The sequence below is a fragment of the Marmota monax genome, unplaced genomic scaffold (assembly GCF_021218885.2).
Source record: "Marmota monax isolate L192 unplaced genomic scaffold, Marmota_monax_Labrador192_F-V1.1 WCK01_AAM20220418_F8-fsc00198, whole genome shotgun sequence".
NCBI classification, from domain to species: domain Eukaryota; kingdom Metazoa; phylum Chordata; class Mammalia; order Rodentia; family Sciuridae; genus Marmota; species Marmota monax.
Genome location: NW_026693558.1, coordinates 1,702,285 through 1,990,642, shown reverse-complemented (window position 1 = coordinate 1,990,642; position 288,358 = coordinate 1,702,285). Strand labels below are relative to the sequence as shown.

Sequence of the window (288,358 nt, the reverse complement as noted above, 5' to 3'; positions counted from 1 at the left end):
GTTCTAGCAAACCAGCTGCTTCAGGATGCTGGTGAACACACTAAGACTAATGAAGCCCATAAGCATGATCCCACTGCCTCAATTCTTTGGCTGTGGTGTTCCTTGGCCAGAAGCAATGCTGTATGGAATAGCATGATGATGGATACAGCATTCTGTAAGTGCATGAATGGTGACATTGGCTGAAGCAATGTGCAGGAAAGGCAAATCCATACCCAGAAGTATCTATTCAGGTAAAGACAAACCTCTGCACCTTCCATGATGGAAATGGTCCAATATAATCAGCTTGCACCAGGCTGCAGGCTGATCTCCCCAGGGAATAATGCCATATTGGGGGCTTAGGGTTGGTCTCTGCCGCTGGCAAATTTGGCACTCAACAGTGACCTTAGCTAGATTACCCTTGGTGAGTGGAAGTCCATGCTGTTGAGCCCATCCACAACCACCATTCCTGCCATCATGACCACTTTGTTCATGAGCCCATTGGGCAATGACAGGAATGGCTGGGGAAAGAGACTGACTTCTATCCACACATCAATCATCCTATCTACTTGATTATTAAAGTCCTCTGCTGAATTCACCTTTTGGTGAGTAATTACCTGAGATATAAATATCTTCAAAAATCCTTTGCCCATTCAGATAGGTCTATCCATATACCTCTTTCCAGATGTCCTTGTCACAAATTTTCTAATTATGTTCTTTTCAGGTCCCTGGCCAGTCAACCAAACCATTGGCTATAGCCCATGAATTAGTATACAGTCATAAGTATGGCCATTTTCCTTCCAGGCACAATGCATAACCAGATGCACTGCCCAAAGTTCTGCCCATTGTAAAGATTTCCCTTCACCACTCTCCTTCAGGGTTCTTCCAGAAAAAGGCATTAGTGCTATAGCTGTCCACTTCCATGCATTGTGCAGAACCACCTGCAAACCACGCCTTAGTCTTCTCTTCCTCTGTTAATTAACCATAAGGTACACCCCAGGAAGCCATAGGGTCATGCTGAAGGACAGTAGATACTGTAACAGGAGTAGGAACCATGGGCATTTGGGCCAATTCTTCATGCAACCTACTTCTGCCTTCAGGTCCTACCAAGGCCCCATCACATATGAACCACTTCCATTTGATGATAGAGTGCTGCTGTGCACGTCCAACTTTATGGATTAGTGGGTCAGTTAGCACCCAGTTCATGATGGGTAGTTCAGGTAGCATAGTAACTTGGTGGTCCATGGTCAAGCTTTCAATTTTCACTAAGGCCCAGCAGCAGTAGACACTTTCTCAAAGGGACAGTAGTTGTCTGAAGATGATGACAGGGCCTCGCTTCAAAATCCCAATGTCCTTCACTGTGATTGACCTATGGGAGCCTTCCAAAGGCTCCAGACAGCATCCCTATCTGCCACTGACATCTCAAGCACTATTGGGTCTGCTGGATCATGTGGCCCAAATGGCAGAGCACCCTGCACAGCAGCCTGAATCTGTTGCAGAGTCTTCTCATGTTCTGGACACCACATAAAACAAGAAGCTGAAGCTTTTCTAGTTACTCACTAGACAAGCAGAGGTAATATCCAAATGAGGAATGTGCTGCCTCCAAAATCCAAACGGGCCCGCCAAGCATTGTGCTTCTTTGTTGTTTTTAGAAAAGGCCAGATGCAACAACTTATCCTTTACCTTAGAAGGGATATCTCAGCAGGCTCCATACAACTGGACTTCTAAAAACTTTCCTGAAGTTGAAGGCCCTTGAATTTTAGTGGTATTTATTTCCCATCACAAATGATCCACTAACAAGTCCAGGGTGGTTGCTGCCTCTTGTTCAGTTGGTCCAATAAACATACTGTCATCAAATTAATGGACCAGTGTAATACCTTGTGGAGGAGAAAGGTGATCAAGATCTCTGGGAACTAAGTTGTGACGCAGGGATGGAGAGTTGACAAACCCCTGAGGAAGGACAGTGAAGGTATATTGCTGGCCTTGCCAGCTGAAAGAAAATTCCTTCTGGTGATCCTTATGGACAGGGATGGAGAAAAAAAAAAGCATTTGCAGGTCAATAGCTGCCTACCAGTTATCAGATGTATTAATCTGCTCAAGTAAAGAAACCACATCTGGTACAGCAGTTGCAATTGGGATCACCACCTGATTCAACTTATTGTCATAGCCATCGTGCTTCAAGACCCAACTGTCTTCTGCACAGGCCAAATAGGAGAGTTAATTAATAGGGGGATGTTCTGGGAATCACCACCCCTGTATCCTTCAAGTCCTTGATGGTGGCACTAATCTCTGCAATTCATCCAGGAATGCAATATTGCTTTTGATTTACCATTTTCCCAGGTATAGGCAACTCCAGAGGCTTCTATTTGGTCTTTCCCACAATAATAGCCCTCACTCTATGGGTTAGAGAACCAAAGTGGGAGTTTTGCCAAATGCTAAGCATATTTATCCTGATTATACATTCTAGGACTGGGGAAATAACCACAGGATGAGTTTGGGGAGCTGCGGGAACCACCATGAGTCAGATCTTGGCCCAAACTCCATTGATCACCTCCAAAAGCCCCTACTTTTACTAGTGGGCCACAATGACATTTTATATCTCTCAGAATCAATGTCAATTTAAAACTTGTGTCTGGTAGTCCCCAAAAGTTCTGATCATTGCCTTTTACCCAATGCATAGTCACCCTGATAGAAGGCCTTAGGTCCCTTTGAAGAAGAATGAGAGAAAGATTAACAGTAAAGCTTTTTGGTACTGTATGAGGGTCCTTCCACAAGGGAACAAAGCCTCCCCTTCATTCAAGGGGTTCTGGATCTGTAAACTGACTCAAATCTGGGAAGTGGTTGAGGGACTGTGGTTCTCTACTATTATGATCTAAGGCAGACTTTTGTACATTTGCCCTAGAATTTTTCTGCTTATATAAATAAGTATTTTGTGGGTTTCCCATCTATTTGGCTTCTAGAAACACTGTGATTGATTAGCCAACACCAGAGATCTACATGAGTCAGAACATTTTGTTCATTTCTTCCCCTTTGCTGTCCATTATGGTAACTATGACTACCCTCTCTTTGGGGATTGAATGCTGCCTCTTGGCTCCTTTCTCCCTGGGTTCCAATTATTCCTGTTGCATTTAAGTCTCCCAAGTGATTGATTGTAGTTTGCATGGTAAGGTCTGGCATACAGAGAAGAGCAATGACAAAGTTCCTCAAGGATGCTGATCCTCCCCTCACAAATTTGTTTCTTATAGTTTTGGTGAAGGATCCATCTTCTGGATCCTCCCAGAATGGAGGAGAAGGTCAGACGCAACAGATCTACTCCAGCATTCCAATATCTCCGAGCCTCTGAATTCCTTCATCCTAGTAAACCAAAGGAGATCAGGCATTTCCAGCTCACTCACCCTAGGCCATATTTGGACACATACTTGAGCCAACCATCCAAACAAACTATTAGTACCTTAATTTTTTAACACTGCAAACTACTATATTATATCTAGAATCTGTTTAATGGGCCCATATCAATAAATTCAGCCTGATCTAATTTTATATTCTTTCCACCATTATCCCACACCCTTAAAATCCATCCCCACACATGTTCCCCAAACCTCTGTTTATATAAATTAGAAAACTCAAGAAGTTCCTTTGGAGTGTAGTATATTTCCTTGTGGATCATACTCTATCTCATCTCTAGGAGCCTACTTAGACTTGGATCTAGTTATAGGCATAGAAGCAAAAATGGGTAGTAAGGGTGGGTCCTGTGTAGTATCAACATTTTAATGCTGATCAATAAATCATGAAATGTCATTGCTATTTCCACAGCCAAAGCAGGATTAGTTCCCTCCAACGGAGGTGGAGAAGCCAATGCAACAGAGAGACAGAGAATGGGGGTAGGAATGCATCAGCCATAGATAAGGGTGAGGACTCAACAACTTCTGGCAAAATAAATGCATCATAATGTAGGAGTTTAATGTCTCCAGCCCCCTCAGGCTCCTCCCGTACACCACCATCCCAATTAACAGGATCCCATTCTTTTCCAAGCAGCGGACTCCCTTTAACCGCAGATACCTTTTGAGACTGAGAGCTAAGCTTGCATCCTAATTCAGTCAATTGCAAGATAAGGGTTTGTGTTTGGTTTTCAGCAACCTCAGCCCTATGACTACAAGAAAGAAGATTCTCCTTCACAACACACTGATCAGCTTTCAGATCAGTTATGAACGTCTGCAGCTGAGAAACTAAATTTCTGAGCTCATCCTTCTCCTTTGTTACTTTGTCTATGGAAGCCAGAAGCAACCAACCAATATCGTCATATTTCTTAGACTTCCAGAAGTATTCAAAAGTATCATGTATAGAGTCATTAAACTCCTTGATTTTTACAAGTGCCATACTGGGAGCATCATCAAATGTATTCACTTTATAAAGTTTTAAAAAGTTTAAAGTTCACACCATAGATTACCAGTGTTCTCCATAGTACCAGTAGGATAGACTTAGCAACATTAGGCCTAACCAATTTAGACAGCCAACTCCAAAAACCACAAAACAAACTAAGGAAATTCATCCTTAAAATTCTGTTTCTCCAGAACGACTCCTGGTACCAATTTCTGTAATAGTCAGGGTTCTCTAGAAAAACAGAACCAATAGGAGGTAAGAATATAAAAAAGAGATATAATAGATTATCTTATGCAACCAGAAGCTGGATAGTTCACAATGGCTGTCTGCAGGTTGGAAAGCTGGAGAGACCAGTAGCTGCACAATCTAAGATGCTAAAGCCTCAGAATAAGAGGGATCAACTCTCTGACCCCAGTCTGAGACTGAAGGCTTCTGGAAACTCCCTGGAGAATCACTGGCAGAGTCTCTCTGGAAGAGTGAAGGAGCAAGATTCTAATGTCTTCAGGCAATAACGGCAGCAATCAAGAACATGTTGAGCTTGCATCTGCTGCTGCCTCCTTGTTCTTCCAACTTTTATTCCATCCAAGTTTCCAACCTATTGGATGGTGCTGCCCACACTTAGGGAGGGTCTCCACTTCAGTTTGCTATCCCACATGCCAATCATTCCTAAACACACCCTCACTGACACACCCAGAAGCCTCATAATCTTTGACATATCTTAATCCAATCAAGTTGATAATTCAAAGTGACCATTAGAAGAGAATTTATGCACTTGCTCTTTTCACCACTGTCTCTTTAATTCACAGCAAACAAACTTTACCCTCAACATTCAATGAACATTGTTTTGCTCAAAGTTACCAGAACTTCTATTTAGCTAAACCCAGTGGCCATTTCTTAGTCTTCATCTTACTTGTCCTACCATTAGCAGTGGAAATCATTTGCTCCTCATTCCTATTGAAACATTGTTTTCATTTGGCTTTTAGGATATCACACTGAACTGATCTTAATCCTACCTTCACGTATTTTTTTAACAATCTCATTTGCTAGTTACTCTTTATATTTCTATGTTCTAAATGTCCAGAATGTACTATTGTTCAATCACTGGATTTTTTTTTCTTGGCTGTTTAAACTGTCAACCTAGATTATTTAACCAGTATCTCATCTACAAACTTAATGACAACTTGAAGAATTCCAGAACACTGTATTATTTCACTGTGTAATAAATATTTCCCAATAAGCACAAAACATAGCTTTTAACATTTATCCCCAAATGAGCTTTTTGACATTTTCCTTGTCAATGAAACATTCATTCCACCAATTTGCAGAAGCCAAAAATCATGATGTCAACTTTGCCTCTTCTACTCTTCTCATGTCCCAAATATGATCCATCAGAAAATGTTAATTCAGTGCTATAAATTTCAACTTCAAAATGTATTTACAGATTGAGAGTTTCTCCTAACTCCTACTGCTATACTCTGATCCAAGCCATCAATACTTCTGGATAGGTACAAAGGATGCTATCCTATACCACCTAGATCTTCCTTTAGGATATAAGGAAGAATATCCCCAGATTCTGGGAATACTTCCACCAAACAGAAACTCAACTGCCAGCCCTCTCTGGGAATTTCATTCTTGGGGTACTGTCCATATTGAGAGAAAACCACAATTTTTATAAACATGCAAGAAAACATCCTTTTTCTTTTTTTCCAAGAGTCTTTGATTGTTACAGATTTTATTTTAAATATAAGACCAATACATTAAGAATTCAAATAAATAAGCAGGGAAAACCATGCTGTGGCCATCAGGTAAAACAACTTTCATGTATCCTTTAATTTAATTCACACATTTTTATGGGTTGCCTATAATGTATAGTGAACTGTGCTAAGTACTATAAGGGACAAAAGGTGGGTAGGGTTTAGGCCTTCATCAGCAAGTTAAGAGACCAAGAAGAGAAATAACGGATGCATAAATATATATAATGTGTACATAGAAATATGTCACAAAAGAAATAAAGATATGTTTTTGTAAATGAGGGAGAAATTTTTCTTGGCTGGCTTGAAGTAACATGGAGGTTTAAAGGAGAATTCAGAGCCCTTTTCTTAGGAGAACATGTATGAACTGTGTCTTGTAGATCCATCTAAGTAGAAATCAGAAAGGCAATTCCAAAAGAATGGAAAAGGCATTAAAAGTAAAGAGAGAAAGAGAGAGCACAACATAAACAGAAGCCTAGTAGTAAAAAAATAAAAATAAAAAGCTGCTTGGAATATGAAAAATCCTTTTTAATAGAGATACAAGGTAAATGGCTGAATGTAGATAAGACCAGAAAGTTAAATAACCAGACATTAGCAGGAACTAAAAGGAGTTGGAATAGAATGGATTCATATGTGTACAGATGGGAGCTTACATAGTTTTTAAAGCCCCTATCAAAGTAAAAGAATCCGAAGTTAAATATTTTTTAAAAATGAAAATGTATTTTGAAGGAGAAAAAAAAAGTCACAACAAATCAAAATCTTTTAACATCAGACAAATATTACAAAAAGCACAAGAAACTATTGTAATGCTCAGAATACTTTTATCATCTGACACACTCCATCTACTAGCTACAATGTTCAATCGTGTCTCCATATGACAAAAAAAAAAATTAACTCAGTTTTTCCTCGGGTGCAGCTGATCCAAATTTGTTATTATTGATAACATATAAAAGTTTCTATCAGCTTCACAAGAATCATAATTAATGGTCGTAAAATTTTTGGAATACTGTCAAATTTAGGAAAGCCTTAAAATTGTGAGATTTGGGGGCATTTCCAATTATCCTGTGCAGTGACTAACTGTACATATCACTTGGATTGACAAAAGACTTGTTACTGATGTTCTCTTGTAGTGGCATACTGTTAGTTTTATGTTATCTTTGTTAAAAGAAGTATTGTTTGTCAAAAACTTAAATATTTTCCCAGTGTGCTTTATGATTTATTTCTCATAATTTATCAGACTATCCAACAATTCAAGACCTATTCATTATTTTTATTTGCAGTGTATTTCTTCTTCTTAGGGAATTCCGAAGAAGCAAACTCATGTGATAAAAACAATTAATATATGGTGCTATCTTAAGCCAACAAAGTAATACTTTGAATAATTCCTAACTAAATATTGTGTACTTCTACAGTTTTTGTAATATTATTTCAATAATCAATGCCTCTAGTAGAACATCCTTAAATTTTTTATTTTTAAAAACACAGATAAAGAAAGCACCATCTTAAGTGTTCAACAAATTATTAATACGATCTCATGGTGAGTAACGGAATTTATCATGATGTGTTTTAGTGCCATCTAGTGTTTAAAAAGTATAAATGAACTTTTAATTTAAAAACTTCTGATAAAATAAACAATTTAATTTTTATTTTTGTCAATATTTTTCTTGGGTTCTACATTTCAGTGATTCTAAGATTTTATATGAAAACTTAGCAATGAAATAACTGTACAGCCATAAGGGCTTCTAGGAATTTCTAAATTATCAGGCAATAAGAAGAATTGAGCCATTCCCTTACTATTCTGACAGGAAATTTCAGTCAAGACTTAAAGATACCATTAAGACAAAAAGCTCAGTTCTGACTGAAATGTCCAACCAGATATTTTTAACAGCATCTTAAGACTAGAAATATAGATTTGATTCAAATCAAGTTCAATCTAAGCTATATGTAATACCTTTTAAAATAATGATTTATTTTATGACTAACTTTACAGCTCTGTTAAAAGAAAAAAAGTCTTATTTAAAAGATCAGTTGATTTATTATTATCCTTACCCAAGGTAGACAGTTAAGTTCTTTTATTTTAACAAAATAATATAACTTGGGGCTGGGATTGTGGCTCAGCAGTAGAGCACTCGCCTCGCACGGGACGACCAGAGTTCGATCCTCAGCACCACATAAAAATAAAGGCATTGTGTTGTGTCCATCTACACCTAAAGAAATAAATATTTTTAAAAATAATAATAATCTAACTTATTTTGTTTTACTTTTTTAGTTCTATAAAACAATGCTACATGAGCAAAACAAAAACTTATTTAAGCTATTTTAGTGTAATGTGTGAAGCATAAAACTAAAAATGAGAAAACATTTCTATAAAGTCAACATGATGATGTGAATCTGCAATCTGTGTATGGGGTGAAGGTGGGAGTTCATAACCCACTAGAATCAAAGTGTGGAATATGATATGTCAAGAAATTTGTAATGTTTTGAACAACCCACAATAAAAAATTAAAAAAAAAAAAAAAAGTCAACATGAAAAAATAACAAGAGAGACTTGTTTTTTATCTTTCTATTATTAATTTATTGACAATATAAAACAACTGAATTTATTATATTAAACTCATATTGCCCTTTTATCGGAGACTTTCGAGTGAGAAACAAGTTTAGATTTTTTCAAAACCTGATTCTAACTACAAATATCACAAGATCCAGAAAATATTATAAAGTAGAATGATTTTTTAAAAAACTCAGAGTAGCAGACTGCACTCCAATGAGCTCACAAAGGTGTTTTTAAAACCCAGCAGTGTCACACAGTGATGGTTATCATGGTACACTGGCACAATGGTTTATTTTATTTGTCATCTTGACTAGGCTAAAAGATACCCAGATAGCCAGTAAAAACATTTGTGGGTGTGTCTATAAGGATGTTTCCAGAAGAGATAGCATTTGTGTAAACTGGGTAAAAAAAAATCCCACCAGTGTGGGTTGGCATCATGCAACCATTAAGGGCCCAAATGGTACAAACATGAGGAGGCAGAGTGAGTTTGTTCTTTATTTGGAGTTGGGACATCTGTGGTCTCTCTTCTGGGACATCAGTTCTCATTCTTGAGCCTTTAGGCTTGAACTAGAGTTACACGACTAGCTTTCTCGGGCTTCTAGTTTGCAATGGTAGTAGTTTATGGCATTTCTTAGCCTCTGTATTGATGTGAACCAGTGCTTCATAATACAGTTTTTTCTGTGTATCTATGCATATCCTATGGGCTCTGTTTCTCCGGAGACCCCCAACTAATACAACTAGTGCTTCTAATATAGGTGGAAGCTTGCTGTTCGGTCATTTGCAGATTCATCCAAATAATTCATCACCTCTCAGTTTGCCACCCTAGATTAATCAATCTTGTCCAGATCTACACTATACTAGGCATTGTAGGAGTAAGTCTTCATGCCCCACCAGAAAGTCATGGAAATATGAAATTAGTTATTTCCACTAAATTATCTATCAATCAATAGCTTGGCACTACTGAAACCCAGTCAAACCCAGGCAGAAAGAAGGGAACATAGGCAGATGAGTAGTTCCTGGCTGGAAAGCCCCTTGATTAAACTGAATATTGGGCAACAAGAGTAGCAGTGGTGTGTGTGGGTGTACATGAGAATCCATGTACATTAAGTGACAAGCAACACCAAGAAGCCTCTCTGACTAATAATCCAATAGAGTACATTTTGCTGTGAATTCATCTCTGGTCCATAACTGTAACTGACATTTCACATGGCAGGCTCTCTATTACTCTGCTATACCCTCAAGCTACTTGATAAAAGCCTATGAATGATTTCTCCCTTTAAAAAGAGTCAGTGCAAATGAGAAAAAATTTTTATGTATCTAGAGAGGAAGCAATTTTTTACCTTATTAGTTTCTGATTAATCCAGGTGCTATTAAATTCCACCTGCTGATTAGAGTTGCAATGTTATAAAAAAAAAAAAAAAGCTCTGAGAAATATTTCCTGAATTATTCATTTTTAATCTGAAATTTATTCTGGTTATAATAGTGCATGGTTGAATCTTGGCTGATAATTCCTGTTTATAATCTATTACAATACTAGTTCTCCAGCTGAATATAGAGACAATAAACAAACAAAAAATGAGTCATAAATTGTCATAAATTTCACTTGCTGCTTGGTTTTGCTCATAATTTTTTACTCTAAACACCACATTAAAAACTGATGCAAATAGGACATAATGCTATTTATTACATAATAAAAAGGTTAGAACATTTTAATTGCAAATTATATTGTTTTCAAAAGTAAATTTATGGGAAAGTCAAATCTTAGTTGTACCTTTTATTTGTAAAATATTATTTTCATTTAACCATCTATTCTATCCTGTCCACATAGAATCACAAATAAGTGGTCTCAGACAGAAGAAATCAAGTTATTTTAAAGAATCATCTAAGTCCAAATCACAACTACCTTCATTGATCTCTTCCAACATGTCACGATTTTATCTGCATAGAAATTCTTTCTAATAAATACATATCATATTCTCCATATTTCTAGTAAATATTCAAGCTTACTTTCTAAGTCCCTGTGTTTGAAGAATATCAATATTAAAGTTCTACTCCCTTTCATATACATGAAAAGTAAGCTTTAAAATGTTTCATGAGAAGCAGCTATTCCTCTTCTCAGACTATACCCAAAGAACCTAAAAACAGCATACTATGTGGACACAGCCACATCAATGTTTATAGCAGCACAATTCACAATAGCTAAACTGTGGAGCCAACCTAGATGTCCTTCAGTGGATGAATGGATAAAAAAAAATGTGGCATTTATACACAATGGAATATAATTCAGCACTAAAAAAGAACAAGATCATGGCATTTGCAGGGAAATGGATGGCATTAGAGAAGATTATAGTAAGTGAAGTTAGCCAATCCCAAAAAAAACAAATGCCGAATGTTTTCTCTGATATAAGGGGGGTGATTCAAAGTGGGGTAAGGAGGGAGAGCATGGGAGGAAGATTACCTCTAGTTAGGGAATAGGGGTGGGAGGGAAAGAGAGGGAGAAAGGGAATAGCAAGGATGTGGAAGGAGATGGACATCATTATACAAAATACATGTATGAAGATGTGAATTTGGTGTCAACATACCTTATATACAAACAGAGATGTGATAAATTGTGGTATAAAGGTGTATTAAGAATTGTAATGCAAAAAAAAAAAATAAGAGAGCTCATGTATAATGGCATAATTTGGCATGAACATACTTTATATACAGAGTTAAGAAAAATTGTGCTGTGAATGGATAATTATGAATGTAATGCATTCCACTGTTGTCATGTATGTAAGAAATAATAAAAAAAACAACCACAAGTCAGGTCACAATACATCCCTGCTGAATTTCTTACAATATCTTTTCACTCTACAGACAATTGAAGCCATTCTTCTCATTAGCTTCTGCCTATTTTCTGTCTTCCTTCAGAAACTTCTTCCTCATCCTCTGTCAGTAAGATGTAGTAGCAAATGCCTTCGGATAAGAGGCAGGTTAATCTTCTATTGTGTAATCCAGGATAAACCAGTTTCCTTTTTCTCTTTCCTAAACTCACTTTTTTATTTTATTTATTTTTATTTTTTTATTTTTAGAGCCTTTGCAAGTGCTTCAGTATCTTCCAGCCTTAATTATACTTGGTGAACTCAAATGTCACCTTCTCAGGTCATTCTTAACTCCCCTCTGTCTATTGCTGGTCACATCCCTTCCACTTGTTCACTATCCTCGGAGCATGTATAATTACTTTTCAGGATATAACAGTCTAATGTGTTTATTATGAATCATCCACACAAAAGTTGAGCCCCTTAAAGCATAAAACTTATCTCTCTTATTTACTACTGTTTTGTCGAGAACTTGAGTGGTACTTGACATATAGTATGTAGGTTTTTTTAACCATGTGTTTAATAAAGAAATATGTTTATTTGCCAAAAAAATAAAAATAAAATGTCTCATGAAGCCCTCCTCTGTAAGATAAGTAATCCTTCCCCAACCTAGTCTTCACTATAAACCTTCTAAGGCATTCAAGGCCAGCCTCTTCAACTTAGCAAGGCCCTAAGCAACTTTGCAAGACCCAGTCTCAAAATAAAAAATAAAAAGGGCTGAAGTGACACTCCATAATAAAGTGTCCTGAGTTCAATCCCCTGTGCAAATAATAAAATAAAGTAAAATAAACCTTCTAAGTACTTTATTTATGTAAACGGCACATGTTAATTTGCTTGTTCATTCATTTGATATTGAAATCCTTTCTTGATTTCAAAATAGCTGGAAGTATTTTACAGATTTAAAGGACTTTTTTTTTTTTTGCCAGAATAAAGCATAAGGAAAAGCAAGTACAAGTGAAAGGAAGAATACCATAAGCAGAAGAGCAAATGCCTTCGGATAAGAGGCAGGTTAATCTTCTGTTATGTAATCCAGGATAAACCAGTTTCCTTTTTTAAAGTTGTAAGATTCCCACAATGGTGAGAATCGTTAACCATGCCTGGAACATAACACTAAGCAGCCCACACAAATCCTCCACGTACTTGTGCCCACACCAGCTCAGCCAACTCTCCAGGAGCAGACTCTTATTCTCTAGTACCTCCATCACCAAGGTGAGTTCACTCAGGCCTGCTTGCTCAAGAGACCAAAGAACATATTGGGGAGGATTCTATATAGAAACAGAGAATCATCAAAGCTCGAGTAATGGGTCCAAGCCCCACAGATCAGTGTCAGAGGGCAAGAAGTGTGTTATTTTCACTTTGGAGAGACAGCATATATGGGACAGATGACATTTTATGAATCCAGTGAGCAACAAGAGATGAGCACAATAGCCTGGTTAGCAAATCAGACTAGCTTATTTGGAGTGGTGAACCACCCTCTGGTCTGTAGGCTCCACCTTAAAATTGTGCCCCAAATATGGCAATTCTTAGTATCTCTGCCTCCCACACCCTAGAGCAAGCAGCTAGGTTCCCTCTCCTAGATCACTCTCCTAACCTTCTCACTAGCTTTACAAGCTTCCTGTCTTGGCCCCTATCGAATTCTCCACTTAGTAAGTAGAAGGATGCATTTACAATATAAATTGGATCATGTCACTTCTTCTACCTTAAATCTCTTTAATAACTTCCTCATATGCTTGGAATGAAATCAACTTACCTGACCACGACTTGAAACCTGACCATGACTTGAAAGACAGTCTCAAGGCTAGCCACAGGATACATATCCAGCCTCATTTCCTACCACGATCTCTCCAGTTCATAGTGTCCCCCTTTTTCTTTCTCAAATACATTAAAATACTCCCACGTCAGCCTCTTATGGTTTCTGTATAGGAGAAACGAGCACTCTGAGAAAAAGCAGGAGCAGAATATGTCTCTGAAAAGAGAATAGGGCATCTCTTTCTCTCACTCCCTCTGATTTCATATGTGTTTGTAACACACACACAAAAGGAACCTAAGGATACTGATAGGGGAAAGGAGAGCAAAGATGAAGAAGTACATCAGGAATAAAGAAAGGAAGAAAAAGAAAAGCTAGGCCTTGGTCATGACTTTGTATTTCTGTCATAACAAATTACCACTTACTGAGCTGCGTAAAACAACACTATTTTATCATCTCATAGGCCTGTAAGTCGGAATGCCTCTAGACTTAGGTAGTTCTCTGGGACCTACCAAGTTCAAATCAAAGTGTTGTCAAGACTTCATTTGCTTCTGAAGCTCTGGAGATGAATCTGTAGATATTCGCTTAGGTTGTTGGCAGAATTCAGCTCCACGCAGTTGTTGGACGGGGGTACCTGTGTCATGGCTAGCTGTTGGCCAGGGGTTGTTCTTAGCTTCTGGAGGCTGCCCACATTCTTTGGCTCACAGCAGCACTGGATCACGTTTTACTCATGGTTCAGATGTCTCTGACTTCTCCTTCAGCCGTCTCTGTCTGAGTGATACTTTTGTGGCTTTCACAGACTCCTATGATGAAAGTGGACCAATCTAGATAATTAAAGGTAATCTCTGTTTTAGGGTCAGCTGATATGTAACCTTAACCACTTCTAGAAAGCTCCTTTCAGGATAGTATCCAGATTAGTGTTTGGTTTAATAATGAGAGAATAGGAAACTTGGGCAGACATCTTCAGAAATCTGCCTACTATGACATCAAATACCAGCTGAGTGTTTTTCATACATTAGGAAGTTTAATTTTCCTAAAACTAATATAACCAGGCAATAGGTCCTGTTATCACTAAAAACAATAGGAGCAAAAAAAAAAAAGAAAAAAACTTAATATTTTTTTTTATTTTCAAACCAAATGAGTATACCTATCAGACTATTTTAATACACCTGTAACTGGATTTTACTGTATAAAGTTTATACACACACACACGCACACACACTAAACTTCATGGAATACGTCTATTGCATATGCAAGGGACAAATATAACAGAGGTTACTTTGGATCTCCTGTTATCTAAAATCTCAACTTGCCTTCCCTCTATGCTCATTTCAATAGTGTGGCCAAAAATTCTAATGCTGAATCAGTGATCATGGCATTGCCATGGCAACCCAGCAGGGGGCCTCCAGCATGAAGCCACCTTCACTTAACTGCAGCATAAACAATTCACCTGATTATGGGCTATTAAGAGGCAACACACAAGAGCATGTGAATAGAAAAAGAAAAGAAGGGTTTGGGTAATGTACTTTGAAATACATTCTGGTAATCTCTAATAAGCCAAGTTGAAAAAAGAAGATGCTGAGAAAAATGGTGAAGAATCCTTCCCATAGATTTTGCAAAAATTGGACAGGTTCACAGCTAGCTGACTTTGTGGAAGTGCTTCTGTGAGATTTCAGGATAGTTTTTTCACTAAATTTTGCAATATTTCTCTCTCCTTTTCCCTTATTTCACACACACACATCCACACACACACATAATCCTTTTCTCACCACATTAAAAAAAACACAAAAGTGAGAAAGTTTATGCTATTTTAAGCTGGGGAAGAAGACTATATCTATATATCTATATATCTATATATCTATATCTATCTATCTATCTATCTATATATATATATATATACATATATATTCTCACACACACACACACACACACACACAATATTTCTGATATTGGGTTCCTGATACAGGAACAAAGCCCAGGAAGAGAATGACTTTTACAAAACATAACACAAATATTTCTTTAAGCCCATAAATTTATAACACTGTCCTGAGAGATGCCCTGCTAATTGTCAGAGCAGATAGCCCCTCACCTCTGACTTGAGACTTTCTAGGCAGACCCCTCACTGACACTGAATATCTACCCTTGCCTAGGCTGTCAACTAATGCAGACATTTCTGCCTAGAAGAAATGTGTTAAGTCACGTTAAAGTTAATGAGTTTTATCTAGCATAATTTCTTGCTACCAAAATGTTTACAGCCTACCACCTTCCTTTTTTAAAAGGAGGGAGAACTCTTTCTTCAGGCACACACTTCCCACATATCTCCTAGGCTGCCTTTTCTTAAATTCTTCCCCCAAGAGTAACTGTGCAGCCCCCACTTCAACTTTATCCCACCCCAATCCTTCACTAATCACCCTGTGTTCATACACCTGTGCACAGCTTTCCTGAGGATGAATTTCAACAATCTATACATGACCCCATCATTAAAGTTTTAATACAAAGGATACTTTGTTCTCTGACAATGACACCATTTTACCAAGAACTCATCAGTAAAATTATTATTCAACAAGGTCAACACTTTGATCTGATAGAGCCTTACAGAAAGGACAGAATATTAAGCAAAGACAATACAGCCTTTCAATATGAGCCTTTGATATGACCTAGCAAAGCACTCTGTGGTGATCAATCTACAAAGTAACCAAATGCAGCCATTTAAAGAGCTGTTAGCATTCATGAGTAGTTGCATCAGGGAGACCTATGTTTCATTTTGAAAATGGAATTATATTTTATGGAGAACGTTTAACTGCAGTTATGACTTAGCCTGTAAAGTCTGCAAGATAAGCAATAAATCATATCTCTCAAAGAGTAAAGGAAGGTAAAGAATGTCCTGAAGAAATTCTGAAGATGTTACAGATGGACACCATCTTCGCAGCTTTAGGGTCAGGCACAATTTTCTTCTAGTTGCAGTACTGGACAATTTAGAAACTGGTTACCTTGGAAAAGTTGTTTAACTTCTCTGCCCATGGTTCCCACCAGTGTGGTACACAGGTGATTAGAAAAACACAGACTAGATTAGTCAAATTGAGATACTTTGAACAGTGAAACAGGGGGCATTATTAATAACTACACCCGGACAACAGGAGTGACCCAAGACCACTGGGGCAGGCCAAATACATATGATTTTCCTGTCAAGATAATGAAAAAATCAATGCCTCCACAACAACACTAAATGCTGACACAGATGGGGAGCAACAGGAATTTGTATTTGTTGCTGAAGGGGATGCTAAAAGGGTATGACTACTTCAAAAGGCCGTTTGGGAGTTTCTTTAAAAATCAAACACATGTTTTTTGGCAACAGGGTTGCAGCCAGAACACAAGTGTTTTGGAAACCATCACTAAATCAAAGCCAAAATGGAAAAGGAAAAAAATTGTATTGACATGGTTGTCATTGGACATGTCGAATCAGGCAAGTCCACCACTACTGGACATCTGATCTACAAATGTGGTGGGATCAACAAAAAAAGAACAGGAGTCTGCTAAGGTGGTAAAGGGCCCCTCAGTATGCCTAAGTCTTGCATAAACTGAAAGCTGAACATGAGCATGGTATCACCGTTGACATATCCCTGTGGGAATTTGAGACCAGTAAGTATTATGTGACTAGAACTCATGCCCACAGCCATGGAGATTTCACCAAAAACCTGATTACAGACACATCTCAGGCCAATTGTGCTGCCCTGATGGTCACTGCTGGTGTTGGTAAATTTGAAGCTGGTATCCCCAAGATTGGGCAGATCCCTGAACATGCCTTTCTGACTTACACACTGAGTGTGAAAAACCGTATTGTTGGTGTTAATAAAATGAATTCCAGTGAGTGACCCTAGAGTCAGAAGAAATATGAAGAAATGGGCTAAGGAAGTCAGCATCCACGTTAAGAAAACTGGCTACAATTCTGACACAGAGGAGTTTGTGCCAATTTCTGGTTGGAATTTCAGGCATGAAATTGGCTCCAGTATGCTGGAGCCAAGGCTAATATGCCTTGGTTCAAGGGATGGAAAGTCACCCGTAAAAAGGGCAGTGCCAGGGGAATCATGGTGCTTGAAGCTTTGGATTCATCCTACCACCAGTGCATCCAAGTCTTTTCATTTGTCCTTCCAGGATGTCTACAAAATTAATGATATTATTAATGTGCCTGTGGGCCCAGTGGAACCTTTGCTCCAGTCCATGTCATAACTGAAGTCAAGTCAGTTGAAAGGCACATAAGGCTTTGAGTGAAGCTCTTCCTGGGGTCAATGTGGGCTTTAATGTCAAGAACGAGTCTATCAAATATGCTGATCATGGCAATGTTGCTGGTGACATCAAAAATGACCCACTGATGGAAGCAGCTAGTTTCATTGCTCAGTGATTATCCTGAACCTGCCAAGCCATCAGTGCCCCTGTCCTGGATTGTCACACAGCTCACAATGCTTGCAAGTTGCAGAGCTGAAAGAAATGATTGATCATCATTCTGGTAAGAACCTGGAAGATGGTTCTAAATTCTTGAATTCATGTGAAACTGACATTGTTGATTTGATTCCAGGCAGGTTATGACAGTCCAGAAAGCTAAAGAAATATTACCCCTAATGCCTGCCACCCCAGACTTAATCCATTATGAAAGAACAATCTCAAAACTTGTTGTCCCAATTGGCCATTCAGGTTTAATTGTAAAAGACTGGTTATGATAACAATGCACCATGAAAACTTCAGAGGAAAGGAGAATGTTTTTTGGACCACTGGGGCATTTTTGGTGTGTGTGTGTATGTGGCAGTTTTCAGTTATTAGTTTTTTTTAAAATCAGTACTTTCTAATGGAAACAACTTGACTGAAAATCTGTCACACAATTTTGAGAGCCATTAAAACTAAAGTTTAGAGAAAAAAAAAAAAGCTAAAACCTACACTTACCATACTATCCAGCATTGTGCCACTTGTTATTTACTCAAAAGAGGTGGAAATTTATGACACACAAAAATCTGCTCACGAGTGTTTGTGACAGCTTTATTTAAAATGGCCTAAACTTGGAAGCAACTAAGATGTTCTCTGGAACTGATAAACTCTTATATCCAGGCAATAGAATATTATTCAACATTTAAAGAAATGAGTTATCAACCATGAAAATACATGGGGACAATTTAAATGCACACTATTAAGTGGGAAAAAACATTCTGAAGAGGCTACATACTGTAGGAGTTCAAATATAGAAATTTCTAAAAAATACAAAACTATGAATACAATAACAAGATCGGTAGCTGCCAGGGATTAAGGACGAAGATAGGATGGATACATGGAGTACATTTTTTTAGTGCTGTGAAACTACTCTGTACCACATAATAATGATGGTTACATGCCATCATGTATTTGTCTAAATCCATAGAGTACACAGCACCAGGAGTGAACCCTAAGGTAACCCATGGACTGGTATAATGCTGTGTCTATGTAGCTCCATCAGTTGAAACAGGTTTGTGGATAAGAAGGAAGTTGTGGATGGGGGCAGGGCAGTGGTACAGGGGATCCTCTATCCCAAATTTTGCTGTGAATCTGAAACTTCTCTTACAATTAAGACTGCTATATACTCAGAGGACTTAAAATCAGTATACTTTAGTGATGCAGCCACATCAATGTCTATAGTAGCTCACTTCACAATAGCAAAGCTATGGAACCAACCAAGTTGCCCTTCAACAGATGAATGGATAAAGAATATGTGACATGAATACACAATGAAATATTACTCAGCCATAAAGAAGAATGAAAGTATGGTATTTGCCGGTAAATGAGTAGAACTGGAGACTGTTAGGCTAAGTGAAATAAGCCAATCCCCAAAAGCCAAAGGCCAAATGTTCTCTCTTTTATGTGGATGCTAACCCACGATAAGTGGGGGAGGGGATGGAAGTTCATTGGATTAGACAAAGGGGAATAATGGAAAGGCAGAGGGAATCAGAATGGAAAAGACAGTAGAATGAATTGGACATAACTTTTCTATGTTCATATATACACAGCTGGTGAAACTCCACATGATATACATAGTTAGAATGGGATCCTAACTAGAGTAAATTATATTCCTTGTATGTATAATATGTCAAAATACACTCTATTGTCCTGTATATCTAAAAATAATGAATTTTAAATTGTCAAAAATAAATAAAATATTCTTGGGTCTTTTTTTTAAATACAATCTACCAGCCTATGTCTTTTGATTGGTAAGTTTAGGCCATTAACATTGAGGGTTATTATTGAGATATGAATTTTATTACCAGTCATTTTTGTTTATTTTTGGTATTTAGTTTTACTTGGTTTCTTCTTTGATTGGCTTTTCTTTTATTGTAGTTCTTCCCTTTGCAGATTTTTATCATTTTTCATTTCCTCCTTGTGAAATATTTTGCCAAGAATGTTCTGTAGTGCAGGCTTTCTTGCTGTAAATTCATTTAGTTTTGGTTTATTATGGAAGGTTTTTATTTAATTGTCAAATTTGAAGCCTAATTTTGTTGGACATAAGACTCTTGGTTGGCATCCACTATCTTTCAAGGCTTGGTATATGTTGTTCCAGGATCTCCTGGCTTTGAGAGTCTGGGTTGAAAAATCTGCTGAGATCTGAATTGATCTTCCTTTATAGGTAATCTGACTTTTCTGTCTTGCAGCCTTTAAAAGTCTATACTTATTCTGTAAGCTAGGCATTTTCATTATAATGTATCTTGGTGTAGATCTGTTGTAATGTGTACATTTGGTGTCCTATAGGCCTCTTGAATTTGATTTTCCAATGCACTCTTCATGCTTGGGAAATTTTCTCATATTATTTCACTGAAGAGATTGTGCATTCCTTTGGTTTGAATTTCTGAACCTTCTTCTATCCCAATGAATCTTAAATTTGGTCTTTTGACAGTATCCCATAATTCTTGGATATTTTGTTCATGGTTTCTTACCATCTTCTCTGTGAGGTCAACTTTATTTTCGAGATTGTATATTTTGTCTTCATTGTCTGAGGTCCTGTTTTCCAAGTGATCTAGTCTGTTGGTGTTGCTATCTATTGAGTTTTTTAATTGTCTTATTGTTTCTTTCATTTCAAGGATTTCTGTTTATGTCTTTTTTCAGTATCTCTATATCTTTCTTGAAGTAATCTCTTGCAACCTGTATTTGGTCTCTTACCTCTTTGTTGGTTTGATTGATGGTCACCTGTATTTGTTCTCTTCTCTCTTTGTTAGAGTGATTGGTTTTTGCCTGTATCTGCTCATTTAGGTCATTCTTTAATTCCCAAAACATTTTAGTTATGTATATTCTGAACTCCTTCTCTGACATTTCACCTACTGTACTATTTGCGAATTCTATTGTTGTAGTATCTTGGTTTGTTTGGGACACTTTCCTCCCTTGTTTATTTATGATATCTATATGTCTACCTCTCTTTCAAGGTAGATCCGAGGTATTAAAACTTCTGCTGTATTGTCTTATAGTGTCCCTATAGGTTACCAATACCTCACTTTTAAGGGGGAGATTAATATTACAACACTCAATGTACCCAACGTGCATCCATATATCAGTTAACTTCTATTTTTACATTTACAGTTTTGTCACTATAATCAGAAATGATGGGTTCAGTTATCTTCTACCATATAGTCAATAGGTTTGCCTAATGGTTTACAGTTTCTAATGGTATAACAGGGACCTGGGGGGTTGGCTGAGATGTTTAGGAGGTAGGATGTGAGAATAGGGAGGTATTTGATTATATGACTAGTGAGAGGGTAATCATAAGAAGTTGACTGTTAGTAGAAACAAGAGACAGGCAACCCCATGCAAGACTCCCTGTTACCTCAGCAACAGGATAACTGTTAGCACCCCTAGTAGAGAAACCTCTGGTGCAGCCAGGCCCAAAGGGACCTTGGTTACATCTTACCAGGTCCTTATTGTTGACCCTTGATAGAAGTGGTAATATCTGTTTCATGTCTGTGTCAGCCTCAAGCCTGTACCCTGATGGTAGATTGTGAATCCATGCTTTGATAAATAAGGAACCCCAGTGCAGAGTGGCTCTCCACGCAGGCATCTTATAGGAAAAGTCACCCACAAAATGAAGGTGAAAGTTTGGGATAAAATATACCATTCACATGGTCTACGTAAACAAGCAGAGGTTTCATATCAAGTAAAGTAGACTTCAAGCCAACATTAATCAAAAAGGATAAAGATAAACATTTCATACTGCTTAAGGGAACCATACATCAACAAGACATAACAGTTATAAATGCCCCAAACAATGGAGCATCTACATTCACAGAGCAATAGTAACAAAAACAGCATGGTATTGGCACCAAAACAGACTGGTAGACAGAATAGAGGACATAGAAACTAACCCACATAACTATAGTTATCTTATATTAGACAAAGGCATCAAAAACATACATTGGAGAAAAGATGGCCTCTTCAACAAATGATGCTGTGAAAACTGGAAATCCACATGTAACAAAATGAAATTAAACCTCTATCTCTCAATATGCACAAAACTCAAAGTGAATCAAGGACCTAGGATTTAAACCAGAGACCTTGTGCCTAATGGAAGAAAAAGTAGGCCCAAATCTCCATCATGTCAGATTAGGCCCCAACTTCTTTATTAAGATTCCTATAGTTCAAGAATTAAAACCAAGAATCAATAAATGGGATGGATTCAAACTAAAAAAGCTTCTTCTCAACAAAAGAAATAATCAGTGAGGTGAATAGAGAGCCTACAGAATGGGAGCAAATCTTTACCACAAGCACATCAGAAACAGCACTAATCTCTAGGATATAATAAAGCACTCAAAACCCTAACACCAAATAATAATAATAATCCAATCAAATGGGCAAAGGAACTGAACAGATACTTCTCAGAAGAGATATACAATCAATCAACAACATATGAAAAAATGTTCAACATCACTATCAATTAGAGAAATGCAAATCAAAACTACTCTAAGATTTTATCTCACTCCAGTCAGAAAGGCAGCTATCAAGAATACAAACAACAATAAGTGTTGGCGAGGATGTGGGGAAAAAGGCACACTACACTCATATATTGCTGTTGGGACTGCAAATTGGTGCAGCCAATATGGAAAGCAATATGGAGATTCCTTTGAAAACTTGGAATGGAATCACCATTTGACCCAGCTATCCCAATTCTCAGTTTATACCCAAAGGACATAAAAACAGCGTACTACAGGGACACAACCATATTAATGTGCATAGCAACACAATTCACATTGTGGAACCAACACAGATGCCCTTCACTAGATGAATGGATAGGGAAACTTTGGTATATATGCACAATGCAACATTACTCAGCATTAAAAGGGAATAAAATCATGGCATTTGCAGACAAATGAATGGAATTGGAGAATATAAGTGTAGTAAGCTAATCCCAAAAAACCAAAGACCAAATGTTTTCTTTGATATGAGGATGCTGACTCATAATGACAATGGGCAGGGAACATGGGAGAAATGCAGGAATTTTAAATAGGTCAAAGGGGAGGGAGGGTTAGGGAGGGGCCATGGGGGTAGGAATGATGGCAGAATGAGTTAGACATTATTACCCTAAGTACATGTATAAAGACACAAATGGTGTGAAAATACTTTGTGTACTATCAGTGACTTGAAAAATTGTGCTCTATATGTGTAATATGAAATGGATTGTATTCTGCCATCATATATAATAAATTAGAATAAATAAATAATTTAATAAAGAAGAAAATAAATGAATAAACGAATAGACAAAATAAAGACTGCTAATTTTTTTAAAAGGAAAAAAAGTGATGCCTAACCTCTTGTTGTGGCAATTAATAAAAATAAAATACATAAAACACTTAGCATGTAGCTGGCACTGTGTAAAAACTTATATCTATTTTCTTCTCCTATGACTTTTTTTTTAAAGAGAGAGTGAGAGAATTTTTAATATTTATTTTTTAGTTTTCGTCGGACACAACATTTTTGTTTGTATGTGGTGCTGAGGATCGAACCCAGGCTGCACGCATGCCAGGTGAGTGCGCTACCACTTGAGCCACATCCCCAGCCCTCTCCTATGACTTTTAAAAAAGGATGAGAGCACAAGTTTTAGTAAACATAACTATGTCATGAAGAGATTATCTAACAGTATTATAACTGTCTCCCAATTAGGATATTAGAAATTAGATTATATTTAAATTAGTTTTGAAATGCATACAATTCACAAATCTAACCTTGCTTGTTAGATGAGTAATTGAATAAATGAGTCACAAACTCTTCTCTGTCTCTTTCGTCACTCTTCTGCTTGTCTCTATCATTTTTCATGTAGGGGAGGACAGACTTTGGGATCAGGAAGACTGGTTGCCTGGCTCTACCAGCTATGTAACTTTGAGAAAATCACTTTAACGCTTGGTGCTTCAGTTTTTTCATCTGTCAGACCAGCAACCAGTGAGCTCTTCTTCGATGATGGCCAAGGAGTCCCTAGCACTTCAATTGACATATGATCTTGACTCCTAGATATAAGCATTTTAGAAGCTTCTGGTACACCCAATGGTTCCTGGTCAACCACACTGTACTTCAGATAAACTGTTAATTACTAGCTACCAAAATTAGATAGATTTCAAAAAATTAATAATAGAAATAGAAATTCTGACCCAATCTTCAAATCTGGGGATAGGAATAAGAATTTATCATACCTACTGGTAAACAGAAGAGGGAGCTCTAAGATTGGAATTCAAACTCATGTTTTCATGCTAAACTTTTATCACATTTCACTATAAGCAAACTCTAAACTAAAAACACCTAAGGTATATAATAAACCCAGAAAGACAGCAAAAATATAAATTCTGAACCATCATCCAAGGATTTAAATATGGGGTAATTTATCTTTTTTTCCAAATGAAATATAAACTTTAATGATATTAACATAAAATGCTTTCTTTCAATACACGTTTATTTTAAAATATCCATTCATGTGTCTAAATATATACAAAATTGTACAAAGTTTCCTAATGTATGACAACATGAAATATGTATTTTTCGGCACTGGAGAGTGAACCCAGGAGTGCTTTTCCACTAAGCTACACCACCTGTCTTTATTTTTTATTTTAAGACAGGGTTTTCCTAAGGTGCTTAGGGCCTTGCAAAGTTGGCCACAAACTTGCAATTCTCCTGCCTCAATCTCCCAAATCACTGGGATTACAGGCATGTGTCTCCATGCCCACGTAACAATGTGTACTTTTTGGTGTTAAAAAATTGAGGGGAGGGGTACTGGGGATTGAACTCAGAGGCACTCGACTACTGAGCTACATCCCCAGCCCTATTTTGTATTTTATTTAGAGACAAGGTCTCACTGAGTTGCTTAGCACCTCACTTTTGCTGAGGCTGGCTTTGAACTTGTGAACCCCCTGCCTCAGGCTCCTGAGTCACTGGGATTACAGGCATGTGCTACCACGTCCGGCTAACAATTTTTGATAATTTGTAGGGGATGGAGTTGTTTTTCCTTTTGTTACACCCTTCTTCTAGCCTGATTTCTCCTTATTGCTAAAATTTAAGGACACACATTTCTAAGGCTGTCCAAGTGGCCAAGTTCTATGATTCTCAGTCTTTTATCCACTTATGGTCAGGCTCTGACTCCTGCTGTTAGTTTCTAATAGCATCTATCATCTAATTATAATTTCATCAGTTCAGACTGCATAGCCTAAGTGGTCATAATTTATCAGAGATCAACCAGGAACTACGCAAAACATAATTATTTTGTGACTTATTTTTAACATTGTTACATATACAACAGAAAGAGTAAAAGGAGATTAGTGCACAGATAGCTTCAAACCACCTGAAGTATCAAAAGAAGAAAAAAATCAGACTCCATTCAATCAATAATAGGGCTTAATCACATTTTTCTAAAATAAAGTAAAAAAATGGGGAATTAGGGGTTTTTAAAATGGCTCTGCCACTAATGATCTCTCTGACACAGATTTTACTTATCTCAACTCTGAAATGAGAATAGCCACTGTTCCACAAGGCTCTGAGGCAGGTTGAATGAGAGAGCATATGTGTAAGTTCCTTTCTCAGTGCCTGTGACACAGCTGCTAAATATAAGTGACTTTCTTCCTTTCTAATTTTACACGACCTCTATCATTGAAGGCTGTGCTTTGACACCAACTGCGTACAGAAAACTATAAGTCAAAATACTCCATATTAAAGCTTTCTCATTAATAGAATTGATGGTTGATTATAAAATGACAGCAGCAAGAAAATGTCAAATTGTAGTGAAACCTAACTTTTTTTTTTAACACTGTCTACTAGGCATTGAATATTACGTTGTCGTGAGCATGCTGTCATTAACCTATACCAAACACTGTTGTGTTTCTCCACAATGTCAACATTTATTGAAAAACAATAAATTCACAGGTTATACCACTTTCATCAGTGGCAATTCACTGAATTCTTGTGGGTCACCTGTTAGTCATCAGCCAGGAGAGAGAGAGATATAAGACAGAAAGGCTAAGAAAGGGTTGAGGCAGCCACAGGGTTTCAGGAGAGTGAACTGAGTGCAAAGGCAGAGGGCAGATATAGACACAGAGAGTCACTACAGGGTGTCAGATAAGATTATGAGCTCGCCAAGGAATTGTTCAGGGCACGGAGCTGTCAATATACAAGTACTGTTTCTAGGCCAAGGTCTGGAAGGTGGTAGCTTCTCAGGGTATGCAACTGTGGTGATTTTCCTAGGAAAGACTCCTGACAAGTGACCAGGTAAGGGGGTCAGGGTGCCGCTCTGTCCAGTCTCAGGGTGTCCCTCCTTTTATGGGTCTCTAACGAGGGTTTGCAGCATTTGGTGATCTGGAGTGCTTGATATGCTCATGGGCCTGATTTTTCAATATGAGTTTGATATGCCCATGCATCTGCGTACTTCTGATTAATTCAATAAGTTCACAGTGGTCATTCTTATTAGCAGGATTAACTTATTTATCAGTTTATGCCTTATGATTGTGCCAGACAGAGGATGGTTGATTACTTGTTCAAACAGGATGTGGCGACACACCACCTCAGCCCTTAAACTGAAAATGGAGTAGCTTATGGCAAGCTGCTGCCTCACAAAATGGAAGAACTCAGATACAGACAGCCTGAATGCACTGTTTTATCCATCATGAGTAACTCAGCAGAGCACAGGAATGCTGTCCTTACACAGGCTAGAGTTAGGCAATCTTCACTCTTTTGAGGTGGGTCATTTTATTGTCACCTTTCATTCATGAAGGCAGGGAGACACTTCTTAACTGCCTCAAAACCAAGCAACTAGTGGTCCACAAAGCAGGTGTCTTTGACCACAAAATCAAGAATTCTGAATTATTTCCCTTCACTGCTCAAGTATCTTCTGAAATAGAAAATTTTCCTAATTGTTATTTGCAGTATGGTTTAAATACTCAATAAATTTTAGCAAATCGGTAAACAAATTGATTGAACCTGTTGTAATAGTACTGACTTGTATAATCTAAGTGTCACAGTCTCTATCTCTTTGATTTGAATCGGAGATTACAATAGCATTATTATAATGTTGTGTCCTAGGAAACAGAAAAGGTAGTAAATAAAAGCAAATTAAGAATAGTTGTAAATTTATTGACTTGGACACAATATATTAATAAATAAATAAATTGGGGCATCCCCCTCATTCACTATTGATTAAAGCTCAACAGATACTATCTGCAAATACACCCCCTTTGAACTATATTTAAGTGGAAATTATGTTGAGTGGTTCTCACCTTCCTAAAATCAATAATTAACTCTAGTGATGAGCCCTTTGTTCTATCTATAACAGTGACTTCCCTAGAGAAGCTAACTTATTTCACTTATCCTTGAACAAAATTTCTCTTTAGTCAGCTATGTGTCAGGGTAAAATGCTCACTTGTTGCAGTATATACAGAGTTTTATGTAAGTGAACCATTAGGCTACTCTTTATCACATGGCCTACTAAGAATTTGTACAAAACAAAGGCTTTCACTCTTCATATCAGTCTTCACCTACTCCACACTCTATTTGAATTAGTTGTTTGTCAATCAGTCTTTCTGACCTGTAGGTGTGAATTTTGCTTTTCCACAGGACAAAAGTTTATACCATTTTCAGGCTTCAGTTTGCTTTTCTGAAAAGCAATTCCCCTTCAAAGTGTTGCTTTTGCCTGAGGCCTGGGATTATAAACACAACTGAACAGGACACACTTAAGTATTCAGCAGATATCTCAAACTCCCCTTTCTCCTAAGATAGAAACCTAAGACTCATTACCAAACCCCACCTCCACAAATCCCTCACACCTTCCATAACTGAATCCAGAGGATTCCATCAGTCTCTTGAGTATGTTTTTTCTTCCTATTCTTTAATTTCAGCCTTTATCATCTCTTTACTGATAATTTATATTTTCTATCTCCTCATCTTTCCATACTACATCCAGGTCAATTTTCTCATACCTTTCTGGTCAATTCTCTCCTGAGTTATGCCTAATCTGCTATTTTAATCCACTTACGGAATTCATTTTATTCAATATACTTTTATGTCTATACTTTTCAATAGTTTGTCTATTCAATCCTTCTGTTATTTTCCAATGTTCTGGATTATTTTCTTGTCCTCTTAGCATTTCCTTGAAAATTTTGAACATCCTAAGTTAAAGTTTTTCAATGTGTTCTATATCAAATTGTTGGATATAAATCTCTTAATTATTGCATCTGCTGACATTATTTTGTAGTACTTCATTTTCTCATGTGGCTTGAAATTCTTGATCATGAGCTTCTTTTTAGTAGTATTTGCAGAGATCCAATGAATAGGATTAGTACCCCCATGAAAGAGAGAGCTAGTAGTTCCTCTCTTCCAGCATGAGGAAAGAGAGCTAGAAAAGTCACCATCTATGAACCAGTCAACAGGAGCACACATCAAATCTGCCAGCATGTTGATCTTGGACTTCCCTTGCTCCCAAACTGTAAGAAATAAACATCTTTTGTTTATAAGCACCCAGTATAAGGTATTTTGTTATAGCATTTCATAAGTGCTAACAGTGTTATTTTCATAAACTAAGAGTTTTAAGGGGGTCTGCATTGTAGAAGCATTTCTACAGAGTAGTTTCTCAATTTTCTGTGGTTTGTTTGGTACTACAGGTTTCATCAGCTCAAGATCAATTTTTTAATTGAAAACTTTATTGAGAAAATGGTAAATTCGCATACAGTTGCAAGAAATAATACTATTGCAAGAAGTAAACTGAGAGATCCCGTGTACTGTTTGCTCAGTTTCTCCTAAAATAGGCATCTTGCAAAATGATAGAACAGTATCATAACAAAGATACTGACATTGTCTAATTTACTTAATTAAGATTTTCCCTATTATTATATTCATTTCTGAGTGTGTTTTATATATCATTTGCATATATGTCCAAATTTAGTTTTACAGTTTTAGCTTTGACGTTTGTTTTCATTTTGAGTTGTTAAGCAATATGAGATTTAGGTAGAGATTCATTCTTTAGCCTATGAATATTCAATTTTTTCAGAACACTGTTTCTACCATTGTTGAAAAAGCTATCCTTCTGCCACTGAATTGTTTTTGTGCCTTTGTCAAAAATAGTTGAGTGTATTTGTGTGAGTCAATTTCTGGTTTTTATTCTATTAATCCATGTTCATCTCCTAGCCAACCTCACTGTCTTGAATAATATAAATGGTAAAACTTTTCATTAAGTTGGGTTATTCCCCCCACATTTTTCTTTGAAAGGATTATTTCAGCTGTTCTAGGTCTTGTGCCTTTCCATATAAATTTTAGAATAAACTTGTCTATGTCTAAAAATTATGTCACAGAGATTTTTATAATAAATCTGTACCTCAATTTGAGTATATTGGCATTTTTACTGTGTTAAGCCTTTCAATTCATTAACAAGATAGGTCTATTTGTTTAGGTTTTCCTTGATTTCTTTCATCAGCGTTTTTTAAAACAGATGCTGTACACATTTCATTCAGTACATAAGTTTTTAATTTTCTTTTTAATGTTTACAAATATTGTGTTTTTAATTTCTGCTACTGAGTCTTTCTTGTTCATATAAAGAAATACCATTGATTTTTGTGTGTTGTTCTTGTATCCTACAACCTTGCTAAACTCATTAATTGTAGAGATATTTTGTTTTTTTTTAAAGATTCCTAGATATTTTTTAATGTAGACAATCATTTTTTTCCAAATAGAGATTGTTTATTTTCTCATTTCTAATCTATATGTATTTTATTTCTTTTTCTTATTGCTGTGTCTAGAATTCTAGTACTTTGTTGAGTGAGGGGAAAGAGAACAGAATCTTTGCCTTGTTCTCTATCTTATTCAGTCTTTCAGATTAAGCATAAAATTAGTTGTGAGTTTATTTATTTATTCATTCTTTAACAAGTTGAGGTGATTTCCTTCTACTCCTAATGGGCTAAGTTGTTTATTTTTTTTTAATCCTAAGTAGATGTTAGATGTGAACAAATTATTTTCTCTAAGAATTGATATGATCATATGAATTCTTCTCCACTAGCCTGTTAATATCATGGATTATGTCAAATGTGAGTGAAATGTTGAAATAACCTTGTGTACCTCAACAAATGCCACCTGATCATGGTATACAGTTGGTTTATGTATTGTTAGATTCAGTTTGCTGACATTTTACTGAAGATTTCTGCATCTAAGTTGATGAGAGATGTTGCTCTGTAGTTTTCTAGTTTTTTGTTTTCTTTTTTTTTTTACAAAACTATTTTTGACAGGTTTTGATATCAGAATAATACTGATTATGTAAAATGATTTGGAAACTGTATTCTTGTCTTCTGAAAGATGTTGTAAGAAATTGATGCTAATACTTCTCTAAATGTGTTACACAATTCACCAGTGAAGCCATCTGGGTTTGGAGATTTTTTTTTTCTTTTGTTCCTTTTTTTTTAAGAGCTTTATAACTGTGAATTCAATTTCTCAACCGATTGCAAGTCTACTTAACTTTTTTCTTGTTGTAGCTGTGGTAATTTGAGCTTTTCAAAGAGTTAGTCAACTTTACTCCAACTATAAAATTCACGATTGTAAGGTTCCTTTCTTATTCTCTTATCAGCTACAATGTAAGTAGTGAAATCTTCTGTTTAATTCCTGATATTGGTGATTTCTAGTTTTCACTTCTTATTTTTATCAATCTTATTTTAATTAGTCTTGATAGTAGTTTATCATTTTCATATACTTTTTTACAAACCGGCTTTTTTCATTAATTTTCTGTATTTTTATCTTATTTTCAAATACAATGATTTCTGCTTCTTATTTTATTTCCTTTATTCTGTTTGCTTTGGGTTTATTTTGCTATTCATCTTATAGTTTCTTGAAGTAAAAATTAAATTACTGATTTGAAAACTTTATTTTCATGCAAACATTTAATACCACTTAATTCCACTTATCTGATATACTGTATTTTCATTTTGGCTGTATCTGTCATTTCTTATTTACTTACCTCTTAATCCATTAATATTTATAAGTGTATTATTTAATTTATAAGTATTTGAAAATGTTCCTGTTGTCTTTCTGGTATTAATGTCTAGTTTGACTTCATCAGGACTAAAAGGACTACATGATTTCAGTTTTTGTTTGTTTGTTTGTATTTTAGTCCAGAATATGATATATCTTGATTACTTTTCCATAGATACTTTAAAAAATATATATTCTGCTTTTGTAAAGTGCAGTGTTTTTGCATGTTCATAGATCTCTTGTATTTGTTCAAGTCTTCTTCAGTCTTGATATTCAAACTTTGAATTTGTCGACTTCCCTTTCCAACTCTACTAATTTTTGCTTTGTGGTTTTATTTTTTCTTAATGTATATTGTTGGACTATATGCAGTTAGGTTTGTTTCATCTTCCTGATGGCTGGGTCCTTTTGTCATTACATAATACTCCCACTTTGGTAATTTTCAGTGCTCTGAAGCCAACTTTATCCAGTATTAATAGGCCACTTCTTTCTTTTTAATTAATATTGGCATGGTGTACCTTTTCTCATCTTTTTTTCTATTGATTCTTCCCTGTCAGTGTGTTTCTCATACATAGTCTGAATGTGGGTTGTTTGGGAACAGCTTATGCTTATTTCATTGGCTTAAAAATCTGAACATTGTGGCAAATATTAATTATGACTGATCCACGGCTGTTTTGCCTACTTTCTTTTTGAAGGTGACACTTTGACCTGCGCAAATGTATCAAAGAAAAATGTTCTTGTCACACCTGATACAACAGTAAGTAGAGATTTTCTGGCCCCATTTTCATAGATTGAACAACATTTCACTGCTTCTAGCATTTCAGGGAGAACTTAATTGCAGCTTTCTCATGTACACATCTTGAAGATGACATCTCCATCTCTTGGACATCCTGACCCTCAGCCATACGCTCCAGATCTGATTTGGATATCCTGTGTGTCTTTTGGCACATTTCAAGCTCACCTACATTAAAAAAAAAAAAAATGTAGTTGTAGAAGGACAGAAGGCCTTTATTTTATTTGTTTATTTTTATGTGGTGCTGAGGATGGAACCCAGTGCCTCACACATGCTAAGCAGGTAGGCTGCCATTGAGCTACAGCCCCAGTAGCTCACCTACATTTTAAGCACTACTGTCACTTTATTCAGACTTCTCTATAACTTTTTACCAAATAAATTTCCAAAGTCAAAAGAAAAAGGAAGAATTATGGCCTTTAAAACCTTGCTTTCTGTGATCTAATCTTAAATTTTCATGCTCACACTTTCTAAAGTGTCAAAAACAGCAAACTTGGAAACAGCTGGAAGAAAATAGAGGATCAAGAGAATGAAGCCTCTGCCTCCTCTAGAAAGAAAGGAAATTTGAGAGTAACTCACATTTGAAAACCAATAACCACTACAGACAAATACATATAATATAAAAGCCCTCATTTTCTGACCCTAAACTACAACAGTACTTCTTCCAAACAATATTCAGGGCAGAGGGTGGAGTTGTAGCTCAGCGGTAGAGCACTTGAGGCATTGCATTCCATTCCCAGCACCACATATAAATAAGTAAATAAAATAAAGGTCCATCAACAACTTTAAAAAAAATTTTTTTAAAGATTCAGAGCAACTTATTTAAGTTGCTAATTCTTCATAGCCAGGTGTTAACAAATGGCCCCCACCATGCCTGAGGACAGAATATTTTATGAGGAGAAAAAAAAATAGATAAAAGTTATTAGAGAATAGATGTGCCGCCAGATTACCATTTATAGAACTGACTCACCATGTACCCTTAGACACTCTGGGTAGTTTCCCTATTTATAACACGGGGTTCATAGAACTTGTCGGCAAGAATGTGTGAACCCTCAAGTAAAATTTAGTACGTGGCGCCTAGCGCTCAAAGAGTTATCATATTATTACCCAAATTGGAATTGGCTTTGTGACAGATTTCAAATACCAGAGTCCTGCAAAGCAACTGCGACAAGTCTGTACATTCCTAAGAAACCTGAATGTGCATTGGAAACATGGGTGCATCTGGTTTTCCCTGAGGCAGCAGCTGCAGCTGCTCAAGTTGCTGTGGAATCCGAAGTGACAGCCCCCTCCTGGCTGGCAGCGTCACTGTCATTCAGGAGAGAGATCACAGAGCCTGTTCATTTCTGCCTTTGAGGTGCAGCTCACAGACATCAGCAGGAGACCAAAAGGCCTGTGGGGCATGAGGTTAAAAACCTGCAAAACAATAATGCCTTCTCCTCGGCATGGAAATTCCACCATTCCTGTGGGTCCTGGGGAAATCCTGGACTGCAAGAAAAATGCATCTGAAATCCTTTCCTTAGGGTTTCAACAACAGGAGACAAGCAAATCCAAATGCAGGAACCTGGGTGATGAAATTTGTTTAAAAAAAAAAAAAAAAAGTGAGACTTTATCTTCAATGGCTCCCTGAGTGGGGCAGGAGTTTAAGAAAACATAAGCAGGCTACGTTTTTTCCCCTCCTTTTTCAATGACTTTTTTTTCTACACAGGATTTCCTGGTCACATCATGAGGAACTAGGTAAATATGCCCCCTTCGACTGAGTGGCAAGAATCATTTCCTGTCTGTTCTTTCAAGGAAGAAAGAAAAAGACCCCCAACCACCCCAAAATAGAAAAGTACAAATTGTCATTTGAAATTTGATCAGGAAATTTTGTTAAAAACAAATTACAGGATAATGTTAACTTGGTTGTTTTTGTTTTGCTTTGTTTTTTTTTTTTTTGTTTTTTTTTTTTTGTCAAACACACTGCCTACATTGTGAGATTCACTGCCGTTTCTATCTCGTGATCATTGCTCAAATACATGTCATTTCTTGAAATGTTTGGGCCTACATCAAGCACTAATTCATTCTGAAAAACACTCCTCTTGCTCTCCAACCTCATTCCCACCTTGTTTTATTTATTGTGAAAATAGGAAATCTTCAGCTGACACAGAGGCAGAAGGATCCCAAGTTTGAGGCCAGCCTCAGCAACTTAGAGAGACCCACAGTAACCTAGCAAGATCCTGTCTCAAAATCAAAATTTAAAATAAAAATGACTGGGGGTGTATCTCAGTGGTAAGGTTCTATCACCAGGACCAATAAAATAAAATAAACAAATAAATAGATATCCTTTGAATCATATTCAGTCTCAGGCTGGCAAGCAGAAGTGTGAGGACAAAATGTTACTACTGGTATAATTAATATGTGGTGTTTTGTGGGGAACTAAGTTCTTATGGAACTCTTTATGTAAAACATTTATCAAAGTGTTTCATTAAAAGAGAAGAGCCCTGCATTAATATTAAGAAAGAGAAAAGAGACTGTGGTCAGGAAAATGTAAACTACTCTATGCCACATAAGTCTCTTGAAGATTTATAATGCACCATCAAATCTTTTTGTTTTTTAAAGAGAGAGAGAGAGAGAGAGAGAGAGAATTTTAATATTTATTTTTTTAGTTTTCAGCGGACACAACATCTTTGTTTGTATGTGGTGCTGAGGGTCGAACCTGGGCCGCACGCATGCCAGGTGAGCGTGCTACCGCTTGAGCCACATCCCCAGCCCCAACACCATCAAATGTTAAAGACAATAGTAAAGATCCCACTTTGATTCTTTAAAACCAATATTTTCAAAAGTTTACAGTGAAGCTTTTTAAAAACACAATGCTTATTAATACTCTATAGAGTGTATGTTCTTTAAAACGCTTCTTAAGTATAACAAAAAAAAGTACCTAAACTGCCTCTGAAGAAAAATTCTAATCATTTTTGAAGGATTTGACATTCATTTTCAAGATTATAAATTATGTATCATTTTCCCCAATTAGCTCACTCCATTGGCTTACTACGTCACTTGCTGCCACTTTAAATGATGTATTCCAAGTTCAACCCAAGAGGCTTCATTGTCCTCCCATTTCTGTTATTCCACAGAAGAACTAAATGTTTCCACCATGACAAGGTGCCTTCTTCAAGTGATCCAAAATATAAGTTCTATGCAATGACAGAGAATGAGACACCAAGAAGACTCTCCTTGAGGTTGAACTATTTATTAAGTCAGTGATACATAAAGTGGTTAAAAATGGAATGCTAGCGTAAGTATTCCAGAGACAGAAATGCTTACTCCTTTTTAATCGGAATTCACACTTCAGCTCTTTTCTCTTCCACTAAACTCTATTGCACATTCACATCTCTCCTCAGCAAACACCTGGTTCATAAACTGATGTTTGACATTAAAATATTTTGGGCTGTGTGTGGTGGCGCATGACTGAAATCCCAGCTAGGGAGGCTACACAGAAAGACAGCAAGTTCAAGGCCAGCCTCAGCAACTTAGCAAGGCCTTAAGCAACTTAGCAAGATTCTTTCTCAAAATAAAAACTAAAAGGACTGGTAATATGGCTCAGTGCTTAAGCACCTCTGGGTTCCCCAAAACAAACAAAAGAAATTTTGAATGAGGCTGTCACCCAATCACAGAGATCATTAGGCAAGATCCTTAACCCATATGCTTTCAAAATCTATAGATGGAGAAGATTTATAAACAAGTAATAACTGAACAGAGTAATAAACATCATACTAGAGGTTTATAGAGGTGTATACAGAGGCATAAAACATGATTGTATATTGGGGACTTTCTATGTGGATGAGATGGTAGGTTGTATTAAAATTGTCAGAAGAAACTGGAAAGCTAAATGGGGGCCCTTGAAGAGGTCAAGAGCATCAGCACACTGTAAACCAGAGAACCGATAAGAAGGGATTGCTCTTTTTCTTATTTCAACCGTTCATTAAATCAGACTTACTGTCTCTTCACATTCTTACATACACAGCAGAAACCAAAATAAAACCAAGTTGCTAATCCATGTCTCCCAGACAGAAAACTTGATTAAAGTTCTCAAATAAGAATTGCGGCTCCCTTTTGCCTGTAAAAAAAAAAAAAAAAATACACTTCTTTCAACAAGTTTTTTTTTTTTTTTTGATGGTGGGGGAGGTGGCTACTAGTAAGGTACAGCTTTACTCTACGGACAGTTTTACTTTCTTAGTGCAAAGTCTGTTGTTAAGTAGAGGATGGATCTCTTCGTCCCCTGAGACAAAGCAGACTTGTTAATATCAGAAAGACACAAGGTCTTTATAAGATAATTCCAATTGGTTTGAGACAAAATACAGACATGAGCACATAACTAGTCTCGTACCTTCAAAAGCTCTCTCTTCTTTTCTGGCCAAGGTTGAACCTTAGAGCCTTAAACAGTCCTAAAGCAATTAAGACTCTACTGAGCAAAATTTGATGGTGTGTTCAAAAAACCAGACAGTTACAGCCTGGTTATTATTGCAAACATACTGTAAACTCCCAAATGTAGCATATGGAATGTAGGAAGAAGACCTAGAAGAGACAACTAAAGTAGAGTTGACATTCCTGGCTTGTTTTTAGCTCCTTACTGCTCTACCCAAACAAACAAACAAACCTCTTCTTATCTGTCAGTTCATCAGCCATGTGTGAAATGGGAGAGGAGAAGGGCCTTCCTACAGGATGCATGCCAGGGCTCAAATGAGACAGAGTGCTGAAGAAAAGCACTCTGGAACACCAACTGCCTTGCAAGCTGAGGTTGTTCGTACTGAGTAACTGTGTCTGTGTGCCTCTGACCTTTTAAACACTGGCCTACAGAACCATTTCCCTTCTGCCGTCAACCCACGAACCAGTTATGCGCAACTCCTAGGAATGAAATGTACTGATCCCAGAATTTTCTGTCTGATTCATCATGACCTAAGGCCAAGGTATTTCTGGCCTCCATAGTCAGGGACTATGAGAAAGGTTTAGTGATAGAGGACTTACAGGTCTATCATTTTCTATTCTTAAGATCTTTTCTACACCCATGCTGTTGCCTTTCCCTGAGATCTTCCAATTACAGCTGACCTTCAGAGCTCTCCCTCTTCTGGACTTTGGGCATCCTACTGACCCTTTCTTTTGCATTCCTTTAGGCAATGTCTTATCTTCCTCACTGGGCAGAGCCTCTCTCAAACAAGGATTCTGGTTATTTTCTTCCTTCCTGAGAAAGCCCATCTGTTTAGGTCTCTAAGCCTTCGTTTTTTTGTGAATGATTTACCTACTGACCCCTAACCCCACCAAATCCCACATTTCTTCCTGTTTTCGGATGGGTGACACCTTCTGACCACCCTGTCAATGGAAAAAAAAGATAAACACCAGAGTCTGTTTCCTCCCAAGGCTGTTCCAGTCTCACAACCTGGACTGTTCTCAATGGCTCTGAGTCTGTGGAACCATCTCCTTTTCCTCTGCTGTCTCCCAAGAGCTTCTTTTACCTCATCACACTTAATAATCAGTGGCCAGATTTGCTGCTCTTTCCTCTGTGTTATCTTGGAGATCTGCTTCTTCCTCTGGATGCAACAGACAGATACCTGAATCTGATTTTCTCATCTTTGACTAAATTGTCTCTCATTTTCCTGCAAGGAGCAAGTCCTAATTTTCAAAGTTTTCAATTAAAAAGAAAATCAGTTCAATCAGCTGTTATACCCACTTCCTTGTTTGTGTTTTACTCCAAGCTTTATTTTCACTCTGTACTCAGTTCTTTGTTATATGTACTTGGTTAGGAGAGCTACCTCCAAAGCAGTCTGCAAATATTATCTGTCTTCTTCACACCCCTTTTTTTACATTCTGTTGGGGAAAGCTTTCTCCCAATACTTCACAACTAACTTGATCTGGAGTCTACAAACAGTATCACTCTCTGAAATTTCATGGCTGAAAGTGGCCTTGATCAGTGCTATTCAATGAAACTTTGCCTGATGATGCCAATGTTCTCTATTTGTGTCCTTCAATATGGCAGCTACTACACACCCATGGCTATTGGGTCCCAGAAATGTAGCTGGTGCATTAAAAGAACTGAGCTTTTAACTTTACTTAATATTAATTAATTTAAATGTAAATCATCACATCTGGCTAGTAGCTACTGTACCAAACAGTACAGTCTCAATCTAGGACCTAACGTATCAAGCCATATTATGAAAATCAAATTCATTAAATATAATGTAAGCTTTTCAGGGGCAAAAGGAAATACATGATACCTGAAAAAACTAGTTTTACAAAATAAAACTCATAATCAAAATTAAAGAACATTTTGATTTTGCATAATTAAATAGTAACATGCCATTTTGTCAACTTAAAAATATTCAAATAAAAACTCAAGAAGTTTGCTTTATTTTTCCAAATAATTTGTTGGTTATGTCTTTCTTCTTCACAAGAGTTTCCAAATACACATAAAAATTGCCACAAAATCAAATCATGGCCAATTGTAAATTAAACAAGTTTCTCGTGGCCCAATTCTATCAGAAACAGAAGTATAAAAATTTCTTAATATTTTGAAGCAAAAAAATAAGTACTTAATGTGGTACATTTTTCATGTTTTACATGGTGTTGGGTGAGACCTCTACAAGAGTGCCTAATCTATGCCCAATTCAATATCATATATTTTATACTTGCAATAGTATATAAATAAAATTAATTTACCTGCCATACACCCAGTCTCTCCTACCCTTTTACTCAAGTCCACCCTTAGCATGGACAGGATAAGGCAAAGGTGTAAATGGAGGCGCCTGCCCCATGTCCACCTTCCTTTCCACTTTGTTTCATCCTGGGCCAAGAAAGACCTCACGTTCAAGCCTAAGAACAGCTTAGTCTGGTCTTCCTGCTTCATCTAACAGTTCTAGAAATGTGCACATCTGTAGCTCATTCTTTTTTAAAAATACAAACCCTGCCCTAGGAGCAGGGAGTTCTGAGACTGCTGTTTTGGAGAGTGCATGACTCCTAACCCCAGGGATATTTTGCTTCGTGGGCAAGAGTGTAAGAAGAAGGTCCTTACTGATATTTAAGGCATGTGGACTGGTTAGTATTATTCTTACCTTTCTGTATTTATATCACAGAATTTAGCACTATCTGAAATGTCATTGTTTTGTTTCATTGACTTCTTGTTGTTGTTGTTGTTATTATTATTATTATCTGGTGCTGGGGAATCAAACCCAGGGCCTTGTGCATGCAAGGCTGAGCGATAGCCCCAGCCCAAGTTATCAATTTTTTAGAAAAACATTGCGACTAAGAGACTACAAATAAACTCTGGTTATCATAATACCTAGTGCCGCAGTCTGGCTGGGCACAAATCACGAGCCACTGAAGCAGGAACAAACTTTATTTTTAAACTGCAGGAAAACACTTCACACAGCTCCCGGGGAATCCTCCCGAACGCGCCAGGAGGCTTGTCCAGCAACCCCCAGCCGGAAATATCTCTCCCGGAAATCCCTCCTCCTGCACTTCCCCAACCAATGGGAACTCTCGGGGAATCCCTGGAAATCCCCATGAGAACTCCAAAATAGTGCGAGAACTCAAAAGTTGCGGCAGAGGCGGATAGTAATGCCTCGCCTGTCAATCAATACTGTTGGCAAAATGCCAGGGGCCATACAGACTCCGCCGTGGCTCTCAGCAACCTAGAATCACAATGTTCCTGATGCTAGAATACTATCTGGTTTATAGCAGATGCTAAATAAATATTTACTGAGAAAATAATTGTTTTTCTCATGATTTTCCTAGAAACTAATGGTATTCCTATTGAAAAGATTATAGGTTTTAAAACTGCATAAATTAAAATTGAATTCCCTCTCATCCTATTATTAGCCATGATCTTGGTTAGTGGGCATAAAAACAAATCTAGCTCAGTGATGTTGCTTTCATTTTTTCTACCTTTTTTTTCTGTTTTGTTTTTGTTTTTCTTCCTTATTATATTCTCTTTGTGAAACCCAGTTCTGTCACCTGTTGGTGGGTTATCAAACCAACTTAAGTGTTACAGTTCCCAAAGGGTAGACTATAAAGCCCTGGGATCCAAACATTTTCCAGGAGATCTATGAGGTTCAAGTTACTCACAGTGGTACTAACACATCATTTACCTTTGCCGTGGTGTTGACATTTGCACTATAATACAAAAGGAATGATGTGTAAAATTGTTGTATCATTAAGGCCCATGATAAAGTTCAAGAGGTCAAGCAGCAATTGGAACTTAGGAAAACTTGTATCCATCACTGTGAGCCTGAGAGCTTCCCAATAACTTAATGACTTTTTTCACATGAGATGCATGGTAGTACTAAGACATGTGACTTTTTGATATTAGAAGTTTGAAACATTTGGAAAATAATTCAAGGGATAAATATTTCCCAAATGACCAACTCAGGGTATTCTCAAATCACATGTGGTTAAAAGATCCATTAGACATCTAGCCCAGTGTACAAGGCAGGTAGGTAGGTACACATGTATTGTCCCAGCTACTTGGGAGGTGAGGCAGAAGGATACACTGAGCCCAGGAATTTGAGACTAGCCTGGGCAATTTAGTGACTCCATATCAAAACAAAGAAATGAAGTTCAAGATAAGGCAACGAATTATAATGAAAATACACTAATGTAGACAGCCATCCTCCATGGGCTGTGTGTGGACTGTCATACCTCACAACCTAGTGAATAGGAGAATCTGGTGTCTGGGATCTTCCAGTTGACATTTCCTCTGGTTGACTGCCCAGACACACCGTGAGTCCTATTCAGTTTGGTCCAGGTCCCACATAGCACTGGAGATGGAGTGACCTGCTGTAGCCACACAGCCACTCCAAGATGGATGTGACCTGCTAAGATGCCATCCACCTGCTGACTGCAAGAATCCGCCCCTGTAACCTTACCCCTGCATTTGATGTACCCCCTTAAATAAACCACAGGAGCCATTTTCTAACAGCTTCTGTGTGGATTGGACCTATCAGGCACTCCAATCCTTTAAATCTAATTCTGACTTCTCTTTTTTTCTTCACTGATTATTGTAGGCTTTAATTTCTTTCTTTCTTTCTTTCTTTTTTCTTTTTTTTGAGTGGAAAATTAGAAGTTTATTAAAGGACAGCAGAAAAGACTTCTCCCGGAGGAAGAAGGGGACCCAAGAGATGGAATCCCTGTAGGCTTTAATTTCTCAGGTGGCTTACGCCCTCCTTGGCAGGAAGAAGAACCCCCTAACAAGGCTCTGGAAGCCTCCCCGTACACTAAAAGTTCATCAGCACAGTTTCAGATTCTATGAGGCAGGCAATCTTTGGAAACACATTTTGAAATTTTGTATAATAGAGAATATCAACAATTACCTTCAAAAAGCCTATTAAAATTCTCTTCCTTTTAAACTACAGACAGTCCTTGTGTAACAACGATTTGATTTACAATTTTTTTAACTTTAAGGTGGTGCAAATAGGATCTCACTCATGTGAAATCTAAGAGTTGATTTCACAGAAGTTGAGTGTAGAGGAGTGGTTCCCAGAGGCCAGGGAGCACAGAGGGAAAGGAGGGCTGGGGAAGACGGATCAATGGGTGCTAAGATGTAGTTAGATATGAGACGTAAGTTCTGTGTGCTATTGCACAATAGGGTAACTGGAGAGCAACGATGTACTCTACACTTGGAAGAAGCTAGAAGAAAAAAATATTGAGTGTTTTCATTACAAAGAAATAAACGTTTGGAGATAGACTTTCTTACCCATGCTTGAACATGACACAATCTATGCATATATTGAGACTCTACAAGATACCTCAGGCCTATGGATAATATTTATGGGTCAATTAAAAAATGCTTTGAAATTTAAAAATAGTAGTTTCAAAATGTAACAAAAGATGGTGACAAAGCCATCTGTACCCAGGAGAAGTCATACTTCTAATATTGAATTTTTATCTTTTCCCAGGCTAGTGATAGGCAGCATGACTTTCTTGCAAAGTGGGACAGCAGCAGCAAACTGCAGCTCCCAGGCAGTCACATCTCAAGAGGAAAGAGGTGGTGCTTTCCAGTGTACTCTGAGTCTAAACTATGATGCTTGGAGGGTTAGGTGTGTAAGAGGCATTTTCAAGTTCCAATATGCTCAATTTACAATGAGTTTATCTGAATAAAACCTTATTGTAAGTAAAGTCCATCTGTACTAGTTCTATAAGGCCAAATTTTCTTAGTATACTTCAATTAAAATAGCATATCTCAACAGACTGAAAGTCAGAAGGTATGGGAATCTAGCTATTTTATACATTAGAGGAATTTGAAAAAATATATAAAACAACATATATTTGTATTAACTTCTTTTAGGTTTTCTTTAGAATATTTTCATTAAAATAGATATTTTACTGGCAAATGCCATAATTTCATTCTTCTTTATGGCTGAGTAATATTCCATCTGTACCACATGTTCCTCATCCATTTATCTGTTGAAGGGCAACTAGGTTCGTTCCATAATTTAACTATTGTGAATTGTGCTGCTATAAACATTGATGTGGCTGCGTCACTGTTGTATACTGTTTTTAAATCCTTTGGGTATAGAGCAAGGAGTGGAATAACTGGTCCAAATGGTGGTTCCATTATAACTTTTCTAAGGAATCTCCATACTGCTTTCCAATGTGGTTGCACCAATTTTCAGTCCCACCATCAATGTATGTATGTACTCTTTCTCCCCACATTCTCCCCAACATTTATTGTTATTTTTATTCTTGATAATTGCGTTTGTTGGTAAATGGATGGGACTGGAGACTATCATGCTAAGTGAAATAAGCCAATCCTCCAAAACCAAAGACTGAATATTCTCTTTGATATGTAGATGCTAACACACATGGGGAAGATCAGAAGTTCATTGGATTAGACAAAGGGAATGAAGGGAAGGGAGTCAACTTGGGAGTAGGAAAGACAGTAGAATGAATCGGACATAAATTTCTTATGTTCATATATAAATACATGACCAGTGTAACTCCACATTGCGTACAACCACAAAAATGGGAAGTTACATTCCCTGTATGTATGATATGTCAAAATACATTCTACTGCCATGTCTAACTAAAAAGAAAAAAATTAAGATAGAAAAAGGTAGGTATTTTAACATGTAATGAGCTCATGATTGTCATTTTAGATGAATTAAATAAGCATTTTAATTATCCATTTTAATTTATAAAATAGTAAATCTTGATAGGTATGACCCACATAAACAAAGGCTCTTTACTGTATTCCTCAATAATTTTTAAGAAAGAAAAAATTTATGAGACCACAATGTATGAGAAACACTGATTTAATGTATTGTGACCAGCATTTTTCAAGTGAAATAGAATATATAAGAAGATTATATTTTAGTATTACTAAAGTCACATTTCATATGAACTTTATGCTTTATATTAACACACATTATTTAGGGAAGTATATAATATCTTGAAATCTTTCTTTCAATTATGCAGATACAAATAGGCATCTGCAGGTAACGGGTCACAGGATCAAATGTATTTTTTTATTTGTGCAGTCAAAAGTCTGGAAAAAAAAAAAAGATGTACTAGATCATTTGCTCCTTAGGAGCAGGAACTGTGCTTTTTTATCTTTCTAGGCCAAGGTATTTAGCACAATGTCTAACACGTATACCAACTCAATAAATATAGAATGAACCTTGTGTGTCTCTTAGTTTCCGCATCCTATGTATCAGCACATCCTGTCAGCTCTGCCTTCAAAACCAGTCCAGAACCTGCCCACTCACCTCAAAATCCAGGCCCTGGATTGCTGTGATGGCCTCCTAACTGTTCCCCTTGAATTCAGCCCCTCTTGTTATAATCCATTCTTGATACATATGCTGGGGTCTTCCTATGTTTAGAAATTTCCACATCTCTAAGAGCCACCCCTGTGTTCTTCCCTCTGCTCCTTCCCCTCCCTCTTGTTCCCAGAACATGCAGGCTGTGTTAGCCAGATTTGGGTGCCGTGACCAAAATATCTGACCAGAACAACTTAGAGGAGGAAAAGTTTATTTGGGCTCACAATTTCAGAGGTCTCTGTCCATGGTTGGTCCACTCCACTGCTCTGGGCTCAAGGTGAAGCAGAATATCATGGCAGCCAGGAAAGAGAGGGGGTTGGGCACCAGGGACAAAATGTAAACCCCAAGGGTATAACCCAGTGACCTACTTCCTCTAGCCCTATCCTACCTGCCTAAGTCACCACCCAAAGCAGTGGTTCTTTCCAATTATTTACCCCTCAAATGGATTAATCCACTAATTAGGTTTCAGCTTCCATAATCACTTCACCTCTGAACATTCCTGATTTGTCTCACAAAAGAGCTTTCAGGGCTACCTCATATCTAAACCGTAACACAGCCTGTGGGTTGGGCTCAGATTTCACCATCATCAATTTTCCATTTACAGAATCACAGTCCGAACTCCCTTCTCTTGTCACCCCTTGCTGCCTGCTTCCCTACACTAGTTTCCATCAGTGGTCTCATGTCCTTTGTTGAATTCCTACACTATTCCCTCAAATCCTACATTGCCACCTGTACTTGTCTTTTCAGAACTGAGATAATGGTGATGCCCAACCTTGTCATTGGTTCAACTCACCTGAGATGAGTAGTTGAGAAATGAGCAGCCATCACATCTGTATATTGTCCATAAATCAGCTCCCAACATGCACTAAAATAGAAATTTAGCTGAGGTAATGTGAAATATGGTAATAATGCAAAATTGTTTTCTGGAATAAGTAAAAAGCAAAATTCTTTGGACACACCAGTTCTAAAATAGAAACAGGAAAGTTAAAACACATAAATTCAAACCAATAATCTTCTGCAGGTAGATATCCAATGTTCCCAGTACCATATATTTAAAGAGTATGCATACTACAGTGACACAGCCACATCAATGTTCATAGTGGCTCAATTCACAATAGTTAAGCTATGGAACCAGCCTTGGTGACCTTCAACAGATGAATGGATAAAGAAAATGTGGTATATACACACATTGGAATATTACTGATCCATAAAGAAGAATGAAATTATGGCATTTGCCAGTGAATGAATGGAATTGGAGAACATCTTGCTAAGCGAAATGAGCCAATTCTAAAAAAACTGAAGGCCAGATGTTCTCTCTGATATGCAGATGTTAACATACAAATAAGTGGAGGATGGGGAAGATAGAAGTTCATTGGATTAGACAAGGGGGGATGAAGGGAAGGGAGGGAGGATGGGAATAGGAAAGACAGAAGAATGATTTGGAATAACTTTCCTATGTTTATATATGAATACACCATGGTAACTCCACATCATGTTCAACCACAAGAATGAGATCCTAATTAGAATAAATTATACTCCATTGATGTATAATATGTCAAAATATACTCTACTTGTATATCCAAAAAGAACAGATAGAAAATGAAAAAATACATTCCTTATTTTTTAAACAATGTTCCTTATTGAATTTTTTAAATTCCAGAATTAGATCAAAGATTATGCACTGTATTTGGTTGATATTTAGTTATAGCCATAAAGTCATTTTAAAATAAATGATAATGTTATTAATGCATAAAATTTCAGGGCCGAGTTTCTTGAGGTGGCTATGCCTCTACTACCTAGTCATAGGACAGAGTTCTCTGTCTTTCAAAACTTGATTCATGTATTTGTAAGCTCAGAAGTTTAATATCATCAGTCATCAAAATTATCATAGTTGAGGCTGGGGACGTAGTTCAGTGGAAGAACCGAAGAACACTTACCTGGCATACATAGGGCCCTGAGTTCAGTGCCAGACACTACAAAAATAAAAATATAAATAAATAAAAAACTTTGTGTATACATATCTACTTGTCAACCTACCATCTTATTTTGTACTGCATCGAGACACCATCTTCTACAAGGCAATTCATTTCTGCTGGTAAAGTGGCTGTGGACTAGCCTCCCTATTCTCTTTTCTCAAATCCTTCTATAATGTAGCATTAGGAACTCAAGTTTTCCAATCACCAGTGAAGAGTGCTGTATCCATACACGAGTGGCATTCATCCTCCACGAGTTCACTAAGAGAATGGCTCTAGCTCAGTACAATGAGATTGTAACATATCTGTCACCTAGCCCTAAAAGCAGAAGCATTTTGGAATCAGGAATGGTATGGGGCTCTCACCCCAATGATAGGTTTTTCTTAGCGTCTAAATGGCTGACTCTGTCCTCATGGCAGTACAACAATCACTTCAGAAGACTTGAAGCAGGACATTAGAAGTGTGGGATCCTTCTCGTCTTGCCCGTGGAATCTTTGATAGAAAACTGTACTTTTCTTGACCTGGAAGGAAGAATGTGTTTCCTCCCTTAGAGCAGTACTGGTTTGAATCATTATCAGCTTTACTGAATTCTATACAAAATATAATGAGGGAGAAGAGTTAGCTGCAAAGCTAGTTTCAACACACAGATTCCAGTATTAACATCTTTTTTAACATCTTGATCAACATGTAATTCAACATGCAAAGTGTGCAATTAATTGGGTTTTACTATATTCACCAACAACCACAATTTTAAAACATTTTCATCATCCTGAAAAACAATCCTGTACTCATTAGGAGTACATTTCCTCCCAGTCTTCCCTGTCTGGCCTTGACAACCTCTAATCTACTTTCTGTCCAATTTTTCTGTTCTAGACATATAAACATAGATGACAATATACAGTAAATAGGCTTTTGTGAGTGGCTCTAAAAGTTAACATAATGTTTTCAGTGTTCATCCAAATTCCATATTGTTGAAGTATCAATACTCCGTGCGTTTTCAGACAATAATATTCTTTCATGTAGATATATTTTGTTTAGACATTAATTAGTTGAGAGACATGTGGGTTGTTTCTACTTTTTAGCTATTATGAATGATACTACTATGAACATTTTGCAAATGTTTTGTGTGAGCATGCTTTCATTTCTCTTGGATATACCGAGAAATGGAATTGTTAGGCCATGGTTACTCTAAATATTGGAAGGAAGCGCTAAGCTATTTTCCAATGGGACTGCCCCAGTTGACCTTCCTACCAGCAGCGTATTAACATTCTAATTTTTCCACATCCTTGCCAACACTTGTTATTGTTTGTTTCCATCTTACAACCATCTAAGTAAATATAAATCAGTATCATATGATGGTTTTAATTTTTACTTTCCTAATACCTAATAATGTTGAACATCTTTTTGTGGACTTTTGGTCACTTATCTATTTTCTTTGGGAACGTGTCTATTCATATGCTTTCCTTATTTTTCAATTAGTTGACTTTTTGTTGTTGAAGTGTAAGAGTTTTATATATTCAAACCGTAAGTTCCTTTTTAGATGTAGGACTTACTAATATTTTTTCCCATTCTTTGTTTTCTTCTCAATTGAGCCTTTCAATTCATGAACATTATTTACCTTTTTAGATCTTATTTGTTTTCACCATCAACACTTCCTTTTCAAATTTATTCTTGGAGTTGGGGTGTATCTTAGTGGTAGAACACTTGCCCAGCTTGTGTAAGCCCTGAATTCGATCCCATGGAGCTGAAAAAATAATAATAAATAATAATAAATAAATGACTTTATTCCTAAGCGTTTTATGCTTTTGGATGCTATTGTAAATGAATTGCTTTTCTTAACTTCATTTTTACATTGTTCCTTGCTAATGTGTAGAAATACTATTGATTGTTATATATTAATCTTGTATCTTGTTGAACTTATTCATGGTTATTCCAATTTTTATGAAATTGAAGCAGTATGTTTGGATGTGAAAATCTGTATTTTAATATTTCAAAAGCTGCTGATGACCTGGACTGCATGAAGGACACCAACTTTGTACTTAGTGTGTACTTTGCTCAGTTTTAAAATGCAAACTGATGTTTTTACATAACAAAATAATTTTCATGTAAGGGATTACATTAATCCTCAACTAATCTTTTAATGAAAGAACTTAATCAAAATAATAGTACATAAAGGATAAAGCTCCCTGGCACATAGTAAATACACAATCTTAAAATATTAATTCAATATTAACTAAAAATAATTATCATTTTTCTCACAACAGTTTTACTCCAGGAGGGTTGTTGTTGTTGTTGTTTTTAAAATATTTTCTTAGTTGTCGATGGACTTTATTTATTTGTGGTGCTGAGAATGGAACCCAGTGCCTCACACATGCTAGGCAAGTGCTCTACCACTGAGCCCCAGCCCCAGCCCAAGTTGTTGTTTTAAACTCACCTTTATGTTCTGTTTCTACTCATACTCCAGATTAGATCTTTTCAAAAAAAAGAGGAAATGAATTTTTCAAATATGATTGGGGGCAATTTCATTAGCAAAGACCATTCAATTTATTATTACTTCTCCAGTTCATTCTTTTATTTATTTGACCGTTTCATAATCATCTATTGTGTGCCTACATCTACGATTGCAGAAGCAGAGATGAGAAAAAGTTGTTTTCCTTGAAGATCCCCCAGTCTTCTCTCTGGCTGTACCTGCAAACATCAAGATACTATAGCTAATAAGTTTCTAACATGCATAAATAATCATGAATGTTTGTTGTTTAATATCTCTTAACTCTTTTAAATAATGTACAGAATATCTAAGAATAATATCTCAGCACAATTCCCTAGACATTTGAACCAGCAATTTGGTGAACACAATCCACAAATAAGAAAAAAAAAAAGAGTTCATAGAACAACTATATAGCTTTGAAATTGTAATATCATGGGCATTCTCTAGAATTTTTTAAATGAAAGAAACAGACATAACAAGAGGGTCATTCCACCAGGCCATCTAACAGTAAAAGTGGACTGTGAAGAAGGCAGATCTGATCCCATCTGTAGTTGGCATAACCCAGAGAATAGGACTAAAAGGTCCTTTTGAGATTTCCTAAACCTTTGTTTTTCCTCTACATATTATTTTTGTTTATTTTACCATTGTGAATAGTAATAAAACCCCTACGTGATAAGAATCATGGAGGAAGAAGAGTAAGGAAGAAGAGTACTTTGGCGAGGCTGACCCAAGGGACATAGTACACTGAACTGGGTTGAGGGGAAGAAGCCAGAGAAAATGTTCTGTGGTTTGAAGGAGTGTATTTAAAGACCCCAAAGACTGTACTCCACTTACTGAGCTCCCTCCTATTTCCCTATGTTTCTATCTCCCAGAGGAAAAATATTTTGGCTTTTCAAGAATGTATTTCCATTGCACACTTCCCATATATTCTGATAAATTTATGAAAAGCAAGCAAACAAACTCCTTCTTTCCTTATGGAATAGATAACATTGGATTACATACCAAAGGTAAACTCTGATAGAGTGCATATCCTGTGCCACTCTGTGTGCCCTATCTCATTTAATCTAAGAGGAATTTTATAATGCACACCTTGCATTTAACCTTAATTCGCAGAAGACAGAAGCTAGCAGTTTACTGTCCCTATCCTGTAGCCACTCAGTGCTGTGACCAGGAATCACAAGCTCCAAAGTCTTAGATCCTGTACCTGCTTCTTTCAGCCTTGACCTAATCCTGTTTTCCTAATGACTGTGCTGTTTACTGAATGCGTCAGTACTGTACTTTGTCTTGCTGGCTAATATGATTTGCACCACAAGTGTTCTCAGCCATAAACCTCCTGGCTTCTGGTAAAGCAGTCATGCTATGGGACCCATCCGACCCATCTCATCACCAGGCAGCTGTGTTATCTGCTCAGGTCACGAAATCCTGCCGCCCGCCCCAGGCCTCTGGGAAACTCAGGAGATAGATTTGATTATCTTTGAGCTCCAGGCCTCTGTTGTTGATTTTCCATTCTGGTATAAATTATAGACATCACAGATGCTTCCAGAGTCTAATTGATTTAATCTCACTAGATCATTTTGTTCGTGAGGAAGGTCCAGAAAGATGCTAATGAATGTAAGATAAAGAAGGGAAAATATGTCTTCTTTACAAGTTTACTCTGAGGCAGCTAAGAAAATAAAGACATGAGGCTGAAGAGCAAACATCAATTTTTATGGCAAAAAAAAAATGTAAAATGTAAGTTTTGACCACGGAAGGATATAGATATATGACATTAATTACACTCAGACTGCCCTGTGGCCACCACCAGCACCATCCTTCTTCTTCCTTTATCTTCCCCACTGAGTTAAGCAGTCATTCCCCAATCCTCCCTTCTCCAGCACCTGGCATCCATATTCTACTTTTTGTCTCCATAAAATTGACTAATTTAGGCATCTCATACGAATCATACAGTCTTTGTTACTAATGTACTTCATTTAGCATAAGATCTTCAAGGTTCATCCATGTTGTAGCATGTATTGAAATCTCCTTCCCATTTTAGAGTGAATAATATTGTGTGTCTATGCATATGTTGTGTGTCTATGCATATGTTGTGTGTCTATGCATATGTTGTATGTGTATATATATGTGCCATATTTTGTTTGTTCATTTTTCTGTTCATAAAAACATGCATTTCTCTCTATTTTGGCTATTGTAAATAATCCTACTATGAACATGGGTGAGAAACATCTTTTCAAGTTCTTGCTTTTCATTTTTTTTTCTTTTTTGGTACTGGGGATTGAATCCCTCTGAGCTACATCCCAAGTCTTTTATTTTCGAGACAGGGTTTTGCTAAGTGGCTAAAGTTCTTGTTGGTTTGCTGAGGTTGGCCTCAAACTTGTGATCCTCTTGCCACAGCCTCCCAAGTTGCTGGAGTTGCTAGTGTGTGCCGAGAGAGTCCTTGCTTTTCAATTCTTTGAGGAATATACTAAGTGCAACTGATAATTCTATGTTTAACTTTTTGAGGAACTGCTATAATATTGTCCACAATGATGGCCATTTTACTTTCACACTAACAACACCCAAGATTCTTGGTTTCTCCATGTTTGCCAAGACTTGTTATTTTCTGGGGTTGGTTGCTTGTTTCCCTTTGTTTGGGTAATAGGTATCCTTATGGCTGTCAAGTAGCATCTCTTTGTGGTTTGCATTTCCCTAAGGAATGGTATGTTGAACATCTTTTCGTGGGTTTGTTGACAATTTGTAAATCTTCTTTATTATATCAAGTCCTTTACATGTTTTTAAATCATAATCCTATTTTTTGAATCGTAGAAAATCTTTATATACTTTAGATATTGTTTCCTTAGGAAATATATGACTTGCAATTTTGTTTCCATTCAATGTGTGTGTTTTAACTCTGTTGATAAAGTCATTGATGTACAAAAAATTTTAATTATAATGAAGTTCATTGTGATTGGACATCCAAAAGTAAGAAAAAAAAACTTTTTCATTCATTTTCTGTTTAGTTGGTGTCACATCCAAAACATCATTGCCAAATTTAATGTCACTAAGTTTTTTCTTTTTCTAAGGTTTGTCATTTGTACCTGTGAAATTTACATCTTTGGTCCATTTTGAGTTAATTTTTGTGTATGGTGTAAGGATATAATCCAAATTATTATTTATTTTTATTGTTCACTTATTTTTTTGCATGTAGATTTCCAGTTTTTTTAACATTATTTGTTGAAACGATTATCCTTTTCCCATTGAATGTTCTTGACACAATTTTCAAAAATCTTTGACCAGGTAAGAATTTATTTGTGGACTCTATTCTATTCCAATGGTAGATTATCTGTCTTTATGCCAGTACCACACCATATTGATTAGGGTAGCTGTATAGCAAATCTTAAAATCAAGAATTATGAGATATTCAGTTTTGTTTTTCTTTTTCAAGATTTTTCGGGCTATTCAGGAAATGGTAATTTTTAGTGAGGAAATAAACAGGCTTAAAAATATTACTAAGATAAACATTTTATCAGAGGTGATATAAAACAGTTTATATCAAACTGTTTTATCCCTGAATTAATAAATATTCATTGTCAAAGAACTATTTCTTTAATAGGGCAATGAATTCTTAATGAGACTCAAAGTAAAAGAATAATAAAAGAAACTAATAAATAAGCAAATTTCAGGGAATGAGGAATTATTTCTGGTAAAATTAATAAAGAAGTTAATGGGGGAGGTACAATTTGAAATGAGTCTTTTGAAAAAGGCTAAGATGGGAAGGTTATATTTGTCATTGATTGGCTCTTCTACCTTGTACTTCTACCTTGATTCCATAGACCGTGTTGGATGTTTCTAATGTGCTTTTACATTATTTTTAAAGCTGTAGTTAAAAAAGAAAACTCAAACTGGGCGAGGTGGTATGAGATAATAATCCCAGCAACTCGGGACACTGAGGCAGGAGGATTGCAAGTCTGAGGCAGCCAGCCTGGAAAATTTAGCAAGACCCTGTCCCAAAATTTTAAAAAAGACAAAGGCCAGCGATGTAGCTCAGTGGTAGACCTACTCTGAGTGCAGTCTTGTTATTCCAATATGGCGGTAGGGGAGAAAACTCAACAACTACTTAGGCAATATACTATCATTTGTTCCATTATATACTTTCCAACCTTCAAGGAAGAGCTGCACAAATGTTTCAACATGCTTTTAGAACTAATGATTTTAAAGGTCTTATTTTAAAAGGCCTTATTTGAATTTCTGTTTGGGATGATGGAAAAATTCTAGAAATATATAGCAGTAGTGCTTACTCACCTTGTGAATGTATTTAATACCACTGAATTGCATACTTAAAAATGGTTAAAATGATATTTTACCACTGTTTTTCATAAAAGAGAACTTTTTAATGTCTCAGATATAATAAATGTTTACTAGAGAAAACTCTTATAGATTTTTTTCCAGAATACACACACATACACACACACACACATCTACATCAACTACCTGCATGGATGTGTGGGAAGTGTGAAACCTACGATAAATGGCATAGAAATGTTGGGTGTATGGTATCAAACTAAAAAGCTTCTTCATAGCAGAGGAAACAATCAAGAGCAAGAAGAGAGAGCCTACAGAATGGAAGAAAATTTTTGCCACCTGCACCTCAGATTGAGCATTAATCTCCAGGATATACAAAGAATTCAAAACTCTTAACACAAATAAATCAAATAATCCATTCAATAAATGGACAAAGGAACTGAACAGGCACTTCACAAAAGAAACACAATTAGTCAACAAATATATGAAAAAAAATGTTCAATATCAGTAGTAATTAGAGAAATGTAAATTAAAACTACCCTGAGATTCTCTCTCTCTCTCTCTCCAGTGATAATGGCATTATCAGAAATATAAGTAACAATAAATGCTGATGAGAATGTGGGGGAAAAGTTTCATTCATACATTGCTGTTTAGATTACAAATTAGTACAACCACTATGAAAAGCAGTGTGGAGATTCCTCGGAAAACTTGGAATGGAACCACCATTTGAACTAGTTATCACACTCCTTGGTATATACCCAAAGATCTTAGAATCAGCATACTACAATGACACAACCACATCAATGTTTATAGCAGCTCAATTCACAACAGCTAAGCTATGGAACCAACCTAGGTGCCCTTCAACAGATGAATGGATAAAGAAACTGTGATGTATATACCCAATGGTATATTACTCAGCCATAAAGAAGAATGAAATTATTGCATAGGCCGGTAAATGGATGGAACTAGCTTGTTTCATTTAGCATGATAGTCATCGTGCTAAGTGAAACAAGCTAGTCCCCAAAAGACAAAGGCCAAATGTTCTCTCTGATATGTGGATGCTACCACACAGTAGGCGGGATAGAAGAATAGAAGTTCATTGGATTAGACAAAGGGGAATGAAGGGCAGAGAGAGAGATAAGAATAGGAAAGACAGTATTATGAATAAATAACCAGTGTAACTCCACATCATGTACAACCACAAGAATGGGATCCTAATTAGAATAAGTTATACTGCATGTATGTATAATAAGTCAAAACACACTCTACTGTCACATATATCTAAAAAGAACAAACAAATAAAAAGAAATGTTGGCCATTGTATGGGCCAATTTATATTCCATGGTAGGTAAATATGTGGTCTTACAAAGAAACAATAGGGCTGCCAGAAAATTCTGGTAAGTAAAGTGGATGAATTTTTAATTTTAACACTAAGTTTAAGAGAGAAATGCTCATCTAATTTCTCAGGATAAATTCCAGATGATATATATGCAAGTTGGAAAGTCAAATAGTCCATGTATATTTAAAGTAAAAATAAAGAAAGAGCACCTAGTAGTGCCCTTTCAACTTTTTTTTTTTCCTCTAGAAATCCTCAGGATTAGATAGGAAAGCTCAATTCAGTTCTGGGAGTCCAACCAGAAAGCACCATGGAAACCTGCAGCATCTTCTCACTGGTCAATGTGTCCTCTCTCCCTCATGGCTCCTCTCAAAGAAGAGTGATGGACCTGTGCAACACATCACCCTTCCGTGGCGGTCCTCCAGACAAGCATTCTAGATCAAGCATTCTAGATCAAGCATTCTAGATCAAACATGTCACAAGGAAGGATACTTGGGTACTTTAAAACAACGCCAGGCTGCTGGAGAGGTTGGAGGCTGCGGGCCTCTCATTCCACTCCATGATGGGCCTTTGGAATTTGCTCCTTCACACTCCTTACCGCTGAGGTCCTGATGTGCTCTGGGCTTGACAATATTAAAAGTATACTTACATTACCAAATATTGGTTAAGCCCTATTTTATGGGATGAAGCGAAGAAAATGCACAAGATAAAAGGCCACTGTATCACAGGTCTTCCAGCCTAAAAAGGAAAACTGACATTAATCAATCTCTGCAACACAGCTCAATGTTAGACTTGTGGTATGTTCATTCAATCAGTGATCTCTGACTAACCACTGCCCGTGACCTCGGGTGGTTGCAGGACATCAGATGATCTAGATAATATTGGGCACATGAGCAATGGAGGAACCCTGGAGGATGGTTGTGATCATAGAACAGAACAGAAGCAAGAGCTCTGGATAACATTTAGCATTTGTTGGACTTCCTCATCCATATTCTAGTCACTTTACGAAACATTTTGCTTTTAAACTCATCTAATCCTAATCAAACTTCTTTGAACAGAATTAATATCCTCATTTTACAATTGCAAGCACTAATGTGTAAAGAGGTTAAGTAATTCACCCTTATAAGTACATAATTTTCAGTCACAGTATTCCTGTCAAATAAATGCGACCCTTGGGGCTAGGGCGGTAGCTCAGTGGCAGAGTATTTGCCTGGTACATGCGAGGCACTGGGTTCTAGCACCACATTAAAATAAATAAATAAATAAATATAATAAAGACATTCTGTCCATCTAAAACTGCAAAAAAAAATTGTTAAATAAAATAAATGCAACCCTTTTAAAAAAAATCATCCACCTGATGAAAAAGTATTTTGTATGAAAAAAGTCAGTATGGTCATATTTGTAAATATGGTTTCTTCTGAACGACAAGATAAAAGGTAATTTTTACTCTTTATTTCTTATATGTGATTTTACTATTTTTATTACAACTATCAGGCATTATTTTGTAATAAAAATGTTTTGTTGGAGGCAGAGTTCAAACCCTGAGTTATCTAACTGCAAATATTAGGCACCATATTGTTTTAAAACCCATGTTCAGTATAAGAGAAGTCTTTACCCCTCACAGCCAACCTCGTGGGACAATTCTGCCTTCTTTCTCATGTGTACTTGTTTGTTTGTTTGTGGTGCTTGGGATCCAACCCATAGCCTCACACATGCTAGGCAAGTGCTTTACCTCTGAGCTATATCCCCAGCCCTTTTTAATTTTTATTTTGAGACAGGGTCTCACCAAGTTTGCCCAGGCTGACTTCCAGCTTGCTATGCTCCTGCCTCAGCTTCCCAAATAGCTGGGATTATGGGTATGCGCCACTGCGCCTGACTCTCTCTTGTAGTTCTTAAGAAGAGTAGTTGAACCTGCTGGGAAAGCAGCACCCTGAAGTGCAGGAGAGCTGGCTGGAACACCTGGCCTCTGATCCAGCCCCCTAGAATGGTTGGTCCAGGTAGCTTTCCTCACAATGAACTCTGGCCTTCCATTGTTCCTTGCTGCTCCTCTGTGAGCAACAAACCAGATTCGTGTAACTTGTGTGTGTGGGTGTTCTAGCTCATCAAACTCAAAGACATGTTACATAGGCTTAGTGAATCTGCTTGACACCCCTTTGGGAGTAATTCATCCGAGAAACGCCTCAGGCCCCTATTTGACCACAAAGAAACCCTGTTTGTTGAAAACAAAGGAGAAAGTTCTTATTCATGTTCAACCATGTTCAAATGCGCCCACTGAGCCTGCAAGACCTCTGGTTGTGGAGAAGATTCCATCTTTTAAGAGACAGTGTGGACATTATGCTCTGAGTGACATCACGCACCGTGTCTCTTTTGTTGTTTATGGTTTGATTTTGTTTTCTTGACATTAGGAAACAATCTACATAATTCTCTGGGAATTATTTACAATCACTTCAGAAATAAGAGAGACCTAGAAAAGAAGAAAACAAACATAGCAAGAGACTTTACATTTGCAGAATTATGCTCTCTGTACAAAAACAGATGGCTGTTTCTTTTGTCTCCTCCATCTAAGCTAGGTTAGAATCATCTTCCCTTAGAAGTTAAAATAATGGGGGAAATCAAACAATTAGCATACGATTGAAGAGAAAAATAAATATATGAGAAACCCTTTCATTGGGTGCTACCATGAAGTCATTCCCTTTCTCTCTTCAGTTGCTGAAGAAGGATTTTCATTGGACACAAAGAAACCATCCAGAGTAAAAGGCTTATTAATGGTAAAAGCCAAGCTAGAGGATTCAGGGTTTAGGATGTGACTCAAAAATAGTCATAATATCGTTCTTTCATGGTAAACTTTTTAATGCATTAATAAGCTTAGAATTATAATATTGTAGCCTAACTTCTATTCAGTGTCCTTTCTCTGCTTAAGTAAAAGCGATCAGTACATCCATTTTCTCTTTCCCTTGAGCTTGCCTTCCCTAATTAAGGGAGATAGTAATGGCACTTGGATTTCATCTCATCTGGCTTTAGGTAATTATGGTTCATTGTAGCAATTACAAGTTACATTTATAATGAACAGTAAAGGGAAAAACCTTTCAAGTGCTGTTTATCAGGCTTTGAAAACCTACAACAGAATGGACAGTCAAAATATATTTACTGGGCAATCAAATTCTTTAGTGAAAATGTTGAATCCTGTCTAAGAATTCACATCCATAGCCCTCTTTACACTGTAACTCCCAAACCATTTCCTCCTCAATCCTCCCCTAATTAACCCTAAAATAGCACAGCCATTCTCATGCTTCCCTGGCATTCCACATGGACAATCCACAATATTAATTTGTATAATATAGTCCTTTTAAATATTTCATGCTTTTTTGGAATAGTCTTTCCACTTATATGTAAGTTCTGTGAGGGCAGAAATTACCATCTCTATTTTTTTATCTTTTTCTTTTTTCTTTTTTTTTTTTGCAGATCTGTGCCATTTTCCTTGTCCCTTTCCTTTTCTTCACCTAGGCCCCTTGATCATCTCAGAATCCACTAGGACCCTATTCCTTTCAGTTCTTCCTGACCATTCTAAGACCAGCAATTTCTTCTACTAATTACCCATCTACTACTTATTTTCTCTTATAATATGTTGTCTAGTATTGTTAAGTTGTAGTTACTTAAAAAGAAAAATATTTTTCTTTCGCTTATCTGCCCTGTCATGAGTTATCCAACTTTGCCCATCCATTAAAAGAGCATTAAATTTTTATGTCAATCTTGGACCCCAATCTTTTCATTCTAGACTTTGTATCTGGCATAATCTTATGTAATTTAAATCTTTATCTACCATCTATAGGCCGTCACCTTCCAATAACCTCCATTCGGATCTTTCTTAAAAGATACACACACACACACACACACACACACATATATATATATATATTATATATACGCATATGTAAATAGTTTACTCTTAGTATTTTCAGTTGAATATTCCATGAACATATAAAGTTTAACCAATCAAAAACTGAAGTAATCATCTCTGCCTGCTCTATACATCCATCTAATTGTTCAAGTTAGAAACTCAAGATTCAACTATCACCTCATTTGTCCTATTGTTTGACCAACCATATCCAAATCTGACTAACCTGTGTCAGAAATGCCTTTTTTTTTCTTTACATCTGTTACTGCTTTAGCCCAGGGAATCAATATCTCAGACAAACTACTATCATAGGTCCCTAACTCTTCTACCTCAGAAATAAAGTTCAGCATCCTTAAAAGGCCCTATAGCTGGGCACAGTGGCACATGCCTATAATCCCAGCAGCTCAGGAGGCTGAGGCAGGAGGATTGTGAGTTTAAAGCCAGCCTCAGTAATTTAGTGAGGCACTAAGCAACTCAGTGAGAACCTGTCTCTAAATAAAATACAAAATTGTGGCTAAGTGCTCTGAGTTCAATCCCCAGTACCTCCTGCAAAAAAAAAAAAAAAAAAAAAAAAACCCTATAAAAAACCTCAGGTGGCCACACCCTTCCCTACCTTTCTAACCCAGCTTTTGCCACTCTCTCCTTTTATAATTGTTGTCTAGCCACTTTGGACTCTAATAAGCTTGGTCCTTCCCAGCCCAGAGTTTTCCACATGCTATTTCCATACGTGGAGAGCCCTTCTTCCCCTCTGCTCACTGAGCTGGCTCTGTGAATGTATTCAGCTCAACATTCTCCCACACTAGGTTATTCCTTCCTTGGACACTTGCTAATGCTTCATGGTACCTATCATGTTTGATATTATATATTTGTCTATTTCTCTCTTCTTCACTGAGGACAAAAAAGCATGGCTATGTAGCTCACTGCCATATCCCCAAGCCTCAAAAAGTGCCCAGCAAATAAAAAGGGTCCAATAAGCATTTTCTGAGTGATTAGTTAATAAGTTAACCAACTATTTGATAATTTAATACTATATCTGCTATTTTCTGTGTTCCCAAAAAGTTATATGTTGAGACTTAGTAATTGGTGTTATAGTCGTCAGAGGCAGGGCCTGTACAAGACAATGGAGTAGTAATGGTACAACCTCATGAACAGGATAAAGGGCCTTAAAAATGAAGTGTGCCAATCTGCCCGCCCCCCCCCCCCAAAAAAAAAAAACAAATGCTGAGTGTTTTCTTTGATTTAAGAAGGTTGACTCATAGTGAGATAGGGAGGGAGAGCATGGGAGGAACAGATGAATTCTAGATAGGGCAGAGGGGTGGGAGGGAAAGGGAGGAGCCAGGGGATTACCAAGGATGGTGGAATGTGATGGACATCACTATACAAAGGACAGGTATGAAGACTTGAATTGGGTGTCAACATACTTTATATATAAACAGAGATACAAAAATTGTGGTGTATATATGTATATATGTGGTGTATATATATATATGTGGTATATATGTTTTAAGAATTGTAATGCAAAAAAAATGTACATGTATAAAGGCATAAATTGATGTGATCATACTTTATACAGAGATACAAAAAAATTGTGCTCTGTGTATTAAGGACTGTAATGCATTCCACTGTTGTATATTTTTAAAAAAGAATGAAAATCAATAAAAAAGAATTGTAATGCAAAAAAAAGTACATGTATAAAGGCAAAAAAAAAAAAAGGAGTAGCGTAACCTTAGATTATCTTAGATTAGGTAGAGGGAAGTGAAAGGAGGGGAAGGCAGGGGATGGGGGATAAGGAAGATAGTAGAATGAAACAGACATTATTACTTTATGTAGGTAGGTGACTGTATAAGCGATGTGATTCTACAATATATATAATCAGAAAAATTAGAAATTATATCACATCTATGTATGATATATCAAAGTATATAAGTGCATTCTACTGTCATGTATAACTAATTAAAACAAATCAAAATTTAAAAAATAAAATAAAATTACTCACTTTAAAAAAATAATGAAGTGTGAGGGTGCCCTTCTTCCCTTTGCCTAGCCATCCTTTCCACCCTACATAATGCCATCTGTAAGGAGTGGACCTTCACCAGACACCAGACTTACTAGTACCTTGATCTTGAACTTCTCAGTTTGCGGAACTGTGAGGTATACTTTTCTTTTGGGGGAGGAAGGGAGACTGGGGATTCAACTCTGGGGCACTCAACCACTGTGCCACACCCTCAGCCCTATTTTGTATTTTATTTAGAGACAGGATCTCACTGAGTTGCTTAGCACATCCCTTTTGCTGAAATTGGCTTTGAACTTGCAATCCTCCTGTCTCAGCCTCCTGAGGTGCTGGGATTACAGGTGTGTGCTACCACACCCCTCGAAGAATACTTTCTATTGTTTACAAATAACCTATGTCTCCCAGACTTGGTTATAGCAGCATAAATGAACATTGATAATACCCTTTAATTCTTTTTATCAATCTCATCAACAAAATGAAGCCAATAATAGTTGCTGATGCAGGGTGTTGTAGTGAATAATACCTGCCCCATAGTAAGCACTGTGTGTCAGCTCATGTTTACTACTAATGTTTTTTGTTTTTATAAAAAAAAAAAAAAGAAGAAGAACGAGAGTTGTTTTGAGTATTTTAATCTAAACTTGGCCACTTTTTAGACAGCTAACTTAGGCAGATCTTCAAATTTTCTATTCATAGATGGATGATTGATTGCACATGGTGACTCTTTATAAAATTATGTCCGAATCCTACTATTTTCAATATTTTTTTTGTGCTCAGTACTCTTAGCATGAGTTCTACTCCTTTTACAACTTTTAAGGAAATAATGCAGTACAGCTAGCCACAGACACAATGTTATTCAGAAGAATTCCAAAATTAACCATCTTGCATAACTGAAACTTTATATTCATTGTTAAAAGATAAGATTTGGCATATTAAATTTTAAAAACGTTTACTTGAGCCGACAGAACTCATGTATTGGAAAGCTCCAAAGTGAAAGTTTTCAGGGGGTCTGCCAGTGGGGCAGGAGGGTAGGTCTTTTATAGGGTGAACACAGTAGCAAGACAAAGAAAGCATTTGATTGGTAAAAGTAGAGCAGTATCTTTGAATCATTCCAGTGGAAAGTCACTAGTTAAAGTGGATTGGCACCTCTGGATTGGTTCATCTGCTGACACTGAGTTGGATTTCTACTGTAGGAATCCAGGGCATTGGAGTTGCCTAATTGCCTCTCAGGTATTTGAACACCACTTAACAGCAATTCCTTGTGTTCCTCTGCTCCTGTCTCTGGTAAGTACCACTCTACACTGTTTCTATGAGCTTGACCACTTTAGAGAACTCATGAGAATGGAGGCATGCAATATTTGCTCTCCCATGTCTACATTGTTCCATTTATCCTAATGTCCTACAGGTTCATGGGTGTCGCTGAACAGTATTCCATGGTTTGCACGTGCCACATTTCCTTTATCCAAAATTTTACATAAATTCCTGAATCATAAATTTAAGCTCTGAGTGAAGCATTAATACTAGGAGTCTCTTAAGCACTTCGCCTATTATTTTGCAAATATCTCAAAATTGATGAGTAAACTTCTGAAATTGTTCTACTAAAATTTTTCTGCAGTATATTTAAATCATTACTGTGCTATCACAAGAAAGTATAGTTTAGTATTTTTCTGTCTCTACTATATGTTCTCCTGCCAAAATATTGTTTTTCATTTTTTATATTAAACATAGTTTAAGGAACAATGTGTTAGATGCCATCTGTTTGGGGCAAAATTTGACTATGGTGTTGAAATTTGCAACTAAGATATTTATCTTTTCCTACCCTTACATGCCAAGAACTCACCCAAATCTTATATTTTGGTACAAAGCTATCCCTATTTTTCAAAGATTAACATCTTTGTTAATTAAGAGATATAGCTTTATTATGGCAGCTGGTTATTAAATGAATGAAATGAGAATACGCCACCCTGTAACATGCCACTTTGGCAAAAGATTACATTAAGCTGTAGGCAACTGGGAATCAACAAATACTGAAAAGAAACCTTGTGCTTCCCTTATCTGACCAAAAGCCACAAGCACTAGAAAATAAATTCCTACAGATTCCCTCTTCAAGGTGGATCTAATCACAGAAGGAATGAAGTGAATAAAATCTATCCCAAACCCCTTTCTTGAAAGAGATCTATATCCCTAGTGAGGGAAAGACGACTCATACATGTATAGACAAATGTTATTGCAAACGTTTTTATTTCCAGTTTGTTCTCCTAAAATCCATTCATCTTTCAAAAAAAAAAAAAGAAAAACTCCTTTTGTGTTCTCATGAGTGTATTTTCTTCCCCCACCTTCCCACCTTTCACCTACTAAACTAGGTATGCAAGTCTAACCTTAATCATTTTGTGAGCTGACTACTTCTTTGATGGCTCCTTTCTGCCTACTAATAAGTCTCACCTCCTGTTAATCTGTCTTTTGTCAGTTTGATTCATGGACCCCCAGGAAACAAGCATAATAGGATAGAGAAAAAAAAAAAATTTTTTCTTTTCCTGTAAAAAAATATTGTTACATCATCAAATAATAAAGCCAGAGACTTGTAGTCATGCTGACCTTTAAAGCCTTACCATGTGACCTCCTTTTAGGAGAAATCACTTAAGAAATCACTTAAAAACTAAATCCGTCTATCTGACACATCAACAGATGTATTAACAAAGTACTCTTGGATAAGGCCCAACGTTAATCAGTGACATCAAAGTCTGTTCTGTGCAGGAAATGTCAACATGGCCATCCTGATATCTCTTTTAGAAATGTGGTGCTGAGGTAGGAAAGGCTGTGTGATGGCCTCGCTCAAGGCTGTGCCTGGGAGATGTGTCTGGCAAGTTCTCCCTCTTCTTAAAGCAGACCATGCTCTGCCTACCCTCCCTCACCAAGTTTTTGCTATGTTTTTTTAACCATCATCCTTACCCACCTTCAAACATGCACTCAGTCTTGTCAATCTATTTCCTTTTACATGTTTAATGCCCCAGAGACCTAATAAATGACAGGTATCCTTTGTACATATTTGACTTTTAACTTGTTTGGCCTCTCAAGCAAGTTAACAGCATGACAGATTTTGCAGATCAATTAGGGAGAATATGTTTTCTTACAGTTCTAGGTAGCATTTCCCTCTTTCTTCCTGTCTGAGAAGGGAAATTTTACAATAAACAGTGTTAACTTGCTCCTGTTAATTAGGTCTTTTTTGTACTCTATGAAATTAGTGCTTCAAACACTAAATATTTGAGCTTGAATGTGCTGTGTTTTGTAATATTAAAGGGGCAGAAACAAAATTAAATGTGAAAAAGAACTCCTGAAAAGCAGCATAAAGAAGTATTATTTCATTATTTTCTTGGGCACAGGGGCAGGGTTGGCGTTAAACCCAGGAGTGCTCTACCACTGAGCCATATCCCCAGCCCTCTTTATTTTTTTGAGACAGGGCCTTGCTAAGTTGCTTAGGTTCTTTCAAAGTGCTGAGGGTGGTCTTGAACTTACAATCCTCCTGCTTTAGTCTCACAAGTTGCTGGACTTATAGGCTTGGGCACCATGACTGGCTCCTGTTAAATTCCAACAGCACAATCATTTTGGAGATGGTTTGGGACTACTTATATGATATGACATCAGTAGGATTTACCTACTAGGCAAATTGTCAAATGATGCAAATAAATGACTTTAATAAATAAAGTGTCCTTAAACCTGTAAAATATTTTTGAAATTCTAGTCTTGTAAATGTAAATTTTTTTTATCTTATATTGACTTTATTTTTTTTAATATATGACAGCAGTGGAATGCATTACAATTTTTATTACACATATAGAGCACAATTTTTCGTATCTCTGTATATAAAGTATTTTCATGCCAATTTATGCCTTTATACATGTACTCTGGTTTTTTTGCATTACAATTCTTAATACACATATATACCACAATTTTTCATATATCTGTTTTTATATATAAAGTATATTGACACCGAATTCAATTCTTCATACATGTACTTTGTAAAATACATTGAAATTTTTCTTACCCTTCTACTTTCAAAGAAATAAAAGGACATGTATCAACCTATGTCATACAACAAAATTATTTATCACTTTTCTATCAAGAATCCTTTGATTTTCAGTTAATAAGAAGATGTTTCTTCAATCACTATTATTTTACTCACAGGATAGCTAGTAATGCAGAGAATCATTCCTTGGGGCCCCAAATTCCAGTCCTCCTGATAGGATACTATGATTTGAAAGTTGGTGTCCCCTTCAAACTTCATATTGAAACTTAATCCCCGATACAACAGTATTAAAAGATGTGAGGCTTAGAAGTTTATTAGTCCATGAGGGCTTTGCTCTCGTGGATGGAATTAGTCCTCATAAGAAGAATGGAGGAAGTTGGGCCTTTTGCCCTAGCTTGTATAAGAATATAGCAGGAAGGTCCTCATCAGACACTGAATGTTGGTGCCTTGATCTTGGACTCCCCAGCATTCAGAACTGTAAAAAAAGAATCTGTATTCTTTGTAAATTAGCCTTGGGTATTGTGTTTTAGTAACAACAACAGAATAAGATAAAGGCCCACTAAATTGCAGTCTGACTCAAACTTGACCTTTCATTCTCTTTCCTTGCTTTGTTTTGTTTGTTTTGTTTTTTAATTCCTCATGAATTAAGATTCCTAGAAGTAGTCACTGGTCATCCTATGAGCTTACATGCACCTTGCTGGACATCGGTGTGCATGTCCCTCAGGAAGATAGTCTAGTTTCTATAAAATTTCATTATATCTAACCTAGGACACATTCATATAATACACTGACATTTGTACTTATATCCGCTGGTTTTATAATTCCATTTAAAAACAAGACTTGAGAACTTTGTGCTTGCAGTAAATGCTTTAGAAGTAAAACAAATGGGTCCCTCACTCAATTGCCTGTGTCCTGCAGTGTAGAACAGAGAAGGAGAGCATGCCTGGCGGTGCTGAGGTGCAGCAAACCTCACAACGGGGTTTCTTTTGAAATGTGGGGGATGCGTTTTGCTCTGCACTCTTAAATACCCTGCAGAAGGTCAGGCTCTCATTTGCCAGCCTTTCATACCAGGGTAATTTGAAGCATGCCTCTCATAGTCCTCCCTTCCCCCCATGCAATGACTTTTAGCCCACAGAGCAGATTTCCCTGAGAAAGAGAAGTCTGTAGCTCTGCCATTACCCAGGCGTCACCTCAGCATTCCTTTCTACCGACCAAAAACTTTTTGAAAAAGGAATTCATTTAATCCCTTCTTAATGTGACCCAATATGTTTTCACAAATGGGAGATTTTCTCAAACGTGGCTTTCATAACCGTCTGCGTGGTTTTATGTGGCATGAGTAAATCAAACAGGGACCTCACCATTTTGACAGTCTGATTTAACTGGACCATTTTAATGCACTGTGAGTGGCAAGAGCAAACAGACACAGCGACCAAGGAATTTTTAAGCTGGCCCAGTTGAACCACATATTTGTTCACACAGACAACCTCGATCACCTGAAAAACTCTGAAAATTTAATTATATTCCATGCTTTTAGGGATTTCATTAGAGATTTTAAAGACAAGATTTTATTCTGTGCCTTACCAAAAGAAATATTGTGGTTAGCATGTGCCTGCATGGTCTAGATCCATGGCTCCTACTGCATCATCTTTTCAAAACGCTCCAGAGAACATGTTTGGGCCAATACTATTCATAACTGTTTGGGTAATTCCATACAAAGCTTGATTGAATTTAATTTGAGCCAGTCAACACCATTGATTTTCTTTTGTCTTAATTGTTTGATTTTAGTTATACATAATAGCATAGTCTATCTTGATATGTTTATACAAGTATAGAATATATCTTATTCTAATTAGAATCCTACCCCTGTAGATGTACATGATGTGGAGATTCACTGTGGTGTATTCATATACGTACATAGGAAATTATGTCAGATTCATTTCATTGTTTTTTCTATTCCTATTGCCCCTCCCTTCCCTTCATTCTCCTTTGTCTAATCTAATGAACTTCCTGCCCACTCTTATTGTGGGTTAGCGTCTGCATATCAGAGAAAACATTCAACTTTTGGTTTTGACGGACTGGATTATTTCAATTAGCATGATAGTCTCTATGTCCATCCATTTATTAGCAGATGTCATAAAAACATTCTTCTTTATGGAAAAGTAATATTCATATGTATATATACACTACAATTTGTTTATCTGTTCATCTGTTGAAGGGCACCTAGGTTGGTTCCATAACTCAGCTATTATGAATTGTGCTGCAATAATAATTGAGATGGCTGAGTCACTGTAGTATGCTGATTTTAACTCCTTTGGATACCGAGGAATAGGATAACTAGTTAAATGGTGGTTCCATTTCCAGTTTTTTGAGGAATCTCCATACCCATACTGCTTTTCAGAGTGGTTGCACTAATTTACAACCACTCATACACCAGTGAGTGTACCTTTTCCCCTACATCCTCACCAGCATTTATTGTTACTTGTATTCTTGCCACCTGTACCTCAGACAGGACATTAATTTCCAGGATGTACACTATTGGTTTTCTATGTATGCACCAAGAGGCGAATAATTCAGTTGTGTTTTATGTAGAAAAACTAGTTCATACTTTGCTCATTTAAACAGAAGACTGACTTAGAGAGACCAGCTTTACCAGGCTGATTCAACCCAAGTGTGTGCAACCTCCATGCCAGTCCTACAGTTTGATGACTTTGTATTTGAGGCTACAGTTTGTATTGCCAGGACCTAATCCTGTGAAGGTGTACTTGGGTCTACTTGAGGATCCCAGAGAGAAATCAAGAACACATGTTCCCTCCAGAAGCCAGTTAGCAATCTTCTGGTTACTTAAGAGAGAGGAGAAATTCTCTAGACCTTCCAGTCAGCTCTTAAACTTTGTGGTTTATGAAAAGGGAGGAATTAGTTACTGAGAAATCAGAGTCTTTTTACTGTGGCTATGTGTGCAATAAGGAAATCTATAGATGAATTTGATGAGAAAATGTAGACCTTTCAACTCCATAAAAATACTGAACAAAAAAAGGAAACTTTGTTTTTTTTTTTTTGTTTTGTTTTGTTTTGTTTTTTGGAGGGGGGGTGTACCAAGGATTGAACTCAGGGGCACTCAGCCACTGAGCCACATCCCCAGCCCTCTTTTGTATTTTATTTAGAGACAGGTCTCACACAATTACTTAGCATCTCACCTTTGCTGAGACTGGCTTTGAACTCATGATTGTCCTGCCTCAGCTTCCCAAGTCACTGCAATTATAAGCATACACCACCATGCCCAGCAAAGGAAGGAAACTTTGGACAGAAAAATTAAAACTACATATAAATTAAAAGAAGGATGAACATATTTGACCAAAGGGAAGAAAAGAAAAAATCCACTCCAGAAATATTTGATATAGAAGAGAATTCATTTCTTTTACATGTTAGAAATTAGCTTCATGGGAAGCCACAGCAAGAAGAGTTTTTAAACATTGTCCCCTTTTAAGAATTCAGGCCTTTATATTTAAGCATGATATGATTGACTCGATAATAGTTTGGACAATTTTTGCACCAATTAAGTATATGTTTTGAAAGTGATTACTATGTGCTCAGTTCTGCTGATCTTTGACAAAATATTACATTTTTTTTCTTTATTTATTCTTTTTAAATATATCTGACAGTAGAGTGTATTTTGACATATGATACATACATGGAGTATAATTTGTTCTAATTAGGATTCCATTCTTGTGGTTGTACATGATGTGGAGTTTCTCTCATCATGTATTCATATATGAACATAGGAAAATAATGTCCAATTCATTCTACTGTCTATATTTCCATCTTCCCTCCTTTGTCTTCATTTCCCTTTGTCTAATACAATGAACTTCTATTTTTGAAAGTAAAAGTTCTTTCGATCCTATTCCCTGAGAGTTATGATACCTACCTTATGCTTTAGTCCACTTTATACCTATGAGTAGTTATGTCATTTATTTGCCTTGAAATTCCATTTCCTTTACATTGTTTTGGGCTCAGGACCTAAAGCCAATAATACCCAAATTTGAATCCTGTTCTAGATATTTAATACCTCTGTAACTTAAGGTACAATTTTTAATGTTGATAAGTTTCAGTTTCCCCAGCAGCAAATGATGAGAATACAATAGTTTGTTTTTTTTTTTTTTTTTCTTATATGAAGATTAAGTGAAGCAATCCTGGAAAGCCTGTATAAGGTGGAGTAAATGCAGTAATGCAAAAGAAATTTTTTGATTCTTATAGATCTAAAAGCATATATGTTTTCATAAAGCTTAGGTTCTGTCCTCAGAGAGGTTATATTTTCATGGACCAATCAGTGGATCACATAATTCCAGGTAGTGAAAAGTCCTGGGAAGAGAAGTAAAACAGGATAACGACATGAGAGTGATGTAAACAGGAGGCCAACCTACAGGGTAACAAGTCAGAGTCCTAAGTGGGGTGCAATGTTAGCTATGCTTATATCTGGGAGGAGCCATGGAAAAGCCAAAAGGGCAGGATATAGACTTCAAGGAGGAAATGATCTTGGGGGAAAAGTCCCAGAGTCCATGGTGGAGGAGGAAAGAACTTTGTAGAGGGATCAGGTGACCTCACAGCCATGGAGGAGGTTTTGTTTTACTCAACCTTACAAAGCGGATCTCCTGCTGAGAAAGAACAGAACCTGATCTAAGATGGCTCTGATGATTTCCTTCCTTCCTTAGATTATAAAAGATGACTGTACATTTTGGGGTGTTATTTCTTTCATTCTTGTACCTTAATATGTCTTTTCCCAAGCACCTATTTTGTCTCCAAAAAGACCCCTGATTCTGTTCCCAAAACACCATAAAAAACAAATAAACAAACAAAAAAACCCATATTTCTGACTGGGTTATCATGGTCTCAATTCAGTATGTCTTCAGATGAAATGGTACCTTCTTAGATGAAACATACAAAACTAATGTTTTAAAATGAAACCTGTAATTTTAGTTATGTGAATAAAATCTTTTTCTATGTTTTCCCCATATTATCAATAGTATTTACAATCCTTATGAAACTCACATGAATGTATTGATCAGGGTGCTACTGGAAGTAAATTACTATAACTGTGTATGTAAAAATTATGTGTTTTCAAATTAAGATGCTGCAAATTTATAATTGTTTTTAACATTAATGTTTAAAGAATCCATTTTTAATGCATACTTTAATACTGTTCAGTTTACTGAGCCTTAGATCTAGAGCCAAGAAGTCACTTCAACCATGCCAGCTAGCTATGTGACAGAAAGCAAATGTCTTACCCAAATATGACCTTGATTGCCTCATCTACAAAATGAAGACACGAGATAGATAGTGGTAGGTTTTTACCCCATGAATGTTTTTCTTAGTAAGTTGTAAACATTTGACTTAGCAATTATTCAGCATGTTTTTTATCCATTTACTTGGTATCTTAGTTCATTTTTTGCTTCAATAACAGAATGCCTGAAGGTGAGAGATTTACTCTGACCTATTCAGAGTCTCACCTTAAGTTTGTAACACATGAACTTGAGGGACACAAAGCATTGCACTCCTTTAGTCTTATCATTTAGTCTAACTTTCCAATGTGTCAGTTAAACTATTCATTATTAAATTTTTATATAGGTTCTTATTTCTGAAGTAATACCTGACTAATTCCATGTCAAGTAAAAATATTTTTTAAATTAGTATTATTCATTTATGAGTTTTTCTTATATTTTCCCAAAATTAGCTTTCTTGATTTTCCTACAAGATAATATATTTCTTATAAATTCTCAATGGAAACTCATTTTGAGCAAATTCTTGGGAAATGATATAATGGTATTCTATCCTCATTGAACTTTTTTTTTTTTGCCTGAACTTAAAAATGTCTTATATGCTATGTTATAAACCCTAAGCAAAGTGACCCATACTTCAAAATGCAAAAGAACTAGTATTTTTAAAGTTAAACCTATTTTAATTACTTATATTACAAATCATATATTGAACATCTTAATAGTATGTCTTCAAATATTGTGCCTGGAAGATTTTTACTGCTGAATTTCTTCTCCTGGAAAGCTGGTCTTAATTTGCATTGAATTTCAATGACTTCCTTAAGCAAACACCTGGAGGTCTTCCAGTCTAATGGAAATGCGTGTCCACACAGACAATTCTGCAAACACAGTGAGCTCTTTGGCAGTTTTAGGAAGGTTGGCCATCATCCAGACCTCAAGCTGTCCACACAGTTATTCCCAGACAGAAAGGGCTAGCAAGGTACAATATGCCTCTCTTGAGCAAAAGGATTAGAGCCCAGATACTGCTAAAAACAGGTATTTGTACTACAGAATAGTTCCATTGTTGTGATGGGTAGTGTTCATGTCTTGGGAGGCTTCTAAGCAATAAGCACTGTGTCTCTGGGCCTCTGCCAAGTCTCCCCTGAAATGCCACACCTTCCAGAGGTATTTGGGTGGTCTGACTGAAGGACTGCTTAAAGAATGGAAGAACAGAGCACACCCCAAATGCTCTGTTTTTCTGCTCCTATTTAAAAAGCCTAGGTCGAAGGCTATCGTAATTTCCTTTCTTCTTCTATAACAGACCCATTCCAAAAGTTAGAGTGCATCCAGAGAAAAGCAATCATTGGTAGTGGATTTAGAAAAAGGAGAATTGATAAGGTTAACTGCTCAATTGCAACCCAAAGGCGAAATAGAGTAATGCTCCAAATGGAGAATGTTCATTCCTTGCCTGAAAAATATTAAATGATGCAGAACAATGAGAAGTTTAGATCAAGTTGAAAAAAAAAATAAAAGCATAAATCTGGAGAAAAGAAATGGGCATAATCAGACTAGGTTTTAGATGAACATTTCTCAGTTATAACATGCTGTGTCCCATCATGTTACTGAGAATATTCTGGGAACTTCAAAGTGCTTTGTGGAGTTCTTTCAAACTTTATAGTGTGTAAAATCATTTCTCTTATAAACACACCTATATAATATTACAATGTGAATACAAGCGAGTAACTTGACAAAATGAGATAAAGCTGGTTTTAAGGAAAATATCAATATATTGTCAAGTACAAAGGATGTTAGAAAAGTCATGTGGTTACAGGGATAGGCAATACATTTGCTTTGTAAGCATAAGACAGAGATTCGAGCCGTGAAGATTTTTTCCTCAAAGGCCCAGTTCAGCAAAGGAATCAAATTAACAATGTGGTGGCTACAGATATTTCTAAACTGTGTATTGTTATAAGCATGAATGTTTTTATTGTAAATTTTCCTTATTTGTTTGGAGGCTTTCAATTGTTCAAAAATTCCAACAATATTTTTGTTTCAAAACGGTGTCCCAAGTACAAAATGGTTGTGAACTAATGACCTTGATTTTTATTTTTGAATAGGGTAAAGAAGTACCACTCTAGCCCATTTCTGACTCAGCCACCAAGGGACCAGGCTACCAATACCTTTTGCAAAAGAGTTTACACAGGCTAGAGGAAAAGAACAATTTTTAATTGAAAAAGTCTTTTCTGAAAAATGTTTCTAATTTGTGACCAATTTGATTGTGATTACCTGGCCAGTCTTTTAACATACCAAGGAATTGTGTAAAATGAAACTTAAGGGGGGCTGGGGATGTGGCTCAAGTGGTAGCACGCTCACCTGGCATGTGTGCGGCCCGGGTTCGATCCTCAGCACCACATACAAACAAAGATGTTGTGACCTCCGATAACTAAAAAATAAATATTAAAATTCCCTCTCTCTCTCTCTCTCTCTCTCTCTCTTTAAAAAAAAAAGAAACTTAAGGGATCTCTATACTATATGTTATGGGTATCAAGCTAATAAAACTAAAAGCCAGTTGTGATGGTGCATGCCTGTAATCCCAGCAACTCAGGAGGTTGAGGCAAGAGGACAACAAGTTCGAGGCCAGCATCAGCAACTTAGTGAGGCCCTAAGCAATGTAGTGAAACACTACCTTAAAATAAAAATTAAAAAGGGATAAGGATGTGGGATGTGTTTCAGTAGTAAAGCACCCCAGATTCAATCCCTAGTACCAAAAAGAAAAGCTACAACTATCTTATATTTGATAAAGGAGCTAAAAGCATGCAATGGAGGAAGGATAGCATCTTCAACAAATGGTGTTGGGAAAACTGGAAATCCATATGCAACAAAACGAAACTGAATCCTCTCCTCTCGCCATGCACAAAAGTTAACTCAAAGTGGATCAAGGAGCTAGATATCAAATCAGAGACTCTGCGTCTGATAGAAGAAAAAGTTGGCTCCTATCTACATATTGTGGGGTCGGGCTCCAAATTCCTTAATAGGACACCCATAGCACAAAAGTAAATAACAAGAATCAACAAATGGGACTTACTTAAACTGAAAAGTTTTTTTCTCAGCAAGAGAAACAATAAGAGAGGTAAATAGGGAGCCTACATCCTGGGAACAAATTTTTACTCCTCACACTTCAGATAGAGCCCTAATATCCAGAGTATACAAAGAATTCAAAAAATTAAACAATAAGAAAACAAATAACCCAATCAACAAATGGGCCAAAGACCTGAACAGACACTTCTCAGAGGAAGACATACAATCAATCAACAAGTACATGAAAAAATGCTCACCATCTCTAGCAGTCAGAAAAATGCAAATCAAAACCACCCTAAGATACCATCTCACTCCAGTAAGATTGGCAGCCATTATGAAGTCAAACAACAACAAGTGCTGGCGAGGATGTGGGGAAAAGGGTACTCTTGTACATTGCTGGTGGGACTGCAAACTGGTGCGGCCAATTTGGAAAGCAGTATGGAGATTCCTGGGAAAGCTGGGAATGGAACCACCATTTGACCCAGCTATTGCCCTTCTCGGACTAGTCCCTGAAGACCTTAAAAGAGCGTACTACAGGGATACTGCTACATCGATGTTCATAGCAGCACAATTCGCAATTGCTAGACTGTGGAACCAACCCAGATGCCCTTCAATAGATGAATGGATAAAAAAAATGTGGCATTTATACACCATGGAGCATTACGCAGCACTAAAAAATGACAAAATCATGGAATTTGCAGGGAAATGGATGGCACTAGAGCAGATTATGCTAAGTGAAGCTAGCCAATCCCTAAAAAACAAATACCAAATGTCTTCTTTGATATAATGAGAGCAACTAAGAACAGAGCAGGGAGGAAGAGCAGGAAGAAAAGATTAACATTAAACAGAGACATGAGGTGGGAGGGAAAGGGAGAGAAAAGGGAAATTGCATGGTAATGGAGGGAGACCCGCATTGTTATACAAAATTACATATAAGAGGTGTGAGGGGAATAGGAAAATAAACAAGGAGAGAAATGAATTTCAGTAGATGGGGTAGAGAGAGAAGATGGGAGGGGAGGGGAGGGGGGATAGTAGAGGATAGGAAAGGTAGCAGAATACAACAGTTACTAATAGGGCATTATGTAAAAATGTGGATGTGTAACTGATGTGATTCTGCAATCTGTATTTGGGGTAAAATTGGGAGTTCATAACCAACTTGAATCTAATGTATGAAATATGATATGTCAAGAGCTTTGTAATGTTTTGAACAACCAATAAAAAAAAGAAAAAAGAAATGAGTATATAAACTATAACTTTTTCCATAATATTAAAAGATAATTTATTTTTGGACTTAATTTTGTTATTTTAGGAGTTACAAAGTTATTGAAATTTACCTCAGAGCATTCATTATTTTACGATTTGTACTATAATTAACTGATAAGCTTTGTAGAATAAAGTGAATTTCTTTGGGAAGCAAACAAATTATCTGCAATCAGGTGATAAAGGAAGTTTTATTTCAACCAATTTATACTGGGTCTTCTATTTTTAAAAAATTAATTCTGAAGGAGAATTTTTCATGAGGAAAAAGAGAAATGTATTAAAATTGAAATTTGAACATCCCATGTATCCATACAGATTTATCATCTTTAATTGCTTAATTTGATTATATTCCAGAACACTTTTAAATTATTAACATTGTGAAACTCTCATATTCTGAATGATGAAATGGTGTTTTAAAATATTGCTTCTCTAAATGAATCTTTTACAAATGTTCAGTGCTTAATAAGGTTTCAAGTAAAGGAAAAACTATACAAGGGGAATGATAATAAGAATGGCTGTTCTGCTGAGAATTATACATGATCCAATTTAGATAATACAGTGACTTAGTCTTAATTTGTTCCAACATTCACTTGTATATTAGAATGAACAGCTGGTTAATTTAATAATTTCTGCTATAATTATTTGCTTCTTGGTTATGATTTTCATCTTCCTGTTGTTTGTCAGTTAGTACTATGGAAATGTTTAATTCAAAAAAGATTGCCCAAATATTCCCTCTTTTGACAAAAAAAAAAAAAAAGTGTTTCCTAATATATGGATTCTTCTCATGTGATTGCAACTCTAAATTAGATTATCATTTTAGATTTCTCAAACAGCTCTGCTAAAAAATACAAAATCGGGAAAAGTCCATTCGATTTGTTTCTACAATTTAAGTTCTAAAACTATGCGCTCATTTTATTTTGTCATTTTGGTAGTGACATAAAGTCAAGACAACCCTTCTAAGAAAGCCTCTTCTATTTCTCTGCCTAAGCAAGCTCACAATAGTTCTTCTCTTTCCTTTACTCTTTTCAGGTACCTGTTGAAATTCTGACTCTTTCAACACTGAATTCTTGAAGGATGAAGTCCTGCATGCTGGAAAGCATACACAAAGTGTGACACATCAAACATGATTGTTTGGAAAAGAATCATGATGAACTTAGACGTAGAGGCACAGAGAAAACACTGCTGTAATCCTGGTGGTCCACACAAGTAATGGGAAACTTTGAAAGTCAGAGCTTGTTAGAAAATGCATATGAGCCCTTTAGAGATATTTCCTGTGGCTACCGCTCTATAGGTTGGCATCTAACTTGTTGCACAGTAAAATCATGGATGCCTATAAGGAAAATCGTTTAAAAAAAAAATGATTGGCTAACATGAGCTTGCTCATCTACAGTGCAAGTTAATATATCTATAATAGATAACAGGTTGATTTTTTAATGTAAATAAATCAACAAGTAGAAGAATGGCCAAAGATTACCATCAGACTATTAAAATGAGAGTTAAAAATAGTGAATAAGCATGCAAAAATATTCAATGCCACTAGTAATTGAAGAATTGTAAGCCAGTTGGGAAAGAGAAGAGCAAGTTAGTAAATTAAAAGACAGGGCATTCTCTATTGATGTTGTGGAAAAAAATGTGTCTATACCATGTTATGTGGAAATTCTTTTGTCTCCTATCTTTATAGGAATTAAAATCATTGATTCAAACTCTTTGTTTTGACTGTTACATTTTGGTCTTTAACAATAAATATAACTTAGCGATAAAATAAATTGGGAAAGTTTTATTTTGGATTTATTTTCTACTTTAGTTTTTGAAAATTCTACTAAATATGCTATGTGTTTAATTTATTAGGTAGTAAAAGAAAAAAATATATAAACATTTCCAGTGAAAATAATTAAGAAATTAGGAAATGATTAAAGGATCTGGCACAGTGGAATGTTTTAAAAAGAAAAGACTGTTCAGTGGACTATGTATCTTAATAGAAAAACTAATTTATCGCTTATATGTTTACATTCAGACTTTCTTCTCCAACTCTCAGTGAGATCATAGAGATCTCACAGGTCTACTCTTCATCACTTAAACATAAAAACTGAAATCATGAAGGATAAGTGATTTGTGCAAATTTTACAACCAATTCCCAGTCAATTTGGCACTAAAATATCATGTTCTTTTCACTAAACCCCAACTTGATTGGGTTGATTAATTAATTGATTTAAAAAGAGGTATAATTCTGATTTTTCCCATGTTTATTCCCATGTTCTAATGCTCCAGGAAACCTTGCTTGCCTCCCAGTAAGTCACTCAGGATACCTAGGGTAGGTTTCAGTAAACTATGCCTCTCTTCCTTCTTAAGATGGAGTGGAGCTGTCATGAGCTCTGTCTCAGCTCCTTACCTATAAGCATGACATCTCTTCTCTGAGATCTCTTCAGTATTTCCCAATGAAATATTGCACAACATTCATGGGAAAAGGAGGGACTCTATGAAAAGGCAAGATAGTGAAAAGTCTCAAGAAAAGAAAATGAATGAAGTGCAAATAAATGGAGAATATCCAGATGCAATTACACTTGAGACCAATAAATGTAAGGCAACAGAAATACATTTGTGTGGATGTTCCTTCTGGAAAATCAGGTCAGACAACTTAGTCCATTAAATCACAGTAATTTATTCAATATTTTGCTTGCTAAGGAAGTAAAAGGAATTTTTAATACCAAACACTCAAGCTCTTCCAGAATACTTCGTAATCATGGCTTCAGTAAAACTGTTTCTTCTATCCAAATCCTCTGCTCTTACCTTTTTTAAAATTCTACCTTCCTTTTTATCCCACTTCCCCACTCCCATACCAAGGGAACATTCTCCTGGTTTTTTGTTTGTTTGTCTGTTTGTTTGTTTTACCTCTCCTGCTTCCCTTCACAATTCTTTGCCAGAATTCTCCACTCTTTTTCTCCATGTTCAGTGTCAGTGAGGGTTTGCACCATAATTTCATCCCTGGGTTAACAAGTGCCCAAACGTCCTGATCCTTACTGCAGAATAATAGCACAATTTTAGGTGTATCGTGAGCCTCTCCTTACATGAGTCACCATTAAACAAACAAAATGGAGCTGGGGATGAAGAAGAACAGAGAAGAGCTCTAACCCCAAAGTACTTAAAATGAGCTGGAGATCATAACAAATGGACTGGCAAAGGATGAGAAAACTATAGAAGACATTGGTAGATGATAAATTTTATTTTATTTTTTTAATTAGAGCATTATATTTGCACATAGTCGTTGGGTTCATTTTGACGAAATCATGCAAGCTGGAGTGAGGTTTCAATACTGTTCTCCACCCCTTTTCTTCTCCTCTCCCCTCCCCTTATTTTCCTTCCTCTAATCTACTAAATTTCCTTTCTCTCATTTACTTATTTATTTTGGATTTTTACTTTCTATATATACACAAGGTGAAATTTCCTGTGGCACGTTTGTGTATAATGTGATTTTGTTAAATTCATTCAACATTTCCTCCCCTTTCCCATTCCTTCTCTTTCCCTCTTAATCTCCTTCTAAGTCCACTGATCTCATATCCTTATGATATCCAATCCCCCCAACACTGCCTTTTTTCCCTTATTTTGCTCTAGCTTCCACCTCTGTGTGAAAACATTTGATCCTTGATTATCTGAACCTGGCTTATTTCACTTAGCATGATGTTATCCATTTCCATCTACTTACTAGCAAATGCCATGATTTCATTCTTTATAGCTGAATAAAACTCTACATTTTCTTGATCCATTAATTCATTGGTGGGCATCTGGACTGATTCCATAATTTGGCTCTCAGGAGTTGTGCTGCTATAAATATCAATATGTCCATATCTATAATATGCTGATTTTAGTTTAGTTTAGAAGTGGGATGGCTGGGTCCTATGGTGGTTCCATTCTAGTTTTTCAAGGAATCTCCATACTGCTTTCCAGAGTAGTTGTACTAACTTGCAGTCCCACCAACTATGAATCAGTGTACCTTTTCCCCACATTCTTGCCAATATTTATTTTTGTTTGTATTTGGATGATAAAATTTGAAAGGTGAGGTCATAAGGCTGAACATGTTCCCAGGACTCTGAATATCAGTGTACGTATAAAGAGGCGATAGAAACAGAATACTGCCTTCTGTCCTTAGTCATTCATTAAACAAATATATTTGAGGCCTACTATATGTGAGACACCTTCTAAGCACCAAGGCTGAATTTATAACAGTAAAGAAAATACAAGCAGTGAAAGTTGCATTCAAATGGAAAAGTCAACAAATAAACATACATAAGATTAAAAAGAGAGAGAGCATCCTTGTCAGTAAGCGCTAGAAACAAAATGACTCTGGCTGACCTGATAGAGGATGACTGAGGAAATTATATTTGCGCTGAGACCTGAATGTGGAGAAGGAAACAGCCATTCATAAATGGGGAGAGGAGAGTGCATTCTAGGAGAAATCAGCAAGTTCAAAGGCCCCAAGGTCAGGATAACCTTGGCATATTGGGGGAAGAGAAGGCACCTAGATGTGGAACACGGTGTAGAAGAGAAAGTTGTAAAGTTGAAACAAAATCCAGATCATTTGGGTCTTTGTCCAAATAAGAAAATTGAATATTGATTCAGTGATGACAGTAACTCGATAATACTTTATTTTATAACACAGCTACTGAATATGTCAGAAATGAGATAATCAGATAACTAGAAGAGGGGGGATAGCAAAGAGAGAGAGAGAGAGAGAAAGGGAGTGAGAAATAGAGATAGAAATTCAGAGAAGCACAATATCTATTAATGTTTAACCAGTATTGTTTAAGGTTCAGAAACATGAAGATAGTCATTAGAGAAATGTGTTCTTTACAGACAGGGAAACTTCAGCAGAGGTTACGTAAATAAAATCCAAAGCATCTTTTGATTGAAGCTTCAGTTTTCCAGGGATCTTGATACCAGGAAGGGAGTTTTCTTTGAAAGGGGCTATAGCAGTTTGGGGCCTTAGATAGAATCTCCTGGAATTGGATTCTTTGGATCAAATTACAGATTAATAAGTTGATATTGACTTTTCTTTTTTGCTACTTTGAATTTTCTTATCTACATTTCTTCATGTACTAGGCCAGTTAAATCGCATTGAATTAACAAAGTTTATTCATTTATTCTACAAACGTTTACGGCGTTCTTTCTATGTGACTGCTGCTATGCTACAACCTGGATTACAAGACATAAGTGATGACCCTCCTTCAAAGAGATTACGGTCTGATGGGGAAGTGAGATGAGCAAACTATAGTGTTAGAGGTAAGCAGTGAGCACTGAGTGTGGGAATACTGATATAGCTCAAGAATAACTTGAGATCAAGCCAGAGAGGGAAGGGAATAAGAGGGAATATTTGCTTAAAGAAACAAATATTTCAACTCCATAAGAAATATAATTTATTTTCTTAAAACTTAGAACATGGTGCTATTGATAAGCAAAAATAAGCTGTATTAGTCATCTTTGTCACTGTGGAAAAAATACCTGGCCAGGGTGACTTAGGGTTGATTTTGATTCATGGTTTCAGAGGTCTCCGTGGATGGTCAGCTAATGCCACTGCAGAAACACCATGGCAGAAAGGCATGGCAGAAGAAAGCTTCTCAGCTCATGGCTGCCAGTAAACAGAAAAAAAGGTGAGGACCAGGGAAAAGATGGACCCTTCCAGGTTCTGCCTCTCCTAACCTACTTCTTTCAATTAACTCCTGCCTCCCAGTAGTCCATTCAGCTATCACCAGATTATTTCATCAAAGGGGTTAATCCACTGATGAGATCAGAGCCCCATTCATTGCCTAAAAACCCCACCTCTGAACTTGGCTGAATTGGGGACCAGCCTCTCAACAAATGTACTTTTGGTGGAACATTCCAGATCCAAAACAAAACATAAACGATATGTAATTAAAATTTATATTAGCAAATACACATTTGGAGAAGAAATTATCCTAAAATCAGTGGCATGATAGTGAATGTGAGAGTCACTACCTAAAAGTACTCCACAAGAAAGGCTCTACATCCTCTTTGCTGAGTAGTACAACACATGTCATAGGCCTGTGCCATCTGTTCAGAAGATTATTCATTGTCTTCTGGATCAATTGTCAGATGGTTTAGTCATATGTGAAAAATTCCCTTTCAAAACCATCATCAGGAGTTGCAAAGGTGTAACAATTTACAAGATTTATATATTTAAAAACAGAATATATCCCATGCTTTTATGTCTACATTTTTATAGAGAGCCAGGCAGAGCAGGGAGACATGTGTTTCTGGACAATGCCTTTGAGGGGTTCCGAGGTTCTTCTTCATATGAGAACCTGTTTGGCTACATTTCTCCCAGACCTGTCTTCTCAAGTTTTGACATTGCATTAAGACTGAACTTCTATAGATATAAAAAATTAGATCTAGTTTGTACTTTCCTCATCCTTTTTCCATAAAGAAATTATTTTGTCTTTATCTGTAAGTTATTAAAGAATTTGTTGATAATTTTACAGTGTTATTAGAATGAGCTTCAAGATTCTAACAATTAATATGAAATTGAATCTTCCCCCAAGCTAAAGTAGTTGCACTGGGTACAAAGAGGCTTCTAAAATACCTTTAAGTAAATTCAACAAGAATTAAAAATAAGCTGAACTTTTAGTTGTGTATATAACATAATTACTAATTAATAATAATCCTAGTTTTGATTTCCCCCTCAATATTTTATTATAAAAAATTTTAAAGAAAATTTAAAAGTAATAATAAACCCTCATATACCCACCACCTAGATTCTACCATTAACATTTTACTATCTGTGACTTACTATTCATTTATCTTTCCATTCAGTAACCCATCTTACACTGTTGACACAATTAAAAGTAAATTGCAAATACTTCAGTATGCATATTTAGGGTTCAGTTTTGTTTGTTTCTGAGCTTTGATAAATGTTCATCTTAGTATAACCTAAACTGCACTAAGATATTATTATCTCACCAAAATGTTCCTTGTACTTTTTTTCAAGGAATCCTCCATTCACCCCCAAAGGCAAGTATAGTTTCTGCTATGTATGTCAACGTGTATATCAGTATTTTTTATTTCTGGGTGGTATTCCATTGCACAAATATGCCATGAGTTCTAAAATATATTCCTATATACCTTCTGTTTGGGGCTAATATGAATTACACTCTCCTGACCACACTTCTACTAGTATTTTTTTAGACATATTTTTGTTTTATTTGGATAAATACCTAGGATTGGAATCCCTGGGTCCTATGATATGACAATGAATTATACATGTTTACTTTTATAGTCATCTGTTATCATATGATTTTACGTTACCATGCAAGTTTGAGAATTTCATTTGTTCCACTTGTTTGGCAACATTTGGTATCATTATTCAACTTAGAAGTTTTAATTCTGTCTATTCTGGTGGATGTGTAGTGATAGCCCCTGAGGTTTCAATCGCATTCCCCTAATGACTAATGATGTTTATACTTTTGTGTATGTGCACATTAATGATTATTATGTCCTTTTTTGCATAAAGTTTTCCCTTCAGATTATTTATCCATTTTTATTTGATAGTTTTGATTTTTTTATTGTTGAGTCATAGGAGTTATTTGTATGGGCAGAATACCAGTCTTTTATTATCATATATGTTTTAAAAATATTTTCTCCTTTATACCTCATTTTTATGATTTGGGTGTGTATTTGATGAATAGGTTTTAAATTTGATGAATTGATTTTATTCTATAGTTTGCCTTTTATAATTTAAAACACCTTTTCTATGCCCAAGTCACAAAGATAGTCTCCTTTGGTTTCCTTAAAGTCCAATGAATTAGGCTCTTGCATTTAGGCCTATAATATTTCAAATTAATTATTGTCTTTATCATATTACTCAAGGATTTTTGCTAAAAATAAATGACAGTGTAAAGCATGTGTTTATTTGGGGGCATTTACCTTCTCTGTTGCCCTCTTGGTGGACCCTATGCCAATACCACAATGTCTTGATTAGTGTAGATTTGCAGTGAGACATGAAATCAAGTCATACATGTCCTTCAGCTTTGTTCATTTTCAAGATTGCATTTCAATATAGATTTTTGAATCATCTTGTCAATTCTAAGAAAAACACAATTGTCTATGGGGTAATGATTGGTATTTTTTATTTATTTTTAGTTGTAGATAGACACAATACTTTTATTTTGTTTATTTATTTTTATGTGGTACTGAGGATCAAACCCAGTGCCTCACATGTGTGAGGCAAGGGCTCTACTGCTGATCCACAATCCCATCCCCATGACTAGTATTTAATGATGTTAAATTCGATGTAGTACTTGTTGACATCTTTTGTCAAATGTATTGCCATTTATTTTATGTTTCTGACACTATTAAAAAATGATTGTTAATTTCATTATTTAATTGTTGCTAATACATAAAAATACAAAGGATTTTTCTTTTTGACTTGTATCTAATGAGATATCCATTACTTCTAAAAGTTTTTAATAGATTTTGTAGGATTTATAGTATTTTCTTTGTAAATAAAAACATCAGTTTTTGTAAATAATAAGGGCATCTTCTTCCTTTCCTGTTATCATCTTCTTTTCCTTACTATACTGGAAAGAACTTCCAATGTAACGTTGAATAGAGATGTGAAGGTGAACCCCTGACTTGTAAGATAGGACACTTTAAAACTGATAAAACAAAAAAGGGCGCGAGGGCCAAGAGCAGAAGAAGGGTGAATGGACCTGGTCAATGTGTGATGGATTCATGAGGGAAATATCACAATAAATCACACTAATGTGCACAGTTAATATGTATTAATAATTATTATAATGATAAAAAGAAAATGGAATAACCTCAGACTAGAAATATATTTCCCAGAAAACAATATCATAATTTTTGCTTTAAACATTCATATGTAGCTTAAAGAATTTAAAGAAATATTTTATACTTACAGTACACAATGCCTTTTTTTATGTTTTATTTTTAAGACAGGATCTCTCTAAGTTGCTGGGGCTGGTCTTGAACTTATGATCCTCCTACCTCAGCCTCCAGAGTTTCTGGGATGTCAGGTTCCTGACAGGGTGTCAGGGCTCATTTTTATTTTTAAAGGATATTATTTTTATTGGTTATATAATTCTGAGTTGACATTTTTAAAACTGTTTTAAGTTGTTGTTTTAACACTTTCAAGATGTTCTTCCAGTGTCTTTCGACCTTCATGGTTTCAGATGTCAATAGTTGTTTGAAGCAGTGTTAACCTATATATAATGTGTCTCTTTTTTTTCCTTTAAAAATATTACCTTATATTTATGGTTTTCAGCAACTTGACTATGATAAGCAGAGGTTAATTTTTCTATACATTCATCCTGCTTGAGGTTTGTTGAAATCTTTTGATTATAAAACTAGGAAGAATTTTGAATATTATTTCCCTAAGTATGTTTCACCTCATGATTTCTCACCTCTCCTTCTGCAACTCTAGTTACTTGCATATCAGATATTTTGCTATTGTCTCATAGTTGCCATTTAAAAATATTTCACTCTTTTTCAGATTAAGTAATTTGTATTTATCTATTTTCTTTTTTTTTTGTTGTTGAAGTACTTTTTTTTTTAAATTTTTTATTGTTGGTTGTTCAAAACATTACAAATTTCTTGACATATCATATTCCACACTTTGATTCAAGTGGGTTATGAACTCCCACCTTCCCCCCATACACAGATTGCAGAATCACATCAGTTACACATCCATTGATTTACATATTGCCATACTAGTGTCTGTTGTGCTCCGCTGCCTTTCCCATCCTCCACCCTCCCCCCTCCCCACCTCTCCCCTCCCCTCCCCTCCTCTCTCTCTACCCCCTCCACTGTATAACCCTGAGGGTCTCCTTCCTTTTCCATGCAATTTCCCTTCTCTCTCCCTTTCCCTCCCACCTCTCATCCCTGTTAAATGTTAATCTTCTTCTCCTGCTCTTCGTCCCTACTCTGATCTTAGTTACTCTCCTTATATCAAAGAAGACATTTGGCATTTGTTTTTTAGGGATTGGCTAGCTTCACTTAGCATAATCTGCTCTAATGCCATCCATTTCCCTGCAAATTCTATGATTTTGTCATTTTTTAATGCAGAGTAATACTCCATTGTGTATAAATGCCACATTTTTTTTATCCATTCGTCTATTGAAGGGCATCTAGGTTGGTTCCACAGTCTTGCTATTGTGAATTGTGCTGCTATGAACATCGATGTAGCAGTGTCCCTGTAGCATGCTCTTTTTAGGTCTTTAGGGAATAGACCAAGAAGGGGAATAGCTGGGTCAAATGGTGGCTCCATTCCCAGCTTTCCAAGAAATCTCCATACTGCTTTCCAAATTGGCTGCACCAATCTGCAGTCCCACCAGCAATGTACAAGTGTACCCTTTTCCCCACATCCTCGCCAGCACTTGTTGTTGTTTGACTTCCTAATGGCTGCCAATCTTACTGGAGTGAGATGGTATCTTAGGGTGGTTTTGATTTGCATTTCTCTGACTGCTAGAGATGGTGAGCATTTTTTCATGTACTTGTTGATTGACTGTATGTCCTCCTCTGAGAAGTGTCTGTTCAGGTCTTGGCCCATTTGTTGATTGGGTTATTTGTTCTCTTATTGTCTAATTTTTTGAGTTCTTTGTATACTCTGGATATTAGGGCTCTATCTGAAGTGTGAGGAGTAAAGATTTGTTCCCAGGATGTAGGCTCCCTATTTACCTCTCTTATTGTTTCTTTTGCTGAGAAAAAACTTTTTAGTTTGAGTAAGTCCCATTTGTTGATTCTAGTTAAGAGGTAAAAGACTTATACAATGAAAACTACAGAACCCTAAAGAGAGAAATAGAAGAAGATCTTAGAAGATGGAAAAATATACCCTGTTCATGGATAGGCAGAACTAACATCATCAAAATGGCAATATTATCAAAAGTTCTCTATAGGCTTAATGCAATGCCAATCAAAATCCCAACGGCATTTCTTGTAGAAATAGAGAAAGCAATCATGAAATTCATATGGAAAAATAAAAGACCCAGAATAGCAAAAACAATGCTAAGCAGGAAGTGTGAATCAGGCGGTATAGCAAAACCAGACTTCAAACTATACTACAGAGCAATAGTAACAAAAACAGCATGGTACTGATACCAAAACAGGCGGGTGGACCAATGGTACAGAATAGAGGACACAGAAACCAATCCACAAAACTACAACTATCTTATATTTGATAAAGGGGCTAAAAGCATGCAATGGAGGAAGGATAGCATCTTCAACAAATGGTGCTGGGAAAACTGGAAATCCATATGCAACAAAATGAAACTGAATCCCTTTCTCTCGCCATGCACAAAAGTGAATTCAAAATGGATCAAGGAGCTTGATATCAAATCAGAGACAGGCCGTCTGATAGAAGAAAAAGTTGGCTACGATCTACATTCGGTGGGGTCGGGCTCCAAATTCCTCAATAGGACACCCATAGTATTTATCTATTTTCAAGTTTTACCGACTCTTTCCATTCTTTTGTCCATAAGGGTGAATTTTAAAATTTCAAGTTATATTTCTTTCTACTAGGTTCTGATTTGTTATATCTGTACTTTTTCTGTAATTTAAAAAATTCAACACAAAAAGCAAAGTGCATGTACGAAGACATGAATTGGCGTGAATATACTTTATATACAAAGATATGAAAAATTGTGCTCTATATGTATATGCTCTATAAGAATTGTAATGCATTCCACTATCGTGTATTTAAAAAATAAAATCAATTAATTTTTTTAAAAAACTAGGTAAACATCAAAAAAAGAGAAAAAGAGAAGATACTTCACTGACCATAAGTGATATAATAATAATGTCTGCTAATTCCAACTTCTGGGTTGTATTGCAGATGCTCTCTGTTGTTTTGTCTTCTGAAAATGGATCACATTTTTCTCATTGTTTACACCAAGCAGTTTTATATTAAATCCCAAGTATAGAAATTAATATGTTGTAGAAACTCTCAATTCTGTATGGTTTTTCCAAATTGTTAATTTCTTTTTCTTATCAAATGATTAACCTAATTGGGCTCAAACTATGAATGCTGTCTCTGTGTAGGATTTTGCATCTCAGTTTAACTATTATCTCATCAGTGGAGGTTCTTGCAGTCTGCTCTGTGCACATGTGTTTCAAGGTCAGCCAGAGATTTTAGAAGAATCAATACATAGAATTTGTGGCTTACCCTTCTATTAGGATTTCTTCTTCCCTGTGCCACATAGACCATGCCCTGCCCTCAGGTTAAGCCAATATAAATAGGAGGTGAATTAAGAGCTAGTTACATCTTCCAGTGTCAATCCTCTCCTCTCAAGAACTGGATATGTCTGTGTTTTTTCATTGTATAGAGCTTTCAGATAGTTAGTGTGTGTGTGGGGAGGTGTTGTTTTGGGTTTTGAATGAGAGTTTATAGCTGTTATATGAGAGAACTTACATGGCCATAGAATTAGAAAAAAATCAATATAATGCCTTAAATGTCAAGAAAAGTAAACATGTATTTAGAAAAGTTGTATTTTCTATTGAATTAGACCCTAAATTATTTTCATAAGTTTGGGGAGAGTCATGAAACTCCCTTGAAAAAATTTATTGTAACAGAATATTTCAGACCTCAAAGGTAATTATCTGCAATTTGGCTAGTGTTGACATTTAAAGGTATATGGCCTTATAAATTAGGATAGATTCAAATGATCCAGGTAAACATTCAACTTTACATAGAAGAAGATGAAGACCAAATTATTATGTGGTTTAAACATTAAAATACATTACCCTAAGTTTCTTAATGGTTCATATCCAGTATGAAGTACTCGGAACATATTCTTGAGATTTCACTCTGTAATGTGTCACTCCATATAACTACTACTTTCTTTCTATTGGGTGTAGTTAGGACCATATGATTTTGTGAGCTATGAAGAATCACAGGGTATTATTCAGTACTACACATAGGTTCATATAATGGGCAATACAGATATTTATTGAAAATCTCAAAATTCTTAATATTTGCATACAAAAGTACACCTGAGAACAAGTGATACAAAGGAAATATCTACTAAGTACTTATTCTTCATCTTCTTTTAACTCCTCATTCTTACTATTAATTTTTCATGTCTCAGAAAAAAAAAAAAAACTAGTACTCTTACCCTTTATTTAGGGGAGGATCTTTTAATCAGTCTTTAAAGAAAAATTTAAAGTGAAAGGTTTTTAGCTTTTCATTTATATGTAGCTTTGCCTTTGTTTACTCATCTGGTAATAAAGATAATGATACTTGCCTAAGGTGGGAAACTTTATCTGTAAAGTGACATGTAAAATAATTTTAGACTTTCTGGACAAGACTTTGTTGTCTATTCTTGTTTGTTTGTTTTTGACAGGTCCTTTAAAATATGCCAGTCTTAGCTTGAAGGCCTATACAAAACCAGTCAATGGACTGTAAATTGCCAACTCTATACAGTAGACATCCCTATTGTGTAATGTTGTTGAAAATCCAGATGGGAGAATGCAAGTAAAAACATATTGGAAATCATGCTACAGATATGCAAGATATTATTATTAATGGAACTAATTAGTCATTGTTATTTGAAAAAGGACACAAAGGCCTGAGGGAATTGAACAAAGCTAATGTAAGTTTAGATGGGGGAAGAATGCAGGAAAATCCTGGATCTTGCCAGACTAATATGGCAAGAGAGAGAATTTTTCCTATAGAAACATGTGATCCTAGCATGTATACCATGAGCAAAGTAAACACTAATGCACACATTATTTCACAACATTTCTCTAAAGCCAACTTTGGTTGCTTTGGGACTAGAGAGAAAAAAAAAAGCCCAAATCAACCATCTTTATCATCTCTAGCTAGGTATACACTATAATTTGTCTTTCTTACAATTGGATCTTAACGTATAATTTTTCAGTGATTAAAATTCTCCTTCATTTCCTGTTTTTCACTTTTATTTCATAGTCTTTCAAATGAGTATTATAAATTTAAAAGTAAAGACTCTTAGCTAGAGGCTTTCACTGCTAATTTTTAATAGACAAAAAAATAAGAATAACTTTTATGTCTGAATTTTAAAATATTATTAACAATGATTCTCTAGGAGGAATACAGAAGCCAGTTTTCTCAAGAATCTGGTCTTATTTAACTTAATTTTACTGACACTAGCTTATCATCGATAACTTTCAAAATCACCCTAATTTTATTTACTCTTCCTATGAATTTAAAATGATTCTTAAAATAATAACATAGCATAATCTCTAGGGCAAGAGACTAAGAGGCCTTGCATATTTGTGACTCACTATGACTGTCAGAGATCAGCAGATTCTGTCTTTAATGTGTGGTGGAAGATCCTGCAGATGCCACTATGAGGAACAAGGAATGCAGGCACCATGCTGGCCGGAGTGTTAGGTGCGGGAAAGCCTATGCTGGTGAAGTTACAATTTCACAATATCTCTTAGTCATGCCTAAAGTTGGAAGCAAAAAATTAAATAACAAAATCATGCATCATAGAACAAGCTGGATAATCATGTTAAACACACTGACTAATTTTCTAACTTAACTATTTGATGAAAAGATGGGAAAATTAAGTCAACTGATGATGCATAGGCATAATAAGTACATGAAATTAAGAGAAAGGGGGGAAATGCCCTGGAACTGCTAGCTGTGACCTATAGTCAAAATAGTATCAATAGAATGTGTCAGTAGAATAACGATGTACAGATCAGAAGCACAATCTTAAAAAAGTGTTTTATGAGTCATACAACCTACTAACATTTTTTTCTCATAGGAACCTAATTTTTATGACTAACATTAGGATTTTAGAATGACATTGGAAATGAAAGAAACTATTTTTCAAATTATAAATCTCAAAAATAACTAAACTGGTTTAGCAAATCTTGCTTTGTAAAACAGGCATTAAAAATTACTTGTATGAGGGCTGGGGTTGTGGCTCAATGCTAGAGGGCTTGCCTAGCATGAGTGAGGCACTGGGTTTGATCCTCAGCACTGCATAAAAATAAATAAATTAAATCAAGGTATAAAAGATACAATAACATTAGAAAAAATTTACTTGTATGACATCAGGACTACTCAAGAGAGAGAGGAAATAACCGTGGAATCAGGTTTAATTTCTTCCCTGTCACTCATGACTATATTATATCTATTAGCATACCTTATAGATTCTATGTCTAATGATGACTGCAATTTAATAAATGTGTATTGAGTACCTACTGTATGTCAGGCACATTTTTAACACTTGAAGTTAGAATAGCAATAAAGAGAAAGAGCCCTCATTTTCATGGAGTTTAAAAATCTAAAAATGGATTAACAACTAATAAATATAAAAATACAAACTTATCGAGTTGGTTGGGTTAGTACTCTAAAGAATAAAACAGAGGAAAGGGACAGAGGTGACAGTGGATAAGGTGTTGGAGGGCAGGTGCTGTTTAGGGAAGATCCCTCTGACAAAGGGAGTTGGGGGACACGGGTGGTCAGCATGTAGGACAGAGAGCAAGGGCACACCAGACAGAGGGAACACATGTGGAATGACTGGGGAGAAAGCAGGCAAAGAGAGAGCGCCATCAGGTGAAAGGACTTAAGGAGACTGAATTTGACTATGGGCCACTGTCAGCCACTGGTGCCACTGGTGCCCCCTCCTACTTCCCACTTCCATCATATCTCAACATAAAAATGTGACATAATAGTGGGTTATCACCTCATATCTTTTTTCCTGAGGCCCCTTTCTCTAATGCCTATTTTTACTTTGCCACAATACCTATTTTTTTCTTAAACCCAGAATGGATCTTGATTTTTCTGTTAAAATTATCCTACTGTCCAAAACAAAAGCTGGCCAAATAATTTTAAAGGCAATCAAAACTGTACTGTTAGAATCTCTGAAGAAAACAAATTCTATTTAGAAAAGCTTATTAATGGGACCAATTACAAAGTCTGAACAGGGCTTCGGTTTTGCATATGCCATAGTGCAGTACCCTAGGATTAGAAAACATGGGGAACAGTTATGTCCTGACAAGATGAATTGTTTGTGTCTGTTATCTCAAAAGATATGTAAGTCTTAACCCTAAGGACTTCAGAATGTGGATTCATTTGGAATTAGGAATGTTGCAAGTAGAATTTATTCAGATAAGATCTTACCGTAGTAAGATGGGCTCTTAGTCTGATGTGATGTTATCCTTACAAGAATAGGTGAAGAGCAGGGCTCGGTGGGACACATCTGTAATCGCAGCGGCTCAAGGGGCTGAGGCAGGAGATCACAAGTTCAAAACCAGCCTTAGCAATAATGAGGCCCTATGCAACTTGGTGAGACACTGTCTCCAAAAATAAAAAAGGACTGGGGATGTTGCTCAGTGGTTAAGAGCTCCTGGTTCAATCCCTGGTACTAGAAAAAAAAAAAAAAATAGAAGAACAGATACAGAGACAGATACTCTGGAAAAGGATGCCACGTGATGATAGAAGCAGAGATTCAAGTGCTCCATCAACAAGGCAAGGAATGCCTTAGAAAACACCCAAGACTAGAAGAGACACGGAAATATTTCTTCCAACAGGTTTCCAAGGGGCACAGCCCAGTCAACATCTTAATTTCGGACTTGGAGGCCCCCGAACTACTACGAGGCAACAAATTCCTCTTGTTTTAAGGCATCCAATTTATTTTAACACGTACAGGCTGTTACTATTTACAATAACCCTAGGAAACAAATACATTTCCCTTTAGCCCAAAGAAAGAAACTCTCAGAACACAGAGATGGTAATACCCATGGCCTTCAATAGAGGACAGAGATAGCCCACAGGGGCCTGGAAGATGAAAAGTTGGAAAAATAAACACCCCAGTCTCTGATCACCCACTCGGGATGTTCACTGGTTGAAGTGACTTGGAGGACAGCAGGGCATTGGAACTCTTGATGTGTGTCTCTGTGGGTCAGCTTCCAGGAGCACAGAGGGTAGACCAGTGGAGAGATAGAAGGGCAAATGGAATTCTGCTGCACAAAGTCCCTAAACAAGTGTGTGTGTGTCAGCTTCTCTTTTCTTTCTTCACAAGTGACTAGGACCTGCCATTTCAGGCAGCTGTCACCGTGTGTTCTGTCACCACATGTTTGCTGACATAGTCACTTCTAAATACTGTCTTTAACACCTTCTTCAACTATAAAAATTGAAGTCCCCTGACAGGCCCTCCGTGAAACTTAATATGACTAACCTAAGTAGAAATCAGCCCTGTGCTGCCACTCTCATAGTGCTAAGTTTATAGTTCTAGATTACACCCGCAAAATCTGTCTGGTTAGGATAAAATTATGGTTAGAGATCTGTTGTCTTGACTTGATTGAAGGATTCTTCAAAGCCTGGAATAAGTTACAGTCCCATGTGTTTCAAAAAAATAGTGCACAAAATAGGGATTAATATGTATTCATTAAATTGAAAATGATCATTTTAGTATTAAAATGAACCTTAAAGTCATCCAGTTTGAGATACCCATTTTACAGAAGTAAAAACCAGGGCCCGGAAAAGTGCAGGTGAATGGATACTCGATGGCAAGACAAGGCTAGAACACAGATGTCCATTTGCTCAATCTGGCACTTTTCCCATAATTATGGAACAAATATAATTCTCACGATGCTAATAGTTATAAAATATAACTCCAAAATTATATAAATATTAAAAAATACAATGTGAATAATTTAGAAATATGTGAATAAAAAGCTTTTAAAGATATTTGCATGTTGAGAACATTTTTTAAAATATTTGAGAAAAATATTTTGAGTTTTATTGATTCCACAGTGTTTAAGAAACAGCTTGTGGTATTTATCATCCCCCAAAGGCAGCTTGGATCTCCCATTCCAACTTGGTAGCAGTATGTTAAAAGATAAATACATAAAATTATTTGCCTTAATTCTAAAATAAATCTTACTGAATGGCTTAAGAGGTGGCTTAAAAACTTTCAGAATCTGATCCTCTTGCTAGATTTTGTCACATAAAATGTCATCACTAATTTCAAGTAGCCCTCAAATTGAAATGGTCAGTTTCTCATCTGTGTTATCTGAAAAAAAAATCAACTTTATTTTGTGACAAGAAAAAGGAAATTTGTACTATAGTAACACAGCCATATCAATGTTCATAGCAGCACAATCCATAGTAGCCAAACTATGGAACCAACCTAGATGCCCTACAATAGATGAATGGATAAAGAAACTGTCACACACACACACACACACACACACACACACTGAAGTATTACTCAGCAATAAAAGAGAATAAAATCATGACATTTGCAGGTAAATGGATAGAGTTAGAGAATATCATACTAAGCAAAGTAAGCCAATCCCCCCAAACCAAAAGCCAAATGTTTTCTCTGATAAGTGGATGCTAATCCATAATGAGGCAGGAATGGGATAAGTGGAGAACCTTTGGATGGGGCAAAGGGGAAGGAAAAATGGGGCATGGGGGTAGGAAAGATGGTGAAATGAGATGGACAACATTATCCTATGTACATGTATGATTGCACAAAGGTGTGACCCTACTTTGTGTACAACCAGAGAAGTAAAAAATTGTGTTTTATTTGTGTATAATGAATTGAAGATCATTCTGCTGTAATGTGTAACTTAACTGATTAGAACAAATAAATAAATTTTAAAAAAGAAAAAGAATTCATTTTCTCTTTCCATACTGAATTGTCTTACTCTTGAATTACCAGAAGCCAAACCTTCTCCATGACATCCTACCACTTGGGATAATCAGGCAAATAGAAACTATGAAGGTAATGGACTTGGCTTTCCAAGTGCTATAATTTGGGAAATTCCTAAGACCGCCCTCAATTTCAATTGCTCTCTGGAATAACTCACAGAACTCAGCAAAGTGGCTTACTTACAGTTATGGTGTATTACAGTGAAAGGACATAGATTAAAATCGACAATAGAAAAAGGTACATAGAGCAGGCTGAGTCCAGGGAAGTTCAGGCACAGAGTTACTGGTTGTCCTTTGCCAGTGAATCTGAGCAGACGATGCTTATTTTTCTCTGCAATGGTGTGTGACCATACGCACAGAGTACTGGCAATAAGAAAATTCACCCAAGACTTGGTGTTCAGGATTTTTACTGGGAGTCAATAATGTAGACATAGCTGACCACCCACATAGTTGACCTCAGTTTCTGACCCTTCTTGAAGTCAAGCTGATACCACATGACTCAAAGCCCCAACCATAAATCACATTGTTAGCACAGAGTAGATGGCATGGCCAGAGGACCTCAGGTAATACTCACCCAAAAGGCCATTCCAATGGCTTAGAGGTTACCTCCTGGGTATTTGGGGCAATGGTCAAACCTTTGTTTGGTCAAGGTTAATGCTTTATTATACGTGTGTCTCCTAAATTTAAATTTTAAGTTTATAGATATCAGGGTCTCTATCTCATAGTTTTTACCCTATGCTTGGGATTTTCAACCAAAAACCAACCAAACTCTCTTGGCTTATGATGCCTTGATGTCTCAAGTTATTTTTCACAGAGCCCTTTAAGCCAACATAATTTTCTAATAGTAATCAGATCCAAACAGCTTAGCAGTAGTTTGTATAGTATTTGAAAGGATGATCCTATGAGTTTACTACATGTCAGAGTACTTTGGTACACAATTTGGAAACTACAGTTTTATATAATGTTTGAGTTACTATAGAATAGTTTTTTTGTTCCCTTTAAAAATATTTTCTTGGGATCTAAATATATGCAGAATACTACGTACTGGGCTTTCATATATAGATCACACCTGCTCTGGATAGTTTGAAGTGTTTTATAGATGTTACATAGTTAACAATAAGGAAAAAATTGGGAAAACAATTATTTTCTCCTTTGAAAAAAATTAAGAAACTCAATTTTCCAGAGCTTGACACAGAATCTAATAGATATTTGAGAAGTGTTTGAATGGAATTATAACAAGGAAGGAGGACTTATGTACCTTAATTTGTCATGAACATTAATGCAAATAACCATCTTTAATAATTAACCTATTTTTCTGTTCATTGAGTTAAAACTGTTTTACTCTTTAAAAAAAATCTTCGTTGGGGGCTGGGGTTGTATCTCAGTAGAGCACTTGCATGAGGCATGCATGAAGCACTGGGTTTGATCCTTAGCACCATATAAAAATAAAATAAAGGTATTGTGTCCACCTACAACTAAAAATATTTTAAAAAATCTTTTTTGTTCATGTCCATTATTAGAGCAGAAATTGATAATTTGCACTGTGGGCTTAAAAGTATTAATGATGATTAAGTTTAATTGATTACAACACTATTGTCATTAGAAGAGATAAAGAAGAAATTCAAAAGAGATGAGAAAGGGATGCTGTCAGAATCCTAACCTTAGTAACAGAGAACCATTAACATACATGTTAAAGTATAAATAGAGGAGGATTGAGAGTTAATATTAGATTATCCTTTTTATTTTAAAGAAGTATCCACTGATTAAAATTGTCATATTATGCATAAAAAAATCTCCTTAGAATGATTCAAGTGCTATCTTATACCCACACTATTGATTGGATTATAAATTCATGCTAAATTTCTGGGATGATATGTATCAAAAGTCTTCCAAGTCGTCCACCGTTTTCTGCAGCAATTTAATTGTTAGGACTTTTTTTCCTACTGTATATTCAGAATGTACACAAAGGTTATGTTATAGGTTAATATAAAACATTTAAATGACATGAATGTTAAACACTTTATTAAAATTATAAGTGATCTATTTTGAGTACAGTAGAATTGGTTAAATAAGTTACCACAATAGTGTATATAGTCAATGTTATATGGTCACAATTCAGGATCATGTAAAGGGATATTTGTAGTATGAAAGGGTTCAGGATACAGCACTAAGTAAGAAAAGGAAGAAAAGCAGAAGAAAAAGTATTAAAATTTCATATACATTTTATACACACAGATGCAAACATAAGAATGAAACACACCAATGTATTAAGTGCTTTAAACAGTTATTTAGAGTACTGGAGAGTAGGTAAAATCCTTCCCCACTCCCAACCTCCCCTTCTCCCTCCCTTCTCTTGCCTCCTCCTCTTCTTCCTCTCTCTTAGTTTCTTCTGTTTCATGAGCATTCGGACATTTGTTACTTTTAGATTCTGAACAAATTACACTGCTTTGTCAGAGTAACTTTTCCATAAATTTTGCTGTTTGGATTTTTCTTCGTGATTTGGGTGGAAAATAAAGTGAAATGGTATGTTCTCTTTTCCACTTCTTTTGGGATTCCAGGTTTTCTTCTTCCACAGAAGAAGGGGGTGGGGGGAAGATAGGAGAGGAGGACTTTTCAGAAGTAGGCCCAGAAGCCATTGTGCTCCTTTATTCCTCTTCAGAACACAGATTTCTTTTAATTAAAGCATTTCTGTTTCTTTTTGCATGTTCTGCTAATTGAGGGACTGTTGTGGACAAATAAGTCAGATATTTTCTATACAATGTTTCATGGTCTTAAAATGTTGTGTATTCCTTCTCCTCAACAGTTAATAAGAAATTCATTTTAGCTTTAACATGAAAAAGTAAAATGATTCATAGCTTCTCATATGTCATATCATTTTTCTAAAAGTTAATAAATCTAGGCTTTTTAATTGTCTAGTTAATTTTTGCATAAAAAAAATTAAGGGGCCAAAACCAAGCTATGTTTAAAAGCCAAGATAAGAAAGGTGGCAGCAGAAAAAAAGAGCATTCAATAATGATCAAAAGCAATTGCCTGTCACTTCTAAAACTGACAATTCTAGATCTGAGGTAGTCTTCTGATATTGAAGTCTACATAGTTCATTGCAGATTAGGACGTGCTGAGAAACTGGTAGGGGCAGAATATTATTGAGATTTGCTATACTAACATTTTATAGAGCCTACCATCAAACACATTGTTCAAGTTTTGAGAACATTAAGTTTGTGGGAGGTAAGTGGAGTTTTTACTACAGTAACTCCATCTTCAGTCAATCCTTTTTGTTTGTTTGGTACCAGGGATTGAACCCAGGGGTACTTAGCCACTGAGCAACATTCCCAGCCCTTTATTATTTTTATTTTGAGATAGGGCCTTGCTGAGGCTAGCCTCCAACTTGAAATCCTCCTGCATTGGCATTCTGGGTTGCTGGGATTACAGGTGTGCACCACAAATCCCATAAGTGCAATCATCACTGATGCTTTGTGCATTCTGAAGAAACTGATGTTAGAACCACCTTTTTGACCTTATGTCTTTCAACTAATTTCTCCACTTTTGGGATTTTGCATGCCCCAAACTGGATGTCAGGGGTGCTGGGTCCTAAATTCAGTGCTGGGTCTACTTGAAGGGTGAACATAGGGAACAGCATGGTTTTATTTTCACAAAGAGCAGCTAAATCCTGTAAGAGAGAAGTCATGGCAAAGAAAAGGGGAGTCCATTGAAACTGAAGTTATGGGCAGCATTCAGGAATCCCAACAATGACTTATAGTTGGTTACGTGTCAAGAGAAGCCACTTCCAGAGAGCTGAGGTAAACCTATGGGATAAAGAACAAAGTGGATACTGGAAGATCAAGTTCTCAGAACTCCAGTGACAAGTGTGTGTGGGAGGGAGACACAAAATTATGGGACTTTGAGCGGTTTGATTTTTACAGATGTTGGGAAACATACATTTTTGTATCTATTATTGTTACTCTGGCCTTATTCTCAGCCTGTTCTCATCTGGAAAATGGATTTTTAAAAAAATGTCCATTTGGAAAGAGCAGGGAGAGAAGTTTATGACATAGCACATACAAAAGGCACACGTAAGTGGGCTTTTTGTCCCTATGTTATGGTTTAAATGTGAGGTATCCCCCCAAAATTCATGTGGGAAATAATGCAAGAAGCTTAGATGTGAAAGCATTGGGTTATAAGAACCTAAAACGAATTAGTGCATTAACCCTCTGATAGAGATTTACTGGGTGTTAACTGCAGACAGGTAGGGTGTGCTGAAAAAAGGTAGGTCATTGGGGGCATACCCGGGGAGTCTCTCAGCTTCCTGGTGCCATGTTCTGAATTGCTTCCCTTTGCCACACTCTTCTGCCATAATGTTCTGCCTCACCTGGAGCCTAGAGTGATGGAATCAGCCATGTATGGACTGAGACCATTGAAACAGTGAGCCCCCAAATAACCTTTTTTTTTGTCTCTAAAGTTGTTCTTTTCAGGTCTTTTGGTCACAGCAATGAAAAAGTTTACAAAAATAAACAATAAGCATTGGGAACTAAGGGCATGTTTCAGAGAAACACAACAGTTATGAGGAAATCATTGAGCAAAGATGGAAAAAAATTTTCATCTTCAAAATAAGAATTTGCCATTCATGTGTCAGACCAATAAATGATATGGCACTTGGAGTGATCAAATTTATCCCCTCCAGGTGCACCTGAGCATTGGATACATATGATGGAAATATTCTTTGGTGTTAACATTGCTTTCTTAGTACTGTACAGCTAGTCACCTTGATGACATTTGCATCTAATTTGGAAAATATTTTTTTAAAACCAATAACAACTTCAAGATAGAATAAAAAATTCTACACACCTAACAGCTCCTTCCTATCACGTGAATGTGTAAATTGAATTCCTTCCCAAGATAAAGTTTAAAAAAAACAAAACAAAACAAAAAAAACAAACAAACAAACAAACAAAAAAAACAAGACAAAACAAAACAAAACAAAAAAACCCCCAAAGATTGGTTTCCCAAAAATGTTTTCATTGGCTTTAGGGAACTAAAATACACCAGTGTATGGGTGACTAATACTTCCTGTATAATAAAGATAGATCAACACATAATTAAGTTCTGGCTCAAATATAATTGTTGTCCTGGAAACAGTTTTGGGGATGAATGTGGTTATGTTAACGAAACTCCTCACGATTTCCACCAATGATCCAATTTATTAATTAGGCCAGATCATATAGTTACCTTGTGCTGCCCATTTAAAAAAGGTTTAGGAAAAAAAAAATCAAAGAAACACACATACAAAATTTCCTGAGAGAACACTGGGGAGAGAGAGAGAGAGAGAGAAAAAAAAAAAAAAAGGAATAAATCGCTGATCAGTTATTAGCCCTTGTCCTTACTTCCAGCTGAAGTAGATTGAAAGTGCTTCTTGGATTTCTTGTGGGTTTCAAAGATCCTTCTTGCCTCACTGGGCAGAAAACACTAGCATATAACAGCATTTTGAATAATCCTTAGCATTGTGTCTTCCAATCCAACATCCTTAAGCAGTCAGCCTTTTTTAGTTCCAGCTCGCAATAATATTCAGTAGTTTTGTAGGAAGTTCTACTTAATGTGTAGCCCAAAGGGGAGTCTGCCTGACCTGAAGGGTTTTGTTGAGACCCAGTGTGAACTCTGGGCGCCAGAGCGCATCTCAGCTCTTTAGATCACACCCACTCGGGTGTGTGAGTGTGTGCGCGGGTGCCTACGCGCGTGTGTACGTGTGGGGAGGTGTGCGCCAGAGGGGTGGGGTGAGGGGTGGCGAGGAGGGCTCTAGGTGAAGCTCCAGGAGAGGGAGGTCGCCGGCTCCGGCCTCTCCCCCAGGGGCCCAGGCGGCTGGCTCGAGCTCCAGCACCTACTGGTGCGCGCAGCCGCGGCGCCACAGGCCCCTTGAATCTCTGACCACCGCCCCCCGGCCCCGCGTCCCGCCGCTGGGACCCGCGATGGCGCGGGACTGACGGCCGCCTCCTCTGGGAGTCCTCTGCCCCGCCCAGGGTTCGCGGGGGCCGCGGCACCGCCCCAACCTGCATGTGGGGCGGGCGCCCCCGCGCCCCGAGCGAGCGGCCCTCCGCGCCCCCGAGGCGGTGCCTGGCCGCGCCAGAGGACGAGAAGGAGGAGCGGCGGGCCGGGCCGGGCTCCCCACGCACCGCGGCCCGGGAGCACGGGCTCCCCGGAGGGAGCTTGGGGCGTCCCAGCCCCGGAGGAGGGACCCGGAAGCAGAAGCGGAGCCGCGAGTGGAGCCGAGCCGCTGCCCCCGCTGCCCGCCGGCGCCGGGTGGGGGTCCCGGCGGCTGGATGGGCAGCGGCGGCGCGGGCCGCGGGCGGCGATGGGCGAGGAGCAGAGCACGGTGAGCGGCGGCGGCGGGCCCCAGGAGGCGCGGGGCCCGGACGGGGGCTCCGCGGGCCACCCTGAGTCCCCGAGGCCGCGGGGGGACAGCGCTGGGGCTCCCGGGCCGCGCGGCGACTCCTCGGAGTCGAGCGGCGGCGGCTGCGGAAGCGACTCAAGCTGTGCGGACACAAGCGCCCCGGAGCCTACGAGGAGCCGGGGAGCGCCCGAGTGGAGGAAGAGCCAAGCACTCGGGCAGCCCGCGGGACTGGCACTCACCGGGCCCCTCAATCCCCAGACTTTGCAACTGCAGCTGAAGCAGGAGGAAGAGGAGGAGGAAGCTGGGGACAGAAAAGAGGGAGGGGATGAACAGCAGGAGGCGTCCCCCAGGGAGGAGACGGAGCCCAGGACCCACGCCGTGGCTCCCGATGGAGTGGTCTTGGACGTGCTGGGTCAGCGGCGCCTGCCCCCAGCCAAGAGACAAGTCTTTTGCTCTGTGTACTGCGTGGAGAGCGACCTGCCGGAGGTCCCCACCGCCGAGAAGCTCTCGCCACCGGCATCGCCACTTGGGGCTCCGCAGGTGCCCAACACCTCCAACCCCCAGTCCTCCTTCCCCAGCCCCAGGCTGTCACTCCCAGCTGACCCCCTTTCCCCCGACGGCGGCAGCATGGAGCTGGAGTTCTACCTGGCGCCCGAGCCATTCTCTGTGCCGGGCCTGTTAGGAGCTCCACCCTACTCTGGCCTGGGCGGGGTAGGTGATCCCTTTGCGCCCCTCACGGTGCTGATGTGCCGGGTGTGCCTGGAAGACAAACCCATCAAGCCCCTGCCCTGCTGCAAGAAGGCCGTGTGCGATGAGTGCCTCAAAGTCTACCTGAGCTCCCAGGTAATGTCACCTTTTTTGTACTCTCTCTGCTTCCCTTTCATCATTTCAAATCTCTGGCAAGGAGGTCCCCTTTCAAGCTACCTACTAAGGGAAGAGCTGACAGCACACATTAATGAAGACTGTAAGATCACACGAAGCAGGTAGCCACCAAAGGAAGCAGATTTAAAAAGGCCACCGAAGGAGGCTTTATTGAGATATCACTCCATCAGACCACAGAGTGGTCAGGAGAAGGGTCTGAGGAGAAACCACAGTGGGAGCTCTACTGGAATGGAATTTTATGGGGCTCACTGCAGGAAGAGAAGGGATTGGGACAGGAAAGGGGATTTTTAGGGTCCCTTGTCCTGCTGGAGTTGGTCATGGGAGCTGGCTGAACTCCAGGATTGGTCAGGGGGTCCTGCTGGTTGACAGGCATTAATCAGGAGATCCTGCTGATTGACAGGCATTTTGGCTGGCGCCTGATTGATGTTTCCTTTCCCTTGTGGGCTGCAGTCTCTGCCACTGACCTAACATCCCGGGCCTTTGGGCCTTTTTGGTGATACAGGTCAGCTAATTTCGTCTAGCTACTTCCTGTAGGTTCGGTGGGTAGGCGACTGCAGGGGTGTAGGAGCATCTGGTTGTGGGTCACTCTAGCAATTTCACTCAAGCGCTTTTGAGCTAACCTGAGGAGGCAGGGAGCAATCATTAATAGAAGTCCTATTACTACTATAGGAGTGAGAATGGGAGTCAGCCACGCAATGAGGGTTGAATTTAGCCAGTCTGGCCAAGGGTCATTTGATTGTTGCTGTTTAAGCCTTTCACCCAAACGACGGAGGGTGTCAACATTCTCTTCTATCGATCCAGTTTCATTGATATAATAGCAGCATTCTTCTTTCAGGAACAGGCAGGTTCCTCCTTTGTCTGCTGTCAGAAGATCTAGAGCTGAGACTTGGGCAAGAGATGTTATTTGCCTTTGTAGGGAAGCGACTGATGCCTCTACTGCTTCCTGAAGTTGTTATTCAAGCTTTTGAGTAGCGGTTACTGCATAACCAAGTCCTCCTGCCCTGAGTCCAGAGGCAGCAAGGGAGGAGGCCAGGGAAAGTCTAACTACTAGTGGTAGAAAGACTGGAAAAGGAGGTAGTAACAAGTCCTGGAAAGGGAGATAGTAACAAGCCATGTTAATTCAGTCTCACTGTACAGAGTTAATTGGGGGACCAATGTGGAAGGAACACAAAAAGCAAACAGCATGTTGAGGCTTAGATTTTTTTGTTAGGGTACCATTGCACCAGAAAAAGAACCCAGGTGGAGCAAGGTTAAGGAAGAAATTAGAACAATCTGGTCACAGGGTGCTTAACTGAGGAAGTGTAGCAGCAAGAGAAATTCCCTGATGAATTACGAAAAAGAGGTACTTCCTCAAAGGCTGGAGAGGGGGGTCCTTGGGGTCTAGTTGAGGTATTGAGCAGAAAATCAATGGGAATCGCGGTTAATGGAGTATGATCCAAACCTGCGCAGAGGAAACAGTCTGAAATGTTATTAACTTTGGACAAATTGAGAAGCTGAAGGCCCTGATGATTAGGGCCATCCATGAGAAAGGGTCAGCTTTAGGATGGGCAACTGTATCCAGCTGGTGTTGGAGTTCCTTCTCTTGCTCCTGGATGGTTATGTGAATTTGAGGGAACACTTGTATGTAAGTTCTCCATATTCTGATAGAGGCTGAGGGGTGTTTGGCAAAACCCCAAGAATAAAATTTACCATCAACACCAGAAGCCCATTTTGGGTCCCATGGGTCCCAAATAGTTAATTTGGTGTACGCTTGATTCTCATAACAAACTTATGTAGGAAATGTTTCTTTCATGAAGTATAAGGGCACCCGCCATAGGTGTCAGGCCAGTGCTTACAGGATTCTTCAGTTTGGTGTATTATGAAGCATAGCATTGCTGAACTTAAGTGGGACGAGGTGGCCTGGTTGAATCCAGTAATATTAAGGGTGACGGCCCAATTACAGCCAGTGAAAAGGCAATCGCCTTGACCCATAAACTGAGAGCTGGTGGTGCCATCCTGCTGCCATGTCGCTTGGATGTAGAAGCACCATCTATGGGTTGGGATAGAAGCTTGAGAGAGATTAATGATTAGTAATACAAGGAGAGGGTTGGCAAGAAATCTTGAGTTTGGTGGGCCCCAACATGGTGGAAGTCCAGGACTGGACATTTGGAACAGGTGCTTTTTTTAAGGCAGGAGACATGGTACCGGGGGAGTGACCCAAGAGCTGCCGTTGGGATAGCAAGTATGACTGTATGGGGTCCTGTCCAGCGAGGTTTCAACAACTGAGGATGCAGCTCTCGAATTAAGACTATGTCACCCAGTTGAAGAGGGTCCGATTCAATTCCTGGTTGTGCTGGGACAGAAGTAACGGATGGTGCAGGAAGACACCCATCTGCGTGTTCCCTTAGGAGTTTGTGTGGAAGTGTGAGATAGGGCAGGTAGGACACAAGGGGAGGAGGAGTGACAGGAAAGTTTTGGTTGATTAAGAAAGGGCACCCATAGAGCAGCTAAAAGGGGCTAAGGCCTGAGGGGGCTCTAGGGGTTGCCTGAATTCGGGTGAGGGCCAATGGCAGAAGATTGGGCCAGGGCAGTCTGAGTTCAATAGCAAGTTTAGTGAGATGATCCTTGAGAATGCCGTTAGCCCTCTCAATTTTACCAGAGGATTGGGGTCGGTGAGGGATGTGGAGCCTCCAAGTGATGTTGAGGCCTTTGGAAACTAGTTGAACAACCTGAGAATTGAAGGCTGGACCATTGTCTGACTGAATGGTGGCGGGAAGTCCAAACCTGGGAATGATCTGCTCAATGAGGATGGAGGTGACGGTGTCAGCAGTTTCCCTGGAGGTTGGGAAGGCTTCTGTCCAACCTGAAAAAGTATCAACCAAAGTAAGTAGGTAGCGCAGCTTTTTGTGCCTAGGCATGTGAGTGAAGTCAATCTACCAGTCTTCGCCTGGTTGGTGGCCTCTCATCTGATGTGTAGGGAGTTTAGGTTTGATGCCCCCTAGTGGGGATACTGTAGAGCAGACAGAACAAGCCCAGTGGACCTGCTGGAGGGTGGTTCTCATTCCTGGGAAGTAGAAGAGGGGTTGTAAAAACTGGAAAAGGGGCTTGGGGCCAATAAGAAGAGAGTTATGTATGTCCATCAATAGGCTGTAAGCTTGCTGTTTAGGGAGGGCAATTTTATCCCCCAGGAAAATCCAGCCATCCTTCCTGAAATGGCCACCTTGGGTTATTAGGTTCTGTCGTTCCTGTGGAGAATACTTAGGCTTAATTGTGGTGGATAAAAATAAGATAGGAGCTGCTGAGAATTTTGTTGTTAGTTCCCATGGCTATAGAGTCTGCTTTGTTGTTGCCTATAGCTATAGGGTCAGAGGGATTTTTATGTCCTCTGCAGTGTATGATGGCCACTCGTGATGGCAGTTGTAGTACCTGTAAGAGCTTGGAGATGAGAGAGGCATTGACCACTGGTGATCCTTTTGTGGTCAAGAATCCTCGTTCCTTCCAAATAGCTGAATATGAATGAGCAATTAGGAAGGCATATTTGGAATCTGTATATATGTTAACCTGTTTGCCTTTGGATAAAGTAAGAGCCCTGATAAGTGAGAAAAGTTCAGCCTTCTGGGAGGTGGTTCCTTCAGGAAGGAAGCCGGCTTTCAGAATTGAGGCAGCAGTGAGTACTGCATATGCAGATCTACGGTGTCCGTCACGGCCCGTCACTGAACTGCCATCCACAGAAATGGTTAAGTCAGGTGAGGGAAGTGGGTCATCAAAGAGGTCCTCATGGGGTGATCAAAGGGCCTCTAGCACCTGTGGACAGGAATGGTTAGCACTTGAGGGGGCCTGGGATAGAGGGAGGAGTGTGGCTGGATCGAGAGGAGACGAAGAACAGAGGGTAATGGTGGAGTTCTCTATAAAGAGGAGGTGGAATTCTTGAATTCTTGAAGGGCTCAGAAGAGGAAGACACTTATGGTTTAAAAGGTCCTGCAGTTGATGAGTGGAAAATACAGTTATTGGTTGGAGCAAAATAAGTTTTAGGGCTTCCTTAGTTATTTCTGCTGCTGCTGCCAGTGCTCAGAGGAATGGTAGCCATCCCCGAACCGTAGAGTCAAGCTGCTTGGAGAGGTATGCCACCGGCTTATAGGAGGGTCCAATTGGTTGAGCGAGGAGGCCAGTGGTGATACCCTGTCTTTTATCCGTAAAGAAGTGAAAAGGATGGTTAGGGTTAGGAAGAGAAAGAGTGGGAAAAGAAGTAAGAGCATCCCTGAGCTTGTAAAAGGAATTGGCTACTAGGTTAGGGGAGGTAAGGGGCCCGTGAGGAGTCTCCTTAGCTGCCTGGTACAAAGGTTTAGCGAGAAGTGCAAAGTTAGGAACCCAATGCCTGAAAAAACCTGCCAGACCCAGGAAGGAAAGGAGGTAGTCCCCTGTTTCAGGTGGCTGCAAGTCATGGAGAGCTTGAATCCTGTCCGTTGTCAGGCTTTTAGAGATTGGAGTGAGAAGTACACCTAAATAGGTAACTGAAGAGGTAGTAAGCTGGGCTTTGGCTGGAGAGACTCGATAGCCTGGGACCCCAGGAAACTGAGGAGCTGAACAGTGTGTTTGGGAAGCCTTAAGGGATTAACTGTATAGGAGGAGGTCATCCACATACTGTAAGAGCGTGCTATCCCCCAAGTCACAAGCAGTTAGGTCCCATGCCAAGGCCTGCCCAAAGAGATGGGGACTGGCCCTGAAGCCTTGGGGTAGGACTGTCCATGTCAGCTGTTGAGACCTAAAGGATGTAGGGTCTTCCCACCAATGGGAACAATGGGAGAGAGTTTTAGGATTTTCTCTAGCAAGGAAAACTTGGGCAGTAGAACAGATAGAACAGAAGGTGGGACCGGAGTGGATGTCCCAAAAAGCCTGAATATAAGGAATTTGTACCCATTTCCCTGTCAGGCTACAGAAGTTATCTAAATCAGTGAGGACTTGAAAGTCAAATGTTCCCCCTGGGGGCCATCTTGACCCATTGTCCAATTCATACTGGGGCCAGGCCACAGTAGAATAAAAGACCAGATGTTTAAGGCGCAGGACTTGAGCAAGTCCTAGTTTGGTAAAATTTGTATATAAACAGCCCAAAGGGGTTGTGGGGTCCAAAGAGGATTTCGTGTTTCCCATGACCTTCCGGCACCCTTGGGGGTGAGTGGGAACAGAAAAAGGCATCCCAAATTCGGCTCGCGCTCACCTGAGGAACGGATAAGGGCCAGGCGGAGGTTGAGGTGTCCCTGGGCCTCCACGGGCCCAAAGGGATCAGGAAGCTCTCAGGAGGACTGGGATGTCTCCACAGTTCGAGGAGCCCTGAACAGAACGGGCAGGGCCTATGGCATGCACGTGACTTATGGATAGACCCTGCGGACGACGGAAAGGGTCTGGAAGGTCAGGGGAAGCGAACTTACCCTACTCCTGTTGGCCCAGAAAGAGCAGCTTAGAAATTTCCCGGTTCGTTTCAAGGGGGAAGGGATGGACTTAATCCCCTGAGGGAGAAGCCCCCAAATCCCTTCCCGGGTGTCAGCACCAGATGTAAGATCAGGCGAGGCAGGTAGCAACCAAAGGAGGCAGATTTGAAAAGGCCACCGAAGGAGGAGGCTTTATTGAGATATCACTCCCAGGCCGAACTCAATCAGACCACAGAGTGGACAGGAGAAGGGTCTGAGGAGAAACCTCATGGGAGCTCACCGGCCTGAGATTTTATGGGGCTCACGGCAGGAAGGGAAGGGATTGGGGCAGGAAAGGGGATTTTTAGGGTCCCTTGTCCTGCTGAAGTTGGTCAGGGGAGCTGGCTGAACTCCAGGATTGGCCAGGGGGTCCTGCTGATTGACAGGCATTAGCCAGGAGATCCTGCTGATTGACAGGCAATCAGACTTGCTAGACTTGATTGATGTTCCTTTCCTGTATGGCCACTGACCTAACAAAGACCTCTATGAAATTTTTATTTCATAGTTTTTGCTTAAGTGTGTTTGGTTCTCAACAGTTTACTTGACTGGAATTTAACTCTGCTCTGAGCTTCAGGTTTTGGTTGGCATCTGTAGGAGCAAGGTACACAATGAGTTGCCTTCTACTTATTTCTTTTACTACATTGCAAGCAAGAGCTTGCTCAGAGGAGGGCATTGAGACTGCCTCATTGGCCTGGTATCCCAGATACTAACAGGCAGTGGGCACAAGATAAACATGTATGGACCTAGTGAAGAAAAGGGTTGGAATTAGTATTTCAGTTCCATGATAACTGATTTCCAAATTGTGTTCCCTTCATATTTTCCAGAAAAGTGAAAGTAAATATATACATATATTTACTTCTTATATATTTACTTCTTGGCTCTTGTCCACTTTCTGTTTTCTTTTCCTACAGTACAGTTGAAGTACTTTTCTTCACTTAAGTTTTAAGCCAACACAGTACTTCATTTCTTTAAGAGAGAAACAAAACAGAAAGAGCAAAACAAAGTAAGAGATTTAACTAGCAAGTACTGGTGGAACTTTCCTCCTCACCTCTTCTTTGAGAGTATGTTTCTTTTCTTGGAAAGCTTGAGAAACAGAGCAGTTTTCCTTTACTGGTGGTGAATGTGTTCTTCCAGCCATTTTCAATCTGTGATGTTGCAGCCAGTGTTTTGCACAATCCGTAATGCCCTTTGATCCCGTGTCTGATTGTCCCAGGCCTATTCATCTTTCAAAACCCTGTCTGTTCAGGTGCCAGCTCTTCTGTGAAGCCTTACCTCATCCTCTAAGCCACTGCTTATAGACTTTTCAAAATACTTCTTCCTATCATACATGAACTGAAGTTGTTTTTCACATGTCTGTCTTGCTAGACTGTCTGGACAATGTCTTGTAGTTTGAAACTAATAGTTTCACGTGGAGTCCCTTTCACATAGTAGTGTTTAACACTGATTAAAGTGAACTGAACAGGGTTTCATACAGTGTGGTTTTTCTATGTTTTGTGGTTAGACCATGCCTGGGTTTAGGCTGAAAGTGTGTATTCTGCCCAGCTGAAAATGCAGAGGGAAACTTAGACAAAATGGAATGTTACACGAACAGTAACTTGGCCAAACTGCTGAGATTATCCAAAGGCCTATGAGAGACGATGATGTCTCTTTCAGGCTTTATCCACAAACGGATACTTCAAACAGGAGGAATGTCTGCTGCTTGTTGTGGTTGTTTCTATGACATCACCATCAAACAGATATTGCTGCTATCCACGTGCAAAGCCCTGTGGTGGATTTCACACATTCCCCAAATATGGGCCTTGCTCCAGAGAAGTCACTGTGAGAGCAGATGTGTACACAATAATAATACAAAGTAGCATATAATGAGATGTCAACAAAATAACAAGGCCAGGTAGCACTTAAATGTTAAATGCAGGATTCAAGTATCAGTGAGTTTAAAAGTTGAAAGGAGGTGGGCGTTATGGCTTGGGTACTCTGCCAGTCAATTTGATTTACTTGAGGTGGACGTTTTCCTCAAAAAAAAAAAAAAATTGCTTTTTTTTTTTTTCTTTTTAATCACCCTAAGTTAGCTTTTGGAAGTTAGTTTTTGATTTGTAATGCAGAAGACATGGGCAGGTGAAGGGGGACGTAGCAAGGTGAATCCAGTGGTCATTGCAACATGTACCCACAAAAATTCCTTTGAAAGGACATAGTATCTGAAACTTGTCTACAGTGTTTATTACATGTGTATTCCTGACCTCCTCCCAACACATTTGACAGAAATTTCTATAAAGAAAAATATACATTATCTAAAATAATAAGCAGCAAGTCCTGAACACCAGGACTACTTCCACCTCAGGTCTTTTATACTTGCTGCTTCCTGTCCCTAATATGTCCCTCTCTGGTCCCTTTGCTTTCTCTCTCCATTCCTCCCTCCTTTCAGCTCTATTCAAATATCACACCCTGTGGTCTTCACTGACCTTGCACTCACCCCTTATCTCTCTTCCTGGTTCTATTTTCTCCACAGTAGGAATTATGCCCTGTCTTGTACTGAATTAGTCAAGTTCCTTGAGGACAGGAGTTTTCACATGCTTTTTTCACTTTTTCATCTTTAGTATCCACGGGGTTGTCTGGCATATAATAGATGTGCAACTAATAGTTATTGAATTTATGAAGAACCTGAGGTTGCCCCAGAAACCAAGGCTGGAAAGTGGTATTCTACCTCTGAACTAAATTCTACCTTGCACTTCTTGATATTTAAGATGATAAGACAAAAACTGAAATCAAAGGTTTACTAAATTTGTTTTTTAAATTAGGATTAAAAGAGTTTAGATGAACTTTTGACATAAAAATTAGCCTTTTTTCAGTTGGATAAAAAGAGGCTTGTGATTTTAAAATTTCTAATTTGACTCAATGCTGAGGTCTCTTGGCATCAAAGGATCTCTATTTCCCTGCCACTTAAACCTTCTATGCCTTAATTTCCTCATCAATGAACTATAATGGCAGGCAATGATCCATAGTAACCTAGGGGCACCAGAGCAAAACAACAACCTCCAACTGCATGGTTGTTTTGCTGCCCTGTTGAACTGAATCAAAGAGGCATGGTGAGCTCTTTCTTTCTCATTATTTTTTTTTTAAGTTTAACAGAAGCAAATATGTCAATTCTTAACTTTCAAAGTTTTTATGACTGGGATGGGGGTGGGGGATGATAAACTTAAATACCTATTTGACTTTTTTCAGATTCTTTTGAGTTTGTGCCATGTACTTAATACATTATTTAACATCATCTAAGAAAATAAAGCAGAGTCTCTAGTAAGCATTTTATGCAAACATTTAAAATGCATATTAAATGTGAGTTGGAATATTGCCTGGTTAAATGAATTTTCTTCTAAAAGGAGATGCTGAGTTCTTTGAAAGAAGATATGAACTTGGAAAATAGGAATGCAAAATTTTCAATGATAAAGTCTATTTCCAGTAGTTCCAGGGACGGACTATATTGAAAAGGTTGATGGGTAGGTGTCATCAATATTTCAGTACAAAACTAACAGTTGACTTAAATACCTCTGTGCTCTTTTATTTTTTCAAAGCACAAATATTCTCCAGTTATCACTGTGAGTGGAGCTAGGGGAACTTTCCTAGTGGAATGACTTTACACTGCAGTAGTTTCTGATTGCCCCAGTGAAGGGTTGAACTGGTGAATTAGAACTCTGCTGCCACATTAGGTGTTGATTTAGAGGCTACAGTGCATCAAGACAGAGATAGTGGAAGTAACCTTGGTGTACATTGCCTTGGAAACATACATCCTTCATACTACAGCCTGGAAGTGCATTTCCACAAAAATGGCTGACGCACACAGCCCCAGGAATGTCTGCAGTCTCCTGCAGGTTCCCAAGCTCTCCTACGGCTGACCTTCTCAGCTGGTGTGGCCTTCCCCACATTCTCTTAGGAAGAATGCAGCCTTCTTTGTTCCATAGAATACTATTGCTCTTTTTAGAAATCCTCTGCAAATGTATTTCCTTTATGAATTTGGTTTAGATAAAAATGTATTTTTAATATGAAATTTTATAATCCATACTTTAGATAAAGGAAAGAACTGAGCATGCTAAAGGGCATGGTAAAGGTAGCAGCTGTTGTGGTTTCACCACTCTGCTTAAAAGTGCCAGGGAATTGGCAGATGGATGTAACTTGGAATGCATACACCTGTCCAATGAGTATTAATAGAGATGAGCAGAACATTTCTTTTGCAGATTGTGAGCTAAACAGCTGCTGGATGGTAATGTCCTAAAATGACTGCTATTATAGTCACTTCAGAATCAGTGACCTGGGGCCAAAGCTAATATATTCTGTTATTAAGGTCTCTAAGTCATCCATATCTTCATGCGTAACATGGATTTTTTTTTCACTTCTGTAAAACCTAAAGCAACCTGAATATTTTTAGAAATCATGGCATTCAATACGCATGTGAGTTTACAGATGCTATCATGCCAGGTGTGATTTTGCTAGTCCTAAAAGTGTGACGAATAAGACTGAAATTTATTTTAAAGTCACTCTACAAATTTTGGAAGTGAGAATTAAGGTGTACATAAATATATAGTTTTGTGTATTAAATTGATATGTACATGCCTGTGTATGTGTGTGTGTGTGTGTGTGTGTGTTGTGTGTGTATGTATCATTCAGGGAGAGAGGTACAGTAACATTTGCTTTTACAACTGCCTTACTCAGGCCCCCTTTTCCCTCTCCTCTCTGTTCTTCATTTCTCTTAATAATTTCCTTTGCTTTTTTAAAATCTGGTTTTAATTGGCATTCAATTTCTGCAGAGAAATCCTCTGTGGGCCAGCAGAACTTGATCTTCCTGCTACATGGGTATTTCTCTTCCCTACCAGTTGTCTCTTCATGGTATAGAGACACCCTGAGTTGCGCTCTGTTTTCTAAAAGATTGCAAATTATATCAAAAATACTACTGACCTAAGGAATCAAATCAATATTTTTAGAGTATGATTTTTTAAAACTTCTCCCAGAGTAGAGCTGCTTTTATACTTGAAAACTCTTCTAATATTCCTGGTATGGGAGACATAAAAGGAGATCATTAGGACTTGAATTCTCAGCTCTGTATAAAGAGTTTTTGATGGGCAGTGTAGACAGATAGCTGAGGCTAATTAATTATAATTAACTTATTTACTTATTAGTGTACCACTTAGGCATTTAACAAATACTTATTGGGTACAAGTATGTGAACCACCACAAAATACTTTATAACTATATTAAATGTCCTCAAAGAACCATCTTACAGCCTTATTGTCAGTATTTTCCCAGCTTTATCTAAAAAAGCTTTTCTTAAAGTGAACAGACACCTGTTGGATCTCTTTTCTGCTTCCTCTCTCGGAGTTTTTATTAAACCACTCCTGGGACATCAGCTAACCTTTTATTAAGCACATTGCTTTTCCTCTTAATATGTTTTATCCAAAATAATTAATCTGCCCATTCCTCATGTTTTAGTATACATATGGGATGAAGGAAAATGAGTTAAGGATAACTTGGGTTTTGAGCCCAAGCAATTAGCAAAATGGGGTCACCATTTCATAGAGTAATATTGTAAGAGGACGAGAATGAGAGGAAGTACAGAGTTTGAAATGCCATTTTAGACATTCACAGGGGGATATTGTAGGTCATTAGTGTTTGGCATTCAGAAGACAGATCTGAATATAGTATAAAAATTTGACATTGATTGCATGTAGATGGAACTTAAAGTCATGAGACTGGATGAGATCACCTTGGGAGTGATAGTAGATAGAGAAGGAGAAATGAGGATTGAACCTGAGCATATCAGTGTGTACAGATGTGGAATCTGGAATGTATGAATGAACCAACAAGGTTGTTTAGGAAAAGCAATAGGGCCAGTTAGGCAAGAAGAGAATGAGATACAGTACTTACCCATAAGTCAAACAAAGGTGGTGTTTCAAAAGGGGGGGAGGAATCTTCTGTGTCCAGTGCTTCTGAGTTCTAACAGGATGAACACTGACATTGGCCAACAGATTTCCCAACAAGGAAGTCACTGGTAACCATGAGCAGGGCTGCTTGTATCAGCAGTGTTGGAGTTGGCCTTCTGATTAGAGTGGGTTCAAGAGAGCAGGGACAACTCCATTCTGTACTGTAGGTAGTACAGTGCTTTATGAGGAAACTCAAGGCCAGAGGCATTCAGTAACCTGCTCAAAGTCACAAAGCTGGGCGACGTCGAAAGTGGGATTTAAATTCAGATCCATTGGCTCTTTTTTACGTTTTGGAAATTTATTATAGGAAAGATTAGTATTAATAAACTTCCTTTCCTTTCAAGTTAATGTCTGTATTGTACAAAATCACAAGTCTTCTAATCAGAGCAAGAGAAGAAATTTAATTATGTTTGTCAGAAACTTAATTTCTACCAAACTTAGCCTCATCTAAGAAAATCAACAGAAGTCCAGTTTAGAAAAGCATGTTTGGCTTATGGCTCAGGTTTAATGGCAATATATGCTCTTGTTTCCTCCTGTACTTTTTGGTTATTATTTCTGTTTTCATATGAGCTTTCTCTTATTTAAATATGTCTTAAAGTTTGTGTCCAGATGGCCTTATATGCTTTCTTACTTTAAACACTCTTAGTGGGTCATCTCATATTCTCCCATGGTTTTAGATAACACCTGTGAGCCATTGATTCCCAAATCTTCATTTCTAGCTCCATCACCCTCTTTACCTAAGTACCATACAACCATCTCCAATTATGGTTGGATGTCCCACCCATGGACAACTTGAACTTACTTAACCTCTCAAATCTAGTTCCCTCTTCTTCCACACTCCTGAAACCTTGTTCCTCCTTTGGGATTCCCTGTTGCCACCAGTTTGTATTCAGATCTGAAATCTGGGGTCATCATTGAACTTTTCCTCTGTCTCACCACCTACCTTTCAATTCTGCATCCTAAAAATATTTCTTTATTCTTCTCTACCTTTCTGTCTTTCTGCTGTCATTCCCCTTGCTCAGGCCATCACCACTTCCTGCTTTCTAACAACAACTTCCCCTTTGGTCCAAGTGCTCCAACCTTGACTCTCTCCATTCTGTTCTCCACACTGAAGCCGGAGGTTTCTTTATATAATGCGAGACCATTGTTGGCACTCTTCTCCTTGCCTTTCACTGTGGGGCTCTGGCTTTGAGGGTAGAATGTAAACTGAACAGCAGTGTTTACATGTCCCTGCGTGATCTGACTCCTTGCACCTCTCCATGCTTTGTTTTTCATCAAGTACCCCTCCAGCTTGTAGCCGTTATTCAACTTCTTTTTGTTCTTTGAACACTTCATGACATTCAGAATTATGAGTCTTTCCCTGTGGTGGCCTGAACTTCTATCTTAGGGGAATCTTTTTTTTTTCCTTGTGATTCCAGCTCTCCTTGCCTCTCTATACGTCTTCATTCTTCTAGACTGAACATAAACATTTTTCTGAGAATTCTCCTTGACCCCCTGTATCTGGATTACACAGGCTTCCTCTGTTCTTGGGTAGCCCTCTTGAGGTTACCAAACAACACAGGAATCTTGCTGTGAGATTCTTTTTTATTTCACTGTGTGTGAGTGGCCTCTTTTCAGTTCTGTACTGCGTTGTATTAAGAAGCTTGTGTGTGTGTGAAGAACTTAGTGATTTGTTGTTGATGTTGATTAATTTTCTGGCTCTTTGTGTGTTGTAGGTATGGAATGAGTATCCTGGCATGGACTTCTGTTTTCCATATGTAATTGATACACAGGCTGGTGTTGTCAATATGTAAACTGTTGGAGTAGATAGTGCTGTAGTTTGGATCTTGAATGTTCTCCAAAGGCCCATGTGTTAAAGGCTTGGACACCAGCCTGTGGCACTGTTGAGGGGTCGTGGAACTTTGGGGAGGTGGGACTTAGTGTAAGGAAACTAGGTCCTTGGGGGCATGTCCTTCAAGGAAGAATTGGGAACCTGTCCCTTCTCTCTTGCTTCCTCTTCTGCTGTGAGCTCCAACCATGATGTATTATGCTGCTGCAGGCTCAAAGCAACAGGGCCCAAGTGACCACACAGTGAAACCTCTGAAACTGTGAACCCAAATAAAACTTTCTTCATTTTAAGTTGATTATCTCAGGTATTTTGTAATACAAAGCCAACACAGATGGCCAAAATGATCTTTTAAAATGAAAAATTCAATACTTAATTATCTTGCTTAAAACCCTGTAAGACTTTCCCACTACCTTATCCACAGTTCCTACTTCCTAGCGCTGCGGAAAAGACTTGACCTCTGATCCTCTCACTCCCTTCTGGCACTTCAGCTCTCTTTTCTCCAACCATAGTGTGGTAATTGCTCCTCAGCCTTCAGAAGTCTTGGATTTAGGTCTCAGGCCTGAACCCATCCTGCTCTTAATGCTTTTAGAGTCCTTCTTACTCTGTCAGCATTGTATTTTTCGCTTCGTGTAATTATATGTTTGTGTGGTGATTGATGTTTGATTAATTTTCTGTGGCACCCCCTCCCCACTCCGTCCGATATTTTCTGAGCTGCTTTCATAGCTAGCATGTAGCACTTAGCCCAGATCAGGGTTGGTGTTCAGTAAATATTTGTTGAAGACTGAGGGAATGATTAAAAATAAATGACAGTATGCTTAGGTTGGTAGAAAAAGTAAGGTAAATTATTGAGTATGAACTTGTGACATCTTGTTGCACAGTATATTTCAATTTCGAATGCAATGAAATGTCATGGCTGGAGTCTTTATCCTGTAGCATCTCATCTATCACTGAGGTATGTCTTTAATTATAATCCCTGTTCTGGTACAGTGCCTCCTGTTTAACAAATTCGCTAGGACCCAGGGGCTTAAGGCTACTATTTTATTTTGACCATGACATTGTGCATAAGGAATTTGGGAAGGGCTCAGCTGGTCAGTTCACGCTTGGGGCTTTTCATGGGGTTGTAGTCAGATGTCCGCTCACTCGCTTGGCTGGCAGCTGATGCTGGCTGTTGTCAGGGACTTCAGCTGTGGCTCTCTACCAGAATGCTGCATGTGGTCTTGCCAGCATGGCAGTCTCTGGCTTCTTCCTTGGACACTGGCTTTCCCCAGAGATAGTGACCAAGGGAGCCAGGTGGAAGCTGCATGATCTTTTCTATCTTAACTTGGAAGTCCCTCAGCATCACTTGAGCAGAGCAATCTGCCCAGATTCAAGTGGAAGGACTCTGAACCCCAACTTCTTATGGGCCTATGTCAAAGGTTCTGGAGCTCTGTTTTAGAACTACCATACAAAACAATAAGGAATGTTGTGAACTTATGTAGTAAAACTTTGAAGCCTGAATTTTGGTCTGATTAAAAAATATGTCAATCATTTAGTTGAATGTATTTCCAATTTGTATCATTATACTGTTTAATATACTTTAGTGTTGCATTCTTTTTTGTACTCTACCTTTGAATTATTGTAAGGATTCCCTTGGTTTTAAGCAAAGCTTATGTAAAAGTTATTATCTTTTAGAATTAAATGTCTTAGATTATATCATTGTAAATGAAATATATCAGGGTGTGGGTCATCTTCTAATTATTCTTATTAGCTCCATTTAAAATTATTCTGAACAATACAACTTTCTTTTCATCCTATCAACATTTTAGCTTAATGGTAGTTAAAATATTATTTTGAAAAGTTTAGGAATATTTTCTGCATAAAAAGAGTTGATGTAATAGATTTTTTTTTTTTTTTTTTTTTTTTTAGCACAGGCACATTCTATAGAAAAATGGTATACCATTTAATGACACATTAGAATTATCCATTCTGGTTATCTGTGTTAAATTGAACCACTGTCAAATTTTTATTGCTTATGATATTTTAGTTTGTGTGGATGATTTTACCTGTGATTCATGTCTTCTTGAGTAGGTAACTCTTTAAATTTCCACAAGTGTGTAGTTTGTACTCAAAAGTTTCTTCCTGATTAAGGATCTGTGAATCCTAAAATAGAGAGGATAGATTGCTTTTATGACGTGGGCTTTTTTTTTTTCCCTTTTCCTTTTTTTCACCTGGCTCAGGTAACTGAATTCTGCTCTAATTCATTTACACCAATGACTAATCCCTTTTAAAATCTTCCTAAGCCATTTGCCTCAATAATATTCCTACTATAAGATTCAGAAGCTAATTATAGGCTCCATAGCAAATTACTTCCCTTTTAGTGGTGCTCATTTTTGGCGTATTTCCTCACGTGATCGTCGCCCATGCTCATTGTTGGTGAGGCTCATCAGCCCTGAGTTGTATGTGGCAAGTTCAGTCACCACATCTTTTCCCACTGGTTGCCTAACAATTTAAAACAGCAGGGAAAATGGAACAATTGACTATAAGCTGTTTTTCCTAATGTTTTGAGTTTAGTTAATTAATAGTTTATGTCTAAGTAAAACTGTTGGAGAAAATCAGAAGAGACTTTGATGTGCTTAGATTGCCATCCCTACTTTTCTGTATGAATGTGTGACCTAGGTGGAAAATGCAAAGTTTCGTCTCCTGCCAGAGATGCCCTGGTGTTAGGCACAAGCCCAAGAGTTCTCCTTTAATCCTACTTTTAACTAGTTTTACCCAAAATGTTGATTTTTTTCGCCCTGTGCTATCATTTTTTTCCTAAGATTGTTTCTGAAAGAAACACTGAAAATGAAAGGCTCCTAAAATTAAACAAAGAAATATTCTGTGTATGTGTTGGTACTCTAGGTTAAAATTATATGTGTGTACATACGATTGTGCACATGCACATACACAAGCACATATATATATATATATATATATATATATATATATATATATATATATATATATATTATCTGTCTGCCTATCCAGTTTTCAAAGTTATTTGTGTCACAAGAGGAATATTTACTGATGTTGAGTTTTTAAAATCTAAATATATTCATTTCCAATTGAGTTTGTGTTTCAGGTGTAATTTGAATTAACCAAAATAGATAGTCATGGGGTTTACCATTTTCCACATTGTTGTTGTTCTGAGTTTTAATATGTCACTTTGTGAGTCTTTGAGACTTCACCCTGAAGTCGAAGGAAGAGTTCAGAAGGTATGCTTGCGAGGAAAACACTGAAAAGATAGCATTTTCCCCCTAAGGTTTGCTTGTATTTGTTTTCAAGACTTTTGAACAAAAGTGTTCAGTCATGCTTTTCTCTTTAAAAATCACTAGCATATCTAAGACTTCAAAAGCTTGGAAACAGTCTTTTCCTGTTAAAAATCATCCAAATGAAGAATTTCAGAGAGATTTTTAAATCACTTGTATGTAATTTCAAAAGTTAAAAACTATTTTTAGTTGTAAGAGCAGTTGATAATCATCAGGGAAGTTGTAGATCTAGCTGAATTTCAGCAGCAGTCTTTGCATAACTAATAGGTGAGACAAACTTCAGTAGAAGGATTGAGTAAGCATAGGCAACACGTGCTGTGTTGCTGTGGCTGTGTGAGGGGTCTTTTCACTTACAACAGTTGTTAAAACAAATTGTCAAAATAAATATAGAAGCCCAGGATCATGTAATGCTGAACAAAAATTTTCAAAAATAAAAAGCCAGTTCTGAGATGTTGCTTTTACAATGAGTAGTGATAGCAAAATGTTACTATATGACCAGTTAACAAGATGGAATTAAAATTAAGATGCAGAAGAAAATCACTGCAACTTTTGGATTGTTCTTATATCCTTTTGGTATGTTATAATCTAGATAGATTAAACAGAGCCCAGTTGGTTTGTTCAGGGTGGTAATAAGGCCAAGGTCAAGCAAGCAGTCTGCTCACAGTCTGGGTAACAAATAGCATGTTGATCTGTGGCTGTAGACTATTCCTACCCTCCCCACCCCCCCCCCCACCCCCGGTCATTTCATGAAATGTCTGCTTTTGATCATAAGACTGTAGGTGAAACATTATGGAGGAATTGCTATTAATCTTCTCACCTCTTCTGGAAAAACAAATTGAAGCACATATTGAATCACTGGTGGTTTGTGAATCACAAACTTGTTACATAGAGAAATCTTTTCTTCCACTAACTGAGACTTACTATCTTTCACCATAGGCAAGGTTTAGAGAATTAGTTCTTTAATATGCAATTAGTATTAGGGAATTAGAGGGAGGGAGAACTGAAGCATTGTTATTTTATTAAAAATATTTACTGAGCACAAAATATTTGCTAAGCACCCGTTCTAGTCACCATCAGAAGAGACAGTGTATCTTTACAGAGCAGTAAACTTTCCATCTTCTTGGAAAGTTTTGGTATTGACTATTGATTTAAGTGGTTCTAAGAAGAAAAAGCTGTTTTTGTAGGAGCAGAAAAAGTTGAAACTTGGCTGCTGTGAAAAGTGCTGATTGCTGCCCAGGGGAGGGTAGGAGAAGGGAAGGGAGTTAGGGAAGAGAGCTGTCTAAGTAAGTGAGCTGGAGTGAACAAGCACACATAACACACTCAAAACCCACAGGGTGTGCAGGTGATCATGATTGGAGAGGGGTACAGATGGTGAGTGTGGCATATACAAATGAAGAGGCGAGTGCTGCCTGGGGAAAGCAAGAGTCAGCAGAACAAAACTCAGTACAGAGCTGAACTCTCCAGGCAGGTAGCTGAGTGTGCAGAGCCCAGAGTGGGCACAGGCATGGCAGGTTTCAAGAACTGAAGGGACAGTGCAGCTGCAGTGGTGCAGTGGGTGGAGAGGAGCAGGAGATGGCTAGTGGGGGTGGGTGTGGGTCCCATTGTATAGCTCCTCTGTGGAATCAATAATTCATTCCAGCTGTGAGGGAAGTCACTGCACATTGTCAGTGTGGCAGAGCTGTAAAATGATCATTAATGCTTTAAAAAGATTCTGGCTTCAGTGTGGAGAATGAATTGTGTGTAGGGGTGGGAAGGTGTGTTAGAAGGCAGTTGCAATAGACCAGAGCAGAGGCGACAGTGACTTACACTAGAGTTCAAGCAGTGGAGACAGTTCTTTCTCACATCCTATTGTTTTCTGGATATTTTGCCTTTAAAAGGTGTTGTCAGGGCACAGCTTCGCTGCAGCAGCAGCACAGCAGTCCTGGCAGCCCTGGTGTATTGGAAGGCCCCAAGTGGGACAGCCACATGCATTGGCTGCAGCCTGCCTTTCAAGCAGTATAGACATAGCATCTTTTCATTTGATTTCTTCTCGCATTTCACCTGTCTGGAATGGATTTGTTTTATTTTGTTTTGTTTTTTAACTGGTTTCGGAGATGCCCATGTGAGGAGTCACTTCTCAAAAAATATGGAAACATCTATTGAAAAGATGTCCATGGATGTTCTTTTACTGATTCCATCAAAAGTAATTTGTCAATAAAGTTGGCCATTTTCTGCGTCACTTTTTTGAAATTTACTTTTTATTTTATTTTATTTTATTTTTTTACTGTTTCCTTCATTGGATACAGTTTGCCTTCATCATCATGTAGAAAGAACGAGTAGGAACTGTCACCTCCCCTTCCCTCAGATAACAAAGGTCTTACTGGCCAGCAACCTTTAGTTCTCAGAGGATGTTATTAGAATTTTTGGGTAATTCTGTTTAGTGCTTGTTCTTACTTTGTTGAATTGTTTTAGTAACTGTCATTTGCTTCCCCGGTTAATTTCTGTTTGATTACGCATATTCCTCTTTTCCTTCTAAATCTTGTTTTTGTAACAGTGTTCCCTTCTGGTCTGAGTTCCACTTCCTCTGCCTTTAGTCACAAAGGCCCTGGGGTCATGGCTTAACTATACAATGGCTGTTTTATTTTGATTGTGGCTATCTTTTTCATTGTTTTTAGTAAGAGTATAGCAATAAAATAACTACTTAAACAAAGATTTGCTTTGTTGATTTTATGCTGAGCAACTGAGTTGCCCTTCCCTCCCCATGATTTAGTTCATAACTCCTGAAGTTGTTTCCTCTCATTACATCCGACTCTGATCATAAAATCTGTAATATTTCAGATAGAGGTAATGTCAATGTGATTTTTTTTTAACTTATGAGGAAACCTTAAATGTTTATCTAATTTGTCCCATGGTATGTGTTAACTAGATTTTTGAAGAATATAAATATGTATGTTTGTTTCATGTTTCAGTTTCTCAGCTTTCCTCCATATAATCCCACTGGAAAATAAGTTAAGGGGAAGTAGTGTTTTGTAAATTGAAAATGCTTTAAAATTAGATGGTGCCGTCTGTCACAGATTCTAGGTAGTATCTGGAAGTACTTTGGTGTCTTAAATGTATATAATACAATTTGGGGAAAAGTAATTTAAAATTTGACTTTAAATTGTTGTTTAGAACATTCATTGAATTTGTAATACCTCCTTTCAGTGCTTTGCAAGGAATTTACTTTTTCCCTTATATTCATCTTTATGTCAAGAATCTTCTCATTTAAAAGGGAAGTCAATGTTTGCAAAAAATTTCTTCATAATTGTGAATGGATTTAACTTTTGGATTCCAGCAGCTTAACATTTTACCATAAAAGAAACATTTTTCCTTTATAGAAAAAAAATTTCAGAAGGGTAATATAAGATTTTTTAAGTGTTTATTTTAACTTTTGATACATAAAGTACTTTGGTATTTTCTATAACAAAAATGTCATAATTGGTATCTCATGTTATGGGAAAATTCAGTAGTCTAAAAACCCACACAAGCCACCAAAAAAAGAAAAGTATTTTTGCATTTTTTGTGTTTAAATAACACATTTTATGTAGTAATTTATTATTCATCATTAGTAGGATATTAATATATGATGCTATGCACAATCCAACATGGAAACAAATTAAACAAATGTTTTACCTTCAGAAGGCTTTTTAAATTTCTAGATGCTATGCAGACACTTGTTTTCCCAATCACCTTTGGTACATCACTGATATACTGATATCATCACTGATATATATCACTTAATATATATCAAGAAAGCCAAATGTTGATGACTTTCTGGGATGTGAAAGTAAATTACTGAGTTCTTGATGAGAAGATTGAAATGGAATTGCATTAATCATATACTACCTTTGAGCAAAACTGAAAAACTGTGCTGAGAAGTCATTCATCTTTCCTTGGCTGTCAAGTTTGCTGTTGGTTTATGGAAAGATGAGAGAAGGAAAGAAGCAGATATAACTGGTATAGTAAAGGACCACTTTTTTTAATAGAAACTTTATTTTAAAAGAAAAGCAGATGTACTATAAGTAGTAGCCCCCCTTTATGTGTGGGAGGTACATTCCACTGAATGCCTGGAACTATAGATAGTACTAAATTCTCTCTGTACTGTGTTTTTTCCTATACATATGTACCTGTGGTGAAGTTTAATTTATAAATTAGGCATAATAAGGTTAACTGTAATAACTCATTTTAATAAGATTGAAAAATTATAATCACATACTGTAATTAAAATTATGTGTATATAGTCTCTCTCAGTGTACTGCTGTACTATGCTCACTCTTATTGTAATGATTCAAGGTTATGCTGTTTCTGAATGATAAATAACTGCAAGAAATAAAAAAGCTACAAGAAAAATGATAGTATAGTCCTGTTTGCCTTCTTAATACTAATTTTAAAAATCCTAAATAAAATACTAGCAAATAAAACCCAGCAAATGCATTATAAAGGAAAAAAGAGAACTCCAACATCACAATCAAGGAGAATTTTCAATAAAGTATGCTTTATTTAATCAACAAAAGATTTCATATTATTTATCACATCGGTAGATTGAGGGAGAAAAATTATATCATCTTAGTAGATGAAGAAAGGCATTCATTAACAGTGAAAATAAGAAGATCCGTGGGCTGGGATTGTGGCTCAGTGGTAGAGCGCTTGCCTAGCAAATGTGGGCACTGGGTTTGATCCTCAGCACCACATAAAAAACAATAAATAAAACAAAGGTATTATGTCCATCTACAACTAAAAAAATTTTTAAAAAAAGATCCTTTGACTTTTTGAGATGTACTGAAAGATTACATTAAATATTAAACTTAATATTAATTAGGAACTTTTCCACTAAATTTAGAAAAAAATGATTTTTGCTGTCATGGTTTCGTTTTGCTTTGTTATGGCAGTTCTAGTCAATGCAGTATAAGAAAGAAAGACACACTTGCGGTTTGGAGGGGAATAAAGGGTCATTATTTCCAGAGGATAATACCAAAACCAATTAGAAAAAGAAATTGTGTTCAGACATGTTCCTAGAAGTGAATCTAAAGACATAGGAGATGTTTACAAAGAAAACCATGATAAAGGTAAATGAAAGAAGACCTGAAATAGTGGAGAGATAGATTCCATTGAATGGGAAGATGAAATATTATAAAGAGGTGAGTTTTTCTGAATAAATTATAATATAATGCACATATGCAGATTTGTTTTTGTGTGCACTAAAGAATAAAAGTCCAAGATTAACAAAATTCTCTATAAGAAAGTAGGGAAATTTTTCTCTACAAATATAAAGACATGCTTTAAAGTTAAGTGTATCAGTCCATTTTGGGCTGCTGTAACAAAAAGTCCCTAGTTGTGCGCAGAAATTTATTACACATAGTTCTGGAGGCTGGGAAGTCCTAGATCAAGATGTCAAGAGATTCTGAGTCTGGTGCAAGTCCATTCTTCATGGATGGTGTCTTCTGTGTCCCCATGTGGCAGAAGGGACAAATAATCTTCTTCAAGTCCCTTTTATAAGGATACTAATTCTTCATTTGGCTCTTTCCTAGTCACATACCAAATGTCCTACCTTTTAATACTATTACCTTGGGAATTAGGGTTCAGCACGAATTTTGGGAGAAAACAAATATTCAGACCACAGCTGTGCTAATCAAAATAGTGTAAAATTTTTATAGGTATAGGCTGATTACCCCTTATCAAAAGGTGCTTGAACCAGAAGTATTTCAGATTTCAGAGTTTTCAAGATGTATAGCCTTTAGGAGGTAATTAGGACATGAGGATTTTGTCCTCATGAAAGAGATTGTGCCACTACAAAAGTGGCTTAAGGGAGCTCATCTGCTCCTTCTGCCATGTGAGGACACAAGGAGGGGGCCACTTGTGAGGAAAAGGCCCTTACCAGACACGAAATCTCCTGGCTCCTCGATCTTTGACTTCCCAGCCAATACAGTCAAAAGAAATGAATGTCTTAATAAGTTACCTAGTATGGGGCATTTTGTCATGTCAGACTAAACAGTCTTAGTCTTAAGACAAATACTTTTTATTTTTTAAGTTTTATTTTCAATACTCACAGGTTCACTTGTAAAGTCAGGGATATGAACACTATGATCACCAGATTTCTTCCAACTCTAATAGTCTATAATCATCATCCTCACATTGGCTTATTTTGTAAGTAAGCTAGCTTTTTTTTTTCTTTTTACTTGATAGCACACTTTTACAAATCACAGTGTAGCATATTTCAGTAGATATGGTTGGATTTAAATTCACCATCTTAAGTCTGCTGCTTTCTGAACCTATGACCAACGCTCCGGGTAGTCTCTCCAGTGGAAATTAAGGACAACACTATAAAATTATTCATGTGTGTAATCAGTGCCCTCTGCCTTCAGTTCTTTAATTGCATTTTAAAGCAAATTGAGATAAATCACAGAAGTAGAAATTGTCATCTCCATTGAGGGAGTTCAATTCAAATTGCATTCCTCAATGACTCCTGTAAGTGCATTTGTTGTTTTGTGCCAGCTTGGCATTATTCTTGATCTTTATTCCTGCTTACCAACTCAAACGTGACCATTTATATACATGCTTTCCCTTCTTTTGTAATCTTGTTATTGTCAGGTTGACTTTTCCTCCCAATTTGAGGAGATGCAGTTTCATGGTAGAGGAAGGGGAAGACAAGCATCAGGCAACAGATTTCCTCTGAGGTTATTCTCAAATACTGGTCTAAAGTGTCCTTTAGGTTTTGTACTTTATCCATGGCTTCTCTTTGAATGCTTCCTCTAGTTGTCCTCAGACTTTCCTTTAAGGTATTTTTATTATTATACATCGTATATTTGTTCTAGAAATTGTACATTTCAAATAGAATTGTTTAAAGGTCAAATTGAATCATTGGTGCAATAGCTTGCCTATTCAAAAAGAATTTTTTTCTAACATCTATTCCTTCTGTGTGCTATTATCAGCAAACATTTCCTGTAAAAGACAAGAGAGTAAATATTTTAGTATTTGCAGGCCAAGAAGCAAAATCACAAATATCACACAGGTAATTACATCATGTAAGAGAAAAGACATAATAAAATTGCACAAATTTTATTAACAAAACTAAAAATCTGAGAGTAATACTAACAGAATATTTTCAAATTTACAATGCATATCTACTAATATATAAAACAATTGCTTCTTTTGAGATAGCATTTTGCTTGATTATAGTTCAGTGCTAATGTTCCCTATTAAGATGGGTTGCAAATATTCATTATATTGATCTGTATTGAAACTTTACATTTTTCATCATGAAAACCTCTTTTCACACAGGTAGGTAGTGCTAGATATTGGTAACAATTCATTGGCTTGTTTGCATATTCATAATTTGAAAGTCCTTCATGGGATACTCTTAGCTGTAGTGTCCCTGTAAAATAAACCAAATGCTTTGCCATCCAATTCTGTAGCCAGATAATCCACACTCCACTCTGTCTTCAAAGCAATTTGTCTTCCTTCTTTTGACATATATGTTGATAATAAAAAGAAAAAATGTATCACACTCGGCGATATGTGTGGCACTTGAAATGCTGTCAAGTTATAACTGTGTCACTGTGATTCATAGTGAATTGAGCAGTGTTGGGAATCAGTGGTAGGATGTTATATACTAGCTCTGTCGTAATAGTTCAGCTCTGCTGCTGTAGTACAAAAGCACAAATAAGATAGTGAATGAACCATGAGCGTGCCTGTGTTCCAGTAATTATTTGTGGACACTAAGATTTGAAACTGATATGATTTTCATATCATGAACTATTCCTTTGATTTTTTTTTCTTTTCATCTACTTGGAAATGTAGAAGTAAATTTTACTTCATAGTCTAATAAAAAACAAAAACAAAAAATAAAACAAAAACAAGCAATCGTCCGAATTTGGCACTTTGGCCAAATGGTTGCCTGAACTCTGTCCTCTATCATTGATTTTTCTCTTTTATTGGATCTTTCCTATCAGCATACAAACCAGCTCTTATTGCTGTCTTCCTTAAAAAGGAAAGAAAATGTAGACAAAAGTTCTTGCTATGGCTTTTTGTTTTCTTGCAGATACAAAACCTTTTCTTAGCTCTCCTTATAATCCAGTTCCGCAAAACTTGGCTGTCCTCCTTCTCATTTCTTCTTTCTATTGTCCGTTGAACCCACTTCAGTTAAGCATTGTCTCTGCCTTTCTACTTGTGACTGTTTTTGTAAAGATCACCATTGATCTTCATGTTACTTAATCCATGCTTAATTTTTGTTTTTATATTACTTGATTTCTCAACAATATTTGACACAATTGATCATTCCCTTCTCCTTGAAATATTTTCTTCAGGTAGCTTCAAGGACCCCACAGTCTTTTCCACATTGGATGTTTCTCTGTGGTTTTCATTATTAATCCCTTTCTGAGATACTTCTTTAACCTTTATTTTAACCTTAAACATTCTTGGTCCTCTTATCTTATCTCTATATGCTTACTACTCTCATGATATTGTTTAATTTCTGTTAAGTATTCTCTATGTGTCACCAATTTTCTAATTGATATCTATATTTAGGTTATTTTATTGAATTCCAGATTTATTAGTCTAAAAAATATATTTCAACTTGGATGTGTAATATATAACTCTCATTTGACATGTCAAAAACTGAACTATTTCCACCTCAGTCTGTTCCACCTATGGTGCTACCATCTAAGTTGATAGCTACTCCATTTTTCTAGCTGCTTAGATTAAAATTTCAGAATTGACTCTGACTTTTCTCTTCCTCTTACACCACAGTCCTATACTTCATGCACTGCTATTAACACCTTTAAAATATACCCTGAATCAAGCCACTTCTCACTATTTCCACTGTCAACCAAACCACCATCATTTCTCTCCAGGAATTCAGTAAAATCCCAATCTCCCTGCTTCTGCCCCATACAGTTGTAGAGTGTTGTCTAGAGTAGAGCCAGAGGAATCATTTAAAATTATGTCACGTTTTATATCGACTCTTCAGAGTAAAGATCAAACATCTCACAGTGATCTATGAGGCCTTACATGATACAAGGTGTTGATAGTTTGAATTTGCAGTGTCCCTTAAAGGCTCATGTGTTGAAGGCTTGGTCCCCCATGCAAATAGTGTTCAGAAGTGGATTAATTCATCCATAGCTGAATGGAGAATTGGTAGTTAAAGGAAACTACGGGCAGTGGGGCATCATGGAAGAAGTAGGTCACTGGGGATATGCCCCAGAAGGGTGTTTATTGTCCATGCCTCTCCATCCCTTTACTTATCAGCTGTCATGAGCTGGACAACCTTCCCCTGCCACACCCTTCTGCCATGATATTTTTGCCTCACCTCAGGCCCACAGCAATGGAGCCAGGCTGACCATGGACTGAAACCATGAGCCAAAATAAATCTTTCCTCCTTTAAGATTTTTTTTTCAGGTATTTGTCACAGTGATGAAAACTAACTACAACAATGACCCTATTCCTCATTTTGTTTCCTTTCTGACCTCTGTGACTCCATCTGCCATTACTCCTGCCATTGCTCACCAAGAAAATCAGCTTCTTTGGACTCCTTGCTGTTCCTTACTCTGTTCTTCACTCACATCAGGCCTTTGCCCTCATTAGGACTGTTACAGTAGCTATTTGCTCTCTCTGGTGACTCTTTCTGACATTTACATGGCTAACTCCTCCTTCCAGTCCTTGTTCAAATGTCAACTTCTCCTAGTTGTCTCCTTTTAGCATCCCATGTATAAATGCCACCAGTCTTCATCCGCACACCTGTGGTCTTCATTTTCTTTTAATCTGCTCTATTTTTTCCATAGCCTCATTATCTTCAAGTAATGTTGATGTTGTGTTTTTACTTATAATTATTTTTATTTTCTTTCTCTGCACAATTGTGAGCTATGATGACAAAGATTTTGATCTGTTTTTTTCAGTCGTGAAGGCTGAGTACTAGCCACATAGTAGATGATCAAATAATAATTTACTTTAAGTACTCTCTTGAGTACAATTTTGAAAGTCATTTTTCTGTATCTCGAGTTTTGAGACTTTAGAACTGTAAGCGATTTTATATTATAGTCTCTAGACCTGTGTGACTAGTCACATGGTGCTATTTAACTATATATTAAAATTAATTACAATTAAATAAAATTAAAGATGCATTTCTCAGCCCCAGTTGCAACATTTCAGATGACCTTGTGACAGTGACTCTACTGTGTTTGATAGCACAGGCAGAGAACTTTTTCATCATCATAGAAAGTTATATTGATTATTATATATGCTTCGCTGTAGGCCCTTGGATTCCACAAAGTCATATAGGTCATAGTCTAGTACTAGCATTGAACCCAGGGGATCCAAAATGATTTACAAACACTGCAAAGCAGCACTTCTCCAATGAACATCCTGGAGGTCTTGTTCAGGTTTCAAATTCAGGTTCAGCAATTCTACGATGAAGCCCCGGCTTCTACATTTCTAAGACGTTCTAAGATGATGCCAGCCCTGCCAAACTGGGGCATCACACTCTGAAATGCCAGGCTGTGGAGCATTCCAAATATTAAGGATTACTCTTTTTAGTATTATTTAAGTAGGACATTCTTTTACTCATCTTTATCACAAAGGTGTTCTTTTGTAAGTAGAATAACATTTACTAAGTAAAGCTTCTGATATCTTAAATACTGATCTCCTACAAATTTACGTATATTATAACATGTTTCCTATTAAATGAAAACCTCATAATTATAGTGTAGCAAGAGAAAACAAGAGACTGACAGGCTGAGGCTCTGTAACATTCATTTTAAGTATGTACTTGACACAAGATGCTTGGTGGTACTTAACGTTTCTATGTAATATGATGTTGTTTTGCTGATTCCTATAGCAAAATAGTGGATGCTGTCAGCTCATTCTAGTTTATAGAATGAAAAGTTTAGAACAGTCAGAGAGAGGGCAGGAGGCTTTTGTGGTTGAAATTGGCTTGGTTTCTTTTGGTAAGAGTTTAGTTGTTTAGGAAAGTATTATATTAACTTTTTGATAATAAAATTACATTTGTTGCTCTTCCAAATCTTTGTAAAGAATAATTATTTAGCAGGTCATTATTTTTTGTTGTAAAATAATTGGTCAAATTTCAATGTAAAGTAATCGGAATACTTTGGTAAATTACTAATTAGCAAATTTAATAAATTCATTTTTAGTTGCTAATAAAGTTGAAAAGCCATCTTTTACCTTCAAGAGTTTATTTCTTTGATGATATCATAGTAAGATATTATAAAAAGACACTACTGTGGAATCTTCTAATTTCTTCCATTTAATGCACTACTTGTCCATTTTATGGGCTAAGAAACTAATGTCATTGGATTTGTCTGTGATAGAATTATTGGCAGATTTCTACAGCATCATGATATAACATTATTTGGCAACAGTGAACTTCAAATTGAACAATGTGTATGGTGTCATATGAACTTTCTTTTGCTCTGGACTACTAGGCCAGCTATTCCTAATGTTTATTTACAATCATAAATGTGAGAGACATCTATTAAAAATAGATCTTAAGGTACTGCCCTGAGAAATTCTAATTCAGTAATTATGGAATGGAGACCAGGAATGTGTAATTTTAAAAGATATCTTGGGTTTTCTGAATAAATGAATTAATATAAATAGAATGCTTAGAACACTAACGGGCAGATAGGAAATACTAATGAATATTAGTTCTTCTCTTCTCCTTTCTCCCTTTCTAGCACTATGATTTAAATTATCTTTAGACTGTCTTAACCAGAATTTGTTTAGTTCTTCTTTGATGAAGAGGCTGAGGAAATATAATAAAATAAGATTATTTGCCACTTGCAAAAACATTCACTTAGGGCTTTTTAGATGCTTCTTGCACTTTTTCTGATCCTGGAAATTCAAAGGTAAACCTGTCATGTTTTGAAGTCTAGGAATTACCTCTTAGTCAGAGCTACATATAAAAGCACTTGTCTTATAGTATAGTGGGAGCTACGTTGAACAGGGTGCAGGTTGATGGGTGCAGCATAGACCAGGGACATGGACGCTGTCAGGGAGTGTTTTATGGAAGACCATGAGGCCTCAGGTGAGATATGAGTGTAATTAGGAGTTAGCCAGATAAGGAAGGGGCCAAGCCAGATCTGAGAGAACCCTGGCTGTAAGAATGTAGCTCCTCTAGTGAATCGAAGTGGCTCAAGAGAAGCAGGGGGACTCTGAGACATGTGTCAGTATCTGAGCCCTTATTCTATGGCAAGGTGTATGAGCCTTCAGCCAGCCAGCAGTGGGAAGTCAATGAAAGTATAGAAACAACACTTTGCATCTTAGAAAACAGATTACTCTGTCTAGAGTGTAAAGAAGGGATTGAAAAGAAGAAGGTGTCATGCCGGGAAGAGGAGAAAAGAGCCAGTCTACTAGAAAAAATTAATTTTGAAATGTTAGGTGAGAGAAAAAAATATACGTTAGGGGTGTGTGTGTGTGTTGTTTCTCCCTTATGCAAAATTTTAAACATTTTTAAATTAGCAGAATAGCATGATTCTCATATGCCTGTCACGCTAAATTGGAGGAAAAAAGTTATTAGTAAGACTTTTTTGATAAGCACAGAATTTTCTATAATCTTCTTTTATATATATATATACTGAAACTACTATATCTTGAGCTGCCCAGTGTCTTCTGTGCCAGAAATGCTGTATTAGGCAGTTGTATGGCATCATATTACAAGTTATGCTTTCATCTTTTTAGGAGTAAGAATTATACTTGAAAAACCTTACACCTGTTACTTGACCCTGAGTTTTATAGTTGTGTCTGACTATTGGCAGCCCCAGGGATTTGGAACTCACAGCCTGAAAGGGATAGCCCTGAGATAGTTAAGGATATGATACAAGAATGTTTGATGATCCAGGGTATACAAGTTCATTTGTAAATTTAGGCCACCAGGACTGTGCTAAAATGGGATGGTGAGTATTCAGTTATTACCAAAAGATAACTTATGATTCCATTTTGAAAGAATTAAAGCAAGATTACTGCTAGTTTTTGACTGTATTGTTAACCTTGAATAGGTTATCTGTGGCCTGTCAGTTTGTTATGCAATCACCTTCTTAAATCATAATTTATTAAAGATTGCCTCTCCCTTATCCCTTATTTTTTTTTTAAATTTTGTGAGCTAACATATATACAAAGAGTATATGGTATATGTAACATCTAGTCAAGAGTTTTTAAAACAATAGTAAAATGAATGCATAACACCACTGTTCCTAAGAAATAGAACATTAATTATTTCTGAAAACTATTCCAGTGCCCATCCAAAACATGTCTAGTGCTCTCAGACAGACTTAACCAACATCCTGGATTTTATGAAGTCGTTTATTAATGTCTGCATTCCTAAATAGTTTTGCTTACTTCAGCCTGATTTTAACTTTATACAAATAAAAAATACACTTGGTATATTCATTTATTGGAAGATTTTTTAAATTCATAGTTGTAAACTTCAGACATTCATCCTTATTGAAATATTTTCATTGCTCTTTTGAAGTTGAATACGCCCCCATTTCACATAGACCCTGTACTGTTGAAAAACTTTGATTTTTTCTGTTGTTGTTTGCTGTGTCCTTCAGAGACAATACATATGCCAGGAGTTTTTATCCAGGAAAGGTATTGCTGCTTCACAAGTCTGTGCATTTTTCATTTAGCTTGGTATTGTCAAATTATTTTCCAAAGTAGTTTTGTCAACTGATGATATTTGCTCTCACAGCTGATGAATGTTCTTTTTGCTCCACAATCTCAATGGCACTTTGTCATACCATACTTTGGTCAATATTCTGGGTATGAAAAAAATGTGTCATGATTTAATATATGCATTTCTGTGATTTATAATGAATTTGAATGTTTTTGAAGATGATGGGTCATTTATGTTTACTTTGTTTTTTTCCTGTCTTTAACCTATTCTTTTATCTGTCTCTTGGATCATTTCTTTTTTTATTGATTCATAAGAGTTCTGTTTTTAATGCCCAGAATACTAAACCTTTGTTAATTTAACCCATTATATCCCATCGTCCTATATATAGAACACCTATGAAAAACAAATTGAGCAATAAACATACCACTTATGGTCACTTTGAAATAAATATTATGTCTTTAGAGTTCTCTTCTTTTGAGAAAAGTAATGGGTGAATGACTATAGCGTTTGAAAATATAGATTTCATGGAAAATATATATATATATGTGTATATATATATATAGAGAGAGAGAGAGAATATATAAGGTATAAATTATAATTTCTAAACAATTTTAATCACCACTGTCAATATAGTTAAAATATTTACAGAATCAAAAACATAGGGCTTAATGGGTTAAATATGTTGTAAAGATCATCTCCTGATTTGTGGGTTTTTTTTCTATTCTTTCTGTGGTGTTCTTTTTATAGCGTATGGTGAGGGGGTGCTGGGGATCAGACTCAGGGCCTTACGCAAGCTAAGCATATGCTCTTCCACTGAGCTACCCGCAGTCCCTTTTGAAGACTTTTAGTTCTCTTCAATCCATTGTAGTCTGAAGTTCTAACCCATTTCTAGGGATGTCACTCTCCTGAAGTCAACATCTAAAATCTGAAGTAGGTCAGGTTTTTTGTAATTTGAAGCTTCTGTGGTGCAAGAATATTCTTTAAGACAAAGAATACTGTCATGAATATGAAAATTATGTGTAAAAATAAGTTATTAGAATTAGAAAATAAATCATGACAATTAAACACTTAAAAAACTGCCAAATGCTATAAATATACTAATTTAAAATATAATATTTCTGTTGACTGCTTTTTATTTCTTTATGTTACTTATTACCTTTTTTTTTTTAACTGTATACAGTCTGATTACATTTGTAAAACAGAAATTTTGTATAGCTTTGAGAGATGAACTATAAGATGACCAAAGTTTTCCTCAAATAGTTAAATTATGTTTTAGTGTGGATTGTTTACATGTAGGAAACATACCTTCTCACAAAGATTAACTTCTAGCTGTCTTTCAGGTTTGTGTCTTATGAACTCAGACATGCTGATAAATTCTGTTTTCTATAATTTTTTTTATCAAAACATAATTTTTATTTTTCTTTCTTTCTTTGGCTTGGTATGTTTTTAATTGTTAATTGTTAAACTGAGAGAAGTGAACTTCTGTTTTGACCAGTCATGGAGAAGCAGAGCCTCTTCCTAATTTGTTTTGTGTTGATGACGATTGGAAGGGTTTTTCTGCACACAAGTGTTTGGCTGTGTTTCAGACCTTGTTTCTCCTTCAGTATTCAGAAGCTTCCCACATGAGCTCTGTAGGACACATCATGATACAGTCCTTGTACCTTAAGTCGTGACTCCAGATGAGTCAGTACAGAAGGGTACAAGGTATTCCTGGAGCTTATTCTCCCTAGGGCTCTGCCAGTTACTTCACTACATCAAAGTGACCATAAATCACATAGATCTCAAAACTCAGAGTTAAGACATCCCCACCTCAAATTCTGCTTAGGCAAACCTGAAAAATGCTTCCTTACAGCTGTAGTAATGGCAACCAACACAGTGTGGAGGGGAAGTCAGAGCAGAAAATGACCGAGTTTTTGACCAGTTGCAGCTATAACATCTTGCTTCTTAGAAGCCCTCGATGAACACATCCCCAAGTCCCTGGAGAAGCCTATGCAAATGACAGACTCTGTGTGCTCCCTCTGAAGCCCTGAGCACTACTGTCTTTGTTTGTTTTCTGTACATTCTCTTCATTTTTACTTTCTGTCTTTCCCGAAAGGCCTCTCTTAACCCTGTCTTCTCAGTTAATTTATTTCTCCAGTGTCTGTTTTTTGCTTTAATTTTTCTGCCCTGTAAGTACACCTTTCTTTAACTTCATTGATGCCTATCACTTTAGCTTCCCTTATGTGGAGATGATGCCAGAATTTCAATATTTAGCTCTGATGTGTCTCCCAAACTCCAGCAACCCTTTTTTTTGGTGGTGACCTGCAGACATCTCCTAATACACATTCTTCCTTAGATACCTCAGCTATGTCCAAAAGGAAAGCTTTTCTGTTTTCTCCAGGTCGCTCCTCTCTGCCTCTTTTTCTGTTCCTTTCTCAGTTCCTGCCATTTTCATTCTCCCATCCCACTTCCCTCTGTCTTGGTTATCTGTGTTGATTCACCCATTTTTCTGTGGATTCTACCTTATGTTTCGCTCATACCTGCGTTTTCCCCATTTCAGGCTTCAAGGGACAAACTGCTGTGGGATATGGACAAGAAGAGTGAGGACCAGTTCCATTGGTTTTCTCAAATGCTAGCGTAAACCCAAAGTTTACCTAGATTTTCACTTTGCCCACCATCCCCAAATTCAGAATTCCTTCAAGTACCATTTTCTCCTATACATTGTTCTTACATCAGTCATAACCCTTGTCAAATTTGAACTAACCATTTGTCAACATAACAAAACAATGCCTATAAATTTGAAGTGGAAAAGGAATCTATATGCTTATTTTGGTGAAAAACAGTGCCTGACATATAATAGGCACTGAATAAATAGGTGATGAATCCATTCCTTCAAAAGTGTTTTTTGCTGCTACTTTTTGTTTTCAAATACAGGTTGTGAGCTAATTTGAAAATCCCAAACTCAAAATAGTTCAAAATCCAAAACTTTTTGAGTGCTGACCTGATGTTCAGAAAGTTTTGGGTTTGGGGGCATTTCACATCTCACATTTTCAAATTAGGGATGTTTAAAGTTTATGTAAATACTCTAAAATCCGAAACAAACAAACAAACAAACAAACCTCTGGCATCTGAAATACGTCTAGTCCCAAGCATTTAAGACAAAGGATATTCAGTCTCTATGGATATGTCTGTTTATACCTTCCTGTATATTCTAGAGCCTGTAGTTGACTAATGGCAGTATTTGACGTCAAACACAATTTAATCTTTCAAGGTGACTTAGTGCCTCCAATAAATATGGAATAAATAGTCTTTACTTCGGTGAGGACAAGCAAGACCTGCCAGGTCTTGTTAGCTCTGGTTCAAAGTCTCCTATTCAAGATCAGAGAATTGTTGGTCTTGGGATATTTTATTTTAAATTTCCTCTTGCAGGAACATCATTCCCGTTTTAGCCTGCTTGTGACATCAGTGGTTAACCGCAGGTGCACGAGGAAGTTGGCACTTGGAGCTGGCAGGGATTCATTTCTTCCTCAGCTGACGCCCCAGGAGATCTCATCTCCAATTTCACTGGATGCTTTCTGTCTTGTGAATACCTTTTAAGTGTATCTCTTCTCTCATTTCTTCTACTTCTTTTTTTTTAAAAAAAAGAGCAAAAACTAATGGTCTTTTTTTTTTAATCTGTTATTTTTCTAAACTTTTAAAATTGTAGTTCAAATTCATTGTTATGTGTAGTGTGATATTATGGAAAAAGCATTATACTTTAGGTTTACAAATTGCCATTCTGCCAATGCCTAAAGTGTAATTAGAGACCAGTGAGGTAACCCACCTCTGCTCCATTTGCCTAAGCTTGAAAATGTGGTTGAGCCTTATTGGACTCCTCTGGGTCGCAGATAAATGATAAAGACTCCTTTGAAAAGTTTTAAGCAGTATTTTTTTTTTAATATTGAGAAATGTTCAGACCATCTTTAAAGGGAAAAAAATATACAGATTATCTGGTTTTGACTTAACACTATAATATACACTAAACGTATTTGTACTTTTCACATACCTTTGCATATTTCTGTTAAACAGTTATATAGTTATAAACTGAAACATTTACAAAATATGATAGATCCTAATTATACCACCAACAAATTATCTGCAAATTAACAAGATCAGAGTAATGAACAATGTTTTTTTTTTTTCCTTCTGAACATAAATCAGTGCATCAGAGTGTGTCATTGATTGCTGTCATTGATCATGTGATGTTTCCTTTGCTCTAAAGTCTCATGTCTGTTTAAGCTACCAAGAACACTTAGTGTATGTAATGGGGTTCATCATTCAGTACTCCCACTCTCCATTTATATCTCTATTCCTTCCTCTTTATTGATTGGCAAAGTATAAAACCTTACCACATTGTGCCAATATCTTGATCTTAAATAAGTATTTTAATATATTTGAGAATCTAAATGCCAAATATGCATTCTATTTAAATGGTGATAAAAAATGAATAATCATCTGAAAAGTTTTATGTAACTAACTGGTTGAAACAAAAAAAACAAACGAAAATGTCTTTGTGACCACAGCTAATAGTCATTATACATTAGAATCTATTTTGAGAAACACTAACCCTTAATGTTATATATAACCCAACACATATAAACACAAGAGCATATGTAACAGATGTCAGATGACAGCTCTGATTTGTTCATCATTCTTTTTATATGAATATAAAATGATGTAAGAAAATTTTATTAAGTGTTTGAAAATCACAACTGTTCATTCTTTCATTCTTAAATATATAATCTTTCATAGTATCCTAAGGAAATTTTGGTCCTTAAGTTAATTAGGTATTCTAGGAAAATGGAATACATTTCATATTTGTATGCATATTAGAGAAATTGACACTCTAGAATATAATTTATCTAAATTTGTTGCCTGAGATATGTGAGTGTCCAAATGCCTGCATTCTAAGGAAGCTTTTTCTGTCCCTGACTGAGTATTCACACCAGCAGTACACTACATTAATGGAAGGGGGGATAGTTCTAAATTGATTATATTAGCAAAAAGATATTTTCAGAATTGAATAAACTCCTTAGTTCTAAGAATAATATACTTATCTCAAGTATCTTTTGTTTTTTATGTTTTATGCCATAAGGTGTTTTCAGGACACCTATACTTAATAGAAGTATAATGTCTAAAAAAAAATCTTTGAATTGCATGTTATGAATACAATCTAAAATGAGCTTAGAACATAGAATCTCAATTTTCCAGTGATCAACTCAGAGATTACCTTTTATTTATTGATTTGGAATTTTGCAGAATACTGATTTTTAAATTGGCCTTTGATTTTTTTTATTGATTAATATTCACTGACTGCTTATGAGATTTTTCTCATAAGGAAAATAAATGAAGGCAGAAGTATTCTAGGGATTAGAGGTCTATTAGGGAATGGTGACTTCAGTATAATATTAAATTCCATGTAAATTTCCTCATTTTCTTCCTTTTTTTTTCTTATCATTCTTGTTGTACCCATATTCCACCACCTTGCCACCATTTATTTTTTAGAGGATACACGTTTGAGGTCAGTGGTGAAGGGAGTTGTGCTTTCAGGCTTGTTGGACTTAATTTGAGAACTGTAGAATAAAGGGTCTAGTAAAACCTGTGGTGAAGAGTATCCCATATTAATGTTACCCCCTATCCGTATCTTATAACTTGGCAGATAAAGATGCAACAGTCAGATTTCTCAACTACTGATTAAAATGTGATAAAAAATAAATGAAAATAATTGAGTGAGTTTCTTCCTTATAATTCTCAGAAATGTGTCCTTTTCAAGTCCACAATTTTGAACAAAGTGTTAAGATTTCTCCCCTATGTGATACAAGTACATGGTAATGGAATCCTGCATGCACCACTGCATAGATTTTGTATTATTTGTGCTGAGAGAGGGAAACAAACGATTATGTTCTAATGCTGAGTGGTGTGATTCAAACCAATGATAAGTGAAAAAAATGCACAGCAGCTGAAGAACAAGTGTGACTCCCATCAATTATCCCTGACAGATGGGAGAGCGTGCCAAGGCAGACCTCTAGAATTACTGTTTCCATCCAGGCAGGGTGTGCTCAAGTAGTTTTTACGTGTAGGTTTGGGTGCTGTTGTATTCTCAATAGGAGACAGGATCTTTAGTTACAGAAACTCTTATAAAGCCCAACTTCCTAATGGATGACACACATTGAATTATTTGGTTTTGTTAAAAGCAAAATACTGGAGAGACTGCTAATCCCCGCAGTGGCCTACTTTGGTTATCCTCACTGAGACATCTTTCTCTTCTTGTTAAAAGTGTCTTTCTTTCTGGTCTGTTGCTACCAAGTGTTGGGAAGCTTGTTTGGCTGCTGAGGAATTTAGCTTCCACTTTCCAGGCACTGGAACAATGTGCTCATTGGTGGATTAAGTAAACCATGACCTCAAGCCTTCTAATCCTCCCCATCACAAGTCTCATGGTCTCTAACCGGCCCAAGTCCTTTGAATTACTGTCCTACTTTTGCTTCCATTTCTGAATCTAAATGCTGTCATCGCTTCCCCTTTTCTCCCCTTGAAACTTACAGGAATTGTTTGCTTTTCTGTGCTTTATTTTGGTTTCATTCCTCATTTACTTCCTTTCTTGACTTTCATCCCAAAGGTTATTATTTATCATCGTCCTCGTTGTTATGACCATGTTATCTACTACGGCTGCCACCCTGTTTTCCTCTGCTTGCTTTTGGTTGTCTGCCTGGGTCTGGCCCTTTACTTTCCTGTTTGAAGCTTTGCTGATCCCTCCCTCCTCTCCTTTTTCTGCCAGCGTGCACATGACTTTTGTGCCAAAAAAAAAAAAAAAAAAGAAAGAAAGAAACTTAGGAGAAAGTTCATATTCCGTGTTATAGTGGAACTTTCCCCATGGCATTATTTTTGTAACTAAGTACTAAGTGAGTAGTGTGGAATCAGTTTGGTTCTGTTATATCTAGGTGAAGGATAAAGTCCTGCAGTCAAGTGAGAGGAGGCAGCTTGGTATATTATAATGATTCTGGGTCCACAGTAAAAGGCAAAAATATAAACCAGAACAGCCAGGAAGCTGTAGAGTCAGGAAACTTTGATATAGGAGAAGGGGGAAGTTTTTTAAAAAATTGTAGATGAGATTTCAAGTTGTGATTTTCAACACAAAGCATATGATGTAGTGATTAGCGTTGGCTTTTAGTTTACAGTACATTGATTTGAATGAAACCGAATTCTCATGCTATATTGTTTTCTTCTCATTTGATTTTTTTTTTCTGTTTCTGCCACCAAAATGTCCCTTGAGGCACTTAAATACATACCTGTGATTGGCAATTTATGATTTATATTTCTTAAGTGAATTTAAAATACACAGTTATATGTGATTCGAGTTCAGGTCTGTAAGAAGCAGAATCAAGAGGAAACATGTTCCTATAATCTCTGATAAGGAGCAAGCATATCAGTGAAAAACAGCATTGGCTCTGGAGTCAGACCGATATGGATTATACACCCAGCACTGCAGCTTGGTGGCCTTGAAAAAGTTTTTGACTTTTCTAAGCCTCAGAGTCCTCCTCTTCCAATGGAGGGACAGTAACTAGTAGACAATAAAAACTCAGAACTTCTTAGCAACATCATCATTATCATCATCACCCAAGGTGCTGGGGGAATCAGGTTTCAGAATCTATTGCACAGCATGGTGTCTGTAGTTAATAATAATGTTTTAAATTCCCAAATTGCTTAAAGAGTAGATTTTAAATATTTTCACCGTAAAACATAAGTATATGAGATAATGAATATGTTAATTTTCTTGCTTTAATCACTCCATAATGTATACATATTTCAAAACATCTCCTTGTACCCATAATTATATACAGTTATTTTTTCTGTCAAAGGAAAATAAAGATAATTGTAGTAAAGGAAAAGGCAAAAAATTTTTGAGTGTCTGTAGCTGTTATCAGATATTGTAGCATGCAGTTTCACTTTTACTGTGTCCTTCAGTCCTTAACATCTCCTTGTGAGGCATGTGGTTTTTGGAAGAGAAACAGGTCAGAGAATTTACAAAAGGCCTGCAATGGGAACTCAAAATGAATTGATTCTAACATCTACGTTTAATTCCATAGCAGCCAAGTGAACTAAGCTCTGCAAAAACAAAACAAACGAACAAACAAAAAATCTGCATTTGAAATACCTGTTTTTAAATTAAATTTTTGACTCTGATTTCTCTTTTTTTAGGATGGTGAATTAAAAGTTTTTATTATTATTATTATTATTTAAAATTCGGTAATCCAATAAGGTTATCTTTCTCAGGCAATTCTGAAAAAAAAAATCTACTCAGATGTTAGACAGTTTCTGGGGCATGCCAGTTATGTTCTGCCTTTGACTTGGAGCTTGTGACTAATTTCTAACCTTGTTATAGAGGTACGGTTCAGTTGTGTCCCCAAGGGTCAGCAGACAGCTGGCCCAGGAATGGCTGTCATAGCGTGGTGGCTCCTTCCCTCCCAAGCATTAGCCTTCCGGCTCTAATTGAGTGCCTTTACCTCTGCCCTCCACTCCAGCCTCACCCACCCGCTTCCAATCAGGATAGTTTTGCTGTGGCTGAGGAGTCCCGGTTAGGAGGAATGAGTGTGGATGTTGAGGGGAGATAAGCAGAACAGAGAAAACCTACCCCTGGGGAGAATAAATGTCTGGCAAATTCAAGATAACCAGAATGATTGTCTTGCCTGGCTAGGGAATTGTCCCGAAAGGCAAGTACAGAAGTGTTCTGAGTCATGATAGCATCATTGGAAGAAGGCAAGGCTCTTAGCCAGGTTCTGGAAAGGCCTGGATCTTTATAAATGGTTGTTCATTGTGTTAACCACTAATCTTTTGTGGAAAGGGAGCAGTAAAATTACAAAGGCAGAAATGTATGCTCAAAGGGCAAGGGCCACAGCTCCTGGTGAGTCTGATTTGTTTCTTAATTAGTCTTCTTACTCTGTAGTCACACAGAGGCTTAGGTTTTGTTTGGTTTTTTTTTTTTTTTTTTTGACAGTTGACTTAAGGAGTTAAAAAAACTACTTTCTAAAGGCCTATAGTGAGATTTATAGCTGCAATAGGACCAATTTTGTGAACTCAGACACAAAGCTTGTGCCTGAAGTAACTTGAGGAAGTCTGAAGCATCTTGACAGTGAAATATCAACATAGTGAGACTCAAGGGATAAAAAAAAATTGTGTGAACATGTTGACTCTGCAATTTGAAGACAGATATGTCTTGCATAAGATAAGGGTTCAAGGTGAAACTTCATAATGCTGATGAGAAAGCAGAAAGACATTCTGTTTTGCAGGCAACAGAATAAACTTGATCTCTGCAGGAATGTCACGATGAAAGCAGATAAATCTAGATTGGATTTTTGGTCACCAAGTGCTCTTGCCTTAAACTTCCTGAAACAGATCTTCAACTATTCATTTGAACCATTTGAGAATTTTTTTCCCTTAAAACTAAATTTTTGAAATTTTGGAGGTACTCTTAATATTTAAGAATTCTTAAGGTGTAATGCTAGAAATTTATATGCCACATTACATTCTAAATATAAATGCATTTGTTGTTTTTGTTTTTAATTTTTTTAGTCCTCAATGGGCCTTTGTTTTATTTACATGCAGTGCTGAGAATCAAACCCAGTGCCACACTCATGCTAGGCAAGTGCTCTGCCACTGAGCCCCAGCCCTAGCCCTATTTATTGTTCTTGATTGAACTATATTCATTAGAAAGTTTTAAAGTATAAGACATAAAGTAACTAAACATGTTTTTCTATACAAAATTGGGTATTAGAGCTTAGTTAGGAATTACTAGAAATTATTCTTATTTTTATGGGAGATTCGGGCTTGATTTGTATCACTCTTTGTAGAAATAGCATTTAAAATTCAGGTGAACATCATTTATATCATGTCCTATAATCTTGAGGAATAGGTTAAAAGTGTTGTCTGTTTGGAAGGACCCAGTAATGGGTTATTAATCCAGTGGTATTGTTTGACGTGCTGTGCCATCTCTGACAGCTCCTGCAAATGACAAAGACCTGAGACTGCATATCAAGAGCTCCTACTTTGTCTGAAATGGTTTTGCCCTTAGTGGTGTCATTTAAAGTGTGAATGAAGAGTAGAGCACCACTTGTGTTGGAGATGTTTGTGTCAATAAAGAGAAAAGAGCTCAGAAATTTTCACTTAAGATTCCAAAATTCACATTAAAACTGTGATTCAAGAGTTGACAAATTTCAATTGAAGGTGTTATCTAATGCAGATGATTTAATTAATTCTCTTAACTTCAGGGTAACAGAAAGGACAAGATTTTATAACCTCACTCCCTTAGCATAGTCTCTAGCATCATGTTATTTTGCTTCTAGTTACTTATGTTTTTCTATGTGTGTTATATAGTTATTATTATTAAACAGAAATTTCCAGCATGCTTTTTCACTTAGATTTATTTCATATACATTTACAGTCTTTCCTTTTCATCAAAGCTTACTATTCTACTAAGTGAATTCATAACAATTTAATAGTCTACTATCAATGGACATTAACATGAGTTCTCAGTTTTGAATTTATTATTAAAATGGTGATGAACATCTTTTACATATAGCTTTATCGGTATTTTGCATTTGTTTTGTTATGATAAACTGATTTCCCTCATGTTCCAGGTGAGAGAACCATACTGACAAAGAAGCTAAGTGTTAACCAGTCCTGGAGAGGTGTAATGCATTGTCATATCTGCCTGGGGTTACAGTGGGGAGTCTCAGGCATCATGAGTATGGACATCTCAGCCATCAGCACTGTCCAGGCTTCTACTTCTTTACCATTGGTCAGGGCTGACACTCTTAATGGGGTATTGTAGTCTGTATCTTGAATGTACCCCCAAAGGTTCATGTGGTGGAACACTTGGTAGGTAACACCAGCCTATGGTGGGACCTTTAAGAGGTGGAGCCTAATCAGGGGAAGTTAGGTCATTGGGGTGTGCCCTTGAAGGAGATATAGGATCCTGGACCCTTCCTATCTCTTCTTGCTTCCCAGCTGCCATGAGGTGAGTAGGCTTTTGTTGCCACCCACTCCCTGGCTGTGAAGTGTCCCCCAAAAGCTTCAGTGTTAATATAGAAGGTGAAGTGACAAAATTTTATGAGAGCCATAACCTCAGTGGTAAATTAAGCCATTTAATGGATTAATAATTTGAATGGATTACTGGTGGTAGCTATAGGTAGGTGGGGCATGGCTGGAGGAAGTAGGTCCCTGGGGGAAACCCTTAGGGATTATGTGTTTTTTTCTATGGCTCATCATGTTCACTGCTTCCCGGCTATTATGAGCTGTGCAGCTTTCTTCTGCCATGCCCTGTGCCATGATGTTCTGCCTCATCTCAAACCCAGAGCAATGGAGCCAGCCAACCATAGATCAAACCTCTGAGCCATGAGCTAAAATAAATTTTTCCTCCTCTAAGTTGCTCAGATATTTTGGTCACAACAACAAAAAGCTTACTAACATATCTAGCATGATTCACTGTGCTGCCACAGGCCCAAAGCAACAGGGTCAACCAACCATGGACTGAAACCCCCTGAAACCCTGAGCCAAAAAATATTTCCTCCTTTTTAAATTGATTTTATCAGGTATTTTGTCACAGTAATGGAAAGCTGACTAACACAATAGGGTTTTATTTAATCTTGAAAAATGGAGCAACACTTTGTGGCTTTGAGCACTTAACTCAGGTCAAGCCTTCCTTTAACCTCCTTTGACTTTTGCTATAACTTGTATCTATCTGATCCCTGCCTTGCAGCTAGCCCCCTCCTCACCATGACTTTTTTTTTTTTTTTGAGACTTTTCTCTCTTGGTTTCAAGCTTAATTAGGTAGTAAAAAATGTTTTATCTTATTCAGTACTTTGTTTGTGGCTAATGGAGTGATTTTCCTCTAAAATTCAATTCACCATACTGAACTGAAGTTACTAAATACTTTCGCAAAAGGTTTATATTATACTATCAGTAACATATGACAGTATTAATTTTTCTGTATGACATTAGCATTGATTGTTATTTAAAATGGTTCTTTCCCTCTGATTTAATGGTTGAAGATGATACTTTATTATATACATTTCTATATCTCATTATATGCAAGTTGATATCACTCATTCCCAGAGAATAAGGGAGTAGATAGAATGGACCTCCCTGAACAGACACATCAGAAATGTACATGCATACAAGAGGTTTGTTCTTTGACTTGAAACCATTTTTCTGTAACTCATATGTGTGGACCTGTTGCTGGTACTTGGGTCAAGGTACAGAATTGGAGAATCAAGACTGTAGTAGAACTGACTTTCTTCTTACCCATCCCCATAAGTCAGTTCCTGAAAGGGATAAGGGCAGGTTATGCAGAAGGACACACTCACTGGGCTGCAGGAGCCCTTGTAGTTTCTTCAAGACACCTCATAGACATCAAGCCTGGAAAAGCAGCTTTTTTCTTTCTTCTTTCTTTTCTTTTCTGGAAGCAGAAGTGATTTTCTTTCAATTGTTGTGATCTCTTTCTAGGAAGAATATAAAAAGGAGAGGGAGAGAGAAGGAGGAAATAAGAGAATGAAATTTTGCCGTGGATTATGCAGCAGTATATCATGATGTCTAGGACATCACTGCAGGGCAGCTGATTACTTGTGGTATAATTAGGTATAGGCTTACTTTTCCCTCCCTGCCGCGCCCCCCCTTGCCCTTCTCTTTTATTTTTCCTTCTATTGTGCAATCCCTCTGAAAGACATGGAGAAATATCAAAGCCTTTGCTTTCTAACTAGTATCAGAGATAAACTGCTGACAAGCTGCATTCCATTTCCATGCACACACAGGGAGAGATTTCTGCAAAAACCGTTTAAAGCCTTGAAGTTTTATTTCCAATTGACCTTACCCATGTTCTATTATAGAATCTTTAAAAAAATAATTAGATTCCCATGTTTATCTCACTACATTAAACTAGTTTCATTTAATAGTTTTTTGGTTCATGCTTGTCTTCTTCCACCCCCTTTTGATGATGTGAAGCCAGCTCAGCATTCTTTTTTGCTAAACCTGAGGGTCAGACAAATTTTCAGACTGGCAGGTTTGGCCTTCACAGAGAAAAGAGGAAGAGTAGATGGAGTTGGCAGGCACCCTCGGGGAGTTCTGTCTGTTCTCTGCATCTCATCCATTTCACATAATTGAAATTAGCAACATTTTCTTAAGTTATTGTGCTGGAGCATTTGCTGTGAAGGAATGAGGATGGAGTTATTAAGTAGCAGATACACTCTGTTTATTGGGACTAGAAATTGTTTCTTCTTAAGATGGGAACAGCCAGAGCATAATGATTTATAATGATTTTATTTATTCCAGCTTATTAGTATTAAATAAGTCCAACTTTGGTTTCAGTTGAAACTTCTCATTGTATGGTGCTAATCAGCTATAATGCATGAACTGACTTAATTAAGAAGTTATAATAAAACTTTAGATATCTGCATTACTATAATTGTCTTCCAAATAAATGGTTCATGAAATAGCTCAAGGGAACATTGTTTTTTGCAGATTTGAGTGACTGAACCAATTTCTGTTATTGGGATGGAAACTATTTCACATTGAATCTCCAGGAAATGTTGTTCAAAAGTGCTTCAATTAAATTTATTTTAGTCAATAAAAATAGTTCAGGGCTGGGATATAACTAAGTGGTAAAGCGTTTGACTTGTATACGCAAAGCCCTGGGTTCAATCCCCAGTTTCAAAATAAGAAAAGAAAAGAAAAAAAAAAAAAGATCAATAAAAATAGTTTGTTGTGTAAAAAAAAAAAAAAAAAAAGTAGACTTTGAGAATTCAAGAAAAAGTACCTGCTTTTGTTTAATATATGTACTTTGACCTAGGTTACTCATTTCTATAAGCAAAATTTACAGAAAGGGTACTTTGTGTGCTTGGTCCTGACCATCCTTACTTCACAGGTTAGATCAGGGCTTTGGAATTCAGTTTCCTTAGTAGTCTCCCTGGTAGGGCTGTGTCTGATTGCAGTGCAGTGGTTGAGGAGCTCAGCAGTGATCTAAATCAGCCAGCTTCAATGACCAGCCCTGCCTAAGGTTCCTAAAACTCTTATACTCAAAATTTCAATATAAGATGTACCTCCAAAAAGATGAAGGGTGAAATTCACCTATAACCTGAATAGGTTAACACACTAAGCCATTGATTGGCATATCTGACACATTAGCAAACTCTTTAGATTTGATAGATCACTTTAGAAAGGGGTAATTTTGAAGGTGGTGTGTAGTGGTATAGGTAACAAAAAACTCAAGAAGTGAAATAGGGATGTTAAAAGGGAAGGAAGCAAAACACCTAAGATAAAAATTTCCTATTTTTAAATTTTGTCTATGACTAACTCCGCAAAAGTGTATCTTCAGGGACAGTGGAAAGCTAAGGACTGAAGTAAATACTGAGTTAACCAGGTTGTCACCTTGAATAGTATAGATAATAATAACCACCATTTGCTGAGATTATGTGTCAGGTGTTATCACATTCTCTTACCTTGTGAGAGCATGACAATTTAGGCAATATTATGTTCACCTGAAAAGTCATAAGCCAAAGGCTCTGCAGCTTAATCACTTTCTGGACCAGAATAAGTATTGAGCTGATTTGCAGACCTGGCAAGCTCTGACTTCAGAGCCTCAGCCTTTGCTCCTCTCATTCCATGTATTTCAGTTCTTGATTCATTGTTCTAGTGTGGTTATTGATTTTCATTATGTAATTTCTCAAAAGAAAATCACTTGGTTTACAATATCTTAAAGTTTGTACCAACATTAATGTTGGATACATCTTCTGTTTAAATAGGTTCAGTAGTTTTACATGAAGAGCAAGGAAGAGTTGGTTCTGAAAAAGTTAACTTTAATTAAAAAAAAAACTTAATAGAAACCAAGTATGGTTTCTTTCATGGCATTTTTCTATCTAGTCCTTTACATTTTGTTTTACTTTCCTTTATTCCTTCTCTGTGTATCCACTTCCATCAGTGCTGGTGTTTAAAGATATTCTTTTTGGTAGGATATTAACTGCCAGCCATAGTTTTTAGTGCTGAGTCCTTGACTTTTTCCTTTGTCTTAATAAGCATTTTAGTGTGAGTCAAAGGGTTCACATCAGGAGGTGCTGGCCAAATGCCATTTTTAAATAAAAAACCACTTTCTCCTTTTAAAAGAATAGTCATTTAACAAATATATATTGAATTTAACATGAAGGCCTCATTAAATAAAAGAGGTAGGGAGAGGTGGTTTGGTATCTAGTCATCAAGAGATATAATTAAAAAGAATCAATAAACTATGAAGGAATAAGAAGGAATTGGGACATTTTAGGTAAGTTCAAATATTTAAAATATAGTAGACATGATACTAAAATAGACGGCTTTTCTAAGAGTTACCCTTGTCAGAATAACACTGAGTATTTTTCAGTTTGAGTAGCTTACCTGTCAGAATATGAGAGGGGTTTTTGCAAATTAATATTCACTGATAAATATGAGGCAACTACAATGAATATAAGATTTTAAATGTACTCTATCATTTCTTCAGCACATTTTTATTAAGTGTTTTAAAGTTGCATAACCCCATTATGGGTAATGGTTCAAATTGTTTATAAAACTTTTAGTTTTCTATTTAAAATATGTTTTCATAATGATTTTAATTTTACATGGCCCTTATTAATAAAGGTGGATTTACAACTAGGGTATTGTACATATTCCTAATCTTAGTTTTGTATTTTACAGAGATTTATTGTACTCAGATTTTTCACGAATTTGTTTCTCTTTTTCCCTCAGTGATACTTAGCACAATACAGTAGCCCATGGCCTGTGCAATTATTTTCACAGTGTGATGATGTTATTAAAATTGAAATGAATTGCATGTGATGATTCACCTGAATTTGATTTTTGGTTTTATTGGCAATTTTATGACCATAGTTGAATTTCTTATGCATGTACATTATGTTTGTTGCCTGTATTCCACTTCCTTTTTAAATCATCTTTCATAGATCCATAAATTGGAGGTATCATTTCAGAGCCTGAATTAAAATATCTTTGAACCACACAGTGTTTGTCAAGGGTAGTTTTTAAGATACAAAATATTAATTTTTTTTTCTGAAAATTATCATTTCTACCTTGATTTTTCTTAAAGAAACATTAAAAAGGGAATTAAAAATATTTGAAATATTTAATTTAATTTTGGTTTATTTCATTTAGTCTTACTTATTTATGGAGCATCTACTATGTACAGTATAAACTGTTCATTGTTCTGGGGCCATAGCAAGTAACCAGAATGAGCCCCTACTTTTCAAAGCTTGTATTATAGTGGAAAAGAAACAGATAATAAGCAAATATATGTAGCAAGACAGTAAAAATAATGATTATTACTAACAGAAGAACAAAACCAAGAGGAAGAAATACTCCTTATTTATTCATCATATTTCAGCACCATGCACAAGTCACACCATCTGTCTCTGTTTACAGAAGGAGTTCATTTTATTTAAGATTTCTGCTTGTCTGCTTGTTGCTAAATGGGAATGGTTTCTGGACTAAACTCGGGACTAATATGTGCAGAACTTCAGAGGGCACTGTCACCCAGACAGCCCCAGGGAGTTCCATTGGGTTCCCTGGAGTCAAGGGGCAGGGGGTGAAATGGCTGGTCCTAAGTAAAATAAGTGGCTCTTCTCTGCTGTTATCAAAATACTACTGCAGAGAAGGTAGGAAGAGGTTGTGAATAACCATTATAGCAGTGACTTACTGAGCTGTGCTGCATTCCAGCCTGTACCCAGAATGCCTTGCATGATTTGGTTCACTGAATGCTTTGGACAGCACTGTGAGGTGCCTGCAGGTAAGGAAACTGAGTTACACAAGACAAAAATCAAATTATAATTGAGGTAAAGCCCTGATTTCTCCCATATTTAATAATATAATTAAGTTATTTGGTATAGCTATTAATTAAACAATTTTGATGCAGGAACTAGCACAGGAATCCAACTCTGTGCTGATTATCTCTAATGACAAATGGAATAATTAGCTTCAAGAGGTAACTGAATCTTAGTTATGATCAGAAGCAGTCCAAACTCAAACACATCAAAGCCCAAGTTTCATTATTCCAGTGACTCATTCATTTACTGGGGTTACAATTTTCTGAAGAAACTATTTTGTGGTAAAGGAAAGTTACTTTCTAAATTAAAAATTAATACCATTTTGTGCCAAGTTCATTTCCTACATACTTCACAGCGTAATATTGTTGGGAACTTAGTTTTGTGCTAGATTGAATTTTTGAGCAAATTCAAAGCTGCTTCTTAAGCCATCCTGCTCACAATCTTACTGTTTTAGGCCACTGTGAACTGAGATGAAAGGGCTGTGACTATGTGAATATACTAACCACATGTTTTTATTTTCCAAAAAACCCACCATTGTGCCTTTTAAATACTTACCATCTGACGCATTGCAAACTTTCACCCAACTCATGATAGCCATTTAGCAGTTTTCTTCTCCTCCTTCTTCTTCTATTATTTCAATTTTCTTGGTATCAGTGTGTACACTGTGTAGCTTTTTATTAGAAGATCACCTAAAATTGTTGATATTCTAGAAAGCAAGCAAAGGGACCCATTACTTAAATAGTCCTAACTCACATCTTCATAAAGCTGTAAACCTAGGCTGTGTTGCTTTATTTTCCAAAAAGGAAAAAAAAAAAAAGCCCTCTTCATAAAATTAGTGTTGATTTTTAAAGTGGCCTTTAAAAATACTTATATAATCAGCAACTTTATAGTTTTAAGAAAATAATATTATATAATAGGCAAAATGTGGATAGCTGAAATGTTGAATGACAGATTAAATATAGAATGGAACTCATGGGCATTTTAAAATATTTTATAAAAGAAAATTATCGTGATATAATAAATGTAAGTTTCTCAAGTTACCACATTTATAGTATGATTCTTGTTTTCCTTACTTTTGTACATAAATGCACTAATCATGTAGAATTATAAATATGGACATTATAAAAGAGTTATAAATATGGATATTGCTATATGTTGTGATATTTTCTTTGTTCTTCAGATTTTCACATGCTCTGAAATAATAACAGTGTCAGAAAGGACATAAGACCTCCAAAAATCATTTATAGAGATGATATTTGGAAACAACCTCACAATGCACCAATAAGAGAATGTATTAACACAATATGGTTTGATAGAATATAATGTAACATAACCACTTGAAAAATTAAACTTTTGCATGTCAATATTACTAGGTCTCAAAATACATTGAGTCTAAAAAGTGCAATATAGAACCAGGTATGTAAGTTCTATGTGTGAGTGAGTCTTTTGTACAGGAAAGGGAAAGGAGGCTGGCCAAGCTGATGCAGGGGAAGAAGAAATAAGGAGTGAGCAGAAATGGGGCTGGCCAAAGGAGTCTTCAACAGGTAGATTATTAAACCAATAGAAATCTGTAAGCAAATATAGCAACTTGATAGTAGTTAGAGGAATATGCTTCTTTCATTGTATTCTTTCATTATTTGTGCTTGTGTAGATCTTAAGAAATGTTTCCAAAAACATTGGAATTGAGAAAATAAAGATGAAATATAGAACATTCTTACAAAATTTTATGGTAAAGAAGAGCAGAGGAAAAAAAAAAACAGAAGCTTGAGGGGAATAGAGTGTCCATTGAGGGATTTTTTTTTCTTTTAAAATGGGAAGTATAGTAGCTTTATTTTCAAAATGAGTTATGACTCATCAGTGGGCTGGCAAATCAACTTAGTGTGTCATTGATACATTTGTTTTTAATGGAATTCGTGCAGAAAAATAATTGAGGGGTTGAGACTGCTATCCTTAGAAAGTCAGACTTTCAGGTCTGGCCCTCAGTCGACATGGAAATATGGCTGGTAAGCTTACAGTGATGTAGTTTTCCCTAAATGGTATGAGTGGCTTGCTGTCTAACTTGTTTGTGTACATGGTATAGTTTATACTGAAAACTCACCTTTGGGAGTCAGGGATTTTTGGTGCTTTTTAGGTACGGGAAACTTTTGTGCCCCCCAAAACTTGGCTTGCTCTTTTATATATATATATATATATAATTTTTTTTTTTAACGTAGGGTCTCGCTAAGTTGCTTAGGGCCTTATTAAGTTGATGAGGCTGGCTTCAAACTTGGGATCCTTCTACCTCAACCTCCAGTCTCTGGTACATGCTAAGTGAACTAAACCAGACCCAGAAAGTCAAGGATCAAATGTTTTCTCTCATATGTGAAAGCTAAACCAAAATGAGAGGGGGAAAAAAAAAAGAAAAAAAGTGTATGTGGACATGGGAGGTTGGGTGTGGGGTGGGGTTCCATGAAAACAGAGGAGAGATCAGTGGAGTAGAGAAAGTAGATTGAAGGGGAGAGAGGAGGGACAGGAAAAGGAAAGAGTGGAATGAATCCGATCAAACTTTCCTATGTACATATATTAATAAACCACAGTGAATTTTACCTTTCTGTATGTAAATTCATATTACACTCATTTTTGAAAGTTATAAATAAATAGAAGAAACATCAGTGGGAATGGGCAGTGGGGAGGGAAGAGGAGAAGGAAAAGGGAAATACTGGGGACTGAATTGGAAAAAATTATATCCCATGCTTGTATAATTGTGTCAAAATGAAGCCCAAAGTTATGTTTATCTATAATGAGCTAATAATTAATAAATAATAATAGAAACCCCTTGGGCTCTGCTTCTCCACTGACAACTGTCCTTGGTAGACAGCTCTTCACAGGACTGTTGCTGGGGGTGTCGTGCACATTCTGTGTGCCTCCACTGGGAGAGGACTCCTGGAAACTGGAGCCTGTCTTGCTGGACTCCAACCCATGCCCCTTTCCCTTTGCTTATTTTCCCGTTTGCCAGATCAGTCTTAGATCTGAGTAAGCATAAAATGAAAAAAAAATGACTTGGTCATATGAAAATATGTTTTATAAACTACTTTTGACAACATTGCCTTTCAGGGTATTCAGTGTGTTTTGTAGGAAGCGTTATGACATTTTCTTTTGAATTTCATGTAAAAAAAATGTTTCGCTTTCCCAGTGAACTGATGTCCTCTTTGGGACAGAAATGACTGCATGACATTGTGTTTTCTATTTGCCTTGGCCCTGGCAGACTGTTAAATGTGGGGATTAATTGGAGTTGTTATCCTTTGCAAGTTTTTTTTATTCAATAGTATTAGCTCTTTGATGAACTAGCAAGTGTTCTTTTACTTCTGTGTTGCAGCTTTATTATATTTGTCTCTCTTATCATAAGCTGCTTTAAGGTTGTGCTGTGGAATTATAAAGTAGGTATAAAAAAATGAGTACTATACAAACACATAAAATAACAAGGATAACCTATTTCAGGGAAAAAAAAAGACGCTTTTGTGTAATAGGAAATGTTATGGGAAGTGTACATATTTCTTTCTCCTTGGTACTAGGATCATGTGTTGTATAGGCCTTTAAGTTCAAGTGTATAATCCTGTAATTAAAATAGAGGTTGAATTCCTTCCTTAATTACGTATGCTTAAATATCAGTGACTTTGGAGGAAATAATTATATCTTAACTGAGTATATATTTTTACAGTGTGGACAATAGTCACTTTAATCCTTCTGTCAAATTGTGTTCAGTAGTTATTTTGGCACAAGGATAGTATTATAAGTGCATTAACACATTTGGTGGCAGAGGTTAAAATGAAACCTGTAGAAGTACAAAGCCAGTGTTACAGGAAAGCATTTTTTTTTTTACTTTACAAGTTACTAGATATTTTATTCACTTTACAAAAGAGATTACTATTTATTTCCATTAATCAGATTTTTTTTTCAGGTGCCTTTAAAACATTCTTGGTTACACTCACCCCTCCAATAGTACATAATCGTTTAAATTAGAGTTGTTCCAAGTATAACCACTAGCCATTTTTAAGACCGGCTATTCAAAAGTTTGAGCTAAGGTAACATGGAACTATTAAGATTTATAGAGTTATGGTATGAAGGTGCCTTACTTTGGCATCAATAGAGATTGAAGGTGGTATGGAAACATGTAGTGGTACTGCTTTACATCTGTATTTTGTACAGCATTTTAAATAATTTCTTAATCAAGCCTCCCACTTTAAATTTGAGGCAAATAATGCTTATCTTTATTTTAATCAGATCAAGTGACATTAAGATCAAGTGAAATCCAAGGGGCACTGGTTGAGTGTTTGTTTACAATAGTTTCTTTCCAGAATTTGCCTTAATTCATCCCTCATTTTGATACAACAGAATGAGCTCATTTTATTTAAGGGCAGATCTTCTTGAGCATAAGGATTTTCATTGAAAATATAACATCTTGTTTGTTTTTGTTGAAGGCTTTCCAAACACATTAGCATTCATGGAACTTGAAATTTAACTTACAGAGACTGTGAAAAAAAGGGAGAAGGCAACAGTAGAACAGAAATCCAGACTCATTTTAGGAGAGAAGTAGTTGTAGAGGGATGACTGACTTAACAGAGATATTTAAAACTTAGATGATTAAAAATGGAAAACCAAGAAGAAAGGTGTTAGTTCACACCACTGAATCTCAGAAAGTGAGATTAGTGGTATAGATGGTAACAGAATATTTAGGTGAGGGTGGTGAGTTGTGGGGCAAAAAGCAGTAGGATAAGTTGAAAACCTAAATACAGAAAAGAATGCCATCCCCCATACCTCTCCCTACCTTGCAGAGCTGGGAAGATTACCTCTTTCCCAGAGTAATGAAGACTTGAGGTCTAGCAGGTGGGCTCAGGTACACTGTAATAAGGCATTCTGTACTGAAAATAGGAATTTACCGGAAGTCAATGTAAAGTGTGGTAAATTCCCCAGACTTCTTTTGGCCACTTATTCTGGCACCAGCCAATGTACCATTTTATCACAACCATCTGATCAACCAGTGAGACTAGCTCCGAGATCTTCCAATGACCTTCTTATTACCACACTCTTAAATAATGGATTTCATGAAGACTCTGCAAGGATCTCCACCAAAAAAGGGAAAATCAAGGAAGAGAGTGGAAACATGGAATCCAAGAAGCAGAGGAAAAGTAACAGGTCTAGCATCAGTCTGTGTAGCAATGAGACAGAGGCTTCAGAAGGCGTGCTTCAAGAAAGAAAAAGTGGGACTTAATTGACTAATTCATCTAATTTTGTGGGGAAAAAAATCATTTTTAGGGAAGTTTTAATTCAATTGAAGGGTCTTAACAAGCATTAATGATTGGAATATATAAGCTAAAAAGATGGATTAAAAAGTAAATGTTTACTAAGAATGAAATATTACCATTAGTAATATAATAAATAAATGTATTGATGATACACTATCAAGGTAAATAGTTAATATTGCTTATTTAGTTGATTAATGACCTACATGTGGATTATTAAGGTATTGGACAATAACTATTAGGAAAATGGATACAAGTAAATAAAATGGCAAGATATGTAAAAGAGTTCTAAATTCTAACCTCTAAGAATAAAAATCCAGTAGGGGGCTGGGGGGATGTGGCTCAAGCGGTAACATGCTCGTCTGGCATGCATGGGGCTCTGGGTTCGATCCTCAGCACCACATAAAAATAAAAAAAATAAAGATGTTGTGTCCACCAAAAACAAACAAACAAACAAATAAATAAATATTAAAAAATCCCCCCCCCTCTCTCAAAAAAAAAAAAAAAATCCAACAGGTAATCTCTAATCTAGGCGCATAAGCACATATGGGAATCTGAAGGTAATACCAAAAGAAGTAGCTAAGAGTTGAAAGTTTTTTTGTCTCTGGGAATAGATGTACGGATTGGGTCTCATTTTTATTATCTACCTCTTAAGAAATATTTTGACTTTTAAAAATAATGTACATGTTTAATATTGATAAAAATAGAGTGCACTATCACATGTGAATGACCTAAGTTTTAAGTTTCTTAGACACAATTGAATTACTCTATGACTTTACTACTTACCTTCTGGAAATCCTTAGTTGTATCATTTGCAAGATGGAGATAATTACAGTAATTATCATAATAAAATAACCCCTAACTAATGTTATAAAGAGAAAGCAAAGTGAAAATCTAAATCTCTTAGTATAGTGTTTGGTACATCTTACCAATGTTGGGTATTATTAATATTATTTTGATATTTTTCTTTAAATATATTTGGCACTCTAATGCATTTAATTTTTGTTAGACTAAGGGAAGTCAAATTATATCTTGAATAACACTTTGACCTTGCTTTATTATCTGTAAAGTAAAAAATATGTCTGAATATTTAATAAAATTTCCATTAATGGTCTATCATTACTGCATTTTAATTACAGATTGGTGGATTTAATTGAGACATATTCTCATGTACATAAAAACACAACTTGATAAATTTCACCCTCCCATGCATTCCCCACCATCCGTTGTTCCCTCCCTATACACTAATGGGATAACTCTTCTACTTTCATGACATCCCCTTTCCCACCTTTTCTTCAGTCTAACTTCCACCTATGAGGGAAAATGTGTGATATCTTTCTCTATGAGCCTGTCTTATTTCACTCATAATTATGTTTTCTAGTTCCATCCATTTTTTTCTAAAAATGACACTTTTGTGCTCATGGCTGAATAAAGCTTCATTGCATACATATACCACATTTCCTTTATCCATTCATCAGTTGATGGATACTTAGGTTGATTCCATGAACTATTGTGAACTGTACTGTGATAAACATGGGTAAGCATGTGTCTCTAAAGTATGCTGACACTAATTCTTTGGGATAAAATAGAAAGGGGTAGTATAGTTGGATCGTACGGTAGTTCTATATTTAGTTTTTGAGGAACCTCCATATTGACTTTTATAGTGACTATACTAATTTACATTCCCATTAACAATGTTGTGTTAGCTTTTCATCATTGTGACCAAAATACCTGACAAGAACAATTTAGGAGGTAAAGTTTATTTTGGGCTCAGGATTTCTGAGGTCTTAGTTCATGGTTCAGAAGGCTTCAGAAGGTGACTGATCCCATTGCTCTGGGCCAGAGGTAAGGCAGAAGGGTGTGGAGACGGAAAGCTGCTTGGCTTATGGCAGCCAGGAAACACAGAAAGAAAGAGAGCAGGTTAGTAAGGAACCAGGGCCAAGATATAGTCTCTAAGAGCATGTCCCCAGTGACCTGTTTCTTCTAACCATGACCCACCTGCGTATAGTTACCATCCAGTAGTCCATTCAGCTATCAGTGAATTAATCCAGCAAGTGGATTAATCCATGGATAGGGTCAGAGCCCAAATCATTGTCTAAAAGCCCCACCTCTGCACATTGCTGCATTGGGGATTATGCTGTCAAAATATGAGGGTTTTTTTTTGGCGGGGGGGGGGGGAATTCCAGATCCAAATCATAACAAGTGTACAAGAAAAAATCTTCATTATAAATTTCCTATTTTAAATTGGAGTTAGTTGTATTGCATACTATTTTAAAGTGAACTTTTAGCTTATATTTACTTAGTTGAATTTCAAAAACTTAATTCTAAGGCAATTTTTAATGATTTCCAGTGTCTTGTGGTTTTTTCTTTTTAATCTTGCTTCCTTTTTATCTAGTGGATGGCACAGTGTTTGTGCTCATTTGATGGTTAAGAATAGGTGTGCACAGTGACTGCAGTTTCTTTAGCATTGAAAATTCTATTCAATTAGGAAAAAATGTCTTTGTGTTATGTATTTGGTAATGCAAAACTTTGGATTATTATGGTTTTTTAGATTGAGTGTGTGATTAATATGACTGTCAAAAATCTGTCTCTCAACCCTTCTTATGGATATACTAAAGAAGACCACAAGAACATTTAGTGGTAATGTATCTGTTTTCTGTACTACTTTTGCCACCTATACTCTGCCTTATATTCCTCAGCTAACTTTTTAGGTGGAATTCTTTATTTCTTCAAGTAGATTAAAAGTATATAGGGCAAAAAAAAGAAACAAAATAAATAAAATAAAAATATATAAATGTACTTACTGATTTCTGCAAAGAGAAACATAGGAATGATAAATGAGAAACAATGAAATGGTTAACCAATAGAAGTGTGTGGGAATGGGGTGGAGGAAGGATTGTCTGAGTATAAATATTGAGTGAACTACATTGAGAAAACTCTGGGTATTCTTTTCATATAGATTTTTTTGGGGGAGGGGTACCCAGACTTGAACTCAGGGGCATTCAGCCACTGAGCCACATCCCCAGCACTATTTTGTATTTTATTTAGAGACAGGGTCTCACTGAGTTGCTTAGTGCCTTGTTTTTGCTGAGGCTGGCTTTGAATTTGGGATCCTCCTGCCTCAGCCTCCCAAGCTGCTAGGATTACAGGTGTGCACCACTGCACCCTTCTTATTTTTCATGTAGTTTTGATTTTTAATCATATTAATGTTTTACTTACAGAAATAAAATGAAATCCAAGTGGAATTTTTAAAAATGCAAGCCTGAAAATAGAATAAAAACATGAAAATAGAATAAAAACAAAGGACCTAACTCTTTCTCAAATTGATTGCATAATCAATGAATGAGTTAATTTGGACAACTTTTAAATGTAATGCTCTAACTATGTACTTAGGGAGGTATGTTCTGAGCAGAAAAATAATTTCAAATCTTAATTTTTATGTAATGGTTTTGTTTTGCAAGTTTTCTCATGTGGTAATTATAAAACTTTTATACATATTGGAAAATAAAACAAATAATATGTTCATATCAGCTTTCTGACTTTTGGAGGAGAGAATTACAAATATGTAATGATGGAAAGTGAAAAATTTGTACTATTGGATTAGAATTGGAGGCATACGCCTGAAATTATGATTGAAAATATAGGAAAATATATAGATGGGTGGACAGGCAGGTAGATAGGTAGGTTCACAAATAGGTAAAATAGTTGTGATTACTGAAAGGCCCTAGGGCCATTGGTACCCCAGCAGAAATAAGTGCATTTCTAAAGCTTTCATCTTGGTTTCAAAATAAAATTTTCCACTTCGAGAAACAGGGTTCTATGGAAAATCAGCTGATTATAGCTGTCGGGCAAGGAATTACTCAAGACTAATGCAGACCTGTCAAAAAGATGCTAACTTAAAGAGGTCTCCACTGGCCATACTTTGGGGCATTAAAAAAAAAAAAAGAAATTTAGAGTCTCTAGTAATATTTTTAAAAGTAGCATGAAAAATTCTGCCTTGTGCAAAAGAGTGCCAGTTAATGCAGAAGAAATAACAGAACGATAAAAACCACCATTATGGATCTGCAGTGCAATGTCTGATGCAGGAACAGACCAGAAATGGATGGTACCACCAATGGGTAAAGTGTCATTGGTAAACAATATATGATCCCATCATCAGATACCAACTGCAAAACGAATGTAATTACAATAGAGACCTGGCAGACTTCACCATGAAGAAGTGATCAAGCTTGTCTTGGGCAACAGTGAGAGAAACAAAACGTGTGCTTCTTGATTGGATGTGTGAGATGGAAACACACCACAAAGTATAACTCGAATTTCATCATGGGGACATAATCGACAAATCCAGATTGTGGGACATTCTACAAAACAACTGGCCTGAATTTTTCAAATTTTTAATGACAGAATACTTCCTTAAAAGCTGAAGGACTAAAACAGCTGAAAGAGAAATGACAAATGCACTATGTGATTCTTGATAGGATTCTAAGTGATTTTTTTAAAAAAATCAACTATAAAGTACATTTTGGAGAACATTGGAGAAATATGAATATGGAATTTATAGAAGGTAGAAATATTTTATCTGTACATAGTTTCCTGATGAGATGATTATATTGTGATTAAATAAAGCAGTCCTACTTTAAATGGCTATGCAAAAAAGAAAAGAAAAGGTCTTGTGTGTGTATGAGAGAGGGAGATGAAATGTTTCAAAATAGAAAGATGGGAGTAATTTCGTAGATTATGGAATCATGACCTTGGTTATGTTGTTGCTCTTTTTTTTCTAAGTGCTTTACTAAATTCTTTACCAAAACAGGGACTTTGTGAAGATTTTTAATTTTGCAAAAAAGATAACTTGGAACTGAAAACAATCAGTGTTTTTCCTAAAGTGTGATCTTAGCTAAGTGTTTTGAAAATACACCATTAAATTATTTTGAGAGATTAAAATGAAAATCTAAGTTGCCACTTGAAGTGTACACTGAAAACCACCTTTGAAACTTTCTTTTTCTTTGGAAATTACCTGTAACCATTTTATTTATTTATTTATTTTTGGTGGGAGGAGGATGCTAAAATAATATACCTTAAAATAATGTATTGCCATTTTCATATATCAAATTGAAGTTGCAGTTCACCTTATGGCTTCTTCAGCTTACATAGAACAGCCCCACAGACCTGGGCAAAGGACTATAAGTGGTGTGAAGGAATACAACCTGCCTTGGAGGCCAAGTGCTGTTCTCTCTTCATGGTGCTCTTCTCATGCAGTGCTACTGGTGAGAGTTTCCTTTGACAGACTTCCCACCATCAGCAGAACTTGAGACAGAACTATTTATCCTGATGATAAACAGCTCCCAGTACAATTAAGAGACACCCTCTGGCTTGGGGTCAGATGTCTGCCAAGGTCTGGATTATTCTATTCCAATTTATTTCAACAAATAAATTCTAAGTGCTGACTGTATGCAGGACAGAATCCTAGTGCTCCCTAGGATACCAAGAAAAATAAAATGTGGTATGAGCCTATGAGAAGCATATAGCCCAGGGAAAGAATGCTGAGACCACTAAATCAATATCTGTTATTAAAAGGTAGAGAATGGAAGTGATTTAAGAGGCAGATAAACAATATGCTGTAAGCACTTGGTATTCAGAGGACTCTTGTCTTTAGTACTATCATGCAGGTCTTTCTCAAAATGGAGGGTTGTTTCCCAGTCATCCAGATGGTTTACAGAACCATGATTCATGGATGTGAGATTTGGCTGTATATTTTTTAAATCGCTCTGCTTTCTGATGTTAATTATTGCAGTTAAGCTGCCAAATAAACATCTGTTCAGGGTCATATTCTGGATAAAGACTTGCTGTTTTGGCTTGTCTTGCAGGAAGCTCTTCTGACTTTACATAGAATATTATATAATCTCCATGAATACTGCATAGTGTATTTGAAGCATCAGACTGACAGGTCAGCACATGCTAAAAAATTCACAGAACAGGGAAAAATACCAAATACACTGATCTATATTAAAGCCTATAATTAGAAAAGTAAACATAAAATAGTAATATTGCCATTTTTGCTTGCCAAATTAAAGGCAGAAGTTTTGAAGGTTTTCTTATGTTGTTTTTGCTTAGACAGTTGCCTTTTAATGGTAGTTCTTTACAGGGCAAGATGTGGTAAAATGATCATTGTTATGGAGTGTAAGTAAACATGACATTTAGAAAGCAGTTTGGCAATACGTGTTAAGAGTCTTGTTAATGATCACATACTTTGGCCTAATAATTCCAATTCTGGGAATCTATCCTAGGGAAATAATCTGAAGTACAGCAAAAGTTTTATAACCAAGTTATTTATTGCACATTATGTAAAATAGTATTAAATTGGAAACAGTGTTCATGAAGTTAACTGTGGTTCATCTACCTTTTGAATATTACACAACATTCAGAAACAGTGACCACACATGGCAATAACATGGAAAAGGCTCACATTGTGTTCCATAGAAAGGCAATGTAACGAATAAAATTTAGAGTACATGCATGATATATTTTGAAAGGAAATACATGAAAATATTCATCTTAATAGTATTTGGATGATAATACAAAGTATGATTTTCCCCCTTTTCTATTTTCCAAATTTCTTTTATAAAACCATATATCAGCTGTGCAAATAAAAGTTCCCAAATTTTCTCTGTATAACTGAAAAATATGACTAGGAAGATAAAACATTGTGCTATTCAGTAAATACGTCTACCTGCCCCCAGGATTGTCATTAAACACTTCCCAATTCTCCAGGCCTCCAATATGCTGGGAATATTTTTTTTATTTCTAGAGAATGAGACACAAACCAGAACTTTTTGATTTTGGTGGGGGGCAGGGAGGGTATGTTTCTGTTCTCTCTCATAAAATGATGAGATTACTCAATAGTTAGATAAAACTTACATAGTTCCATTATGTATGATAGGAATCCAGTCAGGCAGTAAAGGTGAAATTAGTGCAGTGATTAAAAAAAATATATTATAACAATCATTTTATTTTCATCTAAGCAGCCTAAAAACACTTCAGGGGAGTTGGACTAGGAAAGATGGCAGACCAATAAAGAGTGCCCTTTTCTGTATCTCACCTTTTCCTTTCAGTTAGCATATTGTATGTGACGGCTGAAGCCATAGTTAGCCAAGAGTGTAGCCATTCCTCTGGGGGCCAAACTTCCAGCATGAGTGAGGTCTTTTTCCTGGTAGCTATGACTGATTATTTTGTCTTCTTCACAATTACTGATCAAGGCCACTTTGTCATCTCTCCCTCCAGAACCCCTTAATATAGTCTAGAATCAAACACTGACCCTTTAATTTACAAGGCCAATGTATATACAAGGCAAATTCACAAAATCATGTTTTCTCCACTTTAATTGATTTTGTACTTGGATTAATGGCCTGGTCTCTATTATTCCCATATCTGCCCTCTGTTTGACCTTCACCTTCTCTGGCTAAAGACTTATTACGCAATCTTTATGTAGAAAACCTCACACAAGCTATATTAACCTCTTTTTTGAATTTCTACAAATATTAAGAACCTACTCTGCACCATGGGATGAGCAAGGGATTAGAGATGTAATAGTAAGTGGTTCCATCCTCAAAGAACTCACTGGATAATGGGAAAATCAAACAATTATTGGGAACAGAATAGATAAAATGATAGGACTAAGCATGCATTGCTACAAGAGCACTTATTATTAAGGAACACCTGTTGCAATTTTGAGAGTTTAGGAAAGACCCCCCAAAGGATTTAACATCTAAGCTAGGACCCAGAGGATTTAGGCAAGAAGAATGTGTGTGAAAGAAGTATGTCCTAGGGCTGGGGTTGTGGCTCAGCAGTGGAGTGCTCACCTAACATGTGCAGAGCCTTGCGTTCAATCCTCAGCACCACATAAAAATAAATTAAAAATAAATAAAATAAAAGGTATTGTGTCCAACTACAACTAATATATATATATATATATATATATATATATATATATATATATATATTTTTTTTTTTTTTTTTTTTTTTTTTTTAAAGAAGTATGTCCTATTTGCAGGAATCATGTGTCTGTCTACAGGACTGAAGAAGATGAACAAACATTAGACTTGTGTTTTAGTCAGCTTTTTGTTGCCATGACCAAAAGATCTGACAAGAATAACTTAGATTTGTGAAAATGTATGGCTCATAGATTCAGATATTCAGTTCATGCTTGGCCAATTCCATAGCTTTTGGACCTGAGGTGAGACAGAACATTGTGGCAGAGGAATGTACAGCTCAGGACAGGACAGAAGGTGCACAGAGACAGTGAGTTCCACTTATGAGGAACAAAATATAAACCCTACAGGCATACACTGAGTGACCTCTTTCCTCTGCCCACACCCTGCCTGCCTCCAGTTACCACACAGTTAACCCATTTTAGTGGATCAAGCCACTGATTAGGTTACAGCTCTCATAATCCAATCATTTCACTTCTGGTCATTCTTGCACTGTCTCACACTTGAGCTTTTGGGAAACATGCATATCCAAACTATAACATTCCACCTCTGTCCCCACAAACTCATATTCACCTCACAATGCAAAAAAATATTTATTTCATTCCCAAGAGACCATAATCTTAACAGTTCTATCGTTTGCCTAAAGTCCAAATACAAAAAAGTCTCATCTGAGTCTGAAGGCAAACTCTTTAGATTTGAGTCCCTGTAAAGATCAAAGCAAGTTACATATATCCAATATATAATAGCACAAAGTAAACATTTCCATTCTACAAAGGAGAAATAGGGGCATAGAAAGAAGGGATAATACCAAAGCAAGACCAAAATCCAGCTGGGCAAAGAAATCCTGTAGCTCCATATCCTGTCTGGGCTACATGGCATCGGGATGTTCTCTCGGAAAGTTTTGTTTGCTGGTTTCAGGCCACATGGCCTCTCTCTTTGCTTGTTTCTGCTTGATTTCTGCAGCTTTCCTTGGCAGATGTTCCACATTACTGGCATCTCTTAATCTTGGGAGTCTCCACTGCATCATTGGCTTTCTTCTCACATATTCATGAATCACCACCTTAAAAAACGGCCTTCAGGGTTTCCAACACTGCTACTCTGTTTCTTACCTTCCAGGCCTTCCTTTGAAATCTCAGTGGAAGCCCCCATGACCTCTCAACTTCAGTATCCTGCATTCCTGCAAATCCAACATCATGTTGTTGATTCCAAGGTCTGCTGCAATTTTAAGCCTTAGCCAAGCCTCCTGGGACCATGGCTGCAGCAGCCCTTGAGTGCTTGAGTGGCTGAGCCTCACTTCCTAGGCCCCCTTTGCAAGCAGAGTGCCCTCATGGTCTCTTCTCAAAGGATGGTTTGTTTTTACAACCTTGAGCCTGAGATGGGTTTGGTCTTGCCAATTCCTGAATTATCCTCAAGCAAGCTTTCTTATTGTTTTTAGGTAAAGAACTTCCTTTCAGTGGCTGTAATCTCTTTAACAGCCACACCTTCCTTAACCCCAGTTTTACACATACTTTACAGGACAAACTGTAAGTTTTTAAATCCTTCAGCTCTGTTTTCTGCTCCTGCTTCTCACAGTAAACCTAACTGAAAGCTTCCAGCAATATCCATGTCGTTTCCTCAGTGATGTGCTGTCTTGAACTTTCCTCCACTGAATTAAATAGTCCATTGCCTTCAAATTCAGCCTTACAGAAAGTCTCAGGACATGCACAAAATATAGACAATTTCATTGCCAGAATCTTATAAGAACAGCCTCTAGTCCAGTTTTCAACAGAGTCCTCCTCTGGAACCTCACAAGCCCAGTGTTTACTGCCCGAAATCCTATCTGCATTCGGTTCTTCCAAGCTCTCACCAGAATTGTCCATTAAGCTCTGCTTACAACATTCTAAGACTTCTCCAGCCTGCATCTCTAAACCTTTCCAAATCCCTCCCTCAAACCAGTTTGAAAAGTTTCTGAACCACATGGTCAATTAGTCACAACAATGCACCCTCTTTCCAGTACTAATTTCTGTTTTAGTAAGCTTTGCATCACTGTGATCAAAATACCTAACAAGAACAACTTAGAGAAGGAGAAGTTTATTTTGGCTCACAGTTTCAGAGGTTCAGTCCGTGGTTGGCTGACTCCATAGCTCCGGACCTAGGGTGAAGCAGAACATTATGGCAGATTGGTGTGGCAGAGAAACGCAACTTAGAGCGCTGATAAAGCAGAGAGAGAGAGAGCTCTGCTCACCAGCGACAAAATATAAACACCCAAAGATATATCCCCAGTTACCTATTTCCTCCAGCCACACCCTACCTGCCTATAGTTACCACCCAGTTATTCCTTTTGTGGATCAATCCATTGATTAGGTTACACCTCTCTTTAGTTTTGGTGGTGGGGGCGGGGTGATACTGGGAATCGAACTCAGGGACACTTGACTGCTAAAACACATCCCCAGCCATTTTTGTATTTAATAGAGACAGAGTCTCACTAGTTGCTTAGTGCCTGGATATGGCTGAGGCTGGCTTTGAACTCGCAATCCTCCTGCCTTAACCTTCCAAGTCACTGGGATTACAGGCATGCAACACTGTGCCAGGTGAGGTTACACTTCTCAATCAAATCATTTTACCTCTGAACATTTTTGCATTGTCTGACACGTGAGCTATTAGGTGATATCACATATCCAAACTATAATACACTGCTTTATGCTTATCAAAGTATCATACACAAAAATCTGCCTTTAAAGCATGTAAGAATTCTTTGTGGCTGCTAGCAATATGTCATTGTTAGTCCAGGTGGCTAATTTTACAGAGTCTGGGTAGGAATCTGCAGTGGCATAATAGCAATGTGTTCAGGCTCTGGCAGTGACTAGGTATGAATTAAGCTTCAGTATGTCTTTCTAGTAACTGGGGAAATTACTTGTTATATGTTTGGGATCCAGGTAGGTCTTGGTCAAGATTAAACGAGATAATTGATGGAAAGTGCTTAGAATAGTGCTTGGTACATCTTAAACATTCAGTAAATGTTAGCTGCAGTTACTGTCTTTCAATTCATTGTGACAGTGGCAGAAGTTCTTGATAGGTGTATGATTGAACTCTTTAGAGCACTGAAAGCCCAAGGAGATCATCAGATCTGTGGTAGAAGAATGAAAAGTTAAAACTGAAACAAATAGTGAGAAACCTTTCTCTGAGGAAAAGGTATCTGTTATTAATGTTTTTCAGTATATGAGGTTTCGTGGTTAGACCCTTAATTCTCCAGAAATCACCGTACTTTCCTGGGTGACCTGTGGCCTCGTGGAAGGCAACATGGATGTATGAATGATGCTTCTGCCTAAATATTTCTCCTTTGCTGAGTGAAAAAAAAATGAAAGGAAATGACAAACAACAGTGATAAAATCATAGTATGATACTATTATATTTAACATGTAAAGAGTAATAGTGTCTGTGACTTAGTGAATATTTATTAAATGGATTTGTTGAAGGAACATGCTATCAGCTATCCTATTCTTGGCAACTAAGTTCATCTGTTTATCTTAATCTCCCTTTTTTGGTTCAGTATCCTTTTAGGTATATGATGAAAACTAAGGTTATCTGCCCCCAACAATACAGAGGTGAACAGCACTCTGAGATGATTTGAGGATTATAGTTTATGATATCCTGAAATACATACCTGCGTTTCTGCGCGCGCGCACACATACACAAACACACACACACACACCACTTGTTAGCTTTTTATAACTGACCAAAACATCAACATAAACAACTGAAAGGAGAAAAAGTTTATTTTGGCTCATGGTTTCAGACCTTGGTGTACTAGCTTCATTGCTTTGGGCCTGAGGTAAGACAGAACATCAAGGTGGAAGGCTGTGGTGAAGGAAAGCTGCTCTAGTGCATGCATGGCAGTCAGGAAGCCGAGAGGGTGGGAGGAAGGGGCTGAAGACAAGATAAACCCTTCCAGAGCACTCCCCCAGTGTCCTACTTCCTCCCTAGGTCCCACCTCCCCCAAACCCATGTAAATTATTAGAACATTAAATGGATTAATACACTGATGTTGTTTGAGCTCTCATGAGGCAGTCTTCTCCCAAACCCTCACCTCTGGACTTTGGAGACCAAGACTTTAAGTACATGAGTCTTTAGGGGACATTTCAGGTCCAAACCATAACACACAGATGTGCACGCATGTGCACACACATACAGCGTGCTATGCAGTTCCAAAAGGATTTACTTTGTAAGATATGTGTTAAGGAAAACACAACTCAGTATGATAAATGTGGTAAGAGCATAAAATAAAACTGGAAATAACTAATACAAAATTGCAGTATATAAAACACGTAGATTATGTTCTTGTTCTGTATTTCCACTTGTACCTATGTTCACTTACCAGAAAAGGTATGAATTTTTTAAAAAACAACTTAATATTTAGTTTTATTCTCTTGAAATATCAGGTTTCGCTGTTCTTTTCCTGTTCATGTAAGTCTAATTATGTCTCTGTTTTATGATGTCCTATATATTTATCTTAGCTAGTTTTGTTAAGTGAATTGTTATTTCAGTGAAGAACCCCACATTTCATCTATCTCAGTTCTAATTCATGAGCAAATATTTACCTTGTTGACCCATAGCAAAGTCAAGAGGTTTTAATTATATTAGGATCATCCAAAGAAATTACAGTTACAACAGTTCAGTTACAACAGGGATTTCTAAAATGTATTTACAGTGAATCAGTACATTTCATCCTGAATTTTCTAGTCTGTTTTCTATCTAATCACAGCTTTTCATTTATAGTGTATTCATTCACTACCTATATCTTATTGACACCTTCCTATTACATTCATATTTTGAAGACATTGCTGTACTTCTAAGTTTTCTCCTTACTTTGAAGGCATTAAATTCTCGCATCAAAAGAGAAGACAGTTAAAAAAAAAAACAAACAACTTTTCATGTTTAAGTACACTTTTATTTTGTTCCTGAGAGATATTAAGAAAATTTGATCATGACCCTCCACTAAACAGTATTTTGTATCTGGAAATAATGAGTAGAAGCCAGGAAGAAGGAAAGTCTGTCATTCTTTATTGAATCTAAAAACTCCAGGTAACGAACAGACTATTCCTAGAACTGGGTGGACGGTGCACAAAGATACTTTGTTTTGGCATGAAAGGCTCTGTTGAAACTGCTGTTTTTAAGTTTAAGAGCTGTGTTAACTTGGTTTAATGTCTAGGAAAGCATTGATACTTGCCAATTTTTAAAGATCAAAATCTTTAGGGGGAAAAATTGAATAGTTCTGAGTTAAAATATAAAACATGTCTTTTTAAATATGTCAAACTTGGATTACCTCCAACTTTACAAGTATTATCATAAGGAAGAATTTTGTTGCTCTATTTGTTAAACAAATTGGAAGGACAGTTTTTGGATTTTTTTTTAATTAAAAAATTATGTTGAAATCAGTTACATAAAAGGCACATTGCTTTCTGTGAATTAGCTGAGTTGATGGCATCACTGGGTGGTATTCCCATGGGGATAAGTCTACTTATGACATAGCTGCTCTCTCAGCTGCACCCTAACAAAGGTGGGGACATGGCCCAGAATCCATTGGTACAGAGTCATAGGATATAAACTGAGACCACTGCATATATTTAGAAACAAACTTAAATAATGGTCATAACTTAATTTTAATAAGTGTAATCTGATGATTACTAGTATCTTGTCTTATTTTCAAGAAGAATTCAAAGATTTGGTTGCTGGTTTTGCCATCAGTTCTGGATCTATCATAGACTGAGGCCCAGTCTATGATGCCCTTAACACTTAGACAAAAAGTAAATTGTACAATCAAAATTTTAACAAAAATGTCAGAACATTAAATAAGAAAAAAATTTTCACATTCTAGAATCAATTTTGAGAGGTTCTTTCTCTCTCAGCTCATGTTTTCGCATATTCTTTTACACTCTTGCAAATATAGCTTTATTATGCTTTCTCATCTAACATTTTTATATTATTTTTCAAATTTTTTCCACTTAAGACATAAAATTGCCAGATATTCTCATCAAAATCCTTTTCATTCTTCATGATTTAACTAAAAGCCCTCTTCTTACATGAGCAGTCGTAACTAGTTCTCCTGTGTGTCTGTGTGCCTGGACTGTGTTATTAATGCCCATATCTGTCTCTCCTGATTAATGGGAAATAACTACAGAGTAGCAGATTAATCATCCTAATATTCCCCATTGTAACTAGTCGGGTGCTTTGCCTTTGGGTATTGAATTGAAACTAATCATTTACAGCAAAGTGACTTAGTAAGAAGTTGAAGTAAGAAGTGAGCAAAGTCATAGGAGTAAAATGTCAGTGAAAAGAGGGTAGAAGTGGCAGCATTAGTTTCTGATGAAGTAGAGAAATAATTTAAGTGTAAAAACAGCAAATAGGGAGTAGACAATGAAATATGAGTCATAAGCTTGCATGCACTGAGCACTGTTGTAATCAAATATATAAACCAAAAATGACTAGAAGTGCAAAGATAATTTGAAAAAGTTACAGTAGTAAATTTTAATACTTTTCATTCGGAATAAGACTAAGTAGACAATTTATAAGTGCATAGCAGAATAGACTGAAATAAAAAGTGTGACTTTAAAAACCATCTGTATAGCATCTTACACCTCGTTGTTTGAGCTAAAATTTGTAATGTCCATAAAAAAAAATTTGTTAAAAGGTCATATAATTGGCCAAAAGTAAAGACTTTTATTTTTTGGAAATTAAGATTTTATATTATGGTTACCCAATTCATAATCAAATGAAGTTGAAAAAAAGATAATAGAAAAAAGTTAAAAACAAAAAACTTTAGCTGCATAGAAATTAACAAACACCTAAGGAGAAAATGAACACACATTATAAACTTCCTAGAACATAATGAAGAAATTATATTTTATACCCTAGTTTTAAAACTTTTTGTTTTATTTATTTATTTTTTTTGGAACACAGCAAAAAGTATTCGTTGCTAACAAGTAAAAGCAGAAATGAAAGAGACTAAAAACCTATCTAATAAAATGAGAAAAGAATAGAAACATGAATCAACTGAAAATAGGAAGAGAAAAATATTTAAGGGTAAAAAAAGAAGGAAAACAGAAAGAAAAAAGCAATACAATGGATAAGCTAGTTCAAAAGCTGCTTACGTGAAGAAATAATCAGCCTTAAGAATGAGATTCAATGATTAAAGAAAATAAAAACAGACAAGATGAGTTGAAAAAAGAGAAAACACCAGAGAGAAAAATGGAGGACATCATATTCCATTACAATAGAGGTGAAAACTGATGAAGTAGAAGCTTTCCTTGGAAGAAGATGGGTTCTAATATCTTTGTAGTACTTGGATCACTCAAGTTTTCCACCACCTCTTCTTGGACTAATTTTGGTAACTTACAATTCCAAGGACCTGTCTTTTCTTTTTCTTGCAGTTTTTACCAAGGTTAAAACAGAAAACTTTTTTTTTTCCTCCAGTAGTCAGACCATACCTGCACAATGGCTTTGGTTTCTAGTTGTCACATGTAGAGAAACCAACTAATCTAAGAAGAAAGACTTCAAGTGATATCTAAGAAAATGTGGGGCTTCACTTTAGTTTGAATTTGAAGTGTCTCCAAAAGACTCATGCTAATGAGTAGTAATACTCACTTAGCATGAGTAGGATGATCCCTGGCTGTGGCACTGTTGGGAAGCGGTGGACCTTTTTGTATGTGGAGCCCAGTGGAAGGAAGTTAGGTCATTTGTGGCAGGCCCTTGAAGAGATATGGAGGCCCTAACCCCTCCTGTCTTTCTCTTTGCTTCTTGGCTGCATATCAGGTATTTTGTCACAGGGAGAAAAAGCTGACTAACACAGGATGTTTACTTTGAAAAGACTGAAGTGGTGTGATAGCTGTCTTCAAGTACTTGAAGCTCCATTACCAAGAAGATGGGGTAAAAACATCTTAGAAGACCAAAGAGAGAAATAAAAACACCCTGTCATGGGGCTGGGGTTGTGGCTCAGTCGTAGAGTGCTTGCCTTGCAAGTGTGAGGCACTGGGTTTGATCCTCAGCAACACATAAAATAAATAAAATAAAATAAAGGTCCATCAACATCTTATAAACATTAAAAAAAAAAAAAAACCACCCTGTCATGAACAGGAAGAGATTTGGAGGAGCTTCTAGATTACTGGCCCAACATGACTTTTTTAATAATCATTTCCCCTTAATCTGTTACCATTAATGTGCCCATGCTTGAGTCAGTGGTTCTAGTGTGCCTACTTACATATCTTCAAAACTGCTTTGTATTTACAGAATTCAATCTCATATTTCATTGTTCAGAGTTGTTAAGAGAATTTTCTATGACTTTTTCAAAGGCACAGTTATTTTCCATGACTAAACCAATGTCTTTCTTTTTTTCTATTTTTCCACCTTGGTGCATTATAATTGTGAATAATGATGGGATTTGTTGTTACGTCTTTGTACATGCACACAATTTAACAATATAATTTGGCCCATATCATTCCCCAACACTTACTCTATCCCCCCTCCTCCCACCCCGCTGGTCCCTTTCCTCTACTGATGTCCCTTTGATTTTCATGAGATCCCTGCCTTTCTTTTCCTTTTCCCTCTCTAGCTTCCACAAATGAGAGAAAACATACAACCCTGGACCTCCTGAGTTTGGCTTATTTTGCTTAACATAATGGTCTCAAGTTCTATGCATTTCCCTGCAAATGAAATAATTTTGGGTTTTTTTATGGCTGAATAAAACTCCATGGTTTATAAGTACCACATTTCCTTTATCTGTTGACTGACACCTAGGCGGATTCTATAGTTTGGCTGTACTTAATTGTGCTGCGATAAACATATAAATCAAGGACTTTTACTTTGGGCATTTTTAGGATATTTACGCCTATCATAAGCGCCAAGAGAAAGAAACTAACGAAGAAGGAGAGAGAGAGAGAGGAGCGAGCGAGAGAGAGAGAGAGAGAGAGAGAGAGGAGTTGCAGTTTCTTGTGAGTCTAGGAAGTTTTTTAAAACTTAAAAGTTGTTTCATAAACACCTAGCATTTTCATGTGTTCCTATTCACCAAGATTGAACATGTGGGCAAGATGTTTTGTTAAAGCTTTCTTTTCCCACTGAAATGATGTTAATTATTGCTCTGTGGTATTGGTTCAGCTGAAAATATTTCCTATGGTGTACCGTGCTTATTACTGTGCATTATGTAGTTTGTACTTTTGTTTATATGCCTTTAATAATATGCTTCTGGAGGGAGAACACTGAATTATGAATGAGAATACTGAATTATGAATGATTGCAGAATTCAAAATGTTCTCCTAAAATGAGTAATAAGCACAAAAGTGTTTTTAATTTCTAAAATTAATTTTGTGAAATACTTTGTGTAAAATGCCAAGAAAGACAAATCTTTACTTTTACTAAGTATTCCCTATCTACCAGGCACTGTTCTAGGCATTTTACATACATTAGCTCAAGACAGCTCTAATCCTCCCAATTTGGCTGTTTTATTTCCATCCCAGTTTACAAATGCAGATTCTAGTGAAGGAAAGATTAAGGACAGAAGAAGATTAAAAGAGGGTCAGTGCTGGTTTGACTCTGGAATCTATTCTTGTGATTAGATCTTGTGATCTACCTGCAACAGCTTTTTAAGCTAGAGCTAAAGCTTTAGAAGGCTTAAATGCAGTTTTGATTTTATACTGGACATCTCAGAATTCTTTGATTTTTGAGCTAGAAGGGATGTGTAATAATGAATTAGTCCATCTCTAAGAAAGTTGATTTTTGTGACCCTGGTTATCCAGCACACACAGAGCAAAGGCAGCACCAGGACTTTGTGGCTGATTCCCACGTCGGGGTTCTATGAAGAAATGATCTATATCGTGTCTTTATTTTCGGTTCTGAGAAATTGGAGTATCTCATTTAGATTAGTGATGCAAAAAAGTATGTAACATTTCAACAAAATGAACTCAATTTCTTCTTTAAGAATAATTTCCCCACTCTAAAATGTAACCAAATATCTAGTCTCTTTTTCAAATTCTGCCTTTCAGAAAGTTCATTTTATCATGACTGACTATGTACTCATTCCATTTAATCTGAGCACATGCCACACATTCATGTGTCAGTCTACTTATTTAGTAATTTGCATAAAATACCCTTCATAGTAATATTCTTCAGCGATTGCTTAGAATTAGGGAGTTGCCTTCTCAAAGACCCAGTATTTACTCTTAAAAAACAGATTGCTTACCATCTGATAATACATCTCATTGTGTTTTCCCCAGAGAAAATTGGATTCTAGTTATGATCCTTTCTAATAATTAAGGAAGAAATATTTATTGCCCTTTCAATTCTGAATATTAACTTTTTACTCACCTATTAAATAAAACTTTTTGTAATTTACCTTAAATTATTCTTATCGTGCCTCTTTACTGTGAGATTTCCAATCGTTTTAACTGTGCAATGGAGAGCAAGTTAGAACCATTCATTAAAAATACAAACATGATCCTTTGGATCTAGCAATAATGATCTAGAGCAATTCATCTTACTGAAACACATGTACACATGTGAATAATATATGTATAAATTTATGCATTGCAACATTGTTTGACCCAGCAAAATATTGGAACAATCAAAATGTTCATCCAGATAGGAAGGAAGACAGACTGGTTACAGTAAAGTAGAATACTGTAGTAGGCAGTTATTAAAAACAAAAGACAGGAAAACTCATTGTAGGCTGGTATGAAAAATCTCTAAAATATTTTATCAGATAAAGAAAGCAAGGAAAATAATATTTTCAAACTTTATTTTTAGTCTTAGACATAATATCTTTATTTTGTTTTATTTGTTTTTATGTAGTGCTGAGGATCGAACCCAGTGCCTCATATGGGGGAGGCAAATGCTCTACCACTGAGCCCCAACTCCAGCACACCATTTGGGTTTTAAAAAGGACAGAATGAATGAATATATATATATATTTGCATTTCTCATATATGCCTTAAAATTTTTTGGAAGAAAACCCCAATCATTTGTCATATGAGTGGGGAAAAGAGGACTCTTATAAGACAGACTCACTAATTGTGTATCTACTTTGTACTCTTTGGTATTTGAACTCTGAGAATTTATGATCTTATAAAAAACTGAATTAAAAATTTTAAATGTACATAAGTGTATAAATGTTTGAAGCATGGTAATTCAGGGTGAGGAATGGGGAAAATAAGTTTAACTAAAAGGTATGACTGTATGTAGGAAAATACATTTGGACTGGTTGTAGAAAACATTAATACCACACTAATTCTATAGTTATGAACTATTTAAACATTGTTTTGATGAATCTTTAAGTTCTAGGAGAGCTCAGTTAATTCATTCCAAATAACGTGTCATTGCAGTTTTAATGTGTTTTTGCAGATAAATCCTGAAGTTGAACACTCTTTCATGTGTTTACTAGTTATTTGGGTATTAAAATGCATGTTAAGTCTTGACTGTTTTCCTCTCAGGTTGGTTGTCTGCCTTTTTTAAAATATTTTAAAGTTCTTTACATAGTCTAGATATGAAAGACTTAGAAGGTATATCAAATACCTTCTCATGCTTTGTATTTTCACACTCTTGACAGTGTTTGTTGGTGAACAGAGGTTTAAACTCTATTTAGTCTTATTTATCAGTTTGTTATGGTTAGTGTTTTGGTATCATCTTTAAGAATTCTTTCTCTTCCCTAAAGTTTTGAAGATAATTATCTTCATATTCTTCTTGATCATCGCAGAAGTCTTCCTTTTTTCACCTTTAATTCACTTATACACCTGGTTTGAGGTAGGAATCATGACTGATATTTTTTATGAATGAACAATTTATTGGAAAAAAAAAAAAAGATCTTCCCCGTTGCTCTATAATGTCAATATATCTGATGTCCAAATGTAGGTGGTTTTGTTCTGTACTCTTTTCTGATCCAATATTGTTTTTTTTTTAATAATCTAAACTTGTGCCAGGGTCAAACTATTATAATTATTGTAGCTTTATAATTAGTTGTATATCTTGTAGAACAAGTTTTACTAAATCAAGAATGTTATCCTAGTTCATTCAGGCTCCTGCAGCAGAAGACCATAAACTGAGTAGCTGCTGTAGTTTGATCTTGACTGTCTCCCAAAGGCCCCTGTGTTGAAAGCTTGGTCCCCAGCTTTGGCACTATTTGGAAGTGGTAGAACCTTTAGTAGGTGAAGCCTAATGGAAGAAATTTAGGGGCATACCCTTTAAGGGGATGTTGGCACTGTAGCCCCTTGCCTTTCCTTTTTCTTTCCTTTTTTTTTTTTTTTCTGCTGTCTGGACATCATGAAGTAGACAGGCCCCTTTTGCCATGTCCCTCAGCCATAATGTACTGCACAGTCCCAAAGCAACAGGGCCAACCCCCTTTCCTCTGTGCACTGAAACCATAAGCCAAAACACACCTTTTATTAAGTTAATTATCTCAAGTATTTTGTAACAGCAATGGAAAGTTAATGAACACAGTAGCATAGAAACAACAAATTTGTTTTTGATAGTTCTGGAGACTGAGATCAAGACACCAAGAGATTGAGTATCTGTTGAGGATCTCTTCCTCATACACAGCATCTGTATAATGTGTCCTCACATGGTAGAAGGGGTGAGGCAGATCTCCAGGGCCTCTTTTGTAAGGGCACTAATCCATTTATGGGGACTCTAACTTCCTGACATAATCATGTTCCAAAGGCCCAACCTCTAAATACCATTACATTGGTAATTAGGTTTCAATATAAGAACTTTGGGGAACACATTTAGTCCATAGCAAGAATCATGTCTATCCACGCATATTTTAGAACTGATTTGTAATTTTGAATCAAATTTTCCTCAAAAATAAAAAAGAAGGAAGGAAAGAGAGAGAGAGAGAGAGAGAGAGAGAGAGAGAAGAGGGGAATAATGCTAGGAAAGGTAAAACTGAAAATTATATTGAAATTGCCTTGAATCTATAACTCATTATGGGTTGGGTTTACATCTTAGTATAGAATCTACTAATTCAAAAACAAAGAATATCTCTCCATTTATCTGCTGCTTTAATTTCCTCAAAAATATTTCAAGTATTTATATGTGGAGTTATTGAACATCTTTTGTTAGATTTATTCATATTTGATGTGTTTAATATTGCTATTGACACTGTCTCTTAAGTATTTTATATTTCTTGTTACTGGTATATAGAAGTACATTTGATGTTTTTATCTTGATCTATTCAACAAATTGGTAAACCTACTTTTTAAAATTCCGATACTTTATCTGTAGATTATTTTGAATTTTCTGCCGATACAATCTGCAGAAATTATGTCAGAAATAATAAACAATTATGTCAGAAATCTATAAACAATGAGGGATTTTAAAATCCTTGCTTCTAATTGTTTTATTTTCATGTCCTTTTGTCTGCTTGCATTGGCTATGAGCTCTCATCATTGCAGATAATAATGGCAGTTGGCATGATGACCCCATGCCCAACTTACGAAGAAAGTGTCAAATATTTCACAATTATGATGTTTATTATAGATTTTCTTGTAGAGCCATTTATCCAATGAAGGAAATTTTCATTTGTTCCTGTTGTGCTAAAATTTTATCATGAGTCAATTTTAAATATATCAAAAAATTTTCCTGTGTTCTGGGATAATCATGTGATTTTTCTCTTTATTTTATTAATATATGAGTTATACCAATAGATTTGTAATGTTAAACCAGTCTTGCATTCTTTGTATATAGCCAGCTTTATTGTGATATGTTACCTTTTTATGTATTGTTGGCTTTAGATGCTAATATTTTGTTTAGCATTTTGTTTAGGATTTTTGCATCTGTTTTTATTAAAGAGATTGGTCAGTAATTTTCTTTCAATGTCCTGTGCAGGTTTGCTTACCTTATATAGCAGCTAGTGCAATGATTTCCTCCTTTTCCTCTTTTTGTCTTTTCTATAAAAGAACTCATGTAATATTGGTGTTATTTCATCCTCAAAACTTGGTAGAATTTACCAGCAATATACCTGGAGCTGAAGTTTTCTATTTATAATATGCCTTTTTCTTCTGATTGCTTGTGAATAAGTTTCTGTGTTTGGTATTTGGCACTTTCATGTAGTGTGTCTAAGTGTAGCTTTCCCTGTGTTTATTATGCTTAAAATTGACAAAACTTCTGGCCTGATGTTTTTCATCATTCTTTTTTTTTTTTAATCAAGGTATGTACCACAGGGCCCTGTAGTATCTGCTGAGTAGACAAAAAAGCACATATATCAGTAGAACATCCATCTCCCAATAATCACTGATGATAAAGTTATAGGGAAAGCTGAACCTGAAAACAAATTTGGCCCTATGGTGCTTGGCAGAAAAATTAGTATGCACTAAGAGCTTGGAGCTGTGCTCTGCATGGGGTAGATGCCATGTGTGTTTCATGTTCATGTTTTTATTGTGGTATTCTCTTTTCCTCTGCCATATGTATATGTTCCATGTCTCAGGACAGGAAATCTGAAATCCCTTGGTATTGAGTGATCAAAAGGCCAAGGCATTATACCTTCTCTTAACCAACCTTATAACCATGATAAATGTCATACATTATACATTCCACAAAGTGAGTCTTGAGGCCTCAGGTTTATGCTTTTCTCTGTCCTTTTCTTTGGAGGATTTAATTAATTAATCTTCCACTTCAGAGGTCCCCTTTACTTGAGTCACTAAATTACTTTGGAGCGCTCCCAAGTTCCAAATTAGCCATCTACCTCAGGTGTTAAGTGGATAATAATGTCTTTTACTGACACCTTGGAGATTGTTTTAGAGTTAAGTAATTTATTCTTACAAGAATGGACATGATTTTGTTAAGCAACTCAGCATATTTTGCCATGATATAAATAGTGGAATTGATTGGTGAATGTTCAATCATCAGTTAGCCTTGACCACAACAAAAGTACAAAATAACTTGGTTTTCAGTATGTTAAGAATGTAAAACTCCTGTAAAAAAGTTAGATAACATGTTTGAAATGTTAATATGGTATTAAAACATTTTGGGAGATATATAGATAGCTTTTTAAAAGACATCTAATTTTTTAAGCCCATATGGAAATACTTATGAATGTGGCATCATGATATCTGGTATTTGCTTCAAAATAGTATGATAGGACAAGATGAGTGAGGGCACAGAAAAAATAAGAATGGCTATATATTGACAATTGTTTAATCTGGAGTATGACTACTTAAGGATTTTAATATTAAACTGCCAACTCTTACATATGTTTATAATTATTTCTAATGAAAGTTTTTTTAAAAAAATATTAGATAAATATCAAGTAAATTAGTGCCATCAAGTCCCAAGTTGCTAGAAGAGACTACCAAGGCTAATTTAGTTGTTGCCTTCTGAGATTCCATGAAGGCAAGATTTATGGCATAATATACTTTATATCATGGACTTCTTATATTAACTATCATATTGTAGAAACTCAGTATTTCTTAATACATCAATAATCTTTGTTTCTATTACTATAAAATTGGTTCTGAATCATTTCCAGCAAATATATCCTTGTAAACTGTATTTTATTAGAAGTTTCTCAGTAAGTACCACCTACCAGTCCACAGGCTATTCAAGTCAAAAACCTAAAATTGATTCCTCCCTTTACTTGATTTCTAATTATATATATATATATATATATATATATATATATATATATATATACACACATACATATACATATACATATATATATAACTATATATACATATACACACAATATATATATATATATTTGTGTGTGTATATGTATATATAGTTTTATATATATATATATACACTACCATACAGCATATGTATGTGTAGTATATATGGTATACCGTGTATGTATATACATATATGTATATATATACATGTATATGTATACACACACAGACACACACAGGAAATAAAATCAATGTGTAGAACAGAGATTTGCACTTCCACATTCAGTGCACCATTGTTCACAATAGCTAAAATATGAAATTGACCTAAGTGTCCATCATTTAGGATAAAGGAAAAAAAATGAGTTATATATGCACAATAGAATAGTAGTCTTTAAAAAGAAGGAAATCCTGTCATTTGTGACAATATGGATGAACCTGGAGGCCATTATGTTGAATAACATAAGCAGAATGATGTCAGAACCATAATTATATTGGAATCTAAAAACATTGAACTCATAAAAACAGGAAGTAAAATGTTAATTACCAGGGGTTTGTTGGGGTGGGGTGGGGAGGATTGGGAGAGGTTGGTCAAAGGATTCATACTTAGAAGAAATAAACTCGACAAATCTGTTATACAACATAGTGACTAGTTAATAACAATGTGTTATAAGCTCCCAAGGGTTTTAGTGTTCTCACTAAAAAAGAAAAAAGAAAAGAAAAAAAGTGAGATAATGCATATCTTAATTAGCTTAATTTAACCATTTCATTTCACATTATATACATATTTTAAAACAACATGTTACATCCCATAAACATACAATTTTTATTTGTCAATTTTAAAACATCCCAGTTGGTTCTCTGGCCACCTCTTGCTACCAAGTTCAGTCATCCATCATCTACTACTTGGACAACTGGTGGTAAGAGAGTTGCAATCCGAGAGCCACTATTCTTCCAACCTGCACTTCTGCTCCTGCACAGTGCATCCTCCTAGAAGAGCCTGATTCTTTTTTTTTTTTTTAATGTAAATCAAGACATTACTCCTCCCCTTAAAACCTTTAGTGGATTTATATTGAACTTAGAATATAGTGGAAACTTAATCATTGCCAACCAGGCCTGTGTGATCTGTCTACTGCCTGACACTTCAGTGTCATTCATGCTGTTCCCTCTCTCACTTAATATGTTTCAGTCACTCTGTTCTTTGCTTTGAGCACAGAAATATCAGGCACATTCGGCACCTTCTTCCCTGGGGCCATTGCCCTGGTTTGCTTTGCAGGCAGTGTCTTCCTCTGCATGTCAGGCCCAGGCACTTTCCCAGACTCTCTCCCTATGTGTATGTAGTTCATGGTAACACTGGTTACAATCTTTTTTATTTGTTTGTTTGTTTACTTATAATGCATTTTCTCCAATGTGATGTTTCTTTCTCCTGCCATCTCACCAGAAGTTCATCTCAATGCCTGATCCATAAAAATCACACTTCATTGAAATTTAAAAGATATGATCAATTGTAGGATGCAGTATCATGTTATGTACCACTAAGAAAGTAAAAGCAGTGCAAATTAAAAGGTAGCTAATGACTATTGATTCTGAAACAGTCTTGACTTTTGAGATGTCAAATGATTATTTTAAAGTGCATCTTGAATTAATGGAACACTTATTTGTTGACTAAATAAATGAATGCACTTTGCTTAGTCAAGATTTTTTGTTTGGCAGCAATCTTTTGAGAAAATTATTTTCTAAAAAAAAAAAATACACATATAGAAACCAAGAGATCAGACAGATCATGAATAACACTATCCATGAAAAAGGCTGATGGTGTTAGTATTAAGAAATATGAGAGATTGAAAATATTATGAGAGTGATTTTTCAGACTGCCAATTATTGGCTTATTGGCAAGAACTCCAACTCTGAAAATGAAATTGTCATTTGTAGGGAAATGGATGGAACTACAGACCATATTAAAAAAAAAATAAGTCAAACTCAGAAGTTCAAGGATTGTATGTTTCTTTTATATGTGGAAGCTAGAGAGAAAGAAGGAAATGGGAATGGGGGGCAGGGATCTCATGAAAATCAAATGGAGATCAGTAGAGGAAAGGGACCATGGCTGAGAAGTCTGGAGGGTAGGAGTAAGTTCTGGGGATTGATATGGGCCAATTTATTTTCTTATATTGTGTGCATATATAAATACGTAACAAAAAATCCCATCATATGTACAGTTATAAGGTACCAGTAAAAAAAAAGTGGAAAGGAAAAAATACTTTAAAAAACCCCAAAATACAATAATTTCAACCTTGAATATGTAGGTCTTGAGTCGGCCAAGAAACTTGAATTCTCAACAAACATTTCAAGCAATTTGTATGCAGTTGTCCTGGAAGTAGATTTGGCCCTCCACTATACAAGGTAACAAGGGAGAAAAGATGGGGTCAGAGTTGATACACTGATAAAGCTGGCAGTGGGAAGACAGGAGAATATGCATCTGATTTTTGCATGTTCAATAAAATACTATGTAAGGCTATTGGATCAATAAGGTAGGACAGGGATTTTGAAAGGAAGAGAAGGTTTGGAATAGTCAATAGGAGAGTATGTAAGCAAAGAGGAATTTTCTGTGGGAAATAAAATGAGTTTACAGACAAATTTGAGAAACATCAAAATAGAAGACAAGGTGCTTGTTGGAGGTTGAGTGGTAGGTAGCCCAGTGTGGTTGATGAGCACCCACTGCTGAACGAGTGACAAGGTGGCCTGGTCTCTTGAGCTGCAGAAGATGGTAGTCCCTAAACTACATTCCATTTCCCTGAGATCTGAATATTCCCAGATGGCTGTAAAATTGCTGCATCAATGGTTATCATGTATTTCGATAAAAAAAAAAAATTATAGGTTGAGGGAGTCTGGATTCGAACACTGACCTGGGGATTGAAAACTCAGTCTCCAAAATCAATAAAGTGTACTGCTCCCCAATAAAAAGGAGCCCTTAAAGTGACTGAAATGGCAGTGTGTGTGCGTGTGTGTGGTATAATGAAAAGAAACTCTCATGTGCTACAAATGGAATAGTTTTCCAGTTTTATAGGACAAAATGCAGATTCCCAAGGTAGCAATTCTACTCTCATCCTCTGGTCCAAGTCCATCTGCACAGCCTCAGCTTTCCATACTCACACACTTGGGCCATTCTTACTACACATCTTTAATCCCCCCCGCTAAGGTGGTGATCTCTAAATTCAGATGCAGGCCCATGTGCTGTTTAAGTTGATGGGGTTCAGGGATGGGAACAATATGGCCCATCCCTGTTCTGTGTGCTCTGCTGTATTCCCCAGGTCTCCTTTGTCTGTGCTATTTCTTCGGTCTGCTTGAATGCCTTCACCCTTGCTTGCCAAGTCTTACAGATCTTAAGATCTTATCTGGAGCCTCCCTTCTACCCAGAAGCCTCCTCTGAACCTCCCCAGGCGAGGTTCCCATACTTCCCCATGCTGCCCTCTGACACCTGCGCTCATCGTGCCAGGTGTTGGCACTCACTCTGTCCTCACTGCCTCTTGATCAATGGGCACCTGTGAAGCTTCAGTCCCTAACCTAGTAGGAGGCTCAGAATTGGCCTTCAAAAATGTCAACAGAATGTTGAAGGGGGAAATATTTCATCATTTTTGAATGTTTAAGTTATATACTTCATCGAGCCAGATTTCTTGTTTTGTAGTTTTGTCTACATGAACTCTCTTGAGGACTGCTGTCTTAAAATAATTTATTAAAATCATAAGTGGAGGCCAGGTGTGGTGGTGCACACCTGTAATCCCAGCAGCTCAGGTGACTGAGGCAGGAGGATCATGAGTTCAAAGCCAGCCTCAGTAACTTAGCAAGGACTTAAGCAACTTAGTGAGACCCTGCCTCTAAATAAAATCCAAAAAAGGGCTGAGGATGTGGCTCAGTGGCTAATCCCCTGTGAGTTCAATACCCAGTACCAAAAAAAAAATGGAATCAGTATACCATGAAAACACCACAATGTATAATAGAAAAATTTGAGTCTGTAAACAGACTCATCAAAAAAAGTAAAAAATTGGGTAACTATTTTAAAAATAAAGCTCTTTGGACCACATTTTATACAGTAGTAGCATCAAATAAGTATCATTTTGTACTTTCCTCAGATCCGTAATGGTTCAGCCGTTTACTCAAAGTCAGACTCTCTTCCTCAGACCTTTCCACGTTGTATCATTTTTTGCTCATATCCTTCATGGTATTAATTAAACGTGTCATTCTCGTGCACCCTTCACCTTCCAACTTTGTAACTACTTTTCCTCAAGTTCGTGCAGTATAAACAGTAAAGTTCAAAGTTACTGTGAATTTAGGCTTTTCAAAGTTTCATTGCTCTTTGTGACGATTTTCTCCCACAGAGCCTGTGGCTTCCTCCCCTTCCTGCCTCGGCTGTTAGGGTTTGCGTTTCTCATTCAGCTGGATGTGTTTTTATTTCTCAGAATGTCAGTCACACAAGTGAAAATCATCATTTGCCATGTGGAGTGTTCAGTGCCTGCCTTTGCTATATTAGGAAGAGCAAAGAAGATTATTATGCCATAGAAGAGTTCCTATTCACTAATAAAGGAGAGATTCTAGACCTTCTTATTTGAAAGTTGTTTACTTCCTTCAGCTCTCAAAAATCGGTTGTGTTCACATTTTGTGCTTTAATATTTTACTGTTGTTTTCAACTTTAGCCATATCTAATATCCTATACAAAATGCTAGATACATGTGTTCCTTATTTTGCACCTTTGTGTTTGATTTATTTTTCTTCCTTGCTCCTGAGGTTCTGGAGACATAGGAACTAACTTAAAATCATAAGTAGAGGCCAGGTGGAAGGATCAGAAAAAAAAAAAACAGTTATTTTTTTTGGCAATGATTTTCAAACTACAAGATATCTTGCATAATATACTTTACAAAATATCTTTTGTCCTTTTAAAGTAAAATGTGCCTAAAGTTTAGTGCCGAAATATTCTACAATAATGTTGACATCTGAAACACCTTGTAGTTGGCACATGGTCTGAATGCTGGCTCACCCTGCAGTTCCTATCATTGGCACAGGGTGTGAATGCTGGCTCCTCATGGTGTTTCCAGGATGGGGTTGAAGTTTGTTTCGTTGGCGAGCCTGTGGCTTAGGTTCACAAATATGATCAGAGAAAACTAAACTTCCAATAATAAATCAGTATGGAAACATAGTGATTATTTTGGAACTGCCTAATACAGGTATCAAAGTGATTGCCCCTCATTGTTATCTTTAAAAGTAACAAACAACCCTTTACTATAATCAAGATATAACAATACTTAATGCAAAAAAGAGAAAGAAATTTAATAACCAATACCACCTGTTCTTTCACACAGGTACAACTTGGCCAAGTAGAAATCAAATGCCCTATCACAGAGTGCTTTGAATTCCTGGAAGAAACAACTGTTGTCTATAATTTAACACATGAAGACTCCATCAAGTATAAGTACTTCTTGGAACTTGGCCGCATTGATTCCAGCACCAAGCCGTGTCCTCAGTGCAAGCACTTTACAACCTTTAAGAAAAAAGGACATATTCCCACCCCTTCAAGATCAGAAAGCAAATATAAAGTAAGCATGTTCACCAGAGTTGTGGGTTAGATGTCACATGATGGGAGCAGCCCTATTGGGCCAACTTGTGGTGGGCATTAAGTGGGCTTCCTTCCCTTCCCGGAGCCGAAGGTGAGCATACATTGCCTGTGATTCTGAAAATGTGTGGTCTGAGGAGACTGATGCTAAGATGGCACTCTTGAGGATTTCATTAAAGATTTTTTTATTGACTTTAATCATGTTGAAAATTCAACTGGTAATACAGTTGGAAAGATAATCTTTAGAGTAATACTCATTACCATTACCAATACCAAGATAATACTAGGGATTTTTTTTTTTTGAACTATGACTTGATCTTGAGTTTCCTAGTGGTCCCAGTGAAAATCTCTTTTAACTCTTTAATAAAGGAAAGTAATATAAAATGTTATTCACTTTTTATTCAACAAATATAGAATACTAGTGTATGCTTGATATTGTGTTAAATTTAGGGGACACAAAAGTAAAGGTGACATTGTCCCTGCTTCAGAAAATCTAATAAAGATGTGTTAGTCAGTTTTCTGTCAGTATAACAAGTAACTGAGATAAATGACTTATAGAAAAAATGTTTATTTTGTCTCACAGTTTTGAAGGATTTAGTCCATGACTGACTGGGACTCTCCTTGTGATTAGAGAGCAAGAGAGAGCTAGGGGAAGGGACCAGGTCACACAATCTCCTTTGAAGGCACAGGCTCAGTGACCTGAAGACCTCCCACTAGTCCTCACCTCTTAAGGCTCTACCAACTCCTACTAGTGCCACCCCAGGGAGCCAGCCTTTATTTACCATTCAGGGGATGCTTAAAAATCAAACTGTAACAGAAGATAAAAGGAGACATATTCTCTAAAATGACAGTTCACTGTGATTAGAAAAAAACAAATACCACCCCCACCACACACACACACACACACACACACACACACACCTATTCATATAGGGTGCTTTGGGGACACTTGCAGGAAGCTGGGCACTAGAATGTCAGGAAAGCTTCACTGAGGAGGTGGGGTCCCCGCAGAATGGAGAGCATTTCAGAGCTCAGAGCAAGGGGTGAGTAAGAGCTCAGGTGCAGAGGCTGAAGCCAGGCCCTAGGAGGCAGCTTTGCAGAGACAATGAGGAAAGAATAGTGAAGAGCAGTTTGGCAGGTAGATTAGAGCAGTCCTGTGGAGTCTTCCACCCTTTGCTCAGAAGTTTGAATTTAATTCCATGAGCATTACAAAAGATCATTGTGGCAGCATTCAGAGGCTGTCACAGGAGGCCAAGACTGAAGGCTGGGAAACCAAGGCAACAGCTGTGGGAGGAATCTTTGACTCATGGCCCTGACTATTGTAGAACTGCTTGGAGAGTTTTTAAGATGCACAGGTGCCCCCAGGCCTACCCCAGAACAATTGTCTTGCAAAGTTTTGAGCCTCACCAGGTGACTATTAGTCAGCAGAACAGGGAACATTTTCAGTAAATGAAGCAGAAACTAATGAGGCTGTGGCAGTAGTTTTCATCCTTGTTAATTACATTAAATGGCAGGATGAAGTGGTTTCAAAGGCTGTTTGAAATCATCTCCATTTAAGGTAAGTTTTTGCCCATGTTTTGAGTCTTGGAAACAGTGTTCTGTATATTATTCTTCCTGTGGCTTTGAGGGAACCCTGGTGTGGTTTAGCAAGTACCTTCTTCTGCCATTACAATGATGAGCTGGAGTATTCCTGAGTCAGTCAGAGCTTCTTAGTGACTAACTGGTCTTTGCAACTGCTTGACTCTCATGGTTAATATTTTTTATTTCTGGTTTTTATGCAAGCTAGTGTCTTTTAGGTATAATTGTTAGGAGAAACCTCTTGTTAATTTTCTATAAGAAATGTCATTATTGACATTACAAAAATGTAAGACTAAAATAATTACCCTACAGTGATACTACTGACTTGATATGGAATACTTTTTTTGTTACTATATGTCTTCATTTATATTTATATAAATACATTTACTTATATTCCAATTGTATGTTAATTCATTTTATCAGGAAACTTGTAGTTTTAAAAATATTTGTTATTTTAGAACATAGGATATTTTACTTTTTTCTAAATTATGTTTAGAATTAGAGATAAGTGAGGTTATTTGTGATATTCAAAATGTACACATAATTGAACCAAAATGGGAATAATTGAATAATGTTAAAATGTATTACTCTTATTAAATGAGTAAAAGGATCATTTAGATACAATTACAGCAGCATAAAATGTTATAAGTTTTATTTCATCTGAAATCATGCTGTAATGAGCATAATTTATCACAGTGCACATGTATTGAGAGTGAAATATGGAAAAACTGCAAATATAAAATCCTGAATGTGTATAATTTTTGAGTGAACCAAAGGTATCCTGATAACACTTCCCAATGATCATCCCCTGATATCTGTCAGTTGGTTGTAGGTTAGGAAGAGAAGCAGGGGGCAAATGGGTGAAGATATTAAATCTTGCAGATGCAGTTGTTTACTTTTTATAAGCACAGGAAATGTAAAGTTGTTCTGAGAAGAGGAGAAATTCAATATATAGTAAGTGATAATAAAGTATTTAAAATCCTCAGGGGGCGGTATGGCATAGAAATCTAAATATATGTTAGTCAACTTTCTATCATGTGGCAAAATACCTGAAATAATCAACTTACAAGGATGTTTCAGGATTTCAGAGTATTCAGATCTTGTTGGCTGACTTCATTGCTTTTGGGCCTCTGGCCATGCAGACATCATGGAGATGAGTGGGTGGTAGAGCAAAGCTGCTTACCTTACGGAGGCCAGAGAGCAGAGAGAGCAAGAGCCAGGATCCCAACATGCCCTTCAAGGGCATGTCCTCAGAGACTTAACTTCCTTTCCCTAGGCTCTCCCTCCTAAAGGTTCCACCACCTCCCATTAATGCCACAGGCTGCTGACCACACCTTTAGCATATGGGCCTTTGGGAGACACTCCAGATCCAAGCTATAGCACAATGTAAAAAGAAACTATAAAGCCATTTTCAATCAAAGTAAAGCTACCACCAAATGTGGGGATAATTCCCCTTTTCTACATTGTACACAGTTGTAGGTATGATTCAAACACTTCCTGGGTCTATGATGTGTACTATTTTTAGTGTAACCTTTATATAGCGTTTATCATCATTAAACTCTAAGCTCTACATTAACATAACCTGATTTATAGGCCCATACCTGTCTGGATATTATAGGCAGGGAGGGCTCTGACTCCAGCAAACTCCTATGATGTTCATGGTTAAAGTAGAGTACTCTAAACTGGCACTAAAGTCTTTATTCTTTGTGGTGAACAGATGGACATCTTTCGTTTTGCTGTATTTTTTTTTAAATTTTAATTCAGTTTCTCCAGTAACAGAACTCACTTCCAAACTGTTATAGCTTATCATAACTTCAAAAGTAGTGAATTCAAGTACTCAAATGCAACAAGCTGCATCCTAAGGCAACTGCCTTATGTTTATATCCTTAAGTGGGTTTTGTAACTGTTGATAAATCCCTTGTAATGTTTATCTCAATTGTACTAGTGCTTTTGTTTTGTTTTGTTTTGTTTGGGGGCAGTGCTGGGGATGGAACTCAGGACCTTGCACATACTGAGCAAGAGCTCTACCACTGAACTGTATCCCCAGCCCAGTGGTACTGCTTTTGAGACACTGAGTTACATTGTCTTGTTCTAATGTTATTCTTTGAGCATTTATTATTGTTTTTTTTTTCCTGAAAATTTAGAAGCACTTAATATAGTAGGCTAAAGTTATTTGGAAATGTTATGGCTGAGTAAATGCTTCTCACACGAAGGTTGAGATCTAAAATATTATATTTGGGGATTTCATTTTCATGCATAGCTCTTTGTAAAGACCACTTGTTAATTATTGTGTAATCAGCAGATGGGAAAAGGTTGAACAGAGTACAATCAAGAAGCAGTAACCAGAACACATTTTCATGTTCATTTATCCTTAGAAGCACTAATTCAGCAATCTCAGCTGGAAAAATTTCGAGTAATAGACCTTTTCATTGTGTTCTGAACATTGTCAACTCATGCTATATCAAATTAAACAAGTACATTCCTGAATTGAGAGATTTACATTGAGACAACCTTGCCTGCCTCTGGTCAAATCCAATTTTATTCTTTCATTCATAATATTTATGTCTTCTCTCTGAAACTCACGTCATGATGCCAAAAGGTTTTATGATCCCATTTCTACAAGGTTGATTTCAATTTCCAATTTGAAATTTAATTTCTAACCTAAATAGTTCCTAAAATTTATTAATGCAACACCAACTGCCCATCAATTTGGAAACACATTAGTGGTGGGAAAATAAAAAAAAATTGTAAAAAAAACCCATAATTGTGACTGTTATGTGCTCATGTGATGCTTAGAGACAGACATATTACCCACATTCAAAGTGTTTCTCCATAGCAACTATCATCTGGGATTTTATGGCATATATCTATGCCTATTTGCTTTAAGTCTCTCTTACTAGTCTCTAAGAGGCCAGGTCCTGACTTGCTTCATTCCCTACTTCATTCCCATTCACTCTACAGTACCATATCCTGTGACGAATGCATTCCAAATATCTCTGTTGAAGGAACTGATAAATTGTCCAATGTGTAAATAACATTAGGCACTGTAATAAATGTAGATGGAAAATGCTGAGTGTATTTTATAGGAGAAGAAAGGACAGGGAAGACTGGGAGGACTTCACTAAAGGACAAACACACTAAGCCTTGAAATGCTGAATTGACCAAGGAGGAAAGTTGGGTGAGAGCACTGGTTTCAAACTAGATGTAAATTCTCAGCCTGCCACATACTAGCTCTGTAACTTTGAGTACCATTTTCACATCTTTCAATGGGAACAGTAATGGTATCCATGTCCTAAGAGTATAAGAATATAATGAAGTCACACATATAGAGTGCTTGGCATTGCAACTGACACATAAAGTGCTCAACGCCTGCTAGAAATTATAATGCTCATTATCACTTAGGCAAGGGGAGCAAAATGAGCATCCCTGGCTATGGAGAAAAGAGTAGGGAGTCAAAATGAACAGAGATCAGTGCACAGTGGGAATAAAGCAAGGAAGAAATTGTGTCTGGAGGAAGAAAGAAGGTTTGGGGAGTGGAAGAAGGTTTGGTTTGAGATATGCTAATGGTGTTAAGTTTGACTTTTGGGGGCAACAAGAAATAGATGTCATGAAACATTGTTCAGGAGTGACCTGATAGAAGTCATCAACCTTGAGGGGGAAGAGAAGGAATTTTGACAAGGAAGTCATGAAAATGAAGAGCATATGTTTTTCAGGGAAAGAACATTGATGGTTATTCTGTTGTTCTTCGTGGATGAGAGGGGAGGGTAGAGGGTTGCACAGGATTAAAAGCCACTAAGTTATTTCACTCAGGAGTTCACTGTGATAGGTGCAGTTCCAGGTTCCTTTCCCATCCCAAGCGTAGGCTGCTTTGTAGTGAGAGTTGAAGGTCATGCCTCTCCACACAGGAACATGGTGAAGGCAATTCTCTTTATGGTTTCCTTGAGGCAAAACTAATAATAATTCCTCCTGTTCTTCTCACAAATGTTAAGTAGAACTGTCATCATTTACACAAAGGAGCTGTGACTCATCGTAAGGTGGAAGAAAAGAACCAATAAAATATCCCTGAGAAACCCTCTCTGTTCTGACCTTATATCTTTAGCAGTCTTTTATTCTCTTACAATTACAAGCCCTCTGGGTAGAAATCACATTTTATAAAACTGCATAGATGTATTATTTCCTTGTGTAGTAAAAGAATTTTTCTAAGGGCTTTCAGAACACCATAGAGTCCATAGGTTGTCCTTAATTGGTGTGCTTTACAATGTGCTAAAGTTTTCTTTGGTAAAAATGATTTGGGAATTTCTTTTCATATATAGAGATGTGTAAAGCTTGCCCATGAAAATGTGATTAGTGTGCTCCTTTGCTCTGTTTTTCCCTGACACCATCACTTTAAATTGACAGTGTTTACAAATTTGAGAATCGTACTGTGATTCAGCTCTGCAAGGTCAGTCTAGTTTATGACACATGCTGATTTCTCTTGGTATTAATGCATCATCCGTGTCAGAAACCAATAGAAAACAAGTGTAGTTTCTTAAATGATTGCTGCTGGCATGGATTTATGAGGGAGATAAAGACAAGTCGTCTAGTCCAGTTAAAGAGGCCAGTTAAACAAAGGGGGTGTTATACTCTTCCTTTGAAAAAATGTCTAATGCCCAGCTCTGATGCCGGCCTACTAAATTTTATTAAAGTGCATTTCTCCCTTTAGTCACTAATGAGGTATTTTCTAACCTTGTTCTTTGTTTTACACACAAACTGGCCATGATATTTTCAGAGTTTTTGCTTGGGCTTCAACTTCTATCCATAGCTGAATGTCGGAATACATCTGATATTGTAGCCTATATCTGACTCTTAAAAAAAAAACAAAAAAAAACCAACTAGATAATTGTAATAATTAAGACCTATAGGTCCTACACATTGGCCTACAATGTTGAGAACTACCGTTTTTGTTTTTGTTTTTCTTTCTTTCTTTCTTTTTTTTTTTTTTTTTGATTCATCTTGTTTTCCCTTGAGTCTTCAGCATAAGAGACAAGTGAAGAATCATTTCTCTCTGTTGACTTGCTGGAAAGGGAGTGAAGTTAGCCAGTCAGATTCTCATTATAAAATGCTCAGAAGATGTTCTGGAAGAAGGTTGGTCTGTGCACTTTTTGTATACTACCCTCTGTATTTCTACCTTTCTATAGAATTTGTAGGTGCTTAAAGATGATTCCAGGTGGACTGGTATGAACATTGACTCTCAAGTTCAGGGTAGACACTGCAGAGAACCCCATCCCCAAGTTCCAACGTGCTGCCCTGGAAGAGCATGCCTCTCACTTAAAAATAAAAGCCAGGAGGGTGTATTATGCAATAAATAATGTGTTACATATGTAAGTGGAGCCAGGAAAAGAATATTGAGGGAGGTCTATAAGATTGTAACTTGATATACCTTATCTTGTCATATGTTACCCTGCATTGTTATGTGTGCTTTTGGTCCCCAAACTTTAGAAAAGTTTTTTTCTTTCCTTTTTCACCCCAATTTCAGCTGTGCTGTGAGACAGTAACACAAGGGTTACTTGGCCACATCTGGTATCTCTTTTAAGGAACAGTGCCTTATGGAGCCCATATGTAACTGTGCTCCTATGCAGGGAGAGATCCCAGGTAGGCACTGGACTCCCAGGGAACAAGAGCAAGGCAGGAAGTCGAGCCCATTTTCCTGTGTAGGGACTCTCCTTTGATGGCTGTGCTTTGACTTTAGAATTTGATATTATAAAGGAACAAATGGCTTCCTTACAGGTGTTTGAAGCTATGCATCAAGACTCCTTTTCTCATCTCTGGAACACCCTACACTTCTTTCACATCTTCTCCTGTACAGGAAATGCATCTTCAGTTCTTAAACTTTTTATAACTGTAAGATTTCCAAATCATTTATTGTATTGATTAGTTTCTTTAGGAAATTAGCCTGACAGCTGTGATTTTTTAATACTGAGGAATGGAATCCAGAGGCACTCTCTAGCTGAACTACATCCCTAGCCCTTTGTATTTTTTTTTATTTTGAAACAGTTTGTAAGTGTTGAACTTAGGATCCTCCTACCTTAGCTCCAGTGCAATTGAGTTTCCAGGCTTGTAATGCCATGCCCAGCATGACACCTGTAATTTTTACATGGCTCATATAAGAAATTTCTGAATCACAATATATTTTGGCAGACAAGCCCAGACTGTAGGTACTTACTAGACCCTATTTATTGGACACTTCATCAAGGTTCAGAGTTGAGCTGGTGAAGTGATGTCTCTGTTCAGGCTACATTGGAACACTTTTTGTTTACACGTGTGCCCTGAGACCTCTGAGTGGTGACTCATGCTGCACCCTCTGCCCAATATGTATTTTAATATGTAAAAAGAGTTTGCACATTTATAAAAATATTTAGTAAACATCATCTGGGAATCTAAGAAATGGTAATGCCATCTCAGCTACTGTTTCTAAGTTAGAGATGTTGGTGTTTTCTTTGAATTCATTTAATTCACTTTACAAATAACTTACTGAGTGTCCACCATAAGTCAGAGGGTCTGTGTTACTTGACTCAGGAAATACAGAATGAATGTGACACAGCTTTTGTCCTCAGTAAACGTGTAGACTCTTAAGGAAATTGCACATCTACCTGCCCAACGTAAATTCCATAAGAGAGAACTGCATCTCATAGGGAGGAATAAGGAAGATATCTTCAAGTTATAAAAATTTTATTAGGATAAGATTACAGACACAGATTGTGTTTATTGTAGTCTTTCCAGTGATAGGAAGTAGAGATGTGCTTGTCCTGCTTCAATGAGTGAGGTTTGTTGAATGCACCACAGGAAGTGGGAAGGACAGGAAATCAGTCTCAGCAGCCACCCAGGGAGGCCTCATGGAGAAACAGATAGTTAGTTCTCTAGTAGTGTGAGAGCCCCTCTGTAATCTCACCACAAGTCAATGCCTATTTCTTTCTCCAGTGATCTTCCCTGTGGACACTCAGCTCCTCTCTGTCTTTCTCTCAATGGCAAAGGCAGCATGTATATGTGCCCCCATTGCACTTCTCAGGAGAGAAAAATCTGTTTTGGCTAATCTACATTCAACAATGAGCACCTCTGCTGGGCAAAGCTCATGGCAGCTGCCTCTTAGGCAGTTTGCCAACGTGCCAACCAGAGGATACATGTTTTTTGGCCTTTCCTGATTCGATAAATTGTGTACAGGACAAAACCATGGGTCACTTGGTATAGAAGAGTGTATTTCAGACTTCAGCATGCATATGAATCCCCTGAGGACCTTGTGGAAAAGTGCACTCTTGATTCAATGGTTCTAGGGTTTCAGGAATTCTCTGTTTCTAACAAGCTCTTAAGCAATGCTGATGATGCCTCTTCTCCTGCTTCTGTATGAATATGACTATGCAGAAGGCAAGGCACTCCATGTGGCAGACTTGTGGTTGTGAGGTGGCATTTCATGAGGGGAATAACTGTGAATAAAAGCGTGGAGGAAGGTGTGGTGTTGAGGTCTATATGTGTTTACATAAAGCCAATTTTGAATATAGTTAAGGTCAATAAGGCATCTTTAGACCAAAAAGTCAGTATTGAAGCAATTCAGATGTAGTTTCTAAATACCAATGTTGTTTATGTTGGCAGTTAGTCTTTTCATAATTTTAATCCAAAGCATGGTAAGCAGCTGAGTATGAATTTTCCTTATTCATATTCACTTGAGAGCTTGCTGCATGACTCCTGTCAGTTTGTCACTAGTTCTGTTTTGTTGGTGAGAAGGGTGGTAGGACATGCAGTAGGACTTATTTATCACAAGCAGTTGAGAGCCACCATACCTGGTTTAGACACCAAGCATCAGATTCCTTCATTCTGGTACCTTGGGAGAATTGCACACTTCTCATTATCTTTGTTGGAGATCCAAAGATGTGAGTTCAACATTTGTTCACAAGGATCCTTAAACCATAATAATGTCTGTTGTCCATTTCAAAGTTTTATTTCTATTCATTTCATAAATAAAATCTAAGACTGATTAAAAAACCAAAGAGGCATTTTGCACTTTTATTTAATGATACTAGAGCCCAGCAATTTCAAATCATGGATTATATCTAATAGGAGAGAACTGAATTAAGTATTCAAGTCCTCCTGACATATTGGTAGGTACAAGAGGAAAAGTGATGTCATTTTTTTCTTTGCATTTCATTCACTGTCTTCAGAAGGAAGGCTCCATTGATAGTAACATCTGTTCTTCAGTGTTCAATGACATAAGGGAATAAACATAATATTTTATTTTCTGAAACACCCATTTCAACTCATTTTTCTTTGAAAAATGACTTATTTTAATATTCGTGGTAAAAAAGGCAAAAACAGTTATTTTAAATAACTGAATCATGAGATCTTTTTTTTTCATCCAAGGAAACTTCCAATTTATATGAAAATCTTGAAAAGGATTTTCATAGTTCACCTTTCATTGGGATTCATGTAGAATTTTGAATTACTGGATAGTTTAACCACTTAACAATCTTTGACTACTATGTTTTAAGTTGTCAGTTATTAAAGAAGGAACACTGCTGAGTGTGAGCAAGTGTTTCTGCACAGTTAGAAAGTGCTGACTTTGGAGTCAGACAAACGTATATTTAAATTTCTTCTTAACACATACCTGCTATGTTACCTTCATACTTACTTTGTAGGATTATCTTGAAGATAAAAATAAGTAATGCATAATATTCCCATTTAACAGAATTTTTTTAAAAAGACATGAAGATTTTTTTTAATTTAATGACTAAATTCTATTGTTTTGTCCAAAGTTAAAAACAGAAGTACTTTTGCATTTTCACATTTGTGTAGGAAAGCATTATTTATTCTTGACGTAAGTGAAAACTTCAGTGTTTTGAGTTATAAACAGAAGAGCTGTGATTGTAATTGCCAGTTAACATATGTAGTGGAATCTCCATTATCAAAACGTGGTGATCCAAAGAAGTAAGTGGTGATATTGTGCACAGTTTACCAAAAGAAATTCGAATTGGTCTTCAAAACATTAGTACATTCACCCATGCTGCAGTGTCCTCATATGCAGGAGCCTAGAGAAGAAAAGTTACAAATGTCATTCAAAGTGATTCATTTTAATCACTTTAATTCATTCATTCAAAGTGATAATTCATTTTAATCAAATGGGGCTGGGGAAAGTCCAGTATATCTATATGACTTTAGAGAGTGAGGACTATAATACTCTGTGAGGGTGGCATACTCCACTGCCATTCATGGTAAAGGAAGGCAGATAAAACATTTCCATGTCAAGTGGAAGACAAATATTTTCAATGAACATGTACACAGATGCTCATATATACCTCCACATAGTGAAAATATGAAGACCTCTTTTTTATTTATATATGACAGTAGAATGCATTACAATTCTTATTACACATATATAGCACAGTTTTTCATCTCTGTATACGTAGTATATGCACACCAATTCGTGTCTTCATACCTGTACTTTGGGTAATAATGATCATCATATTCCACCATATTAATAATTCCATGCCACCTCCCTTCCCCTCCAAACCCTCTGTCCTATTAGAAGTTTGTCTATTCCTCCCATGCTCTCACTCCCTATCTCACTATTAATCAGCCTCCTTATATCAGAGAAAACATTCAGCATTTGGTTTTGGGGGATTGGCTAACTTCACTTAGCATTATCTTCTCTAACTCCATCCATTTACCTGCAGATGCCATTATTTTATTCTCTTTTATTGCTGAATAATATTCCATTGGTATGTATGCTACATTTTTTTTTATCCATTCATCTGTTGAAGAGCATATAGTTTGGTTCCACAGTTTAGCTATTGTGAATTGTGCTGCTATAGACATTGATATGGCATCAAGACCTCATTTTGAAGGTTTCCTCAATACAAGCCACAGGGTCACTATATTGATACATTTCTAATTATTTTATTCTTTGCATTATTTTTATAGCTAGCCTTCCTTGTATTGGTAGCAAACCAAGGGTACCCATTATTTTGGATGCTGCTTCACAGCAGATGGTTAGTATAGCAGTGTATTGGTTAGTGTGTTTTTCATGTGATGAAGTATCTGTGGGGCTTTGATTTCATAAAGTGAAGCAAGTCATTGTTATGAAGAGCAATGAAAAACCTGGGAAATTGATGGAAGGGAAAAGTGAGTTAAAGGGAGCAGAAGTGTCTGGATCTGGGGCATTGAGAACCATCAGGTTTTACTCAGTGCTTCCATCTGGAGATGTTCATAAAGGCAATTTGATTTCTAGAACTTCCCAAGTGTTGAATTCCAGTGTGGTCTATGAACAGCCACATCATCTTTGCTAAAGCAATTCATTCCTCTTTTAATAACAGAATATTCATGTCTTATTCCATCTCTGATCTTGTTGAGAGGGAGGCATTTTAAATTGTAACACTTTTGCTAACTTCCCAAGCATCTCCATTCTTGTTCTTTCAGTCTGTCCACTAGTACTTAATATTATTTTTCTCTGCACAGATCCAGTGCCCCACTTGCCAATTCATCTGGTGTTTCAAGTGCCACTCTCCTTGGCATGAAGGTGTTAACTGCAAGGAGTACAAAAAAGGAGACAAACTGTTGCGTCACTGGGCCAGCGAGATCGAGCATGGGCAGAGGAATGCCCAGAAGTGTCCAAAGTGCAAGGTGAGATGACCTTTTGGAAGAAAGGGAAGAAATGTGTACGTCTGAATGTAATTGAATAATATCCACGATATTGAAATGAATCATATTTATAATTATCTGAACACCAGTATGGAGAAAGAGTATTTGCTGTTTCATTTTAGAAGAGAAATTATATCATGTCTTAAACTTAACATTTTATATATAAATAAGGTATATTCTTATGAGTTATTATACATTACAAAATTTAAGGAGACTACTTGAATTAATTTAAAACATCAAAATCTTTATTTTTTCTTTAAAAATTAAGAAGGAAAAGCTAGCTTGGAAATGATATAAACATATGATTTCTAGCTTGCCACACTACTGTAATCCCTACCCAATTAATTTTGCAGGCTTTGAATCCTTACTGTCCTTTGCTTTTCTTGTCCTTTGGCCATTGCATATCACTTTAGGATTACTTTAAATTGATCATTTCATTTCTTTGTATATCTCTTGAGGTAGAAACTAACACTCAAAATCAGGACTTATGGATTTTATGAATCCCACTTTAATTTCCCTCTTATAATCTTTCAAGTAATCAAGAGTTAATAGACATTTGAGCTGAAACCTGAATATGGAAAGTTAGCCATGCAAATAGCAAGGGAAGATCCTCCTACAGAGAGATCACCAAGTAAATGCAGCAAAAAAAAAAAAAAAAAAAAAACAAACAAACAAAAACAAAACAAAACAAAACGGTTCTTATAAGATAGGGATCTGTTCAAGTTTTTTTTTAACTTACTTTAGAAAATTTTATGTGTGTATATATGTATACTCTACCATATGTGGTTTTTATCTGTTGCCAAATTTACTTTTGGATATCATATCCAAATTGAGCTTAATTTTCTTTTAAGAATAACTCTGCAATTCCTTCTTTCCTGGAGACTTAGAACAGGTAAGTGAAATTCCCATTATCAGAAATACTTAAAATTTTAATAATTGTGAATCCAATTTGAAGTAGTAAAAGTATTTTATAAATCCTATTATTGAGAATAATACTAATATATGGATCTACTATTCCAAATTCACATACTGTTTTATATATACCGTAAGTAACATGTATAGCATGAAATGATAATGTTGTATTTTTGGCAATTGGAAGAAATTTTGAAATAGTTTAATTGAACCAGCTTTGTAAAAAGTGATGTAAAGAGATGTGTGTGAGCTAAAGCTTTGTCTGTTTTCCCTGTAGGAGGCAAATTCATTCAGTTATTTATTTATTTATTTATTTAGGTCTATTTCAGCTCAGTGCATCGATTGTTCAGTACCCTTATATTTTTCATCCCATTGCAAAACAATTTAAAAGGAGGACCTTTTTCCTTTTTTTCTTGTCTTTTGAGTTTATTTGAAGCTACTGCTCAGTTTTAAACCACAGGCTAGTGGGAATTTGAGTGCTGTTAAGTCATTCTACTTAGCACTTTGCTCATAAGTATACTTTATATCTCCCTGGAAAACTGTAAAAAAAAAACAATTGCCAGTCAGCCATTCTGGTACTGTTTTCTGAATGAACAATACTGCAGCATTATGCCTTGAGGAAATTCTGACTGAAATGAAGTCATACATAAAAACATACGCTTATGACTTCAATCCCTTGATCTAACATTAAAGCGACCCTCGTGTGTAAAAGAAAAAGCAATGAAACATAAGGAATTTTCTGAGCACACTAATAACCTCCCACAGTTTTGACAAATATAGATAATCAGTTAAAAGAAAGCCTGCATGCTGATTCCCTCTTGTAGAAATAGCTCCATGGTCTGATTACCTTTTAAATAAATGAAAGGAAAAGAGCCAGGGAATTCGTTTACATGACTACATTGTAGCTGAGAACTTGTTTTCTGGTCAAATTCACATTTATGAAATTTATATTCATCTAAGTCACGATTTATGACGTGTTTTGAGTGCAAACTTTTTTTTTTCTTTTAAGCGCAGCTTAAAAGATTTTGTTTATTCTGATTTTTGTTGTTTATTCTGATTTTTGTTGTTGGACCGTAAAATTTTGTTCCCCCCATGAAACATTTCTATATTTAGGATAGAAATTGATATAAAATTAATGAATTCATGTTTATTTTACTTGCTTAGGCTCTTTCCATAAATATATCTCTTAAAATTTATAAATATAAAAAAGGAAGATGGTAGGAGTGTTGGTAAAACAAAACTTTCATGTATTATCTTCAGATGGACAAAACCATTGTTATTTATTTTCATATAAATGCTTTTAATATTAATAATCAAATATATGTAAAATTTTGTTGTGAGCAAAGTATATTTATATTTTTGTACCCTGCTATAGGTATATTATGTTTTAAATTCAAAATTGTAATGGATTTTGATTTTAAAATAATCATTTTGTCTATAAAGGTTATAAAACATATGCTGGAAATTTGGGCAAAGAAGGAGAGTATTTAGTCCTGGACTTTAATCTACTCACTGTGTCAAATGGGGTTTTTGCCCTATTGGAATTACTTTTTGTAGTGTTTTATCTAAAATATGCCAATAATTTGATACATTAGTTTCTTCACTTAACAGCCCAAACAATTCTAAAGCAATTTTCAAAACATTTCATTAACTGTGTAATATTTGCGTGAATATTTTACCTTTCTACACCACAGCTGATTTAGGTTTGGGTCTGTATATAATGTGTTGATGATATTTATCTTGAATGTATTTTTTTTCCATGTTTTGAACCTCTAAAACATACATAAAGGTAGAATTATTGGTTAAATATCAATGCTTTTAGTTTTGGGCATGTATTGCCAATTTGCTTTCCAAAAGAAATGAAACAATTTGTAATTCTATGAGAAAAATTTTGAGGATTTGTTTCTGGGTGAACACTTCTTTAATTCTTTTAATTTTAATAGTTTTAAAATGCATTGTTCTCACATTTTGCATTTTCTTATTTACTTATGAACTGAATATAAATATTCTTTTAAAATACAATATGTTTTGTAGTTTATAATACAACCTTTTTTAAAGTTTTCTGTTCATATCCTTTGCCTATTTTTGTGGCCTAGGTTGGAGCATAAATTTTATTATCAAATTATGTGAACTATTTATTTGAAAATGTTTTCTGGTGTATTTTATTTACATATTTTCATTTTTCTCAGATGATAGTGTTTTTTGTTCGTTTATTTCTTTTTTTTACTTGATAGTCCTTATTTCTAGGTTAATCCTTATCTTTAGGTTTACATATATATTTTTTAATTTTTTTCAAATTTTTCTTTTACCATATATACCTTTCTCTTACCCTTTGGACACATACATTTTTTTATATATTTACAAATCTTTCATACATATTTTTCTTCTAAACTTAATCATTTATTATTCATATGCTTGATTATAAAGGTCTGTTTACTTCCTGTCTTTAAGCCATTTGATTTCCAAATATTTGAACTCTTTAATTGGCCCATAATTTATTTTGGTGATCATTATACATTGAGTACTGAAACTAGTTTTTCCATCTTGGAATGGTTATTAAATAATTCTCCTACCAACTGATTTGTAATTTCTTTCTAAGCACATTTTAAGTTTTGATACATAAGAGTCTCTTTTCTTAGCTAATCTTACTGCTAATTTTTCATGAAATTTATGTATCCATACTGATGAGTTTTAAATGATTATGCCTTTGTAAAATCTGCCCATTTGGCTGGGGTTGTGACTCAGAGGTAGAGCATTCACCTAGCAGGCATGAGGCACTGGGTTTGATCCTCCACAACACATAAAGAATAAAGATATTGTGTTCACCTATAACTACAAAATAATTATTTACAAATTGCCCATTCAAGCAGAGTTTGATTATCTAAAAATTCATTTAATTGGTACTCTCAATAGAGTAATTCTTTTCTCTCCTTTACTTCTCCCATAATGAGATTTTTACCTTTTTCTCAAGTGGAAAGACCAATTTGATACTTGGTATAGTATTATGAAGAAATTGACTTGTGCTAAGAAGTCAAAATTATTATTTATAATTCATTTTTGACAGATAGTAAGTATTAAAAGTTTTCTCTCACATTTATTAGCAAGATACTTATTCATAAATGTGATTTTTTTCGTACTGAGGTGAACATATACAAACATTTCTGGAAGTTACCTATTTATAAAACATTTTATGAAAATTTTATGTTACTGTATTAAGATCAACTGTGGTTAGCATTTTATTTGAATGTCATTGCCTTCTAATACAGAATTTTGTTCAGTTATGAAACACCATTTGTTATCTTACAAATAATTTTTATAATATTCTGACTCTACAGAAAACCTGTGCTAATACTGAGTTTCTTTTTTACTTAGTTATCAACAAAACTAAATCTAGTTTATAAAATTTAATGTTTAAAATAAATTTAAAGAAAGTAAGGAAATTAAATTTTGTTGAAAATATGAAATATGTTCATTTTCATGCAAAAAATTCATTTTGAGACTATTTGATGAGATACTAAAATCTGAGTTATATGCACACCTAAAAATAACAGTAATATACAAGATAAAACAAATAAATACCATGTACGCAGCTTCACTCACACTTAAACTTTAGCTCTCAATTATTATTAAAGTTATTATTTGTTAGTAATTTTTTTTTGTACTGGACAGTGAATCCAGGGGCACTTAACCACTGAGCCATATCCCCATCCCTTTTAATATTTTAAAATTTAAGACAGGGTCTTACCAAGTTGCTTTGGGTCTCAATAAGTTGCTGAGGCTGGCTTTAAACTTGCAATCCTCCTGCCTCAGCCTCTCAAGCCACTGGAAATTTGGACATATGCCACCATGCCTGGTTGAATTTTTTTTAATTGTGGAGAATTCAATAATTTTTTTTAAATCATGGTAAAAATAATGTTATATAACTTATGCTTACTATTTTCAAATGCAAATATGGTTTTTAAAAATTTGTATTTCATTTGAAAATTTTAAAAAATTCCTCAACTAAAGTTCACAGTCATTACAATTGTCTTTTAAAAAAAATTATGTTTTGGGTCCTGGAGATTTAACCCAAAGGCACTTTACCACTGAGATACATCTCCATTCCTTTTTATTTTAAGATAGGATCTTACCAAACTGCTGAGGCTTGCCTCCAACTAGCTATTGTCCTGCCTTAGCCCCCTGGGTCACTAGGGTTATAGGTGTGTGTGTACCACCTGGCCCAGCCATTGTAGTTCTTTAAATAATAGAGTAATCTACCACTGACTAAACTAAAGGAAAGCAACAAAACAAATATTTCATTGTTTCCTTTCCATAAATGGCTGCCACACATAGTTTTATTGTCCACCATACTTTTTAAGAGAAACTTTTAAATGAATATTTATTATTAAATATGTCTCAGGTAGTAGCATATACCCTTTGGATGTTTCTAAAGGCCTAATAGTATTGCCCAATATGATACCTATCATGAAAAATAAAAGCAGTTATGAAACCTTCACGAATGTGTGTAAGGAATCTCTAAGAATAGTTAATAAGGGCTGGGGCTGTAGCTCAGTAGAAGAGTACTTGCCTAGCACGTGTGAGGGCACTGGGTTCCATCCTCAGAACCACATAAAAATAAACAAAATAAAGGCATTTTGTCCATACATAACTACAAAAGAAATAATTTAAAAAAAAGAATGGTTAATAAGCCATCCATCTGACTCAAAAGGTTTACTATTAGCTAATTAGTATTGGTTATTCTCCAGTTAGCCAGATTTTGGCATCTAGCACTACTGTGTTTTTCCATAATGAAGTTCAAATTGTTAAAACACCATTTTTCCAAAGGCCAGACTTCTGAAACCTCAGTATATATTTGTAACACATGAATTTTTAATATGCAGGTAAAAAATTCAGGCCCTTTTACCTGATTATGTGAGGCAAGCAAGAGTGTAAAGCAAGCAGGAAGTTACAGTCAAGAAACATTAAATATACAAAGGAAGCATTATACAAAACAAGAATTATCGCTTCAAAAATATTTCTGAAGCAAATATCTCAATATGTTAACATAATTAAATATGGGTGGTGAGTCCCTATGTAGCTGTTACATTGTTATCTATAGTTTTTTTAAAATGTTTGAAACAGTTCAATATTAAAAATAAAATCTAATCAGGAAACAGGAGGTCCATAACATCACAGCTTTTCCAGAACTGTGGAGCTTACAGAAAAACAACTCTTTCGAGATACACACACACACACACACACACACATACACATTTTTTTTTTTCCATTTTTCCTTGGGTAAAGTTTAAGTGTTGCTTGGAATACTGAACTTACTAAACCAAGGTTAGGGTTAATGTTTCTCAGAACAGTTTGGTTTTTTATTGATTTGGGAAATTAAAAGGGAATTCATCAAATTCTCTTCTCTAAATTATCTTTTTTCTTAATTTCAGATTAAATAAATATTTATTTAAACATTTATGTAATGTGTTAGAAATGTAGTCACAATTGACTAGATTACCTGGAGTTGACCACCTTGATTTTCCTCTTATAAATAATTTCACCTCTCTATGTAAAACATTTAACAAGACATTGAGTAGAGATCATCAATTAAGAAATTATGCTTTTTTGGCTGGGGACAGTGTACTGGGAATTGAGGGGAGCATTACCATGGAGCCACATCCCTAGCCTTTTTAATTTTCTTATTTTGACACTGGGTCTCACTAAGTTGCTTAGGGCCTTACTAAATTGCTAAGGCTGGCTCTGAGCTCATGACCCTCCTGCCGTAGCTTCCTGTGTTGCTGGGATTATAGGTGTGTGCCACCACACCTTGCTAGGAAATTATACATTTTCTTAGGTTAGTATACAAGTAATGTGATTTATGAATTAATGAGCAATTAAGTTATTTATTTTACTCCAGGATCAACATGTTTCTGATTTCTAGGTGACAAGATAATCACTTTTCTGTTATTCAAAGAACATCCATGAGTGGGTTTAGCTTAGTGGTCGAGGGCTTACCTAGCATATGGGAGGTCCTGGGTTCAAGTGTCAGAACCATTAAAAAAAGAAAGAAATGCCAAAATACTATTAGGAGTTGCCGAATTCTGATAAGCCATATTTATTCCGTGTTTACAAAATGCCCTTGTCCAGTGATCTTTTTTTGTGGTATTAGCACAGTAATAATAATAACACTGTCTAATACCTACTGACATTTACTGTATATCTGTCTCTATTACAGTTATTATAATTATATTTTCCTCATCAGATCCTCAGGTGTGATAGTAAGATGCTAATTCCAGTATGCTATCGAGATCTTAATCATTACTTGTCTTTTGATAAAACTTTGAGATGTTACACAGTAAAAATAACATGACAGCCTCAATACTGTGTATAGTAGTCTAATTTAATTCTCAAAAGAAAGTTGTAAGGATGAAGTATTTACCACCATTCTAAGACGTAGAGCCAGTTTCAGGTCGATTGAGTAACAACCAAAAGGAGGACTAAGGAAAATAAACTATGCTAATTCACAATTTATTGTGAATTTGCAATTAAGGGAAATTACTTATAGTGATATTTCTCTTTAGATATTTTATCCTCTTAAGTCCTATAATAGGATGCTTTGGGCAAGAATACATTGATTGAGAGGAAATGATTAATTTTCTTCTGTTCACATAAGATTAATACAAAAGCTATGTCTTTGGTCAATTATATCTGAGCCATAGCTATGTAGCTTGTGGTTACTGGGGAAAAGGTTGGCATATCTATGTTTGCTCTTATAGGTATCCTACAGTTCTTCAGTACTTTATTTACTACTGCAAAAGTGCTGGGACTGAGGGGAGCTTCCAGATAGTGCCACTCAGGAAATAAAATAGCTTCCACTGGATCACTGATTTACCATTTTTAATTTTTCATATTGCATGAAATATCTTAGTTTGGAGCAGTAGTTATTACTGCTGTTTTCCCGGTGTGCCAAAGGATGAACTGTAGACATGAGAATAGCCTGATTGTTTGACAGCAAATACTTCTTGGACTTAGATTGTGTTACCTCTAATGCCCTATTTTTAATGCCAAAAAAATTAGTGCTTATTTACTGTCCCAAGATTTAAATATATAATGTGACCACCTGTTACATTTCCTTAAAAAGTCAGAAAATTTTCCTAGTTTGAATATAATTTAGAAATAATTAAAAATATTATAATATATATCATTGTGTAAATACTTAGGTAACATAACATTAAAACAAATAATGATGCAATCAGATTTATACATACCCATGCATTTAAGAAATCTTAAAGTGACATTCAAATTCTATCATACCTGTCCTTTGGATTTAACATTTTAACATAAAGACAAAATGAACATTTATGTACATATATATGCATATTTATATATATTTCTATTTATATGTGTATGTAGTTGAAGTACTGGAACTGTGTTTTGGGCTGATATATAAAATGGAGTTATGTTCTAAATGAAATCAATCTTTCCTCATTATATACAGTCATAGCGTGACAAAAAACTTAATTGTATTTGAAAACTATATAAACATCCTTTTTTGTTTATATGCAAAATAGAGTTAGGTTTCTAAGTTCAGATATTTTTCAACAGATTTTCACCAACACAGACGTCTAATGCATTTAAAAATTTTACAGAAGGAGTCTGATTCTTTACTGTGCAGGAGATCCCAAGCATTGCAGGACATCCATAATGCCAACATTAGCCACCTGTGTGAGTTAATTATCCCCTGACTAAAAAGAAAAAGAAAAATCTGAAACATCTCCCGGGAGTTGAGTGCCCTGTTGAGTCTGTTATAGTTGATGAGGGCTTCTGAGAAGGATGAAGTCCAGTGAACCATGTCCACAGGGGAACATCTGAGTCAAAAGCTACTTACTCATTTTCCCCTTGGAGTCTGATGGGGCTATTTTTTTTTGCTAGAGGATCTTAAGCTCTCTTAGATAATGCATTCATTTCATTTCAAGTTTTAAGAGTTGCTGTCTCTGTCTGTAGAGCAACTTCAACTGAGAATTCAAAAGAGGGGCGCAGGGGTGATTCAGTGGTATAGCACATGTTTTGCATGTGCAAGGCCCTAGGTTCTAGCACCAAAAAACAAACACCAATAAAAAAAAGGAATTCAAAACAATACAAATTTTGCTGGTAGCAGCAGTTGGCATATCGTAAAGTTTTAGGTAACTGTGGGAAAAGGTGTATATCCAAATACCTATGCGGCATCTTCACTGGGCTCTAATAGACTTCTCAAATGCAATAATAATCTTCTCCCCCAAATAGTTCATCCCATAACTCCCCCTCTCACTAAATAACCATTTAATCTTCCAGCTGCTTGAGCCAAGAACTTTGTGTCATCCCAACTCTCTTTTATAACTCACTTCTAGTCAATCGATTATCTGATTGAAATTTATTCAGAATTTGAACTCATACCAGGACTCCATCATTAGTAGTCTGGTGCAAGACATCATCTTTCCCTTTCCAGGATTCTTATAATAGACTCCTAACTGGTTTCTCCCTCTTTTCAGTGTTCTTAACCCAGCACCCAAAATGAGGCTGTTTCACGTGAGACAGTTCACATCACCCCTCTGATCCCTCTGATTCAAACTTTGTGGTTCTCATCTTAAACAACGCAAATGCTAGTCCTATGACAACCATGTGACAGTTCACAGCCTGGACATGCTTCCACCCCATTACTCCTCTAGCTGCATGGACATGCTTCCACCCCATTACTCCTGTAGCTTCATTCTCTCTGACACAGCCACGATGCCCTCCATGCATGCTTCAAAACATCTCAGGGTCTCTGCACTTGTTCTTGCCTCTGTCTAGACGTTCTTTCCCCCAGATATCTACATGGCTAGTTGTTCACTTCACTGTCTTGGATATTCAGCTTCCCAATAAGGCCATATAATTTCAAACCTCCTCCCCTTCTTCAGTAGATAATATGGAGCCAAAATAAAGCACATGCCATATTACTTATCTGTAGCACTCTATTTCTTATTGTTCTTTAAGGTAATGGATGTATTTTCAGCCATGAGAGTAAGAATTTTTTTTAATTAATTTTGTTCTCTTGAGAGATACTAGAGATACTTCTAGTGTTTATAGCATTTGTTGGGCACTCTGTAGCACTAAATAGATAATTATTGAATAAATGAATTTCATTTTTCATTCTTCCTCATATGGACCTCGAATATGGATCCTTTATATGCTTTGTAAGATGTGTTCCTTTTTCTCATGGACTCACAGAAGGGAGAGATTGCTGTTAGATTGACAAAAGATTAAACACTATTGTACTTCAGTAGGGCTTTGCATAGAGTAAGGATGATGACTTTGATTTTTGCCTATTTGGCCTGGGAATGCCTACAAAGTATATAGATGTGTGTGACTAGCACACAGTTGCTGTTTTGAGTCTGAAGCTTAGGAGCTAGGTCTACAGTGGAGATAAAGAAAAGAGATCCTGCGGAGGGGAGTCAAAGCCAGGTGAATGTGGAAGCAATCACCCAAGGAGCTTGTGCAATGTGATGGGTGTGGATGGGAATAAGGGATAGGTGAAGGGCTAACAACCTGGAGGAGATCAGAAGAGAACCTGGAAAAACAATGTCACTAAAACACAAGTCCATCAGAGGTCTGGAAAGGGTGATGATTGACTGATTAAATAATACTGGAAGCTGCAGTACAATAAAAATTACAAGTGTGTTCATTGAATTTGGGAGTTGGGAGATCCTAGGTAATGCTTATTTATTTTTTTAATAAGTAGTAATTGAGAATATGCTGTGTATTGGGACCAATGCAAGGCCCTTTATTAAGGAGTGAAAAAGATATGCATGATCTGGGCCCTTGTAGATTTTCTTCCACCCATTGATTAAGTGGAATCTCTATGAAAATAAAGAACTATATTCCACTTTTATTTTTTAGATTCTATATGATCATTTTATTAAACTAAATGTAAACAACTTGAGGGAGACTGGTACTATTTTATATATGTTCATATATGTAATGGTTAATCTCTTATTACTGGTTTTTGGTCTGCGGGATGAAGAATATCATAGGCACAAAAATAAACAGTTGTGTCTTTTTGTGTCTACTACAATGTGAACTTAATACCAGACTCTTACTGAAGAAATGTCTGGCATATTCTGAACATTTCATCTTATGACGTTAAGTGTACAGAGGTATCAGCAACATTTTGGTCATAAGTATTCAGTTCTTTAAGTAGCCATCCTTATCCTGATGGAGTGAAGAAAATGTGTGTATAATAACAAATCAAGTAGCATTTGGGATGGCTGGGGGTGCAACTCAGTGGCAGGGTACTTGCCTGATGTGAGCAAGGCCCTGGTTTCAATGCCCAGTAGCGTGCACACACACATACACATAACATCCATGGCTTTTGAATACTCAGTTTAAGCTAATGAATTAGAAATACCTAGTCTATTTCCATCTTTTAAGTAAAAACAGAATTTTGATGCTGAATTGTAGTCACTTGGGTAATTAGTTTATTTTTTAGTGAGTTAAGCTGATGAATGTTTTGAAACTACAGCAAAAAAAATAAAGTCAGCTTCATTGGGGAAAAAATGAACCATATGTGAATATAATTTTAATCTATTTTAAAGCTTTATGTTTCAAAAACAAAGATGGCATTGTCACAAGCATGCCACTCAAAGATATACCCAAGGAACACAATTAGCATGTGAAATTTATTTCCCACTAAGTGTCAGAACTTCAAAATTGCAATTTGCTTAACAAATGTAAAAAGTTGTGTTTTCTGTTGTATGCTAACTGATGTCGTATCTGTTCATTTCTCTATTGATATCAAATAATAAAATATTTATATATAATCAAGATATATTCAATCCACAATAGTACTAAAGAAAGCACTGTGTACTTCAGAGTTGGTAAATCATGATACCATTTTCCACAATTAAATCCCTGCCTTTATGTGTGTAAAATATTCAAATTAACCTATAGAACCATGTATTCCTACAGTGTACAAAATTACTGAACATCCTTATTAGATCTTACTTTTTCAATTCCTGTGTGGTAGAACCAATAATATTTTAGTTTCATGCTATGTTCAGAATATTATAATATAATAACAATATTAGTACTAAGGAAAAACCTTAAAAGAGAGAATAGAAATAGCAGTTTGGGTATTTAAATGGAATAATAAATAGGCCACATAAAGATTTTAGAACTCAGTGAAGCAATATTATAAACCGATATAAAATGACAGAACTGCATGTAAAATTTTGAGGCATATATACTATCAGTGACAAGTTTAACTTATAAGAACAAGTTTCCCATCAGAAAAAGTTTTGATGCCATTTTGAAGGAAGAGTGTGGATCCAGAGAGCAGCAAAAACAAGCAGAAAATCTTAGAAAAGCAGACGTATTTGTCTCATAACCTCTACTGTGAAGATTACACTGTTGATTAGCAAAGAATATTTTGACCCTCTGGTTTTACCTTTAACTTCACAATAAAAGGTTGCTTAGCATAAGAAATTTTAAATTTTTCTCCACTCACTAGGATTGTTATTTCAGCAAATCACTTTTCTGAGTTCCCTTTAAGAATAAGAATGTCCATCTCATGGTGCAGTTTAAAGAGCTAATCTTTGTATGTAGGATGCTTGGCACAAAATAAACTCTAAACAGATATCAGTCCTCTTCCTTTATAGGCTCCATACAACACTGCTGTCTGATGAGGAAATCTTTAAGTTGTATCATTTCCATTTTAAGATCAAATGCAAAATATAATCAAAAAGTTGAGTGTAAGATGTTTGGGGTGCACAGCAATTATCTTCAGATGTGTTTCTTAGTGCCAGGATGGTTTAAAGAATCATGAAAGGTTGAAGCGTCCAGAAGAACTTTGGCCTAGGTTATACCTTCATGCCATCTACTGTGCTGAATTGATATGGACACACATTCACTAATAAACAGGCACAACTAGGAAAGTGCTATTTTATTAGGAAGCTAAAAAGCTTGAGCTCTGGAGACCCTTACCTACACGGCCCCCATTTTTGGCCTCGTATCTAATTTTTGTTTGTAATTGCACTCTTTTCTTTAAAGAGGGTCCCTGAAATTAAATAACCTCAGGCCCCATAAAACCTGTATTCACTACAGCTGCACTGTCATATAAAATTAAAAAAAAAAAAAATCAGTATGACTATAAAGGAATAGGGTGGCCAATAGCAAGAAATGTAGTTTTTGTATTTGTTGCCAAAATAATAATTTGTTTGTAATCCTTGAGCGCAAATGTTCATTTACCCTTGACCACAAACACCTTGCCTATCTGCAGGTACTGTAGTGCAGTGTCAGTCCAAGAAAGGGAGAGAGACCACCTGGCAAGGAAGAGGTCTCTAGTTATATTACCCAATTATTTGATTCCTTACATGTTTAGGTAGATAAAGCAGAAAGGGTAGATGAGAACCCTTTATACTGATCTGACTTGTGTGTGCCAAACAATGGGTTCATGAGAGGAATATCACTAAAACTGAGACTCAGGGGAAGTAAGTAAGTGACTTCATTTTAAGTAGCTAGATGAGCTAGTACTGACCCACAGGCCACCGGAAGTCAAATCCCAGGTTCTTTCCGCCTTCCTGTGGGGCTGAGACTTACCTGCCCAGAGTCACTGGAGAGAGCAGGCAGTTAACCTACAATTCACAAAACAATTCTGGATACCTGAGGTCCTGCTGGCCACTCGGCAGACTTTTCTTTTGTGGTTCATTCATTTATCCATGTGTCCAGTGCTTGCCTGTAATAGGCTGCCCTCTACTTACTTATTCTTCAAAATTGTCAGATTCACCTAGAAACTCATTGGTAGGTAGATTAGGATATGATAGATAAAATTTTGATATCCATTATTATTTTAGTCTCATGAGTCCTTTTAAAATTCCTTTAAATTGCAGTTTAATCACAAAACAAATGCAGCATGTGATTGCAGATAACAACTTCCAAAATTTTTATGCTCACACCTATAAAATAAGTTTTGTTTCGAAATGAGCAGTCATTTTCATATCTCAGCTTTTTCTTTTCAGAGATCTCTTTTATCTGGATGATTTTATCCCGTCTCTATCATCACTGACCAGCTTATTAAAAATGTGATTCTAACCCCATTTCTGCTAGTTCAGAGAACTGCAGTGTGCACTAGGGGAAGGAGAGCATAATTTCAGATGAAATGTGTGTGTCATGTTGTAGATTGGGATTGAAGCTTTACTGACAGGAGCCAGATAACTCCTGGAGGTTTTGACTCTGGTATAAAGGGTGAAGTTCCCAATTGCATTAAAACATTCACTGACAAACAAATCCCAAAACAACATCATGGATAGAAGCTGACAGTAGTAAAAATGGTAATGGGAACAATTGCAATGAAATTTCTAAGCAAATGACTTTTGTGTGTGGTATATTTCATTTTATATAATGGAATGAGAACCCAGTGCTACCACTGCAAATATATATTAATGAGTGAAGATGGCCCTTGAATGTAGTAAGTGCCTACTCTATGGTGAAATTGTATTTTTAGGTGATCCCATTTTATTCACGAGAGTTAGGCAGTAAAGAAATTATGTGTCTTTTGATGAAATAATATTGTTGTATATTTAGAGTTTCTTTCATGATGTTTCTCCTAACAGGGAAAGTGGGTAACATTTGAATAAAAGATGGCTCCAGGATCCATGGATACAGGATCCACGAGGACTCAGAGTCCAGTTATACCTAAAAAAAGCAATATCTTGATTATAACATAATCTTAAGTACTGAGGAGTGCTTAAGACAGTGACTACACATTGAGTATATGGACTGTCCAAAAATAATGTCCTTGTTACATTATGGGTGAAGCTGTGGCTACACATAGCTTGACTGCAACAGTAGGAGAAGGTTTGAATTGCACAGAAGGCATTTTACTGTCCTATGAACAACATATTTACAAATAATATTAGATAGTGAAAGGGTATTGCATATACATGTGTATTTGCTATAATTTCTTTGAGCAAAGAGAAATTTCTGCTCCTTGATATTTATTCACAGAAATTTTTACATAATCGTTTATTTTAAGGAAAACTCTCCTGTCTTATTCCCTCTGAGTCACCTTATTCTTGCTGGTCATAGCATAAAATAAAAGATAAAAAATACTTTCACAGCATTTTAAATTTTTTCTTGTCCCCTGAGTTAGATGTGTGCCTGGAAAGACAAATGAATCTTCTATGGGCAGTGTTTGTTTATATGTTGATCAAAATAAGGCAACAACTTGAGTACCTGAAAAATTATTGAGGTTTCCATATACAAAAGTATTTAGTAACAAATTAATCTTGCAGAGTGTTATTATAATTAAATTGGATGCCTAAGGGATGCCATGTGACACTTCCACTTTGGTAAAAGCTGTGTTCCAATAAAAATTGCCAGATTTTACTTTTTAAAAACTTTGAAAATCTTTTCTTCTCTTTGCCTCTTTCTCCAATACAGATCCACATCCAGAGAACTGAAGGATGTGACCACATGACCTGTTCACAGTGTAACACTAATTTTTGTTATCGATGTGGGGAGAGATACCGCCAGCTCCGGTTTTTTGGAGACCACACATCAAACCTCAGTATATTTGGATGCAAATATCGCTACCTCCCAGAGAGACCTCATTTAAGGAGATTAGTGAGAGGGTCAGTCTGTGGTGAGTATCTGACAAGCTTATGGGAATCTTCCCTCAGAATGAAGCTGTAGAACTTGGAATATCCATGATAATTCTGAGCACTTGCTGTGTGTGCCAGGTATTCTAGCTAGGGTTTTACCTCAAAGCAAGAGGAGAATATTCTCTCTCCTTTTGTGAACAAAATTGAAAACGACTTGGTGCAGTGGCACGTACCTATAGTTCCAGCTACTCAGGAGGCTGAGGCATAAGGATCTTTTGAGCCCAGGAATTGGAGGCCTTTCTGGGCAACCTAGCAAGATCTTGTCACAAAACAAAACCCCCCAAATTGAAAACTTTAATTTTTTAACAGGACATTAGTTATTTGAGTAAGCAGATTTTATTTGAAAAACAAATCATTGATAACATGGATGAAAACTGAAGTGATTAGCCTTTTAAATTTCTGAAGCCCTAGTGTAAGCCACTTGATCAGAGGGACAATATCTACACACATCCTCTGTTCATTGATGAAGTACTGCAGTACAGTACGGCATGGAACATGGTCTAGCAGGACGGAAAGAAGCACATGTTTCACAGCCCTGTAATGGAGTTCCATTATGTCTTCATAATCGATGCCATTGTATATGTTTTCCTATCATACTCCTAATTAAGAGCCAGCAGTTAATGGAATGAGTTTCAGAAGTCCTCATTATATATAGACCCAAGTTTAATTACGCAAGCATAAGTGCTCTTGTAGACTGACTTTCTACCCCTTCTTCCTCAGTAACACACAGCCTCACACATGACTTCTACACACCCACACCCATAAGCTGATATCTGCCTGTAACCAAACCCCCCTGGCCTAATGCCACCACCTTCATTCCTGTGACCTAATATGTTGTCTTCCCTTAGCTCCCTGCACCTCTATAATGTATCCACTGTGAGATTTCTTCCTCTCTTTTCACAGTGTTGTGCTACATTATTTCTGGCAGTCTTGTTGTGTGCATAAGATACTTTTCAACATCTTCCACACTTACCCTTTTCTATCTAGTTTGGCTTAGTGATTTCATGAAAATCTCTCTGTAACTATTCTTAGCCACTACACTGGTGTGTGACCGCCCTTTCCTTTTTTGGAATCATGATGGCTGACTAGAACAAAGCTGGTACTAATGACAGATTTCTGTTGGGAAAAAGAACATACACCTTAAATGCACTTTAACATGGAAAAGTCTAAAATCTTACATGATTGAAATATGCTAAATTTTAATTAAACATAATTTTACAGAGCCAACAGCATCCAGTAATCAAGATTAGTTTTAGTAATTTTCAGCAATTTTTTTGTTTATTTATTTTCTTGATTGGTATATCAGCTATATTTGCTGGTTAGTCATATAGCCTTTAGAGATAGATAAGGAAGCTCCCCTATTTATAATGAATACTATGAGAAAAATAATTGCAAATAAAGTATTGAGCAGTATCCTATTTGTAAGTCTATAGACACAGACAGCAGTCCCAAATACAAAACCTTTATATTTTCAGCCTGGTTAGTCTTTTTTTATCCTATTTCAGTGCCATTTAGATTTTATTGTTGTAAGATGTTTCCTTCCATTCTTTATTTTAAATATCTTTGGTTTGGCCAGTCATTTTTTTTTTTCTTTCCTTTTTCTTTTTCTCTTTAGACATTCTTAATGAAGGAAGTTATTTCGTGTTCTATCTTTCCAGCAGTTCTCAGGATATATCTCTTTGGGCCTTCTTGATATTTGCCTGGACACCCCGAGAATCTTCTCTGGTCAAAAATTGGGTTGAGTTATCTTATAGCTTGTGAAATGGACAGTGAGCAGAGAATACCATAGACATTGTCAGCAAGACAATATTTTCTCTGTACCTTTTCTGTTTTCTTATTTAATTTTTTTTTTTTTGGTCAGATTTCAGTAAATGGTTTTCTGTTAGGTCTTCTTCTTGTGTGTGTGCACATGTGTGCTCACATGCATGTGTGTACATGCAGCCAAGTCAAGATACACCTGACAAAATAGGGAGCAGCTGGCTTAAGATCAGCTTTCCCTCCAACATGTATTCTCCCACCCCAGCACAATAACCTCAACTGCTATTGACTTTAACTCTCATGGAGGAGTCCTCACCTCTCTCCATGAAAATAGGAAAAGGAATTACCTTGTGACTCAAAATCACTGACTCCCTGCCATACAAGAGAGATGATGAATTATAGGTCAACCCTTCCAGACACTCTTCTTGTGTAATGTTACACAGCTTGGCCCCTCAGCCTTGGATACAGCCTCCACATGTCCTTGGTCAGAGGCCGAGGAAGGGCATGCATTCCTCCCACATCTGAGGAATGAGAAATATGGTGTTCATTGCACGTTACCATTTGCCCAGCTAGAAACCAAAGGTTCTACTCACAAGAAGGGGGATGATGAGCAGCCTCCAATGCATGGTAGGGCATAGGCAGATAATTCAGGTACTAGAAATGAAAGTGCTTAAGGAAACATCTTAAATCCTTGTAATATTTCATACCAAAAATTTAAAGGTTTTAAGTAAATCATATAATTTTTAAAAATCAGTGTTTAAAGTGATTTCTAGGTGACAGTTTATATGAACAAAAGCAATGGGCCCCCCTTCAAAAATAAATACCCAAGTTTTTAAAAAAAAGACAACAGAGTGTTGAACCAGAATTAAAGAAGTATGAATAGACAAAAAAATGTTCAAAAATATTCAGTATATCCAGGAGCAGTGGTGCATGCCTATAATCCCAGTGATTTGGGAGGCTAAGACAAGGATCACAAGTTTGAGGCCAGCCTCAGCAACTTAGTGAGGCCATAAACAACTTAGTGAGACCGTCTCTTAAAATAAAAAATAAAAAAAGCTAGGTATGTAGCTCAGTGATAAAATATCCCTGGAGTCAATCCACAGTACGAAAAAGAAGAAGAAGGAGAAGGAGAAGGAGGAGAAGGGGGAGGAGAAGAGAAGGAGAAGAAGGAGAGGGAGGGGGAAGGGAAGGGGAAAGGAAGGAAATTTTCAGTGTTATTGGTAGAAAAATATAAATTAAAATAAAATGAGATATTTGGGACTCTTGATTATCCAATACTTTGTAAAATTACCACTCAATGCTGAAATTTCATACTGTACTGAGCAAATTGGAAATTTTATACCATTCTTTTTTTTTCAAAATGAATAATATTTTAATGCAATTTTTTAAAAATCACAATTAGTATTTAAAAATCTATGATGGACAAAATATCAAAATGTATCATTCTTTTGCAAAGAAATTTGATAGTAATGTGAAAGATTTTAAAACATGATCAACTTTAATAGTTTATGTTCAAGTAGAATGTTTAATAGCAAAAAAGGAACACATAATTAGGCAAAATTAAATTATAGGCATATGAATAATTGAGTGTATGTACAATATTACTTCAGCTACTGAAAATGGTATTTTTTAAAAATGTGTTACTATCCGAGGAATAAGAAAAAGTGTATTCACTCCCTCCAGACATTTTCAGAAATAGGAATACTAAGTTTAAATGTGGATCATCCTTAGAATAAGCTTATTTCACCCCATAGGGAGGGAGCACATGTTCCTTGATGTCTGTGATTTGAAAGACAAAACATCAGTGACTTTTCTTTATAGTCATGCTCCATTACTGTGATGAAAATATATTGATAATTATTTTTAGAGGAAGTTTGAAAGAAAAGACTGAGTTATGTGCATAGGAGACAAACAGGGTATTTTAAAATATGCAGTCCTAGATTCTGAAATTCCAACTTTTAACCATAGCTCTAAGAATATACAAAGGTCACCACCATTCAGTGGGCTTTTGTATTATTTAACTGATTTATGTCACTGGTGAAAAATTAGTAAAACTCATGGTTAAAATAATAATAATAATAATAATAATAATAATAATAATAATAATAATAATATAACCCAGTGTGGGGACTCACTCCAAATGCATGCACCTTTAAGTCCTAATGCACCAAGCAGATCTGAAAGATCAATGTAGTTTGGAGTGGTAGTGCCATGACTCATGACTTGGTCTTTTTCCTCGCTTGGATAACAGTGCTAACAAGGTGTGGCCCTAGGAGTAGGCAGCACCCAGAGGGGTTGAGCTACACTCACCTATTCCTTTGTAACCCTACCCCTTTGCCCTGTTTGGGATAAGAATGTTTCATGGAAAATCCCTTAGTTTGTCCCCTTCTCTTGCTCTGCCTTTGGGCTTGGCCTTCCTAGATGTCAGTCAATCTGATGACAGCAGACATCACATCATAAAGTTAGACTCAACTCCCCTGAAACCTGACCCTTGCCTCATTTGAATGGCTTCTTCCCAATAAAAGGGTTCTTGTTCTTGTTGTTGATGTTGTTGTTGTTGTTGTTGTTCTTCTTCTTGTTCTTCTTCTTCTTCTTCTTCTTCTTCTTCTCCTCCTCCTCGTCCTCCTCCTCCTCCTTCTTCTTCTTCTTTTTCTTTCTCTCTCTCTCTCTCTCTCTCTCTCTCTCTCTCTCTCTCTCTCTCTCTCTCTCTCTCTCTCTCTTTCTCTCTTTCTCTCTCCACAGACCCTTAAGTTTAGAGGAGCCATCACAGGACCTAAAGAAAAAGATATTTCTCTGTCTCTGTGTGGTTGCTTCGTGTATCCCAGTTCACCTGGAGTGACCTTGAGTGTTTGATGGTGGAATTCGACAACCCAGCCAATAAATGGGCTAAGGAATTGAACAGACACTTCACAGAAGACATACATTTGATCAAAAAATATATGAAAAATCATCCAACATCTGTAGCAATTAGAGAAATGCAAATCACAACTACACTGAGATTTTACCTCACTCCAGGCAGAATGGCAATTATCAAGAATACAAGCAACAAAAAATTTTGGCGATGATGTGGGGGAAAAGGTCCAATCATACATTGATAGTGAGGCTTCAAATTAGTGCAACCACTATGAAAGGTAGTATGGAGATTCCTCAGAAAACTTAGAATGGAGCCATCATTTGACCCAAATATCCCACTCCTAAGTTTATACCCAAAGGACTTAAAATCAACATATTATAGTGACGTAGCTACATCAATGTTTATAACAGCTCAATTCATAATAGCTAAACCAAACTAGGTGTCCTTCAACAGAAGAATGGGTTAAAAAAATGTGATGTGTATACATATACACACACACATAAAATGGAATATTATTCATCCTTAAAGAAGAATGAAAGTATGGCATTTTCTGGTAAATGGATGGAGCTGGAGAATATCATGCTAAACAAAATAAGACAATCCCAAAGAAACAAAGGTCAAATATTTTCTCTGACATGCAGATACTAATTCACAATAAGCAGGCACCTAGGGAAGAATAGAGGTACTTTGTATCAGACAGAGGGGAGTGAAGGGAGAGGAGGGGTCAGGAGGATAGGAAGGACAGTGGAATGAATTGGACATTATTACCCCATGTGCATATATGATTATATGACGAGTGTAATTCTACATTATGTACAGCCAGAAGAATGAGAGATTATACTCCATTTATGTATGATGTGTCAAAATGCAGTCTACTGTAATGTATAGCTAATTAGAACAAATAAAAAAGAAAAAAACTCATGTTAGACATTGCGTTAATATTAATTACATATTGTATTAGGGTTCTCTAGAGGAACAGAATGAACAGGAAGTATAATTATAAAAGCGGGACCCAAAGCTGGTGATACTCCACAGTGGCACTCTGCAGGCTGTAGAGCTGGAAGAATCAGTAGCTGCACAGTCCAAGAGGCTGGAGCCCCAGTACAAGAGGGATCAACCGCGTTTCGGGAGAGAATCACTATCAGAGTCTGCTTTGGAAGAGTAAAGTAGCAGGAGTCCAATATCTTAAGACAATTGCTATCAAGAACCCATTCCAGAAGAATGGAGCTGGCATCTGCTGTTTCCTTGTTCTTCCAACTTTTATTCCCCCCAAGCCATCATCCTAAACAATGCTGCCCATGATTAGGGATAGTCTACATTTCAGTTGGCTATCCCACATGCAAATCATTCCTAGACACACCCTCATTCCACACCCATAAATTTCTTAATATCCGTCCTCTCTTGATCCAATCAAGTTGACAATTCAAATTAATCATTACAGTTATTAAAACTATCTTTTAAAATGAGATATTGAAAGCTATGTTCCATATACTTCTGGTCATCTGGTTCCACAGACCATTTCTAAAAAATAAGTTAATTTTTTTTTTCTGTAAGATTTCTAAACAGTAGCTGCATAGTCTTTCTCTTTTGTGTGTAATTGGTGATTAAAACAAAGAACTTACTGTTCCTTGTTTATAGGATGCTATTGCTATTTCATTCTTAAACAGCTGTATGATCCTCCTGCAGATTTTTCTCCTCTTTCACTTCTCCTACCACATTGGAGTTTTGCAGCTGTACAACTGTGCCACGTGCCCTAACCCATGTGCTACGGAATGAGCAGACACTGTTTTCTGGCCTATTTTGTGTGCGCTAGTTTCTTTCAAAGTCAGTGGGGTTCCCATTGTGGATTTTGTTCTGTGTTCACATATGACTATACTGATCATTACCACTGATAAATTATTCATCTAGAGAGAAAATACTGGCTGATGCTGCCAGACGCAGTACCCTACCAGCATGTAGCCTTTTTTATATTATAAGCGCCGTACTTTTTAAATTTTTAAAAATTATTTACTTGAATTATTCCAAACATGATTTTTATGGGTAATTTTCCTTAAGAGGAATCTTACCAACATTCCATTTGTCATTCATTCTATTAGGTCATATTATTAATTTTCTCTGGACTCAGGAAATAAATAAACCACTTTTTTTTTCAGATGTGGTCTTAGGTGGAATTTCTCTGTAGTCTCTACCAGCTCTTCATTTGTGAAATAATAACTGGATTTTCTCCTACCAACTCAGAACGTGTCACTCCTTTCTTAATCTTTCAGCATCTTGAAAATGGAAAATATCCAAAGGAAAACACAAAGATGGATGGCCTTGGAAGTATAAAGTGAACCAGTTGGTTTAGATTTGTTTTTGTTGTTATTTTGAAAGATAAATGATTTCTGAGATGTTTGACACAGATTGCCCAGGACATCCATGATGAACTTATTTGTTCATTAGCTGTTCTACACCTTGTGTATTTCTTAGGAAAATAAGGTCTTAATTGTCATCAGACTTCTTTAAAAATAACCTGCACTGAGATATTTAAAAGCATTGCTGGAAGTGTTTGGAAAGTTAGCTTTTAGATACTAAATTATTTTGCTTTTTGTTTTCCAGCTGGAAAATTATTCGTTGCACCTCTAATCCTGGTCTTGGGATTAGCACTAGGGGCCATAGCAGTTGTAATTGGTAAGAAACACTTATCATGTCTGAGATTAGAATTTTCACATGACAATGGAGACAAAATGAGTGTAAATGTAATAACGTGAGTCAGCTGTTAGTGGCCATAATTTCTGTTCCATGCCTATTTTAGACAGCTACTCAGCATGTGACTTCTAAATCCAGAGTATCATGTTTCTCGTATGATATATTTGTGTGACAGTTTTTCAGTCTTTGAACACTTGGATTCATTATTGGTTCCTCTTAATGCCAAGGATGCAATTGTGTTTTAGTGAAAGAGTCAGGTGAACTAGACTTAAAGTTCTCCAATTCTGATTTCAATTTGGAGCATTAAAGAAAAGAGGCTTTGGTGTTTAGTAGGTGTTTGGTTTGGCCTAGTAAAAAATGCCTTCCATGTATACAGGAACATATCAACATCTACTTGAGCATGGACAAATAGAAAACCTATTAATGATTTGTATAGTTTCATTCATACAAGTATATTAAAGTATGCACCTTAAACCAATAGTTTCCAGACTTTACCAAGTCTTAAAATAACCAGAAGGACTAGCTAAAACATAGATTGATTGTTTCTACCTGCAACTTCTGACTGAGTATGGAGGCACAGCCCATAGATTTTTTATTTTAAAATGTTTCCAAGTGATGTTAATACTATTGGTCCAAGGATCACACTTTGAGAACCATTGCTTTATAAAAGATTAAGTTAAACACTGTGATAAAGGCTGCTTTATTAATTGTTTATTAATTGTAATTATTTAATTTTGCTAAATAAAATTATTTTTCATACATAAATTTTTATTTGGAAAGTAATACATGTGCAGGACAGATAGAATTAGATCTGTCTAATTCTATCTGTCCTGCACATGTATTACTTTCCAAATAAAAATTTCAGTTACTGCAGTAAGTCAGGACTGGATGAGGTAATTATTTATTATCTACATTTTACATTTGAGAAAATTAAGGCTCACTAAGACCTTCTTAGTCCTAAAACTGGGAGTCACATCTGATATCTGGCTGCACAAGGTGTTCTTAAATAAGATGTTGTACTACTTGAAACTGAAATGTGACTGTCATAGTGTAGAAATGATTCGACTATGGATAATTAAGATTTAAACCTAAGGTTTGATATTTTGATAGAAAGTATTGTTCCCTAGTGAAACTATATCACTGAGAATGTTAAAAGGCAGAAAGAGCTAAAGAGAAATAATAAAGAATTAAATAATAATAAACATTTCATAGCATAGGTATCTTCTCTCTTTTCATGTCCATGTATTGCTAAAAAAATGATTATTTCTAAAGAGTATGCAAATAAATGAAAGGGAAAATTTTCAAAGAAACCAAAATGTGTCTCCCCCTAATTGCCTTTATGTTTTTTTAATCCCTAGGTTTATTTGTATTTCCTATCTATTGCCTTTGTAAGAAACAGAGAAAGCGATCAAGGACAGGTATGCATTGGTAAAATGCAGGTGATCTCACCCCACTAAGCTGGTCCCAGGAGGAGCTGTGCAAGATGGCACACCATCTGTGAGTTCTACCCTGAAAACACTGCGAGGAACCTTCTGCATCTCGTCTCCCCATGGCTCTCTGCAAGCCACAATGCCTCTGGCTACCGGTGCACTCCCAATATGGTATCCTGTCCTTACCCTAAACAAATTGCTGCTTTAAAAAAAAATGGTCACTTTCATAAACTATAAACATCTGTATCATATCTCTGACCTTTGTGTTTCTTGGAAGAAAATATTTTAACTAAGGACTGGTTTTCCTCAGAATTGTTCTGAGGGTGCCTCTTCTGAGCATTGCTTGGATTGTCTTTGAACCCTAAACCTCCCTCCAGCCTATCTGTGGGACTTGGTGTGAATAGCTAAGGTCCTGTCTGTCCCAATAAGCAAGGTCACTTTTCAGAAGATACAAGTTCACTGATGGCATCTGTTTTCATCTGTGACTCAAACAGTGTAATTCCTTTATCTTTCAGATACTGTAATTGCTAAAACTCTCAGTGCCCAAAAGGGAAATAATGAAACTAAATTAATGAGAAGAATTATGAGTTAATGAAGTGTATATGTGTAGGAGTGTGAATGTGTATATATAAATATATGTTAAAACTAGGCCCAGTAACCTTGTGCGTATCTATTTCCATGCCTCTACACTATTTTTTTTTCTTCACATTTTCTTAGACCTGTTTAGAGATGATAGTTCTTTTGTGGGCATAATTTGCTAACATATTGAATTAAAGTCAATGTAGACAACAGGCTATTTTGATGTTGACCCTTTCTATTTCTTGCTCTCTCTTTCTGTCACACACAGAAAAATTTGTGCAATGGTCATCCTGATGTGTATTGGACTTTGTAAACTGACAAAACTAATAGGTTGCTTTTAGTAAGTCCTCAAGACCCAAATATTCAGTCTTTTCAATTTCTTCCATTATAGCACACGTGCTTTACTCTTGGATAAATCCTTCATGTGAGATTATTTAACCCAAAGAACAAGTTTATTAGTAAGAGAATTACTTAAGTCTTTAAACAAATTCCATATTCCACTATTTTTTTAATTACCAACTTGTGATGATAGATCATTTGTTTTAGATCAAGGTTTTGAATTTTTAATCTCCACTGTCTTCCCTATCTTCTCTTCCTATTTGTTTTTATTTGTCCTCAAGTTTTTCATGAAAACATACTAGTTTGAAAGGATTTCTCAATTAATGCTCAAATGCATAATGCTTTGTTGGTATTTTCTTATAGAGGGGTTACTTGAAAACAAAACGTTCATGTTCATATGTTCATCTAAAAAAAAACAGCTATTTTTGGAGAAGGAAACCAAAAAATGAAGAAAGTATTTTCAGAAAGTTTTTCTCAGAGGAGAAATCTTTGAAAATAAGAGAAGGACAATTAATTAGTATATTCATTTGTTACCATCATGAACAGTAGTGTCTGTTATCAGCAGAAAGGCAGAAAAGACTTCTAAGAAGCCTAAGGTTTTTTTACTTGTCTCTAAATTCTCAAAATTATCTATCTGCCATGGATGTAGCATTTATGTATCAGCAAACTTATATAACTTGAAATAGATGGTTGGTATTTATTGGGCTCCAGAGTGTAAGACATTTTACCATTTTTGTTTAGCTCATGGGTGAAAGGGCAGCAAGCTTGCATTTTTTTTCTGAATAATTCAGAATAGCTGTTGGGTTTTTGGACTCATCTATTTTCTGTTGAAGGCGATTGTGACATTTGTGATTCTAGAGTAGTGTATCTTAAAGCATAACATGAGACAAGAAAAAGTGATGCTCTAGTTTCACAAATTCATCTTTCCATTCACCCATCCAACCATTTGACAGGTATTTATTGACTGTCTGTTTTAGGTGCTCTAGTATTAGTTAGGGAGAAGGAGACTCTCTAGCCCAAATACATGGCTCTGACATAAAAGTGCTCAAGTTTTTTAAATTCATCTTTCCAGGACTTAGGCATCAGTTTGGCAATGTGTGACTATGATGAATTCTAAATATAGAGGAGATATATATATATATATATCTCCACCAAATAGTTGAAAAATATATTCTCTGGTCATAAATCATCTATTTTCTTAGGTCATTGTATCTGTTGTCTTTGGCTTACTCAGGGATTTTTATTCCTTTCTTTAAATAACTTATCTTTTGAGGTATTTTCATATGATTTGGAAAACTTTCCAGTATGCCAGTTACAAAGTAGTGTCTGTTATCAGTGAAGGCTGTTTCTTCATTGCTGAGACAGTGTGCACTGTATTGCACAGGATTTCATTTTTCTATTGCATAGATTTTTAAAATAAATGAATGCATTTTTCTCTTTAAAGGTGGATACATATTAGGCTTTTCCCTGAAACATAAAGTAATTATTTGTGATTTTTTAAAAACTAAATTTCAAAATCTTACACAGAAAGAAGAAAATAAAAAGGATTCTTTATATGTCAGTGCCAACTTTGAAGGTAAAACAATAGTAGTAATCTTTACAATAAATTCTGAAAACTACTTTAGAAAAAGAAGTGTGCACATTAAATAAGTATCTTTCTATCAAAGGCTGGACATTTTTATATGTTTTTATTATAAATTTAATATATTCTCCTTTAAAAATCAAATCATATAGAATTATAAAACACAAATTCCTCTGCTTACCACACCCTAATTTACAAGGGGTAACCACTGTTAATGCTTTGGTATGTGTCCTTCAAGACACTTTCTACAAATTTACAAATAACCGTGTGGGGAGGGGTGTATGAGTGTGTGTGTGTGTGTGTGTGTATACATGTGCATGCATGTATTTTATATAAATAGAATAATAATATTATTTCTTTGCTGTGACTTTTTCATTTTATTATATATTGGTAGATATCTTTCCATAAGAGTTTATATATATATATATATATATATATATATATATATATATATATATACATATATTTACCTCATTCTTTTATAAATTACTACATAATCCATTGTGGGGCTATACTTTAATTGAATTAGTTTCCTATTGAATGGACATCAAGATTGTTTCTACTTCCCTGTTACAAAGCATTAGTGAAAATCCTTTGGCATATATTTTTGTCATCATGCATGAACATTTCCATAGTTTTAAATTTTGATTTTTATAGGATATTTATAATAAAAATTTCAGTGCATTTTCAGGAAATGAGAAATAATGTATTTGAAAAATTTTTTGAGTAAAAGAAATATTAACCAGGAGTGCAGAATTTTTAAAGAAAACATCTTTTGAACGATAATTTCTTCCCTGCTTGATTAGCCAAATAATTGCCTTACCAAAACTTAGTGAAAATTAATCTTTTTCCAATAATAATAAAATGTGATGAACTGTCTGTCAGATAACATGAGAAAGATTTTTGAATTGCCTGGTTTAAACTTGAGAGATTTAAATGAAATATTCAAACCAAACTGATGATGTTTGTCACATTTTTTTTAAACACTATCTATATTTACGCACGTGATTTCACAGAGAAATTTAATTATTCCATGTGAAAAGTAGAAAACAGTACGTCAGTAATTACAAATGCCCACAATAATCCATAGAAAAATAAATTACATTATGTAAGGTTTGGTGGAATGAGAATAAATCATAGAATAACAGGGAACTCTCACTTTACAATGAATCACAACAGTGCCCTAGAGATTTCTGTACGTGGAGTAGGAAGAGGAAAGAGGCCAACCCCTGGTACAAGCAACCTCCTATTGCCACCACCGTGATTTAGTGATAGGTGCTATTGTGTCCTAAGACTAGAACAGACAGGAAAATGATACGAGGTAATTAAACACCAGTCTGGTTACAACATGATATCTTCAATTGTACTTTCTCTGCTGTGGGATCAAGATTCAGTGGTGCCTATCAGGAAACTCCTTGCTCTGTGACACCATCTCATGAACCTCCAGGCCCTCTCTGAGACTCTGTTTTTCAATTCCACCACCCAAATATAAGACCCACTGCTCCCATAAAATACCTGTAAACTGCTGCAGTCTTTTTCAGTTCCTTTACCTTTTCCAACCTTGTTTTCCTCCACACCTCTGCTATTTTTTTTTATTAGTTGCTCAAGACAATACAATGATCTTGACATATCATACATTTACACCTCTGCTATTTTAACTACTCCTCTTTGCCAAAAGAAACGAGAAGAAACAGAAGAGGTGAAAAGTTCTCTGGCCTGTGCAGAGCATCAGCATTTCTGACTGACCTTTGTCACACTGGAAGGCATCGATCGACAAGACATCCCATGTTAAATGAATTCTCCTTTGTTAAACAAATGCAGTTGTTTTTAACATTAGACTTTTATGCTGCCTATTAAATTTATACTGATGAAAAAAAAAATATAGTGGCCTAAATCACATTAGTACAAAAAACAGAAAAGAAAAGAAAATTCACATCAAAAGCCATCGTAGATTTTACAAGGAAGCTACATATGCATAGGCCTTAATGTGAATCTTTTCAATGGGTCATATGCTTATCCAAACTGAACCTACCACCTACCCTACGGTCCCCTATACATATTGCCAATTATAGAAGCATGTAATTATGCATACTAGAAACGATATTCTTTATTTTTCCTTTTGACTAAAGAAGTGACATTTTTAAGAGTAACTATATGGACCTAAATTTTAAAATATGGTAAATTATTTTTTAAAAATACACAAGACATTGTCACTATCCCACACTTTTTGCCATTTTCTTATACCTATAAAAGGATTTTTATTAGTTTTAACTCTTACACATCACTTAGATTATGCAGACTCATTAACATAGAAAATATTTCTTTGTTTTCAATCATGCGCCACATTTCTTTCACTGTTCCATCATGACTAATTACATGACTTTCTTACCTGACTGGGCAGTGATACCCATCTATTTCAAACATCACCTATCTCTTAGATTTCCTGATTAATCTCGCTTTTTGCCTCAGCAGTTACCTTCCCTGATGACCAAGTATTGAATAAATTCTCTCACCTCTAACTCATTTCACTCTGATGAAATAAAAATTCTACTCTTAAAAGTCTATACAATTTAACTCTGGTAATGAGCATAATTTATATTGCTTAATTTTATCCGTAAATTGAAATATATCCAGGAGTGCCTGGGACACTCTTCCCACCTCTTGATGAAGTTGAAGAACTTCCACCTAGCTCTCTGCCAAAAAGTAAATCAAACAAATGAGAAGAGATTGGTTGGACCAGAAAGCTTAATAATACTCTAGAACAAAGCCTCAAAAATTGTTTTACATTATCCTAAGATCAGCATTGTCTTTGCACATCAGTTGGCTAGAAAGTATGTGTAGACATTCATCCAACCTGAACCCAAGTCATTTATCCTTCATCCAAAACAGGTTATGGTTAAAGTTATGGCCATTGGTCTTTGTTTCAACCAAAGGGCCTCCAGCTTGGACTTGTGGGGGATTTATATAGTGCAGCATTTGTCTGTAAGACTCAAACATTGATTCATACTGTGAACATTATTAGATTTTTGATACTCCAAAATAGATGACCTTAAATGAATGGTTTAGAAACCATTTGTCATTGCAAATGTTCAACTTTTTCATAGACATAAGCCACACTCAAACTGTATTTCATATAGGTTTAGTACATAACAAAAAAAAATTCAAGGGAGAGTCAAAGTTAGTTGTAAATGGCCCCAGAAATTATGGAAATCATGTTCTTCCTTGTAGCTGGCATGTGTTCTCTCAGTCATCAGTTCTCTGCAAATTTGGGAGATCTTCCTATCATGCCCAGCTAGGGAAATATTCTCAAAATAATCCAGTCAAATATTTTTAAAAAACTGCTATTTGTTAACATCTTACTTCCTCTATATTCAATTATATTTTGTTTATTTCAAGGAAATAGTATCTAAATATCTGACATACACAATCTAAATTTTTCAATATATAAATTAGCATGCTTTATCTTTCTAAAGAAATTTTTGATCAAGTATCATGATTTTTTATCAGCTGACTATTTTCTAAAGACCCCTCTTTTTGAAATTCCATATTCCATTTTTTTTAAAAATTCCCCTCAATAGCTTACTTTTATTATTTGATCATTTTCATCACAATTAATCTATAGATAATATTTTTAAAAATAGACAAAACTTATATTTCATATGAAACTTAAAACAGTAATTGATTTATATATATTACCATTTACCTTATTAAGGACAATCTGTTACAGGTTTTTAATGTGAAATTTAATTGACAATCTTATTGCTTCAGAAAGCAGTTATGAACATATAATAATAATTCAACTTCATAAGGCCACAGAAATAATTTTGTGTAGAAGAAACACAAAAACTGCAACATTAAAATGTGACTATGTTAATATTATTTATTAAGAAGCCATGAGAATTGTTTTGTTTCTATTTTAAACAAACATTTTTATGAAACAGATATATTCATATCTATTAATATAGATGTATAGCAAAACTGTAGGACAAGTACATAATTCACATTTTCCTTTTTTATGAAGAGTATAAAATGCTAAAAAGAAACATTGGGGTTTTTAATTTGTTATTCCTGTATATTCAGAAATTGAAGTTCTAAAAACTAATTTGCATCTCCTATTTAAATATCAGAATATATTTCATTTTAGTTATATTCTCATTAACAGTATCAAATGAAAATTTTTAAATTTAAGGTGAGTGACTTCCAGTAGTAGCTTGTGCCAGATTTTATCCTTTTTATTATATTGCTTAAAGTTTTCTTTAAAATTTGTAGTCATTTTCTGAAAATATGTCATAATATATTTATGTTTAAAATGAGCCTGATTGAAAAAATGTTTCTTTAATTATTAACTGTTTCTGATTTTCATTAGTTATACTACTAAGTTTGGTATTCATAAAACTATTTGAAAAAAAATTTTGAATGTATTTTAGGAAAAAGACAGGTAAAAATAAAATAAGCAAATGGACAATATTCTTATGTAGAAATCCTTGAAAATAAATTAGAAAGGAGAAAGCAAATTCTACTGAGCTAAAAATATTGGAAAATAAGGATAATTTAAAAGGAAAAATTTCTTACATTGCTAGAGCAATCAACTTCTTATTTCCAAATGATTATTTTGTGTTGTTGGTTCCATTAATTTTGCATAGTATATAATTTTCTCACCACCTTAGTGTGTCTACACTGATTACAGAAAAGAAAGGAGGAAACTGGGTGAAGAAAAGCCAGGGAAATTGGGCTAATTCCTTTTTTTCAATAGCACTAATGTATAGTCCCTTTAACCTTCCATATGGTGCTTTATGTGATGGGTATATAACATTTATATATGTTATTAGTGCCTTATTTTTTTTTCACTTGACTTTATTTCTTATCTAAAGAGCCATATCTATTTTTTTGTGAGTGTTCTTTGGTCCCTTTATTTTAAAAGTGCTAATGAGATAGTATCTCTTTAGGGATGTATATAGCCTGTATTTGCTACCATAATCTACTGTATTATGTCTAGAACAGCAAATTAGCCATTGCATTTTTCTTAAACTCATTGTTCATTTTTAAAAGAAAGTATGAAATGAATATTAAGTACCAGAAATTCAAGCCATTAAACTTGAAGTGTATTTTAAACCACAAAAAAGAATACTAATTAAGTTTAAAACAGGAATTGGAATGACTGTCAGGTAAATCTATAGCTCAAACTAGGACAAAAGCATTAAAAATAAAACAAAGTATATGCTACTTCAGGAATTTGATCATTTCTCTACAAAGTGTCTTCGGAGATATTTTATTAGTAATAAATTTCCATACAGATGTTGGATAACCATGAGATTCACAAATTCATGTTGCTGTTCATTCACTGTGGGCTTTATCGACATCAAGCAATTATGTTTAATATATTATTTTGCTCTTCTTGGTCTATGTCTTTTGTTTTGCTTTATACAAAATGCTGGTTTTGTTGTATTCTTTATGTACCATAGTATGTAATTCAGCTTTTCCTGATGAATGTATGATGAATGAATAAAATAAACCATGTGTTTAGAAAAGACAAAGACACAGGTTGTATATGCAAATATGTGTAAATATTTGACAAAGAAAAAAATAGAAAAGAATCTTCCTATCCAACAGATAGGTCCTGCTGGACAGGACCTGGAAATTAGCAGATTTTTTTTTTTAAACAGTGAAATTAAAAAATCTATTACCTCAAGAATTTTCAGTGGATATGTGTCAGTGTACTGCTCCTTTATAGAAGTACTATCTCACTTGCTGCTGGTGGTAAAAGCAACCCAAGTGTCAGATCATATAAATTTTAGGGACACATCTTTGAAAAGATGAATACCTTGTGATATTCTTGTAGAATCTAATTATAGACTTTTGGTAATTTCCCTATAGCCTTTTGTTGTGGCTGGGCTTTTGTTTTTTTTTTTTGTTTGTTTGTTTGTTTTTTTAATTATTTTTGGTTGGTTATTTTAAGATGGGAGGGTAATCTTGAGTCTGAGATCAGATCTCATGGAAAAATCTAATGATGCTCACTCTACATGGATGAAAACTATAAGGGGAATCAGCTGTGACTGTCACTGTATGAGCTGTCGTGTGGATTACTGTGAGTGCCATTTACTACAGGATGTGTGCGATACATCGTACAACGTCATCTAGCAACACCTAATAAAAGTTTTTTAAGAGACAAGACTCTCGAGTTTTTTTCCAATAGATTTGGATTCTAAAGTAAATGAATTAGTGCCAAAACTCAAACAAAAGTAAATCTGAAGTTATTGGAGTCATTTCTGCACTGGATTCTCAGAATAGAGAAGCAGAAATGAACAGAAATTCATGAGTGTGATTTTGGTGGAGTGTGTTGCTGTGACAAGTTTTTGGAGAAAAACACCAAAAGGTGAAGATTGGTCCAGATATTCTTCAGTGAGTCATGATAAACAAATAACATGAAAGTAAGAGATTGGCTTAGGGTGGTGATCACTCTCCTGATAAAGGAAGCTAGACTAGCTAAAGAAAAGTGGAAACATCTAAGTCAAATATACACACCAACTCTACAACCTAGTAATGCTTTTCCTAGCTGTGTTACAGGGAAAGAAGGGCATTTGTTGATCTGAAGGTATGTATAAGAATTTCTGTTAGCAGGAATATGGATAAATGCATAGGGGTATATTCATTCAATGAAACATATCAGAGCAAGAAAGATGAAAAAAATGAACTGGGTATGGTTATGCACATTTCTAGTCTCAGAAGAATTGCAAGTTCAAGGCCATCCTCAGTAATTTAGCAAGGCCCTAAGCAACTTAGTGAAATTCTGTCTCAAAATAAAAATATGAAACCAGCTGGGGATATAGATCAGTGATTACACACCTCTGGGTTCAATCCCCAGTACTTCTACCCCCCAAAATAATAATAATTGCAAAACTTACTGAGCAATCCATGCAAAAATACTTGAATCTCATGAAGATTAGGTTGTACAAATTATGCCAGACACAATACAGTCTGCATTCCATATTTATCTGATGCACAAAACTTCAGCAGGATGTGTGTATATATATAGTTTTTGTGCTGGACATTTAAAATCTATACTTTAAACATCTTAAATATATTTTATTCCTCCATTTGAAAACTTAAGGGAGCAAAAAATATAATTTTTAAATTCTGAAGATAAAAATCACCTATAATTCCAGATACAGACAAACATGACTCCAATATGACATCTACCTAAAAGAATTTATTGTCTTTTATTACTATATTGTGTTTCTTGGATCATCAGAATACATTAAAAAATAATATTTAACTTTGCAAATGGAATGTATTTTAGCTATTTGTATTTTCCTGCTGTTAGCAGGCTGCAGTGAAGTCTCTTGAATGCAAATCTTGGGATAAATTCTTAGTAATGGAATTGCAGGATCCGAGTCTGAAAACCACTCTGAGACACATGCACACTCACCCAAATGTCAAATGTTTAAGTTGATGCCAGTTTATATTCCGGTGATCAGTTTACAAGAATATCCATTCCATTTCGTCCTCATAAAAAATGATTTTGTCATTTTAAAAAATATGTGCCAATTTGACAGGTGATAAAGTGGCATCTAACCTTTTTAAAACATGTCCAGACTGGTTACATACATTATACTGAATTTCTGTTCTCTAAATTAAATTGCCCTTAAATCCATTTGCATTTAGTTTCTTTCATTGTAATAAGCACTCATGTATCTCCAAGCCCTAAGCTGTTATTTTTAAATACAAAAGATGGTGGTATCTCCTTTTATAGTTACAGTTGCCAACAACACACACATGCATGATACAGTAGAAATGTATTGCACTTACACAATTCACCACAAATGTTTGGCATGACAGATGCTCCAACATAAATATAAGCTGGGAACTGTGAATTCCTGTTTCTTCTGGCATTCTGGTCCCACAGTGCCTCTTCCAAGTGTTGAGCAGGCTGAATGTGTTCTGGCATTGAACAGTGTTTTTCAAACTACATACACCCTCATTTTAAGCTACTTCTGTCATCCAGCCCTCAAAGGGGTGGGGGGGAATGTCTTTAACATGGCCAGGGTAGTCTATTGAGAGATGATGGATTAGTCATCAATGGGAGACCTCCTTATGAAGTTTCTTCCTTGCCCTTACCTAATACTCTGTTCCACGTATTTATTAACTGCCTTTATATTTCATCACAGTTACTACTAGGAGTTTCATGTTAAAAGATAAATGAGGTCAGGTGCTGTGTCACACACCGGTAGTCCTGGCAGTTCAGGAGGCTGAGACAGGAAGATCAAGAAAGAGTTCAAAGCCAGCCTCAGCAAAAAGTGAGGTGCTAAGTAACTCAGTGAAACCCTGTCTCTAAATAAAATACAAAATAGAACTGGGGATGTGGCTCAATGGTCATGTGCCCCTGAGTTCAATCCCCCCTAAACCCCTCCAAAAAGAGATAAATGACTGTATTATTCAGCATGAAACTTGGAGTAGGCCAGGTTTTAACTCTCAGATCCTAAGTGGGGTAGGTTTGTGAGGAAGGTAAGAGTACAGCTTGATGGCTAGACTGCTGGATTCAAACCCCAACTCTGCATCTTCCAGGCTGTGTAATCTTGGGTAAGTCATTTAATGTCTGTGTGACTTGATTTTCTCTTCTATAAAAGGAAGCTAACATTATATGCCTCCCAGCGCAGTTTTGAGGATTAACCAAGTTTTATACAAGTTTAAGCACTTGCTCTTATGAGATTTCAAGAAACCTTACTTCTTGTTACTGTTAGTAACTGTCCACTTGAACAGGTTGGCTAATACAAAATGAAGCAATGATGTCAGCCACAAGCAACTGAGAATGCAAGCTTAGTACCTTGTCTCAGAGTTGTGATATGAAGTGCCCTAAAAGACAAATTATTTTAATGCATGATGCCTGACACATATATTTCTGGATTAGTATATGGTTAAATGTAAAATTTTACTCAGAAAGTCATTAATTAGTCAACATCTATTGTTTTCTCCTCTTCACCCACCCAACCACAGCCAATTTTTCTCATGCTCCACCCCATCAATGAAACCAATTAGTTCAGAGATGGATGCCCGAGTCAAATAAAGCCAACTATCACCCCTCCTCCTCAGTCTTTCAACCTGAGACTATAGAAAAACTTTTATCTGTCCTCCTCTAATGTTATAACTATGAAATGTGAGCCTATGAGCTTCCAGAAGATGTTTCTTCCACCTAGAAGAGATGTGACTGGAGGCGATGCCTCTATTAGCCAAAGGTTGCCAGCAAATAACAGAAACTAGAAGAGTTTCGAGAACAGGAAAGAATTCTCCCTTCAGAAAGTGCATGACCCTGTCAATGCCTTGACTTTAGACTTCTAGCCTCCAGGACAATGACACAGTAAATTTCTACTGTTTCAACCCACTTTGTTTAGAACAAAACTACTAATAGAAGCTGAGAGAAAGCTGGAAAAATATTGGCAACATTCACAGGGATCTACATCACCCTTATAGAACCTATCGTTCCTGTGTTTTCCCAAGCAATTTAGTTCTGGAGGCCAGGGTTTCTTTGGTCTATGAGTGTAGTGATAGTTCTGACAGTGAGCATCTCACATCAACTAGAAATCAAGGATGCCATTTACTTAAAGCACCTGTCCAAAAAGTGATACAACAATACAGAAACAGTCACCACAGATCATGAAGCTTTCCCCCAATCTCCTGGCCGTAGCGAGTGATTCTCTGAGGCATGGCTGCCATTCATTCATCCAACAAATACTTTTTGAGTACCTACTATGTGTCATTCTCTATTCCAAGACTCGGTGATACAGGAGTCAACAAGGCACAAAAGATGCCTACCTTCATGGAGCTCACATTTTACAGTCATGGAGGAAACAGACCAATAAGTAAAATATGTAAATCGTAGAAGCAAAAAGGAGAAAAGTAAATCAGGGAAAAGAGATGGACAATGAGGTCATGGAGTATGGGCTGCTTAGGAACTGGAGTTTGAACATAAGCATGAGAGAAGGGAGGAAGCTGTGTTGATGAGTTGCACTGCAAGAAAAGCAATCAAGACAGAAGAAGCAGCTGGGCAAGAACCTAGAGCAAGATGCCACAGTATCCAGAATAGAAGCAGGTGAAAGTGGTATGAACAGAGGATTAGGGGACAGTGCTGCAAAGGTAGAAGGAGAATTGGAATATTTTCATTCTATTGAAGTGAGATGAGAAGTCTACTGGAGATTGTAGGCAGAAGGGTAATATGACCATCCCTGTTTCCCAACAGAATCACTCTGGCTTCTGGCATGAGACCAGATTGAAGCAAGGCCAGATAAGAAACGAGAGATCAGCCAGGAGGGCACCACAATATATCAGGGAAGATCTGAAGGCAGCTTGGAGCAGCACAGTGATAGTAGGTACAATGAGAATTTTTAAATTTAAGATTAGAACTAATAAGATCTGCTGATGCATTAGCAAAGCAAATTTTTTTCTTTACCACTCGATACAATATTTCTGTGTTCATCCAGAATATATTAGAACAGGAAGACTCTATATCAATGAAATAGAGAATTCCAGGTCTCAGTGGCCCAAACCTGGGCTGCCTGCTCACTCCAGACCACAGCTAGATTAGGCAATCTCAGCCCCAACAGCCGGCTTTCCAGAGGTTACATGCAAAGCCTATTATATAGAGAAATCTTCTGCAGAACTAGGAATGCCTGGTCTAGTGGATGCAGCCCCTCAGTTCTGCTGGTCTGGGTAGATTCTACTGTTTTCTCATTAAGTTGCTGGTGGACACTCCCTGTTAGTAAGCTGTAGTTGGACTTCTGGCAGCATTTCTTACCAGAATCATTCTCGTGGCAGAATCTAGAAACATGATCTTTAAATGCATACCAGAAAGATGAGAGAGTAAAAGAAGTTTGAGCTCTCCATTGGTCAACCCTGTAAAAAGTGGTTCTCTATAGGTTTAATGCAGTGCCAATCAAAATCTAAAGGCATTTCTTGTAGAAATAGATAAAGCAATTATGAAATTCATATGGAAAAATAAAAGACCCAGAATAGCAAAAACAATGCTAAGCAGGAAGTGTGAATCAGGCGGTATATCAATACCAGACCTCAAACTATACTACAGAGCAATAGTAACAAAAACAGCATGGTACTGGTACCAAAACAGGCGGGTGGACCAATGGTACAGAATAGAGGACACAGAAACCAATCCACAAAACTACAACTATCTTATATTTGATAAAGGGGCTAAAAGCATGCAATGGAGGAAGGATAGCATCTTCAACAAATGGTGCTGGGAAAACTGGAAATCCATATGCAACAAAATGAAACTGAATCCCTTTCTCTCGCCATGCACAAAAGTTAACTCAAAATGGATCAAGGAGCTTGATACCAAATCAGAGACACGGCATCTGATACAAGAAAAAGTTGGCTACGACCTACATACTGTGGGGTCGGGCTCCAAATTCCTCAATAGGACACCCATAGCACAAGAGTTAATAACTAGAATCAACAAATGGGACTTACTCAAACTGAAAAGTTTTTTCTCAGCAAAAGAAACAATAAGAGAGGTAAATGGGGAGCCTACATCCTGGGAACAAATCTTTCCTCCTCACACTTCAGATAGAGCCCTAATATCCAGAGTATACAAAGAACTCAAAAAACTAAACAATAAGAAAACGAATAACCCAATCAACAAATGGGCCAAGGACCTGAACAGACACTTCTCAGAAGAGGACATACAATCAATCAACAAGTACATGAAAAAATGCTCACCATCTCTAGCAGTCAGAGAAATGCAAATCAAAACCACCCTAAGATACCATCTCACTCCAGTAAGATTGGCAGCCATTAGGAAGTCAAACAACAACAAGTGCTGGAGAGGATGTGGGGAAAAGGGTACACTTGTACATTGCTGGTGGGACTGCAAATTGGTGCAGCCAATTTGGAAAACAGTATGGATATTTCTTGGAAAGCTGGGAATGGAACCACCATTTGACCCAGCTATTCCCCTTCTCGGTCTATTCCCTAAAGACCTAAAAAGAGCATGCTACAGGGACACTGCTACATCGATGTTCATAGCAGCACAATTCACAATAGCAAGACTGTGGAACCAACCTAGATGCCCTTCAATAGACGAATGGATAAAAAAAATGTGGCATTTATACACAATGGAGTATTACTCTGCATTAAAAAATGACAAAATCATAGAATTTGCAGGGAAATGGATGGCATTAGAACAGATTATGCTAAGTGAAGCTAGCCAATCCCTAAAAAACAAATGCCAAATGTTTTCTTTGATATAAGGAGAGTAACTAAGAACAGAGTTGGGAGGAAGAGCATGAGAAGAAGATTAACATTAAACAGGGGTGAGAGGTGGGAGGGAAAAGGAAAGAGAAGGGAAATTGCATGGAAATGGAAGGAGACCCTCAGGGTTATACAAAATTACATACAAGAGGAAGTGAGGGGAAAGGGGAAAAAAAAAACAAGGGGGAGAAATGAATGACAGTAGATGGGGTAGAGAGAGAAGATGGGAGGGGAGGGGATGGGGGATAGTAGAGGATAGGAAAGGCAGCAGAATACAACAGACACTAGTATAGCAATATGTAAAACAGTGGATGTGTAACCGATGTGATGCTGCAATCTGTATACGGGGTAAAAAGGGGAGTTCATAACCCACTTGAATCAAAGTGTGAAATGTGATATGTCAAGAACTATGTAATGTTTTGAACAACCAACAATAAAAATTAAAGGAAAAAAAAAAGTGAGCAAGAGATAGGAAAAAAAAGTGCCTATTGACTAGCCAGAGGGTAGTTCCAACATGAAAAAGATGCCTAGTCTTGTTTCAGCTGACCTCCTCACTCTTCCATAATAAAATCCTTGGTCACAGGCAATCTTCTGTCTTTATTCAACAAGTAATGACTGAGAACACATAGCAGGATGCCCATGTTATTTATCATGGGCCCTCAAAAGAGACAAGGCAAATCTGTGCACATGCCAGCAGAGCTGAGCCCTGTGGCCACTGCAGGACCATACTCACAATTTAAAGGGAAACTATCTTAAAAATTATCCCTCAAAAGTGTTTCGTAGTTATTCTTCTATTACCAAAAATATTTTAATGGTCTTTTGGCATTCAGATCTTCAGGTATTTGAAGGACATGTGAGAAGGACAGCCTCTTGACATGGATTCCAGATGCCTAAGCTAGAAAGCTGGGACTCACCTTGTGTGGCTCCTTATACCCAACTTAGTCCATTCTGTCCCTAGCCCTGTTGATTACAACTCCTGAATGACTTCTCTCTACTAACACCTTCATCCCATCAATGCAGATTACCCTCATTTCTTGTTCAGACCACAGCAGTTACTGGTGATTTTACTTTCAGGCTCCCTCTCAATACTTCCCATACCTATGACAGTGACAGGCTCATAGGAGGTGTCCACCGTGCTTTTTTGGACAAAAGATTATAGTCCTTTATTAGAGTCCTTTACAGTACTATTGGGGTGATGTTGCTAAAATAAAATCTGACGTTGTTGCTTCTGTCTGGGGCAGGAGGGTCCTTTTCTGAGAAACAGACTTTAAAACCAGAATCTGCACTTAGGTGTTTTTGTTTGCTTGTTTTTGCTTAGTTCTCTCAGCATTAACAACTTGAGGGAGTAGAGGAATCAAGATTAGACAGGGGGAGAAAGGGGGCTGCATTGAAGTCCCCACAAATGCCTGGGTCCATCAGCAGGTAGCTAGACAACCCTGCAGAGTGTCCCAAATTGAGCCGAGTAGACCAGGCCTTTCTACCTACTACATACAGCAGACTCTGAACACCACCTGCTCCTGGGAGCAGGACATTCGTCTGAGAACACTAGAGTGGGGACGCAGCTGAGAGCTCCTGTGACACTCAGTAGCATTCAGCAGCAGTCCTGGGGATGGAGTGGTTGGGATGAGATGGGATGAGGTAGGGTGCGGGGGGGGGGGGGTAGAGGAGGGTGGAACTTGAGGTACACATTCCAAGTTACTTGTCCATTCCATGTGGACTCTGGGATTTCCTCTATCCCCAATATGAAACAGGCCTCTTCTTCCCACTTCACTCTATAATCACCAAAAAAGTTGATTATTTTTACTTTTATAATATCTGAGGCTCCCTAGCAAGAAAATTAATTCCAGTAGGTTAGGGTTCCTATTCTACTCATTAGTGTGCCCACTGAACCGTCTACAGTAACTGGCAGGCATATCATGACACTGAAATGCTTGTAGAATAAATGGTAAAACTAAAAATAGGAGATGGAGCCCAAGATTATGCAACCCTGGAAATGATAAAGCCAGAGATTCAAATTGGGTCTTCCTAATCCAAACATGTGAGTGTAGTAGATTAGAACAGAGCCGCTGGAGATGGAAAGAATGTGGGACAGAAAAGAGAAACCAAAGTCACTACCTTGGGTCCTCACCCTCCAGCTGGTGCTAAATTCGAAGGGTTGAATTTAACCTGATTTCTGCCCCAGAAGAATTCTATCTTGAAGAAAGAAAGAAAGAAAGGGAGGGAGGGAGGGAGGGAGGGAGGAAGGAAGGAAGAGACAGAGAGAGAGACAGAGAGAGAGAGAGAGAGAGAGAGAGAGAGAGAGAGAGAGAAAGAGAGAGAAGGAAGGAAGGAAGGAAGTCATATCCTTTCACGATTTCAACATCCTTCTCTTCTCCCCATTCCCCAATGCCCATCACCAACAAAATAAAGCACGATAAAGCAAAAACAAATTAGAATTGCCTTTGTACAAAATAGAGAAGGCCTCTGCTGGCAGGAGCCTCCACCTAGGCCTCGTGACCAGTCCACCCCATTCTTCTGATCCTTACCCTGCAGCTATGCAGGTCCCACCAAAGCCTGTTGGGGCTGGCGGGAGGACGCCAGGGAACCACTGCTGTCCTGGGATTGAAATTTTAGGGGGCATCAGAGCGTGTGCACACGAGCATCAGCTGTCCACTGCAGCCTTGGCATGGAGGCCGCCAGCGGGCAGTGGTTAGGCCAGGGTGGTGGTGACTGTTCTGGGTCCAGGGTAGGCGGCGGAGTGGGCTATAGAGGGCGCGCGGTGCAGAGCATGTACCTGTGGAGCGCTCTTCGCCACCTCTGCAGCGGTTCCCTGCCCAAAGCTGGATCTGGAGGGAGGACAGATCTCCTCCCAGGATGATGAGCAAGGGGAGCAATTCCCAGGCAGCAGCATCTATGTGGGGACAACACAATCCGAGGCGGTCTCCGTTATCTGCGTGCTTGAAGGATAAATACTTTTTTTTAAAATAAGTTTAATGTTTCTGAAGAGGTTGGAGGGCAGCTACCTAAAGTATCTTGCTTACATCTTCCATTTATCTGTTCACTTTTCACAAAGCTGTCAGGTTTGTTTTCTACACTTCATTTTGAACGTAACCCAAAAGAAAAAGACTGGAAAGAGATAAAAGGGAAGAGAGAAAAGGAAGGGAAACTTAAGAAGGTAGGTTAGGCCCACCCCTGCGCTGAACTGTGTGGCCGCTCATTCCCCTGGAGATGCTGCAGTGATGGCCACTGTAGCAGATGGTGCAGCCTACTTCCGGAGGGGCAGTCTGTTCTGGTTCACAGTCATCACCCTCTCCTTTGGCTACTACACGTGGTTGTCCTCTGGCCCCAGAGTGTCCCTCATCAGAGCCTTGGACCCCTGGGCTACTTTACTCAGTATTTGGTGAACCACCATCACACCCTCCTGCATAATGGGTATTGGCTTGCCTGGCTGATTCACGTGGGAGAGTCCTGATATGCCATGGTATTGTGCAAGTATAAAGGAATCACAGACAGTTGCGCTCAACTCAACTACTCTGGTTCCTGCAGGCTTTCCTCTTTGGGATAGCATGTCTCTCTACCTTGATTGCTTACAGGCCAAAGCGCCAAAAACACAGTTAAAGGAGAAAGCCAAAACTTCCTCTCCACTTTCACATTCAGACTCTCTTTTGAGGGGTGCTATGTTTACTTGATGATCTTTCTACATTTCTAAAAGTGTCTGTCCTACAAAGGTATTTAAGACCCTCTCAATGTTCATTTTTCTTCCGTATGCTCTGGTTGAGCTTGTGTAGACTAGTTATTACCTAAGAAAGAAATAAGAATAACTTGGTTTTCCAAGTTCTGCAGAAAACTTGAATGGCAGCAGACTTGCAGCCTCCCCCTCTGAGGCCCTTGGCTGTGCTGGTCCCTCTCTGTCTTCAGGGCTGAAAGGAGTACTAGATTTGCTTGCTGGTGGGCCTGTGCTCCCTGTTTCTGAGTAAAGCATCTCTTCTAAATTTGTTCTCACCTTTCTGAACCAAATTGAAATGACACTTCCATATATATTTGTTAGACACCTGTGAGGCAGGATCTTATCTCCTCAACTAAGCAATTGTGTAAAGGCCCAAAGGACCTGCCGAGAACCCAGAGCAGAGGACCAGGGCAGGGTCTCTCTGATGCTGCCAGCCAGCAATGATCCTTCCCTACACACGGTCCCAGGGACACAGTACTCTGTGGTAGACAGAGTGTGATAGCCACTGCTAGACTGCACCTTCAATTCAGGGCCACAACTCAGGCAGCTATCCTTTTCCCCAGGGCACCTGTTCCCACCTGTGCATCAGGTGGTTCTCCTCCAGTGTTATTGACAAAGGAGGGAAGCACTTAGCTTTCTACTTGTTCTGTATCATTCATTCCGTGTACCCTCATCTCCTAGAACAGCACAAGATGCCTTCAGTAGTGGTGGCATCTTTCTGTGGGTCCTCTGGGGGAAACGTGCATTGTTCCCCACTCTCCCGCTATCTGTCACTTTCTTCATCCAGCCCTAGCTTACTCAGTCACACCCACATTCCTCTCTAGAGATGCTAACCTCTGGGTTTTCCAGCTAGTTACTACCTCCCTGATTAACCTGAATGTACTTTATTACTACTGGCCTTTGGGGAGAGATGTCCCCTATCTCTGTCCCTTTACCTTGGCAGAATGGCGCCATCACACTTAGGAGACATTAGGGCTCCTTCTGTGAAAAGCATCTGCTTTTCTCTGGAAGCTATTTCTCATTTCCCTTTATGATTCCTTGGGTAGGTTGTTGTATTAGCAAACATTTATAAGAAACAACTCTCCCCAAAAAGAAAGCCCCCATGAGAGATCATGAGCTATGAATTGTTTTTAGTGGAGATAAATTTTTTGCAAATATATCTCAGTCTTTTTTTCTCTTGGAGAAAAAGAAAAAATAATAAAATGTAAGGAAAAAATTGGCCAGGAGTTAAGCATTATGGAGATCCAATCCAGATTTTTTTTAAAGCATAGCTGTCTCCAAATTGACACTAATAATGACAATAATACTAATGGTGCCCAGAACAATGTGGCAGATGATTGAATGAAATAGACTAACTCAAATAAAATGCTGTGACTTTCTGTACAAAAAAAAAAAAAAAAGAAGATAGGTTAGCAAAAAGGGGTCACTAACCTTGCAGTAACCAGCAAGACCCCTCCCTGTAGGAGGGTAGGGATGAAAGGTGGAAAGAATTTTCATTTGCCAAGCGGATATAATGAGCAGAAATCTTCAGGGTTGCATATAATTTTCTTTTTGAATCTTCATAACCTTATGAGTTAAATACCATTCCCATTTCAAAGATGAAGAAAGTGAAACAGGATGGAGTCATAATGCCAGCCTGATTCAAATTCCAAAGCAAATTCCTTTGCACTACATCAGGGTGTCCTGGAAATTACAGTTGCTGCATTATTCATTAACATTTGACCAAAACTGAATAGCTTGCCCCCTGTCACAGTCTGGAAGTGTACTGAACTGAGATCTGAACCCAGAGTTCAGAAGTCTGAAGCCACAGCACTAGATTGCTTTTCAGAGTCCTTCTCTGATTAACCAGGAAATTTGAGGCGAGTTACCCAAACTTCTTAACACTTGCAGTTTTGAAAAAGACCTTGGGAATTAGGGAATAATAACATAGAATTGTCCCCATCAAGTGAAACAGTGTATCTGAAAGCACACCTACAACCAATGGTTATTTTCTCTCTGACATTCATTCTTTCAAATTTTATTAAATATTATTTATTCATTAAATATTAAATATTATTTATTACTCTTTAAGTAAATATGTTTTGTGCCCCTTGCTCTGTTTTAAGAAATATGCTGTATATGCATTCAAGAAAAGTCCAGGCTGCAACCCTGGTCTAGTGGAAAGAACATTAGATAATTCTTGGGAGATAGATTTCTGTCTTGAATGTTTTCACTAATTTGTTCTCTGATACCTGCCCAGATGTTGATATAAAAATGAAAGAGTGCAAGAGCAATCTCGAAGGCCTCTTTCAGCTTTTAAATTTGGACCTATGCAACCTACTTTTAAAATTTTTTTATTTGTTCTCTTTAGACATACATGACAGTATAATGTATTTTGGCATATTACACATCCATGGAGCATAACTTATTCTAATTAGGATTCCATTCTTGTGGTTGAACATGATGTGGAATTACCCTGGTTGTGTATTCATTCATATGTGAACATAGGAAAGTTACATCCAATTAGTTCTGCTGTTTTTCTTATTCTCATCCCTTCTCCCTTCCCTTCATTCTCCTTTGTCTTATTCAATGGACATCTATTCTTCCCTCTGCCTCCTGTATTGTGTTTAGCATCCACATATCAGAGAGAACATTGGCCTTTGGTGTTTTGGAATTGGCTTATTCTTAGAATGACAGTCTCCAGTTCCATCCATTTCCTGGTAAATGCCATAATTTCATTCTTCTTTATGGCTGAGTAATTTTCCATTACTATATAAATATATACCACATTATCTTTATTCAGTCATCTGTTGAAGGGCACCTAAGTTGGTTCCATCACTTGGCTATTGTGAATTTAGCTGCTGTAAACATTGAGATGGCTGCATCACTGTAGTATGTTGATTTTGAGTCCTCTGGGTTTCTACCATTTGAGTCCTGTTTCTACCAAGGAATGGGATAGCTGGGTCCCCTGGTGGTTCCATTCCAAGTGTTCTGAGAAATCTCCACACTGCTTTCCAGCGTAGTTGGACCAATTTGCAGTCTCACCAGCAATGTATGAGTGGACCTTTCCCCACACATCTTCTCCAACATTTATTTTGACTTGTTTTCTTGATAATTGCCATTCTGATGAGAGTGAAATGGAATCTCAGTGTAGTTTTAATTTGTATTTCTTTAATTGCTAGAGATGATGAACATTTTTTCATATTTTTGTTGACATTTGTATTTCTTTTCCTGTGAAATTATGCAATCTACTTTTAAAAATACTTCAAACTACTCAGTTTTAGTATTTCTCAGACTCAGACTGGGTATGTCAAACCACTTCACCTTTGCGTAAGATACTTCTCTACCTCCACTTCCTCCTAACTCCAAGTCTCCATAGTCCTCTGACCCAGCATCTTCTCCTGCAGGATGCCTTCCTGTCTGTACCCAGCCAGGCCCATCACCATGGGCTCATCTGTTGAGCACTCTACAAGTCACCACTGGACAAGGCAATCATATTGACATTATAGGTTTCCTAAGTACCACACACTCAGTGGCTTAAAGTCTTCTCACAGATCTGAAGGCCTGAGGTCTGAAATCAGCATCAGCAAATCTGTCCCCTTTGGACTGAAACAAGCAATTAGGCACTTTCTGGCTTCTTCTGGCAGCTCTGAAGGTGGCTCTGTTTTGTTCCCCCTCCTAACTTCTGCAAGTTGCCTCCATTCCTGGGCCTTCCTTTACCTGTAGTGCCTCCACTTTCCCCATGGTGGTGTTAAGTGCTGAATTGGGTTCTTTCCTAATTCATACGTTGAAGTTCTAGCCAATGGAATCTCAGATTGTGACTGTATTTGGAAATAAGAGATTTAAGGAGATTATAGTTTAGGGATTACAGTTAAAAGACCCAGGCATGAAACAAAGATCATAGACATTGGTCCCACAAATGTTGGTTTCACTTTCTAGCTCAGGGACCTAGGACAAGGTAATCAACCTCCCTGTACCTCTCAGAATATATACATTTTGAATAGATTTTTAGTGAAAGATTGTTGTGAGTTTTAAATGCCTTGTATGTACTGCTTTGATAACCACAGCAGTGATACACAGTCATCAATAGCTTAACAAATATTATTTACAGAATTAAGGAATACTTTCCCTTCTTTCCTCTATGGAATTCTCTGGAAGACTGGGATAGTTTGTAGCCATCCCTACAAGGGCCCTAAGACAAGCCACAAAACAATCGAGGAAGCACTCTAGGCTTCCGTGTTGCAAAACCCACCACATATTCTCTGTTACTGAGGGGTGCTGGGACATGCAGTCAATTAGATATAGGTGCTATTTCCTTTCCAGAAAGTGCATCATTGCTTGTTTCAGTCCAAAGACAGCAATATCTTATATTAGAATTTGAAAGTCACCTAGTCTTCCATAGCCTTTTTCTACATGTATTGAATTTAAACACACCATTCTATTTGTGAAAGTGATCATAACTAATTAAAATGAGTCTAAATAGTTGTTAAATCACAATGTAAGCAGATTCTGTTTCGTTAGAAAATCATTTGAGCAGCACATTTATTTTTTTAGAGCTGGAATCAAATATGTCTATCTCCTATACTATGCATTTCTCTGTACTCAGTTGATAATAAGGAAAAGGCTCTTAAAAGTGTATTATTTATTAGCATATGACTGTTTCTTTTCAGACACCAATATCATTGTTAACAAAGATATTTTTTCTTGATGCTACTATTTTAATTAGGATTTTGTTCTTGGCTTGTGTCCCCAATCAAGAAACTTACATCACATAAACAAGATGGTTTGGGGTAGTGAAATGAGCAGGGCTCAGGTGTCTGAAGCCTGGATCCTACTGCCGGCTCCTAGGCTATTGCGTTGGTCCAGCTGCTCAAACCATCTTCAGTGTTGGGGAGGGGACAACCAGCTCTCTAGAGTGCTATACCACAATGTGTGACTAATAATGTATAATAAAATCAAACTAGAGCAAGTATAAGCCTCTTTCACAATTTTATGACATTCAATTTTGCTTTAACAACTACATAAAGGGAATAAATGTACTGCGGATACTGTAATCACACAGGAGGCCCAAAGTAGTATTCAGTGAATGGAAACTCCCTCCTTCCTTCCCTCAAGCAAGTCACTCTTGACCCAGAGAATGTTATTGACCACAGCTGGGTAATAATTTTGACCCCCCCACACACAAATGAATGTATTTTCTATATTGACCATGAATTCAACATTGAATGAACACGTATTGGCTTGCCAAATTGGAATTTCCGTTTGCCAAGTTAGACATGAGTTCATACTTTCAGACATTTTAAGACTTATTTTATTTCTCTTAGCCTATCTACTATTTAAATTAGGGACAGGAAGTGCCAGTCTGAAGAGGAGAGCCCTAGGAAATAGTACAGGCATGCCATGGGGGAGGTTGGATGATTTCCCCCTCAACCAGTGGGCACAGAGGCTCTTTCAACACCCAGAAATAGATCTCCTATTGCGCCTCTGTTTATCTCCTCTGACCATAAAAAGCAGCAGGCTCTGCAGGAAAAGCTGGCAGCTGCAATTAACTCCAGGCAGCCAGAAGCTGGAGTCCAGAGCAAGGGGAATAAAGGCTGCTCAAAGAACTCATGGGGTCATGTTGCTAGCTCACTGCTAGAACCATTCAGTCTTCCAAGGAAGAAATCTGAACTAAACATGCCACACACCACTGCAAAATTTCCTGGAGCCACCAACAAGCACTCAGAATCATCGCATTCTTCTCAGAGTTGCTTCCTCATGATTATTTATTAAAGATCTACTATGTGACTAGCTACTGGTGGTGTTTTGTTAAATGAACTGCATTTTTAAAATGATTGATACAAATGTTCTCATCTTCCATTACTTTGAACTCAAACTTTGCTCAGTGTTAGACTGTGAAAATAAAAAGAAGAAAATGCAATTGGTTTTTAAGGTCACTGGAGGCAATTTGAGGTTTCCACTGGAATACTTCACATATCATTTTGAACAGTTAACCATGTCACTAGGGAACAACATCAAACATCTCTCATATCTTTGTTAAGAGTCCTTCAGATCATCATCATCATCATCATCATCATCATCATCATCATCCCTACTACTTATCTTCTGCACAAGGGAAATTTTAATAAAGACCTGGGAACTGCAATGATGAATTCATTGGATACGCCACCAGGAATAGAAATGGGAAAATACTGTGGCATTGAGATGGCTTCTGAAGACTATTCTGAGATGACCATTTCAACTTGACTTGGTGCTGTCACTCAAATAACCAAGAACAGTTTCCAGATCTTCAACCCCAAAACTTTTTTAAGGTTCAACAAATGTACTTCATGCAAGAAGTCATCTTTTTTATGATGAAATGCCAATGCTTTGCATCTGATTTTTATTCCTCTATATAAAATTTGTTTTTTGAAGCAAAAATGAAAGTTCCCAAGGAGTTCTGGTTCTGCAAGGAGATGTGACACCCTGACAGCAGACCCCTTTCCCCCACAAAATAAAAGACAAAACACCTGAAAATGCTAAAAAAGTAAGCAAAACCAGGCAAATTGTGGAAGAATCAAAATGTGCAGAACAAACCCCCATAGTGGGAAGGTGCTTGGTTTTTATTCTCCAGTGGTTTGACCCCAGGCACAGTTACAGAGGGCACAGCTGCTAAAATGCTAACAGAAGCCTGGTCCTGGTTCCTGCCTTCAAAAACCACAGAATGTAGGCAGGTCAGCCCTGGAGTGTGAGGTCAGGGACCTGAGAGGAGAGACTTGGCAAAAGGGAGATGGATTAAAAAAAGGAAATCTCAGCAGAGAACTAGAAATTACTTTTAAAAGAACCAAATGAGAATTTTTTAAAACTGAAAAATTTGATCTTTGAAATAAACAATTCAATAAACAGGTTCAATGGAGATAGAAGTGTAAAGAGTAAACTTGAAGATCAATCAATTAAAAATCATTCAGTCTGAAGACAAGAAAGAAAAAAAAAAGATTGACAGAAAATGAACAGAATTTAAAGGATCTATGGGACCACATCAAAAGTTTGAGATATTTTGTTCCTGGTGAGCAGAACTCTCTGCTTCCTGGTGGCTACGTCTTGAGTTGCTTTCCTTCTCCACACGCTTCTTCCATGATGTTCTGCCTCACTCTTTGTCCCACAGCAATGGAGTCAGCTTAAGAGTTTGAGACCTCTGAAACCATGAGTGCCAAATAAACATTTCTTCCTCTAAAATTGTCATGTCAGATCTTTATGTCACAGCAATGAAAAATTGGACAAAAACACAAATTGGTACTGAGAAGTGTTGTTGTTGCTGTGACTAACCTACCATGTGGTTCAGAAGCCCTTGGAGCTTTTTGGAGTTTGTGGGAAGAATTTTTAAAAGATGAGAGATGCAAGCTGGAAAAGCTTTAGAATTTTGTAAGCAAGGCTTAATGCGCAGTTCTGGTGGGAGCTCAGAAGACCACAATGCCAATCAGACTGTGGATAGTAAAATCTGGGCTCATGAAGTTTCAGGGGAGAAGGAGGACTCTATTGGAAACTGGACTACAGGCCATTCCTGTTATATTCTGGCAAAGAAGTTGTCTATATTTTGTTCAGGTTCTGAGAATTTCTATAAGACTAAATTTAAAGATGATGGACTAATTAATCTGATGGAGGAACGTTCCAAGCAGTACAGCATTCAGGAGTGTCATGGTTATTGCTGGCAGCTTTTAGCTATGTTTACTCTGATAATCAGGAGCATAAAGCAGAGCTGAAGAATTTTAAAAACTTGCAGTTTGGCCAGAAAAGTGTGTATAAAGCAGGGGATATGGTTGTTAAGAGATTACAGCCACTAAAGGGATGCTAAGTTCTTTACCAGAAACAATAGGAGAGATGGCTTGAGGATAACTCAGGAATTGGCAAGACCATACCCATCTTAGGCTCAAGGTTGTAAAGGTAAATCATCATTTGGGAAGAGACCACAGGGGCACCATGTTTTCAAAAGGGGTCATAGGAATTTGTTTCATTATGCTCAGCCACACAGGCATTCAGGGGCTGCTGCAGTCATGGTCCCAGGAGATTTGGCTATTGCTCAAGAAGGTGCAGACCTTAGCATATACTATGTGGTGCTCACTCTGCAAAAATGCAGGAGGATGCTGGAGTTAGGAGGTCATGAAGGTTTTCCACTGATCTTTCAAACGAAGGCCTATGAGGCCAGGAAAGGTAGAGCAGGATTGGTGTCTCTGCAGGCTGCCCTGAGAGGGTGATGCATGAAGAAGTGAGAAGGAAGTCAAAGCTATAGTAGAGATCCCTCAAAATTAAGAGATGACAGTACTGTGGAATGTGTGCCAAAGAAAGTTGCAGGCATAAAGCAGAATAAGCCAAAAGAAAGGCCATGTACAGTGCAACCAACAAGTCAGTAGGGGCAGAGTTACACGAGGCTTTGGAGAGAACATCATGATGTCATGTGCCTAAGGTGCCCAATGTACAGCTACAGGACTTGTTTGCGCAGCTGAATTTTCGTCTTTCTTTGGTCCCATCCCTTCTTTCTATGTCTTTTTATCCCTTGTGAAATGGAGATGTTTACTCTGTGCCATTATGTATTAGATGCATGTAACTTGCTTTTGATTTTTATAGGAATTCACAAATTCCTATAAAAGGGTTGTCCCCTTTGAAGACATGTCAAAATTTAATTCCTATTGCGTGATATTAAGAGGGTGGAACTTTATTCCAACTATGATGTTTAGAGGGAGGGAATTGATTAGAATTAGGTAAATTTATCAGTGTGGACACCCCCAATTTAATTGAATATCAATGACTTTAAAAGAAGAGGAACACACACACACACACACACACACGTGTCTCTTGCCATTTGATGCTCTGGTTTTCAATAAGAAAACCATCAACATATGCAGTCCCTTGGAGATGTACAAAATTTTGAGCCAAAATACACCTTTTCTTTTTTCATTTTTTGGGGAGGAAAGGGATGCTGGAGATTGGATCCAGGGGCACTTTACCACATCCTCAGACCATTTTACTTATTGATTTTTTTTTTTTTTTTGAGACAAAGTCTCTCACTAAGTTGCTGAGGGCCTCACTAAGTTGCTGGCTTTGAACTTGCCATCCTCCTGTTTCAGCCTCCCAAGTTACTGGGATTACAGTTGTGTGCCATCACATTCAGCTAGATCTTTTCTTTATAGCTGTCTTAGTCTGAGGCACAGAGTTATTAGGAACAGAAAACAGCAAAGATAAAAACTTTCTGGAAAATGTTCCTTAACCTGATTATAATAATGATTTATACATGAATGAAAACTCATCCTAGAATACTTTAAATATAAATGTAATGCCAATTGGATAATGAAATTGTTTAGAATTTTTTTTTAATTATGTATACACACAAAAGAAGAAAAATAGATCCTTCTACACCCAAATAAGATACAATGTTTATTTTCTTTTTTATTCTTTTGGCATTTTCTAAATTCTTATTATTTACATAGCTTTCATTTGTGTTCAGATTCTTTTTGAAAGTTGGAAAAAATGAAATTATTGTTTTTATAAACCTAAATTAAATATACTCATCTGGTTATATACTTGGGTCTTTCCCATTACAGTTTTACAGAAGATTTTAAATTTATATTTGTCTTATTAATTGAACTTTATTGTATGCACTTAAAGTCTTTATGGTTTTATTTCATTTGAGCTGGTAATTTAAATATGGATCTATATTAGATTTTAATTCCTGATTATATAAAACAAAAATAAAACACAAGAATTACATTCACCAGAATTAGCTGTCTTATTATACTTAAATAATTCAAACTTGAGCTGAAAATAATATAACCCAGTCTGTAACTCAGAAGGAATGTGGGTTATTACCACCCTCTGAGTTCATTATTTTTTCCTTTTACTTCTGAATGTGCTTTATCACAATATTTTGCTATTATAATATAATGACCAGTGTTTCCATAGCTATTTCAAACACTACATAAGAATTTTGTGTGTTCTTAAACCTTTTACTTTCACTATGAACTCATATTTTGTGGATGTGATCAGAAGAAATCCATAGATTACTGAGTAAATCTATTTGCACTTCTCTATGATAATTTGCTGGTATATAAACCTTTTAAATAGAATATGGCTGAGACAAATGATTTTATATACCACTGTCTCTAAAGAATTTTCTTTTTTTAATGCACATTTGGATATTGTCATATAGCTTTTTCTTTTCTAAAAGTTACAATAAAAGCCAATTACTCTTCATTTGGATTTCAACTAAAGAGGAAGCAATTTAAGTATTTGTAGACAAAATTTAATTAACAACCTGCTCAGTGATGTTGATGGCAATTATGTCTCATCAAAACATTGCAGCATCAGGAACAGCCTATCAGGCTGTGCCCCCTCCAGAAAGGCAGAGCCCAAGATTAGATCTTATTTGGAGGTAATAATTTTGGGGGAGAGAGGATGTGAATCCAAACAACAGAAATGAGGGGTGGGGAATGGGGGAAGTGCTGAGGAAGGATACATTATCAACGGTCCCTTTGTGCAACTGTGCCTCAGTCCCACAGGACCTCTGAAGCACCACACAGTTTGCCTCAGAATTGCCCTCCTTGCAGACTGGAGATAATTATCACCAACTCTGGTCCCCATTTGGCAAGGGGTGGATGGAGCAATGACTCCCTCATATGCCTGCATTTCCACATGAATCTCCAGGGTTTAATAGTCTCCTCGGGATGTCATGTGAAGTAGAGGCAGAGAATCCTAAGAGGAAATCAGAGCTAATCTGCTGCCTCAGTATACTTGCTAGCAAGAGACTGCTTCTGTGTAACTGGAGTGGAAAGATGAGCCAAGGAAATGAGAGGCAGCATGAGCAGGATCAATACTGAATTTGTAGGGATAAGGATAACGAAGGAAAGAATAAGACAATACCACAGACATTTTTGGCAAGGAAAGTTGTGCATGTGCATGTCTTAGAGAGGGCTTCTATCGGTTTGCAAAAGTCCACTAGGTTCATCTCTTACAGACAATGTTCAGTAACATCAAGTCAGCAGTTTGAAATCTGCAAAAATGATGGCATTTACACTACAGAAATGGGCAAACTCTACAAAAACAGAGGATTTTGAGGTTAGGGGAGTGCAGCAGAGAACTGGCTTACCACACCATTCCCATGAGTGTGTGTGTGTGTGTATACATATATATATACACATATGTGTACATGTAGGTGTAGATACATAACATACAGATAAGGCTATAATTTATTTGTAAATTATATTTTGGCAAAATAAAAAAATAATGTAAAATAAAATTTAAAAATAATAATTTTCTGGTTCCAAAATAACAGGGTCCATAGAAGCCCTACTGTGAAAAAAGAGAGATTAAAATATGTGTAGAATGTTACTGCTACCACCTTTCAACCTTGCATTAAATAGGGAGAAAAAGGAGACATTAGTTCAGGCAACGGTCCTACTACAATTCTCAACCCTTATTATGAGATGGATTGTATTTCCCCAAAAATTCATATGCTGAAGTCCTAACCCCTGGTAATCTCAATGTGACCATTGAGTCTTGAAAAAGGTAATTAAGTTAAAATGAGGTCTTTAGATGTGGGCCCTAATTCTATATGACTATTGTTCTCATAATAAAATGTTAGGACACAAACACACAGAGAGGAAGAGCATGTGAAGATATAGGGGAAAGAAGGCCACGGAGAGAGCCTGGGCAGAAACCAGCCTTGCTGGCACCTTGATCTTGTACTTCTATACTACAGAACTGTGAGAAAATAATTTTTTTGGTTTGTTTGTTTAAGCCACATCATCTATGGTACATTGTTACAGCACTCCTAGGGAACCAATAACCACTCTGGGCATGAACAAAGGTAGAAAGAGATGGTGAGGCTGGAAGGGCTCTTGAAGAGTTCCAAGTCTACCTGGACAGCCAGGAGACGGACAGCACCAGGCAGTCTCAGAGGGAAGGTGCCGCAGTCTGGCTGGGCACAATCAGGAGCCACTTGTCAAAAGAAACTAACTTTATTTTTAGAACCACACACGACAAACAAAATAGCCTCTCAGGAAAAACCCTCAGAGCCTCAACTGCCACCACCGGCTTTCCACAAGCCTCTCTCCCCCACACCAGCTTCTCTCCACCTCCCACAATCCTCCTGCTCTTGAGGCCGATTGGCTGGGTCACGTGGGCGGAGCCAAAAAAGTCCCCCAATGAGCAGCTCCGTGGTCTGAAAGGGCAGGGAAACAGTCCAATGAGCATCACCGCAGAGGAGCCAATCAGCTAGATGTTGCTGGGGCCGAGGAGCCAATCAGCTAGATGTTGCTGGGGCCACTGTGAGCCAATCATCAGCCAGCAGCTGGAAGTTTGCTGGCAGCTGGAAGTTTGCTGGGGTCCCTTTCGCTGTGGCTCTCAACATCTCCCCCTCTCTGTTTAAACAACAAGCATGTGGCTTAGGGACCGTGCCTGTTAGGCAGTCCAATTCAACATATGGTCCTTACCCGTCATCAGATGAACTGACCTCTAGGTGTCAGCCTCCTGTCTTAGGTTGGTACCACTGCAATTGGATCATACCCGTCACTGACTACCGGTCCAGCATACAGCCATACTTGTGGATAGGCCTTTGTACCTGTGGGGGGGTGAGGTTCTTTGCCTCACCTCTGTTGGCCCCCAAATTTTAGACCATCACTAGTAGAGGAGGATGCAAAATGCCATGACATTAAGCCAATTGAGGGCTCCTTTGAAAAATTGTACCACCGGTGACATCATCAGCAAAAATACCCCAACACTACCACAAGTCGCTGCACCAACAGATAGTTCACAATGCATACAGGTGAGCTCACAATGTGTCCAGGCAAGTTCTGCAAGCAGTTCAGTGATGGCTATTGTAGAAGCTGTAGATTGGTTTTATCTTTGACTTCACCAGCACTGGGATGAAGATAGGAATTCTGGCAATAATGGCTAAAGAAAAAATTATGTAACATTCCAGAAGGCACTAAAAGAAAACAATTTTCTTAACAATTTACATTGTCTTCACCGGCACTGGGATGAAGATAGGAATTCTGGCAATAATGGCTAAAGAAAAAATTATGTAACATTACAGAAGGCACTAAAAGAAAACAATTTTCTTAACAATTTACATTATCTTTAAGAGAATTATTAAATATAATGAAAAGGAAAGGTGAAAGTAAACAGATCTGTTAACCTTCTTTTTTGTTTACATATTAAAACAATCCTCAACAGTTGTTTACCCAATTTAAATTAAACCATATAAATCACATGAAAAAAAAAATATTTGGATCCATTTTATCATGAGCGCTCATCATATATGATATATGGACATACGTACATTCAAACATATAACACAAAACACAAGTGTGCACACATAATATAATACATACAACACATAACATTATAGTAAAGGCCTTATAACTTTTTACAGGTGAAATCTCCATTGCAATGTTTAAAAACTCTATAGTCAAAAAATAGAACTGATCAGCAAAACATTAACCTAGGTCTGTATGAGCTCAAAAAACAAAATAGAACTTCATGATATGGCAAAGGGCAATAATAAAATAGATATTGAAAAAAGCATCCTGGTTCTGTTGCAGATGTAAGAATAGCCAAACTGGAGTTTTGGATATCAGTTGTTATGGATTTGAGCCAAATCATCTTCTTTTTGGTCTGTAGAAATCGCTTTAGTTAATCTTTCTGGAATCCAAATCGGCTGCTGTTCTCCCTGTGGAAACACATAAACAGACCCCCGACTCCAGACAATCACTGGGTCAGGACCTTGGTTAATCTCTCTGGAATCCAAATCGGCTGCTGTTCTCCCTGTGGAAACACACAAACAGACCCTCGACTCCAGACAATTACTGGGTCAGGACCTTTCCATTGTCCTGTTAGAATATCCTTCCAAAGTACCTTGGGCTTATGTACATTTTTTGGACACATATGCCTTTCCGCAGCACTAAGTCCTGATGAATCCAAATTTAAAAAGTTTAGAGTAAAAAGGGTTATTTTAAGTTTATCTTTGGGGAATATATACCCCTTCCCAATTCCTTCTTTTTGCTTTAATAAGTACATTTTAATAGTTTGATGAGCTCTTTCAACTATGCCTTGTCCCTGTGGATTGTATGGGATTCCTGTTATATGAGTAATGCCAAATGTTGAGCAAAATTGTTTAAAAGAGGTAGAAGTATAACCAGGGGCATTATCTGTTTTTAACTGTTTTGGAACACCCACAGTGGCAAAATTTTGTAAGCAATGAGCTACAACATCTTTAGTTTTTTCTCCGGCATGAAGGGAGCCCATCAAAAATCCAGAAGAAGTATCAACTGTAACATGCAAATATTTTAATTTTCCAAATTCTGGCAAGTGTGTGACGTCCATCTGCCAAATATGGTTAGGTATCAATCCTCTAGGATTGACTCCAAGATTAACTTGTGGTAAAAAGGTCACACAATTTTGACATTGTTTTATTATTTGTCTAGCTTGTTCCTTAGTTATTTTAAAGTGCTTTTGTAAAGTATTAGCATTGACATGGAACTTTTTATGAAAATTTGTAGCTTCTTCTAGTGTAGAGAAAATATGTATGTCATGTGTAGTTTTATCTGCTAAATCATTGCCCAAACTAAGGGCTCCAGGCAATCCTGTATGTGCCCTGATATGTCCTATAAAGAATGGATCTTTTCTGTCCCAGATTAGACTTTGTATAGTGGAAAGCAAAGAGAAAACAGTAGAAGAAGGGGAAATCCTACCAGCATCTTCAAGAGATACTATAGCATTAACTACATACTGACTATCAGAAAATAAATTAAATACAGAATCTTTAAACATCACAAAAGCTTGTAAAACTGCATTAAGCTCTACCTTTTGAGCTGATTGTTTGGGTACTAAAAATGTAAAAGTTTGGTCAGGGGTAACTACTGCTGCTGTACCATTATTTGACCCATCAGTGAATATATTTGGAGCATTCATGATAGGTGTTTTTCTTGTCATTTTTGGAAAAATTACAGGATGCAATGACCAAAAAGACAATAAAGGATTAGATGGTAAGTGGTTATCAAATGAAACATTAGATTTGCACATGATTATTGCCCAAGTATTTAACTCATTAGCTAACTCATCAATTTGATTCATAGTATATGGAGTAATAATTTTATTGGGAGAAATTCCAAACACTCCCTTTGCTGCTTTTATTCCTTTGAGTATTAACTGTCCTACAGCCTCAGGATACCTAGTAAGAATAGTGTTAGGAGAATAAGATAAATGTATCCATAATAATGGACCTTCTTGCCAAAATAGTCCTGTAGGAATATTTTTTGTTGGTAGTACAATAAATAATAAAGGCAAACTTATATCAATTCTATCCAAATGCATATTTTCCATATATGTTTCAATGATTTTTAATGCCTTTCTTGCTTCAGGCGTTAACATTCGGGGTGAATTTGGATCTGATGGACCTTTTAGGATATCAAATAAAGGTCCCAACTCTCCTGTTGGTATACCTAAATAAGGCCTTATCCAATTTATGTCTCCTAATAACTTTTGAAAGTCATTAAGTGATTTGAGTTGATCTACTCGTATTTGAATTTTTGGTGGACGGACCATGGTTGAGGATAATAGAACTCCTAAATAATTAATTGGAAAATTTAATTGTACTTTATCTATTGCTATCTCTAGATTATAATTTTTTAATAAGTTTGTAAGTGTGGCATAACATTCTAGCAATGTGTTTTTATCTTTGTGTGCTAATAATACATCATCCATATAGTGAAATATTTGTAGTTCAGGATTTTGATTTCTAAGTGGCTGGATTACTTTGTTAACATAAATTTGACACATAGTTGGGCTGTTAGCCATCCCTTGAGGGAGTACTTTCCATTCATATCTCTGATCAGGACCTTCATGATTCAGTGCAGGGATAGTAAATGCAAAACGTGGACTATCCTCAGGATGAATTGGAATTGAAAAAAAACAATCTTTAATATCTATAACTAAAACATACCAGGTTTTTGGCAAAGCAGACAACTGAGGAATCCCTGATTGAGCAGGTCCCATAATAACCATCTCATTATTAATGGCTCTTAAATCTTGCAATAATCTCCATTTACCAGATTTCTTTTTGATGACAAAAATGGGAGTATTATGGGGAGATACAGAAGGTTGTATATGTCCTTCTGCTAATTGTTGTTTGACCAGGTCATGGGCTGCTTGTATCTTTTCTTTAGTCAGGGGCCACTGAGGAACCCATACTGGTCTTTCTGATTTCCAAGTAATTTTTATTGTCTCAGTGGCCCTTTCTGAAAATCCAACCCATGTCTGTCTGTTCCTTGATCTATTTGTATTGGTGCTGCTATACCTTGTTCTTGTTTTTCTAATCTTTTTCCTTTCCTAAAACCTTGTCTAGTCATAATAGTGGGTGCATTTTGGTTGATGTTATTTGTTAATGTCAAACCTAATTGATCTAGGACATTTCGTCCCCATAAATTTACGGGAAGATGATCCAATACATATGGCTGTATAGTTCCTTCACATCCTTCAGGATCCTTCCAATCTAATACCATTGCACTTCTATGGGGATTAGTCGCCACTCCTAGGCCTCGAAGCGTTTGAGTGGCTTGTTGTAATGGCCAATGTTTTGGCCATTCTTGACGAGAGATGATGCTAAGGTCTGCACCTGTATCCAGTAGCCCATTAAATTCATGTCCTTGAATATTTAGTTTTAGCATGGGGCGAGAATCTAAATTTAAAGAAAGCATAGCCCAATCTACACCTGTGGAGCCTAATCCCTTGGAACCTCTTTCTACAGTACGACTGGAAAATTTATCATGTAGGCTGGGTATTATTAGTAACTGTGCTATTCTATCTCCTGGTGAAATTACTGATATACCCTTTGGAGAACTGGCTATAATTTTTATTTCACCTTCATAATCGGGATCAATTACCCCAGGACTTATCATAAGTCCTTTTAGAGTAGAAGAGCTGCGTCCCAATAATAAGCCTACTGTTCCTTTGGGAAGAGGTCCTTTCACCCCTGTGGGAATGATTTGAACTCCCATCTCTGGAGTTAGTACTGCTCTGGCGGAGGCGCAGATGTCCAACCCTGCGCTCCCTCTGGTTTGTCTGATGAGGGATCTGATGGACAATGTGTCCTGGGCACTACCCTGATGGGGTTGCTGGGTTCCTCCAGTGCTCCGTATATTTGTGGTTTTGGGCCCCGGAGCATTGGGCCCCCCTGTCCATTTTTTGGCAATGGAGCCCGATGCCTTTCTCCACGATATCGTGGATAAACACCTGGTCCTTGTTCGTTTTTTGATAATGGAGTACCCTCTATGGTGGTTTGAGAACGGCATTCATTAGCCCAATGTCTCCCTCTACGGCATCGTGGGCAAATACCTGGTATTCTACTCCTTTGATACCTAGTTTTGTTAAACCCTCCTCCAATGGGGCAATTCCTTTTAAAATGTCCTGTTTGTTCACAATTGTAGCATGTTCTTGGCCTGGCATCTAAAGCCTGTTTTACTGCAGCTGCCACGACTTGCTCTTGTTCATTAATGTCTCTACATAATTTAATATATGTGTTTAAATCTTCATGTTTCCATGGTCTAATGATATCTCTGCACCAACGATTCGCTTGCTCATAAGCCAGGTGTTTTAGTAATGGCATTGCTTGTTCTGTATTCCCAAAAACTCTGGTAGCTGTTTGAATAAGCCTATCTACAAATTCAGCATAAGGTTCATTAGCTCCTTGTATTACCTTAGATAATTGACCTTGTAAACCTCCATGTCCTTGTAAAGTCTTCCATGCCTTAATTGCATCTGCAGCAATTTGTGCGTATACGCCAGGATCATATACAATTTGTTGCTGCTGATCCTCATAAGGTCCCTTTCCTAACAACATATCTAGATTTCTCTGAGGATAACCAGCTGCTGCATTTCGCCTAGCCGTCTCCTTGCAAAATTCCTCATTGGCAACCTTCCATAACAGGTATTGTCCTCCATTTAGCACAGCTTTACACATATTAGCCCAATCTGCTGGCGTCATGTTCAAGTTGTTAATGGATTCGACCAAGTGAAGGGTGCTTGAGGACCATAGGTTGTTACAGCCTCTTTTAGCTGCTTCACTGTTTTGAAATTTAAAACTTGGTAAAATCGCTGCCCTCCTGCCTCAAATACAGGGCATGTTAATATTTGAGACCTTGTCTCAGGATCCCAACTATCAACTGCGGGGGTTGGGGGCCTCCCAGCATATGGAGGTGGAGCTGTTGGTTGGACACTTACGCCCTCTGGTGATAGAAAGGTGTTAGTAGCAGTCTCCTGTAGAGGTGGTGCTGTTGGTTGGACACTTACACCCTCTGGTGATAGAAAGGTGTTAGTAGCAGTCTCCTGTTGTAACTTTCCCCCTGATGGCTTTTTCTGTTTTACACTTTCTTTCTCTGTCTGACTAGCTTGAGAGGCCTTCTCTTTTACTTGAATCTTTTCCTCTGTCTGACTAACTTGAGAGACCTTCTCTTTTACTTGAATCATTATGTCTTCTCCTTCCTCTACCATTGTCTGAACTGAAGGCTTTGGACTAAGCAAACAAGATACCAACGTCCACAATGGCAATGTGCCAACTGGCAGAGTCCCTGGGCTTTTCTTTTCTATTCTTTTTAAATCTTCACCATGATGGTTCCATTGTGATATATTTAACAACTCCTCCTTAAAAAGCCATGGGCTACATTTTTGTATTGTATCAACGTATGCCCTGACTGCTCTTGATTTTACTGGGATGCCTCCTTCCTCTAACAATTTACTTAACACTCTTTCAGTTTGTTTTTTACTAATTTCTGATCCCATATTTCTACTATAATACAACCCAACAAGATGACGCCAAACAAAACCGAGACAGAATGAAATAAAAAGGGAACAACAAAAAGTCATTATAGCCTTTCTATCCTCCTGACATGTGCATCCGTCCTTTCTCCCTATCTGTTCCTCAGACGTAAATAGTTTTTCCTCAGATGTGAGCGGTTTTTCTTCCGTCTCACTCATCTCCAGGGACAGGCAACTTAAAACAAAAGTGAAGCAAAATAAAAGAGGAATCTTAAAATGGCTACCCATCCTCTCGCCCTGCCCTCAGGGGCGAGCAGTTTCACTTACCCTCAGTTGCTCCCCGTGCGAGCCACCAAATGCCGCAGTCTGGCTGGGCACAATCAGGAGCCACTTGTCAAAAGAAACTAACTTTATTTTTAGAACCACACACGACAAACAAAATAGCCTCTCAGGAAAAACCCTCAGAGCCTCAACTGCCACCACCGGCTTTCCACAAGCCTCTCTCCCCCACACCAGCTTCTCTCCACCTCCCACAATCCTCCTGCTCTTGAGGCCGATTGGCTGGGTCACGTGGGCGGAGCCAAAAAAGTCCCCCAATGAGCAGCTCCGTGGTCTGAAAGGGCAGGGAAACAGTCCAATGAGCATCACCGCAGAGGAGCCAATCAGCTAGATGTTGCTGGGGCCGAGGAGCCAATCAGCTAGATGTTGCTGGGGCCACTGTGAGCCAATCATCAGCCAGCAGCTGGAAGTTTGCTGGCAGCTGGAAGTTTGCTGGGGTCCCTTTCGCTGTGGCTCTCAACAGGAAGGCCAAAGTCAGCCTGTTATAGGCTCAGTGGGTGCACTATACCCACAAATCTTGCCAGACCTTTAGGAGGAGGCCACATGGTGCAAATTACCCTCCAGTCACTTCAAAGTTCCTCATTAAAACAAGTGTGTTTTTTATAAATCAGACAGCAAACTTTTATGGCCTAAATTCTAAATATCGAGCTCCTCATATTAGTTATAACTTCTTGCAATTAGTAAGATCTTATTTATTATTACTAAAGACCAAAAAGCAATTAGTAATATCTTATTTTTTATTACTAAAGACCAAAAAGCTTCCCTCAATGTAGAAGACACTCTGGTGGCCAAGGATAGAAAGTTTTGTCAGAATTAATAGCCTGTTCTAAAGTCCCAGAACAAATTATAGGGAGAAAACCTTACAAAGGAAAATGCTTCAATTCTTTAGTTATCTTTGCAGTCAGGAACCCGGGATATTCTGCTTGTTGGTTTTTTTTTTCCCAGTTAGTTTATTAGTAAAATAAATATTCTAATGAAGGACTGTGGTCACATTTTCAATTTCACAATTTGAATTTCTTTTCTGGTATTGCTAATGGAAATGCCAAAATGCAGGATTCTTGTGGTGAACACTCTATGTTCTAATGATATGCACTGATAGAGGAATCAGAAATAGTTTTAAAGACATAATTATAATCATTGTCCTAAAATCTCTCTTTCTATTAAAGAGGCTCTCTTGTTCCCAGGACCCTCTGGGTCCTGATACAATGGAGTTTTGACTCTTGCATTTCTGAAATGACCCAGAGCCTGCAGTCAACAAATCCTTATTTATTTTTAACTTGTATTTACTTTATTATAAGTCACTTTATTATCTCATGAAATGAACATATAGTATGGTAAAATTCACAGTGGTGAATTTATTGAAGTCTAGTGGCTCCTTCTCATCCTTATTTTTTGATAAATATACATAAGTAAGGACATTTTTCTTACCAGATATAGGCATATAAACTTAAAAGAAAGACATTGTAATAAATTCCCATTGCTTGTGTGAACATTATTGTTGTTTATATGTGGATTGCCTTTAAAACATTAACCTATCATAACAGCTATATGACATATAAAGTTACTATATTAGATGTTGTAAATTTAATGCATAAGAAAAAGAGCAGGAAGAGATAAAGAGAAAAAAATTATTCTGACATCTTGCAGAGGTTATTTGACAGTGAAATGGGCGGCTATAGCACCAAATAGGCTCATCTCCACCAATAACTACATTACTATTTGCTCTCAAGTAAATTAAATGATCTCTCTAAATTTCAACTTCTTCATCTACAAACAAGGAATATAATACAAAATAATTGACAGGGATACTGCAAATTATAACTGAGATAATCTATACCAAACCCAGCATAGTGCATGGAACAATATTAAATGCATGTTAAATGCAAATTGAAACAAAACAGTAAAACATTGTTATTATCTGAAATAATCTCATCTATAAAACAAAGATAATAATAGGTAATTCTAAGGCATATTGTGAGAGACAAGTTTATTTATGTAAATTGCTGAGAAAATGCTTAGAACAATATAGATAATCAAGAAATTATAGCTGTTATCATCGGATTTATCATTGAAATAAAGTCATCATTTACATGCTAGTTTGAAAGTGCTTGTGATTTGGCGCCGTCTGGTGTTCATGTTGAGCATAACAATTTTTACTCAGTTGTCAGGTGTTAAACTAGTTATAGATCAGAACTTTCTCAAAGTATGATCATTTATATGCCATTTTGAGACATCCAAATGAGTTGCTACTTATTTAATATTTCTATTTAAATTGCTTTATTTTTAAGATAAAATCAATTTATTCCCAAACCAATATTATACTGTTATGTCAAAATGAAAAAAAAAAAACCAGAATAGTTTTAATATGCATTATAATAAAAGCATAACAATTAACACTAAAAAATATTTATTTGAGTGCTTAACAGAATAATACTTTATACAACAATTTGAAAACCTAATTTCTTTTCTGCAGTACTTGGGGATCAATCCCAGGACCTTCCAGGTGGCAAGCACTCTGTCCCTTAGCTACACTCCCATATCTGAAGAACCTAATTTTATATTAACATATTTCATGATATAAAAACTCAGGAAAGCCTTCACAAAGAAAACAATTTTTTAAAATTGAATCTTTAAGAATTATGAGCCAGGTGTGGTCACACATGCCTGTAATCCCAGCAGCTCAGGAAGCTGAGATAAGGGAACTGCAAGTTCAAAGCCAGCCTCAGCAAAAGCAAGGTGCTAAGCTATTCAGTGAGACCCTGTCTATAAATAAAATACAAAATAGGGCTGGGGATGTGGCTCAGTGGTTGAGGGCCCATGAGTTCAATGACTGGTACCAAAAAAAAAAAAAAAGAATTACGAGAAGTTGGGTTTTTGAATAAGGGGACAAAAAATCTTCCTAATACAGACTAAGCCAGGTATAGTTACAGAAAGTTATGGAAGCATGGGTTCATTGGGAGATTCAAATTGTTATAAATGGCTGGACCCCAGAGTGCCTGTGAGTAAGTGCCTGGAGGTGGGCAGTAGGCCACTGAGGAAGGCACCTGGGTCACTCAGAAGACTGAAGATTTGTGTCATGTGAAGTGGTCATTTTCCTAGAAATTGAGGTCTGTGACATTTTAATAAGTTCCCAAGTGTGTGTATTTATGGTGTGTGTGTGTGTGTGTGTGTGTATTATTGCCAAGTGATTTGGGAAACGTGGGTTGGAACTAGGAAGAGATGGAATGAATGAAAGATAATAAGGTAGAAAACAAAACTCTTTGAATATGTGAGAGGAATAAAAAAGAAAGATTTTTTTCCTGCGGGAAATTGAATTATGCAGTTGGACAGATCTTATTTGCATTCAGATTGATTCTATTCGCCATATTATAGACTGGTTGTTATGGTCATTTGACAGTTATAAGAAATAATTGTGCATTTTCTTTACTGAACTGCTTTAAACTGTCACATTGCTTTAGAGTTCTTGCACCTTTTTGAATTGTGTTAATTTTCTCCTTTTTTTTTTCAGTGAATGCTTTAAACTGTTGACCTAGCTCATGATGGACAAGCCCTTTTCTTCCTCCAATAAAAATCAAAAACAAAAAGAAAAAAACAACAAAAAAACCAGGAGGTTGGTTAACAGATATCATTAGATATGCTTCCCAGCATAAATTTAAGGCAATACATTTCAAAGAAAGTCAATGTATTTTTTCTTTTATTTTCACATTCTTCTACTGATATCACGCAACATTCCTAGCACATAAATTTAATCTGCAGATTGATAATTTATAATTTCACTGAATATTTGCTATTGTTTTTTTTAAGAGAGAGAATTTTAAAAATATTTTTAAAGAGAGAGAGAGAATTTTTTAATATTTATTTTTCAGTTTTCGGTGGACACAACATCTTTATTTTATGTGATGCCAAGGATCGAACCCATCGGCCCCTCCTTCCCCTCTTCCTCCCCGCACAATAGTAGTACAGCCTCATGGGTGGAGCTATGTGCATCTGTTCCTTTGTAATATTACCCCTTGCCCTGTTTAGGATAGAATGTTCCATGGAAGTGCCTTGTGTGTGTCCCCTTCTCTTACTGTGCCCTTGTGTGTGGCCAACCTAGATGTCAGTCAACCGCTTGAGCCACATCCCCAGCCCAGTTTTTTTAATATTTATTTTTTAGTTTTCAGTGGACACAACATCTTTATTTTATTTTATTTATTATGTGGCGCTGAGGATCGAACCCAGTGCCCTGCGCATGCCAGGCGAACAAGTTACCGCTTGAGCCACATCCCCAGCCCAGTTTTTTTAATATTTATTTTTTAGTTTTCGGTGGACACAACATCTTTATTTTATTTTTTTTATGTGGTGCTGAGGATCGAACCTAGCGCCCCGCGCATGCCAGGCGCGCATGCCAGGTGAACGCGCTACCGCTTGAGCCATATCTCCAGCCCTGCTATTGTTTTTATAGAATGAATAGCAACAGTGATTTATAAATTGTTCCTAGGAATAGAGAAAAACAAAATTAGCGATCAGAGGCAATCTGGCATGATGGTTAACAGCAGAATTATGAATCCCAATCAGATCAACAAACGTTTCTGATTTTTTGCAAGTATAACACTGCCGGGTTTCTATTCGCGACTAAAAGGCTCAGAGGTCACTCCAGGTAAACAGGGCTAACTGGGCTACGCAAAATAACCACACAAGAGGCAGAAATACCTTTTTCTTTGGGGTCGATGTGACAGCTCCTCTGATCTTAAGGGTCCACAGAAAGAGAGAGAGAGAGAGAGAGAGAGAGAGAGAGAGAGAGAGAGAGAGCGCATGCGCTGACCCCTTTTATTGAGGAGAAGCTATTCAAATGAAGCAAGGGGTCAGATTTCCGGGGGCTGAGTCCAGCTTCATGATGTCTGCTGTCAGCAGGTTGACTGACATCTAGGTTGGCCACACACAAGGGCACAGTAAGAGAAGAGGACACACACAAGGCACTTCCATGGAACATTCTATCCTAAACAGGGCAAGGGGTAATATTACAAAGGAACAGGTGAGCATAGCTCCACCCATGGGGCTGTAGGAAAATATGGCCCAGCACGAAGACACAGTCACTGGAACCCTGGAAGAGTGGGGCAGTCTAGCAGCATGAGTGCCTGACACCACATCACCCAGCAGGAGAGTTAACTCAGTCACTTGTGAGGTTGGTCTCCCACATAACACTATATCATGAGTGATGAAAGACCGTAGCATCTGAGTTGGTATTTTATATATTTATACATTGAAAGAACTTGTTTGTTTTTTAACACTGCCTTCAAGTTATCCAGATCTGTACTTCATGGGAGAATTTTAAGCATGTTCTCAAGAGTCAGGAGTTATTCTGGTAACATTCTGACACCTCCTAAAGCATTCTACATGGATGGTTGATTATCTGTCCATCTATCAGTTCATTCTAGATCAGTAGGAGATCCAAAGTATAGGAAATTAGAATGAAAAAAGTAGGAATGAGAAGATTTTGTATTGATAAATCTGATTTTTAGCAAATGAAAACTTTTTCATCGCTTCTCGGCCTTTTGGCTAAGATCAAGTGTAGCAAATGAAAACTTTTAAATATCTAATTCTGATAACAAGACAAACTCAAAAGCCTGATACTTTTTTAAATAAAAAGGTGGCATTAAAGATAGTAAGGGAAATGCAAGGATAGAAATGAATTATGAGCAGAGAGAGAGATTAGAAAATCTGGGGATATATGCAGATTCTTACTTCCATTTATTAGAAAAAAATCTTGCAACACAAATGATAGGAAACCAGTTGGAGAATTCTTAGTAAAGTTAAGACTCAAAACCAGAAGAATATTCCAGAGAAGGAATATTTAAATAAACTCTAAGCCACACAAGCACATGACCCTCTTAGTAATGGTTAAAACACTTTTAAACTCCCAAACATTTACATAATGGATAGCCACCATGTGAGTTTTGGGACTGAATTAATATTGCTTGCACGGTTTTAAATATTAATAAGCCTGGAATTGTCATTTAAAGTGGATCTTCAGTTACCTGGTAAAATCAAACACCATTTCTTCCCCATGAACATCTACTCTTCCTAAGGCACAAATATTCGACTGGTGGAATTCAAAAACCATGAAATTAAAATGGAAAATTGTAAACCAAAATGAAACAGCACCAGTGAGAATCAAATGGATCAATCACTTCTATTAGTAAGACCAGACAGAAGACAAGTTAAGTATCATGAGTATATTTAAAGAAATGAAACAGGGAACCACACTGTGATTGTGGTGGGCTGAATAATGACCCCATAAAAGATATGCATACATCTTAATCTCTGGTATGAATGTTACTTTATAGAGCAAGAAGAAAAATGAAGACTTTGCCAACGTGATTAATTAACAATTTTGATATGAGATTACCTTGGATTATAGAGATGACCCTAAATGCCAAAATCTTACACATCTGTTTAAAAAGCCAGAAGGACATTTGATGCAGGAAGGAGAAGGAAGAAGTCAATATGATAAGAGATGAAGAAAGTGGATGCATCATATGAAGAATTTAAGAAAGCTGTAACATCAATCACTCACTCTCCGCCTTATATACAATTATAGCTTATTATTTTTAAGTGTCATGTTTTTTAACTTTTAGATTAAACATAATTATTGTTTTATATCATCTTTTTAAAATATTTATTGATTTATTTTGGTGGACACTATATCTTTATTCTTATTTTTATGTGGTGTTGAGGATTGAACCCAGGGTCCCCGTGCATGCCAGGCGAGCGCGCTACTGCTTGAGCCACATCCCCAGCCCCTATATCATCTTTTAAAAAAAAAAAAAATTTTTTTTTGCTTTTTCCAGCCACCAAAAACTAGAAAAAGCCAGGAATGAATCCTTCCCTGGAATCACTGGAGGGACAGATCAGCCCCAGCCAATAGCTTGATTTTAACTCATTGATAATGATTTGGAACTTCTAACCTCTTAAACTATAAGAGTATAAATTTCTATTATTTTAAAGGACCATGTTTGTGGCAAATTGCTATTGTAACCATAAGAATCTAAAATCATAATTAAGGAGCAAGAAACAAAAAATAAGAGCTGTTTTGAAAAAAAGACAACATTGAATATTTAGAAATAACAATAATATAAATATAAATAATTAATATAATTTATATTTATATAAAATATAAATAATAATAAAATATAAAATTTAATATTGCATATAGGTATTTTAATTATAAAAATAAAAACAAATTTAAATTATGTAATTCATATAAATAACTTGCATTAATTACAAGGAATAAAGAAGATTAGGCACAGCTAAAGAGAGAATTGGGTACTGAAAGAACTGAATAAATTTTATCAATGAAAAGAAGATAAGACAAATGAAATATGCCAAAGAAAGCTTAAAATAGATGGAAGTTGAAACAAAAATATTACTATTATGTAAACCAGAATTACATTAATGATATAGGGGAAAATATTAAAAATAATTGACTGAAATTTTTTCCAGATTTGATGAAAGAGTAGCATAACAAACCCAAACATAAACAAATATCGGAAGAAATACAGAATACAAACACACACAAAACAAAAACAAAAACAAAAACAAATCTTAAAAGCAGCCAGAAAAAAAAATAGAGAAGATTTACAAAGAAATGAAATAAAATTAGTAAAATAACTTTTCAATTTCAGTGATTAAAAGACAAGAATTCTCTCTCTCTCTCTCTCTCTCTCTCTCTCTCTCTCTCTCTCTCTTTCTTTCTCTCCCCCTCCCCCAGTACTGGGGATTGAACTCTGGAGAATGGGACTACTGCTGAACTATACCCCCAGCCCTTTATATCTTATATTTTGAGATAGGATCTCTCTAAGTTACCCATACTGGCCTCAAACTTTCCATCACCCTGCTTCAGACTCCCAAGTAGCTGAGATTACAGGTGCATGCCACTGCACCCAGCAATACTTTAAAATCCCGAAAGAAACAAATTTTGACTTGAATATCAAACTTTCTTTCAGAAACTATTAAGAAAGGAATTTCTAAAAGACATACATTTATACAAAGTAACATGTTCCCAGAAATAAGATCTGAGATATAAGAAAGCAAAATTTTAAAAAAAGATGATAGAAAACAATAATTATGTTTAACCTAAAAAGTTAAAATACTTGATGAAAGAGTAGCATAACAAATCCAAACATAAACAAATATCAGAAGAAATACAGAATAAAAGCACCAAAAAAGCCCACCAAATCTTAAAAGCAGCTGAAATAAAAATAGAGATTTATAAAGAAATGAAATAAAATTAGTATAAAAAATATGATACTTTAATATAACAAACTACAATTGTATATAAGGTGGAGAGAGGGTGACTGACATTACTGCTTTCTTAAATTCTTATCATATGTTGCAGGAAGAGGATAAGAATATTACTGAACTTTATTTTCTTAAATATAAAGGTTAATATATGAAATATCATCCCTAACGAATAGAATTAATGTGTATATTTTCAGACAATTACAGGGAAATAAATGGAACAAGAAAAAGGCAAGATTTAGAAAAAAAGGATACATTGGAAGAAAATTCTCACAGTAAAAATATAGAAATAAGTTAATACATATGAATAATTACGATTTTAAAGGAATGAATGTTATTAGCATGTAAAAATATGCCACAATGAAACCCATTATATTCTGTATAGCTAAAATGCACTAATTAAACAAAAAAAAAGCAAGTCATAGACTATATGCAGTAAATAGTAGAGAGAGAAAAATAAGAAAAAATCCAGCACCATGCTTTTCTGAAGAGACAACATAGAAATGTTGAAACTAAACATTGGAAAAAGCTAAATTAAATAAATGCAAACCCCAAGACATGGAGCATACCTATATATTCTCTTTTGTTTACACAGATTTTTAAGGCAAAATAAAGTCTTTAAATATAAATAGAAAAAAATATTAAATTTGTTCAAAGGAATAACAATTTTTGGTAACAATTTTCAATAGAAGAATGAATAACTATACCATTATAATGAAACACTTTAACATGCAGCAATTAATAATTGATTGTACAAGAAAAAAAATCAATAGGGTATAGAAAATGTTCACACAATGAATCAATTTTATCTCAAGGACACATAAATATGTAAGAATGGGAATGTACATATTCCTTTTAAATATAAATGGAAGATTTACAAAAGTTGACCACATATTAGAGCATATCTCAACAAATTTTTAAATAGTTATGTCATAAAGACTACATTTGCCAAATGCAACAAAATTAAATTGGAAATAAAATATTAAAAGTTAACTAAATACTGCCCTCACATATTTAGAAATTAGAAACATAACTAAAAATTTTTCATGTCAAAAAAGAAATAAAATTAAAAATATAAATTACAGTTGAATCATAAAACAAAACTCTTCATGACAAAACTTGAGCTATTGGTATCAGAAGGAATATATAAAACTTTATAAGCATATACTAGAAAAAAGAAAGGCAAATGAAAAAGCTTATCTTCCAAGGTGAAAATTCAGAAAAAAATAATAGTCCGTAGATTATAAAGAAGGGCATTAATAACAATAAAGTAAGAATAATGAAAGAGAAAAAGGCAAAATAAAGTCTATAAATACAAAAATGTATTCCTTAAAAAGGCTAATAAAATGCATAAACATCTAGCAATGTATTATAGTTGGAAAGCAGGCACCCCTAAAGCTACTGTGTTAATACAAGAATGTTCAGATTTGAAATGTTTGGATTGTGAGAACTGGGACCAATCAGTCATCGCAGTTTGAATTGTTTGGGTGGCAACTGTAGGCAGACAGGATGTGGCTGGAGGAGGTGGCCCTCTAGGGGTGGGCCCTGGAAGAGTACATCTTCCCTGTGGAAGGAGACTTTGCGCTTGAACTTGGGGTAATGCTGGAACTGACAAGATTATGAGACTCCTGGAGATTAACTAAATGCATTTTTCATTGTGAGATGAATATGGACTTTTGAGGGCCCAGAGGTGCAACGTTATGGTTTAGATATGAGGTGTCCCCTACAAAACACCTGTGTTAATGCAGGAATATTTGGAGGTAAAATGATTGGATTATGGGAGTTGAGACCTCATCAGTCCATCCTAGTTTGAATGGATTGACTGTGTTAATGAACATGAGCCACGCTGCCAAACTGAGGCAACTACTACAGTTCTTTCTCACCCCAATTCTTGTGATTATGCCAGAAAGATTTCAGACATGTCATTCAGAGTAGCAGGCACGCATTTATTGAAGGGATTGGAAAAGAAAAAAGGGGAGGCAGAAACACCGTTCAGAGAGGCGAAGGATGTGTGCCCCTGCTGCCCTCCAGTTTTATTGATGTTCCTAGGGTAGATTCCAGAGAGTTTCTCCTCTTGACTTTTGACTGACAACAGGAAGGCCCCAGACTTTCAAGTCTCCACTGTTCCACTGTGCATGACAACTCCAGGTCACTTTGGCCCATCCTGACTGGTTTTAATTGGAACCCATTCTTACCGATTTTATCATTAGGGGGAATTATCCTTATGTCCCTGAGTTCTAGGACCTGGTCAAGGGTCACAAAAGGCCCCCACTTCAGGGTGATTTGTGTTCTTTTTATCTGCATTTCAGGCTTGCATTTCTCCTGAAGATGAGAGATTTTTTTTTTTTTTTCGCTGAGCAATGTAACATATCCTGTTGAGTTAAGCCAGGGAGAACAGGGAGAAGACTGCAGGCAAATTGCTTTTTTTTTTTTTTTTTTAAAGAAAAGATAGCATTTGGGATCAGCACAAGGGGCCCAATTTATAGAGTTATTCTCTTAATCTCATGTTCTCACTGCCTATTCCCTATCAACCATGTGCAGGTAGATGTGACTAAAGAAGGAGGATAGCTGGCAGTGTGCCCTCAAAGGGTTGTTCTTCCCTGTTGCCCCTTCCACCTGCCCCCTCCTTCCTGGCTGCAATGTTCTCAGCTGCTTCCCTCTACCACGCCCTTCGGCCATGATGTGCTGCCTCACCTTGGGCTCAGAGAATGTCCAGCCAACCATGGATTAAACCTCAGAACCATGAGTCAACATAAATTTTCCCACCTCTAAGTTGTTCTTGTTGAGTATTTTGGTCACAGCAATACAAACCTCACAATGCTTATCAAGAAAGAATTAAAGAAAGTACAAATAAACTATGTTAACAACAAAAAAGGGAACTTAGAGCATACTTAAAGAAAATACTTCAAAAATTTTATGAAATAAGTTTGAAAGCTGTAACTGAAATGCTCAAATTCCAGCAAAATACAGCTCACAAAAGTTAATCATAAACAAATAAAACCCCCAAAGAGTCCTAAAAACAACCAAAAAAATTCAATAAGTAGTTAAAATCTTTCCACAAGAAAGCAGTTAGCCCAAATGATTTTACATGTGAGTTCTACCAGAGTCAATATAGAAAGAATTTCAAATATTTACAACCATACCAGATTACATAAATAGAGAAGTCTGTTATTCTGAATAACATAACCTTGATATTAATTATTGACAAGGACAGTGTGATAAAAAATACAAGCTATCATAAATGGATATTGCTAAATTCATTTTGCTTCAATAAAAATATCTTTCTATGTTGTAGGAGCTAGAAGAATAAAGACTACATTTCTCAGACTCCCTTAGTGGTGGTGTTTTGAACATCTGTCAAGTTCCGCATTGATATTCTCTCATGAGAAATTTAGAAGGTGCAAGAGATTTTCTTGTAGCTGTTAACTATTTCTGCTGGTTATGCAAGGATCCATAACTTCTGCAGCTTTGGATGTACAGCCTTCAGCTTCTGGACAGTTACAGATGGCTTCAGAAATGGAATGGATGCTCCAGACTTAATTGGCATAGCTGCAATGATGTATCAATGTGGTAGTTCTCTTAGTGGGACACTTCTATTTTCTGTGTAGAGTCATCCCAAAACATACAAAACTTGCTCTTTTCATATGCCAAGGATTATGTAAGTCCCTAATTTTCTATATAAAATCCCTGACTACTTACAAAACATAGACTTGTTTGTTTCCTGCACTGACCCCTGATGGATATCAAGGAAAGATTCACTCATAAAGGGAGATGCAAATATCCTAAACAAACTATTAACAAGCTAAATTATATTTATTTCCAAGGATGCAAAAGTGAATTTACATTAGAGAGTATATTAATGTAATACACCACATTAAAAGATTCAAAAAATATATATTTATCTCACTAAGTACAGAAAAATCACTTGAAAATATTCAACATCTTTTCAGGATGTTAACCTAAGGAAACATGAAATTGAAGGTTATTGTTACTAAAAACTCAATGTAAATACTTTTCTAAATGATAGAAAATTAGAAGCTTCATTTTAAAAGTCAGAAAGAAGAGAAAACATTCATGCTTGTCACTTTTGTTTAATATTAAAGTGGGGAGGTTATATGAATGATATATATATTGATATAGATGATAGTTGCATTGAAGATAATATAATTATTTACTTAGAAAACAAAAAATCTACACAAATATATTAAGAATGTTTATTATGTTTAATGGCTGAAAAATCAGAATTAAAAACTGCATTTCTAAATATCAAAAGTTAGAAATTATCAGTTAAACAACATTATTACAGATAGAAATACAAAATTAAAATGCAAGGAACCTAGGAAGAAATACAACAAAAAATTTTCAAGATCTTTAGAATATGACAAAATTTTATCAAAAGATTAAAAAATGAATTGAGTTAGTTACTATACTAATGAAAAATAGATTCAAATTTCTTACATTTATCCATAGATTTCATAAAATTTTGGCCAAATTTTTAGAAGCATTTTTTTTTTAGCAGAATGTATTGTGCTAAGTCTAAATACAGGACTATATGAAGAAAACATTTGAAGAAGAACAAGCAGGGAGATACTTCTGAGCTGATGTAAAAATCTAGTATAAAATTATAATAATTCAGATCCTATAGTATTGAACTAGTGGTAAATAAATTGAACAATGGAACAGAATAGATATTTCAGAAAAAAATCAAACATAGAAATGTGATGTATGATAGAATTGACATTGCATATCCACAGGTAGAAAAGAAGTACTAGTAATAAAGATGTACTGGATGGTATGGAGAAAATGTACTTAGACCTCTTTCTCACTCTTTAAGCAAAATTTAATTCACTTAAGTTGCAAAAAAATTATTTAAATGTGAAAGGCAAAATATTAAAACTTTTAGAAGAAAATGTATAAGAATATATCTGTGCTATGATTTGGAATGTCCCCCAGAGTCTCACTTGTTGAAGGCTTGGTCTCTAATGCAGCAATGTTCATAGGTAGAGCTTTGGGAAAAGATTGGATCATGAGGGCTCCAAACTCATCAATGGATCAGTCCATTTGTAGGTTCATAGGTGAATGGTAAATCTGTAGGAAGTGGGGGCCTAGTTGGAGGAGATAAATCACTGGGACATGTCCTGGATGGGTATATCTTGTCTCTGGTTCTTCTTTTCTCTCTCTTTCTCTCTTGCTGCCCAGGTGCTCTGAGATGAGCAGTCTTGCTCCACCACACACTTCTGCCATGATATTCTGTCACACCACAGGCCCAGAATCCGTGGAGCCAGCTGACTATGGACTGGACCCTCTGAAACCATGAGCCGAAACAAATCTTTTCTTCTTTAAGTTGTTTTCCTTGGCAACAGAAGGCTGACTAATCCAATTTGTAATTTTAAGGGAATGAGTGTTTTCTTACAAAAAAAATCTGTTTAGTTTGCCATAAGTATGTGTTTTTATCAAAAGATGTATGAAAAAGTGAGAAGGGAAGTTACAAAGTGGAAAAATGGTTGCAACACATTAACTGAAAAAAAAAGTATATGGAATATGTAAAGAACTCCCAAAGTCAATCAGAAAAAAAGCAAACAATCCAACAGAAAAGCAGGCAAAAGACATGAACAGGTATATCACAAAAGAGGAAACAGAATGGTCAATAATCATATGAAAAGATAAACAATCTCATTATAATTTGGGAGAGTAAATATTCAGGGCACAATAAAATGAAATTTTTTACCTACTAGAAACACTGAAGAAACATTCTGCTTAATTTTTTTTAAATTCATAGAAGTAAACATTGATGACATACATGCAGATAATTGTAAAAAAATACTTATTATATTAATCCATTTTAGTTCTTCAACCTTAACAACTTACAAACAATTTTCAACACAGAAATTCCACTTCTAAGTACACACTTAGGCAGAAATGTTGCACATTTCTGTATGAACAAGAGTGTTCATAGTAGTCCCTGTCTATGATAGCAAAAAGCTAGAAACAACTAAAAAGACACGTAAGAAAAGAACAGATGTGCAATTATGTATTTAGCTCAACCAAACTGACATGCTTCTTTAAAAGTTTTTGCTACTACAACCAAAACAGCAATCAGAATCTGTGTATGTCTCATTGTGCACAAAGGCAAGCATTTCTCCAACTCTGAAGTGTAGATATAGGTATGGATTTAATGAGTTGAAGCTTATATATATCTTCAACTTTACTAGGTATTGACAAATTATTCTCCAATGCTGTCGTACAGGTTTATACTCCCACTAACAGTGGGTGAGAATCCATATTGCTCCTTGTCCTATGGACATTATTGTTAGACATTTTCCCTTTCCTAAACTTGATGGATAAGCAATGCTATCTTGTTTTCAAATGACTTCACATTGCTTTGAGTTCCAATGAATTTGAATACTTTCATCAATTTACCAGTCACTAACATGTCTGCTTGAATCATTTTTTGCATAATCTTTGCCCATTTTAATTTGGTTATTTTCTATTTGTCTTGATTTATAAGTGATTAATAAATTTCATCTTTGATTTATAAAATTCTAATGTTAAATGTTAGTTTTAACCTTTTCACAGACAATATAAGATTCTTAGAACACCTTAATTTTTGACATATATGCAATTGTGCTATTGATTTCAATTCCATGCATATTTTCAACCTTACAAGACAATGCTTTTTATTGCATTCTACAGACAAATTTTATTTGTATTTATTTGTATTCACCACTTTTATTGCTTTTCATTCCATTTTGCATTTCTGACCTTGCACCCAAATTCACATTTATTTTTCCCAAGTTACTTATTTTGCTGTCTAATTTGAAAATTTCATTATCAATATTCATGAGCTGATATGAGCTGCCTCCAGTACTCCATTATTTCCATTGCTGTTTTCTGAAGTTGAGACACCCATGGATTCCAGATGTCAATCACGGCTGATAAAGGAACACACACACACACACACACACACTTTTAATACATTATTAAATTTTACTTGCCTTCATTTTATTTAGAAATTCCATACTTATAGTAATTGTTTTTCTTAATCTTCTTTCTCAGGACTATTCTTGTGGGGTTTTGATATCAAGATTGTAGCTATATAAGATCTTGTAGAGTTTAGAGATTTCAATTCTTTTCCTGTTGATGAGGCTCAGGATATGTCATCATGAATATGATGGGAATCAGAATATGACACCCCCAAATAAGCCACTTTGGTGTATTGATCACTTTGAACTAAAAGACATTGAGAACCAGCCAAAGCAGAAAAAAAAAGTCTCTGCCACTCCTTCGAAAACCTAAAATAAAATACAAACTTCCCCTTTATAAAGGAAATATATATCTGCTGGGAGCCATTAGCCAAGTGGGTATGACAATTTCCTTGCCAGCGTACCCCATGTTGCTGACATTTTGCAGTGACATTGAATGTAGGTGACCTTGCTCAAGGACCAGGGCGGATTAGGGTGTTCCCGGTTTAAGATAATCGGGTTTAGGGCGTTCCCAGTTTAGGTTCCAGGTTTAAGGTTTAAGATTATTCCTGCTGGGAATAGGGCGTATCCTGCTGCCTGAGTTCCCCTTGAGTTCTCACGGGATTCAGACAGTATTTTTTGGGAGATAGAAGCCCAGTGGAGGTGGATTTGGGCAGAGAACGTGGATTTCCCCAGAACGTGTTTGTAGACGGCTGGTGTGAGTTCGGGAATAAAGAGTTGCTGTTTGAATCTACAAGCTGTGTGGTGGCTCGTGATTGTGTGCCCAGCCAGACTGCGGCATTTGGGCCCAGCCAGACTGCGGCATTTGGCGGCTCGTACGGGGAACTTCTGAAACTTGGAGGTAAGTGAAATTGCTCGCCCCTGAGGGAAGGTGAGAGAATGGGTGATCAATTCAAAAAACAATGTGTTCCTGTTTTGATTTATTTTGTTTTTATTTCAAGTTGCCTGTTCCTAGAACTTTCTCAGGCAAACTGTGGAAAATGGTTGATTCAAGGTTTGAAGTTATTCGCCTCGAGCAAGAGAAATTGTTAGAGGAAGGAGGCACCCCAGTAAGACCAACAACAGTTAGGGCATATGTTGATACAATACAAAAATGTAGCACATGGCCTTTTAAAGACGAGTTATTAAGTATATCAATGGGACCATCATGGTATCCTGTAGAAGGATTTTTCTTCAACAAGAAAGAGAGGGCTAGTTCTGTTTACTACATTTGTCTAAGATCTTGGTTTTTACAGACATCTGATTAATTTAAAAAGCTAAAGTGTTAAAATATCAACCACTAAATATGAAATCAAGTACTCTTTACTTATTAAGTTCCATAAGGTAATATATTTCACCTAGGTAAAGCTACAAGGCCTTTACTATTTTCTTATGTGTTGTACGTTTGTGTGCGCATTTGTGTTTTGTGTTGTATGTCTATATGTGCATATGTCCATATTTCTTATATGAGGAGCGCTCATGAAAAAATGGATCCAAATTATTATTATTTTTTTTATTCACGTGATTTAAATGGTTTAATTTAAATTAGGTAAACAGCTGTTAAGGATTGTTTTTAAAGGTGGTTAACAGATCTGTTTGTTTACTAATTTAAATTAGGTAAAAAGCTGTTAAGGATTGTTTTTAAAGTAGGTTAACAGATCTGTTTGTTTACTTTCACCTTTCCTTTTCATTATATTTAATAATTCTTTTCAGGATAATGTCTTTTTAGCATCATTGCCAGAATTCCTATCTTCATCCCAGTGCCGGTGAAGACAAAGATAAAACCAAACTACAGCTTCTATGATAGCTATCACAGTAAACTGTATAAACTGATGCATCAATGAATATAACTCAACAAGTAATGCTCAATCAAGGAGTCAACTTACTTTGGGAGGAAACGGATTTTGGGAGGAAATGGACATATTGATAGATTCCTCTGCTTTGAACTGCTTGCAAAACTTGCCTGAACTATGTAACTATCGTTTGGTGCAGCGAATTGTGGTAATGCTGGCATATCTTTGCTGATGGTGTCACCAGTGATGCAATTTTTATTTCCTTGCCAGCGCACCCCATGTTAATTGTGGTAGTGCTGGCATATCTTTGCTGATGGTGTCACCAGTGATGCAATTTTTCCCAAGGAGCCGTCAATTGGCTTGGTGTCATGGCATTTCTGTATCCTCCTCCCTTCTGCTAGTGATGGTCTAAAATTTGGGGGCCAGTGGCTTACGCTGGACCGGTAGTCAGTGACGGGTATGATCCAATTGCAGTGGTATCAACCTAAGACAACCTAAGACCCACTTCTTGGGTGTTTTTGTCACATGTGCTGGAGAATGAACCAGAGTTTTCCCTTCATATCCCCATAGTTTCCAGGAATATTCCAAACATATTTAGAATTAAAGAAATGCTTTTATTTGGACGGTCAGTTTTGAATACATTAGGTAGGTATCTCTCACAGACAGAAATATAAAATGACAAACAGCTGTGGTCAGAGTGAACCATGCTAAAAGACTGAATCTGAGTGATCAGTAATGCCTTTCAGCAGTAGGAGCAACAACCACTGGAACCAGATTCAAGCCAAATGTGATAGGTCTTACACTGAAAAAGGATCATTATTTGTGATTCAAAATAATAAATAAACACAGAACACCTAAAGAGAAGGAGGCACCCTGCTATAATTTGGATCTGGAATGTTGCCCAAAGGTCATGTGTTGAAAGCTTGGACCCCAATGTAACAGCATTCAGAATGGACTCTACAGAAAGGTGAATTGAATCCTGAGCTCTAACCTCATCTGTGGATCAATCCACTGATGGGTTCATGATTGGACAGGACTGTTGGGAGTTGGTAAAAACTGTGGGCAGTAGGGCCTAGTTGGAGGGGAGGTCATTGGAGTTGATTCCCTGGAAGGGTACATCATATTCCTCAGTCCTTTCTTCCCCCCACCATTTCCCTGATCTCCATGAGATGAGCAGCTCTGTTTTGAAGCCAGGCTCTCTGCCATGGTATTCTGCCTCACGTCAGGCCATAGCAATGGAGCCTGAAATTGAACCAAAATAAATATGTACTCATTTAATTTTCTCAGGTATGTTGTCAAAGTGATGAAAAAGTCTACTAACACACACACACACAGGTGAATGGTCAAAAGGGAGAAAAGGATACTTGGTATTGTTGATGGCTTCTTCAACAGTAGACACAGCTGGGGTACAGCATGGATTCTCAACTTCAGCAGATGCTAAAAGGGGCTTAAATTTTTATATTCATCTTTTATGAAGAGAGATTGACTAATTCAGGCCTGATTTCTCTCTCAGATTTGGAGATGAATAAGAAGGACAAAGAAGATTCCCTTTTCTAGCATAGGACACAAATGCAGTCACTAGTTTCTGATAGCAATCTGAGGAATTATGTCTACTTGCTCTATCTTGAAGGCAAGAGACATTATGAGGTGATTAATATAATCCTTAGAATCTATTTAACCATTAATTTTCTTAAAATTCTTCCTTTTTTAAAAAATTTTATTTCTGCCACCTTGAGTATTTGTTCCCTGAATAGACATATAGAAAAAACAGCTCAAGGAAAACAGTCTCCTGAATATGTGCTTCTGGGAAGAGAGTTATGGGAGCAAGCAAATCCAAACCCCTTCTAAAGGGTAATAAGGAAAATGATCCTAAACAAAACAAAAAGCAAATATGAACAAAGTGGCAGCAGGCTCTATTTGTTGGCCATTTTCTCTGCACCAGCCATTAGGTGAGAACTACACACTGTGTTCTCATTTACTCTTCAACTCATGCCTGTGAGAGAGGTTTTATAAATGCATTCTGTCGGTTGGTTTAGCTCCAAAATTCCTTTGGTCCCAATTGGTATGTCTGTTACAGCCCACGTGCTTCATCTCTTTGCTTTGTCCCCAACTCTACAAAACTGCCTCCTCATTAACTTATTGGAATTTAAACACCTTAGAAAGCAGGGCCTTATCTTAACTCCTTCTGATACTTAATTCTAGGTATGGGATTTAAATTTAGGATTGTTACTCCATAGTAGAAAATTTCCCAACTTTTTATTTCACTCTGTACTGTTTAAACCTGGATTATATTTGGCATTGATAAACAATAATAGGTTAAGTGATCATCAACCTATTGGCTCTAAAACAAATTTTCTTAAGTGAAATTGAAGTGGAATTTTTGAGCACTTAAATAAACTTCAATCAGAATTTACAAGGACCATATAATATTAAAATGAACTCAAAAATTTATAGATTAGAGCAAAAATTTATTTTTGGAAAGGGTAAAGATGGTTCTTTAGTGACATATAATCCATATTATAATTTGAATTCTGAGAATGATTAAGACTTTGTGATGGTTAATTTTATATGTTAACTCGTCTGGGCTAGGATGCCCAGATATTTGGCCAACTATTATTCTGGGTGTGTCTGTGCTGGTGTTATGAGGTGAGATTTACTTTTGAATCGGGGACTTTTAATTAGTAGATTGCATTCTGTAATGGAGCGACACCTCACCTTGTCAACTAAATGCACCTGAATGCGACAAAAAGCCCACCTCTCCCAGACAAGAGGGAACTGTCCAGTGAACTATCTTTGGATTTCATCTACAACATTGATTCTTTCTGGCTCCACAGCACACTGCCTTTGGACTCAAACTAGAACACTTTCCTGTAGCTCTAGCTCCTCCCAGCCAACCCTGCCCAATCCTGTGAGCCAATAGCTGACAGGCAAGTGCAGGGAAGAAGCAGGGGCCCCGCAGGGGGTGAGTGAGCTACTGGATGCCAGTCCCTGGTCAAAGCCCAGGACAGGCTTCTGAGTTTACAGGCAGGAAGGGATGGTTGGGGTTGGCAGAGCCCCAGGAACCTCGCGCTGTGAGGAATTCTGAGCGCTTGCGTCATAATTGACCCTAGCAACGCTGGAGGACGTTCGGGGCAGAGAAGTGGATGGTGATGGACGCGGTTTTCGGAGCTGGTCCGATGGATCTCTGAAGTGACGGCGATGTTGTCCTGGTTTGGAGGCCTGGGCTCAGGCTTAGGCCACTTCTTGGGTCAGGTGGGGAGCAGCTTGGCTTCCTTCACTGGCCATATCTCCAGCTTCACCAGGGAAATACTTCTGGATGACTTAGGAGACCTAGAAGTAGCTTTACATCATTGTTGGAGAAAGGAAATGGAAACTACTGATTCCACACTAAGATGTGAGAATGAAACACTGAAAAAGTATTGTACTGATCTGGAAAAAAAGCATGAAGCATCAGAGCTGCAAATAAAGCATCAGTCTATAAGTTACCAAAATCAACCGCAACAGAAAGAGGGAGAGATCAGCCATCTTAAAGCAAGACAGATTGTACTGCAAGATCAAGTGTTCCAACTACAGGCAGCTGCTCAATCAGTACCTTCAGGAGCTGGTGATGTACCAACAACTGCACTGGCTCCATTGGATTCCCGCATCAGTAGTCATTTTTCAGCCTTTCGTGATGATGACATGGACTTTAGTGACATAATTTTATCACAACAAGAAACAAACAGATTGTCAATTGAAGTTGCAAGACATGAATCTGAAGTTGGCCACTCGAGGCAGATTGCTGAGGCTCAGGGAACACATCATTCTGACACAAGTGAAATCTGCAAAGTACAAAATACTATCAAGACTCTTCAACCAAACCAAAGTCCATACATAGATGATCATCAGCATGAAATGTCAGTTTTGGAGCACAGTCCTACTGTGGCAGAAAAGGGAAAAATCCTTCCACAGAGTTCAGCAGTGGAAGAAGTGTTCAGGCTACAACAAGCCCTGGCTGATGCTGAGAAGAAAATCATGAGACTAAATGGCTTAAACCAGGTTAACCATCTTGCAGAAGACAATCTGAAACTTAAAATGCATGTTGAAGCTTTAGAAAAAGAGAAGTCATCATTGAGTCAAGAAAAAGAGGAACTTCAGATGTCACTGTCAAAATTGAGCTATGACTATCAAGTCATGAAAAAGAGAACTTCGACAGACATGAATTTGAATGTACAATTACTAGACTTAAAACTTCACTTGAAGGCAAAGGAGGAAGAACTGAATCAGACTATCAATGAAAAGAAAATGCTGATAGCTGAGTTAGAAGAACTGGATCATCAGAATCAGGAAGCTACAAAGCACATAATTTTGATAAAAGATGAGCTATCAAAACAACAAAATGAAGGAGACCTTGTCATCAAGAAGTTGGAACAAGAACTAGGTGATGAAAAACAGAGAGTTCATCAACTTGAGGATGATAAAATGAACATACCCCAAGAGTTGCATGTGCAGAAGGAGAAGTTAACTAGGAATGCACAGAGCCTCAGTGATTTGCATTTAACCAAGCAGAAGCTTGAAGGTAAAGTAGAAGATTTAGTAGATCAGCTAAATCAGTCACAAAAAAATAGTTTCAACATCCAGCAGGAAAACCTTGGGCTTAAGGATCACATTAGACAAATTGAAGATGAGCTGTCTGGATTTAAGAGTAAGTACCGAAGTTCTCTGAATGAAGACTCTAACAGTCATTGTAAGGATGACATGCTTAAAGAACGGGAAGCTGAAGTTAGCAATGTAAGGCAAAATCTTTCTGAAGTAGAACAGCTCAATGAAAATTTAAAGAAAGTTGCTGTTGATCTCAAAACGGAAAATGAAATGTTGATTATAGCATGTGAAGATGTAAGACATGAGTTGGAAGAATCTATTGCTGCTAACAATCAAATCTCTCAAGAAAAAGACACTATCACGGAGACTCTCAAAAGAGACAAAGAAGAGATTGAAGCCAAACTGCACCAGGCAGAAAAAAGACTGTTGGAAGAAGCAAATAATCACAGGCAGACTATTCAGGAACTCTCCAAAGCACATAATTTGAATACCTCTGCCTTAAAGCTGAGACACAAATGTGTAGTTCAACTCACTCAAGAGAAGGACTTTGAAATAGCAGGACTCAAAAAGAATATTGAGCAAATGACTGCTGGTCAAAAAGAAACTGAGGAAATTTTGGCATCTTATATAGAAGAACAGAAGCAATTGATACAAGTCATAAATGAGAAAGAAGTTTTTATTGGAAAACTCGAAGAAAAAAGTTCAGAACTACAAAAGGATTTAGATAAGTGTTCTCAGGCCTTAAGAGAAAATGAAACTTTAAGGCAATCCATTGAAGCAAAGGACAGAATTCTTGCCCACATGAAAGCAGAAAACAAGTATCTGCAAGTAGAATTGGAAATACTTAGGGAACAGCACAGTCAAGCTGTACCAGTGGCTAAGCATAAAGCTCTTGATGCTATCACAGAACTAGAATTGGAGGTATCTCAACTGAATATAGTCAAAAATCATCTGGAGGATGAAATTAAAGACCATCTGAATATAATTGAAAATCAAAACAAGCATAAAATGCAACTACTTCAGTCTTTACAGGAGCAGAAGGAGGAAATGGATGAATTTAAGTACAAATATGAGCAGATGAATGCTGCGCATAGCCACTTAATTTTAGAAAAAGAGGAGGAAATTAAGAACTTGCAGAAAACTATTGAAGAACTAAAAGCCCAGTTGCCTGGAGAAAGAGGAGATGCTCAAACACTGAATTCTGATATTTTTCAAGAGACCAAAGTAAAAATCCTAAGAAAAAAAGAGGTTCAACACTTACGGGACCAAGAATTACGCCTAAACCGGGAGCTAGAAAGGCTACGCAGCCATCTCTTGGAATCAGAAGAGCCTTACACTCAGGAAATTTTGGCTGCAGAAGACAAGGAGATTAAACTGAGACAGAAAGTCACACTCTTGGAGGAAAAGCTAGTTGCATCTTCTAAAGCAAGTCACCAAGCCAGTGTGCAGATAGAGTCTCTGCAGGAACAGTTGAGTCTGGTCTCTCAACAGAGGGATGAGAATGCACTGCAGCTTTCGCTCTCCCAGGAACGAGTAAGGCAGTATGCCCTGTCATCAAGTAACCTGCAAAGGGTTTTAGAGCACTTCCAAGAAGAAGAGAAAGCTATGCATTCTGCTGAATTAGCCAAAGAAAAACAGTCGATAGCTGAATGGAAGAACAAGGCTGAAAAGCTAGAAGGAGAAGTATCATCATTGCAGCAACGTTTGGATGAAGCAAATGCTATGTTGGATTCTGCTTCCAGACTGAGAGAAGACTTAGATCTCAAGGAAGAACAGATGGAAGAACTGAAAAAACAAAACGAGCTCCGAAAAGAAATGTTTGACCATGTACAACAGAAATTGTCGACTTTGGTCAGCAGCACAGAAGGAAGAGTGGACAAAGTCCTCGTGAGAAACCTTTTTATTGGTCTTTTCAAGACTCCAAAAGACAAACGTCGTGAGGTGTTGCTGTTGATGGGGAGCATCCTGGACATTCCAAAGGAGGAATTGGAGCAATTATTGAATGAAGATTATGGTGGTGTCAGTAAGTGGATGAGTAGTTGGCTTGGAGGGGCATCGAAAAGTGTCTCCAACATTCCTTTGAGACCAAATCAACAACCTGCGCTTAATAGTTCTTTTGCAGAACTCTTTGTCAAATTTCTGGAAAAGGAGTCTCATCCCTCTGTTTCACCACCAAAAGTTTCTGCCCATGCCATGGACTGTCTAGACTCACCAGGAAGGAGACAGCAAGTTGTAAATGTACCAGGAAATGTTAAAGATGCACCCGAATTAAGAGCTGGCAGAAGCACCAAGGGGAATCCATTCTTGGTTCCCCGTTCAGCAGCTGTGCCTCTTAGTAACCTAGCTGGCGTTGGACTTGGTGGACCTGGGCATCCTCTTTTTAAACCCATTGCAGATTTCTGGCCTACCTTTACACCTTTGCCAGTGTCCCCGGACAATAGTACCAGAGTTGTACTCCAGGATCTTCTAAATATTTAGCATTTTAAAGAAGCCATAACACTTTTTGATGTTTTACAGCATGGCCTTTTGAAAAAGTACTCATGTATTTGTAGACAAAAAGAGAAAGCAAAAAAGCTGGTATATGTAGGTTTATAGCTACTAGGTATTTTATTTTATTTTTTGGGTTGTTGTTATGTTTTTTTGCTATAGTTCTTTTTTAAAAATTTGTTTTGTTTGTTATAGCACTTTTTTGTTTATAAAATTTTGTTCCAATGTAGCAGTTAATCATCACCAGTCATCAATTCTGATGTACTTTTGTGAGCAATTGTACAGAGCAGCATTCTTGAACCATTAGTTCCAACCTCTTTTTTTTAAATAATAATATTTGTTAAATTTAATGGCATTAAGATAAAAAATGAAGGAGGTCTCAGATTTAGAGTACATGAAAACCAAATATAATGTTGCAAAAAGTTGAGAATATTTAGTTTATCCAAGATAACATTGTACAAGTACCAAGCGAAAATTCCAATGGAGAGGACGTAAACATGAAGCTTAGTGGATAAATACTAAGATGCTTTTAATCCAAATTCTATGACCCCTATCCATTTTGCTTATTTCCATTTCTATATAAAAGTCACTTCACGTTAATTCAGTTTTCCAGATGTTAAATATATCCAGAAGGAAGAGTATTTTTATGAGTCAACCCCAAAGTGGGATCACATGATCCATTTCCAATTGAAAAGTTAATTAGTAAGAATGTATCATTAAGTATCTGGACTGTTTATCTACATACTATTGGGGGCTCTACAATAATTCTTATAAACACATTTTATAAAACATTAGATCAAAAGAAGTTGGGGAGAGAAATAAGCTAACAACAGTTTTTGAAAGATGAAAAGCTTTAAAATAGGAGTAGTTACAACCTTTTGATAAATTAAGGTACAAGATCAACCAAAAGTTTCTATCTTAAGTAGGTGAAATCAGTGAAGAGAAAAAGCAGATTGCATAGCACATACTTCTCTGACACCTGTAGTCTCTAAAACTATTAAGAACATTTTTATTAAAATTAATTTAAACAAAATTTAATATATTTTTAAATATAAATTATATTATCATTTAATATAAATTAATCTAATTTAAATTTATTTTATTAGTATTGTTTAAATTTCTTTTATTAATACTATTGTTTGATTTAAATTTATTTTATTAACTGATATTGTTTATTAACTTATATTAAATGATAGTATGATTTATATTGAAAAATTCATTAAATTTCATTTAAATTAATACAATTTAACAAAGTAAATTTAAATAATATAATATAGATTGAATTCTTTAATATTTACTATATAATTTAATATAAATGTCAAAAAAGTTAATTTTAATAAAAATGCTCTTAGTGGTTTTAGAAATTACAGGTGGCAGAGAAGTATTAGCTATATTATCTCCTTTTTTCTCCTCTTTGATTTTACCTAACTTAAACTAGAAACTTTTGGGTTATCTTTTGTTTTACTTTACAAAAATAAAAAAAGGAAGACAAAACACCCAGTAGCTACACATATCAGCTTTTCCTTTCTTATTTCTAAATTTCACCTTAACATTTACATTATTTTACCAAAATTAAGATGCCATCAGTTGTTAGGCATGAACAAAATCACTGAGACAACAACTGGAAGATGCATCCCAATCTCAGATTGGCTAAGTATTCAAAACATATAAATGTCTGAGAACTGATGAGCTCTGATAGTAAAGTTTCCAACCTATGGAAAGTTTCCAAATGCTATGGAAAATGATGACATTTCTCTTTTTGTGTTTTTAAGTTGAGAACCTCCTAAGTACTAAGGTACGTTATCAGAAATTGTATGTAACTCAAGTCTTTAAATTTCTTATTTTTCCTGTACTGTAGAAAAAGGGACTCACAATTCCTTGAGCTCTGCTAGCATTTTAGTGACAGGAAAAAATTCAATGATGCATAGTTGTTTGTTTGCATTCAATGTCTATCAATCTTACCTACTTTGGGAAGGGTCACAAGCCACAGCCCTTATGCCTTCTGCTCTATTTCAAAGCTTCCAGCATCAGTTGCAACAATTCTAGGAAACACTGGGAATACTCTATGGTACAAAATGCACAATTATTATTATTTTTTTTTGAAACCATCCCTAAGACATGAGTCATTAGGTGACTTTCTTGTTCTAACTAAATTTACTGAATTATTATTAAGTGATAACATATTAAGCCAAAATGAAAAATGAAAGCACATGCTTCACATCAGAGCAAGGAAGAAATAAGAAGGTATGATGTGTGGTAAAAATGCATGAACATGCAAATATTATCCAGCCTACTTAAGTCCAGTTTTCTCCCCTTTTAATTTATTTTTTGGAGGTTACATTCTTGCATGATATGCATGGAACAACTTTTGGGGGGATACAACCAGAAATTCAGCACTTAAATCTGCCTTCCTGCAACATCACATGGCTTACTCCTGAAAAGAATATCAAAGTATATATTTTGCTTCGACTTGCCAAATTACTTGGAATCTTCTTCCAATAGACTTCATATGGTTGGGAAAACCAGAGTTCAGATTTGTCATGAGAGATTTTTATATATTCTGCTCACTCCATTGTGTCTAGCTGAGCCTTTGGGTTTCAATGCCTGGAAACACACTTCTTATATTTCAGAATTGAAGAGCTCTTGGAAACAGCGACCTCACTGCATTCTCGAGAAAAATATGTTATATAGGTAGTCAGAAAATTACAAAGATTAATATAGATTCAAGATTTTTTTTAAGACAAGGGGTTTAATGGAGAAAACAGCAAGATAGCCTTAGAAGATTTCATACTCCCTGCATTCTTAGAAAAAGCTTCTATATTGTAAACAAGATAAAGCCAAACAGAAGAGTTCCTAAGAAAATATTGTGCTTTCAGTTTCCTTGTCTCATAAATTTTATTAAAGTTTCATTAAAGACCCTGAATTTGCTAGCCTTTTTATTAAATACTTATTTGAGATATTCTATTAATGTCTATCACTGGATTTTATTTGGTCTCACATTAATGTCGTTCCCTGTGACAAAGGGTACATGGGAGGCAGGCAGGATCAGCCTGTCGTCTCAGAGGCATCAGCTGTCGGAACCACGCTCTGGCAGAGGTAGTGAAGCGCACTAGACCAGCTAGTGTCTCCTGGGCTGAGGGAGAGGGTAAGTATCTCAACCTGGCCCACCACACAACCTGGCCCACAATCACACTGAGTCGGGAGATGAGTCAACCAAGAAGATGCAACAATCTCAATTTTATTGTGTCAGGGACAAGGTTATGTAGTGATAGGAGGCAGTAAGAAGAGACAGTAGGAAGAACGAATAAGGGGCAGTTACGTCACTATCACTAAGGGGCCTAGGAAGATTTCAGATTAAACCATTAGGCAGCACTAAAGTCAAAAGCCCATGCAGGGGCTAAAAGCCTGCGAACGCCAATCCAGGGAGGTCATGTACACGGAAATGCTCTGGAAGAACCCATGAGGCCACCTCAGCCACCACCCAATAATGGCCTGGGTCCCAGGAGAGGTAAAAGGTCCCAACAATTAAAATGTGTATACTTTTTATGAGCACAGATGAAATATTATTTGAGATAATTTATTGCAAACCTTTAGCAATTTATGGACATGTGCTGGGAGCCATTAGCCAAGTAGGTATGACAATTTCCTTGCCAGCGTACCCCATGTTGCTGACATGTTGCAGTGACATTGAATGTAGGTGACCTTGCTCAAGGACCAGGGCGGATTAGGGTGTTCCCGGTTTAAGATAATCGGGTTTAGGGCATTCCCAGTTTAGGTTCCAGGTTTAAGGTTTAAGATTATTCCTGCTGGGAATAGGGCGTATCCTGCTGCCTGAGTTCCCCTTGAGTTCTCACGGGATTCAGACAGCATTTTTTGGGAGACAGAAGCCCAGTGGGGGTGGATTTGGGCAGAGAATGTGGATTTCCCCAGAACATGATTGTAGATGGCTGGTGTGAGTTCGGGAATAAAGAGTTGCTGTTTGAATCTACAAGCTGTGTGGTGGCTCGTGATTGTGTGCCCAGCCAGACTGCGGCATATATCCACAAAGCAAATTTTGATTAGTAAAGGTGTAGGACAGCTTTTATCACCTTACAGACTTTTATCTGCATACCAAGGTTGCCTTTATCCAGAGAACATGTCTTCCCCTCACCTTCACATAAACTCTGAACACACTGTGTAAGATGAAAAATTAATAAATATTCAATTAAATTTTCTTTTAGTTTTTCTATGGCTTAAAAATACTTGATATTTTAATTTCTGTAAAGTTAATGTATAGGTTGAAAGGAATATCAAAATCCATGTGTAAATTGATTTTTTTCAAAGTTTCTAATCAGAATGTTAAAATGAATAATAAAAGTTATTGGATCCCACTCCCTGTTTTAAGATAAATTTAACAAAGATTGTGTTAAATCTTGGGAAAACCATTTCACAAATCTTCACTAACAGGACTTGATTGTTTTATCCTTAAAAACACATACAACCAGTGGGGGGAGGGGAAAAGAGAAGTTCAGTGGATTAGACAAAGGGGAAGGAAGGAATGAAGGGAAGGGGTGGGGGATAGGAAGAGAGAAGACAGTTGAATGAATCTGACTTAACTTTCCTATGTACTTACATGAATATACCATAGTGAATCTCCACTTTATGTACAAACCCAAGACTGGGATTCTAATTAGAATAAGATGTATTCCATGTTTGTATAAAGATGTCAAAATATACTCTCCTGTTGTGTATAACTTAAAACAATAGGAAAACAGGGGGGAAAAAGAAATTATAACTCTTTTTATTTTTTATTTTAATTTTTGGTGGTGTTGGGGTATAAAACATCTTTTAAGAAATGAAAACAAAACAAAATAGGCAATTCACTGTATGATGGAGGCCTTTGTCTTCTTCTATCCATTTGGGCCTCTTCTTTGAAGTTCTCTTGTGTCCATTACACCTGCCATACCATGTATTGGCCTAACCTTAGGGACAATACTCTTTTTTTTTTCTCTTTCTTTCTTTCCTCAGTGTTTCTGGAAGAGTTGAACATCTTTGATAGGAAACGTAATAAAAACTAGGCAGAAAATACTTTTAAAAAATAAACAAAGAAATATAATCAGCCTTAAAGTAACCATTTTGCAAACTACAGGTTTTGGAATGAAAGATCATGGCACCCAAATCCTTCCTAATCCTCATTATTATTACCTCTCAAGAAAATAGATCAGATAAGAACACCAGTCAATTTGAAATGAAATGTAACCCTCCCTGGACAGAACTCATATGGATCTGTTTGTTCAATTCCCCACTTCACCATCCCAAAGTAAATAAGAGAAAAAATGTCTACTACTTTCCTCAGCCATTCTTCCTCCTATTGCTTTTCCGCTCTCTCTTTAGGAAGGAGGCAAATTTCCCTATGTCCTTTCTTGGATAAAGGAGACAGAAAAACTCCAAGAGCAGTTCTTTGTGGAAATTAGGGACAAAAATCTCCATCCCTGACTAGGCTCAGAGGACTTCCCTTCACTGTAGGCATGTTTGTATTGTACCAGGTAATCAACGACTTGGAGTCTTCTAAAAAGAATCCAAGCCATGGTTCTCACTCCCCTGGGGAAGTTTTGCCCTCCAGGAGACAAGGGGCAAAATCTGCAGACATTTCTGATGGTCACCACTGTGAAGCTGCTACTAGCTATCTCTAACAGGGAGAAGCCAGTCCTGTTCCTGAACATCCTACAATACACCAAAGAATGATCCAGGAAAAAAAAATGTAAATGGGGCTGAGGTTAAAAAACCTTGCATTAAAACCTTAAAACGTTTATAAATTTTAGATGAATGGTAGAGATTGCAATTTTAGTGATTATATATTTTAAAGTTTTAAATGAGTAACCTTTGTACGTAGAAATTCAGGATACAATTAAATAATTTATCTTGAAAATGAAAAAGAAAGTGCCTTTATCTTCTGAATTCTCTGGACATACATGCATAATTTATGGATCCAGTAAAAATGTGTGTGTGTGTGTGTGTGTGTGTGTATAAAACTGTGAAAGTTAACCTGATTTTCTGATTTTTCAGGTCCCTATAGATCCTTTCTCTTCTAGTTACCAGTTTCTGTTGGAGGAAAAGTACGGTGGAGATTGCAAAGAAGGGGAAAAGCCCCCAATGCTTCCATAGATTGGGTAAGGTCGACAGCATGTTTCCTCATCTAACAGGTCCCTTAGAACCAGGGGCCCTACTTATGACCTTGTGCCACACTCTTCCGGTGTTGACTCGACCTCTGGGCTTTCTATTTCAGTGATCCTGGCAAGACCACAGCCTGCTAAATCTCCCTGACCTCCACAGCCAACTCTCTGAACTTCAGACACCATTTGCAGTCCTGAGAACTGCAAAGTTCGAGGAGGTGGAGAAAAAGCAGTGCAGGGGGCCCACTCTGGGCACTCACATGGTCTCTTCCCTGTGGGCGGCCATCCTCGCACGTGATTTGAGTTACCCCCTGACTGGGTGAGAGGTGCTTAGGCACAGCTGTGTCAGAGCTTTCCCCACCCTTCTCCAGGTCCGAGGGCTTGTCCATGCAGAGATGTGTCTGGCCACTGCCCCGAAGACCCAATTGTCACCCCTGACCTTGGGATGCTGTCCCCCTTAACCTTCATTGGATGGGATTTTCCCTGGAATTTTTTGTTCCCCAATAAAAGTCCACTCCTTGGCATGTTCTGTCTCGCTAGCCTCTTCAGTAAACCTTGCTACCGCATTAAGTGGCTGGAGGCTGGAGCTAGGAGAAGCGTCCTGGAGCTGGTTTTAAAGGTAATTAGAGTCTTGTCTCTTTAATTTCAAACTCCCTAGTGTTTACCTTCTTTAATGAAGCCAGCGCTGGTGGCATGGCCGACTTCCCAAGTCCTCCTGCCATGCTCTGTGGCTCATTGTGGGTGGGTGGGGGAGGTCTGGTAGTCCTCTGGCTGGGAGAAGGTCCTGCAAGACATGGCCTGCCTAGCAGGGTACAGTGCCTCCTCTCTGTGAGTGATCCTGCCTTCCTTTCTCCAGCCTCCCCGGGATGTTCTAGGCTTGCTAGCAGGTTTTCTCTACCTTAACGCCAATGCCCTTTGTGGGTATGGAGAGAGCTCCTAGCAGCTTCCCTATACCAACTGAAAGGGTGGGAAAATCAAAATGACAAGAAGCACCCTGTTCCTCATATATTTCTCAAAACTATCTGGGAATCAGAGTTCCAAATAGGACTGCCAGGCCAGGCTCTCTTTGCTTCTGTAGGGTTTGGGAATGAGATACACAGATAGACACATACCTAAACCCCCCTTCAAACTTCTCTGCCCTGCCCAATTTCTCTGCCTTTCCAATTCCCCTGGACTAAGGGCCAAAGATCCTTGCTGAGTCTGTACACATTTCTTTTTCATTATTTCTGTTTACCTGGGTGGCAACTTTTAAATTTAAAAGCCAAGAGTTTAGTACATTTCATCTTTGCTATAGAAAGTTTCTAAAACAGCCATTCTCAATCTTGGAAACACACTGATATTACCTAGAGAGTTCTCAAAAAATAAGCCAGTATACCTGGGCTGTGGGGTCCAAATATCAGAAATATCACAAAGCCCTTTGTCTGGTGCTCATGCACAAGGAAGCTGGGAACTAGTACTTCAGAAATATGGGTACCCAAAGGGATGGTAAGGAAATAACACATAAATAAATATCTCATGTAATATCCTGCCACAAAATCCAGAAAGTTGGGCATATAGAGGCTAAGAAATTTGCTTTAGATTGCACAGCTAGTAATTTTTCAGAATGGGTATCTAACAGAACCCCAAGGCCCTTATTCTCCTTCTAAGTTTTACTAAGGTTGGTTTATGGGCCAGAAGAGTGTACTTTATCTGTCCTTCGGACTCTTTCCTCCCATATCTGTCATGCTCACCTCCCATAGGTGACCCTGGCACAGTATATTGTGAGTGATCTGGAAGTGGTTTAGGCAAGGACTATTGACCACAGCATCCATTGGACTATTGAAGTCTCTGCCAGGTCACCTCCTAAAACTGACTTCCTCAATAAGACTTTTAAAGCACAAGAAGTAAAATCAAGAATCAACAAATGGGATGGTATCAAAAAAGCTTTTTCACAGCAAAGGAAACAATTAATAATGTGAAGAGAGAGCCTGCAGAATGGAAAAAAATCTTTACCACATGCACCTCAGTTAGTATGTTAATTTCTACAATATATAAAGGACTCAAAAATATAGCACCAAAAATTCAAATAACCCAATCAGTAAATGGGCAAAGGAACTGAACAGATACTTGTCAGTAGAAGAAATATGAACAGTCAGAAAATATATGAAAAAATGTTCAACATCTCTAGCAATTGGGAGAATTGAGATTTCATCTGAGATTTCATCTCACTCTAGTCAGAATGGCAATGATCAAGAATACAAATAAATGCTGGCGAGGATGTGGGGAAAAAGGTACACTTACACATTGCTGGTGGGACTGCAAATTGGTGCAACCATTCTAGAAATCAGTATGGAGATTCCTCAGAAAACGTGGCATGGAGCCACCATTTGACCCCGTTATCCCATTCCTAGGTTTATACCAAAAGGACTTAAAATCAGAATACTCCAGTGAAACAGCCACATCAATGTTTATAGCAGCTAAATTTCCAATAGCCAATCTATGGAACCAAACTAGGTGCCCTTCAACAAATGAATGGATAAAGAAATTGTGGTATATATACACAATGGAATATTACTTAGACATAAAGAAGAATGAAATTGTAGCATTTGCCAGTAAATGATGGAGCTGGAGAATATCATGCTAAGTGAGCTAATCCAGTCCCAAAATCCCGAAGGTTGAATGTTCTCTCTAATATGTAGATGCTAACCCACAACATGGGAGGGTAGGGAGAGGAAGAATATAAGTTTAGTGAATTAGACAAAGGGAAATGAAGGGAATGAAAGGGAGGGGAATAAGAAAGTAGAATTAATTGGACATAACTTTCCTATCTTTATATATGAATACATGACCAGGGTAATTCCACATCATGTTCAACCACAAGAATGGGATCCTAATTAAAATAAGTCATACTCCATGTATGTATAACATGTCAAAATACACTCTACATGTGTGTCTAAAAATAACAAATTTTTAAAAATTCAAGGAAAATAAAAGATCACCACCTGAGTGATCTAGAATTCATTGACCAGTTCCATTTCTGCTCAGTGACTTCCACATAGATTAGTTAGCTATAAGAATAATGAATAGGAGGGATAAGATGATTGTATGAGTAAGCTTTCAACAAGTTAAGGAAATTCACCATTATAAGTGATAAGGAAAAGAAAGGATACAAAATATGAACTCTTCCTTTTGATAATGTGTTGACTTCAATAACCTTGGCTAAACCACTGTTTTAAGGGCTCATACAACTTACCTGGTTAATTTCTTCATCTTTCAAGTCTTGGCTGAAGCAAAGCACCCTTCCTTTATCTGCTCTTACCAGTCTCAGTTAGGAGGCCTCCCTCTGTGCACCCAAAATGCTGGACTCGCCTTAGGCAAGGCCCTTACCACAAGGTATTGCTTCCTAAGGAATCTGATTTTCCCTCCCTTTCAAAAGATCATGAAGGGTTAAAAAAATGTCCTTCCTCTATATCCTAAGCATCTAGCACAGTCTGCCTCTCAGAAGATGTTCAATAACTATTTCTGAATTGATACTAATGTTTTATGATTTAAACAATGATTAAAATATTAAAAATGATAAATCAGAAAAATGAGTCACAGTGTGGATGAAAGTTTGATGACTCAAGTTAGAAAGTCATTAACTATTTTTAGCTCATTTTAACAGCTGGTAGTCAACCCTAACC

The 288,358-nt window shown here is 36.8% G+C and overlaps 2 protein-coding genes, 1 long non-coding RNA gene and 2 pseudogenes across 3 annotated transcripts; all 5 read left to right on the top strand.

Moving 5' to 3' along the window:
* The first annotated feature begins 16,674 nt into the window (after nt 1–16,674).
* Nucleotides 16,675–17,850, top strand: LOC124102393 (elongation factor 1-alpha 1-like; annotated as a pseudogene).
* A 12,399-nt stretch (nt 17,851–30,249) lies between these two features.
* On the top strand, nt 30,250–33,351 carry LOC124102397 (uncharacterized). The gene is made up of 3 exons (XR_006854863.1): nt 30,250–30,344; nt 31,431–31,492; nt 33,231–33,351. It is a non-coding gene; the product is annotated as an uncharacterized LOC124102397 (long non-coding RNA).
* A 64,015-nt stretch (nt 33,352–97,366) lies between these two features.
* Rnf217 (ring finger protein 217) lies at nt 97,367–225,551 on the top strand. Its single transcript, XM_046458674.2, has 6 exons — nt 97,367–98,789; nt 180,096–180,329; nt 192,404–192,568; nt 207,932–208,133; nt 215,363–215,434; nt 216,811–225,551. The coding sequence occupies exons 1-6, from the start codon at nt 97,908–97,910 to the stop codon at nt 216,882–216,884; spliced, it is 1,629 nt and encodes a 542-aa protein (XP_046314630.1). The 5' UTR covers nt 97,367–97,907; the 3' UTR covers nt 216,885–225,551.
* Nucleotides 225,552–234,855: 9,304 nt separating this feature from the next.
* Nucleotides 234,856–235,303, top strand: LOC124102390 (transmembrane protein 254-like; annotated as a pseudogene).
* Nucleotides 235,304–274,674: 39,371 nt separating this feature from the next.
* LOC124102392 (thyroid receptor-interacting protein 11-like) lies at nt 274,675–278,535 on the top strand. Its single transcript, XM_046458658.1, has one exon. It carries the CDS (start codon nt 274,675–274,677, stop codon nt 278,533–278,535), a length of 3,861 nt encoding a protein of 1,286 aa, XP_046314614.1.
* The last annotated feature ends 9,823 nt before the right edge of the window (nt 278,536–288,358 follow it).

Bases quoted from the DNA above. Each gene is read 5' to 3' on its own strand.
- Rnf217 (XM_046458674.2), top strand. From the start codon at position 97,908: ATGGGCGAGGAGCAGAGCACGGTGAGCGGCGGCGGCGGGCCCCAGGAG. The intron at 192,569-207,931 runs GTGAGATGACCT...TCTCCAATACAG, and splicing joins AGAAGTGTCCAAAGTGCAAG to ATCCACATCCAGAGAACTGA. The intron at 208,134-215,362 runs GTGAGTATCTGA...TTTGTTTTCCAG, and splicing joins AGTGAGAGGGTCAGTCTGTG to CTGGAAAATTATTCGTTGCA.
- LOC124102392 (XM_046458658.1), top strand. From the start codon at position 274,675: ATGTTGTCCTGGTTTGGAGGCCTGGGCTCAGGCTTAGGCCACTTCTTG.